This window comes from Geotrypetes seraphini, chromosome 2, assembly GCF_902459505.1.
Source record: "Geotrypetes seraphini chromosome 2, aGeoSer1.1, whole genome shotgun sequence".
NCBI lineage: Eukaryota > Metazoa > Chordata > Amphibia > Gymnophiona > Dermophiidae > Geotrypetes > Geotrypetes seraphini.
The window spans coordinates 441,884,999-442,128,791 of record NC_047085.1 but is presented as its reverse complement, the minus strand read 5'-3'; the positions used below and the strand labels follow the sequence as shown (position 1 = coordinate 442,128,791).

Here is a 243,793-nt window from a genome sequence, read left to right as displayed (position 1 = left end):
TTTTTAAGTTATTTCGATGCTTATTAAACTACAAACTGGTACATCTGATATTCTGTTCCACAATCTTTTTGTTGTTTTGGACCCTTTATGCAGGCAGATTTGCTGAAACAGAGCCTGTGTTGGGTTCTATTCCAATCCAATGTATATGTTGTACTCAATTAGAGTATAGTTGCCAGCTTGATAACTTTCATAATCTCTGCTATTTTTGTTCCTTTTGATACTTGGTACAAAATTTTTTTCTCTTTTTCCCCCCCATGATTTTATGGTTATGTCTAATATCATTTAGACATCTACTAATCTTTTATAAGAACCGCAAAACTCTTAAAATCTTGCTGTCCTATTATGCGTGTGGTTTTCAGGCTTGATCTTAGGGACCTCCAGCTTTTTGGGTCTTTTGGAAATCCCCAATGAATATGCAAGAGAAATATTTTTATAAAACTGAGGCAGTGCATTCAAATCTATCTCATGGATGTTCACTCTGGATATCCTGAAATACTGACTAGATGGGGTTAACTGTGGGCAGGTTTGGAAATTACTGTCCTAGATGATTATGTATTTAGGTGATAAAAAAATAAAAAAAATTCAGTGGCACTGCATTATGGGTTTATATTTTAAAATATGCACAACTCAAGCTTCTAAAAGGAAAGCAATCTTATTTAGTTTTGGTAACTTTTGTCCCTTACTTTTTATAACCCATACAAAATAAAAATCTGTTCATTTACAAAATAGGATTTGTTTTTATATATATATTTTCCTTTTGTAAAATTATATGTATTTAAATACATTTGAAATGTTTCTATAGTTAAATAAGAAATACAGTTCTGATAATATGAAAAAGTCAATAATTTTTTGTGTTTTTAAATAGATATTTTATATTTAAGTTTGATTACCCCCTTAAAAGCATCTCTTTTGACTTTTAAGAATTTCTATTAAATCCGGTACCAGTCTGACTACTTAACAGTAAATAACATTATTAAAGTTGGGGAACCTTTCACAAAATCACATTATTGTTCCTTTATCAATATATTAATTCAGCCTTACACAACTAGTTATTATAGGGGTTTTTTCTAAAACATAAGAAAAAGCTTTTAACAGGAACATTATTTTTTGATTTCAGATTGTACGGTACTTTAGACGACACAATATAGAACTACTTTTGAATGCACTACAAATACATTCACACACTTTGCAACAACTCAGTTGCCTGACAAGGGATTTGGAGGCCAGACTATAAATCTTGTCCAAGACGCTCTATTTCTTCAATTAGGAAATCAATGTCTTGGTGACTCGCAGCTGGGTTCGAGATGACCATACGAAAGAAGTTCACTTTGTCTCCAAGTGGTTGATAGCTAACCATCGTGGATCCATATTCCATCATTCTAGCTTTAATCACAGGTGCTACCTGTGCATGTAAAAAAACAAAAACCAAAGCATCACTTTAAAAATAAATTGCTCAAACTTTTAATATAGAAAAAACCCAGAACTCATCTAATCATAAATTTCATTTGCATCTTTGCTTTCCTGACTACTTTATCAGCTTCTCTGCTTTTTCAGATATTGTCACCTGTCTTTCTTTCTGTGATCTCTTGTCGTTTATGAAGGCTATCCTCTTTTTCTTTACCTTTTGAGCTTCTACTTTTGAGAACCAATGCATTCTTTTCCTCTTACTTTTTAGCTGCTTTCCTAATAACAAGGTTTATTGCCCTTAAAATAGCTTCCATAAGTTTTGCCCACTGCTTTTCTATTTTTCCCAGATGTTCCCTGAAAAAGCAACTATTCAGGGCTTATAACACCAGCACACTTCCTATTAGGAAATATAACTGGTTTAAACTGGGCAGATAGCCATAGGCACTCTCTTTTCTCCCCCCTCATTCATTGCTATCCACCCCCTACTCAGGTAAAAATCAATTAAGCCAATAAGGTTTAACAATAATTTGACAAAGAGATTGTAGTTTTACTAGGGCTGCAGCATTGCAAATGTAACATTAACAATTACAATGAGATAATATGCACAATACATTCTTGTACAAGGGGATGCTGAAGAGTTCTCAGCCCAACCAAGAAGAGAATGATGTGGAGCCATGAAACTTACAAGTTATTCCACACTTTACTTGACACAGTATGAAGGGGATCACAAACAGATCGGAGAAGGTTATCATGCCGCTGTAAAGGGCCATAGTATGCCCCCACCTGGAATACTGCATCCAGTACTGGTCGCCGTACATGAAAAAGGACACGGTACTACTTGAGAGGGTCCAGAGAAGAGCGACTAAAATGGTTAAGGGGCTAAAGGAGTTGGCGTACAGTGAGAGGAGACTGAGAGGGGTCATGATCGAAACATTCAAGATAATGAAGGTAATAGACCTAGTAGATAAAGACAGGTTGTTCACCCTCTCCATGACAGAGAGACCGAGAGGGCACTCTCTAAAGTTAAAAGGGAATAGATTCCGTACAAACGTAAGGAAGTTCTTCTTCACTCAGAGAGTGGTAGAAAACTGGAACGCTCTTCCAGAATCTGTCATAGGGGAAAACACCCTCCAGGGATTCAAGACAAAGTTAGACAAGTTCCTGCTGAATCAGAACATATGCAGCTAAGGCTAGACTGTTAGGGCCTAAGGGCTGCTGTGGGAGTGGACTGCTGGGCATGATGGACCACTGGTCTGGCCCAGCAGCGGCAATTCTTATGTTCTTAAAAAGTGTCAAGAAAAGTGTGGAATAACTTGTAAGTTTCATGGCTCCACATCATTCTCTTCTTGGTTGGGCTGAGAACTTTTCAGCAGCCCCTTGTATTGCGATGTCATAATGCCTCAATCCACCAGTGCCTAAGAGACAACCTAATCAGTGATGTCACAATGACTTGGTTTCCCTATACTTGGGTCCATTTGCCTCATTGAAATAAAGTGTCATGAAAAGTGTGGAAAAAAACTTGAAAGTTTCACGGCTCCACATCGTTTTCTACTTGAGAACTTTTCAGTGATCCCTCATAACTTCAAATTGGACTTTTGACTGTTCATTTTCCTAGTTGACTCTTTATGAACTGAGTTTAAAATGGTTGATGAGTGTCAGATTAGGGAGAGTATTAAGCTTTTGAATAACTCATCCTCTCCTTTAAATCTTTATTCAGTTTTAAAGTATTAGGTGATGGGCGATGGTGTTGCAGATTAAATATCATGGTATATAAATCTTATAGGTCCTCTTTTACTAAGCTGCAGGTTTTGACCATTGCCCAGGGCTCTAAATGCTTCGATGCTCATAGGATTTCTATGAGTGTCAAAGCAGTGTCGGAGTGTTTAGCATCCTGGACCATGGCAGAAACCTCTATCGCAGCTTAGTAGAAGGCGGCCCTAAGGAAGTTGTTATGCCTACGATTTTGAAAAGGTCATCTGTACACCCATTGCTAAAGAATTCCAGATTGGATCCACAGAATTCAGAGAATTACTATCCAATTTCTCGGTTGCCTTTTCCAGTGAAGGTAATGGAAAATTTGGTTTTACAGCAATTAATGGAGTTTGCTTATACTCAAGAGTTTGTAAATCCATTTCAATTTGGTTTTAGGATTAATCATGGAGTATAAACTTTGTTGTTCTCACTCTTTGATAGATTACAGTTAAGTTTTGAGAGAGGAAATTAATATTTTTTTTGGGGGGGAGGGGGTTATTAGATGTTGCTTTGGCATTTGATACTACAGATAATACTATTTTGTTAAATCACTTTAAAATCTTGTGGAACTGCAGGCAGGTACTGACATGGTGTACATAATATACCATTACAATAATCTTGAAATTCTCTAGCGGATGTCATCAAAATGATCCCAATGAATATCAGGTGTACCCCAAGGTTCAACACTTTCTGCTATCTTATTTACTCTGGCTTTTACTAAACTGCGGTAGAGATTCTTACCATGGGCAGCAAGATATAGGCTCTGATGCTCACAGGAATTGAATGAGTGTCAGAGCATTTACCTCGATGGCCTGCGGTATAAAACTCTACTGCAGCATAATAAAAGGAGCTCCTAATCTTTATTTGCAACCAATCTGTACAGTACCCATGTCTATTTGTCACTCCCTCTGCAATTTCCTACCCTAATTGTCCTGTTTATCTGTCTGATTGGATTGTAAACTCTATTAAGCAGGGACTGTCTCTTACATGGTTAATATAATGTAAAGCACTGTGCGGCAAATTCTATAAATAGCATCCCGATTTTAGGCGGCCTACTGCTGTCTAACCACCAATTGGGATACACGTTAAAAAAACCCCAATCATCCCGGGCAGGCTGCCTACATAGTAGGCGCCTCCGTGAGCCTAGGGAAGCGTGTAGGGCCACCTAATTTCACCTAAGGCTAGTCATGGGTGTGGTGGTAGGGAGGCAGATGTGTTTGGGGGGGGGTCTGTGTGGGATACTTTTCAGGGGGGATTCTGGCAGGAGGGACTGGGCATCCCTCCTGCCAATGATCTTTGGGGGGGGGGGGGGGTTTCTGGCAGTTGGGACTGGACATCCCTCCTGCCAGCAATCTTTTCAAGAGGGATGGGGGGATTACGGCAGGAGGGATTGGGCATTCCTCCTGCCAACGCTGTTCGCAGAGGGGGGGGGGGCGGGGGGCAGCACACAGTTTCTAGAATAGTGACTACTAATTAGCTATTAACTCAAATTAACAGCCAATTATTAAATTAAGTTTTGCATGCAACTGACTTTATTCTACTGTATAAATTGCATACACATATGCTAAGCCTAAATTTGCATATGCAAGTTTATAGAATTAGGGGGAAGGTCCTTAAGTCTAACTTACTATAACTTTTGAAGTAAACTTTGCACCACTTTTGTACTGTATCTTTTAAGCTTGATGGTATCTTTTAAGAGTTAGGTAAAATGTTCCAGAATTGGGTGGAATATTCTTGGTGAGGTCTCACCTAGGACTTGGCCAGGGGCATTCTCACATCTTTTTTTTTTTTCTAGTGGTTATGCCTTTCCTAATGCCTGCTAACATCATTCTTGCCTTTTTCCTTTGCTTACCTTTGAAAGACGATTCAGTCTTTCTTCATTGTCTTCCATGTTACGTATATTGGGAGGTACATACCAAAAGCAGACATTTGTGTGTTGAGGCTGAAAGGCGGAATACATGATATATTATAGCAAGTGATGAAAAATTCTGATTACAGTATTAATAACTTTAAAGTTGGACCAGTATGAAAATTCTCTAGAAATATTGCATACAGTAGTAGCTTTTGAATTGGCATAGGTGGCTTCCACAGATGTAAGATATCCTATTTGGTCTTTCACAGCATTTCATGTTAGTGCCATAGGAAAGTAATGGTGAAAAACTCACCCTGGACTTTTCTCTGAATTAGCAGGGGGGAGATCCAAAGGCCTCTGACCTATCCTCAACCTTCTCAATCCATCTACTACTTTTGTCACTGTAGACCACCACCTTCTCCTTGATACATTGTCCTCACATGGATTTCAGGGCTCTGTTCTTTCTTGTTTCTCTTCCTCTCTCTCATATCGCACCTTTCGTGTATGCAATGGTGGATCCTCCTCCACTGATATCCCACTATCAGTTGGAATAGCCCAAGGTTCTGTCCTGGAACCTTTTCCTTTCTCCTTCTATACTCATTCCCTTGGTGCTCTGGTCTCCTTCCATGGTTTTCAATATAACCTCTATTCTGACGACTCCCAGATCTACCTCTCTACACCAGAAATCTCTACAGGAATCCGTGTCTGAGTCTCAGCCTCCCTGTCCGACTTTGCTGCCTGGATGTCCCACTGCCATTTAAAATTGAACATAAGAACATAAGAAGTTGCCTCCACTGGGTCAGACCAGAGGTCCATCCTGCCCAGTGGTCCGCTCCTGCGGCGGCCCATCAGGTCCATGACCTGTGAAGTGGTTCCTGACCATTTCTATAACCTACCTTTGCTTCTATCTGTACCCCTCGATCCCTTTCTCCTTTGGGAACCTATCTAAACCTTCCTTGAACCCCTGTACTGTGCTCTGGCCTATCACAACCTCTGGAAGCGCGTTCCATGTGTCCACCACCCTCTGGGTAAAAAAGAACATCCTAGCATTTGTTCTAAATCTGTCCCCTTTCAATTTCACCGAATGGCCCCTAGTGCTAGTGGTTCCCCACAGTTTGAAGAATCTGTCCTTATCTACTTTTTCTATGCCCTTCAGTATTTTGAAGGTTTCTATCATGTCTCCTCTTCTCCAGAGAGAACAGCCCCAGCATTTTCAATCTGTCAGCGCATGAAAACATGGCCAAGACTGAGCTACTTATCCTTCCACCTAATCCTACCTCTCCTCAGTGGATAAAAGGGTAAAGGGGGTGGGACTTGTATACTGCTTTTTCTGTGTGTGGTTACAATCAAAGCGGTTTATACATTTTTTTAGACAGGTACTTAGTTTGTACCTGGGGCAATGAAGTGTTAAGTGACTTGCCCAGAGTCACAAGGATTTGCAATGGGAATTGAACTCACAACCTCACTTTTTGTAATTAGAAAAATCACAACATCTGCTCTGTTTCTAGAATGTTAAAAGTCTTTCTGTGCTCTACAAAGCAAACAAACCTATATGGATGACGGATGAATGGTTTAAAGACTGAGTCTTTGCATTTGACAACAAGATGAAAAAGAGAGTCCAGTTGCTCGTAAACAATTGACTGGTGCATACTGATGTTAGCAACTGACACCTAACACAAGTGTGATTCAGCCTTACGATCACTGTATCATCTATACCTTCAAGCAGCAGTTCAGACAGCAAATTCTTAAATATATTCTTCATGCAATGGAACAGATGTGATTGGCTGATGTTGGCATCAGAATCACCACTACCTTCATGCATATTGCATCAAATTAGAGGCTGATTGAATTTTAGTTTCAGTTTTGGATCTGGCACTGAAACAGACCCAAAAACCTGGATTTGGGTTTCAACCAGTTACTTGTGAATTTTCGACTGAAACTGAAACTTTCCCCCTTCCCACGATCACTCTCTGCTGTCAAATACCTTCCCCTGGGAAATGGCCTACCAGCCATCCAACTCCACGAGAATTTGCGGGAGCCAGTCAAGAAGCCGCTCCTGCTTGGTGCCGCTCGGCGGCTGAAGAAACCCAATCTTGCAGCAGCCACCACCGACTGGGTTAGTAACAGGGCAGGAGATCGAAAAGCTCGCTCCTGCTCGCTGCACCTCTGGACCACCAGGGATCGGCAGAGGAGGTTCGAGGACATGGTAGGGAGGAGGGACAGAGTGCAGAGCCTGGGAGGGATGTGAGGGCTGGGTGAAGACCCTGAAAGGGGAGGGAGGGAGGGAAGGAAAAGGGCTAGGTGCAGTGTCTGACAGGGGAGGGAGGGAATGGAGCTGGGTGTAGTGCCTGACAGGAGAGGGAGGGAAGGGGGCTAAGTACAGTGCCTGGCAGGGAGGGGGCTGGGTGCAAAGCAAGACAGGGCAGGGCACTTGAATATTAAGCTGCCCGACTTAAATTTGAGTCAACCATTTTTTCCTCCTTTTTGGGGAAAAATGGGGGTCTCGACATATTCAGATCGACTTATATTCGAGTATATATGGTACATAAATATTTTGGGTAAATACCCAAATGTCACTGGATTTGGATGTATGAAAGCACAGTGGAACACAAGTCTCTGGATATCCAGGAAATCTTGAATTTGGATGCCCCGTTTAAAAATTGACATGATATACTTTTGGTATAATTCTATGATACATTTTGCATCAATAAATGAATGTTAGGATTTTTACATGTGTAATAATTGGGTATTGTGATGCAATCTTGTTTCATCGTGAGGGAGTCAGTGTTACTCCTATCAGCACATGAGTTTTTGGCTTTTTGTTTTTTAATTTTTGTTTTTATTGAATTTAACAAATACAAGCAAGCCATTAAACATGTACAGAATATTAGGTACAGAAGAGTGTTTCAGATTAATTTAAAGTTTGTTTTAAATTTCAGTGTCCTAGGCCTCACACTGTTATCTATCCAGCTAGTGACACAGCAGTCTGTAATAACTTTCAACAATCCTATCTGAATAGTGAGGCTGAAAATGAACAGTTAGGCCCTTGTCAGCATTTATCTAGATTGCAGGAACTGCTACCCAGATAAGCACGTTTGAATATCAAGGTCATCGTATGACTTTTCAGTTTCACAAGACATAAGTTAAAAGTTATTAGTTGAAAAAAAGAATGCATACCTTTCCATCAATTACCATTTCAAATCCTTCTCTGTTCTTTATTCTGTTGTAAAGATATTCCGCAAGGTCCAAGCACTTATCAATATGTGCTTCAAATCCTACTGTTCCCTGGATAAAGAATATAGAACACAATGGTTCATACCCTATCCCTTTGAAACTCAAGATATAGATAACAGCAGTCTTGCACAGTTGTTTGGAAAGTTTTATTATATCTATTTACCATCTATAAAGTACAATAATGGAAGCATTCCACGCCTTTAATGTTGTTGCAGTCAGTTTGTAGGCAATAGTGCTTTTCGTTGCCTAGTCTTTCAACTATGAAAGATTAATCTCCTTTGAAATAGTTGCTTGGATTTTGAAAATTGTTATTTTGTCTAGAAAAATGAACATATGTTGAACAGATTTTCCATTCTGTGGTAGGTATTTTGGTTGTTGCATACTGTATAATGATAGTATGCTTATGTGGATAAGTTGCATAGCTAATTTATGCACATAAGATAAAGGATTAGATACATAAATGATACCTAGAAAGTATTGTACAATAAGCATTGTGAAAAACATTTATTGTAATTTGAGACAAAAACACCAGAAAATTTACATTGTAATGGCAAGTCTTGTGGGACCTAATGTATAAGGTTAAAATAGATCTTGAACAAGGTGTATCTTCAGAGGTGTCTTAGGAATATGAACATACCAAGTTATATGTTTTCTCAGGGTTTCCACAGCTGGCAGTTAAGGAAACCCTGAAAGAACATCTAACCCAGCTCCACAGGGAGAACATCTTTATACCTACCAGAGACCTTTCCATTCTATAGACTTTCACAACAAAATTCAAATTACTGACCAACTGACTTTCCCGCCAAAATTCAAATAGGTGGCTGCCTTGCTCCCAATCAGGTCTGTGAACCCACTATTTCCAAAGTCACACTGCAGACTTCAGAGCATACCCTGAAGAAAGCCACAGCATGGTGGCTGAAATGTCAGTTTCTACGTGACAATGACACAGCGAGACCTGGAAACCTGCAACAAGCATACCAAGCTATAGTTGCACCCTGATTTTTCCACTGCCTATGAGAGGAGACAGTGGGTTGGAGCAATATTTGTACCTTTCCCTATTTGTATCCTATGTGGCCGCACCACTTGCGGAGTGGTGGTGGTGGGGGGGGAGGGGGAGTTTGGTGCTGCTGAGAAAATTTGTATACAGTTGATTTTTGCTACCTACTGTGGTCAAGGTCAGGTGATTCAGTGAATGCTCAAGAAATCCAGATTCCACAATACACGCACATCTGTATAGGATCCATTTACTGAACTACACCGTAGAATCAGTGACAGAACAACTTGGCAACAGCAAACTTATTTTTCAACAGTTAACCCTCTCCCTCCCAATGTATTCTAGCTAGTTCTCTTATTCTTTTTCAGTCGTCCCTATCCCATAGTAATAATGCAAGTGACAAGATAGCAATGCTTGACTGAAAGGCATGCTTCGCAGATCCCTCATTAGTCTGCTATAAGTGACCCATTTGTTTGAACAGTTGCAAAGCAGATGCATATGCTAAGTACTTCTAAACTTAGGGGTCAATATTGGAACAATATTTAACTGAGTAGCTGGTAAATTCCCACTTAATGAGGCAGCCTATTAACATTTCTTCAACATTATCTATCTTTAAATGCCTTGGTTATTTACTTCCAGAACTCCTCTGTTCCTCTAGTTAGCCTTTTAGGCCTTACTACTGTCTGAATAATCATGCTGGTAGTTCATATAAGAAAATGAACTCCCGCAGTAAATATGAATTTGCCTTGCAGCAGATGGGAATACAGTGATACCTCGGTTTACGAGTGCACCGATTTGCGAGTGTTTTGCAAGACGAGCAAAACATTTGTAAAATCGGTGCCTCGGAAACCGAACATGGCTCGATTTACGAGCGCCCCCCCCACAATCCGGCACCCTCCCCCCCCGCGATCCGGCACCCCCTCGACGCAATCCGGCACCCCCCTGACACGATTGGGCACCCCCCGCCACGATTCGGCACCCCCCCGATGCTTCTTACCCTCATCTGGGCACCGGCACCAGCATGTCCTGTTTTTGGTGCCGGTGCCCGAAGATCGGCCTCCTCTTCTGCTTGATGTAACTTCCGATATTGTGAAACCAGAAGTTACATCAAGAAAGGACTTGGCAGAAGGAAGACCCCAGCACACCCTCTGAAGATTTTTCTCTATGGCATGGCTGTCTTCTAAAGGTAAAATAGGCATGGGGGGAGCTGGGGAGGAAGGTTTAGAGATGTCTGAGTGCAGTAAAAGGTCTGGTTCCCCTTCCCACGATAAACCAGCTGCAATTTTCCCTTTTCCGTGGATTTCCCACAGTTTACCATGGGAACCCATCTCCATGGCATTTTCTAATTCTTAGCCAGTGAAGAGAGGGAGAGAGAGAGAGATGCCAGACTATAGGGGCTCAGGGTGAAAATGAGAGAGGGGTGGGATTTAGAGGGAAACAAAACTGTAGCTGTGGTGATAGAGGCTAAAACTGTAGTTGTGGTGAGGAGGCTAAAACCTGAGAAAGGACAAGGCAGGAAGGAGTTTCAGGCCTTAGGATAGGAGAATTCTACGCAAAACACTACAAATAAACTGCATAATTTTGAAATATTGTGCGCAGAACGTGAACTCGCAGGCCTTGAGCATGCTCAGATGCTCAAGGCCTAGCAGAAGAGGAGGCTGATCTTCGGGCACTGGCACCAAGCATAGGACATGTCAGTGCCAGTGCCCAGATGAGGGTAAGAAGCGTCAGGGGGGGGGGTGCCGGATCATGGCAGGGGGGTGCCCAATTGCGTCGGTGGGGGGGGGGTGCCGGATCATGGCGGGAGGGGGGTGCCCAATCGCGTCGGGGGGTGTGCCCGATCGTGGCGGGGGGGGGGGGTGCCCGATCGCGTGGGGGAGTTGCCGGATCGCAAGGGGGGCCTTCGGCGGGAGCAATGCTGGTTCTCATGGGGAGGGGGAACGCATCAAAGCGAGTTTCCATTATTTCCTATGGGGAAACTCGCTTTGATAAACAAGCATTTTGGTTTACGAGCATGCTCCTGGAATGGATTATGCTCGTAATCCAAGGTACCACTGTATTTACTTCTGGTGAAATTCTGTGCAAAGTTTTTGAAAATTCTGCGCACAATATTTCAAAATTATGCAGTTTATTTGTAGTGTTTTGCATAGAATTCTCCTATCCTGAGGCCTGAAACTCCTTCCTGCCTTGTCCTTTCTCAGGTTTTAGCCTCCTCACCACAACTACAGTTTTAGCCTCTATCACCACAACTACAGTTCTGTTTCCCTCTAAATCCCACCCCTCTCTCATTTGCACCCTGAATACCCTCCTTGGCCCATATAGTCTGGCATCTCTCTCACTTTCCTGAGAGGTCTCTCCAGGTACCATCCCGGACAACCTGTATTCGTGCATGAGATTTTTGTTACTGATATGCATCACTATACACTTATCCACATTGAACCTCATCTACCATGTCGATGCCCATTCCTCGAGCCTGATTATGTCACGTTGCAGATCTTCGCAATCCCCCTGCGGCTTTACTACTCTGAATATCTTCATATCGTCCGCAAATTGAATCACCTTGCTCATTGTACCTATGTCCAGATCATTTATAAAGATGTTGAAGAGCACGGGTCCAAGTACCGAGCCCTGCGGCACCCCACTGGTGACGTTCTTCCAGTCCGAGTATTGTCCATTTACCCCCACTCTCTGTTTCCTATGCTCCAACAAGTTTTTAATCCATGGGAGTATTTCACCCTCGATTCCATGGCTCACAATTTTCCGAAGTAATTGCTCATACGGACCTATGCAAAGCACTGGTGCTGTCACTGATGTGTCCAGGTTTAATGTTTGTGATAGGCATGTCTGGTTTCTAGAATCCAGGTCCAACCTCTTCATTTTACTTGTAGTGTGCACATACGTTAGTGAGGCATAGAGTAACAGTATTACTATCCTCAGACAGGTATTGGTGAGCTATGTCATCAAATATAAGTGAATGAATGAATCAAATGATGGGCTGGCAACTAAGCTTAATGGAGTGTAACTTTGGTCTCATTCACAATGTCTTGGGCAGTAGCTAGCTCTTTAGATTGAGTATCCTGACCAAGGTATAGAAAGATAAGTCTATTTTTTCCAACTGGGCATTGGCTGGAGCCAGGCTTACTTTGGTAGGCTAAAGGATAATTTCCCCTAGTTTCAGATCACTTCCCACAGTTTTTTATTTAATAAAAAAGAATCAAACTGAGACTGATAGAAATTTGATAACTTGGTTCATCCACGGTAGCAACAGAATGCTGTGTTAGATGGACCATTATTCTGACCCAGTATAGCTATTCTTATGTAAGATCTTTCTCCATGGGGTGACTGAGGCTCCTAAAGGTAAAATAGGTGTGAGGGAAACTGGGAAAGAAGGCTTAGAAATGCTGACTCATGTGGGACATTGCTGCTGCTGTTGTACCTGCATGGGGGGCTGCTGGACTTGTGGAGGGGGTGGATTCTACTGCAGTGACCATGGTGTGTTGTGTGCTGGCTGACTAGCTGGTTTCAGAGTATAAGGGAGAGAGAGATCTGGACCTGATCTGGGGGTTGGGGAGAAGGGAGATAGGTGCTGGAACAGGAGGGAAGAGACAAAGAGGGTGCTGGACCTGCAAAAAAAAAAAAAAAAAAAAAAAGGGGGGGGGAGGTATAAAACAGAAACAGAATACTGTTTTTTTTAAACTTTAATAAAATGATTTCAATATAAAATCATAACTATTTGAGGCTTGTGTGGATGGGATCAGATAGAGTTGACAGGGCGAGGACAGTGACCAAGCTTGCAGTGATAGGATGGGAACAAATTTTGTCCCCACATCATTCTCTACTAAGAATCTCTTCCTCTCTTCCCACCCTATTCCTGGTCTTGGTTACTCTTTCTTCCTCTCTTTACCATACCCCCTCCTGCACTTGTGGGTCCAAAACCTATGACTCCTTACCCTTCCAACCACCTCTCTTGCTTGCACCCTGAAACCCTTCCCCAATTCCCATGGTCTAGCATCTCTCTCTCCTTCTCTCCATGGCCAAGCATCTCTTTCTTCTCACCCCTCTTTTTGGTCTGGGCCCCCTCCCCCCTTGCATCCATGTCACCTCCCCTCTCCTCCTTCCCCTGCAGGTCTAACCTCCATGTCCTATCCTCTCACCCCCTATACTTGCAGTCCAGCATCCATGTCCCCTCCTCTCTCTCCCCACTTACAGTCCAGAATCCCTGCCCCTCCCCTCCTTTCCCCACACTTGCAGTCCAGCATCCATGTCCCCTCCTCCCCATGGGCCTAGCATCCATGTTCCCTCCTCCCCCCAAAAATTGTGGTCCAGCATCCATGTCCCTGCCCCTCCCCTCCCAGTGTGGTCTGGCCTCTCTGACTGACTGACCCCACCCAGTGAGAACAGACATACCTGCAGACCTTCCAAAGCAGCAGCAGCAGCGGTGGTGACTGGATGGCCAGCAGAGGCAACGTTGTCAACAGGCTCCTTGCAGCCGCCCTGCCAAGACCTTCCCTCTGTTGTGTCATCCATCCACAGGAAGCGACACGGCAGAGGGATGACCCTGACCGGGCTGGTCGCAAGCATGCTGTTTGCAGTTCTGTGTCTGCTGGCTGGCCTCCGTTGCTGCTACTGCTTTAGGAGGCCTGCAGGTTTGTCGGCTCTTACAGGGAGGGGGTGAGGTTGGTTGGTTAGTTAGCAGATCGGTCAGAGAGAGGGTCAGGGGCAGAACAGAACATCTGTGCAGAATTCTGCGCTGCACAGTTGTGCAGCATTCCACCAGGAGTAAATCTTGGGCCCGATATTCAGAGCGATTTAAGCAAGCAGGAGAGGCTCTGGCCCACTTAAATCACAGTGAGCCACCCAGCCGCCAATAGTCAGTGACATTAAACCAGGCAGTGCCGCTGAATATCATCTCTGATTGTCCATGTTAAAAGCGGGCAGGTCAGGGGCAGTACAAGTAGTGCCACTGAGGAGTAGCTGGCAGTTAGGTGGGTGCCAGCATTATTCAGTGCTGGGACCTGCATAGCTAACCTGGCCAAGTTAGGACTGCTCAAAAGCTGCCCGGACTCTGCCACAGACTGCTCTTGAGCTAACCAAATAGTGCCATGGAGGTCTGCCTGAATATTTAACATTAAAATCTGGGTAAGTGCTGCTGAATATCTGGCTTTGCCTCAGTAAGTGGGAATTAACCAGCTAGGAACCTTTCTACTCAGTTAAATATTGTTCCACTATTGACCCCTAAGTTTAGAAGTACTTAGCATATGCAGATGGCATCTGCTTTGCAACTGTTCAAACAAATGGGGCACTTATAGCAGACTAATGAGGGCTCTGCGAAGCACGCCTTTCAGTCAAGCATTGCTGTCTTGTCACTTGCATTATTACTATGGGATAGGGACGACTGAAAAAGAATAAGAGAACTAGCTAGGATACATTGGGAGAGAGAGGGTTAACTGTTGAAAAGTAAAAGCAAAATGAACACGCTTTCAAAACACACAGACTTTAAATCCTTTTTCAGGATACAATTTACCATCTGCGGAGAGCAGTTAGTTCACTGAACCAAATAGACCTTTTGATCTGGAAATCGTTTTGAGAAAACAATCGAGCTTAAAGGCCAACGTACGAAACCACTGCATTTAAATCTGTTAAATATATGCAGCCAGCTGAATCTATAATGCAGAGCAACAGTTTAAAACGTGAATGCTGTGGCCAAGTCAGTTTGACTGCCAGGAATGATGTCGTGCAATTTGTTTCTTCAAAGTAGCTTGCAAGAATTTGTTTTATAATTGCTGCGGGAAGGAATAGAGAGGAAACCAGTCTGCTGGCTTTTGTGTATAGTCTTGATATCTGGCTTTTTGGAACTGATTACAATCCAACAAAACACTTATGCTGTATAGCAGCTAAAATCAGATACAAAAACTATGGTGAATAATGGAGTTTCAGTTCCATTTGAACAAATGATCCCTTAAAGGTAATCAAAGGAAACACACAAAGGGAAAATTAAATGCACATTTTGGGTTATGCTGAAAAATATATTTGCTGTAGCATTTCTGAAGAATGAAAATGATTTTGTAGGCCTTCTGCAGAATTACAGAAAAAAAAATAAGCTTACCCCAAATGTAATTATTTTCTAAATCATGATGAGTGAGCAGTCATTTTACTATGTTTCTATGTTTCTATAATGCTGTTTGGAGCAGGAATGGTGGCACATTCACAGAAATGATATGGAAATTTATGATAAAACGACACCCTTGGTCCAGTGAACATTCACGATTTTGTAGAATAATATAAAAAGTAGGGCTGCATTTTGATTAAAAATTTTAATTGCGGTTAATTGACCTACTGAAAGGCTGCCTGCGGCCTGCACTGAAACTTTTCCTCTCACCTATCCTGCCCCCTTCTGATGTAATTTCCTGTGGACTGGGTTACAGGGAAAGGCCTTTCAGTTGGGCTGCTGCTGCAGGGCTGAAGAATGGCTTGAAAAGTGAACCGGATGCCTGGTACAAGGGTATGGGGGGCATCAAACCATGGTGGGATGCAAGGGGGCATCGAGCAGTGGTGGGGTGCGGAGGGGAGGGGAGATGCTGAACTGTGTGGGGAGGAGGGGAGGAAGGCAGAGAAAAAATGGCATGCTTGTGTTTGTTAATTGTGATTAATAATTCAATCATGAATTGAGGCATTAGTTGTGATTAACGCCAAATATGTCTTGCTATTGTTCATCAAGCAAAGCTTCAAGTTGCATACTTTCTCACCTTTGCTCTCCACATCAGCCATAACTTGAAGATATCAACATGGCGCCCGCATTGCAGAGCTTTGTCTCCAGTGTCATATGATAGGTCATAGTGCTTATCTTGTTGAAAGAGGTAGGAAGCATGCATTTGATTGCAATTCTGCATCAGGCCCTACAGGAGTCAAAACAAAAGAAAGATGTATGACATATTTCTTGGCATTTAACCTTGTTGTGAAAGTAGGTTTGTTTTCTTTTTTGCCATTTCTCCTCTACATTCTTTACTCTGCTTACTATACCCATTTTTTAAAAATAATAATAACAGGTGCTTTAGAGTAATGCTGCAGTGAGGATGAATGTAGAGTCCGTCTGACAAGCTGTGATGCAGGTATAACGTGAACCTTTATTTTTTTCATCAAAACGGGGCATCTTCTGATTTTCAGTCCTGCCCCCAATCCTGCCCTAACCCTGTCCCCAATCCTGCCCCAGCCTCACCCCCATCTTATTCCATTCATTTTTCATGTACACACAATAACTTATTATTTCATAATGGTAACCATAAAATAAAATAAAAAACACAAAGCACACTATATGCAGAAAAAATGTTATCATTTATATTCGGGGGGTTTTCAAAGAGGTCAAGACAGATGACTTTAAAATATGCAATATCACCTCAGTAACAACTATCAGGGAGAGAGCCCAGGCTCCACGATCGCCTGTCCCTTTGTCCCCACACACAGCTTCAGGATGCTCTCTCTGAAAAGGGAACATTTCATTGCCCTGAAGCTGTGCGTGGGGACAACGGGACAGGGGATCTAAAAACGGGACGGTCCCGTTCAAAATGGGTTGTATGGTCACATTATGCAGGTATCACCTATACGTCAGTACAGTAGGACTTTGGTAGGTTCACACGTGTGTAGTGTTAGGGTGGGATATAGGTAGGGTTGCCAGATTTTCCTTTTGGAAAATCTGGACTCCTACCCTGCCTCCAGGCCCGCCTATTTCTACCTATCCCCGCCCTAATCCCAACCAAGCCCGCTCTAGCCCCGCCCCCGCTGCCTGCTCTTGTTGGGCAGGGAGGAAGTTTGTGCACGTGAACATGTGCGTGACCTCATCGTGTGACGGCCATGCATGCGTGGACTTCCTCCTAGCCTAACAACACAGCTTCTCAAAATTGGGACAAAGTGCCGGGTTTTGAAAAGCCGTCCGGACCCACAGACATGTCCTCAAAAGGAGGACATGTCTGGGAAATCCAGACGTCTGGTAGCCCTAGATATGGGCCTGGGTCCCCCTTCTCTGCAGTCCACTGCACTAGGCATCAGGCTACTCCAGACACTTGCTTGCTGTCTAATAGGACTGGCTATTACATCACGGTGAGAGGCATGTCCTGTAGTTAGTCAGCCAGCGCCTGCGCCTCTCCTCGCCGACAACTCTGCTCCTTCTCCTCACTTCTCCTTCTATAGCACCCCCCACCAGCGGTAATAGGAGGCTCAGGGCCTCGGCTGGAGGACATCCACACATGCATGGACATTGACGTGATAACATCACGCATGCATGTGACATCATCATCGTGTTGACTTCTGCGTATTTCCGGGTGCCCTCCAGCTGCAGCCCCGAGATTAGCGTGCCAGCAGCTTAAAAGGTTGATCTAACTCAATCACATCTATTCTCTGCCCCTAACCACGCCTACTTTTTGAGATAGGCATCATTTAGTGTGAGACGGCACCTCCACTTAGCCTTCACTAGGTGCGCTAAGAGTTAAGCGCCAAACTCTTAAATTGCTTAATTTTTTTTTGATTGGCTGAAAACCAGAGTGGGCAATTATCATACTGATTAAACCAATTAAAAAATAAACTCTATGAGCGTCGGGAGCAGCACGGCCCATTCAGCGTGGCTCACCGCGCTAAAAACTTCAAGCGCAGTTTAATAGAAGAGGGCCTTAGATGTTGTTAGGTGGCTGCAATTAGAGCATCTAGCAGTGCCTAATGTAGGCACCGTTTACAGAATATGGCCCTAAGTTATGTATATTGGTATTACTTCCCTAGTGTGCGTTAGGTTAGGATAAGACTTGTATTGAAAAACCTTCCTCTGCAACTGTGGCAAACTGTAACTTGTAAACTCTATATTTATTTAAACATTTATATCCTGCATATCCAAATTCTATGCGAGTTACAAAAATCACATTCATAAATCAAATTAAACAGATACATCTCACAAACTAACATAACACAACAAATTTCCAATATCCTAAAACAAACAAACATACATATTTATTTATTCATTCATTTATTTAGTCCATCCTTCCAAAAGAGCCCAGGTGGGTTACAGGAGTACATACACAGTATGTTCAAAGACAATATAGACAAGACTTATTTGGAAAGCGAGTGGTACAATAACTAAGTTATTGTAGATATAAACATCTGAGATACACTAATTAACAATATATGCTTCGGTGTAGAACTTAATAAATTGTATAGTAGGCTTCGCTGGTAAATAGTACAAGGCTGAAATGTAGACTGTGAGTAGGGGTGGTATTATAGACCTCCCTTAAATGCCTTCTATTAATAGTTTACTTTTTCCTTTTTCCTTTTTCTTCACGGCCCTCAGAGATGCCACCAAGGGTTCAATACATGATCATGACCCCTGGCTTTATGCACCCAATCGTCACCGGGTCGATATTAGTGTAAAACTAGTTAAGTCTTGGAGTGTAGTTTTTTATATATTATTTTCTTATATTTTTCAAAAACTTATAACTTAAGATTAATATCATAAATATTTGTAAGAAGTATTTAAATCAATACTTAGCTTAACCGGGTGGTTGACAAGGGATACATGAGCCAACATGTTTCACCCGTAGAGGGGGTTTCCTCAGGGCTACTATCCCTTACTAATACTGGCTTCTCACGACGTGACCACCCGATCTAAGTTCTCAATCTTTCCTTTAACTGCTAAAGGAAAGATTTATAAAGTATAAAGAGTTTTACCTCATGCAAAGTTGTCATTTCTTTAATAAGACATTAACTATTTTTTCTGTGGCCCTCCAAGTACCTACAAATCCAAAATGTGGCCCCACTAAGGGTTTGAGTTTGAGACCACTGGTCTATAGTGTCAAAGGCAGCACTTAGATCCAAAAGAATCAGTAATACGATGTTCTCTTTATCTAGAAATTTCCAGCAGTCATCTATGATGTCTAATATTACTGTTTCTGTGCTATGATATTTCCTAAAGCCTAATTGGTAGGTAGAGAGGGCAGTGGCGTACCTAGGGTATGTGGCACCCGGGGCCCATCATTTTTTGACACCCCCCCCCATGTAAAAAAATATTTTTTGTAATGACCATGAAATGGAATAAATGGTCAGAATAGAAACAGGCAGTGAAAATTTTCTTATATTCCAAACATAACATAACATAAATTATGTCTGAATTGTCATGACATCAGAAGTACATATGGAGTAGTTGCAGGTGATGCTTGGGACAGTTCTGATTGTGTTAGTTCGGTTTTATGTGTTTTTTGAATAGAAGGGTTTTTATTTCTTTTTGAAGGTTTTGCAGTATGTGGTCGATGTCAATTGGTTGTAGGGTTGGGGGTCGAGTGTTGCAGCTCGAATGGCTAGGAGGTTGTCGAACAGTTTTTTTCTTTTGACGTTTTTGGTTGGAGGGTGTGTGAATGGTGCGTGAGTTCTCCTATGTCTGTTTGAAGTGGATTGAATTATTTAGCTGAAGAAATTAGTTACCCCCTCATCCCACACACATTAATTCTCTTCCATTTTTGTTCCCATTATAAAAAACACTGATAAGTTCCCAGAAAAAAAATACATTAAAATAAAAAGTGAAAACAAAGGCCCCTACAGATGAGAACATAACATAAGAATAGCCTAACTGGGTCAGACCAATGGTCCATCATGCCCAGTAGCCCATTCTCATGGTAACCAATCCAAGTCACTAGTACCTCGTCGAAACCCAAAGAGTAGCAACATTCCATGCTACCGATCCAGGGCAAGCAGACACTTCCCCCATGTCTTAATAACAGATTATGGACTTTTCCTCCAGGAATTTGTCCAAATCTTTCTTAAAACCAGCTACACTATCTGCTTTTCCCATAACTTCTGGCCACTTCATTTTTAAGTTTAGATCTTTCCTTTCAAACAGAGACCTTGCTAGATGTCAAATACAGCACAAGGTAACTTCACATGGACTTAGCTGTGCAGGAAATGTGAATCTCCTTATACACCCACCATATAGTGCAAAAATGTGCAAAGGTCTGTTTTTTTCTTTCGATCACTACATAGCCTAATGCCACACAAGCAGCGCTGTTACAAACCTATTCTGTAGGTCAATGCTAAGGATAACAAAGTTTCCTTCCTTGGACCAGAAGGAGATACTGATAAACCACTGGAAGAGATCCCAACACAACACCCAAAGACCCACTCAGTGTGTGAACCAATTGAGTGGAGTGGACTAACTGGGGGGTGGAAATGGGCCCAGAGTTTGCTCAGCAGAATTTCCCAGACCACCTCTTCCTCTCAACACATTGACACGCTGCCACCACCACCACTAGAAACACCTCACTGGGTAGGCCAGCTATGCTATAAACTTTATAAAACACATTATTATATTTTCTTATAAAGCACATATTTTAACTGAACTCTCTGACATCCTCAGCCTTTCCATTCACAAAAATAGAAGGAAGAAAAGTTCCCATTTCCTGCTGTTTCATGTCCCCGGCCTATACAATATTTTTTTTCTGCAGACCCTTCAAAAGTCTGACCAAATCCTCGTTTCACTTGCATTATAAAGTACTGAGGATGCCATCTCTCCCCAATCCCAGGTCCTAAAGTCTAAGACAGTAGTGCAAACTAATGCTGCCAGATTCAAGAAAAAAAATTTCGATTCGATTCAGCCTATTGAATTGGTTTTTCAATTCGATTTTCCTGCCCAGTTGGGTGATTTTTTTTCAAAACTCCTGGTGGGTTTTATAGCTTTTTCACCCCCTTTGGCTTCTCCTAACCACACTGGCGCTGTGGTGTAAATAAAATAAAGAAACAAAAAGGACTTTTCCTCTCTCTGTTAAATCCTAGCTCACGTTTGCAGTCCAACACCAGCTCTGTCAGGATACACATTTCAAATCTGACATATTATAATCACAAAACAGAAAATAAAATTAATTTTTCTACCTTTTGGTGTCTGGTTATATTTCAAATCTTGTTGGTCCAAGGCTCTGGTTTTCTTCTGATAACTTGCTTGCCAGGGTCTCCATCTTTCTTCTTTCTGCGTGCTAACCATCCATCTGCCAACTCTGTCCTCCCTTTCCATTTCCCTTCCCTCCCCAGGAAGTCTGGTATCTTTCCTTTTTTTCATCTCCCTCCACAGATCCATCTTTTCTTAACTACCCTTTCATCCGGCATCTCTCCCTCCTTCCCCACCACCCCAGAGTCCACCATCTCTTCCTTTCTTTTCCCAATTACCCTCCTATCCAGTATCTCTATCCCTCCTCCACACCATCCCTTGTGTCCAATTTCTCTCCCTTTCAGTTCCTTCCCTCCCTAAATCTCATGGTCCATCATTTCTCTCCCTCTCCTCTATTTTCAGACCCATTATTTCTTCATCCCCCCCCCCAAAGTTTGGCATATGCACGTCTTTTTGAACACCCCCTTCCCTCCGTGTACTTCTAAACCAGGGTCCCCCCCAAAGGCCTGTCCCCCCTTAAAGGTCTGCCTGTCCCCCCTTGAAGGCCTGCACCCCCCTTGAAGGCCTGTCCCACCCCCTTGTAGGCCTGTCCCCCCCTTGAAGGCCTGTCCCTCCCCCTTGTAGGCCTGTCCCCCCACCTTGAAGACCTGCCTGCCTGTCCCCCCCTTGAAGGCCTGTCCCCCCCCTTGAAGGTCTGCACCCCCCCAAAGGCCTGCACCCCCCTGAAGGCCTGTCCCCCCCTTGAAGGCCTGTCCCACCCCCTTGTAGGCCTGTCCCACCCCCTTGTAGGCCTGTCCCCCCCTTGTAGGCCTGCCTGCCTGTCCCCCCCTGAAGGCCTGTCCCCCCCTTGAAGGCCTGTCCCACCCCCTTGTAGGCCTGTCCCCCCCTTGTAGGCCTGCCTGCCTGTCCCCCCCTTGAAGGCCTGTCCCCCCCTTGAAGGCCTGCACCCCCCCTGAAGTCCTGCACCCCCCCTGAAAGCCTGCACCCCCCCCTGAAGGCCTGTCCCACCCCCTTGTAGGCCTGCCCACCCCCTTGTAGACCTGTCCCCCCTTGTAGACCTGTCCCCCCTTGAAGGCCTGTCCCTTCCCCTTGAAGGTCTGCACACCCCCCCGAAGGCCTGTCCCCCCCCTTGAAGGCCTGCCTGCCTGTCACCCCCCCCCTCCCCCTTGAATGCCTGCCTGCCTGCCCACCCGCCCCACCCTGAAGGACCGCTCGCCCCCCTGGCCTCCCCGCACCACCTATGAAGCAGCACTACCTATGCTCCCGGCCTTGCCGTTCAGTCCCCACCACCCCCGAAGGACCACTCGCCCCACTGACCTTCCTGCACCACCTATGAAGCAGCCGCAGCAGGATCGCGACGTCAGCTATCCCTGCGCTGCTTAGGCACTGCTTCCTGCGCCGCGTTCCCGCCCCTCCTCTGATGTCAGAGGAGGGGCGGGACCGCGGCGCAGGAAGCAGCGCCCAAGCAGCTCAGGGATAGCTGACCTCGCGATCCTGCTGCTTGCTGCTTCACAGGTGGTGCAGGAAGGTCAGTGGGGCGAGCGGTCCTTCGGGGGTGTGGGGGGGACTGAACGGCAAGGCCGGGAGCACCCCTTCAGGGCTGGCACCCGGGGCGGACCACCCCTCCCGCCCCCCCCCTTGGTACGCCACTGAGAGAGGGAGCCGTTTTTTCTATGAAATCCCATAGCTGTACAAGTACCACCTTTTCCAGGATTTTAGACATGAACGGGAGGTGTGAGACAGGTCTGAAATTACTTGGTTTGTCTGGATTTAAGCTAGGTTTCTTTAGAAGTTGTCTGACTACCGTGGATTTCCAACTCTGTGGAATCATACCCAATAGTAAGGACTCATTTATTAATGGCAGGATGGATTCTAGGAAGACTTCTATGACTGATAAAAGAGTGGAAGAGGGGAATTGGTCTAGTATGGAGGTTGTGGGGTTTAGAAAATCTACTATGGTTTTTAAGTCGTCATAGGCCATTGGTTTGAAGTGATCGAGAGTTTCTGGTCCATGTGCATTGTCGGGCTGTATGGCATCTGTTATTTGGTATTTTCTCATGGAAGAAAGTGGAGAGGATTACTTTGTGGGAACTGATTATTCTCTTGTGAGGCAGAGAACAGTTTTTTTGTCAATGTGAAGATGGCCTTTGATCTGTTTGGGATCTTCGATAGTAGTTTGGAGAAATGGGCCTTTTTAGTCTCATGTGTTGCTAGTTTGTAGTCTTCAATGATCTTTTTCCAGGTGGATTTGTCCTCAGTGCTTTGCATTCAGCACCAAGTTTTTTCCACTTTCCTGACTTTGCTTTTCTTTGCTCTCAAGGCTTCTGTGAACCATGGAGATGAAAATTATTGTAGATTTGGTTTAGTTTCCTTTACTTTTACTAGACTTTCATAGAGTGATTTAATACCCATGTGCCAAGCTGTGACTTTTTCCTCTAGGATGCTGTTCGTGGGATCTATGTCTGCCATTAGTTTAGGGATGCTGAGGAAAAAGGATTATAGGTGGACTGACTTCGGGTCAAATACAGCTTTAGATTGTGTTTTTTTTCCGATCTATAGCTAGTTTGGCCTTGATGGAGAAATCCTAAATCTGACAGTGACTTATAAAACCAATAGTCGATATGATGTGAACTAAAAAAATTAAATGTTAAAAACAACATTTAATTTTTTAGTTTTTAAAATGAGCCTTCAAACTCTTGTGAAAAGATAAAAAGGTAGGGATCAGACAGACTGACTAAGGAAGATAATTCCATAACAGAGGACCTACCACACCAAAGACACAAGACCGACTACCATATTTTCTCGCATATAACGTGCGCGTTATACGTGGTTTTTACGTACCACGCATACCCTCACACGTTATACGCGTGAGCGCGTTGTACAAATTTTTTTTTAAATAGTTCCCCCCCGACGTCCGATTCACCCCCCGCAGGACCGCTCGCACCCCCACCCCGAAGGACCGCTCGCACGCACTCCCACCCACACCCGCACCCCCACAGCCTTCCGACCCCCCCCCATCATGTAGAAGCTCCTACCGGTGTCCTGCTGCTTCCTCTTGGTGGTCCCGACACCCGACACGATCGGGGCAAGAGGTGCGGGTGCGGGTGGGAGTGCGTGCGAGCGGTCCTTCGGGGTGCGGGTGCGTGCGAGCGGTCCTTTGCGGTGGGGGTGCGAACGGTCCTGCGGGGGGGGGGGTGAATCGGACGTCGGGGGCATCAGGCTTTCAGGATGGGGACAGGACTTCAAGGGGGAGAGGAGAGTCGGAGCGGGCGAAAGGAGAGTCGGGGGCGGGGGAAAGGAGAGTCGGGCGGTGACCAGAGAGTCGGGCAGCATGCGCGGTATACGGGTGTGCGCGGTATATAAAAATTTCTGTACATAGATTTGTGTTTTTCGTGCGCTATACCCGTGTGCGCATTTTACACGGGTGCGCGTTATCTACGTGAAAATACGGTAGTTGTTGTAGATGTAAGTTGAACAGAAGGAACAACCAGTAAGTTCTTCGACTGAGAGCACAGAGTGTGGAAGTGCATATGACTCCAATAAAGAAGCCACCACTTTCGGTATGGAATGATTCAAAGCCTTATACACTAAAATTAAGATCTTAAATTGAATTCTCCATATTACTAGATGCCAATGTATGTAATGGAGAAACATGTACATGACGAGGTATATTGGTATAAGATCCCTAGTTTGTGTCGAGTTAGGATAAAAGCTTGTATCAAAAAAACTTGTACTGTAACTATGGCAAACTATAACCTGTTAACTGTATATTATGTATGTCAACCTGTAACCCCAGGTACTTTAGATAGTGTGAGTCCGCTGAGACAGATAGAGAAAAATGCTTGAGTACCTAAATAATTTGTAATCTGCATAGAATTGTAGGATATGCAGACTATAAATAATTAAATATATAAATATATAAAGAAAATCCATTCTGAGCTCTTTGGGAAGAATGGGATAGAAAACGAATTAAATAAATAAGTGTTTCTGCATGGACCTGCAAAGGGGGCATGACGATAGGCAGGTCGGGGGCATTCCCTTGAAATACACAGCGTGTTACAGAATAGTATGGATCTGCGCCCAACTTGTGTGCCTGGATTTACATCTGGTGTCAGTTGGTGTAAGTCCTCGCACCAGAAATTGGTCATGGGCCCCCGAATTAAGCAGAATTCCAGAAAGGGAACTGATCCTGCAATGCCCAGAATACCATTCAGTGCTGATTTTTTTATGGTGCTGAATTTTGAGCACCATTTGCTGGAACCAGCCCTTTAGATGTGATTTCCACCTGTCTTTTTGGCATACCGTCAAAAGCGCGCAGGACTTTGGCACGCTGACAATCCCGTGGCAACATATGCGTGCAGGACATATGTGCGCCGCCACTTCTACGGCTTTGAAGCCTTCCCGTTAGCGCTGTGAGGGGGGTATGGGGGAACTCCACCAGTACATGTACAAGTTCTTGCGCTCCCATTTGCAGGGGATTTGGGGTGAACCCCCCAAGTACACTGAAAACTCCCATTGACCTTTCCGTTTTCGCTGTTTGGGAGTTTTCAGTGTAGTGGGGGGGGGGGGTCCCCTTCCTCAGAACATTAATGGAAAGGCTTCAAAGTGGCAGAAGTGGCAGCGCGCATATGTCCTGCATGCAAATGTCACCACGGGATTGTCGGCGTGCCAAAGTCATGCACGCTTTTGACGGGTCACCGTCTTTTCAACCTAATAAGTACAACATAATGAAAGAAAAATACAGCACCACACCCATACAAAGCTGATAGTTTGCAACTGAAATCCAGAATGAAATGAACATGGAAACTGGTACCTCTTCTCTCACTAGCAAAGCAGAGCACTGCAGTGGAACACCCATCATCTTATGTGGATTCCATGTCACCGAATTAGCCCTACAGAAACACACGAAAAATGAGCTTTAAAATAATTATTTATTCAGTCAGATTTAGGAAACCATTTTAGGAGGCTTGCACATATGTAAATTGATATAATAAGAAACAATTTGACAATAGGCACTGCTTATACATTTATGCCATGGCATGTGTTATGGGTGGGCCTTGAAAGTCTACATATGTTCTATAACACATATACATGTATTTTCATGTTTATTATTTATACCTGCTTGAGTCATTTACAAATGTAGATTAATTTCTTTTTTTGGGCATGGGAGGAGAGCTTGAAGGAGGAACTATGTGTGTAACCCAGGTTCTGAAAATGGAGTACAGTGCTCCCCCGTGAATTCGTGGTCGGCGGTTCGCGGTTCCGGTCATTTCGGTATTTTCCGACTGTGAATGACCGGGCAGGGGAGGCAGGAGAGGGCAGCTGGAGAGGCAGGAGAGGGCAGCCAGAGCGCCGGTGAGTGAAGGAAATCACTCGCTGTATGTTCCGACCGCCTCTTCCTGTACTAAAGTCAGGCCTTACCAATCAGAAGCTGCGTGTCAAAGCAGTGGATTTCCCTAAGCCATCTCAATAATGGCCTATGGACATCTCTTTTAGGAAATTATCCAAGCCTTTTTTAAACCCTGCTAACTGATTTCATCACATTCTCTGGTAATGAATTCCAGAGTTTAATTACACATTGTGTGAAGAAATATTTTCTCTACTTAGTAGCCTCATCACATGTCTCCTAGACCTAGTATTTTTGGAAAGAGTGAACAAGTGATTGACATCTACCCTTTGCACATCACTCTTTATTTTATAGATCTCTATCATATCACCCCTGAGCCGTCTTTTCTCCAAGCTGAAGAGCCGTAGCCGCTTTAGCCTTTCCTCATAGGGAAGTTGTTCCATCCTTTTTATCATTTTTGTCACCCTTCTCTGTACCTTTTCTAATTCTGCTATATCTTTTTTGAGATGTGGTGGCCAGAACTGCGCAAAGTATTCGAGGTGTGGCCGTACCACAGAGCGGTACAAGGGCTCAATATATCCAGCCAAAGCAGTCTCAGGCTGGATCACAATAAAAGAAACATGTTATTTAGTACTGATAGTTGAACACACAGCAAGCTTCAACACAACTGAAATTTTCCATCACACAATCCACAAGCGATCAAATAATTGCAAAGACATGGTTAAAGGAAAGTATACTTTTACTCTATATTAAAAGCTTATTCTTGGCACTATAGTCCCTCAGATTTGGTCTAGCTTATAAACATGCTTATAGTTAATAATTTCCACACAGCTCTCTGTTTGAAGGACACAAGATGGTACTTTTGAATTATACATAGCAGCAAAATTAATATTATTCAACTCAAGTTTACCATGTCACCATAAAACATAGGGTGATGATTGGATGGGGAGACTGAATATACCGATTGATAAAAAAACAAAACAAACCCAATGTCATTAAAGTACTTGGTAGAGATGCCTGCTGCTAATGGCATAGGTCCAAAAAGAATTTGTATTTTCAAGTAAAGTATTTTAGTGCGACAATAATTATTGAACACAGGGTTCCAAATGAACACAAGGCAGTAAGCGCTTTGCACCATAAGCATTTTGCCTCAAAAGAAAATAAAAACTGCAAAATGTAGGACTTTTTCTTGCTAATTATTGTAAAGAAATTCCTTTTCTGCCTTAGGGTTTCTATGAAGCCCTATAGCTAAGGCCCAAGCTGTAAATGCTCCAATGTTCTTAAGTATTGGATGGGCATCAGAACATTTGCTGCACAGTACTTGCTTTGTAAGAGGGGGCCTTAATCTGTTCCTCCACACTCAGAAGCATATCATAAATGGCCAGTTTCCTTATTGTTAATAATGTTTAGATTTACCATTTCTGATACCTTATAACAGGAGTAGGCAATTCCGGTCCTCAAGAGCCACAGGCAGGTCAGGTTTTCAGGATATCCACAATGAATATGTATGAGATGGATTTGCATGCACTGCCTCCTTGACATGCAAATCTATCTCATGCATATTTATTGTGGATATCCTGAAAGCCTGACCTGTGGGTGGCTTTCGCGGACTGGAATTGCCTACCCCTGCCCTAGAACAGTTGTTGCTAGTTGAACCCTCCCCCCCCCCGAATACAAATGATAATTAACATTTTCTCTGCGTACAGTGTGCTTTGTGTTTTTAAAAATTTTATTGTTGGTGGATCATTTTGACTTGGTCATTTTAAAAGTGGCTCGCAAGCCCAAAAAGTGTGGGCATCCCTGCTTTATAGACTCGCAGCTAGTTTTCCTGACAGGCACCTTAAATGTAGGCCAGCATTTTGCAGGCATCATTTAAGGTAACTCTCTCATGTCACTTCTGGGCAAAACCATGACCACACCTCGCCTTGGGTACATTTAAGCATCCCTATGCATCTCCATAGATGCACTATAGATGCCCTCCTCGCAGGCATCCTTCCTCACAGAATTTTTTCTAAAAACGAGAGTCCCGATTGGCTGCCAGATGGCGGTAGGACACCTACTGCTGCAAAATTTATGACTGGTGAACCAAAACATTTGACCTGACTTTAAGAATCAAATGCAAATGAAGTCAGTGATTCAGTAGGAAAAAGAGATTACAGTCCTAATCAAAAGTAAACGAATCATTCTTGTAACTTTTATTGCATTTCCATGTTTATTTTACATATTATCTATTTTTTTTTATTTTTATTTTTTTATTATTGCTCCTTTCCCTCTCAATTCTGTTTCTTTTGTTCCTCCACAAAATATAATTGCACTTCTCCGTTATGTACTGTCTTCTGCTCTCTGCTTCCTCATCTACATTGTATTCTTTTTCCTCTTCTTATTCAGACTTTTTTTCTCTTTTTTTTTTCTCATATAATTGAAATGAAATGTGTGGAATAACTTAAGTTTCATGGCTCCACATAATTCGCTTCTTGTAGTTGTGCATCAGCATTTAAGCCAAGTTTCTATAGGTGTAAGTGGTCATGCCTAACGTTAGGTGTAAGATTTGTGCTAAGCTAGTATTATAAATATAAGAACCTAAGAATTGCCATACTTGAACAAACTAAAAGTTCATCTAGTCCAGTATCCTGTTTCCAACAGTGGCCAACCCAGGTCCCAAGTTCCTAGCTAGAACCCAAGTAATAAAACTGATTTGATTCTATTTATCCTAGGAATAAGCAGTGAATTTCCCCAGGCTATCTCAATAATGGCCTATTTAAGAAATTATCCAAGCCTTTTTAAAACCCTGCTAAGCTAACTGCTTTCACCACATTCTCTGGCAATAAATTCTATAGTTTAATTACATGTTGTAAAATGCTGGCCTACATTTCTCTCCTAAAAGTAGACACTGCTGCTGGCTCAACTGATCATGGCAAGGTACTCCCCAATCAGCAGAGCCAGCAGGACTCCCCAAAACAACAGCTATGGGGAGTCATGCTGGCTCAGATGATTGGGGGGAACATACCCCTGCCTCGATCAGCTGAGCCAGCAGTGGCAGAGGATCCAGCGATACCATCCATGTGGCAGGAGGGATGTCCACCCCTTCCTGCCTAACATCCCTGATGCTTCACCCTCCCACACATCTGCATGGCAGGGGGATGCTCCCTCCCTCCTGCCTAACACCCCTGACACTTCCCCCATACTTCCTGCTGCTGGGCCACATCGATACCCTGAAACCCTGACACCCCACCCAATATTGCAACACCCCACCCGACACCCCAACATCTCACCCAACACCCCCTGAATCCCCCATACCTTTGAAGAAGGCCAGCAAGAGGGATGCCCACTCCCTCCTGATAGCAGGCTCGCCTCTTCCAAAATTGCAGGACTTCCTCTTCCCAGTGCATCTTGGGATACACTGGAGAGGGACTAAGGACCTGATTTGCTAAGATACCTAAAGCCCCTCTCATAGGAAGGGCCTTAAGCACTTGGACCAATCAGAGCCTTAGGCCTCCTTCCCAGTGTATCCTGGAATGTCCTGGAAGTGGCCTAAGACTCTGATTGGTCCAGATACCAAAGGCCACAAAGTGACGAACTGGGTCAGGAACTAGTTGATTGGAAGGTGACAGAGGGTGGTGGTCAATGGAGATTGCTCTGAGGAATGGGATGTTTCTAGTTGTGTCTCAAGGTTTGTGTCTTGGGCCTTGTAAGCAATATTGCTGAAGGGCTGACTGGTAAGATTTGCCTCTGCAGATGATACCAAAATCTTCAACAGAGTAAACATTCCTGATGATGTGAATAACATTAGGAAGGATCTAGTGAAGTTTGAGAAATGGTCTGAAATTTGGCAGCTATGATTTAATGCTAAGAAAGGCAAAGTCATGCATTTGGGCTACAGAGACTCAAGGGAACAGTATAGTTTAGGGGATGAAGAACTTTTATGCATGAAAGAGGAACTGGACTTGGGTGTGATAGTATGTGATGATTAAAGTGGCCAAACAGGTTGAAAAGGCGATGGAAAAAGCTAGAAGGATGATTAGTAAAATCCTGACCCCTAGACCCGCCATAGGCTTGCCCAGTTCCACTCATCCCTGCCCCATTATGCCCCAGTCCTGCCCCAAATCCTGCCCTATCCCCGCCCCCCTGTTGCCTGCTCTCATCGGGCAAGAGGGCATGTGCGCATGTGCGGATACCCTCTTGCCTGACGCGATTTTGAGGAAGCCCCTTATTATTTTATCACTAACTCATGCTATTTTACCAGAGATCCTATTATATACAGTAAGCCTATTTGTCATAACTGTGGTTAACGGTAAAATAACACGTCTTAACGATAGCCCATGTTAGTAACTAGGCCCCTGAAAAGGAAATCTTTTCAGGAAGACATAAATCATTGTGCCAGAATGTATCATGTTCTGAAGTTTATAGAGTAAGTAAATTATCTAATCTACTGGAAAATGTGTTTTCTAAAACCAATGAACAGCTGCTCTTGATCACCTTTCTCACAGCAAGTACTGCATCAGTGATCACATAATTACTCATTTGAAAACCCTCAGCTATTGGTCTGGCATCTTCTCCCAGAGTCTTCACGACGTGTCTTATTGTGTTGGCTGCATCTCTTCAATTACACGGCCTTCAGGTTTTTTCTTTTTCTGAACGTCTGGTTCATCAAGGCTGTTTCTTCTCGGGAGGTGGTCTGAGCAACCTCTCAGCCATCTCTATTCTTCTGGTCTAGGTTTTGAAATTTCATTCCCCGTAATTATGTCTATAATTCATTGGGGAAATCCTAGCCACCACTCTCATGAGATCGTTTCTTCCTCCAGATTGTGTTCAGACTCTCATCCATCTGTGTCAGCAGTTGCTTCCTTTTCAACCATCTTGGCCAGACACATGAGGGTTTTTTCTGAGCCACAAGGTTTTCTACTGTTCAGGTTCTACCACGGGTAGGACTACATTTTTGCATTCCTCAGTGGATTCTTGCTTCCCAGTGGTCTCAGGCGACAAATCGTCTCTCAACGCATGTATATCTTGACATCATCTCATTTACAATAGCTTTGAAGTTTTTAATGAAAATGCTACTTTTCTGGTGCACCTTACTAAACTAAACTAAACCTTAAGTTTATATACCGCATCCTCTCCACGGAAGTGGAGCTCGGCATGGTTTATAAGAACTTAAAATATAAGAAGAGAAAGGAAAAGGTTTACATGAGCTTATATATAGAATGGAAGAGTAAGGGGGAAAATAGAATTACATGTTAGAGAAGAGCCAAGTTTTCAGTTGCTTGCGGAATAGTTGGAGAGAGCCCAGGTTCCGCAACGGGATAGTAAGGTCGTTCCAGAGACCTGTGATTTTGAAGAGAAGAGAGTTTACCTGCATAGAGAATACTGCGTAGAGAGGGGAAGGATAGTTTATATCTTTGGGCGGGTCTGGTGGAGTAAGGACTCGAGGAGTTAAAGGATAGTGGGATTAGGGGAGGAAGGATACCGTGAATGATCTTAAAAGCCAGGCAGGAGCATTTGAAATGGATTCTGGAAATCACTGGGAGCCAGTGAAGATTGGACAGGAGTGGGGAGACATGGTCAGATTTGTGTTTTGCAAAGATCAACTTGGTTGCAGTATTCTGGATAAGCTGGAGTCTTTGAAGACTTTTTTTTGTTAGGCATAAGTAAATGGCATTGCAGTAGTCAAGTTTGAAGGGGATGATGGATTGGATATTTTTTAAAATGTTAAAGTTGTTATGCATTCAAAATTTATTGTGAGTTTCCTTAAAATTTTATACCTTTTAAATATGTAAACATCAATGTATAATTAAACTCTGGAATTTGTTTCTGGAGAATGTGGTAAAAGCAGTTAGATCAGCAGGGTTTAAAAAAGTATGGATAATTTCCTAAAACAAAGGTCCATAAGCCTTTATTAAGATGGTCTTGAGGAAATCTGCTGCTTATTCTTAGGATAAGCAGTACATAATATGTTTTATTCCTTGGGATCTTGCCAGGTACTTGTAACCTGGGAGGGCCAGTTTTGGAAACAGGATACTGGGCTTGATGGACCTTGGGTCTGTCCTACAGTATTATGGCAACTCTTATGACCTTATGACTATGAAGGCAAGGCAAAGGGAGGGAGATAGACCAACTAGTGGAAAAGATGCCTGGATCGCAGATTCCCTTGGAGCTATTTTAAGTTAGCCCAGGGGATGACAGAGAGAGGGGAAAATGTGGACCATAGGGGTCTGGACTCATCTAAAATCCAAAACACATTCAAGGATACAAAAGAACATCTCACAAGGGGCCATATCAACCCTGAGGAATATTGGTCACAATATGAACTACGAGCAAAGATAGGAGAAGAGGTTGATTTCTGGGATCATTGGATGAAAACAAGCGTATCCATTTTAGAAGAAATCGCCCCTAAACGAAATAGTAAAAGCTGCTCAAATAAATATAATAAATGGTTTGACACTGAACTCTTAAAAATGAAACAAGCAGTAAGACGATTGGAAAGGATCTGGAAGAAAATGGGAAAATTGTCAGACCGGAACAACTGGAGATCCAACATAAAAATCTACAAACAATTGATAAAAGACAAACGTAAAGCTTTTTACTCATCCAAAATTAACTCATCTAATACTAGCCTGAAAGGAATCAATACAAAAGAACTGTTCAACCTAGTCACAACCTTATTTGACACTATACGCTACACTCAACCCATGCATAATATTAAGCTACCTTCTGCAAATGACCTAGCACAGCATTTCGATTCAAAAATTAAAAACCTAAGAAATAACTGTTCGACAAATGACATACTTGAACATCAAATAATAAATGTACAAAGAAATGTAATACCAGCGGATATGATTTGAACCACTTTTCAAGATTTAGAATGGAATAATTATATCAAATTATATAACAAGTACACTAAATCATTCTACGTCTTGGACTCCTGTCCCCCAGGAATTATGAAAGCAGCCCTATTAGGCTTTAAACTAACTGTGCTGAACTATCTGACTGATAATTTAAAAAAATGGTAAATTCCTTACTAATAATGGCCACATCATAATAACCCCAATTCCAAAAAATCGTAAAGAATCTCTAGCATTAGTAACCAACTATAGACCAGTAGCATCCATTCCATTTTTTGTAAAGATTATGGAAGGATTGGTACATACCCAATTGATGGAATATCTTGACCAGTTCTCTCTTTTACATGAAACTCAGTCTGGTTTCAGACTTCTGTTCAGTACGGAGACAGTCATCGTGGCCATCTTAGACAATTTACGTTCCTTGTTTAGTAGCGGCCTTAATGCCCTGATAATGCAATTTGATATGAGTTCTGCCTTTGACTTAGTGGACCATGGGAAACTGTTACACTGCTTAGATGCAATTGATATCAGAGGTGAGGTGCTAGACTGGTTTCAAGGTTTCCTTACGTCCTGCACCTATCAAGTACGCTTTAACTACAATCTCTCTGACACTTGGAGCAATCCATCTGGTGTTCCACAGGGGTTCCCATTGTCCCCATTACTTTTCAATGTTTACATATCATCACTAGGTGCGCAATTGTCCCAACTAGGGATAAAATTTTTTAGTTACCAGATGACTTCACGATCATCATCCCATTCACTACCTCTCTCTCTGAAGCTACTCCTACGGCAACAGAAGTACTAAATGTGATGGAACAATGGATGTCTAAATTTAGACTGAAGCTAAACTCAGACATCTAGTGGATGTGGCCTCGCCACACCCACTAGATACTAAAACATTGCTGCCCATCAACAAACTTAGTTACCCTATCCAATCTACTTTGAAGGTATTGGGAGTAATACTAGACCAGGGCCTAACCATGAAAGACCAGGTGGACTTTTTGGTTAGAAAAGGTTTTTTTAGTCTCTGGAAGCTTTGGTCCATTAGAGCATATTTTGATGCTTCAACGTTCAGAATTATGGTACAATCCCTTATACTAAGCCAACTTGACTATTGCAATATTGCTTATCTGGCAATTACCCAGAAGAACTTGCAGCGATTACAACCGGTGCAAAATGCGGTGGTCAGGCTGATTTTTAGGCTGAAGAAGTTCGATCACGTAACTCCTTCCTACCGACTCTTGCACTGGTTGCCGATGGAGGCTGGTGTGAAGTTTAAGTTCGGTTGTTTCTGCTTTAAGGTACTTTTCGGCCTAGCCCTCAGATATATATCTGACCTTTTCTCTTTTTCAAACAATCAACATATGAGAAGCTCAAACTTGAATTTGGTTTCCCCATTGGTTAGAGGATGTAATTTAAAAGACATCATCAACATCTCTTCTCAGATCAGGCAGCATTATGGGGTAAAGATCTGAAACAATTCAAACACCTAAAAACATATCTGTTCCTAAAGTATGTAGGCAGCTGCACTGCACAATCCTTCCCCATAACTGATTGCTAAACTTCAACTCTGTTAGTACTACTCAATCTGTAACATTTTTAATCATTGTAAACCGCATAGAACTTCACGGTCCTGCGGTATATAAACTGTTATCATTATAATCTCTGCTGACCTCTGAAATACACTGCCTTCAGAGATACTGACTCTTGCCCTTAGTGCTCACGTGTAGTTTGTTCAGTGCAGCCTACTAGAATGTTCCAGAATTATATTTTTAAACAAAATGAACTCCACACTATTACCACTAGGTATATGCAGATTAACTCTGGAAAACAAACATTATATTAATGATTTGCACTGTATGTGATATACAAGCACAGGTCTACAGAAAGATTATTTAACATAATGTATATCTGATTGGTATCAAATAATAATTCATTCTTTACCTACCTATCAGCACCATTTAATTTCCATCTGTGCTTTCTAGACATTAGTAGTCCACCACCCCACGCTGCCTGAGGGGAAAGATAAGAGATTTAAACACAAATTTCATAGCACAGCGGTCTGCATGCACTAAATTGGTTACTGGAATTCTCCTGTCCTTTTGAAGATATTTCTAATGAAATGTATCTCTGTATAGAAGGAGTTTCCATTTTCATGGAAAGAAGTACAGTTGTTGGAAGCTACATGCATATATGACATTCTGGGGGCAAATGCGACAGCTTCTCTTGAATATATGGCTAAAGCAAACTACACTGGCATCTTGTGTTTGGTCTTCAGTCAACATTTATATTTCTAACAGATCATGTGACAAGAAAGGCAATTTTGAGAACTATTGATCTAATGGTATGTAAAATGGCTAAATATAAAGAGAGAAAGAAATAAAACAACATGCTTGGTATTGATGATCAAATCAAAAGAGGAAGAATGACAATGCATGGATCAGAAAATAATAGCTATGGATGCCCTCTGTTACAATTTAGCTGTCTGAATGAGGACTGAAAAAAGCTCAGGTCAACTATCCAAAGGGTCACCATGAGTCGAGGTCAACTTGAGGACATGTAGCAACAACAAGAAGCAGCAGCATATGTGCATTTCTTCCCTAAAGTTTAGTCAGCTAGCCACTAGAGGGGGCTCTAGAAGCATGAGAAAAGAATATTCCACAGTATGGGGCAATGCTTATTGAGAGTAGCCTGCAAGATCAAGATGCAGTAACATGAAAATAAAAAAGTAAAGAAAAACAAACTGGAAAAAAGTCATTTAGAAAGAAAATGGTGTCAGGAAACTGAGATGAGCAAAGCAGACTGAACAGCCAAAAAGGCAACAACCTGACTGGTCACAGACAGTGAAACCAAAAAGTAATCATGTGACAATGAACTTTTCAGCTATAGGAGCAAGATTTTTCTTATTTCATGAATTCCTATTATCTTATATTTAATCCTCAGATGCTAAACCAGAGTGCACTGATCACATATATCCTCAGTGCACTGATGGCTTAGGCCAGGGATGTACATCTTCAGTTCCTGAAGGTGACAAATGAATCAGCAGCCAGCTGGCATGCCTTTAACTGGCTGCTGCAACTGGATATTCAATGCCAGAGCCCAGACATAGTCTATGGCTGAATATTACCCCTGAAATTGCTGATCCATCATTATTCAAAATATTTTCATCATGTATTAACCTCTTAGGACCCTTGAGGAAGGCTTTGTTTGCTGAAACATGGCCCGTGTCGGGCCTGTGGAATTTCTATCAATGTGGATAAGTTGTCAATATCATTCAAAGATTTTTTTTGCAAGAAATAAAGAGTAAAGTCAAGAACGTTGTAGTTTCCACAGTCTTTTTGTGTTTGGATTGCTCCGTCTTCTGTGGTAAATTGGGCCTGCTTTATTCTGTTTTCCCATGTTGATCCATTATTAGTAACATGTGATTTATTTATTTATAAGTTTCATAATTTACAAACCAAGTAAATAAGCACTTGTACAGAAAGTGAATTAGTGAAAATAATACTACATACATTGTAAATCATACCTTAATACCATTTACAAAGAAGGTTTAAAATTAAGAAAAAGAAATATTAACTAAGTCACTCAAGTCCTCAACCTAGGATTCCAAGATTACACATAGACGAAAAATAAAGGAAAATATATTATAATTAGCAAGATAACTACAGATAGTGCTGAGATAGGAGCATCTCTATAACTATTGAGCACTTGATTTTCCTTCATCCAGCCGAGACATTGCCAAGAAAGCACTTAATTGATGAGGTTCAAAGAAAACATATTTAACTGAACGTTGGCAAATAATACACTTGCAAGGTTGTCTCAAGTAAAATGTTGCCCCCAGTGAAGTGACTCCTGGTCTCAGGAGAAGAAATTCTCTACGACGCCTTTGAGTTTCCCTTGAAAGATCGGGAAACATTTGAATTTTACACCCAAGAAATTCTTTCTGTTTATTTTTGAAGAAAAGCCTCAATAACCACATTTTAACAATCGAAAGAGCTAATGTTAATATCATTGGCATGTGATTTATTTTTAAAATCAAGTATAGTACCCGAAGATAGGAGGGTGACCCAGGAAATTATAAACCAGCAAGCCTGACATTGGTGCCAGATAAAATGGTAGAGACCATTGTAAAGAACAAAATTACCGAACATATACAACGTGCATTAGCCAAAGGACATCTTGGCCTACCAATCTGTTATATTTTTGTGAAGGCAATAACAAACATATGGATAAAGTTAACCAACTGATATTGCATCCTTTAGAGCAGTGTATCGCAAACTGTGTGCCTCTTGAGATTTCAGGTGTGCCATGGTACACTGGGGAAGAGGAGAGATGCCAGCGCCACTTTTTTGGTGCTCACCTTTCTGATTGGGACAATTCCACTTTGTTTCTAAACTTACTGTTTGTTCATTTGTATGACACTGTTTTAGATTAAAAATCAATAAAGATTAAAAAAAAAAAAAGAGAGGGGAGCAACATTGACCAGACACTGTGACCATCGTGAAAGCCTGTTGAAAGAGCCAAATTTTCAAGTTGGTTTTGAAATTTTTTTCAGCGAAGTTTCCTCTCTAATGGTAAGTGGCATGGAATTCCAGAGAGATGGTTGGTCTTGGGGAAATCCACTGCTTATTACTGTGTTAAGCAGCATGACACCTATTTTACTCTTTTGAGAACCTACCAGCAACTTGTGATCTGGATTGGCCACTCATAGAAACAGAATACTGCACTTGATGGACCTCATATACTTAAGTACTTGTATATCTCATGAATATTCAAATAGGGATAGCCTGAAAACCTGACCTGTTTGTTAGCCTGAAGGGGAGAGCTTATACCATGTTTCCCTGAAAATAAAACCTACCCCGAAAATAAACCCTAGCAGGATTTTCGGGGTAGGTCTTAATGTAAGCCCTACTCCCAAAATAAGCCCTAGTCCCGGAATTTGCCGGCAGTTTCCCTCCCCTCCCTTGTGCAGCAGAACCCTTGAGTGAGCACCCCCCTCCCTCCCAAGCACCCGCACCCGCCATGCAGCCAAATCACCATCCTTCCCTCCCATTGGAACCCCGCCGCAAGCACTACATACCTCCCTAAGCAGCTTTGGGCCGGCAGCACTTTAACCCTTTCAGGACCAAGGGACATATTTGTCCCATAACTTTAAAATCCTATAAATTTTGATTGGGATAGTCTACAGTTCTAAATTTGATATGTACGGATTCCATATGATACTGCCTTTATGTAAACAAACTGGTTCCGACATTCATTCATTAGCGTCGTTGCCAGATTGACGAGAAGATTCACTTGCCACACTGTCCATAAGCCAGAAGTGTGATTTTTTTAAAAAAAAATAATGATATTTCACAAAAAAAAATCAATTTTTTGGCATCTGCAAGCCCTTTTTACCATAAAAATGTCGTCAAAACCACAAAAATTGGCCTACGATCCTTATGGTCCTGAAAGGGCTAAACAGGCCGCTTCGGTCTTTTGTCCATGAATTCTCTCTGCCGCGTTACTGATCAGTAATGCGGCAGAGTGAATTCATGGGCGGAGAAGGCCAAAGCAGCCTGTTTAGAGTGCTGCCGGCCCGAAGCTGCTTAGGAAGGTATGTAGGGCTCGCTCGTGGTTGGCGGGGTTCGGATGGGAGGCAGGGAAGGAAGGATGGGGATTCGGTTGTGTGGCAGGTGCGGGTGCTCGGGGAGGGGGGGGGGCGGTGCTCGCTCAAGGATTTTGCTGCACAAGGGATGGGAGGGAGGGAAGGGAAGCTGGGCAAGGTTCCTGCTGCACAAGGGATGGGAGGGAAGGGAAGCTGGGCAAGGGTCCTACTGCACGAGGGATGGGAGGGAGGGGACGAAAGATGGTGCACTTGTGGGTGAGAGAAAGGAAAGAGGAAGAATTGGTGTGAAGGAGAGGAAGAGAGAGATGATCATGTACATACCCTGAAAATAAGAGTGCGTTTTTTGGGCCTAAAATTAATATAAGACACTGTCTTATTTTCGGGGAAACATGGTACATCTTAGGTTAATGAGTTGTGGTCCGTAAATAAGGAGCATTTGGTGTCAAATAGAGAATGACATGAGGACAAATTTGTTCCCATCCCTGTAGGAACTCAATTTCCCCTCCCCGCCCCTGTGAGTTTTGTCGCTGTCTCTATCCCTTCCCCATTCCTGTAAGCTATGCCTTAATTGCACAAGCCTGGAATATTTTGGATTTTAAAGAGTTTGAGGCTTGTGCAGATGAGGACAGAGCTTGCAGGAATGGGGCAGGGACAGGAAAAGAACTCATGGGAACAGGAAAATGAGTTCCTGTGGGGATGGGGAAGTCCCCGTGTCATTTTCTAGTGTCAAGTAAAGAAAGATACTGCGTCTGTGTAGTCATGCCTCATTTCTGGGAAGATAAGGTAAGGCTGTAGATGAAAAAGGAACATGCTATGCTACACCATGACATCATGTCATGCAATAGAAAGCTTCAGATGCATCTTAAAAAAAAAATACTTACATCGACATGCATCCAGATCTTGTATTTCTTGCAAATATCAGCAATAGCTATGAGAGGATCAAATGCACCATAGACAGTAGTCCCTGCAGTGGCACTTACAAAGAAAGGAACAAATCCCTGAAAATTTGAAGATAAAAAAGAAATACTGAAAGCCATCTTTGTGTCAAATTTTGAAGACAATGTTTCAATAGCCAGTGCGGATTCCAAATAGCCCACATAGGTTTTAGCAAAACTATTTTACATATATTTTCAACCATTCATGTTTACAGGGATAAATTCCATTGAAAACTATCTTTCCCAAGGTATATACAGGTATACTGCAAATGCATAATTACAGCATATAAATAACATATCTATTTTCCATGTCCTAGGTGTTTATTTAGCCTGTCTGAGCTCATCTCAGTTTTTGCATATTTCTCATGCAAGGCACTACATAGCAAACAACTTTATAAATTCATTGTTCCTTTAACATTGGCAATGTGATGCTTATGACTTCTGGACTAATTTTGATTGTGGTTGTCTAAAATGCTGACTGCAAACTAAAAGTTTTCATAGCTCATTATATGTTAGTGGAATTCAGTTTTGCTAAAAATTAATGCTACCAATCTATTAATATTGGAGTTTGGGCCTGTAGGTGGCAGCAAATTTCCAAGTGTATAAAACTATTATAAACTAAGGAGATAAGATTTGGATTATACACAACGTGACAGTTTATTTTTTTTCCTCAAAATGGAACAGGACCCCCAGATCTATTCCCCCCCCCCCACCTGGATCCCGGATCCATCCTGGATCCTCTGGATCCCATTAAATATAGTGCAAAATATAGACAGCACATATAAATTCTTAAAAGTGACACATTTTGATCACTAAATTTAAAATAAAATCATTTTTCCTACCTTTATCTGGTGATTTCATGACTCTAGTTGCACTTCCTTCTGAATGTGCATCTTCTCTTTCATTTCTTTCTCTTTCTTTCTGTCTCCCTGCCCCCCCCAAGCCACCCTTCTTCCCCGATAAGCCATGCCAAGCCAGCCTGCTTCCCCTGCCCCCGACAAGCCAAGCCAGCCTTCTTCCCCTGCCCCACGCACCCTGCTTCCCTGACCCAGCAACATCAAGGCTTGTGCAGTGACTGCACTGCACAAGCGCCAGGCCTACAAGTCTTCTTTCCACCCCTCCACCCCCCTGACATCAATTCTGACGTCGGAGAGGAAGTTCCCAGAACTTCCTCTCCGACGTCAGAATTGACGTTGGAAAGAAGGCTTCTGGGTGGCAAGCAGCAGCGGCAGTGGACTGGGGGTGATGGTGGTGGTGGTTTGAATCGGCACTGGAGGGAGGCTAGCTTTGGCACGGCAGGGAGGGAGGGGAAGCAATCGCCTGTCCCATTGTCCCCGCGCACAGCTTCGGTATGCTGTCCCTGAAAACGGGACATTTTGGCGTCCCGAAGCTGTGTGTGGGGACAACGGGACAGGGGATCTAAAAATGGGATGGTCCCGTTCACAACAGGATGTATGGTCACCTTAATTATACATCTCCAGCCTTAAAATATCTAATTGCATTCTCTATTGTAGGAAGAATTTTATTTTTTCAAACCTATTTTAAGGTGATTTGAGGACAACATTGAACATACATGATCTGAAATATGTATCAATGTTATAATAGGTTTCTCTCCATATCCTGTCAGCAGAAAATAGTTTTGTTTCCTTTCTCTGTACTATTAGAAGCTGAAAGAATCATTATTAGAGATAAGACATTTTGGGCCCCTTTTACAAAGCCACAGTAACAATTCCTGTGCAGCAAATGTGATGCAGACCATTCAAGCTCTGGATTGAGAGGGCATAGGATGAAGTTAAGAGGTGATAGGCTCAGGAGTAATCTAAGGAAATACTTTTTTACAGAAAGGGTGCTAGATGCGTGGAACTTTCTCCCGGAAGAGGTGGTGGAGACAGAGACTGTGTCTGAATTCAAGAAAGCCTAGGATAAGCACGTGGGATCTCTTAGAGCAGGGGTAGGGCACTCCGGTCCTCAAGAGCCGTATTCCAGTCGGGTTTTCAGGATTTTCCCAATGAATATGCATTGAAAGCAGTGCATGCAAATAGATCTCATGCATATTCATTGGGGAAATCCTGAAAACCCAACTGGAATACGGCTCTTGAGGACTGGAGTTCCCTACCCCTGTCTTAGAGAGAGGACGAGATAATGGTTACTGCGGATGGGCAGACTGGATGGGCCATTTAGCCTTTATCTGCCATCATGTTTCTATGGGATTTGCTGCAGTTGCTGTGCTGGGAATTGCTGCTGTGGCTTTGTAAAATGGGACTTTTTATTAATTACACACACTTATTTTATTTATTTATCTATTCAATTTTTTGTACCGTTCTCTCAAGGGAGCTCAGAATGGTTTACATGAACTTATTCAGGTACTCAGACATTTTTCCCTGTCTGTCCTGATGGGCTCACAATCTATCTAATGTACCTGGGGCAATGGGGGGATTAATTGACTTGCCCAGGGTCACAAGGAGCAGCATGGGTTTGAACCCACATCCTCAGGGGGCTGAGGCTGTAGCTTTAACCACTGCACCACACTCTCCCCACACAGATGTGTTCCATCATTGTATTATGACCTATAGTAAGATTTGTTTAAAAGAAAAAAGCAAATTGAAGGGGAAATACTGTTCTATTTCATTATCAATTTGATTTGGGGTTTTTTTTAGCTTACAATTTTGTAGCCTCTTCAGAAAACAACATTAGGAAACGTCAGCTTTGAAAAATTAGATTTCCATAAATTGAATTGCTGAATGTGTAGTTCTTGTCAGGAAAAAATATGATACAAGTTATGAAAGGACAACGTTGTATATTTTGGGCCCGATTCTATATAGAGCGCCTAAAAAATTGGCACCCATCATAATGGTGCTTAGCTCGATTCTACAAAAAGTTTCCGCACTGGTTGAACTGCTGCATCTACACCCAGAGGTTGTGAGATCAAATCCCGGTGCTGCTCCTTGTGATCCTGGGCAAGTCACTTAATCCTCCAATGCCCACCGCTTTGAACGTCAGCTTTGAAATGCCAAAGCAACATGTTCCCATTCCTTTTTCCTTTCCTTTAAACACTATTTATTAAATATCTCAAAAGCAAATTATATCACTTTTCCATATCTCTTTGGTAGCAAATTGTAAGTTTAGCAGCCATCTTCACCACAGCGTAACAGCTGTCCCACTACCTGCAAAGTGAGCCACCCCTACCATTTCCTGCGAAAATATGCAAATGTGGAAACTTTTTGAAGAACCCTCATATAAAAGGCACGAAGCATATATAGAATCATACTTGGTGGCCATACCAGGCATAACACTTAGGCTTACCCATTTAAGCCAAGAAGAATCAGGCCTAAATACCACGTCTAACTTGTACGTGCATCAGGGGTATTCTATAACAGTGCATCTAACTTTTAGGAATCCATGTTCCTCCCCTGACCATGCCGCCTTTTCAGATTTGCTCACTAGAATCGATGTTAGGCTTGTTAGTTATAGATAAGTGAGAGGCAGACCATGGGAGGCTGGCTCCCAGTGAGCTGGAAATACAAGTGGGTGAGAAGAGGCTCCACCCCCAAACTTCCCTAACTGGGTTGCATATAGAATCTAAAATTAAATCTGAGAAAGCACATACACTAGCAAATATTTTTTTTAATGAATTATACAGAAAACAAAGGAAAACAATATTTAAAAAGTTTTGATATCAGACTTACCGCCCTCCTTTTACAAAACTGTGCTAGGGTTTTTAGCGCTGGCCATGGCGGTAACAGCTCCGATGCTCATAGGAAATCTATGAGCATCGGAGCTATTACAGCTGTGGCCGGTGCTATAAAGGGTAAGTGCAGTGCAATAAAACAGTAACAATCTTACCTTTTGTTTAACTTCAATAATTCTTCTTTCAAGGTCAGATGGGATCATTCTTCCCCTGTAGACAGAAATAAAAGTAATTATTTTCCTATTAATAAAGTTCATATGAGCAATGTTCTTTTAGGCTTCCACAGCTGGCATCGTGCTTGTTACATTTTTCCCGCATCTGGTTAGGTAGAACAGATGTTTCAAAAAGAAATTTAATATACTCGTTTGGTCCATATACTCGTTTGGTCTGTTCTTTGTTCTACATCTGCCTCTCTTACGTCCCTCCAAACTGACATTTCAGTCATCGTGCTGTGGCTTTCTTCAGGGCATGCTGTGAGGTCTGCAGTTTGTCTTTATATATAGTGGGTTCTCAAACCCGATTGGTTGGGGCTTTAGGTGAATGAGGCATGAAAATCCATTGGTCACCAATTTGAATTTGAGAGGGCAAATCCATTGGTCTCTTTTTACATAAGAACATAAGAATAGCCCCACTGGGTCAGACCAATGGTCCATCAAGCCCAGTAGCTCATTCTCACGGTGGCCAATCCAGGTCACCAGTACCTGGCCAAAATCCAAAGAGTAACAACATTCCATGCTACTGATCCAGAGCAAGCAGAGGCTTCCTCATGTCTTAATAACAGACTATGGGATTTTCCTCCAGGAATTTGTCCAAACCTTTCTTAAAACCAGCTATGCTATCCACTTTTACCAGAGCTTAACTATTCTCTGAGTGAAAAAAGATTTCCTCCTATTGAGCCCTTTTCTGCCTATTTAAGTCACCTCTTTCACAGTAATTAGCATTTGTACCACTTTTTTTTTCACCCAGCTACTAATAATGAACCTGTTCCTAGAAATATTGCTCTATGGGGATGAATATCTTTTGCTCCACATGTGCATTTAGGGTGAAAGTTATCAATGTAGGTTACTGTTACGATGTGTTATTTTACAGTTCGCCACCAGCCAAATGAGGATGTTGATCTCAACACAGATATCAAAAGCAAGAGTGGGGAAGGGACACAATCAACCAACTATGAGAATCAACAATTTATTAAAAATCTGACACACATAGCATATACAAACAAATCCTCAAAATATAAATTCAAAGACCAATAACCCTGCTATTATGATGAATATAAGAAGGAATTATTTTCAAAGTCTTCTTAGTTATAGAAAAGTGCATTTATATATTGAATGTATTTAAAAGCCGAGAGACCTCAAGTGTTCACAGCCATCTGTCTTGGAACAAATCCTGTCAGATAGACTTATTGTGAACTATCATTGGTCTCATTTGCCTTTCCTTTTATCACTCTATCTTTTTATATCAATTAAATTTTTTTCAATTAAATACTTTTTCCTTTTTAATCTTTTATAACTTTGAAGCTCATTATTATATGCCTATAAGCATAGCAACATATCAAGTATTGCACCTGGAGTAATAATGCTCAATATTCAGGCTTGTTAGCTTGTAAAGTGCTATTTAGACCCCAGGGCAGCTCTTAGCTGTATAGAGTAACTGTTCAATAAACACTATGCTCTGCTCAACGGAGCATCTCCGTTTCGCTCTAATAAGAGCTTCCTTGGGAGATGTTGAATTGTTAGCGATAGTTGCTCGTTCTTATCTGGTCAACATTGGGCCAAAAGTGCTGCCTCATGGGGAAACAAGCTCCCTCCTAGTGCCGAAGTTCGCCATTGTTTTTTTACAGCACTAGGAGGGAGCTTGTTTCCCCATGGTTTCATTGTTAGCCCTAGTCATTAGTAACTAAGGGCTAACATGCCTAAGAACACCTAACGATGCCTGCTTGAACAGTAGGCGTGGTTGACTTAAACATCATTAGGTGTCAGAGATAAGCACCTATAAATTAGGCCAGTGATAAACTGGCCTAATAGATAGCACCTACCTTTGGGATGCCTAGTGACGTCTATGTCTGCTTAGGCACCGTTAGGCATGATTCTATATATGGCACCTAGCAGTCGATTGACAACCTTGCTGAGCGCTATGCACCGTTTATAGAATATAGCCCTTAGGGACACAGGGACTGATATTCAGATCATGGGAGGCAGCCTGGCTATCTCCTGTGGTCAATGCCAAGGTCTCGTATATAGCCACTGGCTTTGAATTTCCAGGTTAAATGCAACTGCCAAAGACTTAGTTGGTCAAACTGATAATTATGAGCTGATCGACTAAGGCACAGCAGCCAATGATAGACCAGCTTTTTAAGTATAAAATACATATGTTATATTGCTTTGTATAAATTTATCATGGATGTATTTTATGTCATATTGATTTGCAGAAATTTATTATATACAAGGGTCATTTCATAAATAATGTACACAAATTTTTTTAATTTACATGTTTTATTTTTTTTTCCAAGTATTTCTTTACAATCCTTCAATATAGTCTCTCTGCTTTGCAAAGACCGAGTCCCAACGTCTGGGAAGCTTCATTATTCCATCCAAGACTCAGTTTTTGTTCAGTTGCCGAATGGCTCGGATACCGGCAGAAGAAAGCTCTTTCAGAGATGCAAAACGATATCCACACATAAGTTGTTTCAACTTTGGAAAAAGGTTGAAATCTGGTGGACTCATGTCTGGGTTGTAGGGAGCATGAGGTAACACCTCCCATGCATATTTGTGAAGTTTTTCAATGACAACATTCCCTATGTGCGGGCGAAAGTTATCATGAAGAATGAGTGGCCAAGCCAAGAGCAACTGAGGTCGAGTTTTGTGCATTTTTCTGTGCATTGTTTACACAAAAATCACTATAATACACTGCTGTGACACTTCTTCAACATGGAACTTTGTCTGTGATGATGATGCCTTCATGATCATAAGTAAAAATCATCATTTTTTGACTTTTGATTGAGCTCGTCGAAATTTTTTGGGTCGTGGGGAAGATGGAGCTTTCCACTCATCATTGAAAAACTATGTAAATACGGCTGAGAGGTGTTACCTCATGCTCCCTACAGTCCAAAGTGATCGCAAACCGATCGGTACATGATCGGTTTGCTTTGTGAATCTAGCCCATATTCAGGTCTTCCAGTCTCTTCTTGTACATCTTTTGGCACAAGTCCCATACCAATTTCATCGCTTTGCTCTTGACCACTTCAAATCTTTTTACATCATTAGCCAGATACAGCCTCCAAAACTGAACACATTATTCCAGGTGGAGCCTCACCAACGACCTGTTACACACGAATAATTATTCCCTTCAGATAGCAACATTTATGAGTTTTATGACTATTTAAATTGCACATCTTGAGATATAAAATCTCTTCTGCCCAGATTGCTGGCAAAGGCTTCAAAATGGAAGTTTAAACACTGTTTTGTTTTTTACTGGATGGAGGACAGTATTTGCACAACTTTCATATCCTTTCAAAACAGCTGTATAGTATGTATTGATTAGAATCCTACTGGCTACAAGGCTAGTTATTAGTGAAGAACTAAAATAGTTCTATTGTTGTCTCCTTTCAACCCAAAGGTGACACGTTCAAGGGTAACTTGTGCATGACTGGAGAAAAAAAAAAAATAAAGTACTGAGATCTCTAATTGGATGGATGTACCACTTTTGGAAATCAGGAATAAAGATGCCCATCAGTGCATACCAGCTGAAAAAATATCCCCGATAATAACAATATTAGTAATATTAGTATTAGCACTTAACGATCATTCTTCATTTGAATGGCACAGTCTCAGATTATGATTTGAGACCCAACCAAGGATCTAATAAATCATGGAGGTAGTGCCACAATATGTAAGCACTTTCCAAGCAGAGTGATATTATTCTTATTATTCATGACTCTAACACAAAAAATGGTGTCTAGCTCTATGTCTACCCATTCTTACCCTTCACAGATCTATCCCTTCACCTTGAAACTTAGGAATTACCAGGTATCAGTAGTGTAGCAAGAAAGGGTGGGGGGGGGTCAGTCCTCCCTGGGCACCGATTTGATAGGGGTGTGGCACCTGTCCTCCTTTCTGCTCTCCCGCTCCTTCCCCACCTCCCCGCTGGCGTGCACACCACCTACCTTCCTCCGTACCTCTGCAACGCTCCTAGCGGCGAACAGCAACCCCTAACCTGCTGTGATGTTTGTGTCGGCTCGTCTTCAGACGTCACTTCCTAGGAAGTGCCATCAGAGGGAGAGCCCATGCAGGCGTGACAGCAGGTTAGGGGGTTGCTGCTCATGCCAAGAATGTTACAAAGGTATGGGGAAAGGGAAGCAGTGTGCGTATGCAACAGTGTGTGTGTGGGGGGGGGAAGGGAGGGTGGAGAAGAGGGTGGGGGAGGGGCGCCACTGCCCCGGGTGCCTCTCACCCTCATGATACCACTGCCAGGCATCATCATAATTCACAGCTTGAACCAAGAACTGGTTTTTGTAAGCCTGCTGTTGTCAAATCTGAAATGTCACGCCCATCTTCAAGAAGGGCGCAAGGGGAGACCCAGGAAACTACAGGCCGGTGAGCCTGACCTCAGTCCCGGGAAAGATGATGGAAGCACTGATTAAAGACAGCATCTGTGAGCACATCGAAAAAAATGGGCAGCTAAAACCGAGTCAACATGGCTTCTGCAAGGGTAGGTCATGCCTCACAAACTTATTGTACTTCTTTGAGGGGGTGAACAGCCAGGTGGATAAAGGGGAATCTATAGACATCATTTACCTTGACTTCCAGTGTTATGGACCCCGACGCGCTTGCAAAAAATAGATAATACTAGATCTAATAGATGCTGGCATTGTAAAATAGAAGTAGGGACATTAGATCATTTAATTTTTTTTTGTCCTTGCATAAAAGCCTTTTGGAATTTAATTTGGCCCCAAATTAACATATTACTAGAAAATCATATTGGTCTCTCATATGATACCATATTATTTGGTACTGCAATGAGAACACAAAGTCCAATATCAGCAAACAATAACAAATTGCTTTTAATATTGACAGGAGTTGCCATGCAGCAAATCACACAAAATTGGAAGGATTATACCAAGCTAAATTATACATTCTGGTGGAACTCGGTGTGTCACATTTACAAAATGGAGAAAATATTGGCATTACAACAAGGAAATATAAAAAATTTTAAGAAAATATGGGATCCATTGACAAAATATTCTAAAGATCAGATATCTTAACACATTGATAATAATAATATAGGGTTAGGGAGGGAAATATAGAAATTAATATGAGGAAAAATGAAAAAAACAAATAACAGGGGAAAGGGATTCAATATATATGATATGATATTGTACATACAACTATAATTATTATAAACTAAATATTATGCTATTCATTTATTGTAAGAATGAAAATTTTATAAATAAAAATTAAAAAAAAAAAAAAAAGCCTTCGACAAGGTACCACACGAGAACTGCTTAAAAAGATATGGAACCACGGGGTACAAGGGGAGGTCCACCGATGGATCAAAAACTGGCTGGCAAACAGGAAGCAGAGGATTGGCGTAAAGGGCCACTACTCAGACTGGAAAGGGGTCACGAGCGGAGTTCCGCAGGGGTCGGTGCTGGGACCGCTCCTGTTCAACGACCTAGAGGCGGGAACCAAGTGTGAAGTCATTAAATTTGCAGATGACACCAAACTATACAGCAGGGCTCAAACCAGGGAAGACTGCGAAGATCTCCAAAAGGATCTAACGCAGCTGGAAAAGTGGGCCAAAAAATGGCAGATGAGCTTCAACGTGGGGAAATGCAAGGTCATGCACGTGGGGAAAAAGAACCCGATGTTCACATACAAAATGGGGGGAACACCACTAGGGGTCAGTAACCTGGAGAGAGACCTGGGAGTGATGGTAGACACAACACTGAAGGCATCGGCCTCAAGGAAAGCAAACAGAATGTTGGGTATCATTAAGAAGGGTATTACGACCAGGACGAAGGAAGTCATCATGCCGCTGTATCGTGCAATGGTGCGGCCGCATCTGGAGTACTGTGTCCAGTACTGGTCACCGTACCTCAAGAAAGACATGGCGGTACTTGAGGGAGTACAAAGAAGAGCAACTAAACTGATAAAGGGAATGGAAAATCTCCCATATATTGACAGATTGAAGCAGTTGGGACTTTTCTCCCTGGAAAAGCGGAGACTTAGGAGACATGATAGAAACCTTCAAGATCCTGAAGGGCATAGAAAAAGTAGACAGGGACAGATTTTTCAAATTAAGGGGCACCACAAGTACAAAGGGGCACTCGGAGAAATTGAAAGGGGACAGGTTTAGAACAAACGCTAGGAAGTTCTTTTTCACTCAGAGGGTGGTGGATACATGGAACGCGCTTCCAGAGGCTGTTGTAGACAAGAAAACATTAAATGGTTTCAAAGAAGGTTTGGATAGATTCCTAGAAGAAAAAGGGATTGAGGGGTATAGATAGGTATAGACCATTACTCAGGCAATGGGCCTGATGGGCCGCTGCGGGAGCGGACCGCTGGGCAGGATGGACCTATGGTCTGCCTCAGCGGAGGCAACTTCTTATGTTCTTATGTTCTTATGTCAACGTTTTGTAGAAATTTGTCTAGCCTTGGAGCCACGCTGCCTAAGGCTCTAACAACAGGGATAACTTGATATTGTCAGGTCTTGATACTTTGTTAATTTTTTCCAGTTCTTTGACTTTAATTCCTGTGTCTCCTGGTGCCATAATCATCAATGACAGCATTACGTTCAGCGGCCATGATATCAAGTGCATTATGTTCCAAACGTCAGTCTGTTTGAATTAAAAACTCCCATTCAATCTTAACTTTTTCACTGGATTATTGTGGTTGCCATATTGTGATGTTATTTATGAACATAAAGGAAGAGGACACAGCATGTTGTTAATAGCCATGAAAAAAGACAGGGGAGGCTTTTATGCTTATGGCTGAAGAACGGGAAGCACAAAACTGCAGCGAGACACTGATTGATAAACATAGAAACATAGAAGATGACGGCAGAAAAGGGCTACAGCCCATCAAGTCTGCCCACTCTGCTTACCCACCCCCTGTCTATGCCCTAATGACCCAATTTCCTTATCTTGACCCTCATAGGGATCCCACATGAGTATCCCATTTATTCTTAAAGTCTAGCACGCTGTCTGCCTCGATCACCTGCACTGGAAGCTTGTTCCAATGATCAACCACTCTCTCTGTGAAGAAATACTTTCTGGTGTCGCCATGAAATTTTCTGCCCTGAGTTTGAGCGGGTGCCCTCTTGTGGCCGAGGGTCCCTTGAGAAAGAAAATATCATCTTCCACTTCAACACATCCTGTGAGGTACTTAAATGTTTCGATCATGTCTCTCATCATAATAGCCACCCCCTTGTCATCTGAAGCGATTGCTTTATACTTTTCTTTAATGAATTAATTTTTGTGAATGGTGACTGACATTTTTATGAGTAAATTTTTCACAGTGGGTTTCATATTTTTTGTGTTATGTGTTTGTTATACCATTGTCCTCATTAGTTTTGTAGTGATGTTATTTAGTGATTTTACAACGTCCAATAAGCTAATGGTCGATGGTTTCATTTTTTTCATTACATAGTCTATATTTGCTATTAGTTGAAATATCTTGAATACCGTATTTCCCCATGTAAAGGCCGTGGCCTATACATCGATTTTGCAAACCGGCCTAGTGGGTGCGGCTTGCTTAAATGGAGCGGCCTATTTTACAATCATTTTCCTCCCCCCTTAAATACCTCCCTCATGGGAAATACCTCCCTCGCTGGACAGCTGCCGGCTGCCTCCTCCAATCACGCTGTGCAGGGCAGGAGCGATGCTTTCGATCTCAAGCCTCGCCCCAGGCCGCTTCCTGAATGGCTGCCATCACGAGAACTTACGGCAGCCAATCAGGAAGCAGCACGGGGCAAGGCTTGAGATCGAAAACATCACTCCTGCCCTGCACAATGTGATTGGAGAAGGCAGCCGGCAGCCATCTGGTGAGGGAGGTATTTACTTGCAAGAGAAGTATTTAAGGGGGAGGGGGGATGATGATTTCAAAAAAGTTCATCTACTCTAGATAAGCCACAACTAGTAACATAGGGTGGCTTATCTAAGAGTTTTAAAACATAAATTGGCATTTTCTGCGTCCTATACAATGGGGCAGCTTATACATGGGGAAGTATGGTAATAACTTTCATGCAATTAACTTGAAGATATCAAGTTTCAAATTTTTATTTATATTTGATGAATCGCTTATTCCAGTTACTAAGCAATTTACAACTTCATAAAACAGGTTTATATAAGTAGTCAAAATAACTTAAAACTAACACTATTAAGACATACACGAAACGAGAAGGATAGAAGGGTAAAGTTACATCATCACTGCTTAAGAAAAGAGACAAAACAAGGAATGAAACAATAGGATGGGGTAATAAACATAAGCCAAATTTCTGGGATACAATCGTAATGACTAATAAATATATATTAAATACGTATTGTAGAATATAGTTACTAGTAGAGATTCATTCAGGCCACGTGCATAAAAGAGGTTGACATAACATAAAAAATAATAATAGTATTAAATCGGAGAAAAAATAAACCTCAATTGTGAGAGGTTGGGACTACACAAGTACCCAGCCCTCAACACATCATCACGGGTTTATAAAAAAACTCCGCATACATAGAAATAAATAGGGCTTGCATTCATACAAAGTCACATTTTTTTCAAGAACTTTTTTGTGTGATGACAGCTATAAACACCCAATTCCCTATATATTATACGTGTCAACCATTAGTGACCAGAACCCCAAGCTTGACTATATTAGTAGTGAAGGCTACAGCTCCGTTTCAATTGTGTAAGTCGTTTTGGAGGCACGGAGTACAACAATCTCAATTAAGGAAGAAATACACTCATCTGAAAGTGTGAAATTTCAACAGAGGCTTTCAACTCCTAATCCCGACAGAAAAGACTTTCTGTTTCGCCCAGAACAGGCTACTTCAGGGGATATATGCCATCTTCGAATGTCTCCTTGCTTCTTACAATCCGATGGAAATGAAGCCGGCTCCTCTCAAAATGGAGTAATAAACATAAGAACATAAGCAATGCCTCCGCTGGGTCAGACCTGAGGTCCATCATGCCCAGCAGTCCGCTCACGCGGTGGCCCAACAGGTCCAGGACCTGTGCAGTAAACCTCTATCTATACCCTTCTATCCCCTTTTCCAGCAGGAAATTGTCCAATCCTTTCTTAAACCCAAGTACTGTGCTCTGCCCTATAACGTCCTCTGGAAGCGCATTCCAGGTGTCCACCACATGTTGGGTAAAGAAGAACTTCCTAGCATTAGTTTGAGCCCTAATGTCTGCGTCTAATAGGAAAAAAGCTAGAGATTGAATGCATCTTTAGAAAGATAACTTTTTAGTAGTTTTTTGAATTGACTGAGGTCTTTTTCTTCTCTGGTATATTGGGGAAGAGCATTCCATAATTGGGAGGCCATTACTGAGAACATATCATGTCTTCTAGTGCCAATAATTTTTAAAGAAGGAACAGTTTGGAGATATTGGGCTGTCGATCGAAGAGACCGGGAAGTGTTGTGGGGGATAAGCATTAGGTTGATAAATAGAGGTTCTTTAAAAGTTAAGGTTTTGTATGTTAGAAGTAATATTTTGAAAGTAATACGATAGCTAATTGGGAACCAATGGGAGTTAATCAATAAGGGGGTGACATGATCGTAATTTTTTCCATTGTGTATAAGTTTAACCGCAGTGTTTTGTATTATTTGAAGGCGTCTTTTTTCCTTTTGTGTAATATTGATTAGTAAAGAGTTGTTTCTCAGCTGCATAAATTGATCCTTTCATCTCCTTCTTAAGGGTACCTAGCCACAGCTATCACTAGTTCCTGGTGTTAGCCATGTTATTTTTGATTTCCCTAAAATAATGTCTATGTAAGCAGTGGCATAGTAAGGGTGGGGGGAGTGGGAGGCAGTTCCAGGTGCCATCTTGGTGGGGGGCGCTGGTACCCATCTTCCTCTCTACCCACCCCCACTATCGCACGCTCGCGCTTCTTCCCTACCCCCGTACCTCTTTCATGTTCCTGGCATGAGCAACAACCCCAACCTGCTGCTCGCGCAAGTGTCGGCTCTTTCTCTGATGTCACTTCCTGGACCCACACCTAGGAAGTGACTTCAGAGGATAAGCCGATGCTGGCGCAAGCAGCAGGTTGGGGTTAGGGGAAAGGAAGGGGCGTGTACGTGTGGCAGGAGGGGGTGGAGAAGGAGTGGAAGGGGGTGGGGAGAGCATAGAAGAAGGCGGGGAAGGGGCGCCAACACCCCAGGTGTCTCTCACCCTCACTACGCCACTGTATGCAAGGCTACTAAATTCCAGACCTCAAAGTCCACAGGCAGGCCAGGTTTTCAGAATATCCACAATGAATAAGCATGAGAGAGAGATTTGAATACCAAGAAGGTAGTGCTTTCAAATCCCTCGTATCTATATTCATTCTGGATATCCTGAAAACCTAGCCTGCCTGTGGACCTCAAGGACTGGAATTGAGTAGCCTTGATGTAAGGCCTTGTTTTTATAGTTAGCCAAATGGGTTTCTATTCAGTTCTCTGTCAGCTTGATGATGTTCTCCCTGCAAACTCTGAGTTATTTTTTTCTCATTGCTGGTCCTGTTGTAATTATTCAATTCTAATTTTTTTTTCCTCAACTATCTGTCTAACTTGTGGCCAACTCTAACCTCCAATTGTTTAAGGAGAGAAATTGTTTCCTTCTTTCTTGGGTCACCTTTGTTACATCTAAGTATGCCCATATTCTCTTGCCATAAAAAAGATTTTTTAGAAAACTTAAAGTATAATTTCATAAATGAGTCCAAATCCTGTTGAAATACGAAGGATATTAGTAATGTTGTTTCTCAGTGCTAAATCAGAAATAGATTCCTCTAGGACAGTGGATATATTTTTAACATCAATTTGTGATGATTGCATATTCTCTCCTTCCAAGGCCTCCTGGGACTTTTTAACGGATAGTGGAAGGTAATAAATCTTATTTGGTGGAGGAATACATTCTGGAGAATATTTCAAAACTTCTTGCAAATATTTTTTAAACATTTCATAGGGAGAAATCCCTGGAGACTTAGGAAAGTTCAAAACTCTCACATTCAACCTTCGGTTGTAATTTTCAATGCTCTCTATTTTCCGGTGTAACAATTCGCTATCCTTTATTGCAGCATTTTTATAAGCTTGTATTGATTGGACCTCATTTTGCAGTTTCCCAATTGTATTTTTTGTTTCAGTATTTGATTGTTCAAACGTTTTAGTTAAATTATCCAATTTGGCTCCAAGAGCCTTTACCTCTTCAGTTGTCTTCATCGTGGCAATATCCAATTTCTGGAGCATCTTAAAGATTGCAGCTAAAGTGTCCTCTCTGACAGGGGAAAACTCCCCAATGCTGGTCTGCACCAGTAGAAGCTCATCTGCCATGAAGCCTTCCTCCATAGTTGGATCGGGTGCACTTTCGGATCCTGTTCCTTCCACTTCCAGGGCAGCTGCCTCGGCCGGACAGGGAGGCGGGACATCCGGTGCAGGCGAGAGCGATGTCTCCTGTCCTGGCGAGAATGAGCCTTCTCTACTCATTTTCACAGCAGGAGTCAAATCGCCCGTTGCAGAGCAAACCGCAGGCAGGTAATGCTCTAAAGTACGCTGTAAGAGGGCAGATGAGATGGTTGAGGAGGTAGGCGCCCTCACACTGCCTTTCCTTTTCGTGTGTGGCATACTGTAGAAGGAAATTTTCCCCGTTGTTTCAGTTGGGCAGCGCACACCTCCACAGCTACCTGAGCATTCTCAACACTGCCAGACTAGCGCCGCCATCTTGGCCACTCCCCAAAAGCCACCACTAATTTTTTTAAATAATAAATAAAGCTGGTTAATATAAGTTTGGGGGTGCAAAGCATGGTGCGTTGTCATCAGTTTTTGACTTGGTCCAGATTATTTATTTCTAGCTCAGGCCAATCTATAATTCCAGCTGTGTATCTGACTATTGGAATGGTCTAGATCAGGGGTGTCCAACCTGCGGCCCAAGGGCCGCAAGCGGCCCTGTGAAGTATTTTGTGTAGCCCCGGTCGAGGGTGATGCAGTGTTTTCCTCTGCTGCCCCCGGGTGTTTACCGTCTTGCCGGCTCCCTCCTCTGTCTTGCTGCACCGTTTGCACATTTGTGCAGCCCCAGAAACATTTTTTTCGGCCAATGCGGCCCAGGGAAGCCAAAAGGTTGGACACCCTTGGTCTAGATAGTTATAGCCACTGTTTATTTTTGAGCATAGGATTTTCTGGACCCTCTGTAGATATTTTGATTTTGCATTGTCTTTAATTGCTTCATGGAAGATGTTATCCAATTCTAAAATTCTTAGATACTTGTCTATAGGTAAGCTTTTTTTGGTTTTCCATTTCCAAATCGTACCCCTTGGGTTTCCTCAATTTTGCCCTTCTTTATACTGATCATTGTACACTTGTCAAACTCAAAATCCACTGGCAATTCTTACAGTATTTAGCAGTAATTGCATTTCAACTCTCAAATTTCCATAAAGTTGCAAATCATCCAATAAATGGGAGAGTTTTCTACTCTGCTTTGACACTTCATAGCTTAATTTTGTTTTGTTCAGGATGTAAGTTAAGATCAGAGCAATGCTGAATAGCCAAGCAAATCCTCTTAAATATTCATCTTCTGATGTTCACATTTCATAGTTTTTGTCAATTTACTAACAAAATTGTTGTCCATTGTTTTGGTGGTACGTCAAAAGCGCATCAGACATTGGCGCGCCAACAATTGCGTGCTGACATCTGTGCGCAGGATGAATGCACGCCACCAGTTCTGCTACTTTACTCCTTACAATTAGCATTCTGAGGGGGGGGGGGAGAACCTCCCACTACACTTATATCTGCTTGAGCTCCCGCTGGGGGAGAACCCCCCACTATACTGAAAACTCCCGAAGAGCGAGAGAATGGAAGTTTTCAGTGTATTTGGGGGGGGGGGTTTCCCCTTCCCAAAACCTCCCCAACGGTAGTGCCAACCAGTTCTAAGTGTACTGCGGGGTTCCCCCCTCAGAACGCTAATGGTAAAGTGTGAAAGAGGCGGAACCGGTGGAAAGAAGTTATCCTGCCGCTGTATCGGGCAATGGTGCGTCCACATCTTGAGTACTGCGTCCAGTATTGGTCACCGTACCTTAAAAAGGATATGGCATTGCTCGAGAGAGTTCAGAGGAGAGCAACACGACTGATTAAGGGGATGGAAAGCCTTTCATATGCTGAGAGATTGGAAAAACTGGGACTCTTTTCCCTAGAAAAGAGAAGATTAAGAGGGGATATGATAGAGACTTACAAGATCATGAAGGGCATAGAGAGAGTAGAGAGGGACAGATTCTTCAAACTTTCAGAGAATAAAAAAACAAGAGGGCATTCGGAAAAGTTGAAAGGAGGCAAATTCAAAACTAATGCTAGGAAGTTCTTCTTTACACAACGTGTGGTGGACACCTGGAATACAATTCCAGAGGAAGTTATAGGGCAGAGTACAGTACTGGGGTTTAAGAAAGGTTTGGACAAATTCCTGCTGGAAAAGGGGATAGAGGGGTATAGATAGAAATTTACTGCACAGGTCCTGGACCTGTTGGGCCGCCGCGTGAGCGGACTGCTGGGCGCGATGGACCTCGGGTCTGACCCAGCGGAGGCATTTCTTATGTTCTTATGTTCACATACTCATCCTGCGTGCAGATGTCAGTGCATGATTATCCACGCGCCAATGTCCTGTGCAGTTTCGGCGGTGTGCCATTTTTTCATGGCTTTTTCCAGCAAAGTCTATATGAGTCCACTAATTTTACATATTCTGCCACAACCAGATATGAAGTAGTAACTTAAAAGGCCTTTTTGCAGTTTATCAGGCCATTTGTTCTCTGTCTCCTCAAAAGTATCAGTATCATTTTGTTAATAAGCAGCTGGTCCTTTGTTCCATATGAATCTCAGCAGATGCCCTTTTGTTCAGGAGGATACAAAGAATTTCCAGACATATGATTTAATATTATGTTTGAAAATCATCTGGAAGAATGTAATTGGTCTGTAGTTGCTTGCTATAAGACCCTTATCGTTCATGATCAGAAATGTTTTTTTTATGTATTTATATACCACTTATAACCTAAGTGGTTTTACATTCAGGCACTCAGGCTCACATTCTATATAATTCAAGTTTCTAAGTTTATTTAAAATTTGATAAAATCGCTTTTTGCAAAATTTCTAAGCGATGCACATAAAAAAATGGGGGAGACAAGCAATTTATTGGGGAAACACTGCCTTACTTCAAATGAGAGAAAAGAATAGGGAGGAACTACAATCAGTATAGGAAAGAGAATGAGTAAGGGAAAAACGGAGGGGAGTTACGTTGATCGTTGCTTGCCTGCTTTAAATATTACTGTCTAATTAGCAATGGGACGGGTTATTCAAAAGTATCCCTAAACAGGTAACTTTTTAGTTTCCCTTTAAACGTGTTAAGGGTTTTTTCTTTCTGTACTTGGGGCATTGGGGGATTAAGTGACTTAAAAAATATACCAACTCTATACTTTTCAAGTTATTGAAACACAATGCAATAATTGTGCACCAGAATAGTTTAAGTGGCAAGGATAAAAAGCTCAAATCCCCATCTCCAGCCAGAATGAATCTTGCTAGGAGACTAGAAAGGTAAGTACCTCGCTGGCTTGTAAAAAAAACACAAAAAAACCTCCTTGTTTAAACTCTTAATATATCTTGTAATCTTCAGAAAACGTTCTGGCTTGAGACAGGGATCTGAGGCTTTTTTTTCTCCTTGCCACTTAAACTATTCTGGTGCACAATTATTGCATTGTGTTTCAATAACTTGAAAAGAATAGAGTTGGTATATTTGTTTTAGTTTAGATTCAAACCTTCTCTCTTACATATTTGCTGATAGGATTAAGTGACTTGCCCAGGGTCACAAGGAGCAGCATGGGATGTGAAACCACAACCTCAGGGTGCTGAGGCTGTAGCTCTAACCACTGCGCCACACATGCTTTCTACAAGTTTTCATTCATTCCTATGTTTTCCAAGTAGGTAGAATTTCATTAAATGGCACAGTCCCTCTCTCAAGGAGACTGATCAAATGACTGAGCCAGATCAAATGACTTTATCTTTTCCTGGTGCCCTCCAGTTTGTAACCTTCTTTGCTTGTTGCCTGAGCACCTCAGTCATTATCACATTGTCCGTCTTGACCAGGCTCACACTTTCCTCTGCTTGTTGGATCCATTTTGCCACTTTGTTGCATTCTTTGGGTTATCCCAAATGTCTCTCCAGATCTTCAGTATCACCCTTATCTCCTTACCCTCTTTCTCCACCAACTACCCCTGCCTCCTTCCCCTTCACCAGCATCTGCTCCCTTCTTCCCTCCCCCTCCATGTTCTGACTTCTGCCTCTACTTTTCTCTTCTAACCTGGTTAAACATCATCTTTAGGATTATCAGTTAATCAGTTGTTGAGGAAGAAGGAGAGGTTTCATGGAGTTCTTGTCATTATTTTCTTTGCTGATTATTTCTTTCAGATAGTAATAGCACTGTAAAGAAAGGAAATCTAGCACTGTGAGTATATAATGTGCTCATGGTGCCAGCACAGACTGATGGATATAGTTGGCAGTGCAGGCGTGTTGCACAGAAAACATTTGCTGCTTACAACACTTCTGATAGACAAAGCAATGGGGCCGGATGGTGTACATCCAAGGGTGCTGAAGGAACTTAGGGAAGTTCGGGTGGATCCACTGACCTTTTCAATGCTTCTCTAGAGTCAGGAGTGGTACCAGAGGACTGGAGAAGGGTGGATGTGGTCCCTCTCCACAAAGGTAGAAGTAAGGAAGTAGGAAATTACATGCTAGTAAGTCTGACTTCTGTGGTAAGCAAATTAATGGAAATGCTTTTAAAACAGAGAATGGTCAAGTGTCTGGAATCATGTGGACTACAGGACTGGAGGCAATATGGATTCACTAGAGGTGGATCTTGTCAGACAAATCTGATCAATTTCTTTGACTGGGTGACCAGAGAATTGGATAGAAGATGTGCACTAGATGTGGTGTATTTAGATTTTAGAAAAACCTTTGACAGTGTACCACACAGATGGCTAATAAATAAACTGAGTGCTTTGGGATGAGCCCCAAAGTGACGGGCTAGGTCAGGAGCTGGTTAAGTGGAAGACGACAGAGGGTAATAGTCAATGGAGATCACTCTGAGGAAAGGGATGGTACCAGCGGTGTGCCTGAAGGTTCTGTTCTTGGGCCTGTTCTTTTTAACATTTTTATAAGCAATATTGCTGAAGGGTTGTCAGGTAAGATTTGCCTTTTTGCATATGATACCAAAATCTACAATAGAGTGGACATAAAATGAAGAAAGACCTAGTGAAGCTTGAAGAATGGTCTGAAATTTGGCAGCTAAAATTTAATGCTAAGGAATGCAATGTCATGCATTTGGGCTGCAAAAACCTAAGGTAACGGTACAGTTTAAGGGGTGAAGGACTTTTGTGCATGACAGAAGAGCGGGACTTGGGTGTGATTGTATGTAATGATCTTAAGATGGCCAAACAGATTGAAAAAGTGACAGCGAAAGCTAGAAAAATGCTAGGATGTATAGGAAGCAGTATGGCCAGTAGGAAAAAGGAGATATTGCTGCCCCTGTATAAGACTTTGGTGAGACCTCATTTAGAATATTGTGTACAATTCTGGAGACCGCATCTTCAAAAAGGTATGAAAAGGATGGAGTTGGTCCAGAGGAAGGCTACTAAAATGGTATGTGGTCTTCATCATAAGGCATAAGGGGACAGACTTAAAGATCTCAATATGTATACTTTAGAGGAAAGGGGGGAAAGGGGATATATGATAGAGACGTTTAAATACTTACATAGCATAAATGTGCATAAGTCTAGTCTCTTGCAATTGAAAGGAAGCTCTGGAATGAGAGGGCTTAGAATGAAGTGAAGAGGTGATAGGCTCCAGAGTAATCTAAGAAAATATTTTTTACAGAAAGGGTGGTAGATGCATGGAACAGTCTTCCAGAAGAAGTGGTGGAGACAGAGACTGTGTCTGAATTCAAGAAGGCCTGGGATACATTGCATTACATTAGTGATTTCTATTCCGCCATTACCTTGCGGTTCAAGGCAGATTATATAAGGAGTTATTTGAACATTTAGGAATATATAAGGATTTACCTGGACATTTCCCGTGGTATTTTGGAATGGAGCGGGTTGCTATTGGGGATTGAGATGAGTCTTGCTGTGTTAGTTTGCCTTTAAGGATTTCTTGAATAGTAAGGTTTTTATTTCTTTTCTGAAGGTTTTGTAGTCTGGGGTCGTGATCAGTAAATTGGAGAATTGGTAGTCTAGTTTTGCTGCTTAAATAACGCGGCAGATTGAATTCCCTGACGGACAAGGCCAAGCAGCCTGTTAGAGTGCTGCTGGCCCGACGCTGCTTTGGATCAAAGTAGGGTTTGCTCGCGGTCAGCGGGGAGGGAAGGATGGAGGATCAGCAGGGGTTTGGCTGCACGGTGGGGGCGGGGGGATGGAGTGCTCAAGGGTTGTGCTGCACAAGGGATGGGAGGGAGGGAAGGATGGACAGAAGCTGGGCAAGGGTTCTGCTGCACGAGGGATGGGAGGGAGGGAAGGATAGAAGCTGGGCAAATTTCTATTGCACAGGGGGATGGGAGGGAGGGGAAGAAAGATGCTGCACATGTGGGGGGAGGGGAGAGGATAAGGAAGAGGATATTTCTCTGAAGTAGTGCTGCCTGATTCGTGATTCAAATCTATTTACCGATTCACTTCAGGTGAATCGGTTCGAATCGATTTATTTGCACAAAAAATCTAACTCACCGATTCAAAGGTCAGCCCCCTTGAGACCTGCTTGAGTTGAGGCTTTCCCTCTGCTGCAGCCGCCAGAGTCCTTCATCTAATGTAACTTCTGGCTTTGTGAAACCGGAAGTTACATCAGAAGAAAGGACGTTGACTTGCGCCTGTGCGAGTGTGCAATCTGTGGCAGTGGCGGCAGCAGCGACGGCAACTTGAAAACGTGTTGATTTTTTTTGTAGTTGTTGGCTCTTGGCTGGCTTGTTTCCAAAGACATTTCTCCTCTTGAGTCCCTGCATCTAACTTTCAGCATAAGTAAAGGATCTCTCTGCTGCAGTGCATTCTTCTTTTCCTGAGGCTATGGAATTGGGGGGGGAGGGGGAAGCTGAGGACCTTTCTTTAGAGAAGCTGAGAATTGGGGAGGGGGGCTGGGGAGGATGAATATGGGGCCTATATCTTTGGGGATGCTCTGGGCCTGGGGAAGCTGAGAATCGGGGGAGTTGGGGAGGGGGAATATGGGACCTATTTCTTTGGGGATGCTCTGGACCTGGGGAAGCTGAGAATTGGGTAGTGGGGCTAGGGCTTATGGGGTCCTTTCTTTGGGGATGCTCTGGGGAAGCTGAGAATCATCTCTGTAGGCTGGAGAGGGGGAATACGGGGTCCTTTCTTTGGGGATGCTCTGGGGAAGCGAGAATCGGGGAGGGGGCTGGGGAGGAGAAATATGGGGCCTATTTCTTTGGGGATGCTCTGGGCCTGGGGAAGCTGAGAATCTGGGGAGCTGGGGAGGGGGAATATGGGGTCCTTTCTTTGGGGATGCTCTGGGGAAGCTAAGAATTGGGGAGGGGGAATATGGTAGTGCTGCCCGATTTCCTTGATATTGCCTTGTTTAAATAAAATGTTTAAACTGAAAAAGCTGTGTCATTGAAAATGAATAGAATCGAATCGAAAAATCAATTCAACAGGGTGAATTGAATCAAATTGAATCAAAATATTTTTCACTGAATCAGGTAGCACTACTCTGAAGTGAAGCTGCTTAACCATGATATAGTAAGATGAAATATTTGTACTTTATAACCTGAAGGGGTTTAGGTGGGTTCACTACATCAGAACAATTCTGGGAGGAAGACCCCCGCTCCTTTGAACTCAGTGCCAAAAGGCTCAAAGGGAGCATTTCAGGTGAAAGTTGTGCCTACCACTTATGAAAAGTATATTGGCCTTTTAAAAGGGGCTAAGGCCTAGGCCAAAGCCTAGTTAAAGGATTGGGAAGAAATATTGTATTCCAGGAAAACGTTGATGGCAGAGGAGTAAAGGATTGTGTAAATTGCTAATCCTTGATGGAAGCCATTAACTGATTTGTGTTCTGGACATTGGTTCTTAAAGCCATTTAATTGCGTATGAGAAAGTGAACAATTTAAAATAATTTTTTTTTTTTTTTTTTTGGATAATCATATCAAGAAGCCCAGTGGAGTTAAAAGGAATAGACTGTAGCTAAAGGGCTATGGGAAATATGATTGCTTGCAGAGAGATAATTGTGAATACTGATTGAAGTATATTTTGTTTTGCCTCTAATACATTGTGCCTGCCAAAAGAAGCAGAAGGAAATTGGACCCTTTGACTGTGCTTTACTCAACCCTCTACCAGCCTCAAATCATTCGCTCAGTCTGTTACATGTAGCCAGGCACCCTAAGCTTGGCGTCCACCCTGCCTACACTCGGCCACAATAAATAATAATTATTTGACAGATGACGTACAAACTTCTTTATGCTGAAAATGTGTCCTGGGCAATAAAAATAGTTCTTCCTTGGTCTTTTTAAAATGTTACTTTTTTTTGTTATGTTATTTATTTCTTATATACCGCTAAATCCGTTAAGTTCTAAGCGGTTTACAGAGAAATATACATTAAATATACAATAAAGGATACAGTAAAATAAGATAAATAAATAAAGAATGGGTACTTTGAAATTCCCTTACTGTCCCGAAGGCTCACAATCTAACTAAAGTACCAAGGACAAACAAATTAGCAAATAGTAGATAGGAAAATAAAGATAGCGGAAATGAGATATAAAGCATCCTAACAAGAATACATAGAACTCTCAATATCATATTGTTAAAAACAAAACGTACATACCAAAGTAATAAAGTAATAGAAAGAAACTAATTAAATAGAAAATAGTTATAAGAATTAATCAGATATAGAAATATAGGAAGAAAATAAACATTTGAAGTGAGGAGAATAGAAAAGGTAGAGGACGGCATATGAATAGAATGGAATGAAAAACAATTAAACAATAGAATTCTAAGAAAATTTAAATGAAAACTAAACAAAATAAATAAAAAGAAATAGATATAATATGCATAATAGAACAAAAGTCAGGAAGGACTTGATTTCATTTCCCTCAATTTGATATACCAAATGAGAATTTAGGACAGTTTAGATTAAGAAAAATACAATCAACTTCATTACCCAAGCAGTCTCCCTGGTTATGCAGTATAGAACCTGCTTCCCATAATATCCCAAAAGTCACAGCCTGTTCCCTGACATCCTATACTTGATTCAAATGAAAACTTACAGTAAATCATTAGTGAAACTCTTGTTCAAAATCTAATTTGAGCTCATTCCTAAATGATAAGCAATGATGTTCTAGTTACATTTCTAATGGAATAAGATACCACTGGGCAGGGGCAAGAAAAAAATACACCGAAAATAGTTTGATGAGTCTTGGAGAGGAAAGGCAAAGCTTGCTGAAATGAAGTGGTCAGGATGAAGACTAGCACAATTAGGAAGTCTGCAAGGTAGCTAGATTGCATTTAATTTAATTTAAGAAACTTAAATAGCATCTTTAGAATCTTGCATTTGATTGTACTTATCAGTAACCAGTAGAATTTTCCAGATCTTCAAAATATTCTGTGTGCGGAATCCAAACTTACCTTTCATCACATTTGATCAGAATCACACTGTCAGTTCCAATTCCCAAAGCAGCTGCTCCCTTCTTTACAGAAAAGTGGCTCTGAAAAAGGATGTCAGAATTATTTTATTTTGTGGTATATCAACATGGCTGATTTTTGTTACAAAACCTTGAATTAAGTAGCCCATTTTGTAGAAAAACACATGATCACTGTTAGTGGCAGAAAGATACTAAATATTGTTATTGTCATCATTGATAATTATTATTATGCTTACAATTTCATGTAAGTTTTATTTAGAAATGCAGGAAATAATGGAAAACTTTGCATAATGTGATTTGACGAGAACAGAAAATGAAAGCTGTGCAGATTATATCTGAAGAAGGTGATCTTGAATACTAGGACAATTAAAAGTGCCACAACCTACAAAAGAGTTCATGTAGGTCATAAAAAAGACAGAGTTTCTGTTTCTTGGATTCTGTTTAGGTACATTCATTAGCTCCAGAAATGTGAATACTGGCATAATTACAATGACTATGTTGACTAAGAACCTGATTGAAAATTTTCATATGAACATATAAGCAGATGATTTTAATTGCACTCAAAAGGGCCAATATTCAGTAGAGGGGGAAAAAAAACATATTGGTTGAAGTAAGTCAAACTCGTAAATGGAAGTGGCCTTTGGTATCTGGGCCAATCGGACTCTTAAGCCACTCGTAGTGCATCCCAGGATGCACCAGGAAGGAGTCCTAAGGCCCTGATTGGCCCAGGTGCCTAAGGCCCATCCTATGGGAGTGGCCTTAGGTATCTGGGCCAATGAGGGCCTTAGGCCCCTTCCCAGTGCATTCCAAGATGAACCGGGAAGAGGAAGGCCCACCATTTTGGAAGAGACAGGCCTGTTAACATGAGGGATGGCATCCTTCTTGCTGGTCTTCTTCTAAAGGTATGGGGAGTTTAGGGGGTGTCAGAGTGGGGTGTCAAGGTGGGGTTTTGGGGTATCAGGGGAATGAGGGGCCCAGCAGCAGGAGGGAGTGGGCAACCATCCTGTCGATTGTGGAGGTGCGGGTGTCATGGGTGTCCCTCCTACTAATTGTGGATGTTGAGGGGGGAGGGTGTTGGGTGGTATCAGGCAGGAGGGAGTGAAAATTCCTCCTGCCAATCTCGGGGGGTGGGTGTTGGCGACAATGGTATTTTCCCCCTGATCAGCTGAGCCTGCAGGACTCCCTGAAGCTGCGATTTGGGGGAGTCCTGCCTGCTCAGCTGATCAGGCATTCTCATGCCACGATCAGCTGATGGCAGGGATCCCTCGGCAACGATAGGCAGCTAAGCTGCCTATCTTTGTGATCAGGCAGACAAGATTCTCTAACTGGTGCCTGTTGACATGGGTGCTGGTTAGAGAATCGAGGGATAAGGCATCTGTTCTTTAAGATGATTCTGCATAGGACACCAGTGTGTGATTCTCAACTGCTTCTTAGGCAGCCGCCAAGACCTATACAGAATCAGACCATAAGCGTATAATCCTCAATGGAGACTACATTGTTTAACTTGATTTTTTTCCATACTTTTCAAACCACCCTCATAGGTACCTATATATTTTTCAAATCCTACAGAAATGGCACCACACAAAATGCGCCACTTAACTTACATACAAGTATGTGTCTAATTGCACTACCTACACTGTCACATGTGAGGTAGTTTTAGAAGAGGCCTTTTACACGTGTATACCAGCATACATGTGCAAAACATCCTTTATAAAATGATCTCCACAATGTCAGCGACATTAACCTCTGAAGCCAACTGCACAGATAGTTCTGGATACCAAGCTCAAAATGTTTGACCAAGGCAGACCTGTGACAACACAGCTGCTTTGATTACAAAAATTGGACTATATTGGATACTTAGAGGCAAGCTCATAATTGAAAAAAAAAATTAATTGGGCGATAGGTGCCTATCTTAGATGCGATTCTACAAAAGATAGCCGCCTATCACATGGCACCTAGTGGCGACTACCAGCATGTTTAGGGGTTTAGGCGCCACTAGGCATGATTCTCTTAAGGACTTAGGCACCTATAATGTAGGCCTTTAAGAGCTGATCTACATTACAGGCACCCAAGTTTTTGATAAGCGATAGGCACCTACATTATAAGCACCTATCTTTTTAGATGCCATTTACAGAATTTCCCCCTTTATTGTCCCAATTGGTCAAGCAATCTAGGGTCTCCCACATGTAAAGTACTTGATACATCTGAAAATCAGATTCAGTCCTAAGTAACGGTTATCACAATCAAGAAGAATTTTAGGAAGAAATAGAATTTATCAGGTCAGTACTTTCTATCTGCATAACTGAATGCCAACTGCACATCTAAATGATATTAAGCAGACATAATTGACTTAGCTAATTACATTGAACTGCACCATGATGGACAAGTGATACGCAACCAGATGAACAATTTGAATCAATAAGTATTATGTAGCATGATTCCACTGTATCTGTAAGATCTCTCTTCAAAGACATATCAGGGGTAATTTTAAGAAGGATTTTTTAATGTTTCAATATTTTTATTTTTTAAATTATATTTATTAATTTTAAAAGCTAACATCAAGTGCAACATATTGTCACGATCCTAGCCCCAAAGTTGGACTCGTGCCTAGCTTTTCTAGTGCTAAAGCTAGCCCAAGGATACAAAAGACTAACCACCGTGATAGAGGTGATAACAGTAGAAAAGGAATTACTGACTTCCCCTTTAATTCTGAAACAAACAATCTGAAGGGAGTAGAGGAGGTGCAGGGGAACAGCCTAGAACAGCCTCTGAGGCATACTTCTCCCTCTGCTAGTCCCCAGCTGAAAGGGATAATTAAAAAACCAGGAAAAGCTAAGCAGGCAGGGCAGGTAGCTCCTCCTCCTCTGAGAACAGGGCGGGCTCGTTTGTGCAATTTAGAGGCTGCTCTCAGGAGGAGAAGGGCAGTCTTGCCTGGGTCAGCTCCAGGAGAGTACTCACCTGATGGGGCTCTGGAGTCTCAGGATATTGAGATGAGTGAATGTGATACTGACTGTGGGGCCAGCCAGCAAACAGTGCCGAAGCCCATGGACTGGGTACAAACTAATGGACTGCATGGACCTAAGTTAAGTGGCAGGTCTGGTTAGTTTACATTATAGCAGTAGGAATCGCTCTGTATGTTTTTTCAAAGCAAGTTGCTTAGTGAGCTGAATGAGACAGGGACTGCTGTGCTCAGTTAGAACAGAAAAGAAAAAAAAAAACGTTTTGTTATAAGCTTTAAATAGCTGACTTCCTGAAGTTATTTGGTTGTTAAGCTGATATAATTTGCCTGAGGGAAGTAAGTAAGTTGGGGAGAATCCACTTTCCATATAGGTGGGTTAGTGGGGCCATTCGTGGCGTTCTGTCTTGCAGAACATTTAACAGTGGATTCGCTTACTCCCTTCCCCCCTCTCATCAGCTAAATTAAACTGATTGAGGAACAAGCCTGTTGCACTGCAGGGCTTGGGCAGAGTACTGCTAGGAGTGCTAGTCATATTGCTGTGGGACCAGTGAAGTTTTAAGACAGCAGCAATTTTTGGACTTATATTTTTGGCCATTTGACAACAATGATTTTTGGACTGTGTTATTTCTTTTTCTTCTTACCTGTATTAAGGTGGCAGCTGAGCTCTACTGTTTAGGCTCAGCTATATTTTTGGTTTGTGGATTAACCTTTTTCATATTGGAGTCAGGACTGCCTAGAAGTAGACTCCCATTTCAAGAACACAATAAAGTGTTTTGTTTTGAACCATGAACTGACTGTTGTGCCAATTATGTCTTATATATTGTCACGTGGGATCCAGCAGGACTTCCTACTTAAAGGAAGCACGTCAAAGAGGCGCTAAAGTGAGCAGAGTCCGGAACCCCTGAAGGCTCAGGTACCGGCTACGCTACAATATGATCAAACAATGTACAAATAAACAGCACTTAATTCCATTAAATGATATAATAAATACATATCCCTTTCCCCCACCCACCCACCCTTTCAAACAGCATAAAGACATTCAAGAGTAACGCCAATGATCAAGACAAACAAAATTGCGATCAAATAATAAATTAAAGGCATATCCCTCCTCCCCTCCCACCCATCCATCCTGGACATGTATAATTAAAGGCCTAAAACTAATAATCAATCTTTACAAAATTATGTTAATGGGTCCCAAACCTTCATGAATTTCTTATAATGTTCCAATTGTATTGCACTCATACGTTCAAATTTATAAGTCTGACACAAGGATTCCCACCAAAAACATTAGTTTAACGTGTCCTAATTTTTCCAATTTTTTAAAATGAGCTGTATGGCAACTCCCGTCATAAGAACATAAGAAATGCCTTCACCGGATCAGACCAAGGTCCATCTTGTCCGGCGATCCGCGCACGCGGTGGCCCATTTAAGTACACCTTTTGGGAGACCCGGATTTCCCGTATCCCTCAATATGGTTTTCAAGAAGATGTGCATCCAACTTGCGCTTGAAACCCAGAACAGTAGTCTCCGCCACAACCTCCTCCGGGAGAGCATTCCAAGCTCCAACCACTCGCTGTGAGAAACAGAACTTCCTGACGTTTGTCCTGAACCTGCTGCCACTTAGTTTCAGGTTGTGACCCTGTGTCCGTGTGACTTCCGAAAATGTTAACAATGCTGCTTCCTGGTCTATTTTATCAAATCCTTTTAATATTTTAAAAGTCTCTATCAAATCCCCTTGCAGTCTTCTCATGATGAAAAGTAGTCTTTAGTACATGAAGTTATTGGACTCTTAGCCCTCAATAACGAGCCAAACAGCACTGTATCATATGTCAATTCCACTGGAAATTCCAGTATTCTATTGATTTGACTCCAAATGGATCACCAAAATTTAAGTATCAAGGGACAAAAGAAGAGCAGATTATGCAGTGTCCCTATATCAAGATGACATCTATTTGACTTAGAACTATCTAATTTTTGCAATCTAACAGGGGTCCAAAAACTTCTATGCAACAAAAAAACCCATGTTTGTCTCATAAACGCTGACGCTGTACATCTCATCCTCCAAGTCCAAATTTGTCTAAGATCCTCGCAGCACTGGCTGCAGGTGGGTATACGCACACTGGATGATGTGTTATCAGATGGAAAGCTGCTTGACTTTTCACGACAGCAACAAACATTTGGTATTGCAAAGTCTCAGGTATATAAGTGGTTGCAGTTGAAGCAGGCCATTCAGGCGAAACTTGAAAACTCAGTATAGCTTGCTGGGCCTATGCTTCCAGACAGATTTGCTGGGCATCAGGCAACCAAGTGGTATAAATTAATATCTGAATTCTTGAATAAAAAAACCCAAAAACTAGGCTTCGAGACATTTGGAGCATTGAGATTAAGCAGCAGATTTCTGCATCTCAATGGTCAATATTTTAATTGACAGTTTAAAAGTCAGCATAGAACAATAGTCACCGTCAACTCTGGTCATCGTATCTCTAAAAAGATATAGGGGAATTAGAAAAGGTTCAAAGAAGAACAACCAAAATGATAAAGGGGATGGAATTCTTCTCATATCAGGAAAGGCTAAAGAGGTTAGAGCTGTTCAACTTGAAAAATAGACTGCTGAGGGGGATATGATTGAGGTCTACAAAATCCTGAGTGGTGTAGAACAGGTAAAAGTGAATCAATTTTTCACTCTTTTAAAAAGTACAAAGACTAGGGAACACTCGATGAAATTACATGGAAATACTTTTAAAACAAATAGGAGGAAATATTTTTTTCACTCAAAGAATAGTTAAGCTCTGGAACTCATTATCAGAGAACGTAGTTCCTGGAAGAAAAGTCCATAGTGTACTATTGAGACAGACATGGGAGAAGCTACTGCTTGCCCTAGGATCAATAGCATAGAATGTTGCTACTATTTGGGCTTCTACTGGGTACTTGTGACCTGGATTGGCCACTGTTGGAAACAGCATAGTGGGCGTACCCCCTTTCTAGTCAAGTTTTCAGGATATCCACAATGAATATGCATGAAAGAAATTTGCATATAATGGAGGCAGAGTATGCAAATCAAGTCTGTGCATATCCATTGTGGATATCCTGAAAACCTGATTGGCAAGGGGGTACTCCAGGGCTGAGTTGAGAAACACTGGGCTAGATGGACCATTAGTTTGACTCATTATGGCTCTTCTTATACTCTCCCTTGCCAATGTGATTATATGCACATCACACCTATTTCTAATGCCAGTATATGAGTTCAAAATGCCTCTTATAAAATTACCCGGGTAATGTCAAGAATGTGTATACGTTAATGTAATTTAGGTGTTGGCATGTTTGGGTAGAGCCTGGATAGAGCAGTAATTTACAGATGTGCTCATAAAATGTGTGCATACACACATGCTTTAGGTGTCAACATTGACACCTGCTCCCAAGCAAGTTTCAATGTGCATGGGTTTATTTTACTCATGATTTCTTCAGCTTTTGTGGGTAATTTTTATAAAGACACCGTTGCATCTTTACAAAACAGGCCCACAGTGGGCACCTGCTTGACCTACCTGCTTAGGTGACCTGATATAAAATTTCCCTCATCATTGCTATCTGGAGGATAAAGGCTATTATTTATCTTTATTTTTTTATTTTTTTAAATTCTTTATTTATTCATTTTCCAAAATTGCAAACAAGCTCATTAATACTCGAGTACAGATTTGCAATAAACATCAAAGGAAACTAATAATCCTAACCCTGCCCACAACAGCAGCGTGAGGTAGTTAGAAGGAAAAAAGATATATTATTTAGTCCACAATTAGAAGTAAAGATCCAAGTATTAGAATTAATATGGAAAAAATATACATAAGTATACCAAACATCAATTATAAGAGCAGCCCAGGAGACAATGATGTAAACCCCCCCCAACAGCCTGTACTTTAAAAACTGTAGGAGTAACTATCGGACCAATCATCACTTCCCCCCCTTCCTTGGCCGAAATAAATTCCAACAATTATCTTTATTTTTACATGCTTGAAAATATTTTCAATTGGCATTGGCAATATTCCAGGGTCTTTAGAAAAACTCAGCAAAACTTTGTTTCAGATGTGTCGGGGAATTGTCCTAATGTAAGGAGCTCAACAGCTGGAGGCATTCACTTTCACTGATCTCTTTAGGGCAACAAACCAATGTAAAGGAATTCCCTTTCCTATGGCAACAAACCAATGTATTACTTTGCCTGAGATAATCTTAGATCCCTCAATCAATCAATCTAATTATCTCCCCCCCCGTCCCCCTTTTTGATAAGCAATGGTAGAGGTTTCTACTGCGGCCCAGGGTGCTTAATCTTGTATTAAACTCAGATTATATTTCCCCTCTTTTTAGATTTTCTTGTTTGCAAATTCTTTTCTCACATCATCCTTATGTTCTAACCTAATCTGATTAACACATTTTCTTTTTTTTTTTTATTGTATTTTTTCTTTTTCCCTCCTTTCCTACTGTTTCATGTGTTTGTTACCCCAGTTCGTGTTTTTTTTTTTAATTTTAAAGTAATTATTTTTATTTATTTTATGATGTATTTGTGATTTAAGAAATCCAATTTTATTTCTTTGTAAAACGCTTTGTATCCTGAAAAGCGTTTAATCAAATAATTTAATAAACTTGAAACTTGAAACTTGATGCTCATAGAATTCTATGAACATAAGAATAGCCTTACTGGGTCAGACCAATGGTTCATCAAGCCCAGTAGCCCGTTCTCATGGTGGCCAATCCAGGTCACTAGTACCTGGCCAAAACACATTGGAGCATTTAGCGCACCAGGCTACAGTAGAAACCTCTACCATGGTTTAGTAAAAAAAAACAAAAACAAAAAGGGGGGGGGGGTATCTGTGAGAGGTAAATACAGTCTAATTCTTTGGTTTTCATGTTAAGCTAAAAGTGACAAGCCAGTTTTTCTTTTAGGAATCAAAAGCTGGCAAGTGGTAACGTAAACGTTCTAATACAGCTGTATCCCCACAACCACTAAATATGAACAAGAAAAATATACATTCACTAGAAACCCATGTCATGCATGTTCATTAAGGGTGGATATTTTCAAAACCTGGGAACGTGGCATAGTGAGGCTGAGAGACACCCAGGATGGTGGTTCACCTCCCACCCCCCCCCCACCCCCATCAGCTCCTTCCCTGCCACTCCTGCCGCACATGCGCGTGCACCTTCTCGTCCACCTTCTCTTTAACATTCTCGGCACGAGCAGCAACCCCCAACCTGATGTCACTTCCTAGGTGCAGGCCCAGGAAGTGACATCATAGGAAGAGCTGATGCTGAAGCGAGCAGCAGGTTGGGGGTTGCTGCTTGCACTGGAAATGTTAAAGAGATTTGGGGAAGGGAAAGGTAGTGGTGCGGTAGTGGGGGGGGGGGTAGTGGTAAAGGAGCAGGGGGGGGTCAGAGAGGAGGATGGGTGCCGGTGCCCCCACCAAGATGGCACCTGGGGTGGACTACCCCGCCACCCCCTTTACTATGCCACTGGTGTTTGAGACTACCAGGACAGATTAACTATTCCCCCTAACTGTATCCATGGCATTTGTCTTGTCTGTTTAGATTGTAAGCTCCTTCAAGCAGGGACTGTCTTCTTCATGACTCTGTACAGTGCTGTGTATGTCTGGTAGCATTCTAGCTACCAGACATAACATAGCAGTACATAACATAAACATAACATAACATTGTGCTTATTGACCACGTAACCATCAGTTCAACGCGGTTTACAAAAAATTACTAATAAAAATCATAATGAATGGGATGAAGAAAGTTAATTGATGAAGTATTTAGAAAATAAATAGGTTTTCAATTGAGATCTAAAGTCTTTGTGAGAATGAGCTGCATGCAACAAAGCTCGGAACTCCTTATCATGAAGTGCCGCCTGGGAAGCCAAAGTGTGATTGAGAAATTTTATACTTTTAAAACCCTGGATTGAAGGAGAATTAAACAAAGAATGGGTTCTTCTATTATATCTGTATGAAGCCAAGGAAAATCTATTAACCAAGTAATGAGGGGCTCGGGCATAAAGAACCTTATAACAGAAGCAACCCAACTTGAACAACACACGAGCCTCTACAGTTAGTAGATATGAGACCCACTGTATACCATGAAGCATATGCTCTTATGTTGTGACTGAATTTATACAAAACACAATTCCAGGAAATATAAATATTCATTATAGTTAAGTTTGATTAGCCACTATGAGAAGACCTGAGCACAGTGAAATAATAACACAAATAATGATTTGCACATGCTATAGTAATAACAATTGTAGCAATTTGCTCCTATGGAATTTCTGATAGCCGAATAATTTTATTTGTTTATGTAATGATTGATTAAAAAGTAATACAGACCGTTTCCTCAGTTTACAAGACTGTCCACAGTGGGTTACAAAATTAAAATCAGACAATTATCTTTGGATGCATTTTCTGGCAGTTCTTGAAACGAAACAAAAGCAGTTTAATGTGTGTTAACCTACTAATTAGTGTATGCCCAATCAATTTGTCTTCATTAAAAAGTTCTAATACATATTAAAAAAAAAAAAATGCCTGAAATGAGTTGAAAACCTGTCTGAAAATTGGGGATAAAGTTTTCAAATTGCACTGTATTAAACAAAACATTTTTCCATGCACTTTAAAAGCTCAAGGATCTATCGTACGAGGAAAGGCTAAGCCCTCTTGCCCCGCATCACCCTGAATCCTCCCCTCCCCCGCCGCCGATTACGATTGGGCTCCCTCCTGCCCAGGTGAACCTCCCACCCCCACTAAGATATGGGCAGGAGGGATCCCAGGCCCTCCTCCCCTCGACGCACCCTCCTCCCACGAACTCACCCCCTGAACCCCCGATCTGTCCCCCCGCCGACCCGCGAGACCCCCCTTCCCCCGCCAACCCCTCAATCCCCTCACCCCAAATCCCCCTCCCCATACCTTAAAATCATTGGCCAGACGGCGGTGCCAAGCCCGTCCGTCCGGCAGGCCAGCCATCCCAGGAATGAGCTGGCGTTAGTTCTTGGCGTGTAGCGTGGGGTTAGCATGCGCTAAAAACGCTAGCGCACCTTAGTAAAAGGAGCTCATAGTGAAAGAGAAACATGTTCATTAGTTTAAGGAGATACCACTGTTTTAGAGTTAAAGTTTATACTTATATTGGTCTAAAGAAAAAAATGGGTATTTGATTTTGATGCTCTTAAGAGAACACGTGGAAGATGAAACAGGTAATAGAAATAAAAAAAAATATAGAATGGTGATCTCTAACTCTATCTCACTGTTCTTTTACTGTAATTAAGTGTAATTCACACCCTTCCTTTCTCTGTTTGTTTTAACACTAGGATGTATACCCACTTGGAATGGATATTTTCATGAAAGGGAGAGGTTCACAGCCAGGCAAAGGTGCCCAGCTGAGCTTCAGGAGACTGACAATTCTTGCATCAGGTTGCAGGCATCCTCATTCATTGAAACAAGATGAGTACAGTACTCCCCCGAAATTCACAGGGGTTCCATTCCAGGAACACCTACGAATTTCAAAAATCTGCAAATGCGGTGTAGGAGCTGATCGAAGGCAGGAGAGGGCAGCTGGGGCACTGGCAAGTGCTGAAAATCATTCTCAGTATTTTCTGACAGTCTCTTCCTGGTACTAAAGTCAGGCTACGCCAATCGGGAGCTGCTTTGACACGCAGCCAGCACTAAAAACCACGCTATGGTTTTGCAAAAGTTGAGAGGGGGGGGGGGAAGAGGTAAATTTGGATCTCTGGGAGAACAGTTTCATCCCAGTACCATTGGATGACATCACCCACTTGTGTGCCTATCTGAATACTGCTGGCTGACAGAAAATATCTGATACACGGAAACAAAAGAAAGGATTAGTTCATTAACAGACAACATCTTCTGTGGAACAATGTATCATTAACAATAAAAAAAACAACAACAACAATAAATGAATAAAACAGAATCACATACTTGCTCTGAGGTGAGGGCAATCAGTCTGGGAATAGCTGTCATTCCTTTCTCCTTAACTTCTGGGAACATCTTGAAACGTGCAATCAACATAGCATACAAGTTAGATATGGCACCACCTGGAGTCCACAGTAATACTCTGTGTTACTTTTACAGATCATTAACATTCTGTCAACAAAAGCTTTTTTTTTTTCTTTTTCATTGATGGCTGTAGAACAATGTTTCTCAAACCTTTATTTATTTATTTATTTTAGCTCTGGCACACTAAACGGAGCAAATGTTTTTCATGTCATAGTAAACAGAGGAAATGTTTTGTACAGCATATTATAATTGAAACGATAAAAATTGCAAAACCAACAAAAATTAAATTTGAGTTTTTTAATTTAAATTTCTTTAAGCTATGTATGGGTAATCGTAATAATGGTGAAACTGAAGTATATAGAATAGAACTGCTAATCAACACAATAGATGTGGTTGTTTTTGAGTGCAAATTAATTCAAAACGTGGCTCAATAGTTGACAAGCAAAGATGCATTCTATAATCCACCATCTGCAGTCGTTCTCTTTTTTAAAAAAATTAGGGATCCTTTTACTAAGGTACGCTAGCGTTTTTAGCGCACGCAGGAAATTACCGCACACTACACGGCTAGAACTAATGCTGGCATTAAGGTCTAACACGCGCAGCAATGTAGCACGCACTATTCCGTGCATTAAAGCCCTAACGCAGCTTAGTAAAAGGAGCCCTTAATTTCTGTCAGAGCTAAAAATCAAAATTTGCAAAAACAAAAAGATCCAGTGGTAACAGAGCTTCGATTGCTTTGTTGATCAAGTTAGGATAATTACTGCATAAAAAATAAAAATAAAGTCCTTTTGGTGTCTTTATTTTATTTACACCACAGCGCCAGTGTGGTTAGGAGAAGCCAAAGGGGGGGGGGGGGGGGAGGGGAGGGTGAAAAAGCTATAAAATAAACCCACCAGGATGTTTGAAAAAAACAGTGTGTACAGAAAGTGGAACAGATGTGCCACTTACAGTCTCTGCCCTGCCCCATCTACCTGGGCCACAAGGGATTAATCAGCCACATGCATACATTTATTAACCTCTCAGTCTTGCTCTCCCGTCCATAGTAGATGTAAAATTTTTATCTACCTTTATTCCTTGTTGGCCCTGATTCACTTCTATAGAAGGAAAAAGACTTTATATTCTTTGCTTGGAAAAAACATGGAAGCTAAGATGTGAAAGCATATGCATTTTCTCTCTGACAGATTAAATTGGAGTTATAATGGAATAAAAAAGTATCAGAAATATGATTTGCAAAATCCAGTTTCTCATTGCTTTTGAAGACAACACTTTAATCTCCAGCAGAAACTGTGACAATTGTAAAAATGACCTGAGAGACATTTTTCACTGAAAAGCATACTGAAATAATCACCTGCTCTCCCTATCAGGACTAGAGAATGACACAGGGAAAAAATCTGTCCCCGTCACTGCCCCGTCCCCGTCCCCGTCCCACCGTCCCCTACACTGCCCCATCACCGCCATTCCCTTCACCGCCCCGTCACTGTCACCGCCATCCCCTTCACCACCCCGTCACCATCACTGCCATCCCATTCACCGCCCCGTCACCGTCCCCACAGCATCCATATAAGCCTCAGTACTGCAATATTTAGCTTATGCCTTCCTTATAAATCAAAGTTCTGGCTGCTGAACTAGAGAAAGAGATGTTCAGCTGGCAGGGCTTTGTTTATAAATTTTTATCAACACAACTAATATACTACTTTATCCTAAAGCAAAAAAAAAAAAAAAAAAGAAAAGAAATAGAATTTTTTTTCTACCTTTGTTGTCTGGTTTCTGCTTTCCTCATCTTCTCATTCGATTCCTTCTATCCACTGTGTGTCTTCTTTCTGCGTCTTCCATTTGCTCGGTTACTGTGCCTCTCCCTTCACCCCCCCCCCCCCCACAATTGGTCTGGCACCCATCTTCTTCCCTCTGCTCCCCCAAAGTCTGGCATCTGTCTTCTTCCCTTCCAGCGTCTTCTCCCCACGTCTTCTACAGTTCCCTTCAGGGTCTGTTCCTCTCCACCCTCCTTCAATGTCTGTTCTATTCCTTTCTACCACCATACTTCCCTCCCTTCTTCACCATCTGTTCCTTTCTACCACCCTTCAGTTCCTCTCGCGCGGCCTATCTATCTACCTCCCCCCCTCCCTCCCTCTTACTTTTGTGGCATGTTACAATGTAATTTGTGCAAGCCGCTGGAGCCTGCGAGCTCGGTCCCCAAACAATCTTGCATCTGTGTTCCTATTTTCCCCATTTCCAAAATCTCCCCTATGTATCTGGCATTGCCCCCCTCCCCGTGTCCATATATCATCCCCATGGCATGTATGTCCCCTTTATGTCTCTGTCCCTATGCCCCCATGCATATAATTTCCCCTGTTTATGTTACCTTCCTGTGTCCAGATTTCCTCTCTCTTCCTCTTCCACACCAATGTGTCTCTTCTCTTCAACCCCATCTAGCATTTTTCCCTCTTTCTTCCCCTCCCCCGCCCCCCCGCTTCCCAGCATCTGGCTCACCTGCCTGTCCTCCCCTTTCTTTCCTGCTGTGGGTTTATTTCTCTCCCTCTTCATCCCCTCTTTCCCTTTCACTCCCTCCTTCCTAATGTGAGCCGGGAACATGCGCGATCGTGCGGTCCAGCAGCCCTCTCCCGCCCGAATACAGCATTCCGTCATCTCCCTCCACCTCACCTTAGATGCCGAGTTTGCCGGCTTTCTTTTTCGTCCAGCCGCACGCTTTCAAAGAGCCGCGCACACGCGGCTGCTTTGTTGTTCAATCTTCTCCTCTGATGCAATCGGAAATAGGAAGTTGCAGGAGAGGAGAAGATTGATCAACTCCAACAGCCGCGCATGCGCGGCTTTTTGAAAGCGTGCCGCTGGGTGAAAAAGAAAGCCAGCAAACTCTGCATATAAGGTGAGGTGGAGGGAGGGAAATGGCGGAATGCTGCTATCGGGCGGGTGGGGCTGATTGACCGCGCGATCCGTAATTGCCTCAGTGCGGAGACAAGACCATTCACCGCTCCACGGGGCGGTGAATGGCCTTGTTCCCGTCCCCGCAGAGACCACTATTTTTTCTTCCCCATTTCGGCGGGTTACCCGCGGCTACTCGCGGCTAGCCGCGGGTAACAACCACCATGTCATTCTCTAATCAGGACCTTCCCTATCATAAGTAATCAATAATTTTTTTTATTAACTATTGCTTGCTGGTATATTTTCATTGGTTAAGCAACTTTATTCCTATAAAACCTTGATATTTAGCCAGTGGCGGTCAGTCTTTTCATAAACCCTGAGTGCCACAGGCTGATTTCTTCTCACATACTTAGTGCCAGCACCTATCTGGGTATCAGCCATTATGTGGGTAACAGTGACATTCAGGGATGGTACAGGGATAGCTATTCGGGCAAGATAGGACTGCTAGTTATGCGTTTCTATTTGCCTGAATAGTTATCCAGCCATCATTGTATATGTCAAAAAATTCCCAGAACGTTACACTCCTTCTCCTGGGTGACTGTTTGGGAAGGCATTAATCTGGGGCACATTTTGAAAAACATGAAAAGGTTTAGGTGGCTATCCTATGTGTGGGCACCTCTTATTAGGTACCTCAGTGGTATGTAGGGAGCCCCTGTTCTACAAGGGATCTTCAAAAAGTTTCCACACTTTTAATTTTTAAAAAAATATTTATTAAATATCTCAAAAGCAAATTACATCACGTTTCCACATAATCACCCTGTTTTGCCTGACTAGTCAAATTCTCAAAATCAAAAATTGTGCACCAAAATATCAAATACTAATCAATAAAGTTTGAATTAGCCACCAAGTAATGAGAGTGAATAGAAAACTATCCACTAGTTCCTCAGTTTGCCACACTGAAATAACGTATGGTAGCTGTCCTCATGGGAACCTTATGACGTGTATAGTTTTCATTATTTTTTTTCTTTTCTTTTTTACTTTTTCATCTTATTCAGTAAAATATGACTTGTAAATTATAAAGTGCTTGTGCCTAGTATTTTAGCATTTATAGCAAAGGTAGTGATAATAATAATCACTTAGCTTTTATCTGACTCTGGGTCGAGCTCAATCCCCACCGACGCGTTTCACAATTGTGAAACGCGTCGGTGGGGATTGAGCTCGACCCAGAGTCAGATAAAAGCTAAGTGATTATTATTATCACTACCTTTGCTATAAATGCTAAAATACTAGGCACAAGCACTTTATAATTTACAAGTCATATTTTACTGAATAAGATGAAAAAGTAAAAAAGAAAAGAAAAAAAATAATGAAAACTATACACGTCATAAGGTTCCCATGAGGACAGCTACCATACGTTATTTCAGTGTGGCAAACTGAGGAACTAGTGGATAGTTTTCTATTCATTCTCATTACTTGGTGGCTAATTCAAACTTTATTGACTAGTCAAATGACATTCTATGACACACCCTCTTACCAACCATTTCCTGCGAAAATATGAAAGTGCAGAAACTTTTTGAAGAACCCTTGTATATTGACAACTGGACACCAAGCTTCCATTACAGGATGCTAGAGTAAACCTGCCTTGGTGCACCTAAAATTAGGCATGACCATTTACATTAATGAAAAAAGGGCAAGCCTATGAGTGCCCTACAATCATCCTAACCTGTAGTATCCTATATGTTGCACACATAAGTTGGACAGGCAGAAAGAAGAACACCTCACCTTGAGAGATAAAGACAGTCCAATAAAAGGCAAGGGAGATGTCTTAGTCAACCAATGACAGAGTCTTTATTTAATGACAGAGACTTTGCTCAAAAATATTGTCCCAACAAGGATCCTAGTTTCGGCATAATCGATACGCCTTCGTCAGGGGACACTCTTGTTGAGCACTCTGAGAATGCTGAGGACTTATAGAAGCTGAGAGGACTTCTCTGTGATGCAGAAGTGAAAGTGAGAAATATTGTCCCAACAAGGATCCTAGTTTCGGTGTAATCGATATGCCTTCCTCAAGGGGCCACTTTTGTTGAGTGCTCTGAGAACGCTGAAGGGTAATGTCTCATGTAGAAGCTGAGAGGAACGCTCTGTGCTGCAGAAGTGAAAGTGAGAGGAACGCTTTGTGCACAGCACAGAGCATCCTCTCAGCTTCTACATGAGACATTACTCCTCAGCATTTTCAGAGCGCTCAACAAATGTCCCCTGAGGAAGGCGTATCGATTACGTCAAAACTAGGATTCTTGTTGGGACAATATTTTTGAGCAAGGTCTCTGTCATTAAATAAAGACTCTGTCATTGGTTGACTAAGACATCTCCCTTGCCTTTTGTAAGACTGACACATAGGTTAGAGCCACACCCATGGCCCACCCATGCTGGACCCATATTTTTGCCCCCCTGAAATTATGCGCTATAGCATTTACATGTTATAGAATAGTGCCTAGTGCAGTTACATACACAAGTACCATTTTTCTGTACACTTATGTGCTTAAGGCATCCTCAGCTACCAGGAGTTCCAGGCAAATACTGACTATAATTAAGGAAGAAACTAAGGATTTTAACACTGATGTTGTTATCCATCTGGGAACAAATGACCTGGCCAACAACTCCACACTTGCAGCACAGAAAGCTTTTCGGGAGCTTGGTGAGGGCGTGAAAACTTTTGTAAAGACTTTAGCTTTTTCTGAAATACTGCCTGCATATGGAAAAGGAGAGCAAAGAGTGAAAAACACAGAGGACTTTAATAGATGGCTCAGAGCCTGGTGTCATCAAGTAGGCTTCAGGTACATAGGAGGATGGGGAAATACATGGAAGGACAAGAAGCTATATTGCACTGATGGGCTACATATTACTACAGCAGGAAAAAGAAACCTTGCAGAGAAATTTAGACAATATTTTTCTAGGCATTTAAACTAGAAGGTGGGGGTGGTGTATGTACGAAGGACAATTATAGAGACCACCCCCGGCAAAAGAAAAGATGTGATAGTAGTAAAGGCTGCAACATAAGCAATATCAGCAACTCATTTCTTAGTATTGCAACGGAAAGTGAAACGACACAAAAATCCATACGAAAAAGGAGATTATCGCTGAAAAATAGCTGGAAAGCGATGACCACAAATGCTCGCAGTTTAAGCAACAAAGTTCATGATCTGCAAGCCCTGATATTAGAGGCAGATCTAGATATTGTTGCTATCACAGAGACATGGTTCAGTGAATCACATGGATGGGATGCAAACATACCGGGATATAATCTTTTTAGGAAGGACAGAGATGGTCATAAAGGTGGAGGAGTAGCTCTCTATGTAAAGATCAATATCCAAGCGACCGAAATGCAAGGGACCTGGGGGAGAGGAAGAAGCGATATGGATTGCTCTGAAAAGAGAAGATGGAACTTCTATCTACGTGGGTGTAGTCTACAGACCTCCGACTCAATCGCAACAAATTGATAAGGATCTGATTGTGGATATCCAAAAGTTTGGAAGGAAAGAGGAGGTTCTGCTGTTGGGAGATTTCAACCTGCCGGATGCGGACTGGAATGTTCCGTCTGCGGAATCGGAAAGAAGTAGGGAGATTGTGGATGCCTTTCAAGAGGCTCTGCTCAGACAAATGGTGACGGAACCCACAAGGGAAAAAGCGATATTGGATCTGGTCCTCACAAATGGAGAGAGTATCTCTAATGTTCGAGTGGGTGCTCACCTGGGTAGTAGCGATCATCAAACGGTTTGGTTTGATATAACGGCTAAAGTGGAGAGCGGCCGCACGATACTTAAAGTCCTAGATTTCAAACGTACGGACTTTAATGCAATGGGAAAGTACCTGAAGAAAGAGCTGTTAGGATGGGAGGACATAAGAGAAGTGGAAAGACAGTGGTCTAAGCTGAAAGGAGTGATAAAAATGGCTACGGACCTTTATGTGAAGAAAATCAATAAAAACAAGAGAAAAAGGAAGCCGATATGGTTCTCCAAACTAGTGGCTGAGAAAATAAAGGCGAAAGAGTTGGCGTTCATGAAATATAAAAAAACCCAAGAAGAGGAGAGCAGAAAGGACTACAGGGTGAAACTGAAAGAAGCCAAGAGAGAGATACGTTTGGCGAAGGCACAGGCGGAAGAACAAATGGCTAAAAATGTAAAAAAGGGAGATAAAAATTTTTTCAGATATATTAGTGAAAGGAGGAAGATAAAAAATGGAATTGCTAGGCTAAAAGATGCTGGGAACAAATATGTGGAGAGTGTTGAGGAGAAAGCAAATGTGCTAAACAAATACTTCTGTTCTGTGTTCACAGAAGAAAATCCTGGAGAAGGACCGAGATTGTCTGGCAAAGTTACACGAGAAAATGGAGTAGATTCTGCGCCGTTCACGAAGGAGGGTGTTTATGAGCAACTTGAAAAACTGAAGGTGGACAAAGCGATGGGACCAGACGGGATCCATCCCAGGATACTAAGGGAGCTCAGAGAGGTTCTGGCGAGTCCTATTAAAGACTTGTTCAACAAATCTCTGGAGACGGGAGTGATTCCTGGGGATTGGAGGAGAGCGGATGTGGTCCCTATTCATAAAAGTGGTCACAGGGATGAAGCAGGAAACTACAGGCCGGTGAGCCTCACTTCAGTTGTTGGAAAAATAATGGAAGTGTTGCTGAAAGAAAGGATAGTGTATTTCCTTGAATCTAATGGGTTACAGGATCCGAGGCAACATGGCTTTACAAAAGGTAAATCGTGCCAAACGAACCTGATTGAATTTTTTGATTGGGTGACCAGAGAGCTGGATCGAGGACATATGCTAGATGTAATTTACTTGGATTTCAGCAAAGCCTTTGATACAGTTCCTCATAGGAGGCTGTTGAACAAACTTGAAGGGCTGAAGTTAGGACCCAAAGTGGTGAACTGGGTCAGAAACTGGCTGTCGGACAGACGCCAGAGGGTGGTGGTTAACGGAAGTCGCTCGAAGGAAGGAAAGGTGACTAGTGGAGTCCCTCAGGGTTCGGTGCTGGGGCCAATCCTGTTCAATATGTATGTAAGTGACATTGCTGAAGGGTTAGAAGGAAAAGTGTGCCTTTTTGCAGATGATACCAAGATTTGTAACAGAGTAGACACCGAAGAGGGAGTGGAAAATATGAAAAATGATCTGCAAAAGTTAGAGGAATGGTCTAATGCCTGGCAACTAAAATTCAATGCAAAGAAATGCAGAGTAATGCATTTGGGGATTAATAATAGGAAGGAACCGTATATGCTGGGAGGAGAGAAGCTGATATGCACGGACGGGGAGAGGGACCTTGGGGTGATAGTGTCCGAAGATCTAAAGGCGAAAAAACAGTGTGACAAGGCAGTGGCTGCTGCCAGAAGGATTCTGGGCTATATAAAGAGAGGCGTAGTCAGTAGAAGGAAGAAGGTGTTGATGCCCCTGTACAGGTCATTGGTGAGGCCCCACTTGGAGTATTGTGTTCAGTTTTGGAGACCGTATCTGGCGAAAGACGTAAGAAGACTTGAGGCGGTCCAGAGGAGGGCGACGAAAATGATAGGAGGCTTGCGCCAGAAGACGTATGAGGAGAGACTGGAAGCCCTGAATATGTATACCCTAGAGGAAAGGAGAGACAGGGGAGATATGATTCAGACGTTCAAATACTTAAAGGGTATTAACGTAGAACAAAATCTTTTCCAGAGAAAGGAAAATGGTAAAACCAGAGGACATAATTTGAGGTTGAGGGGTGGTAGATTCAGGGGCAATGTTAGGAAATTCTATTTTACGGAGAGGGTGGTGGATGCCTGGAATGCGCTCCCGAGAGAGGTGGTGGAGAGTAAAACTGTGACTGAGTTCAAAGAAGCGTGGGATGAACACAGAAGATTTAGAATCAGAAAATAATATTAAAGATTGAACTAGGCCAGTTACTGGGCAGACTTGTACGGTCTGTGTCTGTGCATGGCCGTTTGGAGGAGGATGGGCAGGGGAGGGCTTCAATGGCTGGGAGGGTGTAGATGGGCTGGAGTAAGTCTTAACAGAGATTTCGGCAGTTGGAACCCAAGCACAGTACCGGGTAAAGCTTTGGATTCTCACCCAGAAATAGCTAAGAAGAAAAAAAAATAAAAATTAAATTGAATCAGGTTGGGCAGACTGGATGGACCATTCGGGTCTTTATCTGCCGTCATCTACTATGTTACTATGTTACTATGTAAATGCATGCACCCATTGATAGAACTGCCTTTCATGTGCCTACAGAAATTCCCAGCTACAAGATCTAATAAAGAGATTAGCTATCAAGTTACTCAGTTAAAACCAGAGAAGAAAGAAATGATTCTGATTTTGATTTTGTAATCATCCTGCAGACCAATGACCTGTGTAGAAACCGAATCAGTCTAGTAGAAAAGGGATTCCAGAATTTAGGAAACAGACCTAGGTGCTGGGAAGGTAATACTTATTCGTGGCAGGGGAGAAATAATGTGATGTTACTCTATGTCAGTGGCATAGCCACACAGTCAATTTTGGCCGGGCCTGAGCCCAAAGTGGGCAGACATTTCTTTCCCTCCCTTCCCACTCCACACCCCCCCTCCAGCCCATGCAGCATTTACATTTTTCTTCAGATTGCCAGCAGCAGTGCCTACATGCTGCCAGCAACCACCCTGGAAGCCTTCCCTCTGACGCAAATTGCAATTGTATAAGAGGGAAGGCTTCAGGGTTAGCTGCTTGCAGTGTGTAGGAACTGCCTGTGGCAGCTGGGTGGGTGAGACTGAGCCCAAACTGGATGGACCAGGACTGTTCTATGTTATATAGCCAGTTACTACTGAGTGATGTGGAAGGAATGCAAAAATTGCTTAAATTAAAAAAAACCTCCCCACTAATCAGCTGAGAGTTACTCTAAGACAAAAGAAAAAAGCCTCGGGTCTCTGGTGAGCTTTAATTGTGCTCTACCTCCTCCGCCCACATCATCAGCTAAAAAAAACTTTCATCAAAGGTGACTGCTTGCCACACAAAAAAGGGGGAATCTTATTAGACCAAGATTTTTCACAACTTAGCACAAAACTTTGGCAGAGCGAGCTTAATTTTATATGTTCCTTCTCCTTGAAGCCAATGTTTCATGGCCCAATGGCTGCTTTTTCAGGGCAAACTAGGACTCACAAAAATAGGTAGCTTGGATTGTTGTTTACTTAAAACACGAAAAGAACACCATTATCAATAGGAAAGACCTAATCTAAATATTGAGAGAAAAAGCACACAAACCAAAAAAAAAAATCCTCTTTTTGTTGTGATCTTGTAAATGCATTCTTCTCATGTCCACTGACAATCTAAAAATTACCTCAAATTAAATGCCAAATTTAAAAAAATGAGGTTTCAACATAGACTTAAATTTTAAGCTCACTTCAAATAATATGTAGAAGGTCATTCCATAAGAATGGAGATAAAAAGAAAAAAGCTGAATTACGAGTTGATTCATAATGAGACATTTTTGGTAAAGGAAGTACCAGTCCCTGAGAATCAATTGACTGTAATAAATGTGTTGGATTATATGGAATAGTTAGAGCAGCCAAGTAGGGGCTGCATAATGAGCTTTAAAAGTCTGACAAAGAATTTTAAATTTAGATCTGTGAATGTACAGGCAACAAATGTAAACTTATCAATATAAGAGTGATAAGATCATAGCTTTAGCCTTGAATAGAAGCCTAGCTGCTAAATTTTGTAATGTCTGTAACCTACTTAAAAGTGCTGCATTGATTCCACAATATATTGAATTACAATAATCTAACCTTGATATTACAAAGGCATGAATAAGTGTGTGAATGGAATAAAAATCTAAGGTCTTACTGACTGAATGAATACATCTAAGCCAGAAATAGCATTTTTTTAAAAACACATGACTTATCTGCTGTTCAAAGGAGAGTTTACTGTCAAAAAGGATTCCTAGATAATAAAATGTCTTTATTGGAATCAAATCAACATGTAGTAATTGAACACAAAGAAATAATATTTAAAACTTTCAACAATGATACAGATGAATACACAGTCAGCCAAATGACATCACAACTGAGAGCAACCTAGTTAACATCTTAACAGATAGAAGATGGATAAATTTCAACACAGTCACAACAAATGAATTAAAACCTCTTATTAAGCAAGAATCCAAAATGGGCTATAAATTGGATCAAAGCCCATCATATCTATATAACGATATGTCAGAAGAAGTACTCAAATGGTTATCTCTAATGATAAATTCAACATTGACTCAAGGATGGTTTTCAGAAACGTTCGGTGAAATCTTGCTCACTCCCATCCCAAAATGATCAGACTGAGACCAATCCCAAACAATCAATTATAGACCGATTGCTAGTATCCGTTTCATAACTAAACTGATTGAATTTGTAGTTGCAACCCAACTAAAAGACTACATCACATGCTGGAACCTGCTATTTGCCTTCCCAACAAAGGTTCAGGAACTCACATAGCACAGAAACATGTCTAATAGGTCTGGTGCCAGAGCAAGAACAGAACTAAAGTAAAGGAGAACAAACACTACTAGCACAATTTGACGTTTCAGCAGCATTTGACACTTTAAAATAATGCCCTTCTACTAAAAGGCTATCTGAACTGAATCAAAAGTCATATCTTGAAATGGTTTCAGGGGTTTCAGGGATTCTTCACAAAAGTGGAAGCAAGGAAGAAGTAGGGAATTATAGGCTGGTAAGTCTGACTTCTGTGGTAAGCAAATTAATGGAAACACTTTTAAAACAGAATGGTGAAGTTTCTGGAATCCTGTGGATTGTAGGACCAAAGGCACCATGGATTCACTAGAGGTAGGTCTTGCCAGACAAACCTGATCAATTTCTCTGACTGGGTGACCAGAGAATTGGATAGAGGAAGTGCGATAGATGTGGTGTATTTAGATTTTAGCAAAGCCTTTAACAGTGTTCCACACAGACATCTAATAAATAAACTGAGTGCCCTTGGAATGGGTCCCAAAGTGAGTGGCTGGGTCAGGGACTGGTTGAGTAGAAGGCGACAGAGGGTAGTGATCAATGGAGATTGCTCTGAGGAAAGGGATGTTACCAGTTGTGTGCTTCAAGGTTCTGTTCTTGGGCCTGTTATTTTTAACATTTTTATAAATGATATTGCTGAAGGGTTGTCGGGTAAGATTTGCCTCTTTGCGGATGATACCAAAATCTGCAACAGAGTAGACACCCTGGATGGTATGAATAACATGAAGAAAGACTTGGTGAAGCTTAAAGAATGGTCTGAAATTTGGAGCTAAAATGTAAAGAAATGCAAGGTCATGCATTTGGGATCGGTACAGTTTAAGGGGTGAAGGACTTTTGTGCATGACAGAAGAGTGGGACTTGGGTGTAGATTGTATATGATGATCTTAAGGTGGGCAAACAGATTGAAAAAGTGACAGCGAAAGCTAGAAAAATGCTAGGATGCATAGGGAGCAGTATGGCCAGTAGGAAAAAGGAGATATTGATGCCCCTATATAAGACTTTGGTGAGACCTCATTTAGAATATTGTGTACTATTCTGGAGGCCGCACCTTCAAAAAGACATAACAAGGTCCAGAGGAAGGGTACTAAAATGGTGTGTGGTCTTCATCATAAGGAGTATGGGGACAGATTTAAAGATCTCAATATGTATACTTTAAAGGAAAGGTAGGAGAGGGGAGATATGATAGAGATGTTTAAATACCTACATGATGTAAATGCCCATGAGTCGAGTCTCTTTCATTTGAAAGGAAGTTCTGTAATGAGAGGGCATAGGATGAAGTTAAGAGGTGATAGGCTCAGGAGTAATCTAAGGAAATACTTTTTTACAGAAAGGGTGGTAGATGCATGGAACAGTCTCCCAGAAGAGGTGATGGAGACAGAGAATGTGTATGAATTCAAGAAAGTCTGGGATAGGCACGTGGGATCTCTTAGAGAGAGGAAGAGATAATGGTTACTGTGGATGGGCCATTTGAGTTTTATCTGCCATCATGTTTCTCTGTTTCTGACAGCAGCAGCAGCAGTGGAGATCAATAGCTTTTACACCTAAGCAGCAACGAGACCAGCCACAACCACCGAGAGCACACAGACCCGATCCTACCAAGAGAGTGAACTCTTCCCCCCATGCAATCCGCTAAGAAGATCGACTGTCGGCTCCGGGCGGCTTTCCCGCAGAGGAGAGAATCCTGCATTCACCGTGGGCCTCATCTGGGACAGCCTCCTTGGAGCGGCTGGGGCACGGGCAGTGTGTCTGGGAGGGAATGCATGGATGGGAGAATATCGCAGGGGAGGAGACATAGGCATCCTGGGACTGTCTGCCAAGTCTCTTCCCTGAAGAAGCCCTTTCTGGAAACGTCAATCGCTCCTCCTAAACTTACTTGCTCCACTTCATCACTGACGCTGAAATCGTGGATTGAAGACAAAGTTTTATTTTATTTTTCTTTCCAGCTTATGATTTATCTTTAATCTTATCTATTGTTTTGCCTTTTGTCTTTGTTTTGTTCTATTTCTATCATTTAAATTTCTCCAGAATTCTACTGTTCAACGGCTCCCCCTTCTGCTTCTATTCCTTTCTCTCCTCTCTTCTACCTTCCAAAGTATTTAGATCAATGCTGTCTTGTTAAAATGTTTATTTTATTTTTATTTTTCCTCTAACTCTACTTTTCACTTCTCTATTACCCTCCAGGTACTTTAGTTAGATTGTGAGCCTTCGGGACAGTAAGGAATTTTTCAAGTACCTTTCTTATTTCTAATCTTAATGTATATTTTCTGTAAACCGCTTAGAACCTAACGGATGTAGCGGTATATAAGAAATAAATTACATTACATTTACATTACATTACATTACATTACAGATGAAATCTATTCAGACTACTGGACCCCACCATGCAGAGTACTTCAAGGGTCCCCTAGCATACCCCTATTATATAAAATCTTTATGACTACTCTCAATTCAATTAAACTAGACCCTGAGGAATGGATATTCTCATATGCAGATAATATTCTTCTACTAATCCTTGTAGATCTGAATCCAACCAACATATCACCAAGTTATCACTAGCCATAAATAAAGTACAAGAATAGGCAACAAAACAACACCTTAAATTAAATGCCAAAAAAACAAACTACTATAGTTTGGGCAAAAGACACATAAAATCCGTACCTCCAACACATTGACAGTCAGTCTTAACATATAGAAATCTACCAGAATTCTGGGAGTCACCCTAGACCAGGGGTAGGCAATTCGGGTCCTTGAGAGCCGGAGCCAGGTCAGTTTTTCAGGATATCACAATAAATATGCATGAGATAGATTTGCATCTCAAGGAGGCAGTGCATGCAAATCCATCTCATACATATTCATTGTGGATATCCTGAAAACCTGACCTGCCTCTGGCTCTTGAGGACCGGAATTGCCTACCCCTGCCCTAGACAACTCACTCACATTCGAAAACCACATCAACAACATAGTCCGGAAGCAGAATTGCTTGGAAGACTGACTGAACAAAGCAACACAAACCGCCTACTATCCTTCCTATTCCTGAAAGGAATAAAGTATAAGAGCCAACATAACAACTCCTTACAAGTTGCAAAACCATAGAACATGCTGCCAACAGAGATCCATACTACCCCAACATATGCTCTGCTCTGCAAATTCCTAAAAGAAAGGCTCTTCCAAAAATCCTGGACAGGAGCATAGCTCAACCCAATGCTGAAGCACATACTCAGAAATATGATGTGAACTTATCAGACATCAATCTACCACACCAGAAATCTAAGTTAAGAGCAAATCAGACACACAAAATATACACTTGCACCTAGAAGGAAAAAAATGAATTATAACTCAAATAGCATCAACTGCTACTGTCACCACACTGAGCGCAGATGAGGCTATGCTGATTGCATGTCAATAAGGAAAGCCCACTGAGGTAATCAGTGGGCTAATAAATTTGGCCAAGTCCACTGTTTGAAAGTTGAATTGGGTGGGGAAAGGGAGAAAGAGTAAATGGAGGTTGGGTGGTGTGGGTGAGGGGTGGGAATATGGGATTGGTTTGATGTCATAAGGTTGGTTGGATACGAAGGGATAGGTGATTAATGAACAGACAGAATGGTTGGGTCAGTGATTGAATGATTTGGGTGGGAGATTGTGTGGAAAGGGTTTTGGAAGTTGTGGAAGAGTAGGAGATTAGGAAGGAGAGTTGGGCAATGATTAGGGTGAAAGGGTGTCTTTGAGTTAGTTTAATTTGCCCTCTGTTCCCACCCGTGTTTGTGTTCAGTGTGGGTGGAGTGAAAAGGTAGGGTATTTGGAATGTTGTATTTGCAGATGTTTGTTCTTTTGGAGGGGGACTGGTTCAATATTGAATTTTGGGTAATTTCTGGTGGTTTGGGGGGTGGGAGAAGGTCACAGCTGTGCAGAAATGGGGAGGGGGTCCTTCCAGGTGGCCATTCATTTTGTGAAGGGGTAAGATGTATTATGATGTTGTATGCTGTGCGACATTGTACACTGCAGGTCTTACAGATGAGATTCTAGGAGTTGCATATGATGTAATGGGAATTTGGGTGGCAGAGCAGGTAGGTCGTGATCCACTAGCTGTTGGAAAAGGAAAGTTGGGGGCCGCCTGGAAGACGGGTGACAAATTGGAATTACATTGTTAATTGAATTATTGTTGAAGTAAATAAATCTGCAGCCAACTTTTTGCTAACACAAATTTGCATGAGGATTTATGAGTATTAAGTTAAGAGCAATCTTACCTAATATCCACTACAGTTAGGATTAGTACTATTTCTAATTATTTGAGATTCAGACACTGTCTCCCTCTTCTACAAACCCGTGCTAGTGGCTGCCACGTGGTAACGGCCCCGAAGTCCATAGAGATTTAAAGGGCTTCGGGGCCATTACTGAGCAGCAGCCGCTAGCGTAGCTTTGTAGAAGAGTGTATGTGTAAAGACCAGGGTTACCCTATGGCTCCAGAAAAAGGAGGATGGATTGAGACTTCTGGGTTTTACTTCCATTTCTTTCAATGGAAGTAAAACCCAGATATCTCAATCTGTCCTCTTTTTTTCTAGAGCCATATGGGAACCCTAGTAAAGACCTGACTATTTTATCATTGGTTTATGATTTAAATCTTGTGAAGATAGATATTATCTATGTATTCAATTAGATGTAGGAATTGTAGACTGTATTGCTACTTGGCTAAAGACATATCTCTTCTCTCAATAGCCAATCTCCTATCCTCTCAACTCTTCCCTATAACAACCACAAGATCTGACCTAAAAAAATGTAACTTCAAGAACGTGATCTAATTCTTGTTGTAAATCACATAGATTCATTGTAGAGAACTGCGGGATATAAGACACTGTACTGTATTGTTTATAAACAGGTGATGGTACGCGCTCCCATGGTACTGTTTAGAAATGGCTGTGCTAAAGGCAACATTAGTGCATGACTATTAATGTAAAAAATGGAAAATCTGAGTTTTTACTTCAAGGGTAAAAATGGCCTTATTGTATGGGAAAGACCAATGTAAGGGCACCCTAAGGCCTATTTTTACTGTAGCTTACTAAAAGTCCCCTAAGTATGACAAACTTCTCTCACACACACTTTCTTCCCTATCAGAGAGAGGAAATGCAAGCATTATCTGATTCAGTTCTCAAAGGAATCCATGCAATCATTTTGTTGTTGTCAAGGAGAATATTCATGCAAATTGATGGAAAAATACATGCTATTTAAAGCTGCAACAGAGGCTGCTCAGGAAGTCAAAAATAGGCATAAAATAAGGTATTTTTAGCCTGTCTTGCTTCGAGACATGGAATTCATTAGTTTATTCATTTCCCTGTACATGATACTCATTATCCATTTTGAAACATGAAAGGTTGCTCTGTTGATGTTGGCACCCAATTGACAAAAGAAAACCACATTGAGCTCAATCTGTGGTATTAGTAAAATATAAAACCAAGAAGCAAAAACCATTAGTTCACGTGTCTATGTCTACACTGTCTCATTTGCATACCATCTGACACATGTATTCACCATGGCTTCAGAGAAATCGATAGGGGAAGTTGACACACAAGCAGTTATTTTTATTATGATCAGAAAAATCTGCCAATTCCAAAACAACTCTCAAGGCAAGAGAAATTGATGACAAAAAAGGCAAGCATGTATCTATGTAAATTAAGTTAAACTAAATTAAAGCCTCTGGCTGAGCTGCTTCAGTCAATGGACACAAAATTCTATATCTATGCTGATGATGTGCAACTGCTCATACCCAATGAACCAGATCAGTGGCGTACCTAAGGGGCGGGGGGGGGGAGGGGGCGGTCCGCCCCATGTGCATGCCCCAAGGGGGTGCACAGGAGAGAGCTGAATGGGGACGACGGGGGACTCGCGGGGTTAAATACAACTTGAGCTGCGAGGCTCGTCTTTTGTTCCTACCTGCCCTGCTGCGCACACATAGCCGACCGGAAGTCTTCCCCGATGTCAGCGTTGAGGTCAGAGGGAGGGCTTAAGCAAAGCCTGCCCTTGACATCAGCGCTGACATCGAGGAAGACTTCCCATCGGCTATGTGTGCGCAGCAGGGCAGGCAGGAAATGGAAGATGAGCCTCGCGGCTCAAGCTCCATTTGGCTGAGAAAGTTGCTAAGATGAGGGCAGGGAGGCAAACGCGGAACACAAAAGGGGGGAGGGAGTGCATTTTTGGACACAAGGCATGAACTTGGGAGAGAGGAAGGGAGGGAAAGAGATGCTGAGGTGAGAGAGGGAGTGCATTTTTTTACACAAAGGATAGAGGATGGAGGAAGGGAGGGAATGAGGTGGGGGAGGGAGTGCGTTTTTGGACACAAGGCATGAACTTGGGAAAGAGGATGGAGGAAGGGAGGGAAAGAGATGCTAAAGTGGGGGAGGGAATGCATTTTTGGACACAGAAGGCATGAACTTGGGAGAGAGGAAGGGAGGGAAAGAGATGCTGAGGTGGAAGAGGGAGTGTGCTTTTGGACACAAAGCATGAACTTGGGAGAGAGGATGGAGGGAGGGAATGAGATGGGGAGGGAGTGCGTTTTTGGACATAAGGCATGAACTTGGGAAAGAGGATGGAGGAAGGGAGGGAAAGAGATGCTGAGGTGGGGGAGGGAATGCATTTTTGGACACAGAAGGCATGAACTTGGGAGAGAGGAAGGGAGGGAAAGAGATGGTTGTGTACACGGGGAATGGAAGAAAGGATAATTTTTGGTCATAGGGAGGGAGTGAGGTACAGATGAGAGAGAGAAATATTGTGGTAGAACGGACAGATTGAAATGGATGCAAGAGGGAGGAATGTTGGACATAGTGGTGAAGGAAATGGAGGGAGAGATGTGGCATGGGCTGGAGAGGGGTGATAGAAGGAGAAATGGTGGGCATGAGACTGGTGGGCAGGAGCAAAAGATGAGAAAGGGATAAATGCTGGACCATGGTAGGAGAAACCAATGGACAGCAACAGAAGAATTTACAGAAGATGGGAAAGCGGAAAAAAGAAACTGGGACCAACTTTATGGAAAAATAAATCTCCAGACAACAAAGGTAAAAACAGAATTTATTGACTAAAATATGTTAGCTTTGGGAAATGTATATAGCAGATGTCTTTGTATTGTGTTCAAAAGAAAAGGAAATGCATTTCTGGTTTTATTTCTACAGTGTTGAAGTACTTGCTTACCCTTTCTGTGACTGGTGGGTATCCCCAAGCACCGCCAGCAGAGGTCCTCCTCTAGAGACGGCCAGAACTCCCCTCCAACAAGCACATCAGTTGCTGGCAACATCCATGAGCCACTGAGGTGCCAGCATCTGTGACTCAGGGACGCTACTGCTGCCTGCCAAGCTTGGCAAAAAGGACCCCCGGCCAACTGCAAAGGAAGTCCTCAACTGACAGCTTGGGGGTTCTCATCAGCTGAGTATTTATATTTTATATTTACATTAGAGGCTCTGGTAGAAACCCATTTACAAAGTATGTATTCTTCCCAATTAATATATCTAAATTAATAAAGTGTTTTGCTTATTTGTAAATGGGTCTCTACTAGAGCCTTTAATTCAGTAGCATAATTAAATGAAATAACTATTTCTGAAGTTTATAGGGACGGGCAGGGACGAAGGGGATTCCTCACGGGGACGGAGGGAATCCTCGCGGGGATGGGTGGGGACGGAGGGATTCCTCACGGGGACGGGTGGGACTTCTGTCCCTGCGCAACTCTCTAGTGCACAGCCGGCCACCCTCCCTATTCTGCTGCTTTCCTTAACCAGCAGCAGCAGCAGTAAACAGGGGTGTCTGTGGGTGCTCACCGGCGTTGCTCATCTTCTGGCTGGCTCCCTTGCTGAAAGCCACTGGCGTCCTCTCCTCACGCGATCTGCATCTGCGTCGGAAGCATTCCCTCTGACGTTACGACATCAGAGAGAAGGCTTCCGAGGCAGCTGCGGATCGCGCGAGGAGCGGACGCCCGGGGCTTTCAGCAGGGGAGCCGGCCAGACTTGCTGGGCAGGGAAGGGTGGAGGGTAGACATGCTGGGCAGGGAAGGAGGGAGGGTAGAAATGCTGCACAGGGAAGGGGAAAGGGTAGAAATACTGCACAGGGAAGGGGGAGGGTAGAAATACTGCACAGGCAAGGGGGGAGAAATGCTGAAAAGGCAAGGGGGGAGACATGCTGCTGCTGCTGCACAGGGAAGGGAGGAGGGTAGAAATACTGCACAGGCAAGGGGGGAGACATGCTGCTGCTGCAGCACCCAATTTGGGAGAGAGGGGGAAGGAGAGAGAAGGGAGAGGAACCAGAGATGCCAAGTCCATGGGAGGGAGGGAAAGGAAGAAAGGAAAGGAGATACCAGATAATGGAGGGGGAGGAAGAGATGCCATGGCATAAGGGAAGGGAAGGAGATAGAGATATCACACCATGGTGTGGAGTGGGAAGGAAGGAAGGAAAGGAAAAGAGAAAGAGAGAGATGCCAAAGCATAGGGGAGGGGGTGGAGACAGAAAAATGGAGAGGGGTGAAGCTGAAATGAATCATGTGCAAAGGAAAGAAGGGACCCCAGATAAACAGTTTATTGAAGGGACATAGAAAGAGGAAAGATGCCATATGGAAGAGAGAGAGGGTGGACAGTAGATGGAAGGGGCAAAGAGAGTGTGGGCAGTAGATGGAAGTGGTAGAGAGAGAGAGAGGGCAGAAGCTGGGTGGAAGGGGGAAAGAGAGGGCAGATGTTGCATGGAAGGGAGAGAGGACAAATGCTGCATAGAAAGAAGAGAGCAAAGAAGATGATTAAAGCAGAAACGACAAAAGGTAGAAAGATTTTTTTGTTGCTTTACTTAGAATCAAGTAGTATTGTAACTGTATTGATGAAAGTTTATAAATAGGAAATGGAAATAAGGCAATTTTTTGGACTAAACCCCTTTCCTCAGGCCAGGATACCTTAACAGCAGTATACTGTACTGTTCTGAAGAAAGATTTGGCCTCTGAAAGCTAATTGAAAAATGGATTAGTCCAATAAAATGGTATTTTCTTATTTCTTATTATTTGTTTTATTTTTATTTGTTAATTTGTAAAGTGGTGATTGTTATGTATCAGTTTTTTCAAATTTACATCTACTGTCTTTATATTTTGCACAGTATTAGGGGACATGTGTCACTGTTTTTGTGGTGTTGCATTGTATGCAGAGTCTGATTTCTTGGCAGTTCAGTTTAACTTTTGTCTACATATTTCTATTTTTAGTTTGTGATTATTCCATATTGGGCAAGGGTGTGTCTCTGTTCTGTATGTATGAAAAGAACATAGTTTTCAGTTGGCATTGACTACAGGATCAATTGACTGTGCGGGATTTGACTTGTTTAGTTTTACAATGTATGTGTTGGTGTTCTAGTGCTCACTGCAGTGTTTAAGATGCTGCCTTTTCCTAGGTACACTCTTGTTGTGCGATATGTGGATTGTTACTAAAAATCATATTTTTGATATAGATGGGGGGAGTGTCAAAAAATTATGGGCCCCTGGTGTTACATATGCTAGGTACGCCACTGAACCAGATCTACCCACAGCTTTGAGAAAACTGACTGCCTAATTGCAGCTCAGGAATGGTAAAACAACAAACTCTGCCTGAACCCAACCAAAACAGAGATTTTCTAAGTTCCTAACACAAGCGGACAAACACCTGACTTCAAAATATCTTTTGGGAAGTATGAATGCCCCCTAAAATCACAGGTCAGGAATCATGGGATACTACTAGACTCATCAAAAATTGTCTCTATCATCTTTGGCAGCTACAAAATCTCCCTCCATATATTAAAAAAACAAGTCTGATCACAGTGGTCCATTCCATGGTAACATTTATTTATTTAAAAAATTTCTTACCCGCTTACACCTAAGCGGCTTACAAGATACAGTCATAATATTAGGACATACATCCAATAGCATACAAAAATGTGAATCTCCATAGAAACAGAAACATGATGGCAGATAAAGGCCAAATGGCCCATCTAGTCTGCCCATCTGCAGTAACCATTATCTCTTCCTCTCTCTAAGAGATCCCACATGCCTATCCCATGCTTTCTTGAAATCAGACAAAGTCTCTGTCTCCACCATTTCTACCGGGAGACTGTTCCATGTATCTACTACCCTTTCTGTAAAAAAGTATTTCCTTTGGCTCAGGAGTAATCTATCACCTCTTAAGTTCATCCTATGCCTTCTCATTCCAGAACTTCCTTTCAAATGAAAGAGACTTGACTCCATAAAATAATATTCATTCACTTAAACACCTTCACATACAATGATGACATCACGACTAGACTTCTGCAATGCCCTGTACACTGGTCTAACCACAAAGATATTGCAAAAGGCATCACCCGCTTCACACCCTTCCTGCATAAACTATACCGGCTACCAGAATCTTACAAGACTAAATTTAAATCTCTGCATTTGATTTTCATGGTCCTCAGCCAAATGGGCCAGAATACTTAAAGAACAAGCTAACCCTTGATACAACATCGAGACGTCTGAGGTCCTGTCAAGGAACATCACTATCTGCACCCTCATCAAAGGAAATTGAATGATGTGATACCCACCAGCGAGACTTCTCAGGAGTAGCCCCCACATTCAGAAAGCAAATAAAAGCCTGACTTTTCACCCAAGCCTTTAATACATAGGGTGAATGACTATATGCTCATTCTGCACCATACTAACTAAATCAGCTCCTTATGCGTTGCTTAACATATAAACAACTTGCCTTGAATTTAGCCTCCTGCCTGTTTATCTCAGCTCACTCTGTGCCACCCATCTTGTCTCCATTTAATATCTGCATTTGATCCCTTGGCTATAGGATAAGCTGTATTATAGAAAAGCATTAGCGTCAAATCTATGTTATTTGAATGTTCTGATATTTGCTTATTAAATACTTCATAAGTAATATTCTCCCTTTTAGTATATATTATATCTCTCTCATTTGAATTTCAGTGCTTAATAAGTGTATTTTTGAAACTGTTTCATGGTAGTCCTATTAATAAGCTTCAAGTTTCTGATTTTAACTCTACCTCATTCATTGTATTTAAGTTTATATTTAAACTTTTTACTGCTGTTATGCTGTTAACAGCGCTGTTTTATGTTGAATTATATTTGCTGTATACCATCTTGGGTGAATCTCTTCATAATGGTGGTTAATAAAGCTCAATAAATAAATATCACATTTATCCATCTATACCAGGGGTGTCAAATGTTGGTCCTCGAGGGCCGCAATCCAGTTGAGTTTTCAGAATTTCCCCAATGAATATGCAATGAAAGCAGTGCATGCAAACAGATCTCATGCATATTCATTGGGGAAATCCTGAAAACCTGACTGGATTGCGGTCCTCGAGGACCACCATTTGACAACCCTGATTTATACAGTCTTTTCTGTGCATGATTCACTTATAACTTTTCCATAAATATATGGAAAGCTTTAAAGTCCACTGGGTGACATCATCATGGTGCTGGAGGCACAATCAGGGCTGCCAGCATCACCAGCACCTTTATGCCTAAATTCCTTCCTCATATGTTCCGAGTACCACTTGTTGCCCTATAGAGCTGGTGGTTTTCTCTTAATGTAATTCGTTCACAAGCGGTATTCGCCATTATCAGGCTCATTAATTTGCACTTCAATAGAAACTAAATACCATTTGTCATTGGACATCAAAACTATTTGGAACATCTTTGGACAATGGAACGCTTTGGACTTCTGATGCAGGCCTCTGGCCGAAACATGACTCGTGTCGAGTCACCTTGAGATATCCAATAAAGTGTTCCGTTCTATTCCATTGGTTGTCGTCTCCTGTGCTGTGCTTCTGTGTGGATTTCCCTTGATGGCATTTTTGAGATTGATGTCAGAGCAGTCTGAAGCATTTTCAAATACCTATCCACCTCTTTCTTCCTGACTCTTCTAACTGATGCCATAAAAGAGTATTGATCTGCCTTCCTGTGTGTAGTATAACATAGTAACATAGTAAATGATGGCAGATAAAGACCTGAACAGTCCATTCAGTCTGCCCATTAGTTATTCTCATTAAAAATACATGATTAACCTAATTTGTCTCTTCTTTGATATTTCTGGGCCATAGACTAAAGTCCACCTGGTATTGTCGTAGGTTCCAACTGCTGAAGTTGCCATCTAAGCTCACTCCAGCCTATCCAACTATCCCGTGTTTGCAGAATATCTGCTGTAAAGTCTGGCTAGTAACGTTCTCATGTTCCAAGTTAGTGGAGTTCTCACTTGATGCCCTCCCCAGCCCATCCTAGATGAAGAGGACAATCCAGATACGAAAGACTTTAAAAACTTTCTATCTCTACTCAATTACAATCTCCCTTTACTCACACAAACATATGAAAAAGGTCATCACTTAGATGTGGTAGCTATGTCCACAAAGGAAATTTTAGACCCTGCCATCTCTCTACCTAATGGCACCTGGTGTCACGATATCTGGTCTGACCATTTTACTTATTATTTCAAATTAATCTGGACTCATTTAAAATCTAAAACACATCCAAGGATAAAAAGAGAACATCACACAAAGGGCTATATCAATCCAGAAGAATATTGGTCACAATATGAAGTACAAGTGGAAATAGGAAAAGGAATCAATTTCTGGGATCAATGGATGAAAACTAGCACATCCATTTTAGATAAAATTGCCCCTAAACGAAATAGCAAAAGCTGCGCAAATAAATATATCAAATGGTTTGACACCGAACTTCTAAAAATGAAACAACTAGTAAGACGAATGGAAAGAATTTGGAAAAAAACAGAATTGTCAGACCGTAATAACTGGAGATCTAACATAAAAATCTACAAACAACTGATAAAAGACAAACGTAAAGCATTCTACTCTTCTAAAATCAACTTATCTAGCATTAGCTCAAAAGGAATCAATACAAAAGAGCTGTTCAACTCGGTTCCGAATTTATTTGACACCACACGCCACACTCAACTCATGTACAATATTAAACCACCTTCAGCAAATGATTTAGCACAGCATTTCGATTCAAAAATCAAAAACCTAAGAAACAACTGTTCGACAAATGACACCAATGATCATCAAATAGCTAACTTACAAGGAAATGAAATACCAGCAGACATGATCTGGAGTTCCTTTCAAGATTTAGAATGGAATAATTATATCAAACTATATAAAAAATACTCTAAATCATACTGCAGTCTGGCCTCATGTCCCCCAGAAATTATGAAAGTGTCTCCTTTAGAATTTAAATGATCTTTGCTGAATTACTTAGCCCATAACCTAAAAAATGGAAAGTTCCTCACTAATAATGGTCACATAATAATAACCCCAATTCCAAAAAATAGCAAAGAATCATCAGCACTGGTAACCAACTATAGACCAGTAGCATCCATTCCATTTATTGTAAAAATCATGGAAGGATTGGTACATACCCAACTGATGGAATATCTTGATCAGTTCTCTCTCCTGCATGAAACTCAATCTGGTTTTAGACCTCTGTTCAGTATTGAGACGGTAATTGCAGCTATCTTAAATAATCTGCATCTCTTGTTTAGTAAGGGCCTTAATGCCCTGATCATGCAATTTGATATGAGCTCTGCCTTTGACCTAGTGGACCACGGGAAAATGCTACAATGTCTAGATACAATTGGTATTAGTGAAGAGGTGTTGGACTGGTTTTGAGGCTTCCTTATGTCCCGTACCTATCAAGTACGTTTCAATTACGATCTCTCCGATACCTGGAGCAATCTATCTGGCGTACCGCAAGGATCACCACTATTCCCATTGCTTTCCAATGTCTACATGTCCTCACTAGGTGTGCAATTGACCCAGCTGGGGATAAAATTATTCAGTTTCGCAGATGACTTTACGATCATCATTCCATTCATTAACTCTCTCTTGGAAATTACTCCCAAGGCATCAGAAGCACTAAATTTGATGGAACAATGGAGACTAAATTCAAACTGAAACTTAATTCAGAAAAACCAAAATTTTTTGTAGCTTCGCCACACCCGCTTGACACCAAAACACCGTTATGCATCAATAACCTCAGTTATCCTATTCAATCTACTATGAAGGTATTGGGTATAACACTAGACCAGTGCTTAACCATGAAGGACCAGGTAGACTCCTTAATCAGAAAGGGTTTTTTACACTCTCTGGAAACTTTGATCCATTAGAGTCAACTTGATTACTGTAACATCGCCTATTTAGCAATTTTCCAAAAGAATATGCGACGATTGTAATGGGTGCAAAATTCAGCGGTCAAACTGATTTTCGGGCTGAAGAAGTTTGTTCATGTGACACCTTACTACCGACAGCTGCATTGGCTGCCGATGGAGGCACGCATTAAATTTAAGTTCGCCTGTTTCTGCTTTAAACTATATGATCTAGCCCCTAAATACATAACTGACCTTTTCTCCTCAGCCAACAGACATAAGAGAAGCTCACATTTGAACTTCGTTTCCCCTCCAGTTAGAGGATGTAAACTCAAAAGACACCATCAACACCTTTTCTCTCATCAGGCAGCATTATGGGGTAAAGATCTAGAACAATTGATTACGCCTACTACTTATGGGGAATTCAGGAAACGCCTAAAAACATTTCTGTTCCTGAAATTTTGCAGAAGCAGTGGCAGAGGCTTAAGAGCACAGCTCCGCCCCTCCCCCGATCCAGCAGGGTTCTATACCATACTAGATATCGGATCTGAGAATGGTGGCAGTTGACCGTTTAATGCAGCTGATGCACCGAGATGATAGTGGCGGTTGTCTGGCTGTTGCAGAGGTCATCCGATCCAAATGTCATGCCTGCATTTTAGCATTGCATTGACTCTGATCTAAATGACTAGCCTGTATTTTGGCACTCATTACTACTTCCTGGGAAACCTCATGGCTGAAATATTGTGTGTTGGCTTGGCTGCATACGTCAGGGCTCAAGGAGCATACCAGCTTTCGCTCCTTGGCATATCGTCTTTATGAACTTCTAACATCAGATCCTGTTGTCTGACTGGAATTTACTTTATTTCATTTATCTTATTTTTATTTATTGTTTTCTCAGGTACTTTAGCTAGATTGTGAGCCTTCGGGACAGCTAGGGAAATCCAAAGTACCATTTTTATTTATTTTATTTTAATGTATCTTTAATCTATCTTCATTGTAAACCGCTTTGAACCTCATGGTATAGCGGTATATAAGAAATCAAATCAAATCAAATCAAATATCTAGGCAGCTGACCCATACAACTCTTTCTCCTCAATAACTGATCCCTTGAGCTGTTAATCACTAGCTTCCACCATGTTAAGTTCAATCTATTTGTACCATATTTTAATATTTGTAAACTGCATAGAACTTCACGGTCCTGCAGTATATAAACTGTTATTATTATTAGTACAAATAACAAAAACACTCTATATTAATGCACGATCACTTACACTAGCTCCACAGCTGCAGTAAACAACTGCACCAAGATGTAAGCATGAACACGTATAAATAATAGAATTCTACAATTTATCACATATTTACATAGGTCACACATTCTTCACCCAGCTCTGCCCATGTACGTGTTAACCTGCAAAGTATGCACCATCAAATCATGGCATATACTTCGCCACTAGTTGGTAGTCTATAAGAGGTCACTTACATGCATAAATTGAACAGACAACAGCTATTGTACATCTCTTCCTCTCACCTACAAACTACCATGGGGTAATTCTCAAAAGGTTGCCTAAAACTGGGTGCTGGGATGCTGCACACAAAAAGACTAAATTCGGTAAATGGCACCTATGTTTGGATGCTGAAAAAAAAAAAAAAAAAAAAAAAAAAGCTCCGAACATTATTTTATGAACGGTGCTCTGAGTTGGGCACCATTTATAGAACAGCACATAACATCGGGACCTGTGCCCAAACTTTTTGATGCAAGGATTTATATCAACTGAAACCTGGTGTAAATTGTCGCATGCTAATAGGGATCCCACAAATTCTACTGTATAATACTGTGCACATCTTTAGTGGATTCCCCTGACTTGCCTATGCCCCTCCCATGGCCACACCCCCTTTTCAGTGGTGCGTTAAATGATTTACATGCACATCTTTATAGAACAGCAAAATGTTGCCAGTTAAGGCCAATCATTGACTGATAGCATATAATTATTGGTACTAATTGGCTCTTTACTCAATTAAATTGCACATGCAAATTGGGCATGTGCCTAAATGTGAGCACGCAATTATATATATAGAATTCGGGGCTGAGCACAGATACTAGAATGACAATTGCTATAGACTGCTAGTGTTAAGTCCACTTTTACGTACCTAACTTTAGGCAAGAACACCTATTCTAGCCAAATTGCTGGTATAATTCTATAATCTGTGGGGAAAACTGCCCTCACCCACTATGCCCCTCCCAGATCCATGCTCCTTCTTGCAGTTTTGTGCCCTGCAATTTGTGTGCACACTTTATAAAATACCAAATAGGGGCAGTTATGTGCAAAAATGCTAGTTACTGCCAATTGATACCAATTCTAGTCAATCATTGGTCATTAATATTAATTAGTAGCTTGTTAGCTTATTAAGCATGCAACTGACCTTGTAGGTTTGCATGGGTTTTGGGTATAGATCACTTGGGGCTCCTTTTTACTAAGGTGCGCTGGCGTTTTTAGCGCTCGTTAAAGATTATCACGTGCTAATCACACGCTAAACGAAACATACCAACGCAAGCTCTATGGAGGCATTCACATTTAGTGTGTGTGCGGTACTGTAGCGTGCGCTAAGCGAGCACTAAAACCGTTAGTGCACCTTAGTAAAAGGAGCCCTTGGGGTCCTTGGTGGTGTATGTGTGTGTGTTCATACATGATGGGTCTCAGTGGAGCAGTTTAAATATATTCATAACAGTAGGTCCAGAAAGCATATAATTTTGGGAAAATGACTATGGGATAGGAATCATGGATGGATAGTACAATTGCTTCTTATGTAATAGTTAGGGTCCAGAAAAGCCACCTTTCTATAGACAAGTGCCATTATGTTTGTTTATTTATTTACCACTTATACCCTACGTGGTTTACATTCAGGTTCTCAAGCATTTTTCCCTATCTGTTCTGGTGGGCTATTTAATGTACCTGAGGCAATAAGGGGTTAAGTGACTTGCTCAGGGTCACAAGGAGCAGTGTAGGATTTGAACCCACAACCTCAGGGTGCTGAGGCTGTAGCTCTAACTACTGCAAATGGGACCTTTCAACTTTTCCTGAGAATTTTCTCCAGTTCAAATCCAATGAGATTAGTAAGAATAAAAATAATGTACATGGACTGGGCCCTATCTTCCCTTTCACTAAAATTTCTTCCCATATAAAGTACATTGGAGTGTGTTCTTTTCACAAGACAGACTGTCCCCCTGTCATTTCCTTTAAAATGCAAAATAGATGAGCAGAGTAGAACTGGAAGGCAAATGTCTCTTCTGATTATATGTTTGAGGAAGCACTGTGGCTGTTTCCGTCAGAGTGCAATGGCTTTAAGTAACAACCACCAATGTTAAGAGAGAAAATTCTCCTGAAATCATGTCCATGCATTTTATGAATCTGAACTGTTTTGCTTTAGAGAAGACAAATGTTGTTATTCTCAGCAAATGTCTTTACAATTCAGGCTCTGTTATAGCAGCATAAAGGACATAGCATGCTTTTAATAATATAAGAAAGCTTTAAATGACATATACCGGGTGAAAATATTCCATCACCACAACCTCCTGGCCAGCCAATAATTTCTCTCATTTTCTTTAGGGTGACATATTCCAAAAGCACAAACACTGGAGCAATTTCATAAGTGAACCTGTAATAGAATAAAAAGACCATATTTTATTTATATATTTTCATCTCTACATATTGCAAAACATGCGTATAATTTATGTAGAGCCATGCAGAGAGTAGGGGGAAATATAGATGGGTAAAGAGATATGGAAAATGCTTTGACAAAGTAGACTTATAAACTGCATCTTTTCCAGTTAGTGGTAACATACACTTCTCCCCCGTCATTCGCGGGGGATACGGGCAGAGCTGGACCGCGAATGCTGAAAAACCACAATTATCAGGCTCTGACCCACCCTACCTCCCTGCCGCCTTCCCGGCCTTACCTGGTGGTCTAGAGGGTTTTCGGGACAGGAGCGATCTTCCTACACTCCTGCCCCGTGCAGATCGCCATCAGGAAATGCTGTAGGGAGTTCCCGACGTAGTCTCGAGAGACTACGGGAACTCCCAGCAGCCAGTTCCTCATGGCGATCTGCATGGGGCAGGAGCGTAGGAAGATCGCTCCTGCCCCAAAAACCCTCTAGACCACCAGGTAAGACCGGGAAGGCGGCAGGGAGGAAAAAAGACTGTGTTTTAAATTTTCCCACTCCCCAGAAAAAAATCGCGATTATATGAAACCGCGAGTGCAGGAACCGCGAATGGGGAGGGGGAAGTGTAATACATCTTAACAGTAGTCCACATTGATAACTAGGCCACTACAAGAAGCTTAATTCATGGGCCTAAAAAATTCTAACTGAGCCAATAATTTTCATAATACATTAGAGAAAAACAGATGCGTAACCATTTATGCCATTACAGTACTCCCCCAAAATTCACTGGAGTTCTGTTCGAGGAACACCTGCAAATTTAAAAAAAACGCAAATGCAGTTTAGGAGCGGATCGGAGGCAGGAGAGGGCAGCTGGGGTGCCGGTTGGTGCTGAAAGGTGGGTTCATTCTTAGTATTTTTCGACCGCCTCTTCCAGGAACTAAAGTCAAGCTACACCAATCAGGAACTGCTTTGACATGCTATCTGACGTGTCAAAGCAGCTCCTGATTGGCGTAGCCTGACTTTAGTACCAGGAAGAGGCAGTCAGAAAAGATTGTGAAAGACTAAGGGCTCCTTTTACGAAGGTGCGCTAGCGTTTTTAGCGCGCACTATATTGCCACCCACGCTACACGCTGATGCCTCCATAGAGCTTGCGTTAGTATTTTTCGTGTAGCGCGGGATTAGCGCGTGCTAATCTTCAGTGCACGCTAAAACCGCTAGCGTACCTTCGTACAAGGAGCCCTGAGTCCGCGATTCGCGAACCACAAATTCACGGGGGTATACTGTAAATAGTTTTCATGAACCTGATGAAGAATTACTTTGATATAATTTTGTATTTCATTTTATTATTGCTCTTTCTGCTTTCTGATGCCAGTCACAACAGTTGAACCTATAGAAACATGGATCAATATTCATAACCAATAGTCACTGTAATTTTTAAAATGCAAGCTGTGTCATATGAAAAATGTGTATATTCAGCATCACTGAATGAGGACAATATTCAGCTGCTATATAGGTGGAAGCTAGTCCATAGCGATCCCTAGGGGTTATCCTTGATAAAGCTAGTCCATAGCGAAACATGTCGGTATGACAATCCCTCGGCCAGAGACCACATGACAAAAGCTAAGAATAGCTTTTTAAGTAGTTAACCTAAACGAATTTAAATGCAAAAGTAATAAAAGAAATAGAATTTTACAAGTATAAGATAGGACCCGATGAAGAGTTGACACGTAAAGCTTGGAGCAATGAGATGGTATTGAGCTCCAAGTGGTGCCACTGAGGATCCTGTAAATACTTTAGTCCATGAGGGTATATCAGGGTAGTTGAGTGTGCACTACCTTGGGAATTATAATATAGGTGGAGGGGCATTTTTGATAGTGTGTCTGACTTTGTACGTTTCCCACAAGACATACAAAAGCTGGGTCAGGGAAACATACATTTTTGAAACCACTAGACATCCAAATGTTTTTTTTTTTTTTTTGGAAAATGACATATTTGGATGTTTTGGTCCTTAGGATGTCAAACTTTTTTGACCATTTTCAAATACAAAAACGTCCATGTTCAAAACGTCCATATCAAGCACATTTGGGCGTGGGAGGGACTAGCATCTTAATGAACTGGCCAAACAGATATCCCAACAGGCCAGTGAGGCACCTTAGAGGGCACTGCTGCGAACTTCACATAAAGGGTGCCAGGTACATATTTCACCAGAACCCCCTTTTAGTGTATGGTGAGCCCTCCAAAACTCCCCTGAAACCTACAGTATCCACCTGTCTACCACCCCAATAGCCCTTATGGTTGCAGGTGTCACCTATGTGACAGTACAGTAGGTTTTGTGTGTGTTTTGCTGTGTTCACACTTTCCACCATAAATTTAATGGTTAGAGTGGCTTATGGGACTTGCTACTCTTCTCTATGGTTCACTAGCCCACCTACCAGGTTACTTAAGTCACCTGTGTGTAGTTCTACTAGGCTTTCCTATACTAGGTGCTGCTGATCTGGAGAAAGGTATGTATTTTTATATTCTAATCTTTGTGGGGTGTGAGGGGGTCAGTGAGCTCAGGGGAAGTGTGTGTGGGATCTTTATGTTATCTCTGCAGTGGTTATGTGGTCACTTATACCCTTTTAAAACAGGTCTAACTCAAAACATATAAGTTTCATCCAGGACATCGGCCAAAACATTTGATTATCCCTGCATGACGTCTAAGTCTAAGCCTGCCCAGAACCCACAAAAATGCTGCCCATAACACTCCTTCCAGCATGCCCCTTTAAGCTCTGGATACATAGTGGTTTAAAAGTCTTACTGGTCATGCAGAATATTGGTTTCTAAAATTGGCACTTGTACGTCCTGATTATTAGGACATCTAAATGTCGACTTAGGTGGATGTTTTGATTATGATCCCCATAGTTTCTGTGTTTAAGACTAGTTTTTCAGTTCTAAAATAAACACACACTGCCCGATATTGAAACTACAGGAGATAGTCAGCTGTCTCCCGTGGTCCGTGGCAGAAATGAAAATCCGTATCCAGCGACCAGCATTGAATTTCTGGAATTTTTTTGGGGCAGCCTGAAACATGCCTGGCTAAACTGAGATTCTATGGCTGGCCAGTTAAGTCCTAGAGGCCAAAGATAGACCTGCTTTTTAGGCGGATCTGTCTGGCTGCTGAACTTAGCATGAGAGCCACTAAATATTAGCAGGGACTGGCTATGTTGCATAACATAGCTGGTTGCTAAGCTATCCACCAAATAGGATATTCTGCGGGAGATAGCTGGTGAACCATCCAAATAAGGTTACGCGCAGAGTTTGTCTGTTTACACTTCCTTCCGCTAAATTATGTTGTTACAAAAAATTTCTGGAGAGAACTCTCTCTTTTCAAGCTGCCAAATTAAATGATTGGTTTGGTAAAATTATGCTAGGATCCTCTTCTTATCTAGATTTTAGAAAACTATCGAAGACCCAACTGTTTGAAAAATTTGTATCCTAACTGGTTGTTTCGTTTAATAATTCCATGCTTCCGTCATGCAATGTATCTTCTTTTAAATTGTATTTTTACTGTATGGTCGGTTCTTAGAACCATTCTTTTAAATTGCATTTTGCTTTTAAATCATATTTTCTACTGTAGGATCAATTCTTATTTATTGTATTTTGTTTTGAATTGTTTTTTTCCTTTTAAAATTACTCTCCACTGTATGACTTCTGCTTATTTGTTGTAAACCGCCTAGAACCATTTTTTGGATAGGCGGTATATAAAAATAAAATTATTATTATTATTATCTCCCACTGAAGATCAATGGTTAGCTGGCTATGTCCTATTTAGCTGGCTGGGAGCAGTTCCTGTCCTGCTAAATAGCGTTGAATATAGGACCTAGTAACTATCCCTACAGAATTTGAATATTGTCGCTATATAGATATTTTTAAGTTGTCACCCCTGCTCCACCCAGATACTATAAGGACAGTGTCACTGTGGTTAGAACAACATTCAGCCAACATCCCAATAGTGCTGGCTAGCAGAATTACACATGTACAGACTGTAGGTAAATGCAGAACTACTTTTGAATATTGAATCATATAATTGTAATGTACGAGATAATCAGCTTCCAAAATAACAATAATTTTTTGATTTTTTGTATTATGGATAAGATTAATATTATAAACCAAGAAACAAAGATCCACTTATTTTGCATATAACTAAGAGCTTTTTATTTAGGTCTGGATTCTCTAACTGGTCCTATTGTCAGCAGCCGCCTTAAAAGCGGTTGCTGATCGTGTGCCAATCACATGATGGTGCCGGTTAGAGAATCATGCCTCTGGCCAGGGTTTTCCAGGCCTACGTTTCCAGTGCCTACCTTTCATGTGAATCACGCCTCCATTGGTTCTTTACGGTGCCTAACGCCAATTCCAGTGTTAGCCACGCCTACAGTGGCGTTAAGCACCTTAAAGTTCTTACAGTGGCATAATTTCAGCGCTGATTTTTTTAGGCATCAGTAGGCACCTTGAAAATCAATCTCAACTGTTCTAAAAAAGGTATTTTTAATTCTAAGAAAGTTGTATATTATTAGAAGCTACGCGGTCAAGTCGCATTTTATTTATTTATTTGGATCGATTTATTATGACTAGAGAATGAGACAGGGAAAATCTTTCACCATTCCCGCCCCATCCCCGTGAGCTCGTCCCCGTCCTTGCCACATCCCGCGAGCTCAGTCTCCATCCCTGCCCCGTCCCCGCGAGCTCAGTCCTCGTCCACACACCGCAAGCTCGGTCCCCGTCCCCATCCTGCAAGCTTGGTCCCCGTCCCCGCCCTGCAATCTGTCATATCTCACCCGCACAAGCCTCGAATAGTTATGATTTTATACTGAACTTATTTTATGAAAGTATAAAAAGAGACTATTCTGTACAATTGTCATTATATAAATATAAATAATACAGAGCAAGGATCAATAAAACCCCTGTCTCCCCTCCCTTTCACAAATATCCCCTCCACTATTTTGAAAACTGAACAAACCAAATTAGTACAGAATGCTACATAGAAAAATCAAGCTAACAGAATACTTCAGTCACACATGGCAGGAATAGTGTTAGGGGAGAGCAACTAGGGCAACTGCCTCCTGGTCAGAGAGAGCCCTAAGCCAGCTGGAAGCTAAAGAAGCACTGCCTGGGTTTTGCAGTTCCAAGATATGTCTAATACCAGCTCTAGCAGGATATATATTTCAAATCTGAAATATTCTAATCACAAAATATAAAATAAATTTTTTTTCTACCTTTTGTTGTCTGGTAATTTTATTCTTCAAATCACATTAGTTTCAGACTTTGGTTTTGGATTCCTTCTGTCTTCATCGTGGCATGGCTGGCTGCTGAAGGTAAAATAGGCCTAAGAGGAGCTGGGGAGGAGATGCCGAATCTGACACGGGTGCAATTTTTTTTTTACCACAGGAGCAAGACTTTTTCTGCTTCCACGGGGCGGTGAAAGGTCTTGTCCCCATTCCTGCGGTAAACCAGTTGCAAATGTCCCCATTACTGCAGATTTACTGCGGTGACCACAGTTTACTGTGGTAAATGGTCCCTATGTCATTATCTAATTATGACTATCGCGTACCTCTGACATCAAGAATTCACATCCAATGAACAAATGCACATGTTGCATGCAGACTTCGTGGGCATATAAGGTGGGATGTCAACAAGTTGCCAATATAGCAACCATGGCTGTCATGGGGAAAAAACGTGATTTATCAGACATTGAAAGAGGCATGATCATCAGTTACCGGGTCAAGGGCGGCAGCATTTTTGAAACGGCAGAGTTTGTGAACTGCTCATGGACTGCTGTCATTAAAGTGTACTGTGAGTGGATGAATGGAACCTTTTCAATTAACCAACATGGTAACTGTGGGGAAGCACAAGCCATCAATGCAAGAGGTGAATGTCAGCTGCGCAGATTGGTGCAGGCCGATCGGCATACTATCATGGATCAACTCACCGTCCAGACGCCTATAGTGTAGGCAGCCTGCCTTGGTTTTTTTTTTAGAAAATATGCATCCCAATTGAATGTTAGACAGTGATAGATGCCTACTGCCGCCGTTTATAGAATTTGGTCCAAAAAACCTATAAAAAGTAGTATATGGTTTGCTGGGGAAAAACAAAAAGAAATCATCACCAAATACTCTCTAACTAGTAATGAATTCAGCAACTTCTTCACAGAGAAAATAAGAGGATATAGAAAGGCAACAGCCTAAATAACAACATATCAATAATCAAAACATATGAGAGAAACAGGAGACACAATGGAAGAGTTCGAACAAATCACAGAGAACCAGACCTACCATCCAAAGACATGCCTGATACACCTAATGAGAGATCTCGAAGGCTCAGGACTCACCTATCTCACAGACTTTATCAATAAATCATTACAATCTGGAGAAGTTCTACTTAAATGGAAACTCTCAGTCATCAAGCTCATTCTAAAGAATAAAGATAATGGCCTAGGAGATCTCTCCAACTACAGACTGGTAGCCAATCAATCATGGATATCTAAACTAATAGACAAATTAACCTGCCAACAAATATCAGACTTCCTAGAAAACTCATCAAAGCTAGAACAGACCCAATCAGGATTCAGAAGACACCTGAGCATGGAAACTGTATTACAGTACAGGACAAGACTCAATCTTCAAACACCATGCTAGTGGAGAAAATGTCCTGCTGGGGTTCCTGGACCTTTCAGCAGCCTTCAACCTAGTCCAACACACACTGCTAAAATCAAGATGCAGAGATGCAAAGGAAAAGTCCTGGCATGGACAGAGTCCTTTCTATCATAAAGACTAACGAGAGTAGAATGGCAAGCAACTGGAAAGAAACTGACATAGGAGTACCGCAGGGATCAACAATGTCACCCATGCTGTTCAACATCTTCCTCCAAATGCTAGGGAATTTCATCAAAAAACTTGGATGGGAATGCTACATCTATGCAATGTCCAACTAATCATCCCACTGAAGAAACAGAATGCAAAGACTAAACAGAAGATCAAGTCAGGTCTAGAGAAAATCTTTGGATGATTCCAAACAAATGGACTAGAAGTAAACAAGGAAAAACAGAACTACTAATTAATAGGAAGGAAATAGCCCAAGATACCAACTAACTCTAAATGGCAATACCATAAAATCATCTACAGAGGGAGTAAGAAAACTAGGTGTATGGCTGAACCCAAACTTATTAGCCAGTGGCACCTTACTCTCTCTGTGTGGGAGTGTATGGCGCAGTGGTTAAAAGCTACAGCTTCAGCACCCTGGGGTTATGGGTTCAAACTCACACTGCTCCTTATGACCCTGGGCAAGTCACTTAATCCTCCCATTGCCCTAGGTACAAACAGGGAAAATGCTTGAATACCTGAATAAATTAATGTAAACTGTTCTGAGCTCCCCTGGGAGAACAGTATAGAAAACTGAATAAATTAAATGGGAAATAAAACCTTAAATCGCCTATATTAGGAATGTATACGCTCTCATACATCCATTCTGTTTCTCATTATTCACAGTAATCTCCCAGATCCTCAGCGATGTCTTTCACAGTCTATGGCTTTATGCACCTACTCTTCACTGGATCCTTTTTATGTTAATCTTTAAATATTTGTTAGCTTATTTAACATTGCGTAATAAATGTACCAAAAAGTACCGTATTTTCACTCATATACCGCGCACCCGTGTAAAACACGCACACGGGTATAGCGCGCGGGGAACATAAATTTATGTAATAAAATTTTAATATAGCGCGCACACGCATATACCGCACATGCTAAAACCTCCTCCCGCCTACTCCGAACCGGCATCCTCCCCCCCCGCTCGCATCACCCCCCCTCCCCCGTGATCCTACATCCCCCCCAGCACCGCATAGACAACTCTTACCCAATTGGGCACCGGCACCAGCACCAATGCACAGGATGTGCCAGTGCCAGTGCCCGAAGATCCTCCCTCGTTGGGCTGGGCTGGGCTGGGCGGTGCGAGAGAGTTCCTCCTTCTTCCTGTGCCGGGCTGGACTAGGCTTTGAGCATTTGCGCATGCTCAAAGCCTTCTGGTCTCGCTCTCTCCAAGATAATCTCCAAGTTCCGTCTAAGCTCTGTTGTAAAACTTTCGGTTATAAATGCTGTACGACTAAGTCTAAGCCGGCCCACGTCCTGTCCAACTCCCGCCCTCGACATGCCTCCCGAAATGCCCCGTTTAACTTTGGATGTTGAGCGGCACTATGAAGGCCTAGGTCATTTAGAAATACATCCAAAACCCGTTTTTATTTTCGGTGCTTGGACGTTTTTGAGAAATGTTCGTCCAAGTGCCGACTTAGGCCAGTTTTTGGACGTTTTTCTCTTTCGATTATGAGCCTCACAATCTTTAGCCACAACTTCCTGTACCTGTTTGACCTCAATTATTTCAACTTCATTTTTCCCCAATTTAGATTTAATTGAGGTCATTTCCGATTATATTACATTTAGTTCTTGTTCTTGTTTATGTATTTTCTTTTCCACCTCTCTGATTTGTGGGTTCAAAGTGTTTCCTAGTTTAATGACTAAGTCCCAGAGAGACTCCATAGTAATTTCAGTGGGGTTTTCAACCACAAAAGAACTAATCTCACCTCCTAAAGTTGTAGTTTGTTGATCCTGTTTTTCCTCCCTCTTCTTCGGTGTTCCAACCGCTGTATCTCTCTCAAGACTCAAAGAGTCTTTCGGGATATCAGTCTCCAAACTCCCGGATGAACGAGCCTCCCGGGTTGCAGACACTATCTCATTGGAGGTGTCTGATTCCCACGGTGAACTGGTGCGCTGCGGTCTGCGTCGCCTGGTCCAACGGGCCCTGATGTCGTTGATGTCTCCCTTTGAAGCCGATTCAGGAGCTATTGGGGGATTTTCAGGGCGCCGCAAGGCTCCTGCGGCATTTCTCCCCTTCCTTTATGGCATGAGGGAAGTTTTAGACAAGTTGAAAAGCGAAACAAGGTAAAATTTCCAATTTTCCCCCGAGCGCTCAAGAGCCGCTTCCCACAGCCATTCAGCCATTCCCGGCCATCTTGGATCCCACTGAATTTTTAAAGTTATTAATTTAGACATAAAACATTTCTTCTTTTCAGCACCATTTCCTGTATGAATTTCATTATGCAATTTGCCTTGCTTTTGTTGCATTACCATTCATTTATTCAGGTTTTTTTTGCATCACTTTTCTTTGATTGGAGTACTCAAGCCATGGTGCACCTGTAAGGCCTGCAATTAGTGACCTCTCTCAAATTAGACCTTATTTCCAGTGCTAATTACGGTACGCTGTGGCCCGGCTCATCCCGCAGTCACAGTTTTTGCAGGAGCTACTGCTTTAATGAGGATGCAAATGAGTCCCATAATTCATTCAAAGGAAATCAACAAACTAGTTGGGTTCAGATGATGGCTTTTAAAAGCTAACCAATGCTTAACAATCCAAGCTGTAAGGACTTTTACAGTGTCTTCTTCGGGTAATGTGAAAACAGGCCCAAAATACATAATTTATGTTCAGTTACTGACCAGTTTTTCAGACTGAACAAACAACATATTTTTGCATTAAATTTATGGGACTTTTTAGCTTTGTACATTTTAGTAGAGGCAAAGAAATGCAACCATTTATATAAAGTTTAAACATGCATGGTATTCTTGGAATTTGCTTACAGCTTTCATCTTAAAGGGGTTACATTAAGGTATACTAGGTGTTTTCCTGTCCCCATAGAGCTTACAATTTAAGGGTCCTTTTGCAAAAATGAGATAAATTTTGCACTTACTATGAAGTAGGGATGTCTGCAGGCAAGAAATAGTTAGCTAGTTTTATTTTTCCCTAAGTTTTCCTGATTGTCATGGGCTTCTTTTCATTTTTTTTTTTTGCACATATTTGCTTTAATACAGGGTTATTAGTGTAATACGTATATCCCACATCAAATAGGAAACACAACCCCACGTGCAAAAATATGAACCAGAGAAAAGGAGTGGGGAAGAGACACGGTCTACCAATTCCAGGGACAATCAATTTTTAAAAATATATGAATGAATCAATGATACATATAAGCCTTTCTTAGGGTGTATGCATGTGGCCCAGTAGATGGTGTCAGGGTACAAGACATAAACCCAAAAAGGAATACTCTTAATATCCTGTTGAGAGCCAGCTGCTCAATGTGGTTCCAAATAAGAAAAACGCTGCAAGCTTCTGCTCATGCCGAATGGCATAGCAGCGTTTTTTACTTTTCTTATTTGAAACCACATTGAGCAGCTGGCTCTCAACAGGATATTAAGAGTATTCCTTTTTGGGTTATGTCTTGTTTCCTGACACCATCTACTGGGCTACACGCATACACCCCTGAGGAAGGCTTTTACAGCTGAAACACAGACCGTGTTGGGATCCATTACAACATGGATTAAAATACTCTTTTTTATTAGGCCTGCACTTTTATGTATATGTTATACATGTATCATTGATTCATTCATATATTTTTAATAAATTGATTGTCCCTGGAATTGGTAGACCGTGTCCCTTGCCCACTCCTTTTTTCTGGTTCATACTGTAGCATTTTAAAACACACTAATCGACTCAACATGTTACTTTGTCAGTTTGTGAGTGTCAGAGCATTTACCTCGCTGGCCCGCGGTAGAACCCTCTACCGTGGCTTTGTAGAAGGAGTCCTAAGTGTGCACTATATTTTTAAAGGTGTGCTAATGAAGCAAATGTGCACTATGCAATGCAAATCCCTACTAGTGCACGGTGAGTGTCTAGATTACAATTTGGTAAGTGTATGGAATCTGGGCCAGCAATTGAAGGAAATTCCAGTGTGTTTCCATAAAGTTACTGCACAGAAAAGTGCTTTACTGTGCAGTACGAACACTGACAATATGGATGCACTTATGACCTCCCATTAGAAGGTAGCTGGTTTTAAGAAAGGTTTGGACAATTTCCTGAAGGAAAAGTCCATAGTCTGTTATTGAGACAGACATGGGGGAAGCCACTACTTGCCCTGGATCGGTAGCATGGAATATTGCTACACCTTGGGTTTTGGCCAGGTACTAGTGACTTGGATTGGCCACCATGAGAACAGGTTACTGGGCTTGATGGACTATTGGTCTGACCCGGTAAGGCTATTCTTATGTTCTTATGTATTAGACATACAACCTTAGATAGAATTAGTATTTATCCCGTTTAGGACCTCAGCAGTGCAGACTGTGAGAAGGTTTCATTCACAGAATTAATTTGCACTAAAGTCTTCATCGGTCTTGTTTCTTATAAATAGTTTTTCTATTTTCTATTTTCTATAAATATTTTACTCCTCAAATAATGTAAGATAAATCAAATACTCATCTCTTTAATAAAGCATAGCAGGGGTTCTTCACCAACATAGGCTATGTTTCGCCCAGGGGGCTTTATCAAGGTATTTCCCCTTTGTTATGCCGGTTCCTTGAAGACTAAAAATGGCAGTATTCAAGGAACCGGCATAACAAAGGGGAAATACCTTGATAAAGCCCCCTGGGCGAAACATAGCCTATATTGGTGAAGAACCCCTGCTATGCTTTATTAAAGAGATGAGTATTTGATTTACCGTATTTGCCGGCGTATAAGACGACTTTTCAGTACCTTAAAATCCTCCCCAAAGTCGGGGGTCGTCTTATACGCCGGGTACTGTTTACATGCAGTGGCGTACCAAGGGGGGGGGGGGCGGAGGGGGCGGTGCGCCCCGGGTGCCAGCCCTAAGGGGGTGCTCCCGGCCTTGCCGTTCAATCCCCCCCACCCCCGAAGGACCGCTCGCCCCACTGACCTTCCTGCACCACCTGTGAAGCAGTCCGCAGCAGGATCGCGAAGTTAGCGTCAGCGATCCCGCCCCTCCTCTGACGTCAGAGGAGGGGCGGGACCGTGGCGCAGGAAACAGCGCAGGGATCGCTGACGCTGACTTCGCGATCCTGCTGCGGCTGCTTCATAGGTGGTGTGGGGAGGCCAGGGGGGCGAGCGGTCCTTCGGGGTGGGTCGGGGCATCAGGCCTTCAGGGTGGGGCGGGCGGGCAGGCAGGCAGGCTTTCAAGGGGGAGGGGGTGACAGGCAGGCAGGCAGGCCTTCAAGGGGAGACAGGCCTTCGGGGGGGGGGTGCAGACCTTCAAGGGGTGCAGGCCTTCAAGGGGGGGGCAGGCAGGCCTTCAGGGGGGGTGCAGGCCTTCGGGGGGGTGTAGGCCTTTGGGGGGGTGCAGACCTTCAAGGGGGTGCAGGCCTTCAAGGGGGGGGACAGGCCTTCAAGGGGGGACAGGCCTTCGGGGGGGGACAGGCCTTCGGGGGGGGGTGCAGACTTTCAAGGGAGTGCAGGCCTTCAAGGGGGGGTGCAGGCCTTCAAGGGGGAGACAGGCCTTCAAGGGGGGGAAAGGCAGGCAGGCAGGACTTCAAGGGGGGACAGGCCTACAAGGGGGGACAGGCCTACAAGGGGGGGACAGGCCTTCGGGGGGGTGCAGGCCTTCGGGGGGTGCAGACCTTCAAGGGGGGGACAGGCAGGCAGAAGGTTGTGCAGAAGGTGTGCGGAAGAAGGGGTAGTCTTATACGGCGAGTATATAACAAACTCTATATTTTAACTGTAAAAGTTGGGGGGTCGTCTTATACGCCCAGTCGTCTTATACGCCGGCAAATACGGTATCTTAAATTATTTGAGGAGTAAAATATTTATATAAAATAGAAAATAGAAAAACTATTTATAACAAACAAGACCAATGAAGACTTTAGTGCAAATTAATTCTGTGAATGAAACCTTCTCACACTCTGCACTGCTGAGGTCCTAAACGGGATAAATACTAATTCTATCTAAGGTTGTATGTCTTTGATAGCTGAAATCTAACCTTAGAAAAGTACCTACTATTGCCTTATATACTTATGTATCAGAGACAGTGCGTGTTCTGTGCTTGCACATCAGCTGCAATGTGCAGTAACATAACATAACTTTATTCTTCTATACCACCACAATCAGATGATTTCTAGGCGGTTTGCACTGAAGAGAGCTGGACAATCAGCGAAGTACAAAATACAAATAGCAAAGGTACATCATATTTCTTAAGAATAGTCAGAGTAGAATTATTGTAATTAGTATAACTTCTATTTAGGAAATGAATCTATCAAACAGTACAGTCTTAATTTCTTTCCGAAATGCGCCATAGGTCAACCTGGCTCCATTGATGTAATTACCTAATCAGGACTGCTATTTACTTGCTTGAAACATATAAGTCCTATCCAGAAAGGACCTGTATCTACAACCAGTAATTTTTGGATAGGCAAATAAATTACAATTTCTGGTTATCCTCATAGGGCTGTATAGCACGAAATGAGAAAAAAGATAGGTAGGGGCCAATCCCCAAACCAAATTAAAGCAAATGCAAGAGAATTTAAATATTACTCGTGCCTCCACCGGCAACCAGTGCAGCAGTCTATAGTAGGGACTAACATGATCGCTTTTCTTCAGCCCAAATATCAGATGGACAGCCTATTCCCCAACCCACGACAGGCTTTACAGTTAGAGTGCATTTGCATGTGCTGTCATGCCAGTATCAGTGGTGTATTAAGGTGGGGGGGATGGGGTGGACTGCCCAAGGCGCCGTCTTGGTAGGGGTGCTGGCACCTCTCTGCCCCCTAATCCACTCTTGTGCACTCCTTTCTCCGCCCCGTACTTCTTTATAATCTTCTCCAGTGTGAGCAACTACTCTAGCCTGCTGCTCATGCCAGCCTGGCTCCCTCTGAAATCACTTCCAGGTCATGGGGCCAGGAAGTGACATCATAGGAAAAGCCAGTGTGAGCAGCAGGCTGGAGAAGTTGCTTGCACTGGCAAAGATTTAAAGAGGTATGGGGTGGGAAGGGAGGGTGTGAGTATGGCATGGGGGTGACGAAGAGGATGCGGGGTGGTTGACACAAAAGGATCATGGGTGGGGTAGAGAGGAAGGTGCAGGGGGCACCACAGTCCCGGCGCCCCCTACCCTCGCTACATTAATGTCCAACATGACAGCAGTTCCTGCAGCTGTCCACTAACAGTTGCCTCACACTAATTTACCTGCTAACTGCTTAACATATTTTAGCACCAGGGCCTCAACATTTGTACCTGCGGCAATTGAGGGCTTAGTGACTTGCCTAAGGCAGAGGTGGACAACCACAGTCCTAAAAGGTCATAACCTAGTTGGCTTTTCAAGATTTCCACAATGAATATGCAGGAGATTGATTTGCATGTGTAGATCTCATGCATATTCATGTGGAAATCTTGAAACCCAGATTGGGTTGTGGCCCTTGAGGATGATTAGTGGGATTTGAACCTTGGCTTTCCTTTCATGCAGTCTCCTCAAATAACCACCAGGCCACTCCTCTACTCCAACTGAAAAACTGCAAAATCAAACTTGAGTTTCCCATTTCTTAATGGTATCTAATTTCTAAGCCTGTGCTTTTCAACCCTGTTCTTAGGGCACATCTAGCCAGTCAGGTTCTCAGGATATCCCCAAAGCATGCGCTTGAAATAGATTTGCATATCAAGGAGGCAGTGCATTCAAAGCTATCTCATACGTATTCATCTTAATGAATTTGTTTAACTAGTTCAACTAATAAAGCAGCATTGAGGAGATAATTGGCTAGTCCCCATTAGGAACAGAACATAGAACACGATACAGATATTATGTGTGCCAATAAGTAGGATTTAGTATGAACATAGTACATGATACTAGTATTATATATGTGTATACGTAGGTTGATTGACTATGGTATAAATGTCTGTATTGAAAACTATCTCAGAAAATGCTAACTCTGTTTTGTATAACAGAGATGCAATTATTCAGCAAGTGCAAATTCTGTATTGGGTCTTCAGAATACCAGCTGGGTTTACAGACTCAGGCTGGCTGGACCCCTCATTAGTCCCATTGGTTTTTTTTTGTTTTTTTTTTGCATGTGTATTTATAAATAATTAATAAATATGCCTTCATTTCATTTATATGCTTATTCATTTTCTACTTATTGAATTTAATTTGACCAGCTAGATACACATAGAGATAGTACATTTCCCCCTCCCCATTCGCGGTGTCTGCACTCGCGATTTCACATAATCGTGATTTTTTTCTGGGGAGGGGGAAAATAAAAAAACACCATATTTTTTACCTCCCTGCCGCCTTCCCGGCCTTACCTGGTGGTCTAGCCGGCTTTCAGGGCAGGAGCAATCTTCCTACGCTCCTGCCCCATGCAGATCGCCATGAGGAAATGGCTGTAGGGAGTTCCCGTCGTAGTCTCGAGAGACTATGGGAACTCACAGCAGCCATTTCCTCATGGCGATCTGCACGGGGCAGGAGCGTAGGAAGATCTCTCCTGCCCCGAGAGCCCTCTAGACCACCAGGTAAGGCCGGGAAGGTGGCAGGGAGGTGGGGATTTCCTGCTAGGAATAATTTTTGCTCATCTACAGAAAATATACTTTTTTCAGTCTTCATTATGTAGGTTTTACTATAAATCCATAAAATTATACAAAACTCCTAGGATGAATGTGTCTGTTTGCCTCTAAAATGCTCAAATATCAAAGGATCATTTACTAATGATTAGCATACTAATAGTGTTAGTACCTACTGTCTTCTATAGAGCCCATTTTGATCCTAGGGCATTTGCAGCAGATAGTAAGACAGTACATAAGAACATAAGAACATAAGAACTGCCATCTCCGGATCAGACCCATGGTCCATCGAGTCCGGCGATCCGCACACGCGGAGGCCCAGTCAGGTATACACCTGATGTAGTTTTAGTCACCCATATCCCTCTATGCCTCTCATAAGGAGATGTGCATCTAATTTGCCTTTGAATCCCAGCACAGTGGATTCCTTGATAACCTCTTTTGAGAGAGCATTCCAGGCGTCTACCACTCGCTGCGTAAAACAGAACTTCCTGACATTTGTCCTGGACTTGTCCCCCCTTAGCTTCAAACCATGTCCTCTTGTCCGTGTCGCGTTGGACAATGTAAATAATTTATTTTCCTGCTCTATTTTATTGATGCCTTTCAGCATTTTGAACGTCTCGATCATGTCCCCTCGCAGCCTCCTCTTCTCAAGGGAGAACAGTCCCAGTTTCTTGAGTCGTTCCTCATATTCCAAGTTCTCCATACCTCTTATTAACTTCGTTGCTCGTCTCTGCACCCTCTCCAACAGTTTTATATCCTTCTTTAGGTTGGGAGACCAATGTTGGACACAGTATTCCAAGTGTGGTCTGACCATTGCTCTATAAAGCGGCATTATGACTTTCTCCGATCTACTCGTGATTCCTTTCTTTATCATGCCTAACATTCTGTTTGCTTTCTTTGCCGCTGCCGCACATTGTGCCGACGGCTTCAGGGTCCTATCTATCAGTACACCCAGGTCCTTTTCTTGTTCGCTCTTACCCAGAGTTGCGCCTGACATTCTATACTCGTATTCCTTATTCTTACTACCTAAATGCATTACTTTGCATTTCTCCACGTTGAACTTCATCTGCCATTGCTCTGCCCATTTCTCTAACTGATACAAGTCGCTCTGGAGTTCTGCTAAAGCTGTTAGTGTATGTCTGTCAACCATTAGCAAATTACCTCTCTCCCTGTAGCATGATTTGATAAATCTTTGCTGGATTTAGCAATTATAAATTATTGGTTGAAATAAAGTGTGCTTTCTGACTTGGCTTATGAGAGACTCTAGCTAGCACTGCTGTAAACCTAAAACAAAAGAAGTTAAGCACCTATTCAGTGGATAACAAAGGATGGCAGGGTTTTGCTGAAGTATCTCCATTGACCTTTACTCTGCAACATATACACCATAAAAGAAAGTGTAGCAGTGTTAACTACCCCAATCTACATAAACAATACTTGGTAATCAGAGGCTGGGGTCTGAAACTCCAAGCCAATGACTCTCTTTAAACCTTAGCCATCAGAGGTTGGGACAAGACAAAAGGCTAGATTCACTAAGCAAACCGATCGTGTACCAATCGGTTTGCGAGCCCTTTGCGACCCGATTTCCCTCCTGCAGTATTCACTAACCTGTTTTGTGATCCGATTCTGATCCGCACATGCAAATGAGGGGAACTGCATGCAAAGTAGGCAGGGCCGCGATTCACTAAACAAATGTGCCGATTCGACTGTGCTGGCCGATCAACCCAAAAAGCGACTGTCCTTTCCAACTGCCTTCTGCCGCCCTGCTCTCAGCCCTGTCAGCCCCGATCTCCTGCTTCCTCGATCTGCCTGCCTGCCCCGATTGTAGTTGCCCTGATCACCTGCCTGCCCTGATCTGCCTGCCTGCCCCGACGCTGCCCTGATCGCCTGCCTACCCTGAGCTGCCCTCATTGCCTGCCTGCCCTGACTCTCCCACCCTTCCCGGAGTGTAAGCCTGTGGTTTTAACCCGGGCTGTAAAAAAAGTAAAAATAAAAAATAAAAAAGGCCCGGGCCAGAGGTCCAGCGCATGCGCAGACCTTCTAAAGATGGTCTGCACATGCTCGAGGATCGCTGTAGAGTGATCCGTGCTGGCAGATGGGGTCGTTCCTCCGATCGCCCCCATCTGCATGTTGCAGTTTGGTGAATTCGCCGGACCTGCCCGGATTGGGCCTGGATCGGGCCCGATCGGGCAGGTTAGTGAATCTACCCCAAAGTCACTGGATATTCCCAGACAAAGACCCTGTTAAAATCCAATCAAGGCACTGCCCTGCTAGTAATCAAATGACTAGTCAAACCAGATGACCTCATCCAGCCAGAACAGAAACAAGTTTGAACTGTACTCCTGAGTTGTGATTGGCCACTACACCTGAATTGTGATTGGCCAATACTCTTGAGTTCCTGCCTTGGTGATTGGACTGGACTTCAAGTCTCTATAGTCCATAAAAAGAGGGAATTTACCTAAGCTCCTCCTCTTTGGATCATCGCTGGACATTCTTGCTATAATCTCTCCTCCACAACCAAGACGCCATGTGCTCCCAGCTAATTTATAACTGAAGAGCTCTTCTTCCAGCAAGGGCCTGTATCATAGTGAGTTACTTTTAATCCATATTAAATTAATCATTCTGCTTCTATACCAATATTTTATCTTGTTTAAAGATCCCTAAATTGTAACTAATATTATACTTGTCTAATCTTATAAATAAATTTGCTCTGTAAAAATAAACTCTAGTTTTCCTCAAATGCTTTAAGCTTTTTTAAAATATTATACGGACCCAAGTTATAAACAGGTAATGCATTCCTCAAATTAACATCTATTTTTTGAATATATATATATATTATTTTCCTTTTCTTCATGTTATATCCCCAAAGCTTTCCTTAGTTTGAAACCAGGAAAACTTAGATATGCATCCCTTCTGAAGTTGGATTTCATTGACTCAGGTCAAGTCTCTAAAAGCTCCATATACAGTGAATCATTAAAATTTCAGCAGAACTGATGCATTAAGACATAATTATTTATGCCATTTTTTGTAACTGACATACAAATTGTAGAAAGTTGAAATGTCCTATTATTCAAAAAATAATTATTTCTTCACGTTTTGTAGAAATTTCTGTATAGTTAACTGAAAGAAAAAAAAAATCCCTAAAGGTAGTTGTTTCTTGGCAGAAATTTTACAAATGAAAAAAATCTATTTACTTACATGTTTGTATTTGCTGTAGATGTCAACCAATCTGCTGCTAATCCAACCATATCTAGTCCTGTTGAAAGCTGATTGAAATATCTGGGATGCCCTGTATGTAAAATTGAAATATATATATATTTGAAAATGGCAACCAGTCTGGTTTACAGGAAACTGATGTTTATGACTAGAAATATAGTGGCAATCACGGCTCAGTACTGCATTCCTTTGTTTAAATAGAGATGAACATTACACTCTTTTTGTTTAAATAGGGCTTAAATCTGTAATCTTGTGTCTTTTCCCTTTGATATCGTCAAAAAGATTATGCAGAATCAGCAATCAGTACAAAGGATCTGTACGTTTTTGTATTCCCACATTGGAGTTAGATACAGCTCAGGTTCTTTGGAAAAGCACCTGTGAGGGACCATCTGAGGAGCTTGTCTGTACTCATAATAAGTTCTTTGATGAATGGCTAGTGATTATAGGAGACACAAATGAGAAAATGGAACTCTTTGCTGACTGCTTTGCACGTGATTCAAAAAAGGTTGATAATTATAGAAAATGGCATGGACAGTGGTAATGCTTGTCACTTCTTCCTTGTCAGAAGAGGAATAGAAATAGCTCTAGTTTGATTGTAACTGTGATTTTAAATAAACCTGATTAAAGCCCATGCGGCTGTCAAGCCTGAATGATGCATGAGTCTATAATCAAGTAGAGTGATTAGTCCATTTAGAAGCCTTGCAATGCGTAATTGAGTTCTGGGGGTTTCTTAACTATCGTCTGAGGTTTTCCTTTCCTTTTAAAATAGGCATGGGGCTATTCAAACATGACTACTAATGGCAACCAATCTCACTGTTTTGGGTCACATCTTTACTAGCAAGAGACCTTGGATTTAGTAGAAGTTGAGGATAAAGGTGAATAAAGAGTTTATTTTTGCCTGCTTGTAAGTTTTGTTGAAGAGCTAATTTTAATTTCCTAATTGGTATACTTGTCACTTATCAAAGCAGCCCCAATAATGTGGGCTTGATTTAATGCAATATTGATTAGACTTTATTTCCTGTATTTAATTTTTTCTTTATTTCTGTAATTTTATTATGTTTTGTAATAAATGAATAATTATAAAAAATAAAAAAAGACCTTGGATTTAAATAACATCCTTTTCTAAAACAGGGATTTATAAATGGTTGTTGCCTACATGGGAAGAAAAAGAGGCAGTGGTGTTGCTTCATTTACTAGTTTCTGCACGCTTTTTGTTATCAGGTTCATGCACATGGGCAATTACTAGTGCTTTGACTGGGGGTATAATTTTTATTTTTTTTGTATCGCTTGCCAAAACAATTAAGAAAGATTATTCAACTACTCAATCTTAGGACAAGGAAGATTTGAATAGTTGAGGTACCCATCCTCCTTATGGCTGATCACGGTATTGTTACTGGATGTGAAGACAGACACTGCACACTTAGGTTATGTGAAGAAAAATAGTTTATAATCCTAGAACAACATTTAACAGGTGTTCTTGTTTTAAGATGTTCTAAAAAAGACATTTGGTAAGTGGGAGCCCAAGAGCTTGTCTTGTAGGGTGAAGTTAACAGTGGGCTGGATGATCCGGGAGATGGTACAAGTGAAAGGGGGGGAGGGGAGAGAGTTAAAAGATGAGAGGAAGAGGTCAAGGGGAGAGGTATAGGTCTGAAAGGATTAACAGTGAAGTATTATTTGAAAAGAGTTTCCCACCAAGTGGTCTTCGGCAGACAAAGAGACAGAACAGGTATCCCTCCTGGTGGAAGGCTCTTTTGATGAGTCCTAAGCAAGTGAGTGCAAGGCCTTCTTCCAATTACACTTTTCTCCCACCGGTGTAGCCTATGTTCTCTTTGCCTCTGCACAGATCAAAAGCAGCTACTTTGCATATTCTTATTATAGAGGCATCAAAGTTTAGGAATGATGGGAGGAGCAAAATGGGTTTGGCGATGTGGGGTGGGAAGGAAAAGAGTCTGGTGGTTTCTCAGGCAGTGTTGGGATCAAAGGCATCTTTTAGAGGGCCAATCCTTACTGCGTCCATGGCTGATCAGAGGCAAAGGGTTCCCTCCGATCATGCAATGATTTTTCTGGGGTTTGTGGCAGCGGGAGTGGTGAGAGAGCCTAGGATGCATGAGGCCACTGCTGTTGGGTATGGCTCAATTTTCCCGAGTACCTCCATGGCAGGGGTAATGCTGCTGGAAGGCCAAGATATAGACTCAAGGAGTTTTCTAGAAGTCCCAATTCTCATTCAGGCACTGCAGTGCCCTTAGAGTTGCTGGCTAGCTGGGCAGTGGGGTCAGGGGGTAGGGCTCATTTAGTAGGGCGCCAGGCTTTGTTCTGCTACAGTTCCATGGTGCTAGGAGTTGGACAGGACAACATAAGAACATAAGAATAGCTTTACTGGGTCAGACCAAAGGTCCATCAAGCCCAGTAGCCCATTTTCACAATGGCTAATCCTGGCCACTAGTACCTAGCCAAACCCAAAGAGTAGCAACATTACATGCTATCGATCCAGGGCAAGCAGTGGCTTCCTCCATGTCTTTCTCAATTAGAGACTATGGACTTTTCTGCCAGGAAATTATACAATCCTTTCTTAAAACCAGCTATGCTATCTGCTCTTACCACAACCTCTGGCAACACGTACCAGAACTTAGCTATTCTCTGTGGGTGGATTGAGATTTGGGTTTTACTGCCAGGGTGATTGGTGTGCTATTTCATGGTCAGAAGACTGGATTAGTCAGGAGATTACAAAGAATATTGCATTTCTGGAGCTCTTTCCTTTCATAGTTGAATGTTCTATTTGGCCTTACAGACTCCAGAATAAGAGGATCATTTTCTGGTGTGATAATAAGGATGTAGTTGAGGTCATGAATAAGCAGTCACTAGATGTTTGAGAGTGAATGCTTTGATAAGAGAATTAGTTTTGAGATGTCTTCCATTGAACTTGTGTTTTAAAGCAAAATATGTGCCAGGGATTGTCAATAGATTAGCTGACTCTCAGTTTCAGTTTGCACAGTTTCAGTGACTCGCACCAGATGCCAAGAAGGAAGGAGTTCCAATGCTAGCTCATCTCTGGGAGCTGGGGAGGATTCAGTCTAGACAATGCTAAAATGTTCTGTTGCTTCATCCATGTGGTCTCACTATATGGCCAAATTTAAAGAGGTGCAGCATTTCTTGCTGGGCATGACCGGAATCATGACCTGATACCTGGATGGTTAACCACATATCCTGCACGCCAAAAGACGCAGACTGTTAAAGAGAGCAGTAGTAGACCACATAGCTGGTTTCAATTTCTTTTGCAGAGCTTTGGATGGAGCAGTCCTGTGTTGGGATTCCTACTTCACAGGATATTTGCGGGCTGGGGATAGCTAGTCCCTGTGCAGCTGGATAGCAGATTGCCAGTTACACATGGCTGATTGATGAGGTTGTTGTCCATTCTACCTTCAATTGTTTATTCCCAGTTCGAAGAGCTCGTGTTTAAGGTCGATTTCATGTTGGCCTTTTCAGTGCCTTGTGTGTGAGTGAGCTTCTAGTGCCTTCAGGCAATATTAAAGGAGTAGGGGATTTGTTAGTAAAGCATGTAGCATGTGTAGGGAATGTATTACACATTCACACTGTGCGTTCAAAAATTGATCAGGTAGAATGGGGTCATACGCTTACTTTGCACAGGATTCCAGGCAGTTCTACTTGTCTGCTATCACTGTTATTGGCTTATTTGGGGGAGTGAGGCCTAGAGACGCATTGTCTCTTTTTGTTTATGAGAATGGTTTTCACCTCATTCATTACCAATTCCTTGATGTTCTGCATAAGGCATTGGGTGTGATAGGGGAAGATCCAGCTAGGGCTGGGACTCATTCTTTCCACATCGGGGCTTTGACTAGTGCCAGGGAGGCAGATTTAGGTGATGAGGTGATTGAGTCTGGGGAGATGGAAGTCTCAGACATATAGGGGTTATGTCCACTCTACTAACTGATAATAGAGCAGGTAAGTGACCACTAAAATGGGTTTTAGATGGTGGGACTAGACTGGTCAGGCTGTGAGCAACTGTTCTGTCCCTAGGTCTCAGGGCACTAATCCATGGTTGATAGCAGGGTAGCAGTATGGCTTTGGACTTGGTTGGATTGATCAGGAATGCACGTTGATTGCTTATCTATGTTCCAGAAGCCTGTTGCTCCATTTGGTTTTTGGCATGCATTCTGCCTTTTCTGAACTCTCTTCTTTAATTGGACACACAAAGATCCCTATCATATCCATTTCTTCTCGATGCATCTGCCCGGGTGCTCACAGTGTGGATAATTGGTCATACTTATGTCCATTGGTCAGGCCATAGAGCAGCACATTGACTGGGTAGACTACACTTAGGAATGGCACATCAGGGAGTATGGATATCCTGGCTAGGACTTTGGGAGTGGGGGTGGCAGTATGTTTTCTTACTGGCTTGTTGTAGAAACCCGAGCCACTGGGCTTTAAGCTCATAGCGTGATGAGTGGTTATTTTAATTAAAGTTCTTTGAAAGGAAGACAGATGGGTCAGGTGATCCATCAGGGGGCATGGAAGTCTGTGCCATCTTCAATCTCTAGATGTCAGGGCGGGGCTAGGGGAATAGGAAATTTACCTATGATAATCATTGTTACACTGTTGTAGTTTGGGTAGATTGATCTGTTTTTGTATTATACTTGATGGTTTATGTCAGTGGTTCCCAACCCTGTCCTGGGGGACCCCCAGCCAGTTGGGTTTTCAAGATATCCCTAATGAATATGCATGAGAAAGATTTGCATACCTGTCACTTCCATTATGTGCAAATCTCTCTCATGCATATTCATTAGGGATCCCCTAGGACAGGGTTAGGAACCTCTGGTTTATGTTATATAATAAACAAAGCTAAGGCCTAGTTTTATACAAACAACTTGTGTGCCTTTATTTGGTGTGTTCTGTTAAGTAGTAATCACAAGAAGCCTAGATCAATAAAGAAAAGATGAGGGGAGGATGGGGTGGGAAGAAGTAAAGGGGAGAGGGATATAGTGGCAAAGAAGGAAAAAGGATAGAAGGGGTGGGGTAGAGATGAGGATGGGGGTCAATGTTCTCTCTAAGCCAGGGATGCAGATGTGCAAGTCATGATGTGAGCTGCAGTTGGTTTAGGCATGTGGTGGTGGTGGTGGGGTACAAAGACAAGCAATTTTGGAAATTTATTTATTTGGATTTATATCTCTTCCTCCCCAGAGAGCTCAGAATGGATTATAGTTTAACATTCAGTGTTACAATATAACATTACATAAGATTATAGTTGACATTCATGGGGTTGCAATCGATATTAGGGTTACCGTTTTGCTGTGCATGGGTTATGGCTTTGCAATCAAGGTGTGCAGTATGATAATTCGTTCTAATAGTATAATCTAATGCATATTGTAACCCCCTCCTTCTCAGACTGAGGTAAAAGGTATCCCTCTTGAAATAAGATTTGTTTTGTAGTCGTGCACACCGAGGGTTAAATTGATACCTTTCCCCAGGAGAAGGGGTGAATTACATAAACAAAATAATAATATATAATAATATGGTATAACCTTGAAATAAAAATAGTTATTAAACATATAATAAAATAAATATAAAGAAGCACTAAGGATTCAGAATTTAAATTAGAAATAATATTTAATAAACAAATGCTGTAAATCAAATCTAAACAAAGAGATTCTACTTCCCCTCTGTAAAGTTCTTCTTTTTCCTCAGATTTGGGTATTTGAGGCTTTATGTTCTTGCTATGTAGGGGTACCACGTAGGCGCGCTGTTGCTAGCAGAATCTCTTGCTAGCAGACTCTCTCTTGCTGGAACCAACCTACTACTCTGACTTAAACAAACCAATAAGGGAAAACCCTATCCTAATCTAATAACCCCAAATTGCCTAAATATACTTTCTAAGCTAGAAAAAAAAAATAGATAATTGATGTTCCCTATACTTTTTCCCTCCCCAGAATTTCCTATTTCCAAAATCACTCAAATTTCTTATATCTCAAAACACAAATAAAACCCACAGTCTAAACAAATTTTACAGAAGATATTAAACTTTCAAAACGGTTTATCAAATTTTCTTCACCAATATTCCCTCATGACATTACACAGAAATCTCACAGACTATTTCTAACACCCAATAGTCTCACAGATAAAACAATTCTTCACATCCGCCAGAAAGAAATATTTCGACCTTGGAAATTACCAGAATCTATGAATCAAACCAGCTTCAACCATAACTTACAATTCTTATTCAAAATTCAATAAAATCAAATATAATTACCTTCACAAGAGCCACACAAGCCAAAACACCTCCTCACAGAACCAAGTCACCCTCCCAACTGTCAAATCTCACAGTTAGATTGTTCAGACAGCTGATGCTGATCTCTGCATGAGGACAGCAGACCTGTGCAAGAGATCAGCAACAGAAAACCTCAAAACTGCACCAATACAAACAATACACAAACCATACTTCTCAAAATAAAAAAACACAGATATTTCCTTCCAGATCCTCTCTGCTTCATTAAACCCTTTAAAAACTTCTTTAAACCCTGTTTTTTTTTCTCAAGTAGCTATTAAATTTTTAACCCTGGTTACAATATGTTCCATAGGAATTGAATTAGCTTAACATAGATATTAAAGTTGTGAGATATAGCTTGGTTATCATGATGTGCATGTGTGGGCATTGTTTATATGAGGATGACCTATACCTTTGAGTATCAGTTGGTGTGGCTGCAGTTTAGAGGGGGTTACTTTGTTGCAGTTACAGAGGAAGAGGAGTGAGGCAATTTGAGGAATCGTAACTAGGCTAGGTTAAGAGGTAGGTTTTTATAGTTTTCCTGAAGTTTAGAAGACCCTGGAAAAATCAGATCTGTGGAGGTAGAGTTTTCCAAACGTTTGGTAGGAAATGGGAATAAGATCTTTTCCAGGCAGTTTGGAGCTGGAGGGCATGACCTGGGGTATTTGTAGGTGTATTTCATCTTGGAAATGTAGTGGTCTCTTAAGAATGTAGGGCGGAAGTTTGTATGTGAAGTTGCTGGGTACCATGTTGTAGAAGGATTTGTATGCTAGCACTAGGCCCTTGATGATGCAGAGGGCCGAGGCCGAGAGCTGTGGAAATAGTGTTGCAGGCTTGTAGGTTCTTTAGTAACTGGATTGCTGCATTTTGAACATGCTGGAGTTGTTAAATGTGTTTTTGCTGTTAGTCCATTGAATAGTGCATTGCAGTAATCTAAGCAAGGGAGGACAAAAGCATAGAGTAGTTGTGAGAAGTCTTGTTTGGTGCCGGAGTTGGCAGAAATAATAGAATGAGGAGTAGACCACTTGTGAGATGTGATAGATTTGAGTCAAGGATAATCCCTAGGCTCTGTACTGGGTCTTTCGTGGTCAGGGTAGTCGATTCCCAGTTTAAGAGGGGGTAGTTGTAGGTGCATTTTTCTTTACTGATACAGAGTAGTTCAGTTTTTGAGGTGCTCAATTGGAGTTTGTTTAAGGTCATCCAATTTTTGATTATGGATAGGAAGTTATGAAGCTTTATTATTTGAGATTTGTGATTTGCTCCTAATGGTAGGTATAACTGGATGTCATCTGCAAAGGAGTGGATTTTTATTTGGTATGTTTGGGCTATGTCCAGGACTGGTCTGATGTAAAGGTTGAAGAGTAGTGGGGACAGTAGGGCTTCCTGTGGTTTTCCATATTTGATTGGTTTTGGCTTGGATAATTTGGTGCCAAGTAGTATGGTTTGAGATCTGCCAAATTTGAGAAGTTAAATTATTTCTACTGAACTGAAAAGAAAATATATTTTTTTAAAAAACTACATAAAATGAGTGGCACTGCACTGAATGGTTTTTGATATTTACAAAAAATGTAATATTAGACAAAGGGAACCCGAGTAAACACAAAAGGTCCAAATTCTATATACCATGCTGCTTAATGGCACCGGTTTTAATTGGTTTAATTGCCTCACATCAGTTAAAAACATTTAAAATGTCATTTAAAAAAAGACAGTGCCTCCACAAGCAGCACCAGAACCGTGGCTATGGAGGCATCTACTGGCACCTTTAGGTAAAATAGGCATGGTTAGTTACGGAAGTACCCTTAGGAGCCTCCATAGTCGTGATTCTCATTACAGATAGGCACTGGAATGTAGACCTTGAAAACCCTGGCCTACATTTCCGGTGCCTATCTGTGACATAGCTGAGATTCTATGAAGGACGCTGTTGTGTGATTGACACATGATTAGCCCTGCTTTTGTGGGTGGATGCAGATCACGGCACTGTTTATAGAATCTGGGCCATAATGCATTTCATTAATGAACAAAATTATCCAAACACTTACACTATGTCACCCCTATAAACATGTTAACATGTTACTGCCTCATTAAACTTAATAACCAGTTGCACCACTTTTTAGCAGCAATAATTGCTTCCTATATTTCATATTGATATTAGTCTTTCATATTGCTACTAGGCATACTCAGTGCTGTACACCAGAGAATGACAAGGTGACAAAATTCATCACTGTTCCCATCCCCGAGGATAACCGCGGAAAACCACCTCCATGTCATTCTTTAAGGAGACAGGGAAGAATCAGAGTATGAATGGGCACAGCCACTGACCCTCAAGCCTTGCATTGAAGAATGCTGGTGTAGAAGGACTGAGGTTGAGATAGATACTAAAGAATGATACAGGATGGTTAGAACATAAGACCATTATGGGAGGATCCAAGATGGCCGCGGTTGTGGAGCGCTGAGCAACCGCCCGCAAATCTTCATTAAAGGAAACTTTTCTTTGGCGGTTAACATCGCAGAATATTTACCATGCCGAAAAGGAGGGGAAAGGGAGCCTCTTCGGCCCCGCGGCGTCCCGGTTCAGCCTCCTCAGGCAATATAGAAGATCTGCTGAGACGGATGCAGGGCGTCATGGGAACGTCGGTGGTGCACCCGGCTGGGACGCTCCTTGGTAACGGACTCGAGGCGTCTCTTCGGGCTCATGAGATCTCTTTGAGCCCCGACACGAGAATCCCTCCTCCCAATCCTCGAGCCACCAGTTCCCCGGGAGTGGGGAGCCAGCCGGAAGTCGGCGTGAGCTCTCCCCCAGAGGCTGCAGGGAACGGTGAGACGAACATCGACTCAGGCTCACAAGGATTGCAGCAGAGCCTGAGTGTATTTGAGGATACAACAACGCTGGGATTAACTCCAATACAGGAGGGACGGAGAGGAGAGGTTCCTGTAGCTGGTGAGCCTAATATACAACTATTAAACTTGCAAACTAATGACCTTGTAAAGCCCCAAGAAGTCACAATGGGAGCTTTGTGGGATTTGATTGCCAATCTGACTAGAACAGTAAATAGTAACCATCTTCAAATAGAGGGGAAAATAAAAACTCAAGAGAAAGAAGTTCTTCAGATAAAACAAGACTTGGGAGAATCAAAATTAGATATCCAGTGCATTAAAGATCAACTTAAATCTTCCAAGATTCTTCAGGACACCTTAATTAAGGATAATATAAATTTAAGAAGGAAGATTGAGACATTTGAAAATTTCTCCAGGAATAATAACTTAAGATTGATTAATTTTCCACGAATTTCAACAGTGACTCCAAGAGAAATGTTAAAAAGGTATTTGCTGGAGATATTGGAAGTATCGGAAGATTCATTGCCTCCTTTCACCCAGGTCTATTATTTGCCTAGTAAAAATAAGGATCTTCAAGAAAAAACGCAGGGACCAATTGATGTATCTGCTTTACTTGAACTATCTGATAAAGAAATAGCAATACCTGCTACATTGATTGTTACCCTGGCTATTACGCTAGATAAGAATTGGCTTTTGAGATTATTCTTTAAAAATAAAGAGAAAAAGTTTCTTGATTTAAAGATTCAGATGTTCCCAGATTTGGCAAGAGATACACAAAGACGTAGAAAAGAGTTTTTATTATTAAAACCTGGTGTTTTGGCTCTTGGGGGAACTTTCTATCTTCGACATCCTTGCAAGTGTATAGTTCAATATAACTCTCAAAAATATGTTTTCTTTGAACCAAATCAGTTAACAGCCCTTCTCTCCATGTCTCACCTGGAAAAGGGGAAAGAATGAGGGCTTGAGATATAAGGCGCCTGGAATTTCAGTTAACCACGTACCACTTATCTTTTATAATATGGTTCTTTGTTAAAATTCCGTTTAATTCACATCATGGATCAAATGGTGGACTTGAGAGATTATACAAATATTTGATTTCTATATAATTCATTATGTTTTTATTTGTTCTTTTGTTGTAATCACTTTCTGTACAAGATGTATCTTGATTTGTTAATTTGAAAATTATAAATAAATAAATAAAAAAAAAAAGAACATAAGACCATTATTGTTGCCATACTGAGATAGACCAAAGGTCCATCAAGCCCAGCATCCTGTTTCCAACAGAGGCCAACTCAGGTCCCGAGTACCTGGCAGAAGCCCAAATAGTAGCATCATTCCAGAGCTGAGATTGTGATGTCATAATGCCTCATTCCACCAATGTCTATGAGTCAAACTCATCATTGATGTCACAATGGCTTCATTATCCTATACTTGGCTCACATAAGAATTAGAGTATGAATGGGCACAACCACTGACCCTCAAGCCTTGCATTGAAGAATGCTGGTATAAAAAGACTGAGGTTGAGATAGACACTAAAGAGAGCTGGATCGAGGACATATGCTAGATGTAATTTACTTGGATTTCAGCAAAGCCTTTGATACAGTTCCTCATAGGAGGCTGTTGAACAAACTTGAAGGGCTGAAGTTAGGACCCAAAGTGGTGAACTGGGTCAGAAACTGGCTGTCGGACAGACGCCAGAGGGTGGTGGTTAATGGAAGTCGCTCGAAGGCAGGAAAGGTGACTAGTGGAGTCCCTCAGGGTTCGGTGCTGGGGCCAATCCTGTTCAATATGTATGTAAGTGACATTGCTGAAGGGTTAGAAGGAAAAGTGTGCCTTTTTGCAGATGATACCAAGATTTGTAACAGAGTAGACACCGAAGAGGGAGTGGAAAATATGAAAAAGGATCTGAAAAAGTTAGAGGATTGGTCTAATGCCTGGCAACTAAAATTCAATGCAAAGAAATGCAGAGTAATGCATTTGGGGATTAATAATAGGAAGGAACCGTATATGCTGGGAGGAGAGAAGCTGATATACACGGACGGGGAGAGGGACCTTGGGGTGATAGTGTCTGAAGATCTAAAGGTGAAAAAACAGTGTGACAAGGCAGTGGCTGCTGCCAGAAGGATTCTGGGCTGTATAAAGAGAGGTGTAGTCAGTAGAAGGAAGAAGGTGTTGATGCCCCTGTACAGGTCATTGGTGAGGCCCCACTTGGAGTATTGTGTTCAGTTTTGGAGACCGTATCTGGTGAAAGACGTAAGAAGACTTGAGGCGGTCCAGAGGAGGGTGATGAAAATGATAGGAGGCTTGCGCCAGAAGACGTATGAGGAGAGACTGGAAGCCCTGAATATATATACCCTAGAGGAAAGGAGAGACAAGGGAGATATGATTCAGACATTCAAATACTTAAAGGGTATTAACGTAGAACAAAATCTTTTCCAGAGAAAGGAAAATGGTAAAACCAGATGACATAATTTGAGGTTGAGGGGTGGTAAATTCAGGGGCAATGTTAGGAAATTCTACTTTACGGAGAGGGTGGTGGATGCCTGGAATGCGCTCCCGAGAGAGGTGGTGGAGAGTAAAACTGTGACTGAGTTCAAAGTAGCGTGGGATGAACACAGAAGATTTGGAATCAGAAAATAATATTAAATATTGAACTAGGCCAGTTACTGGGCAGACTTGCACGGTCTGTGTCTGTGTATGGCCGTTTGGTGGAGGATGGGCAGGGGAGGTTTCAATGGCTGGGAGGGTGTAGATGGGCTGGAGTAAGTCTTAACAGAGATTTCGCCAGTTGGAACCCAAGCATAGTACCGGGTAAAGCTTTGGATTCTTGCCCAGAAATAGCTAAGAAGAAAAAAAAAATAAAAAATTTAAATTGAATCAGGTTGGGCAGACTGGATGGACCATTCGGATCTTTATCTGCCGTCATCTACTATGTTACTATGTTACATGGGATGGTTTCCCATGGGGATGGCGATGAATTTTGTCACTGTGTCATTCTCTACTGTACACATTGAGGAGCATAATCAAAAGAAATGTCTAAGTCCGTTTTGGGCCTAAGTCACAAGTCGCCCATAGTCGGACACGGGAAAAGGTCCATTTTCGCAAAATATGTCCAGCATATTTTTTTTTCAAAAATCGTCCAACTGTACGTCCAGCCGTCTGATCGCCAAGACCGCTAAGTTGTCCATCTTTATACCCCATTTTCGTCCAAAAATTTATCCAAGTCACAAACGCCTAGAAAAAGATCTTTTGGGCGTGGGAGGGGCCAGAAAGGTAATGGACTAGACACCCAAACATGGCACCAGAGTAGTGGGGTAACTTACAGAGCACTGCTGTAAACTTCACAGGAAGGGTCCCACATACACATCTCACTACTGCTCCTTATAGGTCATGGTGAGCCCCCCAAAACACCCCCAGAATCTACTAGACCCACCTATCTACCACCCCAATAGCCCTTATGGCTGTAGGAGCACTTATATGGCAATACAAAAGGGTTTGGAGGGTTTTGAGGGGGTGCAAATTTTTTTTTTTTAACTATGAATGCAGTGATTAGAGAGGCTTATGGGCCTGGGTCCTCCTCTCCATGGTTCACTAACTTACCCCCAAGAGCACTTAAGCCACCTCTCTGCAGCTCTACTAGGCTTTCCTATGCCAGGCTGCCAGGTGCTGATGTTCTGGAGGCAGATATGTAAAGTTGGTATTATGATTTTTATGGGGATGGGAGGCAGTGATGACTGGGGCAGTGTGTGGAAGTCTGTACTTTGTGTCTGCATTGCTTATCTGGTCACTTTGGATACCTTTTGTGGACTTAGACCTGGTTTTAGATGGCCTAAGTCACAACAACCAAGTTCCTTCTTGGCAGTGCTGTTAAACTTTCAGTTATACAGTGCTCCCTTGTCAGCTTTTCGTGGTCCCGGTCATTCATGGTATTTTTTGACCATGAATGACCGGGCACAAGAGGGCAGCTGGAGGGGCAGGAGAGGGCAGCCAGAGCGCCGGCGAGTGAAGGATATCACTCGCTGTATGCTCTGATCGCCTCTTCCTGTACTAAAGTCAGGCCTCACCAATCAGGAGCTGCTGTGACACGCAGATGGCTGCAGTTTATAATAAAAATTTACACACATAATAAAATAAAAAATACAAAATAATAATAATAATAATAATTTTATTCTTATATACCGCCCTACCCTTCGAGTTCTAGGCGGTTTACAATAATTACATTAGGATCCGCATTGACATGCCGATTTACAACATTTTATTGGATTAACAACAAATTTAGCCGAACTTGGCTGATGAAGAGGGAGTGAGTAGAAGCGAGGGAAGAAAGCGTTAAGGAGGGGGGAAGAGGGCCGCGAGTGGGGCCCGGTAATACCGGAGAGGGGCGGTTACGGGTCTTGTTTGTTGAATAGGTAAGTTTTGAGAGTTTTTCTGAAGCCGAGGTAAGTGGGGGCCTCAAGTATCATTTGGGCAAGCCATGGGTTCATCTTGGCTGCTAGGAAGGCAAAGGTTTTGTCTAGGAAACTATTGAGATGACAAAGCTTTAGTGAGGGGTAGGCGAACAGTTGAATTCTGCGGGATTTTTTGTTGGTGCAGTAAAGGCTAAAGAGGGGTTGATGTAACTTGGCGAGAGGCCATTTACCGATTTGTAGCAGAAGCATGCGAATTTGAAAAGTACTCTGGATTCGAAAGGCAGCCAGTGAAGTTGGTGATAGAAAGGGGTGATATGATCCCATTTCTTTAGGCCAAAGATGAGACGAACGGCGGTGTTTTGGATCAGTTTTAGTCTCCTGGTAGTTTTCTTTGTGGAGTTTAGGTAGATAATATTACAGTAGTCTAGTATGCTGAGAATGGCAGATTGCACTAGTAGGCTGAAGGCGGTGTTGTTTAAATATTTTTTTATAGTACGTAGTTTCCAGAGTGCCAAGAAACATTTCCTGACAATAATAATAATAATAATAACTTTATTCTTGTATCCCGCAATACCATGGAAGTTCAATGCGGTTAACAATAGAAGAGACTGTACATTTACAGCGATGATACATATTACAGTGTTATTACATTTACAAAGATGTTACATAAATAGCAGTAATAAAAAGGCATATACTAAAGAAGAGACTGTACGTATACAGCGATGTTCCATGTTAAAGCGGTGGTACATTTACAGTGATGTTAAATGTGAGGCAATGAAAAGGCAGGGCAATTAGATAAAACAGAGCTTGAGAAAGAGAGGCCATAGTGGCTTGGGAGGGGGGCGTAGTCAGAGGGAATGGAGGCATGTCGAGGTCAGGAGGGTGCAGGGAAGGGGGGAAGGCAGCGTTATCGGAATTTGTCAAAGAGGTAGGTTTTTAGTGACTTCCTGAACAGGTGGTAGGGCGGGGAGTTGGAGATGAGGGCGGTAAGGCAATTGTTCCATTTGCCCGCTTGGAATGCTAGGGTTCTATCAGTGAATCTCTTGTAGAGGCAGCCTTTTAGGGAGGGAAAGGTGAATAGGTGGGCGTTTCGTGTGCGAGAGGGGCCTGCTATTTCAAGGTGCTCAGACAAGTAGATTGGGGAAGATCCTGTTAGAGTTTTGAAACAGAGGCAGGCGAACTTAAAGATGATCCTTGCCTCTACTGGGAGCCAATGGAGTTTGGTGTAGTAGGGGCTAACATGGTCGTATTTTTTGAGATCATAGATGAGGCGGACGGCCGCATTTTGGACTGTTCTAAGACGTTTGATGGTATTTTTATAGGATCCCAGGTAAATAATGTTGCAGTAGTCTAATATGCTTAATACCAGAGATTGGACGAGTAGACGGAAGGCTTGGTGGTCGAAGTAGCGTTTGATGGTGCACAGTTTCCAGAGGGTACGGAAACATTTTTTCACCTGGGCACTGGTATGGTCATCGAAGGTTAGGGTGCGGTCCAGGATGACTCCAAGGATTTTTATGGTGGGTAAGATAGGGTAATCTAGCCCATTCAATCTGAGGGAAGTGTTTGTTAATTTGTGGTTGGGACTCGCTAGGAAGATTTTGGTTTTTTCAGAGTTCAATTTTAATTTGAGTTTTGAGGTCCACAGTTCTAACTTGGTGAGGATAGATGCGATGAGTTTTTCCGTTTCTAGAGTGAGTGAGGTAATGGGAACAATGATGGTGATGTCATCTGCATATATGAACGATTTTAGGTTAGAGTTTGCTAGGCTTCGTGCCAGAGGGGTCAAGTAAATATTGAATAGGGAGGGGGATAGGGGAGAGCCTTGTGGGACTCCACAAGGGTTACGCCAGTGGTGGGAGAAGGCTCCATTACTGTGGACCTGGTAGGTACGGTTGGTTAGGAAGCCTGTGAACCAATCTATTACCTGACCGGAGATGCCGATGGAGTCAAGGCAGTTGAGCATAATGTCGTGGTCGACCAGGTCGAAGGCACTACTCAAATCGAATTGAAGTATCAGGGCGCTTTTACCCAGTGAGAACAGGTGGAGGAGGTAATTTGTCAGGGCAGCTAGGACGGTTTCGGTGCTATGATTTGGGCGGAAACCGGACTGGGAGTCATGAAGAATATTGAACTTGTCGAGGTAATTCGTAAGGTTGTTGTTGACAAGACCTTCCATGAGTTTTTGGAAGAGTGGTATGTTGGCGATGGGTCTGTAGTTGGTGATGGAAGAGATTGGCTCCTTGGGTTGTTTAGGGATAGGGGAAATGAGGATGTGGCCAAGTTCGGACGGGAAGTGTCCAGTGGACAGGCATAGAGATACCCAATGAGGTCGGTGTGAGTTTCTAAGGATAACTTTTTATCGAGCGTGACTCCTAGAATTTTTACGGTGTTTTCGAGGAGGAAAGTCCTTCCTTTCAGTTGAATTGTGGTATCCTTGATTTTGTCATTGGGGGTGGCAAGGAAGAATTTTGTTTTGTCGGAGTTTAGTTTCAGCCTGAATGCTAGCATCCAGAGTTCAATCTGGTTGAGGATGTTTGTAATGTAATCGAGTAGTTCTGGTGAGAAACGGTTAAGAGGGATGAGTATTGTGATGTCGTCTGCATAGATGAAAAATTTGAGCTTGAGGGTAAGTAGGAGGTTGCCTAGGGAGGCCAGGTAGATATTGAACAGAGTGGGGGATAGTGGGGAGCCCTGCGGGACCCCGCAAGTGTTGTCCTAGCTGTATGAGATAGAGTTGTTCTGGAGTACTTTGTAGGATCTATTTTTTAGGAACCCCTGAAACCAGTTGAGGACCTGATCAGAGATGCCTATGTGTGTCAGACAATCCAGGAGAATGGTGTGGTCAACCAGGTCGAAGGCACTGCTTAGGTCTAGTTGTATGATCAAGGCGCTAGAGCCTTGGCTAAAGAGTGTGTGGAGATGGTCAAGAAGGGCGGCTATGATGGTTTCAGTGCTGTGGTCTGCGCGAAAGCCTGATTGGTAGTCGCTTAGGATGTTGAATTTATCTAGGTATGAGGAGAGTTCAGCCTTTACCACCCCTTCTGTTATTTTGGTGAATAGGGGGATGCTTGCGATCGGTCTGTAATTGGAGGGGGAATTTGGTGATTCTTTTGCGTTTTTAATAATAGGGGTAATCATGATGTGCCCTTGCTCTGATGGGAAGTTTCCTGTGGATAGAAGGGAGTTGATCCATGTCATCATGTTTACTTTGAAGTGGCTCGGGGCAGTTTTCATGATGTTTGGGGGGCATGTGTCCAGTTTACAGAAGGAGTGGGTGTATTTGTTGTAGTAGGTGTTAAAGGTTTGCCAGTTAATTGGTGAGAATTGTTTCCAGCTAAGGTTTGTTCTGGATCCTGGGTCTGGGTTAGATATACCAGAGTCTGTGTAGGATGTGTCCGTGTCTGGGAGAATGGGGAATTGTTCGAGGGAATTGGTCCTAGTAGGTAAAGTTGATCTTAATGTTTGAATCTTGTTGTTGAAGAAGTCTGCAAGGGAGTTGGCAGTTAGAGTGGGTTCTTCATGGGTGTTTGTGATGGTATCGATGTTGTATAAGTCATTTACTAATTTAAATAGGCTGGAACTGTTGGTCTTAATGTTGCCGATTTTGTGGGAGTAGAAATTTTTTCTTTTTTCCTTAGTTAGGTTTTTGTAATTATTTAGTTTTTTCCTCCATGCCAGTCTGTGTTCTTGGGTTCCTGATTTCTGCCATAGTCTTTCTGCTTTTCTGAGATCCTTCTTTAATAGATGCAATTCTGGATCAAACCAGCCTTCTTGATTTGTATTTCTTATTCTGCGTATCTTGATGGGGGCAATCTCGTTTAGAATATTCATGCTCTCCTCGATCCAGGCGGTCATGAGTTGCTCGGTTTCTTCGGTTTGGTTGGTGTTTGTTTCGAAACGGGACCAGAATTCCACTGGGTCAATCTTTCCTCTGGTAGAGTTCAATCTTTCCTCTGGTAGAGTGTGTTTTGGTGATTCTAGATTTGTGGTTTTTGGGGGGTTTAAGTTGGCATCCTATTGTGAAGGTGCATAGATGGTGATCCGACCAGAGAGAGTCGGACCAACTGCCTTGTTTCCAATAGAATGTGGGGCTGGCCAGTTCCTTGGAGGAGAACGTTACAAGGTCTAGTTGGTGACCTCTTTGGTGGGTTTTGATAGGGGGTTGTTTGGCAAAACCTAGTTGGGTGAGCAGTGTCCATAGGTCCGATATTTCTGGTTGGTCTGTTTGCTCAAGATGGAGGTTAATGTCCCCACATAGTAGATTGTAGGGGCTTGTTAAGGAGTTAGTTAGAAGGGATTCTGTGAAGTCCTCTTTGGTCAGGGACCATTTTTTTGGCGGGATGTAAAATAGAGTGATGGTTAGCGAGGCTGGTATTGATTTTGAGGTTAGTGAGATAGTTAGTATTTCTGCGTTTGGCGTGGATATTGAGTTGAGAATGGCACAATTTATCTGCTCTTGGTAGATTATAGCTAGTCCTCCTCCTCTTCCCCATGTTCTGGCTAGTGAAAGAATCTTGAATTCTGGGGGTAGACAATCTTTGATGATGATATCTTTGTCTGATAGCAGCCAGGTTTCCGCGAGAAGGATAAAGTCAGGGTTAGTTTCAGTTAGCCAATCTCTGATCAGAATCGATTTGTTTCGCATTGATCTGATATTTAGGTAAGCGCCTCGTAGGAGCTGGTGGTTGGTGTGGTCGATTGGTGAGAGGTGGGAGTAAGAGTTTTTTTTAGTGACCTTGGTTTATTTGGTCGAGGCTTGGTTGGTTTGTGAGGGTGAGTGTGGATTGGGGGCGGGTTCGAGATTGGGGGATCTTGTATGAAAGTTGGCGAGTGAAAGTTGGTGTTTTAGGTTTAGCCGATCGGTGTAAGGTGATGTGGATGGGGATGGGGGATGTGTTAGCATGTTCTGCGTTGCAGCATCTGGTGGTGAACAGGTAGAACATAAGAACATAAGAACATAAGCAGTGCCTCCGCCGGGTCAGACCATAGGTCCATCCTGCCCAGCAGTCCGCTCCCGCGGCGGCCCAAACAGGTCACGACCTGTCTGAATCACTAGAAGGGGCCCCCTTGCCACCTTGGTTTCCCATTGAGTCCTATCTTCCCATCGAAGTCCTAACCCTTCGGTCTTGCACATGCACGAGCTGGTTGGGTTTCTATACTTATTACCTGGTTAGCTTTCTATACCTATGTTGCATCCCAGCACCTCTCTCAGTATCCCACGATCCCTTTATCCTTCAGGAATCCGTCCAATCCCTGTTTGAATCCCTGTACCGTACCGTAGAGTAAGAGTAGTGCTGAGAGTTGGTGCGTGTTTGGATGTGCCATGGTGAGGGGCTGGGGCGACAGTGGTTGTGGCTTGGGGATTTACCTGGGGGCTTTGTGGGCTGTAACTGGGAGGGGAGTGGCACAGTAGGTAATTAGCGAGGTCTTTCTCTTGGCTTTTTCTAGGTTGGTCTGGCTTAATGCCGCGAAGAATAAACAAAGCTGTTTGTGTGCCATTATTTGTTGTGTTGTTAAGTTGTAACCACAAGAAGCCTAGATCAGCGTTTCTCAACTCGGTCCTGGAGTATCCCAATGCCAGTCAGGTTTTCAGGATATCCAACATGAATATGCATAAAATGAATTTGCATAAAATGGAGGTAGTGTATGCAAATCAAATTTATGCATATTCATGGTGGATATCCTGAAAACCTGACTGGCAAGGGGGTACTCCAGTACTGAGATGAGAAACACTGGCCGAGATCAACAAAGAAAATATGAAGGGAGGAAGGGGTGGGGGAGGTAAAGGGGAGAGGGAGATGTGGCAAAGAAGGGAAAAGAATAGAAGGCCTGGGAGTTATGGGGAGGGGAGGGTGATAAACATAGGGAAGTATCATTTCAGATCCAAGAGATATTGTAACCCACAATTTTTTTTTCTGGTTGACAACTAATTTTTTTTTCTGGTTGAGCTGGACAAACCAACTCAAGTTAAGAAGGAAACAATATAAATCAATCATACAACCTCCTTAAAATACAAATCACACACTCCAAGGACCATTGATGAAATGAAAGTGTTAGAAAACCCTAATCTCTAGCAATGCCATGCTCTAAGACGTAAAAACACCCAGAACAGAAGAAAAAGCCTCGGAACTCCTTCCACACCAACCTAAGTTGAATTAAGACTATGAGAAAATATCCGGGGTGAGTGACCTCATTGGCATAAAAAACCTCCTGAACTGGGATGCATCCTTGGAGTGTGTGATTTGTATTTTAAGAGGGTTCTATGGTTGATGTGCACTGTACATAAAGAGGAATTAGGAGGGGGTGCTAAAAGTTTTCAGCCCAACCAACCAACTTCCTAAATTCTGAGTATTATTTTGCCACTATAATTATCTTATTTCATTAAATACCAATTTGCAGAAATGAAATTCTATGTTTTGACATTGTTTCAGATAAGAACATAAGAATAGACTTATTGAGTCAGACCAATGGTCCATCTGGCCCAATAGAGCGACTTCATGGTGGCCAATCCAGGTCACTAGTACCTGTCAAAACCCCAAAAAGAAGCAACATTCCATGCTACCAATCCAGGGCAAGCAGTGGCTTCCCCAATGTCTATCTCAATAACATATGGACTTTTTCTCCAGGAAATTGTCCAACCTTTCTTCAAACCAGTTAACTGCTCTTACCACAACCTCTGGCAACACATTCCAGAGCTTAACTATTCTCTGAGTGAAAAAATATTTCCCCCCCCTATTGGTTTTAAAAGTATTTCCCTGTAGCTTTGAGTGTCCCCTAGTCTTTGTAATTTTTGATGGAGTGAAAAATTGATCCACTTGTACCCATTCTACACCATTCAGGATTTTGTAGACTTCAATTATATCTCCCCTCAGTCATCTCTTTTCCAAGTGGAGGAACCCTAACCTTTTTAGTCTTTCCTCATACGAGAGGAGTTCCATCGCTTTTAACATCTTGGTCGCTTATCTTTGAAGATTTTCTAGTTCTGCTATATCTTTCTTGTGATAAGGCGACCAGAATTGAATGCAATACTCCAGCTGAGATCACACCATGGAGTGATACAGAGGCATTATAATATCTTTAGTCTTGTTAACCATCCCTTTTTTAAATAATTCCTAGCATCTTGTTTACTTTTATGGCCACCGTCGCCCATTGAGCAGAAGGTTTCATTGTATTGTCTACAACAAGGGTCCCCAAAGTCCCTCCTTGAGGGCTGAATCCAGTGCATGCATATTCATTGGGGAAATCCTGAAAACCCGACTGGATTCGGCCCTCAAGGAGGAACTTTGGGGACTCCTGGTCTACAATGATACCCAGATCTTTTTCTTGGGCACTATCCCATAAGGAGGACCCTAGCATCTAGTAACTATGATTTGGGTTATTCTTCCTAATGTGCACCACTTTGCATTTGTCCACATTAAATTTCATCTTCCATTTGGATGCCCAGTCTTCCAATTTCCAATGGTCTGCCTGCAATTTTTCACAAACTGCATGTGTTTTAACAACTTTGAACAGTTTAGTATCATCTGCAAATTTAATCACCTCATTGTTCCAATTTCCAGATCATTTATAAATAAGTTAAATAGCACCGATCCTAGTGGAACTCCATTATTTACCCTCCTCTATTGAGAAAAATGGCCATTTAACCCTGCTTTCTGTTTTCAGTCCAATAACCAATTCCTCTCAAAGAAGTTCAGCAAATTGGTGAGACAAGGTTTCCCTTGGCCGAACCCATGCTAACTCTGTCCCATTAAATCATGTTTGTCTATGTGTTCCACAATTTTATTTTTTATAATTGGTTACACTATTTTGCTCAGCACTGAAGTTAGACTTACTGGTCTGTAATTTCCTGGATCTTCTCTGGAACCTTTTTAAAAATCAATGTAACATTGGCCACCCTCCAATCTTCAGGTACTATAGACAATTTTAGTGACGTGTTACAGATCACCAACAGCAGGTCAGCAATTTCATGTTTGAGTTCTTTTAGTACTCTGGGATATATACCATCCAGTCCAGGTGACATCCAGATTCATGGAGATTTCTTTCAGTTCCTCTGCATCATCACCCTTAAAAACCATTTCCGGTTCAGGTAGATCTCTTACATCTTCTTCGATAAAGACCGAAGCAAAAAAATTCATTCATTCTCTCTGCTATGGCCTTATCCTCCCTGAGCATCCCTTTTGCTCCTTGATCATTCAATGGTCCCACAGATTCCCTCACAGGCTTTCTGCTTCGGATGTACCTAAAAAAATTGTTACTATGACTGACCATATCCACTTCATTCTCTTCTTGCTTGGGCTGAGAACTTTTCAGCATCTCCTCTAATTTGCTCTACCATAGGGCAATCTAGGCTGCAACATTCTGATAGTGACACCTTTTTACATCAAAGAGAGTTTTCTGAGGTACTTTTCTGTAGTTAGCCATCTCAGTGTAACTAATTGCATCATAGTGTATTCCTCCTTTACAGCTATAACATTTTCTCCTGAAGTGAAAGGAGATAGATAAGACCATATCCAATTGTTCAGCTTAAGTATCGTATCAACAGAGTGGCAGATCCAGGTGCTGAATAAACATGCACTCAGCATCTACACCCTAAAAAAAAAAAAAAAATCTTTGCATTTGAAAAATAAAAATTGTCTTTCTCGTGTGTGCTAATCTAGGCGATGTTAGCTGTCAGAGCTCTAGGAAAGAAAAGGTACCGAGGAGAGAGGAAGAACAGTGAGACAAATCTAAACCATGTTTTGAAATTAAATTGCATTTGTTATCATCCTAGGCTTATGACTACTAGAAGATAGTCAAAACAAGAAAGAATAGCGCTTGCGGATGTAAATTGCATCGCCAAGACTTCAACATGAGTTATTTTATTTAAAAGCACGGCGACTGAACATTTGAAACGCATTTGCGTGTTTTAAAGGAAAGCCTCATAAAATGACTGAAATCACATACTAGGACATTAAGCTCTTTGATTCCAAGGAAATGCAGGTAGAAATGTCAATCGGAGGGGCTTCGGCTTTCTATGAGAGAAAACTCCTTTCTCGATGGTGAACGAGGTCACAAACATAGCGTAATCTACAAAAATAATGTATCTGTATCTGTTCTGTGGTAACTACGCCATAAAAACCGTAGAGGAAAGGATGCCAGAGCGCAGTCATGCAAATAACAAATTAGCAGAGTCCACAAATACAGACGCGTCTGTTCCATGAGATATTTCTTTCATGCGTCACTACAGCCGATTGTGCCAGTCCAATGACTATCCGATGATAAGGTTAAACTTCATTAGCATTCAAATGAGACACAATCATTTAAAAAAGGATTATGGAAAAGTATTAAATTTAAATGTGCCTGACAGAGCCATTGCATTAGGGTGTGTTGATATGATGTGATTATTTCAATATATAATTCAGTTGTGTTATGGTGAAACTGCACTCGATCTATTCAAACAGAATTCTGCCCTATTATTAACAACCTCAGTGAATGACTTCCCTTAATAGCTGCACATTCTGTATTATAAGTTTTAAATCGATGCTTTCATTATTTAAGTATGCAATATTGAAATGTATCTTTGGCTAAGAATAAATTATTCCAAGGTTCCCTGTAGCTATAAATTAACAAATGAGATTAAAAGCACAGGCAGCTAAATGTTACAAATAAAAATACAATAGTACAATTTATCGATTACATGCAAAATATAATATCTTTCTAGAATCACCTCCTTGTATAAGTCATTAACTCCTATTTGTTTTGGATTGACCATTGTCTAATTAGTTTGCTTTCCCAATTTACAAATTCTCAAACCGTTTCCTGGAACTGTTGCCTCGAGCTCTTTTTCAGCAATTTCTGTTTTTCTTTTTTAAAAACGATCTTCTTTTGAAATTGCCTTCTGGACTACAGGCTAATTAAAGAAACATCTCAGGCCCTCTCATCTATTACCTATTTGATACTATCATATTTATCAACATCTTGTAGTGTTTGGTTCAGGATCTTACCGTCAAAATTCTGCTAAAAATGTGAATATCCAGGGCACATCATGAGGTTTGGAGCAGCACCAGAACAGTGAGTTTTAATAGTAGAACTAGATATTTCACATCAATTTCCATAGCACTAAGTAAATATAGGGTTTAGCCCAATTAGAGGATTTTAAATACATACATTTCCTTTAAAAAGTGACAAGTATTTTTTTAGACTATTCTTTTCACAGAAAAACAGACTCCATTTTGTTTTGGGAATCAGGAATATCAAAATGTGTTTAGTGAATAAGAAACGCAGTATAAACAAAGCCTATTTGGTGTGTTGGCCTTCAATTTTAATTTATTTGTATTCCTATTTTACTAGGCATTGTTTTGGATGATTGATATACAGTATACTCCAGACAATAAATCAGATTTCCTTTTTCTTTCAGAGAGAGAGAGAGAGAGAAAACCGGTTTTACTCAGCACGGAAAAGGATTACTATGACTCCATTTCTCCTTTCTTAGGTTGACCGAACTGCTGATATGGTCGGCATCCATCTTTTTTTTTTTTTTTTTCTTTGCACTTAGAGGGGGATCTCTGACTTAAAACCTTTGCCATTTGATACAGCGCCAAAATACCATCTCTATGGTCTACTGAGCAGCCAAGAGAATGAATTGTGTGATTCTCTGTACTTAGGACATTACTATCAGGATACATCTAATATTTTCAGTTTAATGTCAGACATGCCTTCACTCTTTAGCTTTGTTTTTTCTTAAGATTTACCTCCCCCACCGTTTTTGTGTTTATTTACGCTTTATGTAAAGATGAGACAGTTCATGCATCAGCCCTGACTTGCCTTAGATAAATGGTTTTCGTTTAACTGAAGATATCTATCCCATACATACATTCCTAGCCGTAATATCGCATGGATCTAGTTGTTAATCTATTTTAACCAGTGGTTGTACAAATAGGAATTTGCACAGGTAATTCCCAATACTGCACAGAACGTATTCCATCTGCAGTGCTGAGTAGCTTTATGGAACTGCAAAAATATTTCCTTCTATCGTTATCTGGCAGAGCAGAGCATCTTACAACAGAGATATACAGTATATAATTCCATTCACAATACAAACTGGCCTATTATAATCTCCTCCCCCCCAAAAGCAACAACCCCAGAAAGGAACAACTGAAATGGCAAATGACATGAATGTAATAATTCTCTATTAGCATTACCTGTTTTGATTGCATATTTCAGTGTTGTTCTGCAGTTTGCCAAAATATCTTCTAAGGTCTGTGGCTGTTCGGACAGTTCCCAATTATATTCTTGAAGAAGCTCATTTGGATAATGGAAATCAATTACTTTTGTTGATCTGTCAAACGATTTTACTATATATTGAAGTAGAATGTCCACAACATCTTGCAGAAAGGCCAAAGTTGTCATTTCGCCATTAGATACTGGCAGAAGATCTGAAATAAACATGCAAAAAGACACTTTTATAGAATTATGTTATATACTTCAATGAGGTAAAAACAATTTCTAATATATTCCCCTTTCAATTCTGATTCATGTGTTTATCGTAAAACCAAACAAAAATTGGTGTGTTGTAAACTGAAAAGAAGGCTCTATCTTATTATTTCTGATAAAACAAAGAAAATGCTTAAGAAAAATTATTAAAGCCTTTAACAGCACCAGCTACAAAAATACTAATATGAATAAAATGTCTGAGTTTTGATTTGCTAAATGTCACATAATAAATAATCTTAAACTATACAGTCATGCATTTACACGATATATACCTCCATGATGGTTTCACTTGTTTCAAGCCCTTTTTTGAACAAAATGAAGCGAATAACGTAAAAAAAAAAATCATTTTTGGTTTGCATTTAAATTTGTTATCTCATGCCAAACATAACACTGGTGAAAAATAAATTTCTGCTAAAGCCATACAGTGTTCCAGAAGGAATTTAAAATTGGGGTTGAATCTGCAGCATTCCGTTATATACTTGCACACTGGGCCCTGAAATCAAAATTTGTCACAAAGGAATGCTACCTGGTCACTCATAAACCTGCCCCACATATCCACACGATCAGGTAGTCCAACAAAAATTAAGATGGCCTGACCCTATAATTTTAATACTTGTTTGCTATTGTTTTGTGTTTTTTTTTAAAACATTAACGCCTTTTGTAGCATTAATAGCTTTAATTGTGCAGTTATACTGGGTTAAACTTTACTTCCCACTTAAGGCCATGTACAAAATAAAATAAATGCAACAGTAAGATAAAATTCAATTTAACTGAAAATAATACTGTTTTAAGACCATATTCACATTCCAATAACTGGTTACTAATTTCGGAAAATCCTTTAACTTCGAAAGCTTAGCATTTTTATACTTATCTCCCTATCTTTAATAACCAGAATATAACTGCATGCAAATATTTATATGATGTGATAAACCACTGACAGTAGTACTTCAATTTGCAAAACATGAAGGCGTGCACATTTCATGTTTACCTGTCGAATACAAGAATGAATAGTTTATTTGGTCTTTCTGGCAGCTACATGGCTTTTTGTCACAGACGCAAGCCAGTTTCTTGTCCTCTGGCTTGGCACCCTCCTTGATCCCAGTATCCATTGGTTTCTCACCATCTCCATATAATAAAGCTATTAACGAAGCACATGAAACCTAAAGCATTAATAACTAGAATATGAATAATGAAACACAGACAGTATGACCTACCACAGGTAAATTCAATAAAGTAGGAATTATTCTCATAAATGGAAATGCAGACTTGTTTATGGTAAGGAAGAATTCCTACACTGGTTTCTCTCTCTGTAATTCACTTAGAAAATTGATACAACAGAGTATGTGGCCTATATTTAATTTGATATCATTTAATGATCTTACACTTACCGCAAAGTTTGGAGCTAATTCCTCCTGTAAACTTCTGAGCAACCTGACACCAGGCTTTTGCTGGAATAAAAGAGATTGTTTTGTTGTTGATTTTTTTTTTTAAAATGAGAACTATTCTTCTTTTTAGCTAAACTATATCTGAGATTTTAGGATGTGCAAAGGAGATTCTAGTTGGTGATTTTACAACAGATTCATGTTACAGAATATTTACTGTTATAAGTATGTAACGTGCAAAAAACAAACAAACAAAAAACCGAATTAAACTTTAGCAGTATATCATTTTCGCAATAGCAGCTGCCTGCAAAAGCATCCTGTAGTACCATTGTTTTCATAAAACAAAAGACACAGAACCCTCTTTAGATTTATAATATCCAGAAACACCCCAAGTCTATTCTATTGGGACAGAACGATTTCCAAATTAAGTTTCGGCTTAAAACAAAACACTGGGCATGAGATTTCTTCTGAGAATCCGAGAGATGCCCAGAGTGGTAGGATTTCTCGTTTACAACGCTATTTGCTGGTACCATGCACAGCTTCTTCTATTGTTTTAATCCATTCTCTGATGAGGATGAATGCATTAGTTAATTAGGACAGATCGTCTGAATCCACTGTTGCATAGTAGTGGGCAGGACGCTGGACAGAGGTTCGGTAAACGGAGTAATCACTGACATCTCTGCTGGACACTTGTTTTTCTGTAACTTTGCCATTGATCTTTTTATTTTTTATTTTTATTTTTGGGGGGGGGGGGGTCGTCTGCCTCCCACATGATATCCAGGGCTCATCTACCCGGAAAAAAAAGGAGAAGCATTTCCCTACCTGTGTTAGGATTCTCGGGCTCGCTAGCTCCGTTCTCCGACCCAAAGGTCCAAAATCCGGAGCCCGGAGCTGCCATCGAAGCCTTTTGTACCGAAGGCCAATGGATTAGGCAGAGAGCAAAAGATAATTTCTCATAGACACGCACGCACAGAAAGGACGAGTTGCTGGCGATCCGTGGACGGCAGCTTAGACAGGGCAATTCCCGCCTCTCATCTGTGTGCCTCGGAGTCTCCGGTGACGGAGGAAACGATAAAGCAACTGGGAAAGTGTTTGATGGACAATGAAGGGAGGGAGCCAAGTGGAGGAGGAGAACTGCGTGAGCCTGTGCTTGCCGTCTCTGCTTGGGGGTTGGGAATAAGGGGGCAAAATGTTGAGCATTCGTGAGTTAAATCGGTGAGAGCGGGTGATGCTAAACTTATCCTATGGTCCGGCAGAAGTGGAGTGAGACGGACGGAGAGCTGTCTGTGGTGCTGATCCTAGCATGCCCCTGGCGGCTACGAGTGAGCCAGTCTATCAATGAAGTAGGGGATGGAGCTGTTCGTGGTGCTGAACCCGTCCCTTTCTTTCCGTGAGCACGAGACGACGAGTGACGAAGCAGGAAACTTTACGCGGGAAAGCGTTCGTGGTGCGGTTGCTAACCCGCTCTTCTGTCCAGCAGTCAAAACATCACGGGGGTGGGGGGAGGGGGACAGAAAGGGAATAGGCAAAGAAAACAGTACTGTATTTGATTGTAATCTCGATATCAATGCAGCTATGCAGCTTGCTCGGTATCGTTAAGCCTGCTACGGAAAACAGCAACTTGCAAGAAAAAGGGTTCCATCAAGGTTGGAGACAGATGGTTATTAAGTTAACCATTTATGGAAAAAAACGTGGCTGCCCCAGCTGGATGGAAATGAAAATGACTGGGGGGGGGGGGGATAGTGAATAAGGTGTGGATATAGGCATCATAGAAGGAGTCTTTTCTTGTACTTAGATTTCAACTCTTTATTGTAAATTTAAACCATGATGGCACATGGAAGCGTCAACGATATTAGGATGCTCCTTGCTAGGTCTTAGAAGGGATATGGTTTTGTGTTGTTGGGCTCTATGAGACCGGAATAGAGAGAGGATCGTGGGAGGTGGTGGAAAGTGATTTGGACTTCTTTAAGCTTTTCAGTGCAGGTTGATGGCTGCTTAGTGAGCCATGTCTTCCTTTGGGATTCCAGCCTAGTAAAGAAAATAAGTTGCAGACTGGGTGGATGACTTTGTCCTTTCTTTTACCATAATAGAGTAGTGAAACAATTGTTTCTTGAGAAACCACCCAAAAAATGGAAATGCAAAGGTGATTTAATATTAATTACTTTTAAAAGATTAAATATGATAATGAAAACCTGTATATGGAAAGGCTTTCATTAGTAATCAATATTATCTGATGGTATTATGTAATATTCTTGATTAGATTTTAAGATAAGCTTACCATTATATTAGTCATAATAAGATCTTTGTTCTGGTATATAGAAATGTATTTGTACAGTCTCTATATACCCAACTCATAATTGGAAAAAAAAAAAAAAAAAAGTAATTAGGAGATAGGTAATTAACCTCTTAGGCATGATTCTAAAAAAGATAGGTGCCTATTGTATGGTACCTAGTCATGCCTAACACCAAAGCAGGCATGTTTAAGTGTGGAGAAAGACTTAGGTGTCACTAGGCATGATTCTCTGGTCTCATGGCCAGGATGTGACATCAGAAGGAGCCGAGGCTGGTGCGAGCAGAATGTGGAAGATGTTGCTCCCATGGGTGAACATTTCAAGAGATATGAAGGAGTGGAGAGGAGGAGATGTGACAGCGCCCCCTCCAAGATGGTGCTTGGGGTGGTCCACCCCCTCCTTTCTATGCCACTGGTCCTGGAATAAAATTTTTAGAGTATGCAGCCCAAAACATATATATATATATATATATATATATGGGAATTTATATATATATATACAGTGGTGCCTCACACAACGAACTTAATTGGTTCCAGGAGCAAGTTTGTTATGCGAAAAGTTCGTTATGTGAAACGCGTTTTCCCATAACAATACATGTTAAAAAAAATAATTCGTTCTGTAGCATAAAATATGCTAAGATGACATAAAAAAGATACATTTTTTGTTATTATTTTTATTTAGATACATCTAAAAACATAATTGTTTTTTAAAACAACACATCACCTTTCACCTGCCTGTCCTTAATCCAAATTGCTAATAGCCTCTCCATTTCCTCGTGGATTGAAGACCTATGTTTTTCATGAAATAGTTTTGATACTCCTTTGGCTACTTTGGCTGATTTTATTGCATCCTTATTTGTCAAAATGGTGAAAATGGTGGTTTTGCTGAGGCCAAACTCTTTGACGAGGTCACACTGTTTTACCCCACATTCACTCCTTCTAATTATTTCCGTTTAATTTCAACAGAAATCACCTTCCTGCTTTAAACAATAATTTTACAGTGAGAGAGGGCAGAGTCTCAGCGGCAAAAACTGGGACTTAACTGTTCATTTTTTTTTTTTCTAGCATCGGGGAAGCGGCGAGAGTAGCTCCGCCCCCCCAACGCATCAGCAGTAGGCGCCGGGCCCCTGCGAGCTGATGGTCCGCCACTGCACAGGGAGCCAGGCGGAGAGGGGGCAGTTAAGCGCAGTGCCTGCGCGGAAGGATGCAGCTCGGGCGACTTCGTTGTGTGAAACGAAGTTCGTTGTAGGAAGCAAGACATGAAGTTCGTTGTGCGCAGCGTTCGCTGTGCGAGGCGTTCGTTATGCGAGGCACCACTGTATATGTATATGCATATGTATATGTATATATATATGTATATGTATATATATATATGTATATGTATATATATATATGTATATTTATATATATATATGTATGGAAATTTTTATTTTTATTTGTTTTGGGGCAATGCTGTACACAGTGCACATTCTTTGGAGACAGTGTACAGTGTACAGTTATTTTCAATAACACGCACCATTTGTGAAGAGTCTGCTGTCTTTGCAAACAGTGCACACTCTTTATGAAGAATGCACACTCTTTCCAAAGAGCACACACCTTTTCTGAACAGTGTGCAGCAGTCGTTTCCAATGGGTGCCCCCCCCCCAAGCCCTCCATCGTGCCCTCACAGAGTTGCCTGACATGTTCTTCAAATCTTGTAAATGTGTTAATTTCACTCTTGCCTGCTTGATATTGCAGCTACGATCTCTTAAGTCTGTTACTCAGGTGTCTAATTTATGGAATTTGCTACTGTTGACAATCCAAAACAAAGCATGTTTTAAAAATATATCCTTGTAGAATCAATATTAGTATTAATTTTTAATGTTTAGTGCCCGGTCTAAGCTAGCAGAGCATAGAGGTTTACAAAATTAGCAGTATATGTATGAGGGGGTGCTGAAAAGTTCGCAGCTCAACCATCCAATTTCCTAAATTCTGGGCATTCTTTTGCCACTGGAGCTGAAAAGAGAGCTATCTTATTTCATTATGTGCCAATTTGCAGAAAGCAAATTCTACTGTATGTTTTGACATTGTTTCAGATCATTGATTGAACCATATCTGTGCCATTCTCTTCTTGGTTGGGCTGAGAACTTTTCAGTACCTCCTCCTAAACTTGAAATCTTGTGGTGACACTCAGAGCTTTCTTGTATAGGCCCTTTATATGAAAAAGGTTGACCGGTGGTGTGCAGTATATACAACATAGGGAAAATCTGTAATGACAGGGATTTTTCTGTCATTTTGAGTTGAAAATGACATGAAATGACATGAGAATGTCATTTAGGTGAATGTGTACCCCTTAAAAATTGCTCCCATATAAATAATAGAAGAATAATGTAAGGGGAAGGGGTAAAACGCGGACCTTACGGACCTCGCGGATCTAAAACCGCAAGTCCTTAAAAATCCGAGGTCCGTGCATTGACCAGTCCACCTTCGCTTTCCCTACAGCTCAGCTCAGGCCCCCGGCTCCCTCGTGGACCTCACGGATCTGAACTGCACGTCACATCCTTAAAAATCCGAGGTCCGCGCCACTTTTGAGGTCCCTGACACTTTTAGTCTGGCTCTGACAGAGCTCTATGACAATTTAACTCTGACAGATCCTAATGCTTTTCCCTCCCTGTGCTAGGATCCGTCAGAGTTAAATTGTCATAGAGCTCTGTCAGAGCCAGACTAAAAGTGGCAGGGACCTCAAAAGTGGCGCGGACCTCGGATTTTGAAGGACGTGCGGTTTTAGATCCGCGAGGTCCGGAAGGTCCGTGAGGTCCGCGTTTTACCCCTTCCCTAATGTAAGGGCTCCTTTTACAAAGGTGCACTAGCATTTTTAGCACACGCACCCGATTAGCATACGCTATAGCACGCGCTACCCGAAAAACTACCGCCTGCTCAAGAGGAGGCAATAGCGGCTAGCGCGTGGGGCATTTTAGCGCACGCTATTTTGCGCGTTAAGGCCTTAACACACCTTTGTAAAAGGAGCCCTAAGTTTTATCAGAAAATACTTTTGTTACATAAGCATCTAAAAATAAGATTAAATCTATTTCTCTTATCTTTATTCTCCATGTCAGTTCCATTCTATTACTTAACGTGACTTTGGATGAGATTTGTCTGAACATCTATTTTTAGGTTTGCCTGAAATTTGTAATTTATGTAAAGATAAACTTTCTCTCTAGTGTTAGTTTGGGTTAATAAAGTTCATTAATAATAATAGCAGTGGGATCTGGACAGGTCCGGTTGTCACCATTGCCCCTCCCCCCTTACACTCACAAACGATTTAACACACAGCTCTCTTATGGTAAAATAGCCACAGCTCTGTTTATTGACAACATAACTAAACATAACATAACAGTTCCCGATCTACCAAATACACATAATATTTTGTGGCCCCTGACCCTGCCAAGTCAGCATGAGTTGAGTCTCTTTCATTTGAAAGGAAACTCTGCAATGAGAGGGCATAGGATGAAGTTAAGAGGTGATAGGCTCCATATTAATCTGAGGAAATACTTTTTTATGGAAAGGGTGGTAGATGCTTGGAACAGTCTCCTGGAAGAAGTGGTGGAAACAGAGACTGTCTGAATTAAAGATGGCCTGGGATAGGCACGTGGGATCTCTCAGAGAGAGAAAGAGATAATGGTTACTGCGAATGGGCAGACTAGATGGGCCATCTGCCGTCATGTTTCTATGCTCCATTAACCTGGGTCAACCGACCCAATGACATGGCTCCCAGCCGGCCCACTACTCATCCCCAGATTAGCCCCAGCACACAGTAGCTCGGGATAACCACCTTCCCAGGCTACCACCTGACTGACCCTTCGGCTATACCACAAGGGTGGGTGGTAGAAAAACCTGCTTCGGAGGACCCAGGAAGGAGCCAGGTCCTCCAAGATCCTGGCTTTATAACCTTGCCCTGCACCGTTGCCCCACACCTCCCCTCCAATCTGATTCAAATACTGGGGTGGGAATAGCCCAGCAGCCAATCCCTTCCTCTCCTACCCCCCTCCTAACTGCTTGCTCGATGGGCAAAAACACAGGCCTTCTGGCCCTGCGTTATCTTTGCCCATCGAGACAAGCTTTTGGGCTCACCTTAATTTACAAATGACTACTTTTAATTTGCAGATCACAGTTATGATGTGCAGATTTTTTTTTTTTTTTGGAGGGGAGAGAGGAGATGGGTTATGAATATGAGGCCTCTGTGATTTTGATATCTCATGTACTACTAGATATTTGGACTATTTTTATGTTGGTGAACTTTGTAAAACAGGCCCAAAGTATCATGAAAAGTGTGGAATAACTTGTGGGGCTGCAAACTTTTCAGTGGCCCCTTGTATTGTGATGTCATAAAGCCTCATTCCACCAGTGCCTAAGACCTCATCAGTGATGTCACAAAGGATTGGTTTCCCTATACTTGCGCCCATTTGCTAGATACATTTGCCTCATTGAAACAAAGTATCAAGAAAAGTGTGGAACAACTTGTAAGTTTCATGACTCCATATCATTCTCTTCTTGGTTGGGCCGATAACTTTTCAGTGGCCCCTCATAGGTCAAGATTATATTTTGATATGGTCAGATATTTATTGCATTTTCAGTTTAATAGATTGTTTTTCTTGTCCCATCATTTCTGGCACTTGTCTGAAAATAGGACCTAGTCAACTCATATTCCATTTTAAAATGCAATTAACCAATTCAATACAACAAAATCCAGTGATGTTATTAATCCCTCCCTTATCATTATTTTCAGACATTGGAAGCAAAAATGTTAACACCTGATGTTACACTAATGTCAAAGCAATGATGTTTTGTTTTAGTAAAGCTATTCTAGCTTTATCAAAGAGTACAGTTTTTTTGTGAGGTAATTTTACAAAAGCTTAGATAGAAAAGAAGATTTACACATAGGAAAAGTGTTTTATAAAATTTGTCACTTAACATTGGCACTCACGATTCCATTCACCTTTCATTACTCCAAACACTCCCAAAAATTAAATTCAAATACAATACAACAAACGCAATACGCCTTCTTATATCCTGCAATTTTCAACAGCAAGATGAGTTACATCTGTATAACAGTGGCAAAATATTGGCCGCAGCTTTATTACAACAAAATGTATAACTTAACAACAGTAACATTAACAAATCACCATTCAATACAAATTGCTTTCTTCCACAACTAGGCGGTACTGCACTAGCTGTCCATTAACACAGTCTTTAACTCTATCCACACAAAATACATGACCTGCGGCACCACAAGGCCATGTTCTGTTTCATGGTAGTATCGCACATGAGTCCCAACTTAACAACGCAGTGAACCCCAATATCTTAGTAAATAAATTAATTGACTTTAGTGCCCTCCAACCCTTTCATTTCCACCCGCAGTGACCGCTCAAAATCCTATCCCCTCCCCACCTCCTGCTAACATGGGTGGGCTGGGCAGGACAGCATTTTTACCCGCAGCCTCCCACCACCCTCACCCACCCCCAAACAGCCCTTCCCACCTAATCCCCAGTGTTTTCTTTCTCTTAACCCCTCCCTTTCCAATCCCCCTACTCCCTTTACCTCTCCACAGCCAGCCTTCCAATCCTCATCTCTTTCTTGGCTCATATTGCTCGCTTAACCCTTTCCACTCCACAACTACTCTCCACCTATGATATGATTCCATCCCATTACAATGCTCTAATTCCTTTCCTCCCTTTCCTATTTCCCTAAAATACCCCCCCCCCCTCACAACCATACACTCTCTATTTATCAGGCTTATGGAATGCTTCCCAATGCTATCAGACCTCTGTCTAAAACAGAGGTCTTCTATATGTGCATAACTGTATATAAAGTGAGCAAATTTATGCATATTGTTACACATATTGAAAATAGGTAAAAGTTAGCAGTTTCAATTTTATTAGTAGCAACATTCAGTGCTACAATTCCTAGGGACAACAGTGGCTTCCCTCATGTCTGTCTCAATAGCAGACTATGGACTTTTACTCCAGGAACTTGTTCAAATCTCTTTTAAACCCAAATACGCTACCAGAGGATGTGGTAATGAGTTCTAGAACTGAACTGAATTGAGTGGTAAGTTATGAAATTATCCTCATAATAAGCTTCATTTTGCATAGGGCATCTAGGTTGGAAATGGTAGCTCCAAGGTAAGATGTTCACAATTTTGAGCTTACTTTACAGAAAGACCACTGTAATCGAGCTTTTTGTACAGTAAGTACAAGGTCATGGGAAATACCCATGTATTTCCCCAAATGTGCCTCACGACCAACCATTTTATACAAATACAATTTTTTAAAAAAGAGGCATTGTTTGGTGGCTTCTATGTGAAAGTGCCAGCAGTAATATACAATAAGGAGAAGAGATTTTGAAATCTACACATGGAAGTGCCGGCGCTTTCATGTTCAGGTGCTCAATGTCACAAACCCAGATGTATAAGTAGTCACCGATTAAGGACACAAGCTCTGAAAGCCCTATTTTGAAGTTTTTCTGATCATTTTAAATATCAGAGAGCTACGTACAAATGGCCACATTCAGTTGTCTTCTAAAAGCCCTGGTTGAAATGGGCAGTATGACTCAGAGGAGGTGCCAAAGCCTATGGGGGCATTCATTTTAATAATTTCATATATATATATTCCAAGGCAAAATTGAATGCACATGAATATTTTTTGTCACCACCCAACACAGCAAGTACAGTAGAATCTGTACATCCTGTGGCAATCACATGTATGAATGGTACATTCTGAAATGCTTTTTACTTGTATATATGCACATAGAACGTAGTGCAGAAGGGTGTGGGGGGAGGGGTTGAGTGCAGGGATCAGAAAGGCAGAGAAATATAGAATTCTTTTTATTCTGCACATGTTTTTGTGGTGCTGACTAGTATTTTTTGACTGAGATTTCCTTCCTACTCCTTTGGGCTTCAAGCTCAGTCTGAACTGGCATTCATTGGACTATGGAACCCTAAGCCTTCATTTTAAAGGGATCTGGAATCACCCCACCCCTTTATATTCTCTGCCAACTCATTTAGGGCTCCTTTTATCAAGCCACGCTGGCTGGCCAAAAAAACTACCACCTGCTCAAGGCAGGCGTTAGCGGCTAGCGCGGTCGGCGGTTTAACGCACGCTATTACACACGTTAAACCGCTAAAGCTGCTTGATAAAAGGAGCTCTTGGTTTAATCAATGCAGGAGAAACGCTAAACTGGAGACCAGACACCAGAGGGGACCTGCAATGACCAAAGTGTAGCCACTGTCACCTTAGCTCAATGATTTGGTGTCTTTGTCTCTTTCACCACCCCCGCCCTCCCTCTCATCTCTCCACCTTTCCCTCATCGGAATATCTGTGATTCTATGTTCGGTCAGCTGGGGGTGGGGGGAGAAGATATTCCTGTAAATTAGTGAAGCCAGTTCTTCTGTATGACACACACTCCTATGTTTATGTTTATATTTATTTTGAAACGTGGTATACTGTTCACCTTTTTACAAATAAACGAAAAGAAATCCTTAAAATCTTAAGAAAGACCTAAACATCCAACCAAGAGACACAGTCACTCGAACTTACTGTCTAGAATTGAGCACTACAGGAAACAAGCTGGAATCTATACAATGCACTGTATACTAGAGAATGACACGGTGACAAAATTAATCACCGTTCCCGTCCCCGCGGATAACCGCGGGAAATAAACCCATGTCATTTTCTAGTGTCTATTTCATCCTCTGTCCTTCTATACCAGCATTATTCAAAGCAAAGCTTGTGGGTCAGTTGTTGTGGCCATTCATACTCTGATTCTTCCCTCTTTCCCTATAAAATGACATAAAGATTGTTTCCCGCGGTTATCCACGGGGACGGGAACGATGATGAATTTTGTCATCGTGTCATTCTCTACTGTATACTCCTAACTTAAAGGCCTGCCTGAATTTTTTTATAATTAAGCTCTCCCCAGATTTCCCAAGGCAGACTATTCCAAAGGCTTGGCATAAGCCAAAAGAAGGCCTTCTTATGGAAGTCCAGTGTGATTTGGAAATATGGGGCTTGGGAAGTCTATGGGCTCCTTTTACAAAGGTGCGTTAGGGCCTTAACACGTGGAATAGCGCAAGCTAAATTGCCCCGCCCGCTAGCCGCTACCGCCTCCTTTTAAGCGGGCGGTAATTTTTCAGTGCGAGCGCACCTTTGTAAAAGGAGACCTATATGACTGAATTTTATATACAGTATTGCCTCTAAAAAAATCAGAGTTGAAAAAAGTGCTACACTCTAGACCGTACTTAAAATTAGGCACGGTTTATAGAATAATGCTTATGCCAGGGAATTACAACTAAATTTAGGCATAGCCATTTGCACGAATGAAAATGTGCAAATACCTACATTTAAATGTAGGTGCGGATGCCCTTATTCTATAATTACTTTCATAACGTAAACGAACGCCCCCGATCCTCCCATAGCCCACCTATTTTCATGCCCTTTTTTGACTCGTTTAAAATTTAGGTGTAGATCTTGTGCCTAAATCTATAGACATAACCAGTGATTAATTTTAATTGACACCAATAATTGTTTGTTAAAATGCCAATTATTAGCCCTGGTTAGCTTGCGATTCAGTTCAATTGTTCCTGCACCTACCTATCTTTTAAATCATTTTGATCTACCAGTGAGCGCTCGCCGTACACGTGGAACTCTTTTGTTCTCATGTCCTTTAAAAGATTCCTTGACAAAACTCTATCTTTCCAAGCTGGTAAATGGAACAAAACTTTAAGGGTTCCTTTTACTAAGGTGTGCTAGCGTTTTTAGCGCACGCTGAAGATTAGCACGTGCAAACTACACGCTAAATGAAAAATACTAATGCAAGCTTTATGGAGGCATTAGCGTCTAGCGCGTACTAAAACCGCAAGCGCACCTTAGTAAAAGGAGCCCTAAGTGATCTGATTATGAATACCCTCTTAGACGATCATTGAAAACTTATTTTTTTTAATAAATTTGTTTAATCATCTTGATTATGTACTTCTTATGAAAAATGCTGATGTATTTTCACTCCGTTTTCACAGTTTTTCTTGATGTGAACCACTCTGAACTGCAAGGTATTACGGGATACAAAAATAAAGTTATTATTATTATTATAATGTGACCAAAACCGCACACACAATTGTTAGCATTTTTAAAACAGAATTAGGAATATATTACCCCCCCCCCCCGTCATTCGCGGTTGGCAATTTGCGGTCCCAGTCACTCGCGGTATTTTCCGACTGCGAATGACCGGGCAGGAGAGGGCAGCCAGAGCGGCAGGAGAGAGAAGCAGCCGGAGCGCCGGCAAGTGAAAGAAATCACTCGCGGTATGCTCCGATCACCTCTTCCTGCACTAAAGTCGGGCCTCACCAATCAGGAGCTGCGTTGACAACTTCTGCTGCTTTTTAAAAAAAATTTTTTTTTATATCTAATGAAGCTGAACCTAAGAACACCAGAAATGCAATAATAGCCTTTGTCCTGTGAAGGCAGCTTGTTTGTCTTGTGAAGACCATGTTTTTAACCTCACAATGCATCCACTGAAATTATTAATTGTACTACCTGAAAATATTTCCCAAATGCATTGTTGGAAGCAATGCCATAACATTTGAGGGGGTATTTTATTTTTTTTTTCTATTCTTTGTTCATACTCTTAAAAATATATGAAATCTATTTTCTGAAATAAAAAAAACGTGCTTAAATTAAATGGGTATAGCACACGCCAGGTAATTCATAGTTCTCTTTACCACTCAAAGCCAGTTACAGTGTACCTGGTATCTTAAACTGTATATGTGCTTTCAAGTTTCAAGTTTATTTATTATTTGATTAATCGCCTATTCCAAATTCTAAGCGATATACAAATTGGTAAAATAAATTGTCTAAAATATACATAAAATAGACCATATAATTAACAAGGGGATAAGTCACAAAACAAACTAATTAAGATAAGACAAGAATACAATAGGACAGGTGGTGGGATAGAAATACAATCTTAGATAGGAAAGAATCAACAATTAAAGGTAAAACACAACAGGAATCGAAGGACAAATAAATAGGTAAAATGAAAGTAGACAAAAGAGCAATTAACGAAAGAGCAAATTAACATTTCAATTAAGTATTGAACGCATCTTTAAAAAGAAAGCTCTTAAGTTGGCTCTTAAATTTTTCCAAATTCTTCTCCTCTCTTAAGTATAGCTTTGACTGTCCATGTAGTTGTCGCAATGTTTCATAACACCCCCCACACATTATGCAAATAATCTTGAAGACGGTTGAACAGGGTCCTTAGTTTATCACGGATTGTTTTCAACCTTCGTTTTCCATAGCCAGCCCAGACGTGTCATCCAGGCATCTCGAGAAAGTGTTAGTTAAACTCAGCCCTTCCTCTTGTACATCACGTAGTAGGGGAGATCTGGAGAGATGCTGGCTGCACCAGGCACAATGAGTAATAGCCCTACAGAACTGAACTTGAGTCCTTACTTTAGAAATGTTCGAAAGGAAATGAATACATGGGTGAGGGGAAATCTGTGCTCAGCTCCAGAGAAACAGTAGCAGTAGAAGGGACACTCATTTGTGATTTGCACAATACAAAATTTCAGTTCATAGACAACGGCGCGAAAGACAAAAGCGCGCGCCGACAATTGAGCGCAGCGTGCGCTGCTCTAAATTACAGTTTTTAGGTGCTCTGACAGGGGGTTTTGTTGGGGAACCCCCCCAGCTTACTTAATAGACATCGCGCCGGCGTTATGGGGGGTTTGGGGGGTTGTAACCCTCCACATTTGACTGTAAACTGAACTTTTTCCCTAAAAACAGGGAAAAAGTGAAGTTCTCAGTAAAATGTGGGGGGTTACAACCCCCCACACCACCCACAACACGGCGCAATGTCTATTAAGTAAAGTGGGGGGGGTTCCCCCCCATGCCCCCCCGTCGGAGCACTAAAAACAGTAATTTAGAGCGGCACGGCGGCGTGAGCTGCGCTCAATTCTCTGGGCACGCCTTTGTCCCGGAGCGCTTTTGACCTGACACCCAAAATTTCACCTCTTTTCTGGGGTGGGGGTGGGAGGGGTGACCTCTAGTTTTTCAAGGAAGAAACATGAGAGATATATAATTGGGAATAAATGCTATTTTAGGTCCTACATTCCAGATTTTCGATTATATTTAAATAAAGTCAGGAGTTTTTCTTCGTTCAAAATAGGGTTCTAGTTGTTCCTTCCTTCCTTTTTTTTGGTCACAATTTTCCAGCACAGATGTACCGCTTGGGGATTTTAAAGGAATCTTTCAATAGCTGTGCTAAATGCGTGCAACAAAGAAGCCCACGGAGGCAATTATAATAATTAATTCATAATGGGCTCACTGCAGATGGGAGAAGCCCTGTCAAACCTTTCAGCTCTTACCAACCCCGCCTTTCCATAGCATATTAATATGTTTTCTATGGCTATTATTCCTACGGGGGTTCCCTTCAGTGCCAAAGGCATAACAAATTGGAACCCAAGAGTCCCTCTGCGAATCTGCTCTGCGTGGTTTTTCTACGCCCTGGAGTATTTTATTATACCGTGGTGGAAGCTCCAGAAAATCCAAGAGTGAAGATCTCAACTCTGCTTCCTGATGCTGCCAAAAGGTACTGTGTGCCCTTGCACTGAACTTACAGCTTTCTGATCTGCAGCCAAACAGTACGGCACACTTGGAATATTACCGAACGAACTCTTTCCCCAATGCAAACACCTGGAGATCCCTTACAGCTTTGAGCTTTATCGACCATTGCCACCTGCTTGAGTACACCTTTGCCTATAAATTTGCCGTGTTTATAACGAGAGTGTGAGAACTCAATGCTTGTGTACGTTAAGCACGCAGTTGGCAGAAGAGCCGAGCTATTTCTCCAAGACCTTTTTTTTTCTCTATGAAAAAAATATAATTGCAGAAGCCGTGTACCACATCGCTCTATTCTGCAGGAACAAACATTGCACGCACAATTAAAATATGTTAAGTGATTGAATTTAACAGTTAATTTAGAGAAAAAGCTGCAAAACTAACAGCCCACAGAAGATGGTCAGAGGTTTTAGCTAGGATTATATAACCCTGGGGCGGAGAGGGGCCGGGCAGAGGTAGGGTGGGATGGTCCTACGAATGTGGATGTTCACTTCTTGCATGATGGGTGAAGGGGTGCTGTAGGAGGCAGATTACCCCACTGGTAATGAGAGGGGGGGGGGGGAAGGGTAATGAGCAGTTCAAACAATCTCTTTATTAAAACCCAATACTGAACAACACTGCACCTTTATAATGAGAGTGGCCTAGTGGTTAGAGCAGCTGCTTCATCACCCTGAGCTTGTGAGTTCTATTCCCACTGCAGTTCCTTGTAGCTCTGGACAAGTCACTGAACACTTCATTGCCCCCCAGGTACAAAATAAGTACCTGTCTAAAATATGGAAACTGATCATAGAAACCACACAGAAAAAGCGGTATTCTGAGGGGCTGCTGAAAAATTCTCAGCCCAACCAAGAAGAGAATGATGTAGAGCACGGGTGCCCAAAAGGTCGATCGCGATCGACCAGTAGATCGCAAAGGCAACGAAAGTTGATCATGGAGCCCATCCCTGGCTCCACGATAAACTCATGTTGCCTTTGTGTTCTGTTCTCCCTGCTTCCCCGACGCCAGGCATGTACAAGCTCCAGTCCCACAGCCTTTCCCCCCTCCCCACGACGTTAATTATGACATTGGAGAGGAAGTTCCGGGCCAGCCAATCGCTGCCTGGCTGGCCTGTAACTTCCTCCCTGACATAGAATTGATGTGGGGGAGGGGGGAGGGTTGTGGGCCTGGCGTTTGTACATGCATGGCCTGGCATCGGAGAAGTAGGGAGAAATTGGCAGTGGTGTCTTGGAGGGAGGTAGAGCGAAAGAAACACAGACAGAAAGAAAGGGGGCAGGGAGAGAGAAAGAAAAACAGAAAGAAAGAAAGAAAGGGGGCAGGGATAGAGAAGGAAAGAAAGAAAGGGGAGGGGGCAGGGAGAGAGGAAGAAAAAGTTGGACTCATGGGGAATGGAATGAGGTCTGGAGGAGAGGAAGCATGCAGGAGGCAGAAAGAAAGAAATATTGGCTTACAGTCAGAAGAAGGAAGTGCAACCAGAGACTCATGAAATCAGCAGACAGCAAAGGTAGGAAAATGATTTTATTTTAAAATATAGTTATCAAAATGTGTCTGTTTTGAGAATTTATATCTGCTGTCTATATTTTGCACTATGGCTACCTTTTACTAAACTGGGATAGCAGTTTTTAGCACAGGGTGCCTATGATCATTGGGAGCAGCACAAGGCATTCAGTGTGAGTCTGACCTCGGTACTGGGAAAGATGGTAGAGGCGCTGATAAAGGACCGTATTATTGAGCACCTTGATTGACAAGATCTGATGAGGCCCAGCCAGCACGGATTCAGTAAAGGAAGATCTTGCTTGACGAACTTGCTGCACTTCTTCGAGGGAGTAAACAGGCAGATAGACAAAGGCGACCCGGTCGACATTGTATATCTGGATTTTCAGAAGGCGTTCGACAAGGTTCTGCAAGAACAACTACTTTGAAAAATTGCGAGCCATGGAATCGAGGGTGAAATACTCATGTGGATTAAAAACTGGCTGGCGGATAGTAAACAGAGAGTGGGGGGTAAATGGACAATACTCGGACTTGAAAAGCGTCACCAGTGGAGTGCTGCAGGGTTCAGTGCTTGGACCCGTGCTCTTCAACATATTTATAAATGATCTGGAAATTGGTACGACGAGTGAGGTAATTAAATTTGAGGATGATACTAAGTTATTCAGAGTAGTGAAGACTCAGGAGGACTGCGAAGATCTACAGCGTGAAATAAACATGCTTGAGAAATGGGCCGCAACATGGTAAATGAGATTCAACGTGAATAAGTGTAAGGTGATGCATGTCAATAACAAAAATCTTATATACAAATACAGGATGTACGGGGCGTAACTTGAAGAGACCCCCCAGAAAAGAGACTTGTGAGTGCTGGTCGACAGGTTGATGAAGCCATCTACACAAAATGCGGCGACGACGTAAAGGGCGAATAGGATGCTAGGAATGATTAAGAAGGGGATCATGAACAGATCGGAGAAGGTTATCATGCCGCTGTACTGGGCCATGGTACACCCTCACCTAGAATACTGCGTCCATCACTGATTGCCGTACATGAAGAAGGACACAGTACTACTCGAAAGGGTCCAGAGAAGAGCGACTAAAATGGTTAAGGGGCTGGAGGAGTTGCCATACAGCGAGAGATTAGAGAAACTGGGCTTCTTCTCCCTTGAAAAGAGGAGACTGAGAGGGGACATGATCAAAACATTCAAGATAATGAAGGGAATAGACTTAGTAGATAAAGACAGGTTGTTCACCCTCTCCAAGGTAGGGAGAACGAGAAGGCACTCTCTAATGTTAAAAGGGGATAGATTCCGTACAAACGTAAGGAAGTTCTTCTTCATCTAGAGAGTGGTGGAAAACTGGAACACTCTTCCGGAGGCTGTTATAGAGGAAAACACCCTCCAGGGATTCAAGACAAAGTTAGACAAGTTCCTGCCGAACCAGAACATATGCAGGTAGGGCTGGTCTCAGTTAGGGCACTGGTTTTTGACCTAGGGGCTGCCGCAGGAGCGGACTGCTGGGCACGATGGACCACTGGTCTGACCCAGCAGCGGCAATTATTATGTTCTTATGAGTCTCTGGTTGCACTGCCTTCTTCTGATTGTAAATCTAATATTTCTTTCTTTTTGCTTCCTCTCCTATTTTTTAATAGTTGTTACTCAGGTGACATTGCATATTTTAAAGTCATCTGCCTTGACCTCTTTGAAAAAAAAAAAACCCTGAATATAAATGATAATTAACATTTTCTCTGTGTACAGTATGCTTTGTGTTTTTTTTATTTTATTGTTGGTAGATCATTTTGACTCGGTCATTTTAAAAGAAGCTTGCAAGCCAAAAAAGTATGGGCACTCCTGATGGAGAGCCACGAAACCTACAAGTTATTCCACACTTTTTGTTTCAATGATATGAAATGAAAAATGTGGAAAAACTTGTAAGTTTCATGGCTCCACATCATTCTCTTCTTGGTGGGGCTGCAAACTTTTCAGTGGCCCCTTGTATTGTGATGTCATAATGCTTCATTCCACCAGTGCCTATGAGCCAGCCTCATCAGTGATGTCACAAAGGCTTGGTTTCCCTAAACTTGTGCCCATTTTCTAGATACATTTGCCTCATTGAAACAAAGTGTCAAGAAAAGTGTGGAATAACTTTTACATTTCATGGCTCCACATCATTCTCTTCTTGGTTGGGATGAACTTTTCAGTAGCCCCTCCTATCAAGTCCTATCTATTTCCCTTTTATCCCTTAACTAGGTTCAGACTATTACTGTCTTTCAAATATTAAAGGCTTTGTCCAATCAGTGGAAATAATTATCGTGCAGTAGGAAACAAAAAAGGATTAAGTTGCAACATCATTCATGTATCCCATGCCAATACGATTTCTTTCCATCAGTTGGTCAGGTTGCATTGGTTATAGCTGGACTACATTATTAAAAAGAAAGAAAGAAACAGCGACAACACAAAGCTAGACATTTCAGTTTACATTCCCTGCAGGATTTTGCCGTCTCTTTGGGAGTAATTCAAGTGAAGTCAAGCATGTCATTGATTTTCACATTCTTTACTTGCCCTTTTTTTTTGTTGTCAGAAAAGTGAAAAAAAAAAAATAATAATTATGAGAGCATGGAATAGGAAGCAATTTTGAAACGTGAAAGCAAAAAGTGGTCATTTTCAAGACTGATAAATGAAAAGTAGGTCTATTGTGGAATTTAAAGGCATTGACAAGAAAAGGGAATGACTAGTAAAAAATAGATTTCACTGGAAAACAAAATTTATATAGTAAATTTAAAGAACAATTATTTATCTTATCTATTTTCTCCTAATTGTGCTATGAAAATCAGCAATGAGCACAAAATCTGCTTTTAGAATTTGTAATTATTCTGATAGTACGATTAAAGCACATTAAAGAATGGATAACCACTGTTCTTTCTTATTTTTATATTTTTAACAGAAAACTTGCAAAGTTCAATATGGCCCCCTTTTACAAAGGCATGGTAGCAGCTGCAGTGCAGCAAATGCTCCAACGCCCATTGAATCTTGATGGACATCGAAGCGATTACCACAGCCTGCCGCGATAATCGCCTTTGTAAAAGGGGGCCTAAATGATTAAAAATTCAGAGATGGAATCTCCATTAGGTAATTTTTTTTTTATATTCATGAATATGCCGGTAGCTGTATCATAATAATTTTTAATTTATTTACTTATGTGATTTATTTATTTATAATTATGTGATTGAGTTTGTGCTGGCTTTTGGTCACCTTGTACATGTTTATTTTTTGTTTTTTTCAGGTGTTTCTAAATTGTATGATTCTAGGTTTAGGGACTCGTCTATTAAACTGCGCTAACAGTTTGTAATGCGGTGAGCCGCGCTGAATGGCCCGCGCTGCTCCCGATGCTCATAGAGTTCCTATGAGTGTCAGCAGCAACACAGGCCATTCAGCGCGGCTCTCTGCGCTTAAAATTGCTAGCACAGTTTAATAGAAGAGGGGGGGGGGGGGTTAATTTAATGCAGTATACTGTACGTTCACTTTTGGTTGATTCTGTAGCATTCTGATTGATGAGCTTAGAGCATGGGAAAGTCCTGCATTAGCATTGAGTGCCAATTTTGGTGCCCTAATCTGGAGCCATGACTGATGCCAGTGACTACCAGTAAAGCTTGTAGGCACTATTTCGGATTATGGCACTGATCCTGGCAGCAGATGATGAGGATCGCTGCCATTCAGGGCAACTGACTCAGCAAGGCAGACCCCAGGTAAGTCCTGAGGGTCAGGAGTGGAAAAGCATTGGGGGATGGGGTTTTCTGTTGGGGGTGAGTGGGACATAGAAAGGGAGAGGAGTTTTCTATGAGGGATTCAGACTGGCATTGAGGAGCTTGTATCATCTGTCGGGGGTGGGGGGGTTGAGGCTGGCATCAGGGAGTTTGTATTGTCTGTTGAGGGAGTCTGGGTGGCAAAGGGAAGTTTGTGCTGTCTTTTGGGGGGAGGTCAAGCGTGCATCAGATCTATTAGGGCTTGAGGATCAGTTCAAGGGGTTTAGTGTAGTGCTGCTGCATGACCAGGACTGCACATGAATTCTCATGCTATGTTTGCTATTCAATGTTTGATGGGATACTGTGTGATGTAATTACCTGCAAATGCTTTAGTAGATAGATATTTTGGATCTTATAGCAAAGTTCCTTTTAAGTATCAAATATGTATTGTCATAGTGTCACCCCTGTGCCAGTAAAGGAAACACTGCAGTGCCCAAGAAGCGGGGATGGAGGTACTGACTGGACTGTGAGAGATGCAAGACCAGTCCCCAGAGTTAGGTCCAGAGCACTGCAGCACCAGCAGAATCCTTTACCTACCAATTTTAAAACTGGCAAGTTACCTAAAGCCTGTTCTACTTTTCCTATGCAACAAACAACAGGGAAAGGTCAGGAACTACCAGTCCCAGCATGCCTCAGGGTGGGAGCAAGGAAAACCAGGGCTGGATTGGTTAGGCCAATCAGCCCAGGTGTAATGAGTAGCTGTGTTGAATGCTAATCAGCACCATATAACAGAAAAGGGAGTGGCTGCTAGGAGAGAGAAGAAGCCCACAACATCTCTCAACTGCAGATTGACTGATTCAGAATGGAGTCTACTCCAGCACAGGGCTGGAAAGCAGCAAGCAGTTCCCTCACCAATGGTTCAGGTACAGACCTCTAATACTGAACTAAATTCTAATAATGAGGATATTGTAATGGAGTCAGAAGTTCTATAAAAAACAGATACCTGGAGCATGGAAACTGCAGAGTGTGGGGGCAGTGGCATACCAAGGGTGGGGGTCAGTCCGCCCCGGGTGCAGGCCATGAAGGGGTGCTCCCGGCCTTGGCGTCATTGGCGTTCGGTTTCCCCCTGGCGTCCGGCTTCTCCCCCCCGGCATCTCGCTTCCCCCCTAGCCTCCCCGCACCATTTACCATATAGAAGCAGCCTGCATCAAGATCGCGACGGGCCAGTGATCTTTGCGCTGCTTCGGTGCTGTTTCCTCCGCTGCGGTCCCGCCCCTCCTCTGACATCAGAGGAGGGGCGGGATCGTGGCAGAGGAAACAGCACTGAAGCAGCGCAAAGATCACTGGCATCGCGATCATACTGCAGGCTGCTTCTATACGGTAAATGGTGCGGGGAGGACAGAGGGGTGAGCAGTCCTTTGGGGTGGGGGGTGGGACGAGCAGGCAGGCCTTCAGGTGGGGGATGCAGGCCTTCAAGGGGGCCAGGCCTTCAAGGGGGGGGATAAGCCTTCAGGGGGGGAGACAGGCCTTCAGGGGGGACATGCCTTCAGGGGGGACATGCCTTCAAGGGGGACAGGCAGGCCTTCAAGGGGGGACAGGCCTTCAAGAGGGGGACTGGCCTTTGGGGGGTGCAGGCCTTCAAGGGGGGACAGGCAGGCAGGCCTTCGGGGGGATGCAGGCCTTCAAGGGGGGGGGACAGGACTTCAGGGGTGGGATGCAGACCTTTAAGGGGGCACAGGCCTTCAGGGGAGGGGGCCCTGGTGTAGAAATACACAGAGGGAAGGGAGGTTCAAAGAGAGGTGCATATGCCAGACTTTGGGGGGAAGAAATAATGGGTCTGAAAATAGAGGAGAGGGAGAGAGATGATGGACCATGGGAGGGAAGGAACAGAAAGGGAGAGAAGTTGGACACAAGGGATGGTGTGGAGGGGGATAGAGATACTGGATAGGAGGGTAGTTGGGAAAAGAAAGGGAGAAATGGTGGACCTAGGGTGGTGGGGAAGGAGGGAGAGATGCTGGATGAAAGAGTAGTTAAGAAAAGGTGGATCTGTGGAGGGAGATGAAAAAAAGGAAAGATGCCAGACCTCCGGGGGAGGGAAGGGAAACGGAAGGGGAGGACAGAGATGGCAGATGGATGGTTAGCATGCAGAAAGAAGAAAGAAAGAGACCCTGGCAAGCAAGTTATCAGAAGACAACCAGAGCCTTGGACCAACAAGATTTGAAAAATAACCCAGACAACAAAAGGTAGAAAAACTAATTTTATTTTCTGTTTTGTGATTACAATATGTCAGATTTGAAATGTGTATCCTGCCAGAGCTGGTGTTAGACTGCAAATGTGAGCTAGGATTTAACAAAGAGAGTAAAATTCCTTTTTGTTTCTTTATTTTATTTACACCACAGCGCCAGTATGGTTAGGAGAAGCCAAAGGGAGGGGGGAGGGGGTGAAAAAGCTATAAAATAAACCCACCAGGATGTTTGAAAAAAACACCCAATTGGGCAGGAAAATCAAATCAAAAAACCAATTCAATCGGCTGAATCGAATCGAATTTTTTTTTTTCCTGAATTGGGCAGCACTAGTTTGCGCTACTGTCTTAGACTTTAGAACCTGGGATTTGGGAGAGATGGCATCCTCAGTACTTTATAATGCAAGTGAAACGAGGATTTGGTCAGACTTTTGAAGGGTTTGCAGAAGAAAAATATTGTATAGGCCGGGGACATGAGACAGCAGAAAATGGGAACTTTTCTTCCTTCTATTTTTGTGAATGGCAAGGCTGAGGATGTCAGAGAGTTCAGTTAAAATATGTGCTTTATAAGAAAATATAATAATGTGTTTTATATAGTTTATAAGCATTGCTGGCCTACCCGGTGAGGTGTTCCTACTGGCGGTGGTGGTGGCAGCGTGTCAATGTGTTGAGAGGAAGAGGTGGTCTTGCAAATTCTGCTGAGCAAACTCCGGGCCCATTTCCACCCCCCAGTTAGTCCACTCTACTCAACTGGTTCACACACTGAGTGGGTCTTTGGGTGTTGTGCCTGGGTAGTTGTTTTGGGATCTCTTCCAGTGGTTTGTCAGTATCTCCTTGTGGTCCAAGGAAGGAAACTTTGTTGACCTTAGCATTGACCTTCAGAATATGTTTGTAACAGCGCTGCTTGTGTAGCATTCGGCTATGTAGTGATCGAAAGAAAAAAACAGACCTTTGCACATTTTTGCACTATATGATGGGTGTATGAGGAGATTCACATTTCCTGCACAGCTAAGTCCTTGTGAAGTTACCTTGTTCTGTATTTGACATCTAGCAAGGTCTCTGTTTGGAAGGAAAGATCTAAGCTTAAAAATGAAGTGGCCAGAAGTTATGGTAAAAGCAGATAGCGTAGCTGGTTTTAAGAAAGGTATGGACAAATTCCTGGAGGAAAAGTCCATAGTCTGTTATTAAGACATGGGGGAAGCGTCTGCTTGCCCTGGATCGGTAGCATGGAATGTTGCTACTCTTTGGGTTTTGACCAGGTACTAGTGACCTTGATTGGCTACCATAAGAATGGGCTACTGGGCATGATGGACCATTGGTCTGTCCCAGTTAGACTATTCTTATGTTATGTTCTCATCAGTAGGGGCCTTTGTTTTCACTTCTTATTTTAATGTATTTTTTTCTGGGAACTTATCAGTGTTTTTTATAATGGGAACAAAAATGGAAGAGAATTAATGTGTGTGGAATGGGGGGAGGGGGGGTTAACTAATTTCTTCAGCTAAATAATTTAATCCACTTCAACCAGACATAGGAGAACTCATGCACCATTCACACACCCTCCAACCAAAAATGTCAAAAGAAATAAACTGTTCGACAACCTCCTAGCCATTCGACCTGCAAAACTCGACCCCCAACTCTACAACCTATTGACCTCGACCACAGACTACAAAACCTTAAAAAATTAAATAAAAACCCTTCTATTCAAAAAACACATAAAACCGAACTAACACAATCAGAACTGTCCCAAGCATCACCTGCAACTACTCCATATGTACTTCTAATGTCATGACAATTCAGACATAATTTATGTTATGTTATGTTTGGAATAATGGTTACATATATGAGGTTCAATAAAAGAAAATTTTCACTGCCTGTTTCTATTCTGACCATTTATTCAGTTTCATGGTTATTACAAAAAAATATTTTTTTACATGGGTGGGTGTCAAGAAAATGATGGGCCCCGGGTGTCACATACCCTAGGTACGCCACTGTGTGGGGGGTGGGGGCTGACACAAAGTTATAGAGCTGAACTAGAAGCTGCCATACATTAAATAAAGCTTGCTGATTAAAGAAGAATAGTTTTGTGATTTGGAGATTGTTTTACCCTCTGCTGAAATGGACTGTGAAATGGATTGTTTTGAATTGTGTTTTCTTTTTGGCCTACATGAAACCTGTAAGGCAGCCAGTTTTATTTGTATTGGTGATTTCAGTGGGTGGGGAACCTAGAGCTCTGGTTCCTTTATGGGAGGTGAAATCCCAAGCTTGGGGGAAGAGTTTTTCCTTGTTTTCCCCAAACACTGGCAATTAAACACTGGGCACAGAACCTAAGTTTCAAGCAACTTATGTTTTGGTTTTGGGAATGTTTATGACTTACCTGGTTTTCACATTATGTGGCAAAGCCAGAAGCAGCAGAAGGAAAAGATGGATTAAACTGTGTTTGTTCTTGTTTTTGCACCATCATTGAATATTGTGAAGCACTTTTTTTTTTTTTTTCTTTTTACCTTAACACCTATGTGTTTACTGCATTTTCCTCCACTCCAACCCTTGTCTTACCGCTCGGCCAAGGCCTGTGTGTTCCAGACAAGGCCCTGGCTAGGGCCATGCCCGGTCACAGTATGCACTGTCTAATATTTATGATTGTTGTTATGTAAACTGTATAAGATTTATATGGTATATAAATTTTTTAAATAAATAAAATAAATAAATTCCTTGTCTACCATGCTATGTTTTGTCATGCTACGTTGTCTTACTATTTTTGCCATGTCATACCATACTAGGTTAGCCATGCTTTGTTATACTATGGGATCCTTTTACAAAGGCGCGGTAGCGATTTAATACGTGAAATACCGCGCGTTAAACTGCCTGCTGCGCTAGTACCTGACGCCTCCATTGATGAGGCGTTAGGATTTTAGGCTGCTGCGGGGGTTAGCATGTGATAAAAGGAGCCCTATGTTTACCATGTTATGTCTCACTATGCCATGTTTTGTCAAATTATATTTTTCCATGCTTTATGTTTTGCCATTTTTGACAGACAATATTTTACCATGCTTTAACTAATCTTCAATCAAACAGTTTCCCACGCTTCATAAGCTCTCAAATATCAATTTCTCCAGGACCTTCAGCGATACAACTCAGGGCTCAAATACTCTCATAGCCCTAAAGCTTTATGCACCTGATCATCACTGGTCCACTTTTCATCTTATTTAAACTTAATTCATTAATATAAGGTTTCTTCTAGCACTTACAGCACATTTAAATTACTTTTTAGAGTAATTAGATAGAAAAGCACTTAGCTTTGGAACTTGAATCACTTGGTCAGGGGTTTTATAGTCCGACATGTTTCGCAGATCTCTGTCTCAAGGACATACCCCCCCTAGAAGGAGATATAGAGGATTAGATTTATAATTCTCCATACCCCCATATCAAAATGTTATGTTTCAGCTTCTTTACACACTTCACTCACCATAAACCCTTAACGCGAACACCCCTTTCTCCAGCTCCTCCCAAGATGGTGTTAGTGCATCAGGCTAGCATTTAAAGAATACCCTAAACTCCTCCCTCTTTATCATTACCACCCATCAAACCCTCCTAGGTCAGAAAAGGCTGGCCCACTCAATCTCCATATTTAGCCCCAGTGGAGCTACTATTAACATATAAATCCATTTCTGTTCTCGCCAATTCAAAAACTCTTCTAAATTTCTACCCTCCCCCCACATCTATAATTCGATCTATAATTCTCCACTCTTATCTGCTTCACTGAATGTCCAAATTCCACCCAATGCTGAACCATTGGAGCCTGCATAACCCTATTCAATATCCTAGATTTTTTATTTGTTTAATCTCATTTTTATCTGATGTTTAGTACGACCAACATACACCAGATTATAGGGGCGCTGAATTATATAGATCACATTTCTACTCTCACATGGAGTATTAAACCTTGGTTTTACCATCCGGTCTGTGTAAGGATTTTTCCAAATTTCTCCTTCAATTGTCTGGCCACACCACCGACACCTCCCATATTTTGTATGTGTTCCCATTTGTTTAAATCTAGGTATCCCAAATTTCTGATGCTGAAATCGATCACTGATTGTTCTACCCCTCCTAAAGGCCACCACCGGAGATTCTTTAAAACAACCGTATAGCAGAAACACTGTCCATCAATTTTTAATACTTTTCAATAAGAACTGTGTTGGTCTAGAAAAGGGCAATACTATTGGGGTGTCGTTATTCTATACAGATTCTTGAAGCAGTAGGTCCCTTTGGGAAAAACGGGTCTGTAAATATGCTCATTTCACTGCTTGCCTCGGATATCCTCGTGCAATAAAATGAGTTTCCAACATTGAGGCTTGATGTTTAAACTCAGCTAACATGGTGCAGTCTCCATACATTAGGCAGTTAACGTTGGCATCCATCTTTTTAATGTAGGAGAGAGTAGCGCAGATATGTACTACTGTCTTTCTTGTGGTAAACTCTGTTAGGTGCTTAATTTGCATCTTGATTTGCATGTGATAGAAAACTAATTCAGATGGTCATAGAAAGCCTTCTGGAAACTTAAATCAGACCCTGACAGGGAGAGGACATACTTCTTCCTCAGTCTTTAGGAAGTAAGAACATAAGAATAGCCTTACTGGTTCAGACCAATGTTCCATCAAGCCCAGTAGCCCGTCACTAGTACCTAGCCAAAACCCAAGGTGTAGCAATAGTCCATGCTACCAATACAGGGCAAGTGCTTACACCTGGAGAAAATGCCTCACCCTGATTGTACATGGAGGCCAATGATAGGACTCCAGAGGAAAGGAACCCTAACAGAAAGAAGACTGGTCTCTGAGCTAAAGCTCTTAGGGACAAGGAGTCCTACAGGTGACCCTGGTATGCTTACAGAGAATCCAGAAGACTGATCTAATCACAATAGTAAAAGGGCCTAGTTTTGCATGATTTTATCTATTGTGTACTATGGCCTCCTTTTACAAAACTGTGAGTTCCTATGAGCATTGGGAGCAGTGCGGGCTATTCAGCGCGGGTCCCCACGCTAGAAACTGCTATCGCAGTTTCGTAAAAGAGGGGGATGTCACTTGCTTATATTAGAAGAAAAGTAAAAATGTACAGCAGTAGCAAAAAGTCAGTAAGCTTATTCGCTGGTTGAACAAAGGATCTATATTCACACTAAATAAAGAATACTTTTAACACAGTTTTAATATATCAGCACCATATTTCTTTATTGCTGCAAAACAGCAAAAATGATAACCACACTCAAGTCAATTTATAAAGGTTAAAATATACATTAGCACCCAATATACATTTAGAAGAGTTTATGCTGAACTGCTGTGTTAGCTAAAAGTGTTCAATCAGACGCTGGTGCTGAGAGGTTTTCCCCGAAGCAGTTTCTTGTAGTCATAGGGATTATCTTCTATTGCAGTCTCTTTCTGGGGTACCTCTGTAGTCAATGACCTAAGGATTAAGGATAAGCTTTATTTAGACATTTAAGTAAGAACATTTATTTCTACCTACATTTGCTGATTGCCTGCTTAGCATTCATCTGGAGAACAAAGCTGACAATTTGCTGAGACCTGCCCCTAACAATACTGTGGTGCCCCGCCATAGACGTGGACATTTCCAGTCAACATTATCAGAGAGGAGAGAGAAAGGGGATAACATGGGAAGCTCAAAGGGGCTGCTATTCATTTACAGGAAAATGATCAGAAACCGATGTTTTTGCCTGTTGTGGGGTTAGTTGATTTCGTGCTGAAGATTTCAAGCAGTTTAACTCATCTTCTAAGTCAATAAATCATCTAGTTTGAAAGACAAGGCTTCCAGTCAACAGATCGCATAAAGCACAAAACCTACATAAGGACTTTCCATTTGAAAAACTAAGGAGACAACTAGACAAAAGAAAATGGGATTCATGAGAAACTAGCGTGATTACACCTCCGCATTTGGACAAAGAGCATGAAAATTAGGGCAATTTGGAATTACAGTGAATGTGGAAATTAGCATGTGATGTTTGGGCATGCCTAGTGAACTATATTACATCTGGATCTGGACTGGCCCCCCAACCCCCACTTACTCCTTTGTAATACTTGTTTGATGTCGGAATTAATTGAAGAGACAATCTCGTTGGGTGTAAAATCAGGCCATAGCTTTGTTTATTGAGCAGAAACAAACACTACATTTCCAAAAATTGCCCTCCCCCCCCCCGAGCTACAACAATAAACCACGCATTGCATTTTGACCTGACCCTCCCCCCGGCCCTGACAGCTGCCCTGACAGCTAAGCCTGAGGTTGTCATGGACCTCCATACCAATTTGGGTCACCTGACCCTCAAGATACCGTTCAGTGAGCTTTAAGACCCATTATTGCTCATTGCCCATAAGCATATAACTTTGTAGCTCAGGGAAACTGTGCTGTGACTATAACCCCCCTGAACCTCTTTAATACTGCCTTCATACCAGCTAGGGTGGGCGGGTAGATGACGATCTGTCTCCGAAGGAAAGGGGAAAAGACCTGTGTTCCAGGAACTAAATACTCTCCTATCCAGCCACCTTTCCAAAGTTGCCTTGTCCTATTCTGACCCTTGCCTTCAGCAGGAAAGTCAGGTTTAAAATTGCTCTTTTTCTAACTCCTATGCCCAGCCCCTTATCTCTTGCAGCCTGTGCTCCTCCCCTCCTCCATCCTAGACTTCCTGTCTCTGCCCTGATGTATGATTAACACGGGCCATCCAGCCCAATGTTAATTGAGCCCATCGAGACTAGCTCTTGGGCTTGCTCATTCCTGCCTTAACTGACAAACACACAAAGAGGCGAGAAATAGAGAGAGAGGAGGAGATTATTCCTTACAATTAATGCATGCTACAGTGCCACATGTTAATGTAACAGATAATGCAGAACATTTGACTTTACCTCAATAAGAGACAATAATTGCATTTGTGTCATATGCAGTGCAGTTAACCAGTGCTAAATGTGTTTCCTCTGTGTTAACTATATGGACAGATGCTAGGAATCCCCCAACAGCTCTCTCTACCTGCCCCAACTCTCTCTGCCTTCCCCGACTCTTCTGCTCTCTGCTGCCCTTCCCCGCAGTGCAAGCCCGTAGTTTTAAAGTGAGGCTGCACTGCGGGGAAGGGCAGCAGAGAGCAGGAGAATCAAAAATGGCCCACGCCCGGCCCATCCCCAGCCCGACCCAACACCCCCCCTGTACCTAAAAGTTGGGAGCAGGAGGGGTGCTCAGTCTCTCCTGATCTATAGGCCTCCAGTGGTGGGAACAGGAGGGACTGCACAGAGCCTAAGGCCCTGATTGCCTCAGGCGCCTCGGGCTCCTCCCCCTCTTGGGAGGGTCCTGAGGCACCTGAGCCAATCAGGGACTTCCTTAGGGCTGAGATATAAAATAAGACACCATATTTATTCTGTTAGCGCACACTAAGCTTTAGTAAAAGGGCCCCATAATTCAGATATTGTAAATATGATGAATTACAATTTACATGTGCACTGATTGTGTCTCAGTGGGGAAAAAAAATGCAATTGATGATGTAACACAGACTCATAAGTCCTGCTTAGGCAAAAAAAAGTAGTAAGTTAAGAACCCTTTCTACAACCTACAAATGTTTTTAAATCCAATGCAGTTCATTTCTCCCTCAGTTTTCAAAGGCAGTAAAATATGAGTGACTGAAGCTGCCCTACAGTGCTTTCCAGTCTGCAGGCTATTATCACTAGATGCCACGTTTAAATGAATTAGCATATCATTATTGATTGCCTCACCTTCATTATCATGTTTTACTAGAAGCATGGGTTTACTCAGAGCAATGTGTGCTTTTTCATGCATGGAGGGCTAATGTAGGTGCTAATCTTAGTGGCAGTTATTCTTATGTACTATAGATGAAACAGTTTAGGGCAGTTCAGCACCAGTACTAATCTTTCATATATGGGCTTGTGCTGGAGCTCCTTTGGTGCACTAAAGATGTGTGTGTGTGGGGGGGGGAGTTAATCATTTTTTTTTTTTAAATTATCATTCGTTTAATTTTTTTTTTAATTCAAATTTTAAGCATTATTATTTATACATAATAATAAAGAAAGGAATTTACACAAAGAAAATAAGGAAAACTATTATAAAACCCAAAGGTTATCACAAGATTCCTCAAGTCCACATAAACGTTTAATTTATTTTCTATCCCGTTTTCTCCAACGAGCTCAGAATGGGTTACAGGTTAAACACATAATATGCAATTGATTTGCTCCAGATTGATCCTAATTTGACACATACTATGGATCTAATACCAATATACATAGTATACAGTTTACAGGTTACAATTTGCCATAGTTACAGTGCAAGGTTCTTCAATACAAGTTTTATCCTACTTGACACATACTAGGGATCTAACACCAATATACATAATATGCAGTTTACAGAATAAATTTGGTATATTTACAGTGCAAGATTTATCAATATAAGTTTTTATCCTAATGTGACACATAATCAATATACATTAATATTTCTTTGTAATCTATCGGCCTTAGGCAGGGGAGTTAGGTGAAGAGGTGTGGTTTTTTTTATTGCTTTTCTACCATATTTTTCGCTCCATAAGACGCATCTGATCAAAAGATGCATCCTAAATTTAAAGGAGGAAAACAAGAAAAAAAACATTCTGAACCAAATTCTCCCTGCCAGGCTCTGCACCCAACCCCACACTCTTTGCCAGGCTCTGCATCCTGTCCCCCCTCCCTGCCAGGCTCTGCACCCTGTCCCCCCTCTGATGGTCTAGTGGTAGGCTGGGACAGGGCACAGGGCGGGCAGGGAAAGGACACAGATGAAAAGGCAGATGACTTTTTTTTCTAATCAATTTTTCAACATTATCAAGAAAGGAAGATTGCATACAAATTAAAACAATACGTAAATAATTAATTATCTCCTCAAGTCCACATAATGAGAGAATATATCATGATATTTACTAAACACTAAATTCAATATAATCCTGATCAAAAAATCAAACATTTATGGTGCATTATATATACGAACTCCAAAACCAATATTAAATCAGGTGACAACCTTACTAGTTTCATAAAGTTGTAAAAATTGTTCTAATTGAGTAGAGTCCCAGTATACATATTCACATTCTTTAAATTTAATTAAGCATTTACATGGAAACTTCAAATAAAATGAGGCTCCCAAAGCCAACACCCTTGATTTCCAAACTAAGAAAGCTTTCCTTCTCAATTGTGTGGTTTGGGCCACATCTGGGAAAATCAAAACATTATCTCCACAAAATTTCATCTTTCATAATTTAAAGATTTATCTATCTCCGTTGCACATGTTATCAATAGGGTAGATCTAGTTTGAATTACATCTTGTGAATCTTCTAGGAAATCAGTTAGATCAAATTCGATTTGTTCCAACTGATCTACACCCAAGTCTGCAGGACTTTTTTTTCCGTGGAATATAATATAAGTTCATTATAGGCAATTTCTCTGCATCAGCCAATCCCAATACTTCCCTAAAATATTTCTGAATTAATATTTCTGGAGACAATAATTGAGTGTTGGGAAAATTGACCAATCGTAGATTTTTTGCTCTTAAACTATTTTCCATTTTCTCAAATTTTAAATGAGTAATATGAGAATCTTTAACTGCTGTTGAAGACACGGCTTGCAATGTAACCACATGAGACTCTGTTGTTCTAATACGTCTTTCTATAATTTTCAAATTTGAATCAACATTTTCCAACTTATTAACTACGTCCTGTGAAAATTTAACATTTTGAGTCACCACTGACTTTAATAATCCCTTCATTCTAGTATTAATCTGCCATAAATCTTTAAGGGAAACTTCCCGTGGCTCTACCTGGGTTTCTCTTGCAAATAAAGCCTCCTCCTGATAGTATCAGAGCAACAGGTATTGTCCCCACTAATTTATGGGGAGATACTCCCCATAAACTAGTGGGGACGATACCTGTTGCTCTGATACTCTCACAGGTTGAGAACTGGAACCATTTTTTGGATCCAGACCAACAGTAGTAATAGGTGGGGTAGGGGGAGTTCTTTCTAGGGGACTAAGAGACGCTCCTGATAGCGAGTCAGCAGCTTGGCTATGGCCTAAGGCACTGGTTGTTACAAGGTGTTTATCTATGGGACCAACTGAGATAGGTGTAGAAGCTTTCCCCTTTCTTTTCCCCATAGTAATGCAGTTTTATACAGACAATTTGAATACAATAAATAACTCCCATATCTCCCAGTGTCTTCAAGGGGCTCCCAAGGGGCACACCCTGTGGCCGCTCCCTGCAGCTGCGCGCTGCGCGCTGCAGTCGCAGCGTCTTTTTCACTCACGAGTGAAGGACCCGGATGATGTCAGAGCAGCTGTCTCTACGGGTGCCCATGGAGATTTGGCTCCTGATGTCTCTGGCTCTTAGATGTAAAATGAGCACTGCTATCCTGGCTCAGCAACAAATCCCCTCTGATAGCACCTCATAGAAACATAGATATTTCAGATATTTCTCCTGGCAGATGACTTTTTAAAATATGCAATGTTACCTCAGTAACAACTATAGAAAAATAGACAAATATAGGGCAAAATATAGACAGCAGAAATAAATTCTCCAAACTGACACATTTTGATTACTAAATTGCAAATAAATAAATTTCTTTCTTTCTTTCTTTCTTCCTTTCTTCCTTTCTTCCTCTCAGGCCCAACAATTGTCCCTTCCTCCCTTCTATGTTCCTCTCACTGCCTTCCAGCCTGTTCTTTTCCGCCCCCTCCCCATACCTGCTTTTAATCCCGGCGCTTCCCTCGCTGGACGCTGTAGCAATGAGCCCCCCCCCTGGCAGTGAGCTTCCCCCTAGAGAGAACTGCCTGCAGCCATTCAGGCAGGTGCACTGGACCAAGCAGGTGTGCCTGCCTTGTTTGCCACTCTGCCTCTCCCTGCTGAAGATGTCCGGCGAAGGAAACGCCGGGATTAAAAACAGGTACAGGAGGAGGAAGCTCACTGCTGGGAGGGGGGGGCTCACTGCCACAGCTGTCCAGCGAGGGAAGCGCCAACATTAAAAGCAGGCACGGGAAGGGTGTCTCACTGCCGCAGCCATCTAACGAGGGAAGCACCGCGATTAAAAACAGGTATGGGGGGTGGTATTTGCTCGATAAGACGCACCCTTATTTCCACCCACTTTTTGGGGGGAAAAAGTGCGTCTTATGGAGCGATAAATACAGTATATTCTGTTGACATTGTATCGTATTTCTATTAAATGCATTTGTGCATATTGCTGTTATAGTATCACTGCTATTACTTGGATTTAATTTTCCTATTCACATTATTTCAATGTTCAAATTATGTATTACATTGGTTATTTTAATATTGTTACTACAATGTAAGTTGTTTATGTCAAGCTATACCCAGAGTACGCCAGCAAGGGTGGATCTCTTCATAAAGGCAGTTAATAAATCTTAATAAAAAAATGATAAATAACCACATAAATCTTCTGAATATCCACCCCTTTATTTCCAGGATTCTTTAAGCAGCTCTCCTGATATTTTACTCATTTGCTATAAACAGCCACACTAATGAGAAACTTTACAAACTGCCTCCCAGTCATTGGGTCTGATTTTCATATTAACTGTAATATTACAAGCATCATCGCATACATTTAATAAATCTATCAGATTGAATTCTATACCAGGTCATTTTTGACATGTATTTTGCTATCCTATTAGTTGTGTATGGGATACCCTGCATACAAGCACAACATATTGGATGAGGATTTTTATTAAAACAGCAATAAATACAGAGGTCATCATAAATACAAAGGTAATCATATTTTTAAAATGCTGGCTGCAGTGTTGAAAAACATTTCATAAATACAGTTCCTCTAAGACTTAGAGCAGTGGTCTCAAACTCAAACCCTTTGCAGGGCCACATTTGGATTTGTAGGTACTTGGAGGGCCTCAGAAAAAATAGTTAATATCTTATTAAAGAAATGACAATTTTGCATGAGGTAAAACTCTTTATAGTTTATAAATCTTTCCTTTTGGCTAAGTCTTAATAATAATATTCTAATTTATAGCTAAAGAGACATATGATCAAGAAACTGTTTTATTTTACTTTTGTGATTATGATAAACATACCGAGGGCCTCAAAATAGTACCTGGCGGGTTGCATGTGGTCCCCAGGCCACGGGTTTGAGACCACTGACTTAGAGGGAACAGTGAATACAGCTCTGCTATATGGACAGTCAAAATACTGAATGAATGTAGAACTGTAGAATGCCAGCACCAGGGGAGCAATTAAACAAGACAAGTTCCTGCTGAACCAGAACGTACGCAGATAAGGCTAGTCTCAGTTAGGGCACTGGTCTTTGACCTAAGAGCTGCCGCATGAGCGGACTGCTAGGCACAATGGACCACTGGTCTGACCCAGCAGTGGCAATTCTTATGTTCTTATGTTAACAAAGTAGCTATCCTGGGCCCCTCAGTTTCAGGGGGCCCTGTGGCCTGGCACCTTTTTCTCCAGCACAACTCGATATAGACAGCCTGCAGCTTTCTTCTCTCTCTCTCCCTCCCTCCCACTCCTGGCAGTTTAATGGTGCTTGGTAACCTATCTCCATCGCTGCTGGCAGAGACACCCATAGTGACTGAAAGGAGCTGCCCTGCGGCCTCAGTCTTTACCATGATGTGGGGAAGAGTGGATCTGTACTTTGTGCTATCAAACTTCAGCAAAAGCACGGACAGCAGGGAGGGACACCAAGATGCGCATACAGACTTTTCCTATGACTATGGATGAGTGATATGTGAACAGAATTTGTGATCTTCCGAAGAATACAATCCAGGAAATCCAATACAAGAATAATAGTGGACTCAGCTTTGGAGAACTTTATAGAAATGCTTTATAGAAAGTTTCTTCCTCTTATTAACACCTCTACAATCAGGTTCAGTGCCCACAAACTGGAAAGCAGCACAAAATTTGAAGCCCCTTTTCAGGTTTTGCATTTCACAATGTGCCTGGTAGTGGAGAGCTTTGTGTTGCTATTGATCAGATAACATGAAAATCAGGATTTTTTTTGTATGTGACTTCCATGGAGAAATGTTCTAGTTTTGATCTGTACATTGTGGGGAGGTAGACTACACTTCTCCCTCGGTATTCGCAGGGGATAGGGGCAGAGCCGGACCGCGAATTGAGAAAATCAGCGAATATCTTCTCATCTGGCTCTGACCCACCCCGCCTCCCTCCTACCTTCCCCCCGGCATCCCGGCCTTACCTGGTGGTCTAGCAGGCGTTCGGGGCAGGAGTGATCTTCCTATGCTCCTGTCCCGTGCAGATTGCCAATAGGAAAAGGCTTCTGTGAGTTCCTGTAGTCCCCCCTCCACCCCAAAAAAAAAATGTGAATGTGAAACTGCGAATGTGGAAACTGCGAATGGGGAGGGGGAAGTGTATTAGCTCCCATATAACTAATTTTATTATGGTGTGTTACACTGAGCTTTCGTTTGCATTCTTCCTCATTTTGCTCCTTGTTGTTTGAGCATTACATATCTCTTTTGTGTTTTTGCGCTTATGTTTTGTGTTTATGTGAAGAAACTCAATAGAAACAAGAGAAAAAGGAAGCCGATATGGTTCTCCAAACTAGTGGCAGAGAAAATAAAGGCGAAAGAGTTGGCGTTCGTGAAATATAAAAAAAAAACAAGAAGAGGAGTGCAAAAAGGACTACAGGGTGAAACTGAAAGAAGCCAAGAGAGAGATACATCTGGCGAAAGCACAGGCGGAAGAATAAATGGCTAAAAATGTAAAAAAGGCAGACAAAATTTTTTTCAGATATATTAGTGAAAGGAGGAAGATGAAAAATGGAATTGCTAAACTAAAGATGCTGGGAACCGATATGTGGAGAGTGATCAGGAAAAAGCAAATGTGCTAAACAAATACTTCTGTTCTGTGTTCACAGAAGAAAATCCTGGAGAACGACCGAGATTGTCTGGCAAAGTTACACAAGAAAATGGAGTGGATTCTGCGCCGTTCACGGAGGAGAGAGTTTATGAGCAACTTGAAAAACTGAAAATGGACAAGGCAATGGGACCAGATGGGATCCATCCCAGGATACTATGGGAGCTCAGAGAGGTTCTGGCGAGTCCTATTAAAGACTTATTCAACAAATCTCTGGAGATGGGAGTGGTTCCTGGGGATTGGAGGAGAGCGGATGTGGCCCCTATTCACAAAAGTGCTCACAGGGATGAAGCAGGAAACTACAGGCCGGTGAGCCTCACTTCAGTTGTTGGAAAAATAATGGAAGTGTTGCTGAAAGAAAGGATAGTATACTTCCTTGAATCTAATGGGTTACAGGATCTGAGGCAACATGGCTTTACAAAAGGTAAATCGTGCCAAACGAACCTGATTGAATTTTTTGATTGGGTGACCAGAGAGCTGGATCAAGGACATATGCTAGATGTAATTTACTTAGATTTCAGCAAAGCCTTTGATACAGTTCCTCATAGGAGATTGTTGAACAAACTTGAAGGGCTGAAGTTAGGACCCAAAGTGGTTAACTGGGTTAGAAACTGGCTGTCGGACAGACGCCAGAGGGTGGTGGTTAATGGAAGTCGTTCGGAGGAAGGAAAGGTGAGTAGTGGAGTCCCTCAGGGTTCGGTGCTGGGGCCAATCCTGTTCAATATGTTTGTGAGTGACATTGCTGAAGGGTTAGAAGGAAAAGTGTGCCTTTTTGCAGATGATACCAAGATTTGTAACAGAGTAGACACCGAAGAGGAAGTGGAAAATATGAAAAAGGATCTACAAAAGTTAGAGGAATGGTCTAATGCCTGGCAACTAAAATTCAATGCAAAGAAATGCAGAGTAATGCATTTGGGGATTAATAATCGGAAGGAACCGTATATGCTGGGAGGTGAAAACTGATATGCATGGACGGGGAGAGGGACCTTGGGGTGATAATGTCCGAAGATCTAAAGGCGAAAAAACAGTGTGACAAGGCAGTGGCTGCTGCCAAAAGGATGCTGGGCTGTATAAAGAGAGGCGTAGCCAGTAGAAGGAAGAAGGTGTTGATGCCCCTGTACAGGTCATTGGTAAGGCCCCACTTGGAGTATTGTGTTCAGTTTTGGAGACCATATCTGGCGAAGGACATAATGTAATGTAATGTAATTTATTTCTTATATACCGCTACATCCGTTAGGTTCTAAGCGGTTTACAGAAAATATACATTAAGATTAGAAATAGGAAAGGTACTTGAAAAATTCCCTTACTGTCCCGAAGGCTCACAATCTAACTAAAGTACCTGGAGGGTAATAGAGAAGTGAAAAGTAGAGTTAGAGGAAAAATAAAAATAAAATAAACATTTTAACAAGACAGCATTGATCTAAATACTTTGGGAGGTAGAAGAGAGGAGAGAAAGGAATAGAAGCAGAAATTTAAATGATAGAAATAGAACAAAACAAAGACAAAATGCAAAACAATAGATAAGATTAAAGATAAATCATAAGCTGGAAAGAAAAATAAAATAAAACTTTGTCTTCAATCCACGGTTTCAGCGTCAGTGATGAAGTGGAGCAAGTAAGTTTAGGAGGAGCGATGACGTTTCCAGAAAAAGGGCTTCTTCAGGGAAGAGACTTGGCTGACAGTCCCAGGATGTCTATGTCTCCTCCCCTGCGATGTTCTCCCATCCATGCATTCCCTCCCAGACACACTGCCCGTGCCCCAGCCGCTCCAAGGAGGCTGCCCCAGATGAGGCCCACGGTGAATGCAGGATTCTCTCCTCTGCGGGAAAGCCGCCCGGAGCCGACAGTCGATCTTCATAGCGGATTGCAGGGGGGGAAGAGTTCACACTCTTGGTAGGATCGGGTCTGTGTTCTCTCGGTGGTTGTGGCTGGTCTCGTTGCTGCTTAGGTGTAAAAGCAGTTGATCTCCACTGCTGCTGATATTTAAAAGCAGGCAGATTGATCTCTCCAATGGACTGCAGGGGGAGGAGTTCACAATCCTGGCAGGATCGGGTCTGTGGGCTCTTAGTGGTTGCGGTAGGTCTCGCTGCTGCTTGTATGTAAAAGCAGTTGTTTTTCTACTGCTGCTGATATTTAAAGCAGGTAGATTGATCTCTTAAACGGGATATAAGGGGAGGATCTCTCGATAGTGGCGGCTGGTCTTGGTGCTGTTTAGGTGTAAAAGCAGTTGATCTCCCAATGCTGCTGATATTTAAAAGCAGGCAGATTGATCTCTCCAACGAATTGTATGGTGAAGAGCACACACGCCTGGCAGGATTGGGACAAAGGCTCTCGATAGTGGCGGCTGGTCTTGGTGCTGCTTAGGTGTAAAAGCAGTTGATCTCTTACTTCTGATGATATTTAAAAGCAAGCAGATGGATTTTTCCAACGGAATGCTGGGGGAAGAGCTTACTTGTCTGGCTGGTTCAGGGCAAAGGGCTCTCGGTAATGGTGGCTGGTCCTGTTGCTGCTTAGGTGTAAAAAACAGTTGATCTTCCTAGTGGACTGCAGAGGGAGGTGGAGCTCACACTCTTGGTTGGATCGGGTCTGTGGGCTCTTGGTAGTTGCGGATAGTTCCGCTGCTGCTGAGGTGTAAAAGCAGTTGATTTCCCACTGTTGCTGATATTTAAAAGCAGGTAGATTGATCTCTCCAATGGACTGCAGAGGGAGGAGCTCACATGCCTGGCTGGATCGGGGCAAAGGGCTCTTGGTAGTGGTGGCTGGTCCTGCTGCTGCTTAGGTGTAAAAGCAGTAGATTTTCCTAGCGGACTGCAGGGAGGGTGGAGCTCATATTTTTGCAGGATCGGAACTGTGGGTTTTTGGTGGGTTGGTCCCGTTGCTTCTGGGTGTAAAAGCAATTGATCTCCCACTGCTGCTGATATTTAAAAGCAGGCAGATTGTCTAAGACTTGAGACATAAGAAGACTTGAAGCAGTCCAGAGGAGGGTAACGAAAATGAGAGGAGGCTTACGCCAGAAGATGTATGAGGAAAGACTGGAAACCCTGAATATGTATACCCTAGAGGAAAGGAGGGACAGGGGAGATATGATTCAGATGTTCAAATACTTGAAGGGTATTAACGTAGAACAAAATCTTTTCCAGAGAAAGGAAAATTGTAAAACCAGAGGACATAATTTGAGGTTGAGGAGTGGTAGATTCAAAGGCAATGTTAGGAAATTCTACTTTACGGAGAGGGTGGTGGATGCCTGGAATGTGCTCCCGAGAGAGGTGGTGGAGAGGAAAACTGTGGCTGAGTTCAAAGAAGCGTGGGATGAACACAGAGGATCTAGAATCAGAAAATAATATTAAATATTGAACTAAGGCCAGTACTGGACAGACTTTCACGGTCTGTGTCTGTGTATGGCCGTTTGGTGGGGGATGGGCTGGGGAGGGCTTCAGTGGCTGGGAGGGTGTAGATGGGCTGGAGTAGGTTTTAACAGAGATTTCGGCAGTTGGAACCCAAGCACAGTACCAGGTAGAGCTTTGGATTCTTGCCTAGAAATAGCTAAGAAAAAAATTTAAAAAATTTAAATTGAATCAGGTTGGGCAGACTGGATGGACCATTCGGGTCTTTATCTGCTGTCATCTACTATGTTACTATATGTTACTATGTAATCACTAGTGATAGGGCATGCCACACGGTATGCTTTGCTCTTTGGCATGCCCTATCACTAGCAATTGTATCTTTTAAGCATTAAGTATTTTTTTTTTCTTTTTTAGGGGTGAATTTTTTTCTTGAAAAGAAAGTTAAAGCATGTGTGGTGAGAAACATGGTTCTATGAGTTTGTCTGGCAGGATCTATTGTTTTGCTTTAAACATGAATAACCTGGGCCTAAAAGGGGGGTGTGTGTGCGTGAGGCTCTGCTGTCATTTACTGTGCTACTGAAACTACTACCCTGTAAGAAGCCGCTTGCCTAATAGTTGGGGCAGCCCTTGCCCCCACCTCTATTTAGATGCTTGGGGAAGCAGCCTATTCTTCGCCTCAGGCAGCAGATTGCCTTGAGCCGTCCCTGTCCATAATGCCTATGCAGAACAGGAAGTTGCGTCCTCAGAGGCAACTTCCTGTTCTGTGTAGGCAGGACACATCATGGGGAAGACAGAGGCCCCAGGGCAGCTCGTTTCAATCACTGTGGTGGCTCTGCTGGCAGTGATTGAGTAGGTTAGTCCATTGGACCACTGGACCATTGGACCACTGGAGTGGGAGGGAGAGATAAATACTAGATTTGCAGGTGAAAGGGAGGTGCAACTCAGTGCTGCTCTGTTGGACTAGAAGGGAGGGGCAGACAGGGAGAGGGATAGATGTTGGACCAACTTGGAGTGGGAAGGGGGGTCTAGAGTGACTGGCTGACTGACTAGGTAAAGAAAGAGGAATAGATGCTGGATGGAAGGGGGGGGGGAGACATGCTGAAGACCTATGAAGGAGACATATTAAACTGGGGGTGGGTTGGATGACAGAGCAAGATATTCTGGTCCCAGAGTGGGGGTGGGAAGAAGGAAAGAGAGAGGGGAGGAAGACAGTGAAAAGATGATAGGTAGAAAAGGAGAACGGATGGGGGCACAGTGGGCCAACACTGGATGGGGATGGTGGGGGGAATAGGGACACAGGGAAGTAATGCTGATCACAGGAGGGGATAAGGACAATGAGGGAATTGCAGGACAGGGCTAGACAAAGATACAGAAGGAAAATGATGAATTTAATGACTGGATCCGGGATACTTTGAAGGCAGATACTGAAACTGGAGAAAAAAAAGGGACAGAGACACAGATGGGATGCATAAGGATGTAGGAGGCAGCCAATAAAATTTGCTACCACAGGAAATGATTCTCATAGAACTGAAGGTGAGGGGAATGGGAGAGAAATGTCAGGCTGTGCTGGATAGAAGGGGAAGAGATGCTGGACTATAGGTGGTTTAGCGTGTTTTCAGGCAGGAGCTATCTTCCCACGCTCCTGCCCCATGCAGATCGCTCTCAGGAAATTGCTGCCTTGTGCTCCCGTAGTCTCTCAATCCATTTCCTGTGAGCGATCTGCACGGGGCAGGAGCATGGGAAGATCGCACGAAAACCCACTAGACCACCAGGTAAGGCTTAAGGGGGGGCTTACAGGGCTTAAAATAGCCCGAAAAATGAAAGCAATTTTTTTGTTTAAAACCGCGAATAAGCGAATCCGTAGATACGGAATTCACGAATATGGAGGGGGAAGTGTATAGTGCTTTTTTAGTCAGTTGACTAAAAAAGCACTATAGTTATAATAAGGGCAACAGTCCGGCATGAAAGCTGAAAGCTCACATATTCAATCATTTTGATGAATTTAGAAGTTTAAGAAGAAAAATTTAAGCTATAAGCAGAAACGGTAGGCGGAGGTTTTAACCGATGATGTCAGTCCCATTCTGGTTTGCAAGCTAAGTTGAAATAGCAAGCGGCAATCAGGGACCTGAGGTTTTCCTTCCATTACAATAAATACATGGTTATATTCATGTTTGAGCTACAACATGGCATAAATATATTTTTTGTGCAGTGAGTATTTGTGAGATTGATTAGTTTCCTGCATTTAGCCTGTATTTGGGAATGTGTTTTACAGGATTAAGTGATTTGCCCAGAGTCACAAGAGCAGTGCAGGATTTGAACCCAAAACCCCAGGGTGCTGGGGCTGTAGCTCTAACCACTGTATCACATACTCCCCATAGAAATAGAGAGAAAAATGATGATGCTGTCACGGAAGCTGCCTCTATTTTACATTCATTGGAACTATGATGCTTTGTCATTGGTACTTAATGGATTGCAGCTTCTTAACCATCCTGATAAAGGTGGTTTCACTTTTGATTTCTTTGCAGCCATTTTGTTGTGATAGAAGATGTGTGTGTTTGGATATTTTAACTGTGTGTGATATTACAAACCCTGCTTCTTATTTCATCCAGTTTAGCTGGATGAAATAAGCCTGTTATTTCCAAGGTTAAGTATTGGGAAGTTATATCAGAATTACTTGCAGGAATTAATGCTTTTTGATTCCTTTCTTCGAGGGTTTTACAAATCTATCAGCAAACTCTCTAGCACGTCCTTTGTATTTTTAATTTGACAAAGTGTATGTACAAACTGTTCTTCATGCAACCAGCCATCAAAATTTTCCCAGGACAGTGTGAATATGCATTTGTGTGTTGTGGTGGTGGTGGGAAGGGAGAAAGAGAAATAATTTTGATTATTTGCACAGCACAGCTGGGTAAGCTGTGATAGAAGGGGATAAAATGGCATGCTGAACTTCATAAGGAGCCAGTAGGAGCCAAGGATTAGAGTTTAGCAATTTAAGGGCTCCCATTACTAAAGTGCGGAAGAGCTTCTTACTGCGGGCCGGTGAGGTAAATGCTCTGATGCTCATTCAATTTCTATGAGCGTCAGGGCATTTACCTCACCAGTCTGCAGTAAGAAGCTCTTCTACAGTTTAGTGAAACCTAGCGTAAGACTTTTAACTACTCTTACCATTCAATTTCAGGGTCTTCCTCCTAAAAAAAAAGTTCAAAATGTACCGGGCCATGGTGTGCCCTCACCTGGAGTACTGCATCCAGCACTGGTCGCCGTACATGAAGAAGGACACGGTACTACTCGAAAGGGTCCAGAGAAGAGCGACTAAGGTGGTTAAGGGGTTGAAGGAGCTGCCATACAGCGAAAGATTAGAGAAATTGGGCCTCTTCTCCCTCGAACAGAGGAGATTGAGAGGGGACATGATTGAAACATTCAAGGTACTGAAGGGGATAGATTTAGTAGAGGTTGTTCACCCTCTCCAAGGTAGGGAGAACGAGAGGGCACTCTCTAAAGTTGAAAGGGGATAGATTCTGTATGAACGTAAGGAAGTTCTTCTTCACCCAGAGAGTGGTAGAAAACTGTAACGCTCTTCCGGAGTCTGTCACAGGGGAAAATACCCTCCAAGGATTCAAGACAAAGTTAGACAAGTTCCTGGTGAGCAAGAGCGTGCGCTGGTAGGGCTAGTGCTGGTTGGAGCGCTGGTCTTTGACCAGAGGGCCGCCGCATGAGCTGACTGCTGGGCATGATGGACCACTGGTCTGACCCAGCAGCGGTAATTCTTATGTTCTTATGTATAGATTTATAACTATTATTTCAGCTGAAATTGAAATAGTTCTGTCATTTTACGACACCACAATAAATGAAAAAAAAGTCTATTAGCTGTTTCACATAATTAAGAAAAAAAACACAGTTTTATGAAAACAATCAACAATGTTTAATGCTGGCACCAGCAAAATGAGCTTTTGCTCTGTCTGCTATCTGCAAGCTTGGAAAGGTCACTGGGATATTAAAAAGCCAGAAGGAACAATATTAATTTAGACAGCAGTTCTGTTACTAATTGAATTTATTTATTCTAATTTCTTACCAAAAATTTAATACTGCATTACTAACATAATCAAATGACACTAACATTCCATTTTGTCTTTAGGAAAAAATGATCAAAATGCAAAATGTCTTAAGAGCAAAGCCTGGTTATACACTATATCATGTTTTAGGCTTTGCTAGTAAGATTATATAATTTATTCCTCTTTTTAACTTTAATGTCTTAAGACACACACCATTTAGCAACTCATATTTTATTTAAAGAAACAAGTTACAATGATAGTAATTGAATCCTTTTATTAAAGCAGATTGGTTTTCACCACAATTCTGACAAAATTATGGTATACTAAGGCCCTCTTTTGTCAAGTTGTGTTAGGGTTTCTTATCACCGGCCACTGTGGTAAAAGCTCTGAAGCTCATAGGAATTCTATGAGGTCGGAGCTTTTACTGCAGTGGCTGGCGATTTAAAAAAACCATAACGCGGCTTGATAAAAGAGGGCCTGTTATATAAAGGAAATAGAATGTTAGGAATTGTCAGGAAAGGAATGGAAAACAAAGATGAGAATGTTTTAATGCCTTTGTATTGTTTTGGGGTGTGGATGCACCTTGAATACTGTGTGTATTTCTGGTCGCGTCATCTGAAAAAGATATTGCAGAATTAGAAAAGGTACAGAGAAGGACAATGAAAATGATAAAAGGGATGGGACGACTTCCCTATCAGGCTAAAGCGGCTAGGGATCTTCAACCTGAAGACCAGTGGTTCCCACTAGGCCAGGACCACCAGGCCAGTCGGGTTTTCCGGATAGCCCTAATGAATATGCATGGAGTAGATTTGCATGCCTGGCACCTCCATTATATGCTGATCTCTCTCATGCATATTTATTAGGGCTATCCTGAAAACCCAACTGGCCTGGTGGTCCTCCAGGACAGGGTTGGGAACCACTGCCTTAGACAACACAGGCAGCTGGCAGGAGTGGATCCGTGTCCCTTCCGCTCTTCATCTTTGAGGTTAGGGGGCGGAGGGGGAGTGCAGGGGGTGGCGGGGGAGGGGTTTACTTGCCAGCGGGAGAGAGTGGGCATCTCTCCCACTGCGAAGTGGGGGTTAGGGGCGGTTATTTGCCAGCGGTAGAGTGTGGGCATGCTGCAGAGGGGGTCGGGTTAGTGACAGGAAGGTTTTTTAGTGCAGCGGTCCCGTACATCAGAGGAGGGGCGGGACTGTGGCAGAGGGAATGTGCTGTGGAGGCCGAAGGCAGCCTTCTAGGATCGCTACAGCCAACTGGTGATTCTCTGCAGGCTGCTTTGAAGGTGAGACCGGGAAGCCAGAAGAAGCTAGAAAGAAGGGGGAAAACATGCAGGCCTTCAGGGAGGGGGGGGGGGGCAGGTCCTGGTATAGAAATACATGGAGGGAGGGAAGGAGGGGTCCAAAGAGACATGCATATGTCGGACTGAGGGTGGGGGGAGTGGTAGAAATAATGGATCTAAAAACAGAGGAGAGGGAGAGAGATGGTGGACAATGGGATGAAGGGAGGAAAGGAACAGAAAGGGAGAGAAGTTGGACACAAGGAATGGTTTTGGAGCGGGGATAGAGATACTGGATAAGATGATAGTTGGGAAGAGAAAGGGAGAGATGATGGAACCTGGGGTGGTGGGGAAGGAGGGAGAGATGCAGGATGAAAGGGTAGTTGAGAAAAAGAGAGATGATGGATCTGGGGATGGTGGGGTCCATCGCTGCAACTGCAGGGATGGAGACGAAAAAAAAGAAAGATGCCAGACCTTCGGGGGAGGAAAGGGAAATGGAAGGGGAGGACAGAGATGGAAGATGGATGGTTAGCATGAAGACAAATGGGCAGGAGACCCTAGTAAGCGAGTTATCAGAAGACAAACCACAGCCTGGGATCGACATGATTTAAATAATGACCAGACAACAAAAGGTAGAAAAAATAATTTGATTTTCTGTTTTTTGATTACAATATGTCAGATTTGAAATGTATATCCTGCCAGAGATGGTGTTAGACAGCAAGCATGAGAGAGAGGAAGTCTTTTTTTATTTATTTTGTTTAGATCACAAAGCCGGCGTGGGGTTGGAGAGGTTGCAACCCTATACTTCTACTAAGACTAAGGGCTCCTTTTACTAAGCTGCAATAGCGGTTTTAGCACGCACAGAATTACCCCGCATGCTAGATTCTAATGCCAGCATTGAGCTGGTGTTAGTTCTAGCCGCGAAGCGTCGGTATAGCGCGCACTAAAATTCTAGGCTCGCTAAAAACACTATCGCAGCATAGTAAAAGGAGCCCTAAGGGGTCTTTTTACTAAGGTGTGCATTTAGCGTGTGCAAATCTTTAGCATACTAAATCGGTTAGCGTACCTTAATAAAAGGACCCCTCAGTATCTTAATAAAAAATCTGGCCTGCAAATTAGCCTATGTTTTAGATTTTGGCCCCTTATGTAATTGAGTTTGACACCCCTGTCCTATGCCCTCTCATTCCAGAGCTTCCTTTCAAATGAAAAAAGACTCAGCTTATGCACATTACCCAAGTCCCGCTCTTCCATCATGCACATAAGTTTTTCACCCCCTAAACCATTCACTCAGGTTTTTGCAACCCAAATGCATGACCTCGCATTTCTTAGCATTAAATTTTAGCTCCCAAATTTCATACCATTCCTCAAGCTTCATTAAGTCCTTTGTCATGTTTTCCACACCATCAGAGGTGTCTACTCTATTGCAGCCCTTTAACAATATTGTTTATAAAAATATTAAAAATAGGCCCAAGAACAGAACCTTGAGGCACAACACTAGTAACATCCCTTTCCTCAGAGTGATCTCTATTGATCACTACCCTCTGTCGCCTTCCACTCAACCAGTTCTTGACCCAGCCCATCACTTTGGGACCCATCCTGAGGGCACTCAGTTTTTTTATTATACGTCTGTGTGGAACACTGTCAAAGGCTTTGCAAAAATCTAAATACATCACATCTAGTGCACCTTGACTTAGGCGTAGCTGTGCTGACATCCACTTGCAACCTTAATTAGTGATTTAAAAAAATATTTTTTAATCATTTTATTGTGGCATGGTCAATTGCCATTCCATTTAAAATACAATTTTGTTGCGCATAGGTTTTAGTTAGGCATTGCTAGGCATCTTCGATTAGAGAACCTAGCAGCATTTAACCTAGGCTCGTGGAATCAGGCTCTCTCTGTGTTACTGCACAACCACATACACAATTTCTTTTTACATTTCAAAAGAGGAAATTTTTTTTTTTAATACCAATGAGCAGTTTTTTGGCCTCTAAAAACATAGCCGGTTAAGTTGATATTCATCGGCTGACCTGCTATTTAGTGGCCAAAGATACATCTGCTATTTATATGGGTCTATCTGGCCACTAAATTTAGCCAATGAATACTAGTGCTAACTGACTATGTCGTGCAACATAGCTGATGACTGGGCTAGCCGTGAAACCTGACGTTAACTTATTGAAGAATGTTCTGTTATTTCACACAGAGCCTGGAAATAGAGAGAGAAAGAAGTGTGTTGGGTGGGGAAAGGAAAGGATGGAGGGAGGAAGGGAGAGTGACAGAAGGGGAAGGAAAAGAGAGACATGGAAAGAGTGCTCAGAAGAAGTGAGGAGGAGTGAGGGTATGCCAGGAGTGGGTGAGGCAGAGAGAGAGACACAGGAAAGATGGAGGGGAATATGCAAGGAGGAGAGAAAGAGATTATGTGAATTCAGGAGATGGGGAAGGTGAAAGGTTGGAGAGAGTTATGAGGAGAGGATGTGGAGTAGTGGAGGGAAAAGAACAAATCAAAAGGAAAAGAAAGGCGAGAAAGGAAGAAAGGAAAGATGAGAAAAACAAGAGCTGAGGGAAGGGTGAGAGGCAGAAGAAGAAGAAGAAGAGGGTGGTCTGGAAGTGAGAAGCAAGGGTGGAGGAAGCAGAAAGATGGGTTAAGGATTTACAGTGAGGTGGGGAGGAAGGAAGTATGTGAGGAGAGAAAGAATGAGGGGTGACAAGAGGAGGAGGAGAAAAGAAAGAGTAGAGCTAGGATAAAGGAAAACACAAGGAAAAAGAAATCAGAAGAAATGTAACCTATCAGCAAAAGAAAGATGACAACAGGATAAAAAATCTAAAGGAAATACCAAGAGAATAAAATGAGAAACTGAAGATAAACCTTAAAATCAGAGGGGAAAGGAAAAAATAAATCTTATATAATTCTTTATTAATTTACAATTCAAGTTCAAAAGTGCATTAGAATTTACATACAAGTATTATAAACAGCACTTACATTCGATCAATAACAATACAAAATATATTTCCCCCTCCCTTCCACTATATCTAATCAAGATAGAATACAAAATATATTCCCCCCCCTCCCTGGATGTGTGTGCAAAATCCAAATAGAAAATAAAAGGCACTAAACAACTAATCTGAGTTAAAAGGATTGCCACACCTGCCTTTTTACCTACTGCTGGGGCAAAAAAACAATATTTTATCCATCCTTTCTCCAATTTGGCCACCTCTACAGCAGATAGATGAATAAAAAAAAATATCTGCTTGCTGGCTTTTCAAAAAATTAAGAACCTTTTTCCTTTTGATAGAGTGATTGAGTCTATTTACGTTTAAAGAGTATAGTTTTAAAGCCATTCTCTTTTATATATGGGTACTGTCAAATGGAAATATAACATTCTTTTGCCAAAATTATAACTAATTGTCCCACACACATCCAGAATCCTAAACTAAAATCACCCCCTCCCTCCCCTAACCCATCCTATTAAGTATCTCATAAACCTGGGTGTGCACATACCGACTAGCAACTACCATCCTCCCCCAGGCACCCTAAAACTTCCCCAAAATTAATCCTCCCTATTTAATAATTAATATTAACTAAATTGTGATTTCCAATTATTTAACTATCACACAATTCCAATAATATTATTAAAAATGGAATACTTAACTGAACACTACACCATATAAATCATTTAGCCCCTCTAGCAGTGAAATAAAATAATTCATGAAACAATATCCTGCTTTGACCTTAAATAGTATCACATTCGATGTACATTTGATGTAAAATTATTACTTCAATTAATTAATTGTTTAAAATGATAAATTACATCTGTGAAAAAGGAAATACCTCAGGAACCACTATAACCACCCTAGATAATATGTATAAACTTATATTAGAAGTGTCAGAAGAAACCTTACCACCGTTTGCTCAAGTATACTACTTGCCAAATAAAGAAGGGGCCCAAACGCAAGTTAAAGCATCCAAGCAAGTATTATTGAATGTTTCTGAATTGTTAGAAAATTCAGATAGAGAAACAGCTGTACCTTCCACATTGATTTTGACTGTAGCTCTCGCTATTGATAAAACATGGTTATTGAGACTTTTCTTTAAAAATAGATCCAAAGACTTCCTGGGGCAGCATATTCAGATTTTTCCTGATGTCTCTAGAGAGACTCAGAAAAGAAGGAAAGAATTTTTAATTCTTAAACCTGGAGTGACTCAAATAGGGGGTATTTTCTTTTTGAGATATCCATGTAAATGTGTAGTTAGATATTTATCATTTAAGTATATATTTACAGAGCCATCTCAACTGACTAGCTTTCTCTCAATGAAACGTCTAGAAAAAGGAATAATAACAACATAATAACGTCTATGGAAAGTTAGTTCCCTGCACTTTAGTCAGATAAGGATTTTTCTTATTTAACTAATTTGAATTATATATGTTCTACTCTTAATTATGGATCCAATAATATTGAGGACTAGTGTGAGATCAGCTAGATTAGAAGTTCCTTGTAGTAATATTAATTTTGGAATGTTAATTTAATATGTTGTTTGATCTCACTTTACTGTACAAGATGTATACGCTTGGAAATATTGTAAAAAATTCTATAAATAAATAAAAAAAAAAACAAACTTATATTAGAAGTGTCAGAAGAAACCTTACCACCGTTTGCTCAAGTATACTACTTGCCAAATAAAGAAGGGGCCCAAACGCAAGTTAAAGCATCCAAGCAAGTATTATTGAATGTTTCTGAATTGTTAGAAACTTCAGATAGAGAAACAGCTGTACCTTCCACATTGATTTTGACTGTAGCTCTCGCTATTGATAAAACATGGTTATTGAGACTTTTCTTTAAAAATAGACACAAAGAGTTCCTTGGTTGTAAAATACAAATGTTTCCTGACCTTTCCAGAGAAACTCAAAAGCGACGTAGAGAATTTTTGTTGTTGAAACCTGGAGTCACATCACTGGGAGCAACTTTTTACTTGAGACATCCTTGCAAATGTATTATTTATTACCGTTCATTTAAATATGTTTTCTTTGAACCACAACAATTAACAGCTTTTCTGGCTATGTCTAGACTGGATAAAGAGAAAACAACAGCTCCATAATTATATATCTGCCTATCTCTCCGTTTTGTCTGCATTCTATTTTCTCTTTTAACAATATTTCTTTGTTCGCTCTAATGAAATCTTGGATCTATATTTGAGGACTTGAGTTGAGTTGGTTAGAAGATTTTCTTGTATTTAGTTTCTTCATTGGATTGTATATGATTTATATTGGATATAGGTCACATCCTTACTAACTTAATTTCTGTACAAGTGAATATTTGATATGTCATTTGAAAAATTAATAAAAAGAATTAAACATATGTATAAACTTACCAAATAAATAAAATTAAAACCTCAGTTGGTATCATAACTGAATTAAATATACTGACAGGTCCATGCATTCATAAAAATTTGTGCTACCTACTATTAAGAGATATATAATAGCATTCAATTAATTATTACTTTGTTAATATATTCAATCACACCGAAACCGATCACACTACCATATCCATTCACTCTTTTACTTCCTTTCATAACTACCCTAAAAAACTCCCATCTCAAATACCAGTATACCTATTTGTCCATTCATACAACCAATTAAAACTACTATCCATCCATGCATCCCACAGCATTATAAACCAAAGCCTTATTTACATATAACCATTTTCCCCCATGTACAGCCTGTCAGCAAATCTACAGCTTGCCTCTCTGGCCAGCAGATACCACTCAGTCTTGAAAACCACAATAACCCTTGATGTCATAGGAAACTAACGCATTGAAGCTGCAGGTTTCTTCAGTGAAGTGACATGACACAGAGAAGGAAGCCCAGAGGACTACTGATTCTTCTCCGATTCTAGACTCTCTGGAAGTAAGCTACGAGCATAACATGTAATAGGGGATGGTTGCTTAGAGCAGTACAAAGTTGAGCAGCAATGGCCCTCTGACTGATGAAGAGAAGATACATACATCCTCAGTTAACAGGTAATCAAGAAAAGAGCACAGGACATCAATAGGAGAAGAGAGCAGTAGTAGTGATGACCCACAGACTGCGAATTTCATCCCTGAGGTACTGTCGTAGGAAGAGATACTCAAGATGGTATACACGTAGAGTATACAGGTAGAGTATGGCCTTCAGACTGGAAGACATAGGCTGCACATGTCCTCGCTGCAGTCAGACTGCAAGAAGAGGTTAGGTCTGTCCTGTAGAGGTGGCAGGGACTGGTGCTCCCAGAGCATTTGAAGAAGAGATGATGGGTGAACAAAACATAAATTTCCCAAAAATAAAAGTGTACTCAGGGGCAAGTTGGATGCACACCTTCTTGCAAATCACATTGCGGGATATGGGTCTTCAACAGGCAACACCTAGCTTAGCCGCCGCATGTGCGGGTCGCCGGACTGGATGGACCCAAGGTCTGATCCAGTGAAGGCATTTCTTATGTTATTATATTCTTATGATGAGCCTTGACATGAAATAAATAAAACTGAAGTCCAAAAATAAAAATTCAAACCTCACAGTCTATGTCATCATGTCCAGGAATTGATTTAGATATTCCTGGAGCTTGCCTGTGTCCTCGTAGTGGGTGGTTTTATTATTATGGGTATCCTTCATAACAGCTGGGTAAAACAACCCATATCTGGCTCCCAATTGTCTCAACTGTGGGCGGAGCTGTAGAAACTGCTTCCTGGTATCCGGCCACTGGCATTGAATTTCTGGATTAAATGCAGTTGCTGAAGACTTAGCTAGTCAAGCTGTTATTCATCAGCTTGACTGGCTAAGGCATAGTGGCCTAAGATAAACCTGCTTTTTAGGTGGGTCTATCTGACTGCTAGACTTATCCAGTCAGCCAATGAATATTGACGGTGATAAGCTATATTGAGCAACATAGCCGATTACGAGCCAATCCACTGACCGGGATATTCAGATATTTTTGTCTATCCTCCTCTTTCTGTGATCTTTTGTCGTTTATGAAAGCTAACCTCTTTTTCTTATCTTCTCAGTTGCTACTTTTGAAAACCAAAGTAGCCTTCTTTACCTCTTACTTAATTTCTTACAAAATGGTTTGTTGCCCTTATAATAGCTCCTTTTAGCTCTGCTGACTGCTTTCCTACTCCTTCCAGAAGTTTCCATCCAGACGTTTCCTTTACGTAATCCCCCCTTCTGAACAAAGTTAGTTATTTTAAAGTCTAAAACCTTCACTTTCGAATGAACCTTCTCTACACCTGTCTGAATATTAAACCACACCATGTGGTGATCACTAGGTGCCAAACGATCACTTACTATAACATCAGAAACACTTTCCCCTTTTGTAAGCACTAGGTCCAGAATGGCCCCATCCCACGTGGGTTCCATTAGCAACTGCCGACACAGTTCTCCTTGTAAAGAATCCAGGATCTTCCTATTTCTAAGAGATTCCACAAAAGACAATCAACCTCTGCCATATTAAAATTACCTATTAGTAGTGCTTCCCCTTTTACAGCTATATTTTGAATGTCTTCTATTAAATCTCTATCCACTTCTTATATCTGTGAAGAAGGCCTGTATATCACACCAATGTAAAATGAACAGGCCTTTCCCAATCAACACAATCACTATATTCTACAACCCAAGGGATTTATTCTCCCTCCAGTCCACCTAAAATAGTACACACCCATATCTTTTTACTGCACAGTGCAGTTAGGCTAAACTGTGAAAAATTAGGGGCTGGATATTAAAAAAAAAAAAAACCAACTACAGCTTGGACATGATTTCATGTCATCTGCAGTCTCACAACTCATTGAAGAAATGGGTTATTTCACTGAAGCACAATGACACTTGCTTTTTATTAGTTTCAGTACAATCATAATTGGTTTACTCTTCAAACTCAATAGCTCTCCCTTCTATTGAAGGTGTACAGAGCAGGATACATTATTAAAATGCATAACAAAAGGTTTTAATGTAATAAAATTCCTCAATAACTGAATGGTTAGAGCAGGCAGCTGTCAAGTAGGGAAGGCAGGGTTCAAGTCCCACTAACTCTCCTTATGATTGTAGGCAAATCAATTACTGCCTCAGGTGGAAATTGAGGGCTAGATTTACTAAAACAGGCCACCACATTAATATGCATTGTTTATCACAAGTCCTGTTTTATGCAATGTGGCCTATTTATTAATAATGTTTGTCACCAGCATCAATGTGCATTGGCATGGAAACACACTTCAGCAAACCCAGTTCTTCCTGTGGATTGCTATGTTCTGGCATCTCTCTCTTCTCCTTTCCTTCCCACCCCAAGATCTGGCATCTCTCTCCTTTCCTTTCATCTCTCCCTCCCCATCCATGCTCTGACATCTCCTCCTTCCTTTTCCCTTGGTCTGGCATACCTTCCTCCTTCCCTCCATGTCTTGGCATATCTCCCTCCCTCTCTTCTCCCATGCCCTGACATCTCCTTTCATTCATTCCTTTCCCTTCAGTTGGGTGCAGCAATTCTCTCCTCCTCTGCTCCCTTTCCTCCTTCTGTCACCCCATCCCCGGTTGGCAGTGCAGCCCCTAAGCGGGTGCTTCAAGGCCTGGCGTCATGAACTTCTTCAGACAGCATTCAATTTGTTGCTGTTGCCGGCTACGGGCCTCCTCTGTTGGGTCCTGCCTTCATGGAAACAGGAAGTAGGCAGGACTCAGCAGAGAGGAAGGCCCGAAGCCAGCAACAGCAGCCAATTGTAAACGTTGTTGCTGCCCGAAAAGTTAAAGATGCCAAGCCTTTGAGCACCCAGGGCAGACAGTTTCTCTCCCTGTAGCCGGAGCCCCTCCACGAGACAACCGACAAAACTCCCTCCAGCACTCGTCGGCATCCGCAGCACTCTAAACAGGCTGCTTTACAGTTCATAGCCTTTTGCAAGTCATTCCTTCTGCTGCGTCACTGATGATGTCATCAGTGATGCGGCAGAAGGAATCGCCAGCAGAAGGCTGCGAACTGCAAAGCAGCTTGTTTAGAGTGCTGCGGATGCTGACGAGTGCTGGAGGGAGGTTTGTCGGCCTTCTCGATGTGGGAGGACCAACGGGGAGGGCCCGGAGTGATGTCGCTGGAGGGGCGGGGAAATGACTGCTGCGATCCGGCCCTGATGGCAGCCATTCTCAAACTGCCGGCGGCTGCCCCAAAACTTTCCCTCTGCAGCGATGTGCCCTGTCAGAAACGGGAAGTTGCGGCAGAGGGAAAACTTTGGGGCAGCCCCCGGCAGCTTGTGAGAACAGCTACTGTGTCGGGGCCCTTCTGCTACTGACAGAGCCGCATGCGCTCGCTAGCCACAGTTTGCCGACCACTGTTCTAGACCTTTATCATATCTCTCATGGGCCTTCCACCCATGGGGCATCCAGGTCAATCAGAAGATATGACCTTAATGTGTGATTGCATTTCTAATTGCAGAAACATGCAGTGTAATCATTCCACCCTTGCAAAGAACAAGGACCACAGCATTCTGATCTTAACAGTCATTCTTGCCTAAAGGATAATGGACAGTTCAAGACATACCGGTAGATGCTAGCCTGATTATTTGAGCATTAGAATGATTTTACATTCTTTCCTCATATTTTAAATGCTTAAACAATATTCAAGTTTGGTTATATTCATTACACTGCTTTCTGTAAAATTCCTTTGTTTTGTATTCCCTCGTATCACACCACACCCTTATTTGAACAAGGTTATTAAAATGTCACTAAACAGAGAACAACCAATGGTAAAAGTCATTTATGAATGGTTTGCTTCATGTGTCAATGATATGTGTTGCTGTTAAATTAAAAAAAAAAATATCATTTTCTCTCTGGAAATATGACCTAAAGCTGTATGACTTTTTTCTATTGCTTCTGTCATGCATTTGAGTAAATAATGGTAGACAGCTCACATATAATTAGCATTTCCCTTAGCTTTGTAAATACTTTCTATTTAATGAACCAATTTGATCAGTTTACCATGTTAGGGGAGAGGGTCCTCATTTTATTCAGCTGCAAACAACCAAATTCAATCAAATTTCAGAATGTTGACAAATTTCCGGCAGAAAGTTATTTGCTGTCTGTTCAATTAAAATAATCTGATCCTATATGTCAAAAATGTAGTGCAGAGCCCATACATATCTTCCGTTTACATGAGTATAAAGACCGGCCCTGACCTGAAATAACATTATGTTATACTATAGGTTTCATTGTTGTCTGTTTCATACTTCACAATCAATTTTCTAACATGCAAAATAGCCTCTTTAACATCCACAAAACAGAAGAATTTGGGAAGAAAAGGCACTATAAGAATTATCTCGCGTGCCATCTTAAACAAAGGGCATGCACATGAGTTACTATTCAGGGAGGGCAATTTTATAAATGTCTGTCCGTTTGGCGCTTCATTTGTGAAGAAGATGCTGTCCCCTGAGGAAGGTGACGCTGTCGCCGAAACTTGGATCCTAGTCGGGACTTTGTTTGTGTTTATACATTTTAATTGCTTGTTATCAAATAAAAGACTTGTGATCATCAGTTGGCTGCGACATCTCCAGCGCCTCCTTTTTGCTGTTTTCTTCATAGTAGTCCTAGGCTTTGTCTCTTCTTTTTGTGGTTGCCCAGATTTTACAGCACATAAAAGGCAATTCTATATTTAGGTGTGTGCCTCTTGAAGAAGTCACGTTACTCAATATTAAGAACATAAGAATAGCCTTACTGGGTCAGACCAATGGTCCATCAAGCCTAGTAGCCCGTTCTCACGGTGGCCAATCCAGGTCCCTAGTACCTGGCCAAAACCCAAGGAGTAGCAACATTCCATGCTACCGATTCAGGGCAAACAGTGGCCTGTGGCTCTTATTTTACAGGCATAAACTGTTACTTAAATGTTTATCTTGCTTATATCCTTATTTTATAAAGCTGGGGTATGCACATATGAAACCCAAGTGCATACATATGGCAAGGGGATGTGATCTGGGGGAACAAGGGCATGGCAAGTTCATAAATGTTTATTGCTCTTTTGAAAGAGAACTAAACATCTATGAACTAAAAGATCAATGTTAGGAATGCTACCAAGGCCATTTAGGATTTGGTAACCAGCTGCTATTGAGGAACACTCCACTGGAGAAATGGGGAGGAAGGGTGCTTCTTTAACTCTCCTGTGTTTTTGGTCTCCCCCAAATACCAAACTAGCAAGGGAAACTAGTCACTGTGATTGTGTCAGGATAATATCCAGTTATGTTTCACAGGTTACAAAGGAGGTTTGGAAAGAATGGGAGCTGACATTTCTTGAGCATGGGTGGATGTACAAGACCCCATGTTGTCTGGCCGCTATGCCCATTCTGTTATGCCAGTTTGAGTGTGGCCACTATTGGGGAGGGACATAAGGAAATAAATACCTCAGGGGATGGGATGGGGAGGAAAGAGAGATGTTGGTAACCATGTGAGGGGTGGAAGGACGTAAAGTGAAAGAGACTGAAGTCAGTGAGGCAAGGAGAGAAATGCTGGACACCATGGGGGGGGGAGGGGTTGTGCAGTAGAGAAGGAGAGAGACATAAGACACCATTTTTTTTTTGGGGGGGGGAATTAAGTGATGGTTTGGAAGGGAGATGCTTGGGTTGGAGCAAAGCTGGAGGTGAGACCCCCCCCCCAAACAAAAAGACAAAATGCCCTGGACATTTTTATAAAAGTTAAGGTGCAGCAAGTGGAAAGCCTGGGCAGGAATGTAAGGGGGATGCCCTCTTTGTGCTCTGTGTTTCCGTCACAAGGCAGGCACTGTGGTACTTGCTGTGCTAGATAGCACAACAACACCTTTACTATCAGACACGGCATGTACTGAAGGACATGATGCTACTTGAAAGGGTCCAGAGAAGGGCGACTAAGATGGTTAAGGGGCTGGAGGAGTTGCCGTATAGTGAAAGATTAGAGAAACTGGGCCTTTTCTCCCTCAAACGAGGAGATTGAGAGGGGACATGATCGAAACATTCAAGGTACTGAAGGGAATAGACTTAGTAGATAAGGACAGGTTGTTCACCCTCTCCAAGGTAGGGAGAACGAGAGGACACTCTCTAAAGTTGAAAGGGGATAGAGTCCGTACAAACGTAAGGAAGTTCTTCTTCACCCAGAGAGTGGTAGAAAACTGGAACGCTCTTCCGGAGTCTGTCATAGGGGAAAACACTCTCCAGGGATTCAAGACAAAAGTTAGACAAGTTCCTGCTGAACCAGAACGCAGGTAGGGCTAGTCTCAGTTAGGGTGCTGGTCTTTGACCAAGGGCCGCTGCGTGAGCGGACTGCAGGGCACGATGGACCCTGGTCTGACCCAACAGCAGCAATTCTTATGTTCTTATGTACTGTAGTGCCAGTTACTTGAAGCTCCCTGTCTGTGGCAGCACATCTAGCTAACAGCCCCCTCCGAAAGTCAAAACATCATTCCGATCCCTCCCCTCTAAAAGTAGAACCCCTCCTGATCCCTCCCCAACACAATCTAGATGCCCAATTTAACTTTGATATTTTCTGGAGCAGTGCCATGGAAAAATTCCCTTCTGGCAAATTAGTGTTCATTCCATTTGAGAGTTTTTGGGAAAAATCTTTGACCCAAAAGACTGAGATTTGAGAGATGAAACAACATATAAGGAATCTGCAGGAACTTGATGTCTTTATTGTTAAAGATAATCTTTTTTTTTCTCTCTCTCTGCAACAGGCTTGAGTCTCTTGAGACTGTAGTGAGGGGGCGTAATCTCTGCCTCATCAATTTCCCCCTGGATTTCTCCAACTGAGATGTTTAAAAGAGTTATAATGGAATTCTTAAAGGTTCTGTCGGAGCCTGCTTCCAGTGGTATCTAAAGTGTATTATTTGGCTCCATTTAAAAAAAGAAGATGGAATGACAATTACCAGAGTCACAATTATCTGTAGATAGTTTACTCATTTTCTGAAGTCATCCAACTCAAATCCAGTGAAACCTGCCACTTTAATCCTGATTTTGGCATTAGAACATAATAGGGATTGAGTTTTGAGGCCATTCTTTATAATAAAATATACTACCCTCCATTCAGCCTCTGGGAGTCTTACACTTAGATATTCAGTGCCGCGATCCGGCCACTGGCCAACGCTATTTATGTAGATAGTGCAATATTCAGATTGTTGCCTGGACAATTAACAGTTTTTTTGTTCTTAGGCTTCCGCAGGTGGCATCATGATGATAGCAGTTGTCTGAATCTCATCGTGTCAGGGTAGTTAGAGCCGACATTTCAGCCATCATGCTGTGGCTTTCTTCAGGGTTTGCTGTGAGGTCTGCAGTTTGTGTTTATATGTCTTCAGTATTAGGCTGGGTAACATAGAAACAGAAAAAACATGACAGCAGATAAAGGCCAAATGGCCCATCCAGTCTGCCCATCTACAGCATCCACTATCTCCTCCTCTCCCTAAGAGATCTTACTTGCTTATCCCACACTTTCTTGAATTCAGACACAGTTTTCGTCTCTATCACCTCTACTGGCCGTATTGCATCTACCACCCTTCATCTGTGGCTCTGGCTCACTGGTTGAGCTGCTGCCTCTGCATCCAGAGGCTGTGAGATCAAATCCCGGTGCTGCTCCTTGTGACCCTAGGCAAGTTACTTAGGGCTCCTTTTACAAAGGTGCGTTAGGGCCTTAAAGCACGGAATAGCGTGCGCTAAAATGCCGCGCTTGGTAGCCGCTACCGCCGCCTTTTAAGCGGGCGGTAATTTTTCAGCTAGTGCGCTAATCTAGTAAAAGGAGCCCTTAATCCTCCAGTGCCCACTGCTTTGACTATCAGCTTTGAAATGCGACAAAAAGGCAGTATACAAATTCCCTTTCTTTAAACCCTAACCCTAACCCTAACCCACCCTCACTATCCTCCTCCTTTACAAAGCTGTGCTAGTGTTTTTAGTGCCGGCCGCCATGGCAACAGCTCCGACGCTCATAGCTAGCGCGGCTTTGTAGAGGAGGGGGTTTATTAGTTGTATGAATGCAAGTATGGCTACAATATTTAGGGACCTTTTACCAAGGTGTGTAAAGCTGTTAACACACAATTTAACAGGTGTTGACTGCTATTGCATGAATATAGTGTCATGCCAGTTAGCATGTGCAAATTCACATGTTAACTGTGTGTTGTTATAGGGCAGGGGTAGGGAACTCCGGTCCTCAAGAGCCGTATTCCAGTTGGGTTTTCAGGATTTCCCCAATGAATATGAATGAGATCTATTTGCATGCACTGTTTTCAATACATATTCATTGGGGAAATCCTGAAAACCCGACTGGAATACAGCTCTCGAGGACCAGAGTTCCCTACCCCTGTTATAGGGGGTGGAAAGTAGGTAAAGAATGGGTAGGAACTGTATATTATGTTTACTGTGCAGTACTTGCTTACTTATTTTAATAATTTATTTTAAAATTTCTAACCTGCTTAGACCTAAGCGGTTCACAAAATACAAACTTCCCACATGATGTCACTTTTGCAGTGAATATAGGTTTGCTTTGTGCCTCTAAGTTTAGGTGTGCTAATAAAGTCTTAGTGCACTAATTTCAGAGGACATGCTGGGCACGACCCTCACTTATTACTGCACAACCTACCCTGAGGTTGTGGGTTCAAAACCCACACTGCTCCTTGTGACCCTGGGCAAGTCACTTAATCCCTCTCATCAAACTCTTAGAATTATTCTTTCAATGGAAACAGCAATGTGTGCTCCTTTCTATTAAACTTGTCTTAAACAAAGGGTTTAAATGCTTAAAATACTTTAAAGGGGAAGGGGCCTCAGATCCCTGTGCATTGTAAGTATATTAACTGAACAACTGCACTAGATAGGGTATTAACCTCATTGGCCCCACACCCCCTACTGTCTAGCAAATTGTATTCAGTGCTTTCTTGAGTCAAAATGTAAAGCAAAAAACAAAAAAACTTAGCTTAGCAGGGCTTTAATTGTGTAGTGCAGGTATAATGAATCTCCTGCTGTCTTTGCCAGCTGCTTTCACCAACGTAGTAGGCCGGTACCTTCTCTCCAACGTCAGAATTGATGTTGCCGCTGCACACGCCTGGCTCTTCCTTTCTTGGATTGGCTGAAGCAGCGAGTAGGTCAGGCTTTGGTGAGGGAGGGACTGAGGCAGGCAGGCTTCGGAGGTGGGGGGGGGGGTGACAAAGGCTGGAAGGGGGAGTGAGGGGGACATAGGAAGGAGGGAGGGAGAGAGAGGCAGAGAAAGACCGGGGGAGTGGGAGGGTTGTAAGCAGAAGAAAGACAGAGAGAGAGAGAGAAAGGCCTGGACCAAAGGGGAAAGACAGGAGGCAGATGCTGGACTATGGGAGGTGCAGACAGCAGGGGAGAGACCCTGTGGAAGAAAAGAGAGATGGAAGATCATAACAGAGGAGGGGGGTTATAAGCAGAAAAAAGACAGAGAGAGAGAGGCCTGAACCAAAGGGGGAAGACAGGAGGCAGATGCTGGACTATGGGGGGTGCAGACAGAGAGGGCGAGACCGTGGGAAAGAACAGAGAGATGCAAGATCATAACAGAGGAGGGAGAGTGAGGGAGACCTGGAACAAAGTTGCTGGTAGGTACAAAGGAGAACTGACACCGGATCTGGGGAGGGTAAGCAGAGGGAAAAGAGAGAGAGACCTGGACCCAAAGGGTCTGGATTGTGAAAGAAATGTTGAATAATAAAGAAATATTGGATGCACAGTCAGAAGGAAGTGCAACCAGAGACTCATGAAATCACCAGACAACAAAGGTAGGAAAAATGATTTTATTTTCAATTTAGTGATCAAAATGTGTCAGTTTTGAGAATTTATATCTGCTGTCTATATTTTGCACTATATTTGTCTATTTTTCCATAGTTGTTAATGAGGTGACATTGCATATTTTAAAGTCATCTGCCTTGACATCTTTGAAAACCCCCCAAACATAAATGATAATTAACATTTTCTCTGCGTACAGTGTGCTTTGTGTGGTTTTTTAAAAATTTTATGGTTACCATTATGTATTAATAAGATTACATTGTGTGTATATGAAAAATGGATAGAAGAAATTGCATTACAATTAGTAATATTATTATGGGGTGGGGGTCACGGGCAGAGCTTTTGGGCCCCCCTAAACAAAAAAGCATTCTGCTGTCTGTCTGAATCTACACTTGCTCACTTAGAGTGCTGATCTCCTCACATGGCTTTCAGTATCACCTCTATGCTGATGATTCCCAGATCTACCTCTCTAAGCCAAATATCTCTACTGAAACCCAGACCAGAGTCTCAGCCTGCCTGTCCGATATTGCCACCTGGATGTCTCACCGCCATCTAAAAATGAATGTCTAAAACAGAGCTGCTTATCTTCCCATCTAAACCCACCTCTCCGCTTCCCTCGTTCTCTGTCTCTGTGGATAACATTCTAATCCTTCCTGCTTTATCTGCTCGTAATCTTGGGGGTCATCTTTGACTCCTCTCTCTCCTTCACCGCCCAGATATAACATATTGCTAAAACCTACTGCTTCTTCCTCTATAATATTACCAAAATCCAACCCATCCTCTCTGAGCACACTACCAAAACACTTATCCACACCCTCATCGACTTGCGCTTAGATTACTGCAACTAGCTACTTTCAGGCCTTCCGCTTAGCCATCTCGCTCCCCTCCAATCTGTCCAGAATTCGGCTGCATGACTTATATTCAAGGAGAGCCACTTTACTCACGTTACCCCTCTCCTAAAGTCACTTCCTCGGCTTCTCATCCATTTCAGACTACAAACTCCACTTATTGACTTACAAATGCACTCACTTAGCTGCCCCTCACTATCTCTCTTCATTTATCTCCCCCATGAGCTCAGCTGGTAAGTCCCTCTCATCTGTGCCCTTCTCTTCAACTGCGAACTTCAGACTCCATCTCTTCTGCCTTGCTATGCCGTATGCTTGGAACAAGCTGCCCAAATCCCTATGGCAAGCTTCGTCTTTGGCAGTGTTCAAGGTCCAGTTAATATCCCACCTCTTTCAATTCCTAACTCCTTTCACCTTGGGTTCTGCATCCCCAACCCTATATGGCATATCTGTCTATCAAGTTAGATTGTAAGCTCTTCCGAGCAGGGGCTGTCTATAAATGTCAAAATGTACAGTGCTGCCTATGCCTTTCAGTGCTATATAAGTGGTAAGTAGTAGTAATAGTCTGAGAAACTTCCTAACCTCCTACTTGCCTGTTTGTCTGCTTGATTAGATTGTCAGCTCTACTGAGCAGGGATTGTCTCTTGAATGTTTTAATAGTGCTGCATACATCTATCAGCAATAGTGCTGCATACATCTATCAGCAATATAGAAATGATAAGTAGCAGCAATAGTAGTAGTAGTGTATGTAACTTGGGCACCAGCATTTACACAAGGTTTCAGCCAAAAGTTAAGTGTCTGAATATCACTGGTATTGTAATACTACTGGTCTGAATATCACTGGTATCGTAATACCAGTCAGAATGAAGCACTATTCTATAAAGAGTGTGTGCCCTTAATATAAAAGTGCTTAAGGTCTAATTCTATAAATGTGGCTAAAAATTGTGCATGGAAATTTGGTCATACACCTAATTTACAGGTACAAATTAATTGAATAATAAGTCAATTAGCACTGATAATGGAGTGCTGCCAATTATCAGTGATAATTGGCATCAATTACATTTTTTTGCACACATTGGGCTAGAGTCACTAAGCCCACCGATCAACTTCCAACCACTTAGCGACCCCTTTATGACCCAATTCACTAACCTCTGTCCCAATCATCCTCTGATCCGCGCATGCAAATGAGGGGGAACGGCATTCAAATTCAGGCAGGAAGCGATTCACTAAAATAAAAAAGCAACACTGATTGGGCTGGCCAATCCAAAAATGACTGACTACTGAGGACCAGTCGCTGAGGTCTTTTCCAACTGCCCTGTCTTCTGCTGCTCTGCTCTTTGCCCTGCTTCTCTGCTCTCTCCTGCTTGCCCCAAATCTCTCCTGCCCTTCCCCGCACTACGAGCCTGTGGTTTTAACCCGCAGGTTTAAAGCGGTTTAAAACCGTAGGCTCGCAAAGAAAAAAAAGAAACAAAAGTAAAGTTTTAAAAAAAGTTTAAAAAAGGTTGCTGCATGTGTAGACCACCTAAAGCTGGTCTACACATGCATCGGGATCGCTAGAGAATGATCCCGACAGTCGGAGGGGTTGTGATTCCAATTGCCCTCATTTGCATAAGGGTGATTCGTGAATCAGTCCCCCCGGACACGGATCGGATCGGATCCGTGCCCTTTATGAATCTAGTCCATTGTTAGGCGCTGGGATCCATGCATAAATTTTACGCTTGATTCCAAAATGGGTCTGTGGTTATTGAAGGATCAGGGCATTCATGCAATTTATGACTTCTGTTATAGAATAAGGGGGATCTGCGCCTAATTTAGGTATGAGGATTTACACCAGGGTTTAGTTGGTACAAATCTTCAGGCCTAAAGTTAGGAGCAGATCCTAGCACTAGGGTCCTGATTCTATAAACTGAGTCTAAAACATAGGGGCTGAGGAATGCGGCACATAGCACATGTCAATCATGAGCTAGGCACTGTTTTATAGAATTGCCAGTAGCAGAGCCTAAATTAGACTTAGTCCACCCCCTATTTATGTCAGGGTTTTCTTGGTCTAAATGCTGGCACCTAAGTCCAATTTAGGCATCTGTACACAAAACGTGCCCATGATTATTATTATTATTAAAATTTTTGATTAATCGCTTTGTCTTTTTTCAAAGCGATGAACATACATATATATAAATAGAATTAGTTAATATTACAATCTTAAAAACAAAAATTAAAACATTAATTATACATAATCGTAAAAATAAATGTAAAAGAGACAAAAAACATGACATGACATGAGTATAGGGAAAAAAGGGATAAGAACTACAAAATATAATTAAAAGAAGGTTGGGTAAAAACATAAGGTAGGAATTTATTTTCTTTAAATATTGAATCATTGTGTTCCAGATTATAAGTTATTAATCAAAAGCGTCTTTGAAAAGGAACGTTTTTAAATTAATCTTGAATTTATCAATATCGTGCTTTTTTCTTAGGTAGATTGGCAAGGAGTTCCACATTTGTGGAGCAGTAACAGAAAAGATAAATTGTCTTCTAGTATTTATAATTTTAAGAGATGGAATTGTCAGTAAAAGCTGTTCGTTAGATCGCAAAACTCTATTTGTGGAATAGGGAATCAGTGTTTTATAGATAAAAGCAGGAGTTTTAAAAAACATTGCTTTAAAAGTCAGTAGACATATTTTATATGTTATTCTATGGGTTACTGGAAGCCAGTGGGCGTTCTTAAGAAGCGGCGTCACGTGATCAAATGTTTTTTTTTTGTTATTAATTTAATGGCAGTATTTTGTATTATGTGTAACCGTCTTATTTCATTTTGTGCAATTCCCTTAAAAAGTGCATTGCAATAATCCAATTTGGAAATTATTAATGAATGTATAAGAATATTTAATGATTTAGAACAAAGATATTGTGACAAGGAACGAATTTGGCGGAGTCTATAGAATGAAGATCTGACAATACTGCCTATGATCCACCCACAACCATGCCTGCTTTTTGGTAGGCACCTGGACTAGGCACCAAGCTGAAAGTGATAGGCACCTACTAAGCAAGGTGCCTAGAAATCAATTAATTTTAATTTAAGCCAATTATTTATTTATTTATTTAAAATATTTGTAGCCCGCATATCCAAAATTCTAGACGGGTACCAGTATTGCATACATAAAAAATGGAAACAAACAATTAAGCTTGTATCAGCACCAATTACATTTTTAGACCCCTAGATTGGCTAGGCGTGCCAATCTAGGCACCTAATGTTAGGCAGCTTTTAAAGAATCTAGGCCTAAGTGTTTTTCTAAAAACAGCACCTAACTTTGAGTGCCATTTATATAACAGCATCTAGCGTTATATAAATGTCAGCACCAATTTTTCAGCAGCTTTTATTTTTTTTTTATTCAATTTTCTATTCCGTTCTCCCAGGGGAGCTCAGAACGGTTTATATGCATTTATTCAGGTACTCAAGCAGTTTTCCCTCTCTGTCCCGGCGGGCTCACAATCTATCTAGCGTACCTGGAGCAATGGGGGGGATTAAGTGACTTGCCCAGGGTCACAAGGAGCAGCATGGGTTTGAACCCACAACCTCAGGGTGCTGAGGCTGTAGCTTTAACCACTGCGCCACACTCTCCCCTAGAACTGAATCTATTTTTTTAAGTGTCCATTTCTGAGCACTATTTAATGAATCTGGTTCTATGTGCCTACAAAACAAATATGTTAAATGAACTGGAAAAAAAGCACAAAAAATGGGTAAACTTTGTTTTAAAAGAAAATAAATGAGGGTTTTGAGAAGGCTATGCAGATACCTGTTAAATAGAATAATTTAAAAGCATGAATTGCTGTTGGTTATTAATGTTTAGCCTGTAGATTTTCTAAATGAAATAATATAATATCTTTATTGGGTGGAGGACCATTTTTCGATAGGGTGTCTAAGTCTGACTTTGGATGTTTCCTACAAAATGTTCAAATCTGGAGGCATAATAAAGGTCATTTTCAAAACCCAAACCGCTAGATGTCCAAAAACCTTTAAAAAAAAAAAAAAAAAAATCATCTAGTTGTACATCCAGGCCATCAACACATCCAGTTATATTCCATTTTCAACCAAAAAAGTCCAAGTTGGAAACGTCCAAATGGTCTGCATTTGGACATAGGAGGGGCCAACCTTCTAATGGAATGCCCCCACTGAAATCCCCTTAAAGCTATGGGACAGAGCACTGCTGTGAACTTCACATAAAGGGTGTCAGATGTATATGTCACCATAACTCCCTTACAATTTAGGGTGAGCCCCCCCAAGTCCCCCAATACCTATTATACCCACTTGTCTACCACCCAATAGCCCTTATGGCTGCAGGTGGAACCTATATGGCAGTATAGTAGATTTTTGGTGGTCTCACATTTTCCACCATAAATGTAGTGGTTAGAGTGGCTTATGGGTCTGGGTCCTCCTCTCTGTGGTTCACTAGCTCATTCACCAGGCTACTTGAGACACCTGTGTGCTCCTCTAGTAGGCTTTCCTATATCAGATGTTGCTGTCTACAGACAGGTATGTACTTTTTCATTCAGCCTTTTGTGGGGTGGGAGGGGGTTTGTGATCAAAGGAGGAGTATGGTGTGGGGAAGTATTAATCTCTCTAGTGGTTATCTGGTCAGTTTGGGTACCTTTTAACTACTTAGATGCTTCTAAAACTGGTCTAGCCAAAATGTTTAAGTCCATCCAGGACATCCTGCAGAATGTTCGATTATAGCTGCAAGATGTCCAAGTTTTAGCCCACCCAAAGCCCTCCCATAACACACCTCCAAACATGCCCATGTGAACTCGACGCACAGTGTAGACGTCCAGAAAAAAAGGTTTCAAAAATCAGCACTTGGACATTCTGGTGATTAGGATGTCCAAGTACCAAATTAGATGGGGGTTTTGGATGTTTTTCTTTATTGAAAATGCCCCTAACAGTGTACTAGATAGGTCCTCCATGTCTCTACTTGGAAGGGAAAGCTTAATTGTAACAATTGGTCTATATTCTATATTTTTTAGTTTCTGATGCTAAATTGTCTTCTTTTTTGGCACCCAGCAAGGATCTCATTCATGCATTTTTAGATATCTAGATCAATCTCAACCAAATAATCTGCTGAAATGTAATTTCTTCATTTGTACATATGTCTGTAAAAAAAAAAAAAAAGTCTAAGGGCTCCTTTTATGAAGCCGCTTTAGCGGTTTAATGCGTGTAATAGCGTGCGCTAAACCGCCGGCCGTGCTAGCCGCTACTGCCTCCTCTTGAGCAGGCGGTAGTTTTTGGGCTAGCACGAGGGTTAGCGCGTGATTAAAAGTCGCGCGCGCTAAAGCCGCTAACGCGGCTTTGTAAAAGGAGCCCTAAGTTAGCATGATGGGAAAACTAGGAAAATATAAGATGAAAATCTGGAAACAGTTTGACCTTTTAATTCTCTTCTCAAACAAACCACAGACTGGAATAATTATCAGAAAGAAAGTTATATAAGATCTTCCTAGCAATTCAGCTGCCAAATGATAAATGATGGTCTATTCACAGATAAATACAGACATGCCTCCAGCCTGGCAAAGAAAATGCAATTCATGATGGCAACATTAGAGTTGAAACTTGACAAGAGAAGTTGGGGAAATTTGGACAATTATAATTTAAACCCACACAGTAATATAATTATACAAATCTAAATGTCATCTGATTTAACGAGGAACAAAAACTCAGCACTGATTACTACCTTTATCAAGGAAGGGGCAGTAAGGGATGGCTCACTATCAGATCTCCTCTTTATAAAACATTGTTTTACTCTAGTAAAAGTGATATGAATCTGTTTCTCAGTTTTACCAAAGTATTTTATGGTTTCAAAGAGGAAATAAAATCATCAACTATTAAACAAATTGCAGTACAGTACTCTCCTGATATTCACGAGGGTTCCAGGAAGCCCCGCGAATATCGGAAAAACTGCAAATACGTGAAGGAAATCACTCGTGGTATGCTCCGACTGCTTCTTCCTGCACTAAAGTCACGCTTCACCAATCAGGAGCTGCTTTGACACGCAGTTCCTGATTGGTGAAGCCCGACTTTAGCACAGGAAGTCCCGGTCAGAGAATACCGCGAATGATCAGGACCGCGAATGACCGGGGGAACACTTTTATGTTACACCCCCACCCCAAATATGCTGTTTGAGTAGTCAGGAAAGCAACATCATGGCACCTCCTTATCATGTCTCTTCCATTGTCCCTTATGCACCCTCCCCCAGACTTCTCTACTCCCTGATTTCTGAAGATGTATTTTATGATTGTGTAAAGATGTTCATATATTTTATGATTGTTTTTTTCAATGTGTATTGCTATTGCATTTTGTTATTTGCTGATTTTGTATATTTACAGTGTTCCTGCCTAGATTTGTAGATAGGCAGGCTACAAATAATTTTAAATAAAATATAAATATATACCGCATATTGACTAAGCAGTTTACAAATTACATACAAATCATCTTAAACGCCATTTACAAATAATAGAAACAGATAACAACAAGTGTAACACCGGAAGGCAGAAATAGTCCAACACATTTTTAACATGTTCTTGGACTTCATCCTCCCACACCGTATCACAAAATTCCAAGAAAGTATGAACAAACAATAGCAGGTCAAGTTTCAACAAGATTAAAACAAGAAGACATCATCTTGATTCTGGAACTTTTGATCATTTACTTTATTATTGTCCCTTGATTCTGCAGTTTTGGAGGTTTATTTGGGATCAAGTAAATAACATGTTAGAGAATCCAGTGGCTTTATCTTATGATACCATTTTATTTGGTACTCTTATGAGAGCCAAAAGTCATCTATCAATGAATAATAACAAGCTTCTATTAGTGATGACAGGGGTTGCCATGCAGCTTATCTTAAGAAATTGGAAAAACTGGGATAAGTTGAAATACACATTCTGGTGGGAATCCCTGTTATACATATAAAATGGAGCATTGTATGGCCATACAACAGGGAAGATTGAAGAATTTTATAGAGGTGTGGGAGCCATTGACTAAATACTGTAAAGAGGAATAATTTAATTTATTTTATTTTATAAACAAGTAAACGTACACATTCGGTGTGGGGGGGGGGGAGTGGATAAGGGAAGGGAATGGAATTTTATGATTTTATGAATGGTTTCATGAAGGTTGGATTTATTTGTTTGTATATTAGCTGGGAGGGGGAAATTTCTTTGTTGTAGTAATATTTGAAAGTTTGCTGCGCTTATTATACAATGTACATGTGAATCATTTATGGCATATTTGTAGTTTGAAAATCAATAAAGAATTTAAAAAAAACCCAACAAAAACAAGACGACATTAGTAGTCGGATGCATTTTCAAAATATTCTTGAAAATTCTATCATAAAATTCTCAGGAAACTACAAAGCCATGGAATAGAGGGAGATATACTAAGATGGATAGGCAAATGGCTGGAGAACAGAAAGCAGAGAGTGGGCATAAATGGGAAGTTCTCAGACTTGGAGAAAGTGACTAGCGGTGTGCCCCAGGGCTCGGTACTTGGGCCCATCTTATTTAATATTTTCATAAATGACCTAGAAGAAGGAACATCCAGTGAGATCATCAAGTTTGCAGATGACACAAAGCTATGCCGGGCAATCAGATCGCAGAAGGATAGTGAGGAACTCCAGAGCAACTTGTGTCAGTTAGAGAAATGGGTGGAGAAATGGCAGATGAAGTTTAATGTGGAAAAGTGCAAATTAATGCATTTAGGCAGTAAGAACAAGGAATACGAGTATAGAATGTCAGGTGCAACTCTGGATAAGAGCGAACAAGAAAAGGACTTGGGTGTACTGATAGATAGGACCCTGAAACCGTCGGCACAATGCACGGCAGCGGCAAAGAAAGCAAATAGAATGTTATGCATGATAAAGAAAGGAATCATGAGTAGATCGGAGAGAGTTATAATGCCGCTTTATAGAGCATGGTCAGACCACACTTGGAATACTGTGTCCAACATTGGTCTCACAACCTAAAGAAGGATATAAAACTGCTGGAGAGGGTGCAGAGACGAGCACCAAAGCTAATAAATGGTATGGAGAACTTGGAATATGAGGAACGACTTAAGAAACTGGGACTGTTCTCCCTTGAGAAGAGGAGACTGCGAGGCAATATGATTGAGACTTTCATAATACTGAAAGGAATCGACAAAATAGAGCAGGAAAAAAAATTATTTACCATGTCCAACGTGACACGGACAAGAGGACATGGACTGAAGCTAAGAGGGGACAAGTCCAGGACAAATATCAGGAAGTTCTGCTTCACGCAATGAGTGGTGGACACCTGGAATGCTCTCCCAGAGGAGGTTATTGCGGAATCTACCGTTCTAGGATTTAAAAGCAAATTAGATGCACATCTCCTTACGAGAGGCATAGAGGGAGAGATATGGGTGACTAAAATTACACCAGATGTATACCTGACTGGGCCTCCGCGTGTGCGGATCACCGGACTCGATGGACCGTAGGTCTGATCCGGAGATGGCAATACTTATGTTCTTAACTACAAGGAGATATTGCCAGAGAAAGGCATTAACATAGGAAGGCATTAACAAATAGTTGCATTTTCAACATTTTCTTGAAATTAATCCTCCCAGCACAAAATCGCAGAATACCAGGCAGGCCATTCCAGAGTTTAGCACTTGCCACAGACATCATTGTTGCCCCAATGATTGACAGTTGCAAATTCCCCCTCTGTGCACAGCAAGTTTGGATATGACCAGAAACAACACTTTGCTTTCTTTCCTTAGAATGCCCTCCCCCCCTTCTAGGTTTATCTAGATTATCATACCCAAAATTTAGGAAGATTTCCTATTTCAGAAGGCTTTGGGGAATCATCCCTTTCTTATGGGTATGATGTCTTGAACAGAGAGACCCATTGTGCATTGTTCACTGTGCTTTTGAATCTGTGTATATCTGTGCTGCATGGTTTTGATAATATATGTTGTTTAACTGACTTCTGTCCTATCGCACAAAGGAGTTCTTTTCTTTGCCCTTTTCCTTGCAATTTTTTTTAAAATTGATGTTATTGTTTTCACCACTTTGTAATGCCTACAGGAAGAGTGGTATATCAAATTTTAATTAAATCATAAACTATAACATACAAATTTGCACATTAGAACAATTTTTGTTTCATTTAGATTTGTGTGTTTGTCATTTCCACTTCATCTCATTTATGCGTTTTGTTTTGTTTCCTTTCTCTAAAAAGTGCTCTAGTCCCCCCTCCTCCCACTCAAATTCCTCAACTTAAACTTATTATCTAGTGTTGCTCCGATTGTGCTACACCAGCCAAGCAAATTAAAGATGTCCAGTCAGTGTATGTGGCATTGCACTGAGTTGCTGGTGCAGTGCTATACAAGATTTCCTTGATTCCTCTGTCTGGCTTATGATGAGACATTTTGAGGGGTTCTGGATGGTCGAGGAGGGAGAAGGAATGGGGGTGAGGGATGGGGCTGGATGGGGTCACATGGGCACAGCATGCACTTATGAATTGCAAAGTCCAGGCTGAATATTGGCTAGAACTAATATCGAGTGCCAGTGCCTGGTCATGGTCTAGATTTGAATATCAAGTCCTAATTTTGCTCATAGCAGTCACTGTTTTAAAAACTGATAACCGCCACTGGCTGAATATTGACTGGCTAGTTAGCTAGTATCTGGGATTAACAATAGTCCATGTAGGTAACTATACCCCTAAGCCAGAGCAAAATTTCAAATGGCCTCTGTCTATATAATTCCTAAACTTATATATGTTAGACCAGCCCATGTCATCCAGCTTTGCCCCATTCTCTCCAATGGACCTTTAATTCCAGGAGCAGGTGCTGGTTGGATGTGGCCAAGGGAGGTCTCTGCTTCTCCTCCTCTTTTTTTCTCCTCCTTCTTCTCTTTCTCCTCCTTCAGTTTGTTCCCGTTCTTCCTCTGTCTGAGGCACCACATCTAGGGGGTGTTACAGGTGGTGCTGATAGGAGGGAAACATAGACATATGTAGATTCAATAAAAATGTGTCCCTTGGCTGCCAGTGCCGCCAGCAGCACTTTGCAATTCATCTGAGGCAGGCAGACACCGCAGCAGTCCCGGCGTCCAGCATGATGAGAGGGGTCCTTGGAGGCTCCATAAAGATCAAGGGAAGCCGCAGTACGTGGCCCGCGGTCGTGTGGTCGAAGGGGTGTGGCCAAAGGGGCAGGACATGCCCCTTTTGAGCCCCTTCGGAGCCCTAGAGGAGCAGAGGGCAGGAGAGTAATTTCCTAATGATATGGGGAAAAGAAAGGCAAAGATAGTACCATCTTTGCCTTAATTAGGGCCAATAGACCGCCATTTCAAGCCTTTAACATCACAAACGTTAGGGAACAGGACGGTTCCATCTCCTCATACTGCATCTCTCTCCCCAGGCGAACTGTCCCCACCTCTTCAACCAGCAATGAATTCAATTGGGAGTTCTGTTCCTACTCCCAAAGAGGAGACAGCTTTACCTCCAGTCCAAATATCTTTACCAAAATGCAATCCTCCCTGCCCCTTGTCACAAACACTCCTCAGGATGGAGTTGATACGTGACAATCACTGTTGATCTGACGTGTCCACTACTACCAGGGGTATCTTCAGGTCTACTACTTGGCCCTAGGTAACTGCGTAGGCCTGGGGAGAAAAGGTATGAACTGCTTTAACCATTCAAATACCAAACTCAGGCAGAATTTCTCAAAGCCAAGAATGGTCTTTATTCTGACCTCCTTGGTTAAAAGGGAATAGCACCAAGCCATAAGAACATAAGAAAAGCCTTACTGGGTCAGACCAATGGTCCATCAAACCCAGTTGCCTGTTCTCACAGTGGCCAATCCAGGTCACTAGTACCTGGCCAAAACCCAAGGTGTAGCAATATTCCATGCTACCAATATAGGGCAAGCAGTGGCTTCCCCCATGTCTTTCCTCCAGGAACTTGTCCAAACCTTTCTTAAAACCAGCTATGCTATCCGCTCTTACCACATCCTCTGGCAAGGCTTTCCAGAGCTTAACTATTCTCCTGAGTGAAAATTTTTTTCCTTGGTTTTAAGAGCACTTCCCTGTAACTTTGAGTGTCCCCTAATCTTTGTAATTTTTGATGGAGTGAAAAATCGATCCCCTTGTACCCATTCTACTCCACTCAGGATTTTGTAGACTTCAATCATATCTCTCCTTAGCCGTCTCTTTTCCAAGCTGAAGAGCCCTAACTGTTTTAGTCTTTTCTCATACGAGAGGAGTTCCATCCTCTTTACCATCTTGGTCGCTCTTCTTTGAACCTTTTCTAGCATCATTATATCTTTTTTGAGATAAGGAGACCAGAATTGAACGCAATATTCCAAATGCAGTCGCACCATGGAGCGATACAGGGGCATTATAACATTCTTAGTCTTGTTAACCATCCCTTTTTTAATAATTCCCAGCATCCTGTTTGCTTTATTGACCGCTGCCGCACATTGGGCAGAAGGTTTCATCATATTGTCTACAATGATACCCAAATCCTTTTCTTGGGCGCTAACCCCCAAGGTGGACCCTAGCATCTGGTAATTGTGATTCAGGTTATTCTTCCCAATGTGCATCAGCTTTTTCACACACACAAAAAACAGTTTTTCAAAATAAAGTCAAAAAGAAAACATCTGCCTCTGGCAAACAGAGGACAAATCTGGGTTTTCCCAGACATCTGGTAAAAGGCCGAATATGGGCACTTAACTGGTTAAGTGCCAGCCGGCCGCATGTACCTGGATATTCCGTGCCAGTGCTTGGATATAGCCCTGCTTTGAATATCTGGACATAAAGCCAGCTTTGGTGAAAAGTAAAATCGCTAACTGCCGCTGGCTGAATATTTGCCCCAGTGATTTCAATGCCGTGTCTGTTGTTTTCAAAGGCTTGAAATGTTTCAAAACAGTGAAAGAAAACATCCGATGCCAAATGTCAACCTTTTAGCTGGCAGCAGAGACATAGAATGGATTTTCATGCTCTGCACCATGTTTCAGTCAGCATTTAATAACAACACTTGCATTAAAATAATTCAATAAACAGTTATCATTCCCCGGTAGAAGCCACATGCACCATACTAATAAACAGATGTCATTTTAGCATTCCATAGGTTATGAAGACATGGCAATAAGTATATTTGTTGTGAGTGAGTCATCCTGTGCCTTTCTTTTACAGTGTTGTGTAAATCGCCGAAAAGGTCATTTTAATATTTTGCAACTGCAGTGCTACCTGTCTGGTAAAGGCTGCCAAATCATAGGCCTCATTTTCAGAGATAGCCATTGGATTTTTATGACCTCAGTGCAGGATTTGGGAACCTTCAGTTTCTTTATTTTTGTGCAATTTTCCATCTTTTTTTGTAGCTTCCATTGTAGGCCGGATAATTGCTCTGAATTATCAGTGCCGACTGGATTTTTTTGTTGTTGAAACCTTGTTTTCCCAGCTCAAGTTGCTTTTGTGCAGCTTCTACTGATTCTTTCTTTTAGCTGTGATTTATTTTTATTGTGTATATTATCTTCTTGTTGCAGATGGCTTCTCACCATGTGGCCATGATAGCTACTCTCTGCAAGAATAGCTGCTAAATGGTCCGCATTTCCACAATTTATTAGCCGTCCTTTTTTCCTCTTGGTTGAAACTGGATTCAGGCATCTTTGTGATAGAACATCTGTCAGTGTCCTGTCGAGGGGTCAGTAGTTCCGGCAGCTTGCTCGAGTATTTCTTTTGCACAGTGGCTTTGTTCATTCCCTGAGGCAGCTTTCTTGCTCTTGAAGCTCCTTTCTGTCCACATAACCATGATAGTTACTCTGAATGACCACTGCAGCTTTATCATAAGGCGTATGGGGACAGACTTAAAGATCTCAATCTATACACTTTGGAGGAAAGGCAGGAGAGGGGAGATATGAAGAGACGTTTAAATACGTACGTAATGTATATGCGCATGAGTTAAGTCTCTTTCATTTGAAAGGAAACTCTGCAATGAGAGGGCATAGGATGAAGTTAAGAGGTGATAGGCTCCGGAATAATCTAAGGAAATACTTTTTTTACAGAAAGGGTGGTAGATGCGTGGAACAGTCTCCCGGAAGAGGTGGTGGAAATAGAAACTGTGTCTGAATTCAAGAGGGCCTGGGATAGGCACTTGGGATCTCTTAGAGAGAGGAAGAGATAATGGTTACTGTGGATGGGCAGACTAGATGGGCCATTATCTGTTATCATGTTTCTATGTTTCTATCTTGTCAATGGTGGCTTCTCCATTTGCTGTATTTTGTGAGGATTTTGCTTCTAGTTTGAGTTGCTGACAGAAGACAATTTTTCAGCAGTCACGTTGTGATGCTTCTCTCTAAACCTCTTACGCTCTCGATACCCTCTGTAATTACTCTGAATAACAACAGCTGCTTCTTCTGTGGTTGGCCTAGAGAAGTATTTTTATGGCCTTCATTGCTTTCAGGTTGCTCATGCTTTTGAGTTTCTTCAATTTGTGCTGAATCTGAAGTGTGCTGCTTCTTCAGAGCTGATCTCTGCAAGAAAAAACCCACAATAAGCAAACTTATAAAAACTTGAAAAGTCAAAGCAACTATGTTGTAGAACAGTGTTTCTCAAACTGCAGTATGCGTACCCTAGGGGGTACGCAGGCCACCTGTTGGAGGTATGTGGCCTGGCCGCCAATTCCCGCCCATCCATCCACTGCTGCTGCTGCTGCCACTGCCAACCAGGATTTCATGTTCCTGCCCCCCACCCCCCCCCCGCGACAACTTGTTTGGAGTCACACTCGCTCTCCTTGTGATGGGTGGCACATGCAGCGATTCAGGTTGTCGCACACCCGGTACAAGCTGGTCAGAATGGCTACCGGGACCAAGTGTGGCACCACAGGGCAGCCCAGACAATACTGCAGTTCCCCCTCACCAGCCCCTTAGCTTAGGTACTCTTACCAACGGTACTGATGAGTCTGCGCCTTTGGGTATTAGGCCTCCTTGGCCCCCAGTCATTTGGTCTGCGTTTCTGTCCTCTCTGGAACTCGGTCTGGCACTTGTCGGTCTCCTTGTAGGACAGCTCACGGCAAGTACGTCCCGGTTCCTCTGGCTCCAGCTCCCGCCGGCTTCCACGAATGTTCCAGATATTTTTCGCTGAAGCTGCGGCTCTCCCAACGATCACCAGTAGTGGGGTCTTGCTGTACCAGTCGCTCCAGAGCAGGAACAAACACAACAAACTAACAAAACAAAAAAAAAACTGAAACTTTTTTTTTTTTTTCCAAAAGTTCCAAAAACGTTTTGTTTTTTTTTTTTCAAAAAAATTCTCAAATGTCACCAGCAGGAGGCACTATATCCTACTCCTGATACCAATTGTCGCACACCCGGTACAAGCTGGTCAGAATGGCTACCGGGACGTGCGCAAGACTCCAAAATCCAGACGTGCCTTTCTCAGGTGAAAAGCTCTGCTGGTGATTCAATGTCAGCTAATATATAAAGAAAACCAGTTAGCTGAATGTTCAATGAAAAATAGAGCTGCTTTATTTGACAGTAGCGTAGAAACCAACACTGTAGCTACTGTTCTCAAAGTCCACATTCAAAGAATAGCAAGTTCAAAACAAAACCAAAATACAGCTCAAAGAAAATGGCTAATAAGTCAGCCAAGGTCTGAGCAGCCCCTTTCTTCAGGGTATATCACTGCTGGTCTTAATTAGCCTTAGTCCCAGACCATGAAAACCATAATTGATAATTGTAAGTCCATTTGCTTCTTCCAGCATAGCCTGGAATTGTACAGGCTTTCCCCTGCCAGTTCAGGTAAGCTGACGGGGGTGGGGAGTTGCTGAATCCACCTTGAAAAAACTTGCCAGAAAATGGCCCCACAATCCCAACCCAGGATCTTTTGTGGATTCAATCCCCACAACTCCCACTAACCTCAATCAGTGGCACAATCTTCTTTTCACATGAGGAAAAACAAAATCCCCACATTCAAAAACACAGTTCACACTCTTTCCTTAATTTAAGAGAGTTCTTCAGGAGTGGAGCCTCTAACAATGCTTCTCACTCACCAGCAGTTAGCACAATGTATTGCCACACTCTGATGGTTTTTAATTGTACATCGCTTAGGTATTGTGATAAGCGATTCATCAAATAAAGGTAAACTTGAAACTTGAAACTTGACAAGTCCCAAACAAAATGCAGTGCCAAAAGAAAAAACCCAGGAGAAACTTAGCTTTGGTCCATAGCGGTTTCCTCCGGCTCCCAGGGCATGTCCATAGGCTCCTCAGTCTGTAGACCATCAAGCAGAGATGGCTCATCCAGGTCTCTCATCTCAACTTCATTTTCAGTTTGAAACCTGGAAGCACCTGGCCATAAATCTCCTTCCAGAGCTGGATCCAGACTGACTTTACTCAGCCTGCTCTGCTCTATTTGGCCAGCCTTCAGAGAGCCACGCCCTACTCTGAATGGGGGTTGGGCAGCCTGGTTCTGAGCTTTCAGCTGTCTTTCTATTAGCCTAAGCAGATGGGGGCTGGGCTGGATAGGAGCTTGTCTCCTATGGGAAGTTTTAACAGGAGCAACTCTAGGTTTAGAGAACCTTATGTTCTCCTCTGGTTCCCCTCCTCCCAGACCTCTTGTTCTAGGGCACCCTTGTCACTGACAGAGCTCTGGGAACTGTTTGTAGGAGGGCTGCTGTACTGGTCTGCTCTCCTAACAGTCAGGGGTTTTTGTCCCTTCTCTGGCACAAACCTAACTCTGGTGCCGGGTTTGTGACAAGGTGCTGCATGTAAGTGGCTGACCCAGAAGCCTTCTCTCTGACATCAGAGCTGACGGACAGAAGGCTTCTGGGTCAGCCACTTGCAGTGTGTGGTTTGCTGCTTGCACCATCCATTGCGGGAGTGGTGCTGGGGGCTGAGGACCAAAGGAGGAACGAGTGCAGTTCAGACAAGTAAGGGGGACCTGATGTTTTGCGACTGTTTGGGGTTCGATAATAATTGACTTAGTACTACAGTACTCCCCTGATATTCATGGGGATTCCATTCCAGGAACCCCTGCGAATGTCGAAAAACCGTGAATATGTTTTTAGGCAGGGGAGACAGGAGAGGGCAGCTGGAGAGGCAGGAGAGGGCATCCAGAGCGCCGGCGAGTAAAGGAAATCACTCGCTGTATGCTCCGACTGCCTCTTCCTGACACGCAACTCCTGATTGGTGAGGCCCGACTTTAGTACAGGAAGAGGCAGTTCAGAGCATACCGCGAGTGATTTCCTTCACTTGCCGGTGCTCCAGCTGCCCTCTCCTGCCTTTCCAGCTGCTTTCTCCTGCCTCTCCTTCGCGGTCAGAATATACCGCGAATGACCGGGACCGTGAACCATGGACTGCGAATGATCAGGGGAGCACTGTACTAGAAACAGAGCTGTGTATTACATTGCAGCTGAAGTAGTTTGCATATTTTATATTACATACAGGTACTTCCTCTGTCGTTAGTGGACTTTCAATCCAAGTTTTATATCTGGGGCAATGGAGGGTAAAGTGTTTTGCCCAAAGTCACAAGGAGCCACAAAGGAAATCAAACCTGGTTCTGCTGTGGTTTAAGTGCCTTTTGTTTTAGGGGGCATGGCATGGGTGGAAATTTGACAAGAAATTCCACATATTGTTTGTATATTAAAAATAAATGGAAGAAGTTTATAAGAAACCAAGACCTTGGCTAAGATTGGTTGTTTATAAAAATAAATAGGAGAAATGGCATACAATTAGTACTATTATTATGGGGGTGGAGTCAGGAGCGGAGTTTGGGTGAGCCAGGGTGGAGTTTGGGGGGCACTTGGTTGGTATTTGTTAGGTTTAAGGGGTACTTGGCTTGAAAAGGTTGAGAAACACGGTTGTAGAGGAGTGGGCTAGTGGTTAAAGCTGGTGCCTCAACACCCTGAAGTTGTGAGTTTGATCACACCCTGCATTTTGTGACTCTGGGTAAGTCACTCCATTGCCCCAGGTACCGCAGTAAGATTGAGAGTCTGCCAGGACAAATAGAGAAAATATTTAAGAGTACCTGATTACTATACAGTACAATGAATTGTAAACTGCTTTGGGTGTTCATGAAAAGGCAGTTAATATAGCTTAAATAAATGAAGGGATACTAACGGGCTCATTAAAAAAAAAAAAAAAACAGACATGGGGGAAGCCACTGCTTACCCTGGATCAGTGGTATGGAATGATACTACTATTTGGGTTTCTGCCAGGTACTTGTGACTTGGATTGACCTCTGTGAAGACAGAATACTGGGCTAGATGGACCATTGATATGACTCAAAAGGCTATTCTTATGTTCTTAAAAGACAGCATAAACCAGCACTTGGACTTCTTACTAGTCAAAACATCTAAGTGGGCATTCTCAAAACAGACTTTCTAGATGTCTTTCTGGTTGTTTTGCCTCCAGTGTGCCCAGATCTTAAGGGGGCATGTTAGAGGTATGTTTTGGGTAGGCTTAGGACTTGGACACTCGTCATGCATAATCAAATCTTTAATGAAAGGTCCTGGACTTTTTTTTTAAAGACATAGAGGTGAACAGATGTAGCCGTTACTACATTGCTCAGAGCAAAGAAGTTGTCCACAGTGGCAGCCTATACTAAAGCCTGGCATTCCTTTCAGTTCTTTGTGTGTGGTAAAAGATAGAGTCCTGGCACGCTCCATTTTCGGTAGTCCTGAACTTTTTGCAGGAGGAACTTCAGAAGGGGCTCTTGGTTGGTTCTCTGAAAGTGTAGGTAGCTACTTGCATAGACGTAGACTGCCACCACTGACCCCAGGACCTGCAGATAATACAACGCCGTGGGAGCTGGTCTCTGAAATCATTTAGCCTGCGTGGCTTTGTAAGAAACAATTGGGCCAAGGCCGTATCAAACAACAATCCCAGGTACTCCGGGCACTGATTCAGTTCCAGCTGACTCTTCTTGAATTTGACTACCCAGCCTAAGTCCTGGAGGAGTTGTACCACTTTCAAAACTGCCAGCTCGCCTTTCTGCTTGGATGGAACTCTGATGAACTAATCATCCAAATATGGATGCACTTGTATCCTGGCTTTGTGGAGGTGCGCTGCACCCACTACCATCACCTTGGTAAAGGTGCAAGGTGCCATGGCAAGCTCAAAGGGGAGTGCGGAGAACTGAAAATGCTGCTTCAGCACATGAAATCATAAGTACCTCCTGTGGGCCAGGAAAATGGGAATGTGAAGATAGACCTCCAGCAGATCTAGGAAGGCCATAAATTCCCCCAGTGCTACAGCTGCTATGACTGACGAAAGGTCTCCATGCGGAAGTGCGGTATCTTAGCCACGTTGACTGACTTAAGGTCTAGAATCAGTCTGCAGTTGTCTGAGCCTTTCTTTGCCAAGCCAAAGTATATGAAATATCTGGCAGAACCTAAGTCTGCATTTGGGACCAATTCTATGCCCGAAGAGCCAGAAGCCATTTTACCATAGCCTGAACTGTGAGGACTCTCTCTGGTCAGCTGGCTGGAAACGTCACAAAGTGGTCCAGCAGGGGGGTACAAAACTTGATTTTGTACTCCTCCTGGATTATGTCTAGGACCCATTGGTCTGCGCCAGGCTGAGACCAGACCAATCAAAAGATCAGAAGCTTGCCCATATGTGGGGGAGCTTAGCCTCTGGCGTGGTGTCATTGTGCTGTCTGAGTGGCTGATGAGGGATGAGAGCCTGGGGCTTGCTGCTTTCTGCCCCTGAATCTTTGACACGATCCTTGAAAGGGTCTTTGCATCAACTGGCCTCCCGAATATATACAAAATCTTTTGGAGCCTCGAAAATTGCCCCTACCTGAACTTGGGGATGATCGAGGTCTGCTGTCCAGTAAGGACTTGGGCCAACATTCCATCACACTGGCAATTAGGTCATCTAGGCCCTTGCCAAAGAGCATCTGCCCCTGAAAAGGAAGCCTGCTTAGTGTAGCTTTAGAGGTAGTATCTCCTGCCCACTGTCTGATCCAGAGCATCCGTTGGGCGGAGATAATATAGGCTGAGACTTTGCTCATAACTCTGATAAGATCATACAGAGCATAGGCAGTGGAACACTTTTTTGTTTGGGAGGCCAAAAGCTCCGCCCCAGGCTTGCCCAAACTCTGCCCCTGACTCCACCCCCATAATAATAATACTAATTGTAATGCAATTTCTTCTATCCATTTTTGATATACACACAATATAATCTTATTAATACATAATGGCAACACAAAATTTAAAAAACACAAAGCACACTGTACGCAGAGAAAATGTTAATCATTTATATTCGGGGTTTTTTTCAAATATGTCAAGGCAGATGACTTTAAAATATGCAATGTCACCTCATTAACAACTATAGAAAAATAGACAAATATAGTGCAAAATATAGATAACAGATCTAAATTCTCAAAATGGACACATTTTGATCACTAAATTGAAAATAAAATCGTTTTTCCTACTTTTGTTATCTGGTGATTTCATGAGTATCTGGTTGTACTTCCTTCTGACTGTGCATCCAATATTTCTTTCTTTCTTATCCAACATTTCTTTCACAATCCAGCCCCATCCCTTTTGGATCCAGGTCTCTATCTCTTTTCCTTCTGCTTACCCTCCCCAAATCCAGTGTCAGCTCTCATTTGTACCTACCAGCACCTTTGTTCCAGGTCTCCCTCGCACTCCCTCCTCTGTTATGATCTTGCATCTCTTTGTTCTTCCTGATGGTCTTGCCCCTTCTGTCTGCACCTCCCATAGTCCAGCATCTGCCTCCCGTCTTCCCCCCCTTTGGTACAGGCCTCTCTCTCTGTCTTTCTTCTGCTTACAACCCCTTCCCTCTCTCTCCCTCCTCTGTCATGATCTTCCATCTCTTTGTTCTTCCTAAAGGTCTATCCCCCTCTGTCTCTTCTATCTGCACCTCCCATAGTCCAGAATCTGCCTCCCGTCTTTTCCCTTTGGTCCAGGACTCTCTCTCTGTCTTTCTTCTGCTTTCAATCCCCCCCCCCCCCCCCGGTCTTTCTCTGCCTCTATCTCTCTCCTTCCATCCTTCCTCCCTCCTTCCTATGTCCCTCTCCCTGCCTTCCATCCTTTGTCCCACCCCCACCCCTAAAGCCACCCTGCCTGCCTCCCTCCCTCCCTCACCAAAGCTTGACCTACCTGCCGCTGATTCTTCCTTCCCCTCGGTCCACCGCCGAAGCCAGTCTGCCTCCTTCCCTCTCTCCCTGCTGCACCGAAGCCTGGCCTACCCGCTGCTGATTCTTCTTCCCCCGACACAGTCCGCCACCGACACAGTCTGCTGCAGAAAATACAAGAAGGGAAGAGCCAGCCCACCAGCCTTCACCCAACATCAGTTCTGACGGCGAGAAGGTCCGACCTTCTCTATAATGTCAGAATTGACTTCAGTGGGGAGGCGTGTGGGCTGGTAGCGTGTATTCGCTGCATGCACCTGGGCCTTCCTTTTCTAAAGTTATGGCGGCGAGAAGGATGGGCAATTTTTAGGGAGGCCATGGCCCCTGTGCCCCCCCTGCTCTGACGCCTATGCAGAGCATCAACAATATAATTTGTCCCAGAGAGGAGCTGCTGGGAATCTTTTCCATCTATTGAATCAGAGGCCCAAGACAGGAGAGTGTGACATGCGTGTGCTACAAAGGAAGATGCAGTTGTCGCCTTAATGCCTAGGGACAAAGCTTCAAATTGACACTTGATGAGCCAGTCCACTTTGCAGTCCTGAGGATCTTTTAACATCACTCCTCCTTCACTAGGGAAGGAGGTTCATTTAGTGACCTGCACCACCAGTGAATCCACTTTTGGCTGAACAAACAGCTGCTGGAAATTTTGTTCCACTGGATACAGATTGGCCATAGTTTTAGTCATTTGAAGGGATCTCTCTGCTGACTCCCAGTGGTCAATGACTAGCTAGTGATATCCAGATGGGCGGGAAAAACACAGTCACGGTACTTTCAGCTTTAACTCTTGCAGCGAGATAGAAATAATACTCAAAAGTGTAGAGGCCCTGAACAATCAACATACTGTGCAATCTTCCTCCTGATTCAGAGACGCCACACTACATGATGCTGTCCTCCTTCACAGAAGCAGACTCTGCCAGAGAAACTTCATCTGGGATAAAAGTGGCATGGAATTGGACTTACAATCATCCCAGTCCATGACAGACTGAACCTGCTGGTTCAAGTCTGCATCCTCATCTGGTTAGGGTACCTGTCACTACCACTGATGCGCTGCTAACAGCTGCTGAAGACCCTCGGCAGTTTAATAAGCATTCCACATAATTCGGTGTGAAGCCTTGTACTAGGGGTCTTTCCAACACTGGCAGGGACCTCCTGCCAGTCCTCCTAGGCTCTGCAGCTCCCATGCAATTGTGCTTGGCTATTACAGATTTGGAGGGTCCTGGAAGTGTTCTGTTCCCCTGGCAATGTGCCTCCTGCAGATCCCCTGACCTGGAGGACTCGGAGGAAGTTGAGACCAAGGCTTCCACCCCTCCCTTGCATGTTCCATCACAAGCAGGACATGGATGCTCCTCGGCCAATCATCTAGCACAAACCTGGAAGATGGGAACAGGACTTTTACCCACTGAGCCACAGCAGCTTTTACTAATATCTTTCTTCCTCACATCTGATATGATAGCTTAGTGATCTGCTAAGCTATGATCTTCTCATGTATTTTCACCTTCATATGGCTATGATCACTAAGCTCTCATGGGTTCAAATCCCAGCACATGTTTTAATTGTGGCATTCTACCTTGCAGGTGCACCTTGATGATCTCCCAATGAGGTCAGCATTTTGCAGCTGCACACCTCCATTTGTAATGAACTAGAAGCCATGTTAAGGTCTATCTGTTGTTGTTTTTTTTTCAGTTTATAAGCTTTTGTAAATGAAGTTATATATGGATATATAATTTTTCCATGTGCTTTCCTTGCTTTCAGTAATGAGCTGATTAGAGCACTCTTTAGTCAGAAAAAAGGGTAGCTTTTTAGCAAGAAACCTTAAGCTGTGTTTTTTTCATATGCTCCGCTTCAGTTAATGGATGTTTTCCTCTAATTAGCAAATAACATTGCTGTTTATCCACAAAAATAGAAGGTTTTGCATACAATATATCTGTTTTGATGTGCCCTGTTTATGTGGTGCCTTATTAAATGTATTTTGAGCTTAATAAAGCAAAAATAAAAACCGAGAGAGCTATTTAGCAGATCACATTAAGAATGTCCAAACTGTGCCTAAGTTCCGTCCATAGAACTCAGGTCTATCTGAAGCTCAAACTATTCTCAAAAGTAGACCTGATTTTCATTCGTCTATAATGTAGGCATCATATGGATGCCCTAGGTTGCTCAGCGTTATGCAAATGAATCAAAGGACACCCATATTGAAGCCTCGCCCAGACCACGTCCATTCCACACCCATGCCTATTCCGTTAGGCGCGAGTTTTCCCAATGGGCGTCCATGAAATTGTGGACGCGCCTACAAAGTGACGTCCACAGCATTTGAACGTCCATATGCCAATTATCATAGTTTCATAGTTTATTAAAATTTGATAAAACGCTTCTCCAGGAATACAAAGCATTGAACATTAAAAATTTTAATATAAATAGGGAACAAACAACAAATAATAAACATAGACCTTCCAAGACTGATATACTAGGTTGGGGTTGCGACATGAAAACAATAGGGAAAAAAAGGGAAGAACTATAATTTTGTTAAGCAAGCGCACACACCCTTAAATGGCTCATTAATCACTTAGTTTGGACGCCTAATTCCTGCTCAGCTTTAGGCGGGACTTAGGTACCCTTTATAGAATCGGGGCCAAGGAGTCCATCCCAGTTGATTTTAAGCAAAATCAAGAAGTTTTGAAGCAGATGAGGCAAAAGAAAACAAGATTGTTTAAAATACAGAAAATAGCACCAAAATTGGCCCGTGGAGACCTCCATGAAAGAAAAAAATAACACAGGAAAGGGGTTGTGGAAGTGGGGGACCTGGGTTATGGGGTCAGAAACCCTTAAATTCAAATTATAAGTGTGTCAGTACCAAAAGCTGAGACTGTTGAGGGAAATGAAAGGAGGGTGCTAAAGAATCTTTGAATTTAACAGACTTTCTTAAAGCCTCACAAGAGGAAATTTCCACATGAGCAACCCTCCTTGCAACTTTTTCAATGGAGCAGGAGAAAATAAATGTTTAGATAAAATATTTCCGGAATAAAAATTCTCAGTTCTGTGGTCAGCCCATCTGGATTTTTCCTGATGTGGCTAGGTTCATACAACTACGTCACAAGGAATTTTTGAAACTGAAAGATAGAGTTTTATATTTGGGGGTAATTTTTTCATTTTCCCTGCAAATGTATCATAACTTTACAGTCTAATAGATATATTTACTTTGATCCTTTTTCAGCTTGAGAGATTGTTGATTGAAAAAGAAGTTTTTGTTGTGAGACAGGAGATTTAAGGAACAAATTTGGTATAGAATGTAGAAAGGAAGATGGATGAGGTCCATATTTTTTTCCTTTATAGTATTAATTGTTAAAATAATTTCTTGTTGTCTTCTCCTGTTTATGTGGACTATTTATTTCATTTGCTTTGTTTCAATTGAAATATGTAATTAAATAATGCTCAATTTAAAAAAATTCAAATTTTAAGGACCCCCGATTTTCCCCATTGGCTTTAATAGCCTTACTCACTGTGCCATGTGGTACCTGCCTGCTTCAGTATAGGATTTCAGCAGGAATCAGAGAAGAAATCTGCATCACAAATTCTGGATGCCAGTCAAACCGAGAACGGACTGAACCTCAACCTCCTGAAAACTGCATGGTGAAAGGGGGCAGGATCATGCAGCTGGCCCACTGTTAATCCCAGCCAAGCTGGGAAAAGCCCACACAGCCTGCGCTCAAGCTCCTGACCGAATCAAGGATGCAAGCAGCTTTACAGGGGACAGCCCTTCATCTCTGAGAAAATTCCAGCAGACTGGCTAGCCAGGTGTCCTTGAAGGACTGATCCTGCTAGCAGAAGACTTCCTCCGTGCATGTCTACGTCTTCTCCCAGGCAGAGGTCCCACCAAGTGAGAACCTCCAGACACTGAGCCTCCAAAGATCGCTGATCAAAATTACCTGAGATCTGCTCCAGAGATCTGCTTGCAGCTCTACTAGGACTGACCATAGGATCTGCAGCTGTCATAGAGACAGATATGTACTGTTTTATGCAGATATATTTTTTTTTTTTTGGGGGGGGGAGGTCAGTGACTATTGAGGGAGTTTGTGTGGGCCATATTTTCAACCCTCTAGTGCTTATCTGGTCAGTTGTACCTTTTTGGCCCTTATTTGTTTTAAAAAACAGGTCTAGCCCAAAGCGTCCAAATTTTGCTCAGGATGTTTTGTAAAATGATTATCACTGTAAAATGTCCAAGTGCTAAGCCCATTCTAATCCCACCTAAAACATGTCTCTAATACCTCCCCCCCCTTAAGATTTAGATGCACTGGAGACAAAGCAACCAGAAAGACATCTAGAAAGTTGTTTTGAAATTGATTACTTTGATGTTTTGCCTAGTAAGTGTTGGTTTATGCCATCTTTTGGACATCTGTCTTTTTTATTTTTAAATGAGCCCCTTTGCATTTAGCTGACTGTCTTGGCAACTAACTTTTGGCTCCTTTAAAGAACTGGCCCCTTACTATATAACAGTAGGTGCTGAATGACACAGGGACAGAATTTATCCCCGCTCCCGCGGTTATTCTCTAAGGAAAGAGGGAAGAATCAGTGTATGAATGGGCACAACCACTGACCCTCAGACCTTGCATTGAAGATTGCTGGTGTAGAAGGACTGAGGTTGAGATAGACAATAAAGAATGTCACAGGATGGTTTCCTGCAGTTATCTGCGGGAACAGGGAAGGGAACAAATTCGGAGCATTCAGTGTCTATAATTAAGGCTCAGGCTCCCTATCAAATTACTCATTATCTTAAACAGAAAGATTGTTACCTCTTCCTTTTGATGTTCTCTTTTTTGATCTTCTCTTTATATCCTCTGTAGTGTGACTGGATCATAGCTGCAGCTTCACCTTCTTTATGTACTCCTTTTTTGTGTTCACATCTCACCAAATATCATCTTTCAACTAAAAAAGATATCGCAGCACCCCAATGACTGTAAACATCTGACAGAATTATAAGACAATCTACCTGCAATTACACAAGATGGCACCAACAGCCATTCCCAGCAACATCCATCATTGACCCCGCCCCCCTCCTAGTGCCATTGGTGGTTACGATGGGCCAGGACAATGTGCCATAGCTGATGTGTGTGATTGCATTGTCATGAGAATTCCAATGCTGTGATGTGACTGGTAAAGACAATTATTGCAACTGTAGACAAAATAAAAACAGACCCGTATCAGCTTGCAGCCTAGTAATAAACATCTCCAGCTTCTTATTCTTTGGATGGTCATGTTCTTTACACATGATGTAGCCCCTGTAAGCTTTAAAGACAGGAGACATTTTTATTTGAGCTCATGATTACAGGCTAGGCAATCTAAAATCTAAGCTTAAAATGAGAGAATAAAGCAAATAGTGAAAAGAAATATGAACCTAAATAGTTAAGAGTCTGATTTCCTCAGGGTTCTTACAATGCCCTTGGCAGATTAAAACCATATTGTAGCTGTCGTGCGGTTTTCAGAAAATAAGCCAAGCGAGGACAGACTGTACTAATATCTGTAAAAGCCATGGGCTGTGGTAGTAATGCCATTCTAAATTTAGCAGATAGAAAACTGTTATGCCTAGATTTACAAGAAGATATTTAGAGGTAAGAGATCATTAAGAATTATTAACTCTCCAGCAACTTGGCACATTGAATGCATTTGTTTTAACAGTACTATAGTTTAAGGGGTTCATAATTAAAAAAAACAAAACAAACGTCTAAAAAGTGTCCTAAATGGCTACTTGGACAATCAAAAAGCCTGATTGTCCAAGTACCCATATCCAAAGCTGGTTTTTAGACATATCTAAAAACAGCTTAGGCCTTTCCCCTGCTTCTAGACACACAGAGAGAAAAGAGGTGTGTTTAGAGGAGGGGAAAGGGCGGGCGGTGGGCGGGAGGTGGGCTGACCTACACCTAGGAGTACAACAGGTATAACCAAAACATTTACAGGTTGCCTAGTCGGCACTTAGACCTTTTTGACTTAGACGAAGTCAAATCAGGTCTAAGTGCAGAAAAAGGGGCCACTGAGCTGATGGCCGCTGGCGCCATCAGTTCAGCGGCCCGGCAACCTACCCACCGCAAGCATCGCAGAAGGAGAGATGCCTCATCTCCCCTACCGCGATGCCCTATCTCTCCTTCCGCGGGTTGCGGCAGCTCGGGTAGAAGAGTGATGGCATCACAGTAGGGGAGATGAGGCATCTCTCCTGCCGCAATGCATCACCCCCCCACACACATACAACATCGGGGCAAGAGGGAGCTCAAGCCCTCTTGCCCCGTCCAACACACGATCCCCCCGACAACATCGGGGCAAGAGGGAGCTCAAGCCTGTGGGCGGGGCCTTAGGCACATGGGCTGAGTTGGGCCCATGTGCCTAAGGCCCCGCCCACAGGAGGAGCCTAAGGCTCCCAGGCCTATTCTAATTGGCCCAGGCACCTCAGGCCCCACCTGTGGGCGGGGTTTCTGTCGCCTGGGCCAATCCGGTCCCATTCTGGACCCGGCTGGCCTGCCAGATGGGCGCGCTTGGCATCCGTCCATCTGGCCAACTTACAGGTACGGGGAAGGGGTGGGGGTTGGGGGGTTGCAGGTCGGTGGGGGTGGGCCGATCAGGGGTTCTGGGGGGGCGGTCGTTGGGGGGAGGGGGTTGTGTCGAGGGCAGGAGGGACTGGGATCCCTCCTGCCCGTTTTGTAGTGGGGGTAGGGGGTCGCCTGGGCCAGGAGGGCTTGGGCTCCCTCCTGGCCCAATTCAGTAGGGGGTGTCACCGGGGCCAGAGAGGTTGGGCTCTCTCCTGGCCTGTTACTTTCGGAGGGGGGTCGCCAGGGCCAGGAGGGCTTGGGCTCCATCCTGGCCTGCTCGTACTCGGCGGGGGGAGGGGGGTAAGATCGCCGGGGCAAGAGGCTTGAGCTCCCTCTTGCCCCGATGTTGTTGGGGGTGTCGCGTGTTGGACGGGGCAATAGGGCTTGAGCTCCCTCTTGCTCCGATGTTGTCGGGGTTCGGGGGTTGGGGTTCGACATGGCAGGAGGGCTTGGGCACCCTCCTGCCTGGAACGTTGGGGGGGAGGGGGTGTTCTGTAACCGGTGTTGTTTTTGACAGACACTGGTTACAGAATCCAGCTTTTAGGCGAAGGACTGGCTCCTCCTTCGCCTAAAAGCCCTTCTGTTGGACGTTTGGGGCTTAGGCGTTTTTTTGGTTCATTATGGGCAAAAAGTGTAGACGTCATGGTGATCTGGGCGTTTAGTAGAGGCAGGCCATAATCAAAACAAGGACGTTTGTTTTGGTTATGGACACTTTCCCTGCTTCTGCTTTGAACGTTTAAGGACTTAGGCCAAAAGGGGACTTAGATGGTTTTTTTTTATTATGCCCCTCCACCTGTTTTACTGTTATAAGAAAGCTACTATTTGGTTGAGATTTTTAGTTTGATTATATGTTGATTACATTTTTAGATTTTAAATGTTATAAGAAATAATATGTGCAATGTATTGTTTGAAAAGTGCTTAGGTTTAAACGGTCTAGAAATTTTTTAAAATAAATAAATATAAAAATTATAGGATTAGTTTATAAGTTGACGGGTACTTGGGGCTTGTTTTTAGAATGTTTTGATAAGTTTACAAGTACTGATCGATAGTTATATTTTGTAGGGAGGACCCTTGAAAAAGCAGGAAGCGAAACATGTTGGATCCAACCCTCCCAAATTGCATTTAAAAAAAGCTGGAGTTATACATAAAGAAGAACTTCATTAAGATAGGTCCATGATGAAAATGAAATTGGACATTAATTTTTCAAAACATATTTATTTATTATGAAAAGATAAATCATTAAGCACTGAGCACTTTAGAGTTAACCGAGCACTTTAAAGTGAATGGAGTAATAATAATAGTTATATATGAAAGAGGAAAAAGAATATAAAATATATACTGAGCCAGTGACGATATTACCACATAAAGCTCACCGCTATGAAAGTTTATTGATGCAGTGGAGTGGTGGGGCTGAGGATAAGAAGAAAGACAGAAAGATAAAAGGCTAGCTATTATAGTTGGCTGCAGAACTGGTAGATTTTTAGAGATGTTTTTGAGAAGATTATTTTGACCGGAAGCTGTTCATGTTAGCATATTGGATGTTTCTAATCTCCCATGTGGACTGGTTGTTTCGTTCTATATTCTTTCTTGTGTGACCTTTATATATTGCTTCTGTGCATTGTTTCTTAATAAACATATTATATAAAAAAAGAATTGCCACAAATATGTTAAGCAAGAACTTGGTTGGAAAATTCACTGTGGGGCATATTGTGAGCTCATAGTTGCTACTACTTATCACTTATATAGCACTTAAAGGCATACAAAGCACTGTACATTTTGACATTTATAGACAGTCTCTGCTTGGAAGAGCTTACAATCTAACCTGGACAGACAGACATGCCATATAGGGTTTGCTGATGCAGAACCCAAGGTGAAAGGAGTTAAGAGTCGAAAGCACTTTCAAAGAGGTGGTTAACGTGTTGCATATGCCAATGCATTTGATTTTATTGAGTGTCATAAGCACGATCTGTCCTTTTTCTTAGGGTTCTAATATATTCGGAATGTATTGTAAGTCGATCATAAAGAGACAGTGAACCACAAAGCACATTGGAGTTATTACCAGTATATGCTAGAGTTGAAAATATCAAAGTACAAGGGACTGCTGATATGTTTTCAGCCCAAGAAGAGAATTATGCGGAGACATGAAACTTACAAGTTATTCCACACTTTTCATTTCATAAGTTGTGCGCACGATTGCTCATAAGTTAAAAACTTGCACATAACAAAAAAATACCCATGATTCACCCCTAACCATGCTCCTTTTTACAGGGCAGGATTAATTCGTTGAGGGCCCCTAGACACACAAGTACACTGGGCCCCTTAACCCACCCTGCCCCCACCCCACCATGCCCTGCGCCGCCCCCATGTATTTACCTATTTTCTTATTTACTTCTTTATTTCCACATTATTTCTTTTATTTTAAAATTCAAAACAAACCACAAAGATTACCATACCAGTGCCAGTGTACAATTTTTCTTCAATGCAACCTCCAAACATCTCTGAACAAATCCCCCCTTCCTTCCTAGATGAAGAGATCTTCAGCTGGCAGGGCTTTGGGAAGCCCACCAATTAATATTTTGCATATGGGTAGGAGGCATGGGGCATGATGGGAAGAAAATGTAGTGCCCATCATTTTAGTGGACTAATACATTTCTCACTTAGCTTTCAGAGGTTAAAACCTCTTTCTTCAGATCAGTAAACTATACTGTTGTTACAATATCCCTGTCCTGACCTGAGAAAGGAGTTATGGGGCTCCTTTTACGAAGGTGCGCTAGGGCCTTAACGCGCGGAATAGCACGCGCTAAATTGCCATATGTGCTAGCCACTACCGCCTGCTTTTGAGCAGGTGGTAGATTTTTGACTAGCACGTGCTACAGCGTGCGCTAATCCGATGCGTGCGCTTAAAACGCTAGTGTACCTTCGTAAAAGGAATCCATGGTCTCTGAATTAGTAAAAAAATGTATTAAAATTAGTACAATAAACAGTATCATCTTATTTCCATTTTCTATTAATAAACAATTATCAATACAGCTACAATAATACCTTATCCTAAAGCAAAAATAAATAAATAAAACAAATAGAAATTTTTTCTACCTGTGTTGTCTGGTTTCTGCTTTCCTCATCTTCTCATCATTCTCTTCCTTCCATCACTGTCTGCCCTCTCTCTGCCTCTTCCATATGGCATCTGCTCTCTTTCTATGCCTCTTCCAGAAATTGTCTGCTTCTCCCTTCCATCTCTCTCCCCCTTCCCTCCCCCATTTGTGTGGCATCCATATTCTTCCCTTCCCTCCTCCAATGGTCTGGCATCTCTCTCCTCTCCTTTCCTTCCCTCTCCCACAACCCCATGGTCTGGCATTTCACTCTCTCTTCTCCCTTTCCCCCACTTCCATCAGCATCTGCCCCCTTTCTTTCCCTCCAACCCAATTCCATTCAGTATCCTTCCCCCTTATGTTTCTCTTCCCTTTCCTTGCACACCAATTCCATCAGCATCTGCCCCCTTTCTCTCCCTCCACCACCCTTCCATACCATCCTTCTCGCAACCCTTCCATACCACCCTGCCCCCTTTATTGTTTATTGTTTAATTAGTTTCTTGATTAAACGCTTTATCGATTCTGCAAAGCGTTGTACAAAGCACTTGATAAAATAACATTGTAACAAACTGAATTACCATTAAAACAAACTTATTTAAAAAAAACGAAAATACAAAATTATTAGACGAACTACAACACGTACTAGGTTAAATAAGGACGCACTAACAAACGATACATGAAGGAAAAAGGGAGGAAATACAATAATTATAGTAAATGAGAGAGACATTAAGGGAAAAAAACAAAAGGGCAGGACTTAATGGAGAAAAAAGAAGGAGAGAAAAGAGAAAAGAAAAGAAGAGAAAGAAAAAAAAAAAAAAAAAATAATGAAATAATAACTTCAATTAAAAGCATCTTTAAAAAGGAAACATTTTAAGCTACTTTTAAACGTTTTTAAATTATTTTCTGTTTTTAGATAAAGCGGAAGAGCATTCCAAATAGTAGGAGCTGTTACAGAGAAAATAGAGGTTCCATACCAGCTTAACCCCTTTCTCTTCCTCTTCCTCCACCACCCTTCCATATCATCTTTCTCACAACCCTTCCATACCACCCTGCCCCCTTTCTCTCCTTCCACCACCCTTCCATGCTCCTTTCTCTCTCTCCCTCCAAACATTGCAGCTGCCAGCTCTGCCCTCTGAGCTCCTTTGCAAAAGGCAGCTCGAAAGCAGAATTAGAACAGCTGATGGTAACAGGCCCCCTCCGCATCAATGGCAACAGCCCCCCCCCCCGCATCAATAGCAACATGGCCGGATCTGTTACAGGAAGGTCCCCCCTAAATGCTCCTCCTCCTTTAGGACCCTAGGCAAAAGTAGTTCACTTTCACCAGCAGGAATTGATCCCCTATCTGCTCCTGGGGCATAAGAAATTCTATCATCAGGCAGCAATATTTCAGTTTTAATACCAGTGTGCCAACTGGCTCATGATTCCCTCTTGTTCCCTTGACTTCACCTTCTGAGTAAATTAGTCAGAGGGTGCTGGAAGGGATGATGGGCTATTAATTCCTGTAGAAGAAATATATACCATGAATTTGCATGCAGTCGAGCTCATTAATACGAGCCCAAGTTAACTCAGAATTAATGTTAATGTGGAAAGGCATTTTCGATAGGACATCTAAGTTTGATTTGGAATGTTTTGTGAAAAATGTCTAAACACTGGGAAATGAACAGAACGATTTTCAAACCAGAAACACATCTATTTTTTTTTTTTGTTTCAGAAATCAGCATTTGCTATACATTTTTGTACTTAGTGCATCTTGTTTTAAGTACTATTATATTGTTCATAAATGCCTTCTTGTGATGACATTTCTTGTAATAGATATACCTGCTGATGTTTTATTAGATTGATTAATGGACTTTTTATGGCAAAGTTTATTGTAACTATTTAATTTGCATGTATTGTCCATTATTTATGACTGTGGCTATGTAAACAGTATATACATTTTTAAATAAATATAATGTCCTATGGAAAAACACAAAAAAATGCCATTGGGATGTCTTAAGGGCCAACATTTTTAGTAGACTGACCAAACAAACATGCCAGTAGAGCAGCAGGGCAGCCTAGATGATACCGCAGTGCATTTCACATAAAATGTCCCAGATGAAACTTTCACTGTAATCCCCTTATATTGTGTTGCGAGCCCAACAGGAACAGAACCCCCCTCCCCCCTCAAATTGTACCTCACTGTGCATCACTACATCCCAGTAGAGCAGCTACATCCCTGCATGCCAACCGGTTAGTGCGTGGTTAGCGCGTGAGTCCTTAGGCCCTGATTCTAAAGTTAGGCGCCTAGATCGGTACACCTAGCCAATCTAGGCACCTAACTTAATTATTTAATTAGGCTTAATTGGCACCGATAATCAAAAAGCACCATTAAAAACACAATTAAAAATAATTAGCTGGTAGGCACCTAATGCAGTAAATATTTACCATTTCTACTACTATTACTTATTTCTATAGAGCTATCAAACATACACAGCGCTGTAATTAACATAGAAAAGACAGTCCCTGTTCAAAAGAGCTTACAATCTAATTTTGACAGACAAATGGGATAAAAAAGGATGAATCTATACAAGCTGCTCAGGTATGGAATTACAGAGGGAATGATAAGGCAGATAGGGTGGGGACCTATAGAGAGAATGACAAACAGTGCTTTACAAATAGGTTGGAGTTAGGACTTAAAAATAGCTTCAAAAAAGTAGGCTTCTAGCATGGATTTGAATACTACCAGAGACAGAAGGGATGGAAGTCAGGAGCTGGCAGACAAGGGAGAATTGCCCGACTTACGGAATTCCCAGGATGGAGTATAGGGAGAGCTGAGAGAGGAGAGATATTGAGGAGCTGCAGAGTGAATACACTTGTAGGTTAGTAAGAGGAGTTTGAACTGTATGTAGTAGTGGACAGGAAGTCAATGTAGTGAGGAGAGGGGTAATGTGAGCATGACACTGGTGGAATACAAGATGTGTGACCGAATTCTGAACAGATTGAAGGGGAGAAAGATAGTTTAGTGGCAGATCTGCAAGAAGCAAGTTGTATTAATCTAGGTGAGAGGTGACAAGAGCATGAATGAGGGTCTTGGCAGCATGCTTAGAAAGGAAAATCCATATTTTAGCGACCTTATATAGAAAGAAGTTTCAAGTTTTGGCAGACTGTTGACTAAATGAAGAGAAGGAAAGAGATGAGTCAAAGATGACCCAAGGTTACAAGTCAATGAGACAGGGAAGATGAGAGTGTTATCCACCGAAATAGAGAACAGAGAAAGGGGAGAGGCAAGTTTAGGAAGAAAGATAAGGAGTTCAGTCTTGACTAGACCTAATTTTAAATGGCGGTGAGACATCCAGGTATCAATGTCAGACAGACAGGCTGAGACTTGGGCTTTGGATTCCTGTAGAGATTTCTGGTGTAGAGAGGTAAATCTGTGAGTCATCAGCAAAGAGGTGATATTGAAAGCCATGGGAGCAAATTAGAGCACCAAGGGAATATGAATAGATGTAGAAAAGAGGTTCCAATTGTGGGATGGCAGTGGAGGAGGATCCATTAGAGCAAATGCTAAAAGTATAATGGGAAAGATAAGAAGAAAACCATGAAATAACAGAGCCCTGAAACCCAAGTGAGGACAACATGTCGAAGGCCACAGATAGATCAAGGAGTATGATGATGGAGTAGAGGCTTTTGGATTTGGCCAAGAGCAGGTCATTGGAGAGACTTTAGCAAGGGCAATTTCTGTAGAATGAAGAGGGCAAAAGCTTGATTGAAATGAGTTAAGGATAGCTCAATACATAAGAAAGTCAAGACAATGGCAGTGAACAGCATGTTCAAGTAACTTGGATAAGGAGAGAGGAGGG

General features: G+C 42.1%; 1 protein-coding gene across 1 annotated transcript; it reads right to left on the bottom strand.

The window, feature by feature from the left end:
* Positions 1-1,228: 1,228 nt before the first annotated feature.
* Positions 1,229-150,488, bottom strand: GAD2 (glutamate decarboxylase 2). The gene is made up of 16 exons (XM_033934223.1): positions 150,413-150,488; positions 149,597-149,656; positions 149,197-149,346; positions 147,917-148,150; positions 123,195-123,285; positions 104,475-104,587; positions 75,337-75,452; positions 64,400-64,479; positions 43,720-43,774; positions 39,823-39,939; positions 35,282-35,346; positions 25,961-26,039; positions 15,986-16,135; positions 8,189-8,296; positions 5,012-5,101; positions 1,229-1,402 (listed from the first exon to the last, which is right to left on the bottom strand). The coding sequence occupies exons 1-16, from the start codon at positions 150,486-150,488 to the stop codon at positions 1,229-1,231; spliced, it is 1,758 nt and encodes a 585-aa protein (XP_033790114.1).
* Between the last annotated feature and the right edge of the window lie 93,305 nt (positions 150,489-243,793).

What these genes read in the sequence shown, in the direction of transcription:
- GAD2 (XM_033934223.1), bottom strand. Translation starts at nt 150,488, where the DNA reads ATGGCAGCTCCGGGCTCCGGATTTTGGACCTTTGGGTCGGAGAACGGA. An exon ending in TCTACAGCAAATACAAACAT is followed by an intron (nt 104,588 to 123,194) that starts GTAAGTAAATAG and finishes ATTCTATTACAG; the next exon opens with GTTCACTTATGAAATTGCTC. An exon ending in CTGATCAAATGTGATGAAAG is followed by an intron (nt 43,775 to 64,399) that starts GTAAGTTTGGAT and finishes TTCTGTCTACAG; the next exon opens with GGGAAGAATGATCCCATCTG.